Here is a 288,358-nt window from a genome sequence, read left to right on the forward strand (position 1 = left end):
CTCCTGCCCTGCACACACACACACAGCCCTCCTGCCCTGCACACACACACACAGCCCTCCTGCCCTGCACACACACACACAGCCCTCCTGCCCTGCACACACACACACAGCCCTCCTGCCCTGCACACACACACACAGCCCTCCTGCCCTGCACACACACACACAGCCCTCCTGCCCTGCACACACACACACAGCCCTCCTGCCCTGCACACACACACACAGCCCTCCTGCCCTGCACACACACACACAGCCCTCCTGCCCTGCACACACACACACAGCCCTCCTGCCCTGCACACACACGCACACACACACACCCCTCCTGCCCTGCACACACACACACACCCCTCCTGCCCTGCACACACACACACACACACCCCTCCTGCCCTGCACAAACACACACACACACCCCTCCTGCCCTGCACACACACACACCCCCCTCCTGCCCTGCACACACACACACCCCGCTCCTGCCCTGCACACACACACACCCCTCCTGCCCTGCACACACACACACACACCACACACACACACACCCCTCCTGCCCTGCACACACACACGCACACACACACACCCCTCCTGCCCTGCATACGCACACACACACACCCCTCCTGCCCTGCGCGCACACACACACCTCTCCTGCCCTGCGCGCACACACACACACCCCTCCTGCCCTGCACGCACACACACACACCCCTCCTGCCCTGCACACACACACACACACCCCTCCTGCCCTGCACACACACACACACACACCCCTCCTGCCCTGCACACACACACACACACACACACACACACACACCCCTCCTGCCCTGCACACACACACACACACACCCCTCCTGCCCTGCACACACACACACACACACCCCTCCTGCCCTGCACACACACACACACACACACACACACACACACACACACACACACCCCTCCTGCCCTGCACACACACACACACACACACACACACACACACCCCTCCTGCCCTGCACACACACACACACACCCCTCCTGCCCTGCACACACACACCCCCCTCCTGCCCTGCACACACACACACACCCCCCTCCTGCCCTGCACACACACACACACCCCCCTCCTGCCCTGCACACACACACACACCCCCCTCCTGCCCTGCACACACACACACACCCCCCTCCTGCCCTGCACACACACACACACACCCCTCCGGCCCTGCACACACACACACACCCCTCCGGCCCTGCACACACACACACACACACACACACACACACACACCTCCTGCCCTGCTCACACACACACACCCCTCCGGCCCTGCACACACACACACACACACACACACACCCCTCCTGCCCTGCACACACACAACACACACACACACCCCTCCTGCACTGCACACACACACACCCCTCCTGCCCTGCAAACACACACACCCCTCCTGCCCTGCAAACACACACACCCCTCCTGCCCTGCACACACACACACCCCTCCTGCCCTGCACACACACACACCCCTCCTGCCCTGCACAAACAGACACACACACCCCTCCTGCCCTGCGCACGCACACACACACACCCCTCCTGCCCTGCGCGCACACACACACACCCCTCCTGCCCTGCGCACACACACACACCCCTCCTGCCCTGCGCACACACACACACCCCTCCTGCCCTGCGCACACACACACCCCTCCTGCCCTGCGCACACACACACACACCTCTCCTGCCCTGCGCACACACACACACCTCTCCTGCCCTGCGCACACACGCACACACACACCCCTCCTGCCCTGCACACACACACCCCTCCTGCCCTGCGCGCACACACACACACACCCCCCTCCTGCCCTGCGCGCACACACACACACACCCCCCTCCTGCCCTGCACGCACACACACACACACACACCCCCCTCCTGCCCTGCACACACACACACACACCCCTCCTGCCCTGCCCCCTCTCACACACACACAACCATCTGCCCTGCCCCCTCTCACACACACACACACACACCCCTCCTGCCCTGCGCACGCACACACACACCCCTCCTGCCCTGCGCGCACACACACACACACACCCCTCCTGCCCTGCACACACACACACACACCCCTCCTGCCCTGCACACACACACACACACACCCCTCCTGCCCTGCACGCACACACACACACACCCCTCCTGCCCAGCACACACACACACATCCACCTCCTGCCCTGCCCCCTCTCACACACACACAACCATCTGCCCTGCCCCCTCACACACACACACAACCATCTGCCCTGCCCCCTCACACACACACACACACACACCCCTCCTGCCCTGCGCACGCACACACACACACACCCCTCCTGCCTTGCGCACGCACACACACACACACCCCTCCTGCCCTGCGTACGCAAACACACACACCCCTCCAGCCCTGCGTACGCAAACACACACACCCCTCCAGCCCTGCGTACGCAAACACACACACCCCTCCTGCCCTGCGCACGCACACACACACACCCCTCCTGCCCTGCACACACACACAGCCCTCCTGCCCTGCACACACACACACAGCCCTCCTGCCCTGCACACACACACACAGCCCTCCTGCCCTGCACACACACACACAGCCCTCCTGCCCTGCACACACACACAGCCCTCCTGCCCTGCACACACACACACAGCCCTCCTGCCCTGCACACACACACACAGCCCTCCTGCCCTGCACACACACGCACACACACACACCCCTCCTGCCCTGCACACACACACACACCCCTCATGCCCTGCACAAACACACACACACCCCCCTCCTGCCCTGCACACACACACACACACACACCCCTCCTGCCCTGCGCACACACACGCACACACACACACCCCTCCTGCCCTGCATACGCACACACACACACCCCTCCTGCCCTGCGCGCACACACACACCTCTCCTGCCCTGCGCGCACACACACACACACCCCTCATGCCCTGCACAAACACACACACACCCCCCTCCTGCCCTGCGCACACACACGCACACACACACACCCCTCCTGCCCTGCATACGCACACACACACACCCCTCCTGCCCTGCGCGCACACACACACCTCTCCTGCCCTGCGCGCACACACACACACACCCCTCCTGCCCTGCGCACACACACACACACCCCTCCTGCCCTGCACACACACACACACACCCCTCCTGCCCTGCACACACACACACACACCCCTCCTGCCCTGCACACACACACACACCCCTCCTGCCCTGCACACACACACACCCCTCCTGCCCTGCACACACACACACCCCTCCTGCCCTGCACACACATAGACACACACACACCCCTCCTGCCCTGCACACACACACACACACCCCTCCTGCCCTGCACGCACACACACACACACACACACACACACACACCTCCTGCCCTGCACACACACACACACACACACCCCTCCTGCCCTGCACACACACCCCTCCTGCCCTGCACACACACACACACCCCTCCTGCCCTGCACACACACACACACCCCTCCTGCCCTGCACACACACACACACACACACACCCCTCTTGCCTGCAAACACACACACACCCCTCCTGCCCTGCACGCACACACACACACCCCTCCTGCCCTGCAAACACACCCCTCCTGCCCTGCGCGCACACACACACCCCTCCTGCCCTGCGCGCACACACACACCCCTCCTGCCCTGCTGCGCACACACACACACACCCCCCTCCTGCCCTGCCCTGCACGCACACACACACACACACACACACACACACACACACACACACACACACACCCCTCCTGCCCTGCACGCGCACACACACACACACCCCTCCGGCCCTGCACACACACACACCCCTCCTGCCCTGCACACACACACACACCCCTCCTGCCCTGCACACACACACACACCCCTCCTGCCCTGCACACACACACACCCCCCTTCTGCCCTGCACACACACACACCCCCCTCCTGCCCTGCACACACACACACACACCCCTCCTGCCCTGCACACACACACACACCCCTCCTGCCTGCAAACACACACACACACACCCCTCCTGCCCTGCACGCACACACACACACCCCTCCTGCCCTGCACACACACACACACCCCTCCTGCCCTGCGCGCACACACACACCCCTCCTGCCCTGCGCGCACACACACACCCCTCCTGCCCTGCGCGCACACACACACACCCCCCTCCTGCCCTGCACGCACACACACACACACACACACACACCCCTCCTGCCCTGCACGCGCGCACACACACACACACACACACACACCCCTCCGGCCCTGCACACACACACACACCCCTCCTGCCCTGCACACACACACACACCCCTCCTGCCCTGCACACACACACCCCCCCCTCCTGCCCTGCACACACACACCCCCCCTCCTGCCCTGCACACACACACACCCCCTCCTGCCCTGCACACACACACACCCCCCTCCTGCCCTGCACACACATACACACACACCCCTCCTGCCCTGCCCTGCACACACATACACACACACACACACACCCCTCCTGCCCTGCACACACACACACACACCCCCCTCCTGCCCTGCACACACACAAACACACACACACACCCCTCCTGCCCTGCACACACACACACACACCCATCTGCCCTGCCCCCTCTCACACACACACAACCATCTGCCCTGCCCCCTCACACACACACACACAACCATCTGCCCTGCCCCCTCACACACACACACAACCATCTGCCCTGCCCCCTCACACACACACACAACCATCTGCCCTGCCCCCACACACACACACACCCCTCCTGCCCTACACACACACACACACCCCTCCTGCCCTGCACACACACACACACCCCTCCTGCCCTGCACACACACACACACCCCTCCTGCCCTGCACACACACACACCCCTCCTGCCCTGCACACACACACACACACACACCCCTCCTGCCCTGCACACACACACACCCCTCCTGCCCTGCGCGCACACACGCACACACACACACCCCTCCTGCCCTGCACACACACGCACCCCTCCTGCCCTGCGCGCGCACACACACCCCTCCTGCCCTGCGCGCGCACACACACCCCTCCTGCCCTGCGCGCGCACACACACCCCTCCTGCCCTGCGCGCGCACACACACACACACACACACACACCCCTCCTGCCCTGCACACACACACACACACACACACCCCTCCTGCCCTGCACACAAACACACACCCCTCCTGCCCTGCACACACACACACACCCCTCCTGCCCTCCACACACACACACCCCTCCTGCCCTGCACAAACACACACACACACCCCTCCTGCCCTGCACACACACACACACACACCCCTCCTGCCCTGCACATACACACACACACACCCCTCCTGCCCTGCACACACACACACACACCCCTCCTGCCCTGCACACACACACACACACCCCTCCTGCCCTGCACACACACCCCCCTCCTGCCCTGCACACACACACACACACACCCCTCCTGCCCTGCACACACACACACACACACACCCCTCCTGCCCTGCACACACACACACACACACCCCTCCTGCCCTGCACACACACACACCCCTCCTGCCCTGCACACACACACACACACACCCCTCCTGCCCTGCACACACACACACACACACCCCTCCTGCCCTGCACACACACACACACACACCCCTCCTGCCCTGCACACACACACACACACACACCCCTCCTGCCCTGCACACACACACACACACACACACCCCTCCTGCCCTGCACACACACACACACACCCCTCCAGCCCTGCACACACACACACACACCCCTCCTGCCCTGCACAAACACACACACACACACCCCTCCTGCCCTGCACACACACACACACCCCTCCTGCCCTGCACACACACACCCCTCCTGCACTGCGCACACACACACACCTCCTGCACTGCGCACACACACACACCTCCTGCCCTGCGCACACACACACACACCCCTCCTGCCCTGCACACACACACACACCCCTCCTGCCCTGCACACACACACACACACACACACACACACCCCTCCTGCCCTGCACACACACACACACACACACACCCCTCCTGCCCTGCACACACACACACACACCCCTCCAGCCCTGCACACACACACACACACCCCTCCTGCCCTGCACAAACACACACACACACACCCCTCCTGCCCTGCACACACACACACACCCCTCCTGCCCTGCACACACACACCCCTCCTGCACTGCGCACACACACACACCTCCTGCACTGCGCACACACACACACCTCCTGCACTGCGCACACACACACACACCCCTCCTGCCCTGCACACACACACACACCCCTCCTGCCCTCCACACACACACACCCCTCCTGCCCTGCACAAACACACACACACACCCCTCCTGCCCTGCACACACACACACACACACCCCTCCTGCCCTGCACATACACACACACACACCCCTCCTGCCCTGCGCGCGCACACACACACACACACACACACACCCCTCCTGCCCTGCACACACACACACACACACACACCCCTCCTGCCCTGCACACAAACACACACCCCTCCTGCCCTGCACACACACACACACCCCTCCTGCCCTCCACACACACACACCCCTCCTGCCCTGCACAAACACACACACACACCCCTCCTGCCCTGCACACACACACACACACACACCCCTCCTGCCCTGCACATACACACACACACACCCCTCCTGCCCTGCACACACACACACACACCCCTCCTGCCCTGCACACACACACACACACACACCCCTCCTGCCCTGCACACACACCCCCCTCCTGCCCTGCACACACACACACACACACCCCTCCTGCCCTGCACACACACACACACACACACCCCTCCTGCCCTGCACACACACACACACACACCCCTCCTGCCCTGCACACACACACACACACACCCCTCCTGCCCTGCACACACACACACACACACCCCTCCTGCCCTGCACACACACACACACACACCCCTCCTGCCCTGCACACACACACACACACACACCCCTCCTGCCCTGCACACACACACACACACACACACCCCTCCTGCCCTGCACACACACACACACACCCCTCCAGCCCTGCACACACACACACACACCCCTCCTGCCCTGCACAAACACACACACACACACCCCTCCTGCCCTGCACACACACACACACCCCTCCTGCCCTGCACACACACACCCCTCCTGCACTGCGCACACACACACACCTCCTGCACTGCGCACACACACACACCTCCTGCACTGCGCACACACACACACACCCCTCCTGCCCTGCACACACACACACACCCCTCCTGCCCTGCACACACACACACACACACACACACACACCCCTCCTGCCCTGCACACACACACACACACACACACCCCTCCTGCCCTGCACACACACACACACACCCCTCCAGCCCTGCACACACACACACACACCCCTCCTGCCCTGCACAAACACACACACACACACCCCTCCTGCCCTGCACACACACACACACCCCTCCTGCCCTGCACACACACACCCCTCCTGCACTGCGCACACACACACACCTCCTGCACTGCGCACACACACACACCTCCTGCACTGCGCACACACACACACACCCCTCCTGCCCTGCACACACACACACACCCCTCCTGCCCTCCACACACACACACCCCTCCTGCCCTGCACAAACACACACACACACCCCTCCTGCCCTGCACACACACACACACACACCCCTCCTGCCCTGCACATACACACACACACACCCCTCCTGCCCTGCACATACACACACACACACCCCTCCTGCCCTGCACACACACACACACACACACACCCCTCCTGCCCTGCACACACACACACACACACCCCTCCTGCCCTGCACACACACACACACACACCCCTCCTGCCCTGCACACACACACACACACACCCCCCTCCTGCCCTGCACACACACACACACACACCCCTCCTGCCCTGCACACACACACACACACACACCCCTCCTGCCCTGCACACACACACACACACACACCCCTCCTGCCCTGCACACACACACACACACCCCTCCTGCCCTGCACACACACACACACACCCCTCCTGCCCTGCACACACACACACACACACCCCTCCTGCCCTGCACACACACACACACACACCCCTCCTGCCCTGCACACACACACACACACACCCCTCCTGCCCTGCACACACACACACACACCCCTCCTGCCCTGCACACACACACACACACCCCTCCAGCCCTGCACACACACACACACACCCCTCCTGCCCTGCACAAACACACACACACACACCCCTCCTGCCCTGCACACACACACACACCCCTCCTGCCCTGCACACACACACCCCTCCTGCACTGCGCACACACACACACCTCCTGCACTGCGCACACACACACACCTCCTGCACTGCGCACACACACACACACCCCTCCTGCCCTGCACACACACACACACCCCTCCTGCCCTGCACACACACACACACACACACACACACACCCGTCCTGCCCTGCACACACACACACCCCTCCTGCCCTGCACACACACACACACACACACCCCTCCTGCCCTGCACACACACACACCCCTCCTGCCCTGCACACACACCCCTCCTGCACTGCACACACGCACACACACCCCTCCTGCCCTGCACACACACACACCCCTCCTGCACTGCACACAGACACACACACACCCCTCCTGCACTGCACACACACACACCCCTCCTGCCCTGCGCACACACACCCCTCCTGCACTGCGCACACACACACACACCTCCTGTACTGCGCACGCACACACCCCTCCTGCCCTGCACACACACACACACACCCGTCCTGCCCTGCACACACACACACACACCCCTCCTGCCCTGCACACACACACACACACCCCTCCTGCCCTGCACACACACACACACACCCCTCCTGCCCTGCACACACACACACACACCCCTCCTGCCCTGCACACACACACACACACCCCTCCTGCCCTGCACACACACACACACACCCCTCCTGCCCTGCACACACACACACACACCCCTCCTGCCCTGCACACACACACACACACCCCTCCTGCCCTGCACACACACACACACACCCCTCCTGCCCTGCACACACACACACACACCCCTCCTGCCCTGCACACACACACACACACCCCTCCTGCCCTGCACACACACACACACACCCCTCCTGCCCTGCACACACACACACACACCCCTCCTGCCCTGCACACACACACACACACCCCTCCTGCCCTGCACACACACACACACACCCCTCCTGCCCTGCACACACACACACACACCCCTCCTGCCCTGCACACACACACACACACCCCTCCTGCCCTGCACACACACACACACACCCCTCCTGCCCTGCACACACACACACACACCCCTCCTGCCCTGCACACACACACACCCCTCCTGCCCTGCACACACACACACCCCTCCTGCCCTGCACACACACACACACACCCCTCCTGCCCTGCACACACACACACACACACACCCCTCCTGCCCTGCACACACACACACACACACCCCTCCTGCCCTGCACACACACACACACACACCCCTCCTGCCCTGCACACACACACACACACTCACCCCTCCTGCCCTGCACACACACACACACACACACATTCACCTCGTGCCCTGCCCCCTCACACACACACATCCACCTCGTGCCCTGCCCCCTCACACACACACATCCACCTCCTGCCCTGCCCCCACACACACACACACCCATCTGCCCTGCCCCCTCACACACACACAACCATCTGCCCTGCCCCCTCACACACACACACACACAACCATCTGCCCTGCCCCCTCACACACACACACACAACCATCTGCCCTGCCCCCTCACACACACACACACACAACCATCTGCCCTGCCCCCTCACACACACACACACTACCATCTGCCCTGCCCCCTCACACACACACACACACACACCCTCCTGCCCTGCCCCCTCACACACACACACACCCTCCAGCCCTGCACGCTCACACCCCCCTCCTGCCCTGCCCGCTCACACACACGCATACCTCTCCTGCTCTGCATACACGCACCACCTGCCCTGTGTCCATCCCCATCCTGCCCTGCGTACGCTCACACACCCCTTGCCCTGCGCATACACACCCACACACCCCTTGCCCTGCGTACACACACACACCCACCCCTTGCTCTGCGTACACACACACACCCACCCCTTGCCCTGCGTACGCACACCCACCCCTTGCCCTGCGTATACACACACCCCTTGCCCTGCGTATACACACACACACACCCCTTGACCTGCGTACACACACACACACACACCTTGCCCTGCGTACGCACACACACCCCTTGCCCTGCGTATACACACACACCCCTTGCCCTGCGTATACACACACACACACACACCCCTTGCCCTGCGTACGCACACACACCCCTTGCCCTGCGTATACACACACTCCCACCCCTTGACCTGCGTATGCACACACACACCCACCCCTTGCCCTGCGTGCGCACGCACACCCCTTGCCCAGCGTGCACACGCACACCCCTTGCCCAGCGTACACACGCACACCCCTTGCCCAGCGTACACACGCACACCCCTTGCCCAGCGTACACACGCACACCCCTTGCCCAGCGTACACACGCACACCCCTTGCCCAGCGTACACACGCACACACGCACCTCCTGCACTGCAGACATACACAACAGGCACCTCCTGCCCTGCGTTCATACACAAACACACCTCCTGCCCTGCATATCCACACATACACACACTCCTCCTTTTCTGTCCACATTTGTGAACACCCAGCCAACCCAGGACATGCAGAAACATTTTATGTCTTACACACACCCTCCCGCATGCACACCTTGTGTCCTGCACACAAGGACATGTACCCACACGTGCACATACATCCCTCTCACGTGCATTCACAGAACCGGCACAAGCACGGTCCACCCCAACCCTCCCACCGACCTACCCACCAACACAAACACACACTGAACTACTCTCCTCTACACTCTATCACAACAGGCAGGATTAATCCTGTCCTGATTCAAGCCACAGGGAGACCAGTGACTGTCGTACTGCAGATCGGAATTCCCTATTCATGTCCCATCTCTCCGGCTCCCAAATGTCAGGCCTAAATTACCGTGCAGAAGCATGCACTCCCACAGCCAGCTTCCACGTACAATCAGTGGGTGGGCACCGCTGTCATCATGAACACAGGCAACCAGGCTGCAGCTTTCAAACTGCTTCAGTCACCCTGTGCCCAGCTCACACCAGCTTTACCTGGGTCCCAACAGCTGGTACTGGGGAGGGGGTGGGGAGCAATAGCACAACAGGATCACAGGAGCGTGAGCTGGGGAGGAAAGGGGATTAGAGATGGGAGGTGCAGGGTGCGGAGGAGGTGAATGGGAGAGTGTAAATGTGGGCTGTGTGGAGGATTCCAGTCCCCTTTCCAGCTGGACAGCTCAGTGACTCTTCTACCGGTTGATTCAGAAACCGATAAGAGAGGGAAAGGGGCAGGAGGACATGAAGAAAGGATGTGGGAATGTGCACAGAGCGTTCCCAGAGAGGGTGCGTGAGCCTCAGAATTCCCCAAAACAGCATCCCGCCAAACAACCCCCGCACAAGCGTCTGCAACCTCCATCCGTACAACATGACAAAGGACCGGGAAACAGCCTTCAGTCATCCAGTCCCAGCAGTCAGGGGTGACACCATCACTGCTTCACCGTTACAGCTCTCCCAACACCCCAAGCTGATAACACAGCCCAGGCACCCCTCTCAACCCACTCACCCTGGCACCAGCAGCCTCACGGAGCAGTCAGCGTCCTCTCTGTGTCAGGATGCAGTCCACAAACAGTCTGCAAGCCGCCTGTCTCCCCGAGGCACTGCGCATAAAGGAGCACTTGTTCCCCACAGCCCGGCCCCCCTCTCTCTCTCTCTCAGCCCGACTCACTGGAAAGCTCCACGCTCCAATGAGTGACAGGCAGGAGAAGCAACAGAGGATCTGCAAGGGAAGGCGAGTTACTCACAAGAAACCTGGAGAGCGGAATCCGGGGGGTGGGCTGGAGGATCCAGTCTCAGGGAAGAAAAGCAGCCGGAACCTGAGAACAACATTAAAACCGGGCTCTGGCTGGAATGTGACAAGTGGGCAGCAGCATGGCTAATGATTAACAGAGCACGACAGAAAGGGACAGAGTGTGCACGCAGCAGCATTCACTGGCGAAAAGGTCAGTACAGGGGGAAAATATGGGAAAGACACAGAACTGAAGGGCTCATTATCTGAAGGCATGCCGTGCTCATAAGACGGCAGATGAACTGAGAGCACGCCAACAAACATTATAACCAACACAGAGACATGTCTGCCAAGTGGCCGTGGTGGGGTCCCAGTTATCCAAGGGCATTTGACCTCGCAGGAAGAACGGGAATGCAACAAAAGCAAAATATTGCAGATACGGAGATCTGAAATATTAACGTGAAGTGGTGTAAAACCTCAGCAGGTCTGGCAGCCCCATCGAGAGAGAGACAGAGAGGCGCAGTTCATGTTTTGAGTCCAGCATAAGTCAAAGAAAAGTCGTATTGAAATTTAAACACTAACCTTATTTCGGTTTCCACAGACTCTTCCAGACTGCTGTGTTTCCACAGGAAAGGGATAGGATCTGGGACAGCTCTACTGATCACCCACAAGTTCAGCACAGAAGGAACAATAATCTTGACAAAAATTTAACAGCAGCAGAGTTGGTCTTCAAACGATATGCCTTGGCATATCCCCCACTCAATCATTACCATCAAGCCAGGGATCAACCCTGGTTCAACGGAGAATGCAGCAGGGCACACCAAAAACAACATAAGGCATACCTAAAAATGAGGTGTCAACCTGAAGAAACCACCAAACAGGACTGCTTACATGCCACACAGTATAAACAGCAAGTGACTGACAGAGCTAAGCAATCCCACAACCAACAGATCAGATCTAAGCTCTGCAGTCCTGCCACATCCAGTCCCGATTGGTGCTGGACAATTAAACAACTCACTGGAGGAGGAGGCTCCACAGATATCCCCATCCTCAACGACGGAAAATGAATGATGGACATTTTCAACCTCTCCCTGCAGCAGGCCACTGTCCCTGCCTGTTTCAGGATGGCCAACATCATCCCTGTGCCTCACGCAGCATGTCTCAATGGCCCTAACTTCGGTGGTCATGAAGTGCTTTGAAAGGCTGGTTATGGCAGTAATCAACTCCAGCCTCCCCACTACTCTTGACCCACTCCAATTTGCCTATCGGACCAACAGATCCACATCAGATGCCATATCACCTGCTCTTCACTCCTCCCTAGAAGATCTTGACACCAAGAACAGCTCCGTAAGAATCCTACTCATTGACTACAGTTCAGCCTTCAACACTCCTATCCCCTGGTTACTAAACTTAGTGATCTCGGATTAGGCCCCACTCTCTGCAACTGGACCCTCAGTTTCCTGACCCACAGGCCACAATCAGTGAAGATTGGGGACGATATTTCATCCTCACTAACATCAACACTGGAGTCCGCCCCCCAACCCCCCAGGGGTGTGTACTTAGCCCCATACTGTACTCACTGTATACCCATGACGGTGTCTCCAAATACCAGACCAATGCCATTGACAAGTTCACTGATGATACCACTATAATCGGTCGAATCTCAGATGGCAATGAAACAGACGACAGATGGGAGATGGAAAACCTGGAAAAATGGTGCACTGAGAACAACCGAGCTCTCAATGCTGGCAAAACCAAGGACCTCATTACTGACTTTCACCGGGATGTTACTCATGCCTCCCTAACAGCACAGAGGTGGAACGAGTGGAGAGTGTCAAGCTCCTGGGAGTGGTCATCCACAACAAGCTTTCTTGGACTCTTCACGTGGACGCATTGGTTACAAAGGCCCAATAATGTCTCTTCTTCCTCAGGCAGCTGAGAAAATTTGGCATGATGGTGAATACTGTTGCCAACTTTTATAGGTGTGCCATCTAGAACATTCTGTCTGGATGTATCACTACCTGGTATGGCAACTGTACCATTCAAGATCGGAGACGGTTAGAGAGAGTGGTGAACTCAGCCCGAACAATCACAAAGGCCAACCTCCCGTCTACAGAATCCATCTACCAGGCCCACTGTCAAGGAAAGGCTGCCAGCATTCTCAAAGATCCATCCCACCCTGGCAATGTTTTTCTACAACCTCTACCATCAGGGAGAAGGTACAGAAACCTGAACACATGCACCAGCCGGTTTCGAAACAGTTTCTACCCTACTGTTGTTAGAATACTGAATGGGCTCACAAACTCTTAACATTCGCCTGTCCCTGTGTTTTTGTTTTTGCCGCTGGTTACCTATTAGTTACTTACCTACGCTACTTGACTCTGTGATCTGCCTGCACTACTTGCAAGGCAAAGCTTGTCACTGTGCCTCGGTACATGTATCAATAATTCAATTCAATTCGAAGAGCCCAGCAAATAGTTAAAAAGTCCTGGCTGAAGCGTTCACAGTAATCTCGAGCCAGAAGTGCCAAGTGGATGATTCATCTCAGCTCTCTTCAATGGCACAAGCGTCACAGATGGCAGTCCTCAGTCAATTTGATTCGCTGTACGTGATGTGAAGGAATGTTTAAATGTTCGACGGCTCAAACAGTTTGGGCCCCGACAACATTCTAGCAATAGACTTGTGCCCCAGAACTTATCGCTCCCCTCACTGTTCCAGTACAGTTACAACATGTGGAAAATTGTCCAGGTATGCCCTGCACACAAAAACAAGACAAATCCAACCCAGCCAATTACACCCCCGTTTCCACCCCCCCACCCATCAACTATCCATTTAATGATGTGGCTACAAGACCAGGTCAGAGATTGGGAAACTGCAACAGGTAACTCACCTCCTTACTCCCTAAAGCTTGTGCACCGTCTACAAGGCACATGTCAGGAGGGTGAGAGAAAACTCCCCAAGATGAGTGCAGCTCCAAAAACATTTGGGAACCTGGACACCATACAGAACAAAGCAGCTCGCTTGATGGGTATCACACAATGATGGAATTTTACAGCACAGGAGGAGACCATTCGGCACATCGAGCCTGCACCACCTCTCGAAAGAGCAACCCCACTCTGCAGCCCGATCTCCACAGCTCTCTGACCTCACCATTTTCAAACCACCTCTGGAATACACCTCCACTGCTCTCCCAACCAGCACCTTCCAAATCCTAACAATTCTGAGTAGAGTCATAGAGATGTACAGCACGGAAACAGACCCTTCGGTCCAGCTTATCTATGCTGACCAGATATCCCAACCCAAACTAGTCCCACCTGCCAGCACCTGGCACATATCCCTCCAAACCCTTCCTATTCATCTACCCAACCAAATGCCTTTTAAATGTTGCAATTGTACCAGCCTCCACCACTTCCTCTGGCAGCTCATTCCACACACATACCATCCTCTGCGTGAAAAAGTTGCCCCTTAGGTCTCTTTTATATCTTTCCCCTCTCACCCTAAACCTATGCTCTCTAGGTCTGGTCTCCCCCACCCCAGGGAAAAGACTTTGTCTATTTACCCTATCCCTGCCCCTCATAATTTTGTAAACCTCTATAAGGTCACCCCTCAGCCTCCGATGCTCCAGGGAAAACTGCCCCAGCCTGTTCAACCTCTCCCTATAGCTCAAATCCTCTAACCCTGGCAAGATCCTTGTAAATCTTTTCTGAACCCTTTCAAGTTTCACAACATCTTTTCGATAGGAAGGAGACCAGAATTGCACCAAATATTCCAACAGTGGCCTAACCAATGTCCTGCACAGCCGCGACATGACCTCCCAACTCCTGTACTCAATACTCTGACCGATAAAGGAAAGCATACCAAATGCCTTCTTCACTATCCTATCTACCTGCGACTCCACTTTCAAAGAGCTATGAACCTGCACTCCAAGGTCCCTTTGTTCAGCAACACTCCCTAGGACCTTACCATTTTTGTTTCTCTCCTTACATGACACTTCACTGAGCTAACACACTAAACATCAAACCCTGGAGTCATCACAAAAATTAAACGTTTTAAAAAGAATGCAGCATTTCCTATTTTACCTGATGTTTAGACTCAGGTTGACAGAAAACATGGACCAGATTACTGAACTTAATATTTGTTAGAAGCAACTAACTACAGACAAACAATTATGAACAGTGAGCATACAACTCCATTATTTCCTTCCAGTGGTTCGATGGCTTCTGTCCAAACATTTCTGTCTCAGGATTCTCACTAATCCTGGTCGCAAGTCCTTTCCCATGCCCCTTTTTGCTTGTCTAATTCCTTACCAAGCTCCTTCCTGTACTTCCTGTATTCCTCGAAGGCTGCAGCTGAAATTCTCCCTTTGGACTTGCTAAAAGCCCCACTCTTCCTCCTCATCCAGTGCAGCATTGTCCTGCACATCTAGGGTTCTCTGAAATTATTGTTCCTACATTTCACTTTAAAAGGGTATATGTTGGACCTTTAATCTCTGCTGTAGAGATACCCACAAAGTTCTGAGTCTACTGCTACCACATTCTCTTGTATTTTAATAAAATCTGCCTTCTCCCATCCAAAGTCACCTATTGCAGGCCACCTTTTCCCTTGTCCAGAACAAATTTGACCATGCTGTGGTGGCTACCACCTAGATGTTCCCACAATGCCAGCTTCTTTCCCACGATCCAGATCCAGCATTGCACTGTCCCTTGTTGGGCCTTTGACTTATTGATACAAAAAACTCCCCTGGATACATTTCAAGAAATCCATCCTCTCTTAACACTACGACTATCCCAATTTATGCTGGGAAAGTTGAAATCCCCTTGTATATAACTCGAATACAGCTCTGTGAAAGGTTTACATTTTTGCTCCTGTATTTCCTACTGCCTGTTTTGGGGCCTATAATACACACCCAGTAAAGTAGCTACCCTTTTAACATTCCTGAATTCTACCCACAAAATCTGGTTTCCCTTCCAAGATATTATTGTTCCTTCTTGCAGCAATTGACCATCATCCTTGCTATACCCTCCACTGTCCTGCCTAAATATCCAATACCTTGGAAGGTTGAGTTACCAGTCCAGGCCTTCCCTCAACCGTGTTTCTGTGATGCTAACAATATGATATTTCCATGTGTCAGTCTACACCATTAACTCATCTGGCTTACCGATTAAACTCTTTGTATTAAAGACCATCCAGCCTTGCCTTACTTTTTCAACACTCAACATAGCTGAACTCACTGTGCCTTGCTTCCTTTGCTGTAGCAGTGTGTCTCTGTTACATCCATACTCTTGGTCCCCATCTCCCTGCCAAACAGCACTAGCAAACCTACCGGCAAGGATGTTGACTTCAATGTGGTTCAGGTGCAGACCATCTCATTTGTACACATCCCATCTCCCCCAAGTGATCTATAACCCTCCTGCTTGTACCAGCTCTTGAGCTGAGCATTAATTTGTCCTATTTCCCTGTTTAGCACTCGAGAGCACAAGTGAGATTACAACCATCGAGGTCTTGCTTTTTAATCGATTGCCTAACTCCCTGAATTCTTGATGCAAGACCTTATTCCTCACTTTGTCCGTATCACTGGCACCAACATGCCCCATGACCTATAACCCATCACCCATTCCTTGCAGAATGTCATTCAGTGACACCCTGGACTCTGGCACCAGGAAAGCAACACAGTATCCTGAAGTCATATCTTTGCCACAGAAACACCTGTCTGCTCCCCAAGAATCCTCAATCAATGATGCTCTTCCTTTCTTCTCCCCCGACCGCGTACAGTCAAGCTGCTTGTGGTGCCAGAAGCTTGGCTCTGACAGCATTCCTCTGAAGCACCAGCACTCACATCACAGTGGCTCAGTGCTGCCTACAGCGCTAGGGACCCAGGTCCAATTCCAGCCTCAGGCGACTGTCTGTGTGGAGTTTGCACATTCTCCACGTGTCTGCGTGGGTTTCCTCCGGGTGCTCCGGTTTCCTCCCACAGTCACAAAGATGTGCAGGTCAGGTGAATTGATTAGATTACTTACAGTGTGGAAACAGGCCCTTCGGCCCAACAAGTCCACACCAACCTGCCAAAGCGCAACCCACCCATACCCCTACATTTACCCCTTACCTAACACTAAGGGCAATTTAGCATGGCCAATTCAGCTGACCCGCACATCTTTGTGACTGTGGGAGGAAACCGGAGCACCCGGAGGAAACCCACGCAGACACGGGGAGAACGTGCAAACTCCACACAGTCAGTCACCTGAGTCGGGTCTCAGGCGCTGTGAGGCAGCAATGCTAACCACTGTGCCACCGTGCCCCCCAATTGGCCACACTAAATTACCCATAGTGTTAGTCAAGGGTAAATGTCAAGAAATGGGTTGGGGTGGGTTATTCTTCGGAGGGTCGGTGTGGACTTGTCGGTCCAAATGGCTGTTTCCACACCGTAGGGAATCTACAGCTTCCAAAATGGAATACTGGCTCATGGGTGGGATCCCAGGGACTCCTGCACTACCTGCCTACTCTGTCTGGTGGTTTCCCATTGTCTTCTTTTCTCTCGTCCCTTGAGTTGCGGTGTGACCACCTCTCTAAACATGCTATCCACAAAACTCTCAGCCTTGTGGATGTGCCACAGTGCCCCCCAGAAACTCCTGCCATTGCTGCTCTGCCATCTTCCCTGCTTGGCTTCCCCTCCAACCAGCTCAGTCCAGCTCCTCCCACGTGGCTTAGTAGTTATCTTTGCTTAATTGTAATAATGTTACATCTGATTCCAGTTTCTCCATCTCAGACTGCGGGGTGAATTCCATTATATTATAGTCACTGTCCTTAAGCCTTTACCTTAAGCTCCCCAATCAAGTTTGCCTCATGACACATCAAATGGCCTGTTCCCTGCTGGGCTACACCCAAAGCTGCTCCAAAGACCATCTCATACATATTCCACAAATTCCTTTTCCTAGGGTCTGCCACCAACTTGGTTTTCCTAGCCCACTGGCAGATTGAAGTCTCCCATGATTTGGTAACAATGTCTTTCTTACACGCCCTTTCTATCTCCCGATTTATTTTCTTCCCCAAATTGCAGAATTGTATTTGCAGATACATTCTATTTTGCTCAAAAAACACACAATCTGCAGGCAGTCAATCCAGATGACATTTTATAAATTCCTACTTTGGAAATAGAACCAGTAAGAATCAAGGTTGGAACACAGATGTCGTTTTTTTTATTAAACTTAAAGTTTTCTCAGGGATGTGACTTGAAAGGAGTTCTGCACTTTACATATTAATGCATCAAAAACTGCAACCCATTCTAAAGGATGAAAGGCTTAACAGCAATCTAGGTTTGTTCAATATATTGTTTCAGTTGCATGACACGATGGTCTTATGCTATAAATTCTGTGTCTTATAATCCTGCCCAGCTCGCTGCCTGATGAAGTGCTCCAAAAGCTAGTACTTCCAAATAAATCTTTTGGACTATAACCTGGTGTTGGGTGATTTTTAACTCGGTTAGGTGAATTAGCCATGGGAATTCAGGGTAACGGGGATCGAGCCGGGTGGGGGGAGGTTCTGGCTGGGATGCTGTTCAGAGGGTCTTCTAAAACAAAACTTAGATCCTAGCTCTGATCCCCTCAAAGCCACATCTCTCTGATACCCACAATACCATACCCTCCCATTTCAATCTACTCTGTTTCATGTTTTGCATGCACCTAAGCACAAATGAATGATTTATTTGCTGTATACAATGAAATACAATAAAACAAAATGAAAATCTTTCATTTGTCGCCATTTTGATAGTTTAAGGACAAGAGAAAAGAAGAAAAGATATAGCTTAAAAGAAGTGGCTGCAGACATAGACAATGCATTGGTCAGAATCTTCTGAAATTCCCTAAATTCTAGACAGCTTTGAGCAGTTTGACAAACCCGAACTGTGACACGCCTATTAAAGAAAGGAATGAGACAGAAAGCAGAAAACTGTCAATTGGTCAGCCGAATCTCCAGCATTAGGAAAGTGCGAAAATTCACGGAAGGATATTGCACCAGTAAACTTTAAAAATCCTCATTCAAATCAGGCAAGGCCCATACTGTTTTGTGAAAGGGATTTAGTGTTTGACAAATTTATTAGTGTTCTTTGATGATGTGATAAGTGAGGTGGTTTAAGTGGAACTTGTAGATGTTGTGTATTTGGATTTCCAAAAGGCATTCCATTAGATGCTAGGTAAATGGCTAATATGTAATACTCATGGGGGGGGGTGATTTATCAGCATGAATAGAGAACTAGCTAACTTACAGGATCAGAGTCAGGGTAAATGGATAATTTTCAGAATGACAAAACTGGAACCACTGCAGTATTGCAGAAATCAGTGTGAGTCTTCAATGGGATATGGATAGTATAAGTTACTGGGTGAAAGTCTAACAGATGGAGGCTGACAAAAATTCATGACTGAAGGGGAAAATGAGAAGTCATTCACTTTGATAGGAAGTCAGGAAGGGCAGAATATAATTCCATTGAAAATGACAGTTTGCAGATAACACTAAGTAGAGAGGCAGAGAAGGTGCTTAAACTCTGCTAAGATTTACCATCTGAGGGCGACTTCAGTCCCCCTCTCTGTGCAAACTCAGTCAGCCTCACCTTCATTGTGTGTTCCTCATTTCCCCCTCACTTTCTGTTGCTCACAAGAAAATGTTCTGGGGACCAAGGTTCAAATTCATAAATATCTGGAATCTAATGACTACTATGATACCATTGTTGAGTGTGAGAAAAACCCATGTGGTCCACTAATGCCTTTTGGGGAAAGTAGCCTACCTTCCTTACCTGGCCTGGCCTCCAGACCAACAGACTCTCTCGGTAATCACGGATGGGCAATAAGTGCTGCCCAGCCATGCCCTCGTCCCGTGAAGGATTTAAAACAAACCTGACAACCTCAGTCACCCTCACTGTGCATCCTATTTCTCCTTACCCTGACTGTACACCATGTCCAGTGTTACACCTTCACTTTTCCCTGGCCCCTCTAACAAAGCCACACTTTTTACCCCAGTCCCTCAGCATAACCCACCTCTAGACTTTGACCTTTCCGCCGGGCCAAGCCCTCCAGCCCTCACTCCCCGTCCAAGCCCCGTCACCCGACTCACCGACTCTCCCGAACCACAGCTGCCCGCCCGCCGCCGCCCCTAACTCTCAGTCTCGGAGCGCACTCACCGGCTCCGGCCTTCAGCTCAGCTCAGCTCAGCCCAGCCCAGCCCAGGCCAGGCCAGTCCGGTTCACAGTGCAGCCCAGTCCACTCCGGCCCCTGCTCCAGTCCAGTCCAGGCGGACCCGCTCCCGGCTCACTGTGAAGGGGAGTGCACAGCGGCCGCGACTGGACTAGATCAGCAACACTTAATAACTCAGAGGGTGTGCCTCTCAGTCTCACTCAGCCCCTTCACACTGGATAGCCCAGAGTCTGTCGCTGCCCCCTGGACTCCTTCAAACCATATACCACAGAGAGGGCATGTCCAGCAGCACTGAACGACTGTAACCCAGAGGTCAATCCCACCGCTGAACCCCTTGGCACTGAGTAACCGAGAGAGTGAATGCCTCCCACCCCTCCTTGAACCCAATCACATTATTAAACCCGGACAGTGTCTTTCAGTCCCTTTAGGCTGCAGAACCCAAAGTGCCAGTGTCTGTGTGACCCACTGAATGCCATCACACTGTATATTCCTGACAGAGTATCTGTGTGTTCCACTGAATCCACTCACAAAAAAAAACCCTGAGAGTGAGTGTCACTCAGTCTCACTGAACCCACATGCAATGTGTAACCCAGAGGGTGGGTGTCAGAGTCTCACTGGTCCCCTTCAAACAGTACAACCCAGGCAGCGAGTGTCTCTCAGTCCACCTGAACACTTACACACTCGACAACCCAGAGAGAGTGAGTGCCTGAGTCCCATTGAACTGATTCACAGTGTTTAACACAGAGAGTCAGTGTTTCTGTGTCCCACTGAAATCCTTCAAACTATACAATCAAGAGAGTGGCTGTCTGTCATTCCTGTTGAACACACACACTGCAGTGAGAATCGGTGTCCCACTGAAACCTTTCACGCAGTGTAACCCAGAAACTGAGTCTCTGTGCCCTCTGAACCCCCTCTGAGAGTGAGTGCCTATGTCCCACTGAAACCTTTCTCACTGTTGAACCCAGAGGGTGAGTGTCATCTCTCTGAAACCCTTCACACGATGTAACCCAGAGGAGAGTGTCACTGATTCCCACTGAACCCATTCACACAATGTAACCCGGAGAGAGAGTGCCTTTATATCCAACTGAATTCACAGTTTTTCAGGAGCAACATAAGACATAGGAGCAGAAATTAGGCCATTCAGCCCATTGAGGCTGTTCTGCCATTCAATCATTGCCCATTATCCCTGATCCCTTTGATACTTAAGAACCTATCTATCTCAGTCTTAAATATACTCAGTGACCTGGCTTCCACAGCCTTCTGTGGCAATGAATTCCATAGATTCACCACCCTAGCTGAAGAAGTTTCTCCTTAACTCCTTTATTCTAAGGCCATGCCCTTGGGACGTGGTCTCTCCTACCATTGTAAACAACTTCCTAACATCTAATCTCTCCAGGCAATTCAGTATTCTGTAAGTTTCAATGAGATTACCCCCCTCATCCTTCTAACGCCATTGAGTAAACATTCCTCATATGTTAAACTCTTCATTCCTGGGTCCATGCTACTGAACCTTCTCCAAACACACTCCTTCCTGAGACATGGGGTCCAAACCTGCACCTAATACTCCAAATATAGTCTTGCCAGAGCCTAAAAGAGCCTCAGGAATACATCTCTGTTTTTGACACTCATGTCCTTTCAAAATAAATGCCATCATTGCATTTGCCTTCCTAACCTTGAGAGAATCATGGACTAGAATTCCTGAGTCTCTTTTTACTTCAGATTTCTGAATTTTCTCCCTATTTAGAAAATAGTCCATGCCTCTATTCTTCCTACCAAAGTGCAGACCTCACACTTTCCCACATTGTATTCCATCTGCAGGTAAGGGCTGTTTGGTGGTGTCTCTTTGTAGACGCGGTTACCTTTTTTAACGGTTTAAATTTAAAAGTTTCTTTAAAAAAGCGCGGAGCGGACCCGGAAGCTGGTGTAGCACAAGCTTACCTGGGTAGGTTTTTCCTATAAAGGCGCGCAGGAGAGGAACCCAAAGCACTACAGGGGTAGAGCCTCCCACCCGCTCTCCTCCTCTAACCTAATAATAAGCCCCGTTGTGGTAAGCAGGTAAGTGCTGCATTTTGCTTGTTCTATTCTTTAGACCGAGTTTTTTTTAAAGATTACCTTTAGAGGGATGGCAGTGAAGGCAGTGCAATGTTCCTCTTGCAACATGTATGAGGTGAGGGAAGCCATTAGCGTCCCTGCTGATTACACTTGCAGGAAGTGTACCCATCTCCAGCTCCTCCAAGACCGTGTTAGGGAACTAGAGCTGGAGTTGGATGAACTTAGGATCATTCGGGAGGCAGAGGGGGTCATAGATCGGAGCTTTAGGGAAGTAGTAAATCCAAAGATTGCAGACAGATCGGTGACCATGAGGGGGACTGGGAGGAAGCAGCCAGTGCAGGGACCCCCTGCGGCCGTTCCCCTCAAGAACAAGTATACCGTTTTAGATACTTGTGGGGGGGATGATTTACCAGGGGTAAGCAATGGGGTTCAGGCTTCTGGCACGGAGCCTGTCCACGTTGCTCAGAAAGGAAGGGTGAAGAAGAGCAGAACAATAGTTATTGGGGACTCAATAGTTCTGGGCACAGATAGATTTTGCGGGGGTGAGAGAGACTCACGATTGGTACGTTGCCTCCCAGGTGCAAGGGTATGTGATGTCTCTGATCATGTTTTCCGGGTCCTTAAGGGGGAGGGGGAGCAGCCTGAAATCATGGTCCACGTTGGCACCAACGACATAGGTAGGAAGAGGGGTGAGGATGTTAGGCAGGCTTTCAGGGAGCTAGGTTGGAAGCTCAGAGTTAGAACAAACAGAGTTGTTGTCTCTGGTTTGTTACCCGTGCCACGTGATAGAGAGTCGAGGAATAGGGAGAGAGAGCAGTTAAATGCGTGGCTACAGGGATGGTGCAGGAGGGAGGGATTCCGGTTTCTGGATAAGTGGGGTTCTTTCTGGGGAAGGTGGGACCTCTATAAACAGGATGGTCTACACCTGAACCTGAGGGGCACCAGTATCCTTGGGGGGAGGTTTGCTAGTGCTCTTTGGGGGAGTTTAAACTAACTCTGCAGGGGCATGGGAACCTGGACTGTAGCTTTAGGGTGCAGGACCTTGAGTGTAGGGAGGTTATGAACATGGCATCAATCTCGAAGGAGGATGCCTATAAACAGGAAGGTGGCTTGAAGTATATGAAATAAGGTAGGTGAACTTGCAGCGTGGGTCGGTACCTGGGATTTCGATTTTGTGGCTATTACGGAGACATGGGTAAACAGGGACAGGATTGGCTGTTGCAGGTTCCAGGGTTTAAATGTTTTAGTAGGGTCAGAGGTGGGGGTAAAAGAGGGGGAGGTGTGGCATTGCTTGTCAAGGATAATATTACAGCGGTGGAAAGGACAATGGAAGAAGACTCGCCATCTGAGGTAGTTTGGGCTGAGGTTAGAAATAGGAAAGGTGAGGTCTCCCTGTTAGGAGTTTTCTACTGGCCTCCTAATAGTCCTAGAGACGTAGAAGAAAGGATTGCGAGAATGATTCAGGAGAAGAGTGAAAGTAATAGGGTGGTTGTTATGGGGGACTTTAACTTTCCAGATATTGACTGGGAAAGCTATAGCTCGAGTACGTTAGATGGGTCGGTGTTTGTACAATGTGTGCAGGAGGGTTTCCTGACACAATATGTAGACAGGCCAACAAGAGGTGAGGCTATACTGGATTTGGTTCTGGGTAAAAAACCAGGCCAGGAGTTAGAATTGGAGGTAGGTGAGCACTTTGGGGACAGTGACCACAATTTGGTGACTTTTACTCTAGTGATGGAGAGGGATAAGTGTGCACTGCAGGGCAAGAGCTATAGCTGGGGGCAGGAAAATTATGATGTGGTGAGGCATGACTTAGGATGCGTGGATTGGAAAAGTAGGCTTCAAGGGAAGAACACAAATGATATGTGGAGCTTGTTCAAGGAACAACTATTGGGTGTCCTTGATAAGTATGTACCTGTCAGGCAGGGAGGAAAAGGTCGTATGAGGGAGCCGTGGTTTAATAAGGAATTGGAATCCCTTGTTAAAGGGCAGAGGGTGGCATATGTAAAGATGAGGCATGACAATTCAATTGGGGCAATTGAGAGTTATAAGGTAGCCAGAAAGGATCTAAAGAGAGATCTAAGAGCAGGAAGGAGGGGACATGAAAAGTCCTTGGTTGGTAGGATTAGGGAAAACCCAAAGGCTGTCTATAGGTATGTCAGGAATAAAAGAATGACTCGGGTAGGAATAGGTCCAGTCAAGGATAGCAGTGGGAAGTTGCGTGTGGAGGCTGAAGAGATTGGAGAGACATTGAATGAATACTTTTTGTCAGTATTCACTCAGGAACAGGACATTGTTGCCGATGTGAATATTGAGTCACAATTAATTAGAATGGATGGCTTTGAGGTATGTAGGGAAGAGGTGTTGGAAATTCTGGAAAGGGTGAAAATAGTTAAGTCCCCTGGACCTGATGGCATTTATCCTAGGATTCTCTGAGAAGCAAGGGAGGAGATTGCAGAGCCATTGGCCTTGATTTTTATGTCCTTATTGTCTACAGGAATAGTGCCAGAAGACTGGAGGATAGCAAATGTGGTTCCCTTGTTCAAGAAGGGGAGTAGGGATAACCCTAGGAACTATAGGCCGGTGAGTCTTTGTTATGGGCAAAGTCTTAGAGAGAATTGTAAGGGATAGGATTTATGAACATTTGGATAGGAATAATGTGATCAAGGATAGTCAGCAGACTTTGTGAAGGGCAGGTCATGCCTCATAATCCTTATTGAATTCTTTGAGAAGGTGACTAAGGAGGTGGACGAGAGTGAAGCGATAGATGTGGTGTATATGGATTTTAGTAAGGCATTTGACAAGGTTCCCCATGGTAGGCTACTGCAAAAAATACAGAGGTATGGCATTGAGGGCGAGTTGGAGGTTTGGATTAGGAATTGGCTGGCTGGAAGAAGACAGAGGGTGGTAGTTGATGGTAAAGTTTCATCTTGGAGTGCAGTTACCAGCGGTATTCCGCAAGGATCTGTTTTGGGACCGTTGCTGTTTGTCATTTTTATAAATGACCTGGAGGAGGGGCTAGAAGGTTGGGTGAACAAGTTTGCAGATGATACGAAAGTCGGTGGAGTTGTTGACAGTGAGGAAGGATGTGGCAGGTTACAGTGGGATATAGATAAGCTGCAGAGCTGGGCAGAAAGGTGGCAAATGGAGTTCAATGTAGCTAAGTGTGAAGTGATTCACTTTGGTAAGAGTAACAAGAAGATGGAGTACTGGGCTAATGGTCGGATACTTGGTAGTGTGGATGAGCAGAGGGATCTTGGTGTCCATGTACGCAGATCTCTCAAAGTTGCCATCCAGGTAAATAGTGCTGTGAAGAAGGCATATGGTGTACTGGGCTTTATTGGTAGAGGAATTGAGTTCCGGAGTCCTGAGGTCATGTTGCAGTTGTATAAGACTCTGGTGCGGCCGCATCTGGGGTATTGTGTGCAGTTTTGGTCGCCATACTATAGGAAGGATGTGGAGGCACTGGAACTGGTGCAGAGGAGGTTTACCAGGATGTTGCCTGGTATGGTAGGAAGATCGTATGAGGAAAGGCTGAGGCACTTGGGGCTGTTTTCTTTGGAGAAAAGAAGGTTTAGGGGAGATTTGATAGAGGTGTACAAGATGATTACTGGTTTAGATAGGGTTGAGAATGAGAACCTTTTTCCATGTATGGAGTCAGATATTATGAGGGGGCATAGCTTTAAATTAAGGGGTGGTAGGTATAGGACATATGTTAGGGGTAGATTCTTTACTCAGCGGGTGGTGAGTTCATGGAATGCCCTGCCAGTAACAGTGGTGGACTCTCCCTCTTTATGGGCATTTAAACGGGCATTGGATAGGCATATGGAGGATAGTGGGCTAGTGTAGGTTAGGTGGGCTTGGATCGGCGCAACATCGAGGGCCAGAGGGCCTGTACTGCGCTGTATTTTTCTATGTTCTATGTTCTAAGTTCTTTGCCCATTCTCCTAACCTGTCCAAATTCTCCTGCAGCCTCAACTCTCCTCCTCAATGCTACCTGCCCCTCTACCTATCTTTGTGTCATCTGCAAACTTAGCCAGAATGCCCTCAGTTCCTTCATCTAGACTGTCATTTAATAAAGTAAAAAGTTGTGATCCCAACACTGAGCCTTGTGGAACACCACTTGTCACTGGCTGCCATCCTGAGAAGGCCCCTTTTATACCCACTCTGTGCTTTCTGTGAGACAGCCAGGCTTCTATCCATGCTAGCAACTTGCCTCTGACACCATGGGCCCTTATGTTACTCAGTAGCCTCCTATGCGGCACCTTGTCAAAGGTGTTCTTGCAGTCCAGACAGAAGCCCTACCAGGAGAAAACGACAGCGACCAGGTTTCTGGCACTGAGCCTGGCTCTGTGGTACAGAAGGGAATGGCTGGAGAATAGGAGAGCGATAGTGAGTGGAGATTCAGTGGTGAGAGGAACAGCCAGGAGTTTCTGGGGTCACGAGTGAGACTCCTGAATGGTGTGTTGCCTCCCGGGTGCCAGGGTCAGGAATGTCTCAGATCGAGTCTATAGGATTCTTAAGTGGGAGGGAGAGCAGCCAGAGGCTGTGGGACACATCAGTACCAATGACAGAGGGTGGGAAAGGGAGGAGGACCTGAAAAGAGAATATAGGGAGTAAGGTTGGAAGCTAGAAGGCAGGATGAGCAGAGTAATAATCTCAGGATTGCTACAGGTGCCACAGGTTAGTGATGCTAGGAATAGAGAGTGAGTGCAGATGAACACGTGGCTGCAGGGTTGGTGTAGGAGGGAGGGCTTCAGCTATGTTGATCAATGGGATACCTTCTGGGGAAGGCGGGACCTGTACAAGAAGGACAGATTGCACCTGAACTGGAGGGGCATCAATATCCTGGGGGGGAGGTTTGTAGAGTTGTTGGGAGGGTTTAAACTAGATTGGCAGAGGGGCAGAGGGGTGTGGAACCTGTTAGTGAACAGTCAGATACAGCATGCAGACAGTCTGTGAGGGTGGAAAGGCCCTTGATAGGGCAAAGATGCAGTCAGTGTGATGGATTGAAGTCTATTTCAATGAAGGAAATATCAGGAATAAGGGTGACAAACTCAGAGCGTGGATCAGCACTTGGAATTATGATGTTGTGGCCATTGTGGAGACTTGGATATCACAGGGATAGGAATGGTGTTGGATGTTCCGTGGGTTGAAGCTTCAAAAGGAATAGTGTGGGAGGTAAAAGAGGTGGGGGAGAGGCATTGCTAATCAGGGATAGTATCACAGCTGCAGAAAGGGAGGTCATCAAGGAGGGTTTGCCTACAGAGTCAGTGTGGGTGGAAGTCAGAAACAGGAAAGGAGCAGTCACTTTATTGGGAGTTTTCTACAGAGGGCCCCAATAGCAACAGAGACACAGAGGAGCAGATTTTGGAAAGTTGCAGGAGTAACAGGATTGTTGTCATGGGTGACTTTAACTTCCCTAATATTGGTTGTAACTTCCTTCGTTCAAATAGTTTGGATGGAACAGTTTTGTCAGGTGTGTCCAGGAAGGGTTCCTGATGCAATATGTAGAACATAGAACATATAGAACATAGAACATAACAGCGCTGTACAGGCCCTTCAGCCCCCGATGTTGCACCGACCTGTGGAACCAACCTGAAGCCTAACTATCCTACACTATTCCATTTTCATCCAAATTTTTATCCAATGACCATTTAAATGCCCTTAAAGTTAGCATGTCCATTACTGTTGCAGACAGTGCATTCAAAGCCCCTACTACTCTCTGAGTAAAGAAACTACCGCTGACATCTGTCCTATATCTATCACCCCACAATTTAAAGCTATGTCCCCTCTTGCTAGCCATCACCATCTGAGGAAAAAGGCTCTCTCTGTCCAACCTATCTAACCCTCTGATTATTTTATATGTCTCAATTAAGTCACTTCTCAACCTTCTTCTCTCTAACAAAAACAGCCTCAAGTCCCTCAGCTTTTCCTCATAAGACCTTCCCTCCATTCCAGGCAACTTCCTGGTAAATCTCCTCCGAACCCTTTCCAAAGCTTCTACATCCTTCCTATAATGTGGTGACCAGAACTGTACGCAATACTCCAAGTGCAGTCACACCAGAGTTTTGTACAGCTGCAGCATGGCTCCGAAACTCAATCCCACTGCCAATAAAGGCTTTCTTAACAACTCTTTCAACCTGGGTGGCAACTTTCAGGGTCTATGCACATGGACACGAAGATCTCTCTGCTCATCTAGCAAGAATCTTACCATTAGCCCAGTACTGTTTATTCCTGTTGCTCCTTCCAAAGTGAATCACCTCACACTTTTCCACATTAAACTCCATTTGCCACCTCTCAGCCCAGCCCTGCAGCTTATCTACATCCTTCTGTAACCTACAACATTCTTCAGCACTATCCATAACTTCACCAGCCTTAGCGTCACCCACAAATTTACTAAACCATCCTTCTATGCTGTCATCTAGGTCATTTATAAAAATGGCAAACAGCAGTGGCCCTAAAACAGATCCTTGCGGTCCACCACTAGTAATTGAACTAGTAATTTCCCATCAATGGGTGGCACGGTGGCACAGTGGTTAGCACTGCTGCCTCACAGTGCCAGAGACCCAGGTTCAAATCCCACCTTGGGCAACTGTCTGTGTGGAGTTTGCACATTCTCCCTGTGTCTGCGTGGGTTTCCTCCGGGTGTTCCGGTTTCCTCCCATAGTCTAAAGATGTGCAGGTCAGGTGAATTGGCCATGCTAAGTTGCCCGTAGTGTTAGGTGAAGGGGTAAATATAGGGTAATGGGTCTGGGTGGGTTGTTCTTTGGAGGGTTGGTGTGGACCTGTTGGGCTGAAGGGCCTGTTTCCACACTAAATATTCTAAAAAAAAACCCACTACACTCTGTCTTCCTTCAGCCAGCCAATTTCTGATCCAAACTATTAAACCACCCTCAATCCCATGCCTCTGTATTTTGTGTAATAGCCTACCATGGGGAACCTCATCAAATGCCTTACTGAAATCCATATATACCACATCAACCACTTTATCATCATCCACCTGTTTGGCCACCATCTCAAAGAATTCAATAAAGTTTGTAGATAAGGTGACTAGAGGTGACAAAAATACACTAAGCTGCAACCCACCTGCTCCACAAGGTCCTAGGAAGGATCACTTAACTGGAAGGAGTCACAATCCACTCCACCAGGCTACTAGACCACTCAAATGTAAGAAACCTGTGAGGAAGTGGGTAAGTGTGCCAGCCTGCTCGTAAGACTGAGACTACGCGGTTTCAAGACCCCCCCCCCCCCGCTTCCTAGCTTACTCCTAGCCAATGTACAATCTCTGGAGAACAAGATGGGCAAACTCAGATCACAGATCAGCTTCCAGCGTGAACTGTGGGACTGCTGCGAACTCTGCTTCAACCCATCCATTCCTGACTGCGCACTTCAGGTTGATGGTTTTTCTACCCATTGTACAGTGTCCTCGGGTAAGACAAAGAGTGGAGGGGTTTGCCTTTTAGACAATAGACAATAGACAATAGACAATAGGTGCAGGAGTAGGCCATTCTGCCCTTCGAGCCTGCACCACCATTCAATATGATCATGGCTGATCGTCCTTAATCAGTATCCTGTTCCTGCCTTATCTCCATAATCCTTGATTCCACTATCCTCAAGAGCTCTATCCAACTCTTTCTGAAATGAATCTAGAGACTGGGCCTCCACTGCCCTCTGGGGCAGAGCATTCCACACAGCCACCACTCTCTGGGTGAACAAGTTTCTCCTCATCTCTGTCCTAAATGGTCTACCCCGTATTTTTAAACTGTGTCCTCTGGTTCGGCTCTCACCCATCAGCTGAAACATGTTTTCTGCCTCCAGAGTGTCCAATCTTTAATAATCTTATATGTCTCAATCAGATCCCCTCTCAGCCTTCTAAACTCAAGGGTATACAAGCCCAGTTGCTCCAGTCTTTCAGTGTAAGGTAGTCCCGCCATTCCAGGAATTGACCTTGTGAACCTACGCTGCACTCCCTCAATAGCCAGAATGTCTTTCCTCAAATTTGGAGACCAGAACTGCACACAGTACTCCCAGGTGTGGTCTCACCAGGGCCCTGTACAGCTGCAGAAGAATCTCTTTGCTTCTATACTCAATCCCTCTTGTTATGAAGGCCAGCATGCTATTAGCCTTCTTCACTACCTGCTGTACCTGGTGTTCATTGACTGGTGTACAAGAACACCCAGATCTCTCTGTACTGCCCCTTTACCCAAATTGATTCCATTTACATAGTAATGTGCCTTCCTGTTCTTGCCACCAAAGTGGATAACCATACATTTATCCACATTAAACTGCATCTGCCATGCATCTGACCACTCACCTAAGCTGTCCAGGTCACCCTGTAATCTCCAAACATCCCTCCTCACATTTCACCCTGCCACCCAGCTTAGTATCATCAGCAAATTTGCCAATGTTATTACTAATATCATCTTCTATATTGTAAAAAGCTGCGGCCCCAGTACTGATCCCTGCAGTACCCCACTGGTCACTGCCTGCCATTCCGAAATGGAGGCGTTTATCACTACTCTTTGTTTCTTATCAGCCAACCAGCTTTCAATCCAAGTTAGTACTTTGCCCCCAATACCATGCGCCCTAATTTTGCTCATCAACAACTTGTGGTGCACGGACACTGCAAACCTGGGCAGCCATTGCTTCCCCAAAACCTTGAACTCCTCACCATCAAATGTCGCCCCTTCTACCTACCACGGGAATTTACCGCTGCTATAGTAACTGCTGTATACATAGCAAAGGTTGAGGAAGCTCTGGATGTGCTGTACTCCACTCCTAACACCCTGGAGACGGAACACCCCAAGACCCTGTTTATTGCAACTGGTGACTTCAATCAAGCCAGTCTAAGGAAGGTGTTACCAAAGTACCACTAGAACAGTACCTGCCCCACCAGGGGTCCAAACATTTGAGACCACTGCTACACCACTGTGAAAGATGCCTACCAGTCCACTCCCCGCCCTCATTTCGGACACTCCGACCACAATGCCATGTTTTTTCTCCCGGCTTACAAGCAAAAGTTCAGGCAGGAGACCCCCTCCCGGATACAGGTGCAGTGCTGGTCAGAGGAGGCCATGGATCAACTCCGATGCTGTCTGGAATAGGCTGATTGGGTCATGTTCAAACAGTCCGCAAGTACCTTGATCGAGGACACCATTACAGTCACAGACTTTATTAGCAGATGAGTGAAGGACTGCATACTGAGGAAGTTAATCCGGGTGTTTCCCAACAGGAAACCCTGGACGAATAAGGACATACTAAAACCAGGTGTGAGGGGTCGGGTACGTTTTGGCGCCGATCATTTGTCCCTGCCGTTTTGGCTCTAAATTGTTTTGGCACTCATTACTTCGGTGCTGAGCTGTTTTGGCGTCAATTCAGAATTTTAAAAAATCTTGTTTGGTTAAAGAAGAGAGGATGACTAATGACTCGATGTAATTTTCTCAACTAGCAAGAGTTGATAGTCAAAGCTGTAATGACCCACTGTAGATTCAAATGCCGTTTTGTAATCATTTTCTCATTCAACAATTGTTATTAGTCAACTGCTGTCTTGGTGATACTTCACATTGGAAAGCTGTAATACAATTTTCTTTCTATTTTCTTGTAGAGCCCATACCAGAAATGGCTGAAAACATTCTCAGCAAGTGAGACAAACCAACATTTTCACACGATGGTTGTCTATATGTGTTTGATAAATGTAGCAAAATGTAGAAATTCGTCTTTACACTAAGTAGGTTAAAAATGAATAAAAAAGAATTAGATTTATTTCTTACAATGCAATAAAAACGAATTTCTTACGGGCTCTACAAGACTTTTTTTTATTCTGAATTGGCGCCAAAATAGCTCAACGCCAAAATAATGAGCGTGAGACCTTCAGATCAGGAGACCCATTCAGCTGTAAGGAATCCTAGTATGACCTTCGCAGAGCCATTCAGACAGCCAAGGACCAATACTGACCCAAACTAGAGACGCAGACAGACACATCTGGTGACGATGGTAAGGACTGAATGACATCACAGGTTCTAAAAAGAGACAGTGCAAGATAGCAGATGATGACACATCCCGCCCAGATCGTCTCAGCGTCTTCTCTGCTCGCTTTGAGCTGAATTTCGGTGGAGAGGTAACATCTATTCCGACATGAACCTATCCCAACAGTCACTGCACCAGAGGTCAGATCAGTTTTCCTTCGTGTGAATCCAAGGAAAGTGATGGGACCAGACAGAGTACCAGGCTGTGCACTCAGAGCGTGCTCAGATCAACTGGCAGAGGTCTTCTCACACATCTTCAACCGCTCCCTGCAGCAGGCCACCGTCCTTGCCTGTTTCAACAGGGCCAACATCATCCCTGTGTCTAACAAGGCTCATGCACCCATCCAATTTGCCTATCGGACCAACAGATCCATGTCAGATATCATATCACTTGTCCTTCACTCCTCCCTAGAACATCTTGACACCAAGAGCAGCTACGTAAGAATCCTACTCATTGACTACAGTTCAGCCTTCAACACTCCTATCCCCTCAAGACTGGTCACTAAACTTAGTGATCTCGGATTAGGCCCCACTCTCTGCAACTGGATCCTCAGTTTCCTGACCCACAGGCCACAATCAGTGAAGATTGGGGGACAATATTTCATCCTCACCAACACTCACACTGGAGCCCCGCCCCCAGGGGTGTGTACTCAGCCCCCTACTGTACTCAATGTATACCCATGAGTGTGTTGCCAAATGCCAGACTCATGCCATTTACAAGTTCACTGATGATACCACCATAGTCGGTCAAATCTCAGATAGTGATGTAACAGACTACAGATGGGAGGTGGAAGACCTGGAAAAATGATGCACTGAGAACAACCGAGCTCTCAATGCTGGCAAAACCAAGGAACTCATGACTGACTTTCACCGGGATGTTATTCATGCCTCCCTAACAGCACAGAGGTAGAACGAGTGGAGAGTGTCAAGCTCCTGGGAGTGGTCATCCACAGAAGCTTTCTTGGACTCTTCATGTGGATGCACTGGTTACAAAGGCCCAACAACATCTCTTCTTCCTCAGACAGCTGAGAAAATTTGGCGTGGTGGTGAATACCCTTGCCAACTTTTATAGGTGTGTCATCTAGAACATTCTGTCAGGATGTATCACTATCTGGTATGGTAACTGTACCATTCAAGATCGGAGATGGTTACAGAGAGTGGTAAACTCGGCCCAGACAATCACAAAGGCCAGCCTCCCGTCTATAGAATCCATCTACCAGGCCCACTGTCAAGGAAAGGCTGCCTGCATTCTCAAAGATCCATCCCACCCTGGCAATGTTTTTCTACAACCTCTACCATCAGGGGGAAGGTACAGAAACCTGAACACATGTACCAGCCACTTTCGAAACAGTTTCTACCCTACTGTTGTTAGAATACTGAATGGACTCACAAACTCCTAACATTTGCCTGTACCCGTGTTTTGCTTTTGCTGCTGGTTACCTATTATTTACTATCTATGCCACTTAACTGTGTGACCTGTCTGTATTGCTCGCAAGGCAAAGCCTCAGTGTGCCTCAGTATGCATGATAATAAATTCAATTCAATTCAATACCTGTGGCTCTACTTTCAAGGAGCAATGAACCTGGACTCCAAGGTCTCTTTGTTCAGCAGCACTCCCCGGGACCTTATCATCAAATATATAAGTGATTTGCCTTTCCAAAATGCAACACCTCACATTTATCTGAATTAGACTTCATCTGCCACTCCTCAACCTATTGGCCCATGTGATGAAGATCCCATTGTACACTGAGCTAACCTTTGCTCAGTTGAGGCATAATCAGCTATGCCTCAACTGAGGGCCAGGCCTTATTCCTGATGAAGGGATTTTTGGCCAAAACGTCGATTTTCCTGTTCCTTGGATGCTGCCTGACCTGCTGTGCTTTTCCAGTACCACTCTAATCTTGATTCTGATCTCCAGCGTCTGCAGTCCTTACTTTCGCCTAACCTTCATCGCTGTCCACTACACCTCCAATTTTGGTGTCATCTGCAAACTTACTAACTGTACCTCTTATGCTCACATCCAAATCATTTATATAAATGATGAAAAGTAGTGGACCCAGCACCGATCCTTGTGGCACTCCACTGGTCACAGGCCTCCTGTCTGAAAAGCAACCCTCCATCACCACGCTCTGTCTTCTACCTTTGAGCCAATTCTGTATCCAAATGGCTAGTTCTCCCTGTATTCCATGAGATCTCACCTTGCTATTCAATCTCCTATGAGGAACCTTGTCAAACGCTTTACTGAAGTCCATATAGTTGACGTCTACTGATATGCCCTCATTAATCCTCTGTTACTTCTTCAAAAAGCTCAATCAAGTTCATGAGACATGATTTCCCACACACAAAGTCATGTTGACTATCCCTAATCAGTGTATGCTTTTCCAAATACATATAAATCCTGTCCATCAGGATTCCCTCCAACAACTTGCCCAACACCAATGTCAGGCTCAAAGGTTTATAGTTCCCTGGCATTTCCTTACCACCTTTCTTAAATAGTGACACCACATTAGCCAACCTCCAGTCTTCCGGCACCTCACCTGAGACTATCGATGATACAAATATCTCAGCAACGGGCCCAGTAAACACTTCCCTAGCTTCCCACAGAGTTCTCGGGTACACCTGATCAGGTCCTGGGGATTTATCTACTTTTACGCATTTCAAGACATCCAGCACCAACACCTCTGCAATATGGACATTTTCCAAAATGTCACCATCTATTTCCCCACATTCTATATCTTCCATGTCCTTCTCCTCAGTAAACACTGATGTAAAATACTTGTTTAGTATCTCCCCAATCTCCTACAGCTCCACACAAAGGCCGGCTTGCTGAGCTTTGAGGGGCCCTACTCTCTCCCTAGTTCCCCTTCCCCTCGTTCCCCAAAATTGTATGGTATATAATTTTGATTCTGCAGAAAAGGCAAAGGACTTTGTGAATTCTCTGAATTTAAGAACTTGGGTTGGGGTGGGGAGTAGGGGAGGGGGCATCGTTACGGACAAAGGTATGGGTTTTAAAAAATATTTTGTTGCCCCTTCGTTTCTCCTCTCTCCCCTTTGTTTGTGGTTACTGGCTTTATTCATACTGCCTTGATGTAAAGCCAGAATTATTTATTGTATATTATTTTGTCAGTTGGGACTTTTAACTGCTGTCTTTTTGTTTTTGTATTGGGGGTGGCTATACCTGTGGTTTTATTGTGTGGAGGGAGGTGGGGGGAATGGGCATGCATTGTTAACTCTCAGAATGTAAATCCCAGGTTTTCTTCATCTGTGAATTGCTCAGCTAGAGGAAGGTAGCAAGGAATGGGAGGAGTGCCCCCTGTGGGCAGGGGGAGAGATCTCTAGTGAATTGGAAGTTATTTGAGAGTTTGCTTAAGTTAAATATCGTGGTTAGTTTTTGAGTTGAAGTAGGTTTTTTAGGCGTAGCTTTTAGACTTTATAGAGTTTAATGTCTTTGTCGCTCGCCACACCTCAGATAAACTTCCTCCTCTTGGGAAACCATGGGCTGTCCAGGATGACCGTGGCTCGTGATTCGTTCAGGTGATGCACCTGGAATGTAAAAGGGAGCCATTTCCCCATTAAAAGAAAGAAGGGGCTGTCAAGCCTCAGGAAAGAAAGGGTGGACATTGCCCTGCTGCAGGAGACACATTTAGCTGATAAGGAGCATCTGAACTGAAGCAGGGGGGTTATGACAGGGTATTCCTCTCCTCCTTTAGCTCTAAGAGTATACTGGTAAGATGGAACCTCCCATTCCAGGCAACTGAGCAAATTGAGGGTGAACATGGACGGTTCATCATTCCTAAAGCTCTAATACATGGAGAAGAGTCCTGAATGTGTATTGGTCCCCAGCGCACCCTTTTAAATTTCTAGTTGATGCAGTCACTAAATTAATGTGTCTCGGGGTGTACCACACAATCATAGGAGGGATTTTAATCGCCTAATCGATCCCGAGGTAGACAGGGTGCCACCCGCACAGTCTAAGCAGTTAGTGGACATGTGTGAGGAGTTGGGCCTAGTGGATGTGTGGAGGCACCTCCACCCTAATTGAAAGAGACTTTACTTCTATTCCAACCCACACAAGTGCCATACGCGAATTGGCGTTCTTTTTAATGCCATTAGATTGTTTGGACAATTGCAAAATTGGGGATATAGCTGTCTTGGATCATGCGCCAGTGTATTTAGATGTTAAAATCAAGGGTGGTGGAATGGACACATGGCACTGGTACGTGGACCAGAGAGTTCAGGACCTTCTGGGATATCAACTCAGGTATGGCCAGTGATCGGGCAATACTTTGGGAGGCCACTAAGGCATATTTACAAGGCCTGATTATTTCATATTCAATGACTAGAAGGAGGCAGAGGGAGGAGCAGCAACAGATACTGAAGGCCCGGCTGTAGATAGCTGAGGAAACATATTATAGATTACTTACAGTGTGGAAACAGGCCCTTCGGCCCAACAAGTTCACACTGACCCGCTGAAGCGCAACCCACCCATACCCCTACATTTGCCCCTTACCTAACACTCCGGGCAATTTAGCATGACCAATTCCCCTGACCTGCACATCTTTGTGACTGTGGGAGGAAACCGGAGCACCCAGAGGAAACCCACGCAGACACGGGGAGAATGTGCAAACTCCACACAGTCAGTCGCCTGAGGCGGGAATTGAACTCGGGTCTCTGGCGCTGTGAGGCAGCAGTGCTAACCACTGTGCCGCCACAGTGTGTAGGCCTTCACTGGTCAAGCTGCAGCAGGTCCTTGCCCTCCGGGCAGCTCTCAACTCATTGCACACACAGGTGGCAAAAAAAAGAGGTCTCTGCGAAACAAAGATTATTTGAACTTGGAGATAAACCAGTAGATATCTGGCTAGAAAGAAGAATGCTTTCCACTCTATTAGGTCTGTTAGAGAGAAGGCTGGCACCGTTAGCTGTGAGTTGAAGAAGATCAATGTTAGATTTAGGGAATACTTCCCAGAGCTATATCAGTCGGAGGGAGGCAAATACAGTACAGCGAGAATGCCGTCCATTTTTGAGAACCTGGACCTCCCCAGTATAAACGCGGAACAAGTTTCCTTGTTAAATGTGCCTAAGACGATACCAGAGCTGCAGGAAGCAATAAAGCATCTCCAGGGTTGCAAAGCACGTGGTCAGATGGCTTCCCAAGTGAATTCTATAAGAAATTCATAAATGTGTTGGTGGAGCCACTTCTGGGGATGTACAGGTATTCATATGCACAGGATTGTCTGCCACCCTCTCCTAGGAAGGTTAATATCTCCTTCATTTTAAAGAACGGGAAAGACCCCGAACAATGTGCTTCATACAGACCCGTTTCACTGTTGAATGTAGATTTTAAAATTCTACCCAAGATGCTAGCTCTGAGGTTGGAAAAGATCCTGCCCCATATAATAAACATAAACCAGACGGGTTTTGATAAGGGCCATAGCTCCTCTATATCAGGAGGGTACTGAACATAGTGCAGGTATGCCAGCAAAGATTGATCCCGGGTTTGGTGGTCTCCCTAGACACCGAAAGGGCGTTTGATCGGATAGAATGGCCGTATCTGTTTGGGGTCCTCAAGCACCTTGGTCTGGGGGGATCCTTTGCCAGATGTGTGGTGGTGTTGTATAATGATTCTAAGTAGTAGTCATCACAAATGGTGCTAAGTCAAATAATTTTAACATTGGGAGAGGTAGTTGACAGGGGTGTCCTCTCTCACCGTGTTATTTACATTGGCGATTGAGCCATTAACCAAAGCTATCAGGAGGGATCCTGAAATAGTGGCTCCAAGGGTGGGATTGGGGGAGCATAGGATCACCCTATGTGCTGATGAAGTCCTTTTGTTCTTGGTCAATCCAGAGGAGTCCGTTCCTCAATTGATTCAAACAATTAATTCATTTGGCAGCTTTTCGGGTTACAGGATCAACTTTACAAATTCAGAAGCTGTGCCAGTGGTGGGATTAGTGGAGGTGCCTGATCTGAAGGATGGAATGCAGTTCTTGTTCAGATGGTCGCCAAAAGGTTTTTTTGTATTTGGGAATTTTTATTACCCCTGTTTTCCACCAGCTGTATAAAGCTAACATGTACAACTACTGGAGAGGATAAAGCAGGATTCGCAGTGGTGGGAGGGATTCCCGTTATCGTGGTTAGGCCGAGTAGCCCTGAGTAAACTGAATGTTCTTCCTCACCTGTTGTACCCCATGAGAATGCTCCCATTGTTGCTTCCCAGATGAGTATTACTGAGGCTCGATGGTTGGCTAGGATATTTTATTTGGTGTCTCAGGCGCCCTCCGAAGTAAATTTACCAAATTGCAGCTTTCGCAGGGGTGAGGGAGGGGTGGATCTTCCGAACTTGAAGAGATATCAAATAAGCGCCCTGTTAGAATATGTTAGTTACTGGGTACAGGGGGGATTCGGTGCCGATTTGGCTTGACGTTGAAGCTTCGCAGTGGAGATGTCCCCTAGTTAATCTCTTATTTCTGGATAAGATGAAATCCATGACCGAGCAGTGTAAGAGCCCAATCATTTTAAATACAGTGAAAGCCTGGAGGATAATGAAGCAAGACGAGGGCAATTGGTCTAAGACCTCGCTGTTTACCCTGTTGGTGGGAGCCCAAGGATTTAAACCTGGGGCAATGGACTCCGGCTTTAAGTCATGGGAGAATAGGGGAATCTCCTGTCTGGGAGATTTACTCGATGGGGAGGTCTTGATGTCATTTAGCCAGCTAAGTCAGAAATATGGATTGTCTAATAGGGACCTTTTCTGGTACTTTCAGATAAGGGATTATGTACAGAGGAAAACCACTCTCATGGCTCAGTGTTACAAGTCAGGCCTGGAGAAAAGAGTGCTCTGGTGTGCGGGCACTCTTTTGGTCAGTACTTTGTATCATTTAGAGACAGGCTTTAGGAGACATGGAGGGACTCTGTAGGATGTGGAATTGTGAGCTAGCAGAGGATATCTCATTGGAGGTATGGGAAGATATATGGGAAAATGTAAGGAAAATTTCATTATGTAACAAAGCACAGGCCATGCAATTGAAGATTTTACACAGGAGAAAGTGAGGTCTGCAGATGCTGGAGTATCAGAGCTGAAAATGTGTTGCTGGAAAAGCGCAGCAGGTCAGGCAGCATCCAAGGAACAGGAAATTCGACGTTTTGGGCATAAGCCTGATGAAGGGCTTATGCTCGAAATGTCGAATTTCCTGTTCTTTGGATGCTGCCTGACCTGCTGCGCTTTTCCAGCAAGATTTTACACAGGGCTTATGTGGCGCCAGAGAGGCTAGCTAAGTTCAAGAGAGAAGTGTCACCAATGAGTCTCAATATTAAATTAGGTTAGGCACTCTTACACACTGCTACTGGTCATGTTGTAAGATCCAGAGATACTGGAGTGCTATAGAAAGGGAGGTCAAGGGCATCCTGGAGATCGAAGTTAAAGTGGATCCAGTATTTCTCCTTCTGGGGTGGCCAAATTTGCCCTCTCTGGTGGAACATGGGAAGTGATCGTGTCACATTCTTACCCACTGTATGAGGAAGAACATTTTAATGAATTGGACATTGGAAAAAGTCCCAGGTCTTATGGGGTGGCATAGGCTGGTGATGGAGGATCTCCCCCAAGACTACCTCACAAATATGGTGCACCACAAAACAGAGCAATTTGACAAGACATGGCGGCTCTTTCTAAATAATATTGACGCAGACTTCTCAGCATATTAATTAGGGCCGTGGTGTAGCCGTGAGAATCAGTCTGGACACCCATGGGGCTCTGGGAGGGGGAGGCTGGGGGAAAAGAATACGGGTACAATAACTGGTGCTCCCAGGGATGGCAGCCTCAGTGGAGGTGTGATGAGTGAAATAGAATAAAGTAGTGTGATATAATTTAATTTAAGTTAATCTGAATTCAGTTTCATTTCATTGTTGTTTAATTTGTTTGTAGTTTAGTTTAAGTTAAGTCGATATGTTTGTTCTGGCAGAATAGTAGGTAGTTCATTACTAACAGTATCACGATATGACTTTGTTGTACTCCCTCTATCATTCTGTATTTTGATATTATTCTTTTTTGTATATAGGTATTCTGCAAAAGATTTGTAAAAAAACAATTTAAAAAAGGTTAGATCTCATGGAATACAGGGAGAACTCGCCATTTGGATACAGAACTGGCTCAAAGGTAGAAGACAGAGGGTGGTGGTGGAGGGTTGCTTTTCAGACTGGAGGCCTGTGACCAGTGGAGTGCCACAAGGATCGGTGCTGGGTCCACTACTTTTCATCGTTTATATAAATGACTTGGATGTGAATAAAGGAGGTTTGTTAGTACGTTTGCAGATTACATCAAAATTGGAGGTGTAGTGCACAGTGAAGAAGGTTACCTCAGAGTACAACAGGATTTTGATCAGATAGGCCATTGGCTGAGGAGTGGCAGATGGCGTTTAATTTAGATAAATGTGGGGTGCTGCATTTTGGAAAGCGAAATCAGAGCAAGACTTGGGAGTGTTGCTCAACAAAGAGACCTTGGAATGCAGGTTCATAGCTCTTGAAAGTGGAGTCACAGGTAGATCGGATAGTGAAGAAGGCATTTGGTATGCTTACCTTTACTGGTCAGAGCATTGAGTGTAGGAGTTGGGTGTGGCCAGTCAGGCTGCTCAAAATGGTAATTTTATGATGAATTTGATAAATTGGACAAGGACTAAAGAATGCTGGGAAATGCAGTCAATATGCTGCAGAATCCAGGCAGGCTGCAACTTCCCACAGACAGTTTGCAAACAAACATGATAGCTGCAGACCCGACAATACACACCTAGATTTGAGTTTGAATGGGTCAATGGAATGTTGCCTTCGGGACAATCAGAAAGATTGAGGTGTGTACCAGATACAGGTGCCTCACACCCTTAATTGGAGGAACCGATGTGTACCTGGCACCTCCAATAATGGACACCTAAGGACCATCTTGCCATCAGCGAACCTGAATGGCCCATTGGAAGATACACAAGACCATCCCAAAAGGGTGTGAAAACGTTGGAGTCTAAGAATTGCTGCAACACCACCCTCGTGAGCATAACTCGAGCAGCAACTCGCGAATAACCACCAAAAGAGAAGACACCTCCAAGACCATCGGAAAAAGAAGACAGCCCGGCCAAGTTTGAGTGTGGTAATATGCAATCATACAAAGTTAAGTTAAAGTGTAAGGTAGTTTGAAGGAATGCCTGCTCTGTCTCGCCAATGCTTAGGCATGGTACATTGGTTTTAATTCAAGAGATGTCGTAAGGAAGGCATATGAAATTGAGCTTGGATTCCTACCCGGGAATGCTATCACTATTACTGAGACTTGATTGAGGGAAGGGCATGATTGGCAAGTAAATATCCCAGGACATAGATGCTTCAGGTGGGATAGTGAGGAAGGTAAAAGGGTTGGAAGCGTTGCATTACTGGTCAGAGAGGATATCACAGCTGTGCTGAAGGAGGACTTGAGCAGTGAGGCAATATGGGCAGAGCTCAGAAATAGGAAGGGTGTGGTAACAATGTTGGGTCTGTACTACAGGCCTCCAACAGTGAGTGTGAGATAGAGGTACAAAAATGTAAACAGGTCATGGAAAGATGTAGGAGCAACAGGGTGGTGGTGATGGGAGATTTTAAATTTCCTAACATTGACTGGGAGCAGAATTTGTAATGACCATCCAGGAGGGGTTTCTGGAGCAGTGCGTAAATCATCCAACTCAGGAAGGGGCCTGGTGTTGGGGAATGAGCCCAGCCAGGTGGTTGAAGTTTCAATAGGGAATTCAGTAGTGGGCGGCACGGTGGCACAGTGGTTAGCACTGCTGCCTCACAGCACCAGAGACCCGGGTTCAATTCCCGCCTCAGGCGACTGACTGTGTGGAGTTTGCACGTTCTCCCCGTGTCTGTTCCCTTCGATAGTCCTTGGTTTGTGCCACTCTCCCCCCACCCCCGAACCAGGTACCTTCCCCTCCAACTGGAAAAGATGCAAAACCTGCCAGTACACCACCCTCCTCACCTCCATCTAGAGCCCCAAACAGTCCTTCCAGGTGAGACAGAGGTTCACTTGCCTCTCTTCCAACCTAGTTTACTGCATCAGGTGCTCCCAATGTAATCTTGTCTATATCGGGGAGACTGAATGTAACATAGGGAACGACTCACCAAGCATCTCAGCCGGGTCCTCAGGGTCCAACTGAACCTCCCAGTCACTGCCTATTTCAATTCCCCTTCCCACTCGCTTTCTGACATGACCATCCTTGGCCTCCTCCATTCCTAAAATGACCACAGCACAAATTGGAGGAACAGCACCTCATCTTCCGCCTGGGTAGCCTAGAGCCTAGAGGGCTCAACGTTGAGTGCTTCAATTTCAGCCTCCTGCCTGTCTATTTTGGATTCCAGCATTTACAGTTCATTTTTACTCTGACCAGATATCCGAACCTAATCTAGTCCCATTTGCCAGCACTTGGCCCACATCCCTCCAAACCCTTCCTATTCATATACCCATCCAGATCCTTTTAAATGCTGTAATTGTACCAGCCTCCACCACTTCCTCTGGCAGCTCATTCCATACACGCACCAGACGCTGTGTGAAAACTTTGCCCCTTAGGTCCGTTTCATACCTTTCCCCTCTCATCTGCTCGAATTTGTAGATATAAGTTATAATGCATTCCAATACCTTTTTTAAACTGCAACATCTTCTGTTGAAGTTTTCTTGGTTTAAAACGCTATCTTTTCTCTTTATTGAATCAAAAGTCCAAAAACTAAAAGTACGTTTTACAATAGCAAGACAGAAAATAGCAAAGACACAAAGAGACAAAGACAAGGAAAGAAAGATATTGCGACAGAGACACCAAGATTTGATGAGACTGACTGAGGACACAATAATAAATAAGAGACAGAGAGACTGATAGGAGGAGCTTGAGACCGTGCAACAAAAGGTGATAGCTGGAAACAGACAAGGGTAAAGAGAGAAACTGAGATAGAGAGGGTGAAAGGGGCAGAGAAAGATAAGTGAGCAGTGCAAGAGTGCAAAAAACATAGGTAAGGATAGTGGGACGGAGATAAAGAGCGCTTAACAGAGAGGAGGTAAGTAGGATCAAAAGGCAGTCAGGGAGATGGTGAGTTAGAGAAAGAAAGAGTGAGAACACAAAAAAGAAAAAGCATGAATCAGGAGCTGGAGAAAGCCATTTGTCCCTTCAAACTCAAAGCTCCGTTCATGTCTGATCTGGTTATGGACGTAACTCCACTTTGCTATTTCTCCTTCAGAACTCTTGACATGATTGTAGATTAAAGATTTGCCTAACTCAGCCTTTGCAACTCCTTAGGGAAGAAAATTCTCTTGAGAGGAAGAAATTCTCCCCAAATTCATTTTGAACAGAAGACTATTGTTTAACTGTACTGTCTCCTTCCAGATACCCCCACACTGATGATTGTCTCAGCATCTCCTCTCATTGTACTTTTCCTCTCTGACCAGCCCTTCAAAATCTTAATGCTTCAATAGATTTCCCCTTATTCTTTTAAACTTAAAGGAGTATATACCCAAACTGTTCAACCTCTATTCAAAAGACAAATTATTTCATCCCAGGAATCAAGCTACTGAACATTCTCTGAACTATTTCCAATGCAAGTATACCTCCTCAAGTAAGACCATCAAAACTAATTGCTTGATGGATCTGTACACTAGCAGTCTGTGATTCATGCTATACTACCCATTCAGTGGTTCTCTTCCACATTTAAGTAACACTCTGCTTTTCTATTCTTTCTGTCAACCCCACTTTCTCACAACTTTTACTCAATTTATCAAGTTTTGCATATGCACTTAACCTAGCTTTGGCATGTTCTTTTATCTCCAATTTGTATCTTTTTATCATCAGCAAATTTGGCTACAATGTTGTCCGTCTCTTCATCCAGGCCATTCATGTGGATCATAAATAGTTGAAGCCCCATAATTAATTGCTGTGGCACTCCAACAGTTCATTTTGGTAACCTAAAAATAATAACGTATATCTCAATTGTTTCCTGTTAATTAGCCGATCCTGTATCAACAATAGTATATCACTTATCCACATCATACATTTTTGTACAGTAACTTCTATACTACAGACAATCAAATGTCTTTTGGAAATCCAAATTCCCCTGTAACCAACCTCTTCATTACATCCTTAGAAAATGCTGCTAAATTTCTCTTTCACAAAACCATATCATCTCTGCCTGATGGGCGGCACAGTGGCACAGTGGCTGGGCAGCACAGTGGCGCAGTGGTTAGACAATTAAGGAAAGACTGGCCAGCCAACCACAGAGAACATTGAAAAAAGTATAAAATAAACAAAGGGTGAACTGGGTTTGTTTTAGTAGCAGGAAACAGTTTTGCTTGGGGGAAAGCTGCTGTATTGGGTTTGATTTTTGCTCTCTCCAGTGATCAACTTGTTGAAATTTTTGAGAATAGAATCCCAGTTGTAAGTCATAAGCAAAAATCTCCAGAGGTCTGTGGAAATTGTTTGCAATGACCGGTAGCTTCAGAATTCAGTCAAAATGCACATAAAATGGCAAAATATGGTTGTTTATTTTCTTTCTTAATTTATCCCTAACTGTATCTGGCTGTTGGTGTGTAAATGGGGTTTATATTTCCAAGAAGTTGAGCATAGATTGTGGATATTAGATTGCCTTGAAATTTATCAATGTTCTGCTCAAGTTACATTTTAAATAATAAATTGTTACCTTTTATTTCAGTTATACACTTAAATTTGTGATTTTTAAAGTTTGATTAAGAACAATTGAGCAATTTTGAAGGTCACTGAATGTTCTAAAGATCACTGTTGTGAAATATTGTGTTATAGGCTATCTTTATTAACTCATTCACCAACTCACTCTCTCCGTTAATATTGGCTTCCTGGTATTGGTACTGTATTTTGGGATCCTATTGCCGCCTTGAACCTGTGCTGTGATTGCTGAATAAAAGAGGCTGTTTTCACCACTCACTGATTCTGGTTGTTATTTGAACACGGTGTTGCAAATCCAGTGGTAGTCAGCTGATTTGATTTGACTTGCTATCCCTGTGTTGTAATGATAGTAGGAACTTCTTCCTAGACTAATAATGCTTTGTGTTTTGACAATATAGAAGAAACATTTTGCCCACAAAGATAAAGCACTCCCGTCCTGTCCTCTCCCTCCTGTGAGTTTAAAACAGGAATTTACAGGCTGTCAGCTGAAACTAGTTAATTAGACAGTGGATTTGACTCAGTTTCAGAAGCCTTTGAATTATGGCCATAGAATGAGGGTTTGTTCAGCGCTGCCTTGTTGGATTAGAGCGCAGCAGGAGTTTGGTGAAATAGGCCATCCCTTTCAGTAAGAAATCAGTTTTGAGTGAGGATTGCCCTTTAGGTGAGGTGTCAACATCAGGTGAGGAATTGCCTGGGGTGAAGAATCCCCTTTGAGTATAGAGTCTCTTAGATGCAAAGAATCCCCTAAGGCTGAACAATCTCTTTTGGATGAGGAGATCTCTTGCCATCCTCCTTCCCCACCGTGCTGAGGTGGAGGGGACCTGCATATTCCCCACAGCCCCGTTCTTGTTCCTTCAGCACTTCCCCAGTCCTGATACAGTTGGATGGTTCTGTCAGGGGGCTGGCAATGAGAAGCCTGGCCCAAATGGCTGGCATCTGTGTTCCAAGACGGTGGTCATCAATGAGAGAGAGAGTGATCATCACCATGGCCCCAGAGATGAAAATGCAGCAAACCTCCAGGGTAGGCACAAAGGAAATCCGGAAGCAGATGCCAGCCAAGAGCAACAAAGGTGATGGAACAGTTTCACCCCAACGCTGGCGTTTCCTCCAAGAGCATGGGCACCAATTTTTTGTTTGTCAATAATAATATTTTCCGGTGTACCATGGGGAGGCTTCCAGCCCTGCCCACTAGAGCTACCTGAGCGACGTATGTCAGCTCCCAGGAGATCCAGGACACTGCCAGCTGCCCAAGGACTCCATGATGGAGGGCACCCGGTTGCTAGGGGCGGATTGTCGGTTTCAGGGCCCCGCCTCTCGGTTGCTAGGGGCGGGGTGTCGGTTTCAGGGTCCCGCCTCTCGGTTGCTAGGGGCGGGGTGTCGGTTTCAGGGCCCCGCCTCTCGGTTGCTAGGGGCGGGGTGTCGGTTTCAGGGTCCCGCCTCTCGGTTGCTAGGGGCGGATTGTCGGTTTCAGGGTCCCGCCTCTCGGTTGCTAGGGGCGGATTGTCGGTTTCAGGGCCCCGCCTCTCGGTTGCTAGGGGCGGGGTGTCGGTTTCAGGGCCCCTCCTCTCGGTTGCTAGGGGCGGGGTGTCGGTTTCACGGCCCCCCCCCCGTCTCCCTGTCTTGTGTGCTCAGCTGACGGGCTTGCGGTCCATGGCGCCGATCCTCTGCTCCCGGGCTGTGCTGCTGCTTGTCCTGGTGTCGGCGGCGGCGGCGGGAAGGAGGCTGCACTTTGTCAACCTGGTGAGTGAGTGAGTGAGTGAGTGAGTGAGTAAGGAGGGAGGGAGGATAGAGGCGGGGTAGGGTAGGTGGAGGGCGGTGGGAGTAGGAGGGTCCAGGGGGATTGAGGTATGAAATGTATTGAGACAGGGGGTGGATGGATGGATGGATGGAGGTAGGGGAAGGGTAGGGGGCATGGAGGAGGTGGAGGAATGGGTTGAGGGATCGAGGGTGAGAGAGTTTGGGGGTGGGGGTGGATGGAGGGAGGGAGGTGTGGGTGAATGAGGTAGGGGAAGGGTAGGGGGCATGGAGGAGGTGAGAATGAAGGCACCAGGAGTGGGAGGGGGATAGTAGGAGGATGAAGGTATACAGAGTGAAATAGACTGAGTGAGAGGGGAAGGGGACAGAGAGAGAGAGAAATAAATAAATAGAGTGGGAGTTGGTGAATGAAAGGGGTGCCCCTTAGATGGCACAGCACTTAACCCCCCTCACAGTTCAAAATGTGCTGATTGGAACAGCCTTTATTGTCACATATACTCAATGGGTGCAGTGGAAAGTTTATATGTCGCCAATTACAGCGATGACCTGGATACAAAAGTATCTAGGCACATCTTTCTTTGTTACAAGATTTGTTACAGAAATAAAATCAATTAGGAGAAAGGGTTCAGAAAAGATTTATAAGTTTCACAACATTCTTCACACAGGAGGGAGACCAGAATTGCACGCAATATTGCAAAAGTGGCCTAACCAATATCCTGTACTTAAAAGTTGAAAGAAAATGTTTTCACTGAGGATCCTGAGTCTTTGGATGGTTTAAAGTAGAGTCTGCAAATATTTTTATGGCTGAAGTAGGTAGAATTTTTGTTAAATAAAAGGTTATCAGAGATAAATGGATTTGAGATTACGGTCAGATCAGTTGTGACCTTATTGAATGGCAGAGCCAGGGCCAATTGGTCTTGTCATGTTCAACATTTATATGTAAACGATCTCTGTCCTCCAGTCTGTAGGAAACTTTGGAGTCTGCTGTATTTGACGTTGGGTTATTCGCGTCTGTTTCCAGGTTAAAACTTGCTCAAGGAATGAATTCCAGCACCAGCTGCAAATATCTGAAGTCACTTCGGCATTACAATTTTTGGGCTGAGTTTAATTAGTGCAGGTTAGCTTTAAATCACTTTAACCACTGCTCACGGTTTCTTCACGGTCTGCATGCTTTAATTAAGCAAACAGCAAGAGGTCTTTGTTCTGCCTATAATAGAATCAGTAGGTCTAAGCATTATGGCTACTTGTGACCCTGTTGTCTGTTTTAAGGGGCTATTTATTTTTGCACTTCACAGCACACAGGGACTCTCTTGCTGTGCACATTGTGCAAGATTACCCTACGTGGTCTTTCAGCACTTATCATGAGCCCAGAATACAAGCTCTGTCTGTGTAGTTTAACCCAGGAGGCATAAACTCCAAGATGTGTTGGATTACACTGGCTAGACCAGTTCTCCTTGTCACTGATGAGAAATCGTTGATCTCAAAATAACGGGAGCAATAGATAGAGTCAATAGTCAGAGACTTTTCCCCAGGGCAGGATTGACTGGTACAAGGGGTAAAAACAATGACTGCAGATGCTGGAAACCAGATTCTGGATCAGTGGTGCTGGAAGAGCGCAGTAGTTCAGGCAGCATCCAAAGAGCAGCGAAATCGACGTTTCGGGCAAAAGTCCTTCATCAGGAATAAAGGCAGAGAGCCTGAAGCGTGGAGAGATAAGCTGGTGGGGGTGGGGAGAAAGTAGCATAGAGTACAATAGGTGAGTGGGGGAGGGGGATGAAGGTGATAGTTCAGGGAGGAGAGGGTGGAGTGGATAGGTGGAAAAGGAGATAGGCAGGTAGGACAAGTCCGGACAAGTCATGGGGACAGTGCCGAGCTGGAAGTTTGGAACTAGGGTGAGGTGGGGAAGTGGAAATGAGGAAACTGTTGAAGTCTACATTGATGCCCTGGGGTTGAAGTATTCCGAGGCTGAAGATGAGACGTTCTTCCTCCAGGCGTCTGGTAGTGAGGGAGCGGCAAAGGAGGGCCAGGACCTCCATGTCTTCGGCAGAGTGGGAGGGGGAGTTGAAATGTTGGGCCACGGGGCGGTGTAGTTTATTGGTGCAGGTGTCCTGGAGATGTTCCCTAAAGTGCACTGCGATGAGGCTCCCAGTCTCCCCAATGTAGAGGAGACCGCATTGGGAGCAACGGATACAATAAATGATATTAGTGGATGTGCAGGTAAAACTTTGGATGTGGAAGGCTCCTTTAGGGCCTTGGATAGAGGTGAGAGAAGAGGTGTGGGTGCAGGTTTTACAGTTTCTGCGGTGGCAGGGGAAGGTGCCAGGATGGGAGGGTGGGTTGTAGGGGGGGCGTGGACCTGACCAGGTAGTCACGGAGGGAACGGTCTTTGCGGAAAGGGGTGGGGAGGGAAATATATCCCTGGTGGTGGGGTCTTTTTGGAGGTGGTGGAAATGTCAGCAGATGATTTGGTTTATGCGAAGATTGGTAGGTTGGAAGGTGAGCACCTGGAGCGTTCTGTCCTTGTTACAGTAGGAGGGGTGTGGTCTGAGGGCTGAGGTGTGGGATGTGGATGAGATGCTTTGGAGGGCATCTTTAACCACGTGGGAAGGGAAATTGCGGTCTCTAAAGAAGGAGGCCATCTGGTGTGTTCTGTGGTGGAATGGGTCCTCCTGGGAACAGATACGGCGAAGGCAGAGGAATTGGGAATATGGAATGGCATTTTTGCAAGAGGTAGGGTGGGAAGAGTAGAAAATCCAGGTAGCTGTGGGAGTCGGTGGGTTTGTAAAAAATGTCGGTGTCAAGTCAGTCGTCATTAATGAAGATGGATAGGTCCAGGAAGGGGAGGGAGGTGTCAGAGATGGTCCAGGTAAATTTAGGGTCAGGGTGGAATGTGTTGGTGAAGTTGATGAATTGCTCAACCTCCTCGCGGGAGCACGAGGTGGCGCCAATGCAGTCATCAATGTAGCGGAGGAAGAGGTGGGGAGTGGTGCCGGTGTAATTACGGAAAATGGACTGTTCTACGTAGCCAACAAAGAGACAGGCATAGCTGGGGCTCATACGTGTGCCCATGGCTCCCCCTTTGGTCTGGAGGAAGTGGGAGGATTCGAAGTAGAAATTGTTAAGGGTGAGGACCAGTTCGGCCAAACGAATGAGTGTTGGTGGAAAGGTACTGTTGGGGATGTCAGGAGAGGAAAAAACGGAGGGCTTGGAGGCCCTGGTCATGGCGGATGGAGGTGTAGAGGGATTGGATATTCATGGTGAAGATGAGGCGTTGGGGGCCAGGGAAACGGAAGTCTTGGAGGAGGTGGAGGGTGTGGGTGGTGTCTTGAACGTATGTGGGGAGATTCTGGACTATGGGGGAATAGGACGGTGTCGAGGTAGGTAGAGATGAGTTCAGTGGGGCAGGAGCATGCTGAGACAATGGGTCGGGCAGGATGGTCAGGCTTATGGATCTTGAGAAGGAGGTAGAACTGGGCAGTGCAGGGTTCCCGGACAATGAGGTTGGAAGTTGTAGGTGGGAGATCTCCTGAGGTGATGAGGTTCTGTATGGTCTGGGAGATGATGGTTTGGTGATGGGTGGGTGGGGTCATGGTCGAGGGGGCAGTAGGAAGAGGTGTCCTCGAGTTGGCATTTGGCTTCAGCGGTGTAGAGGTCAATGCGCCAGACTACCACTGTGTCCTCTTTATCTGCTGGCTTGATGGTGAGGTTGGGATTGGAGCAGAGGGATTGGAGGGCTGCGCGTTGTGAGGGTGAGAGGTTGGAGTGGGGGAAGGGGGTAGACAGGTTGAGGCCGTTAATGTCCCGGCGGCAGTTGGAAATGAAGAGGTCGAGGGTGGGTAATAGGCCAGCGCGGGGTGTCCAGGTGGATGCAGTGTGTTGGAGGTGGGCGAAAGGGTCCTCGGAAGGTGGGCGGGAGTCCTCATTGTGAAAGTAAGCTCGGAGTTGGAGGCGACGGAAGAATTGTTCGACATCACGGCGTGTATTAAATTCATTGATGCGTGGACGGAGGGGGATGAAGGTGAGTCCTTTGCTGAGGACTGATCGTTCGTACTCAGTGAGGGGGAGGTCTGGAGGGATGGTGAAAAGTCGGCAGGGCTGGGAGCTGGGATCTGGTGTGGGTGTGGAGCTGGGAGTGGGGGTGGAACCTGTAACTGGAGTGGGTGTGGTGGGTGGGGGGGATGGGGGTGGTGTCATGAGCAGGGATAGTGTTCCCGTTGGGGTTCTGGGGGGTGGGGATAGTGACAGTGGGGTCTGTGGGGGGGCGTGTCAGCAGAATGCAGGTAAGTGGCGCTGGTGGGGGCAGAAATAGTGGTGACCACGGCTGTAGGAGTGGTGGAAGTCACTGAGCGTGTGGCATCAGCGATGATGTGAGGGGCGGAAGTGATGTCACGTGTGATGCATGAGGAATTGTGAGGGGTGGAAGTGGTTGTGGGAGTGGCCATGATGGGGGTGGAAGTGACATCATGAATCCGCGTGGGTGTGGCAGCTGCATCAGCCGCATGGCTAATGGTGTCTATGTAGTTTCCGAGGCCAGGGGAATCTTCTGGAATGTTTGAGGAGCGCTGGTTATGGAGGTGGGTAGATAAAAGTTTGTTGTACTTATAGTTTTTGATGTTTGAGATGGAATTGAAATACTGTTTGTTGAGAGTATGAATTCTCCTGAGGATGTAGTACAGAGTGGGTCCTTTGCAATTCTGAGAGAGTGTGGCCCTCAGCTGAGGCAGGGCTGACTGTAGAGAGGTTAGGTGCTGGTGCATTGCTGCGAGCGTGGAGCAGAGGATCTTGAAGGAGAACTGTTGCTGGTGTTTTTGAATCTGTAGTCTGTACTGTTTGTCCTGTTCGGGTCTGACCTCTGCTGGTTTAAAGGTGGTCTGGAGTCCGTGTGGGATGAGTTGGTTACAAGAGGTCATAGTTTGAAGATAGGAGGAAGATATAAAGGAGACGTCAGAGGTAGGTTCTTGACGTAGAGAGTTGTGAATTCCTGCAGTGGTGGTGGAAGCAGATTCATTGGGGGCATTTAAGTGACTGCTGGACACACACATGGAGAGCAGTGAGTTGAGGGGTGTGTAGGTTAAGTTACTATATTTTACATTAGGATTAGGTCTCGGCACAGCATCGTGGGCCTAAGGGCCTGTTCTGGGCTGTACTTTTCTATGTTCTATATTCTACCCCTGTTTTTTCCCTGAGGTGTCTCACATGAGATGCAATTCGCACACCCCAACTTCTGCAAACAGTTAGAGTTTATTAAAGCTTGTACAAGCTTGGTGATCCCATTGACCCTCTTCACAGCCACGCAAAATCCAGTCAAAGAGGCTGAGAGCAAAGAAAACACATCCTCTTCGGACAGGTCAGTTGGTCATGCTCACAGATCCCACCACCCCCCACCTCTATAACCGCACGTTATCCCAGGTACAATGGTAGGATGAGATCCTCCTCGGAGATAATGCAAATGTGATGTCCTAATCCTGGGGAGTTGTTATGCAGCCGATTCCTGACTCAGTGATTCCCCAAGACAATGTAGGTGTGATATACTTCAGTGTTGGGTGGGGGGAGAATGATCACGCAAATGGATTTGATTGGCTGGGGGATGGCTATGAAAGCATTTCTGACTGGAAGGTACCAAATGAGAGTTTAATTTGATAATAGCAGGAGAAGAGTAGTAAATGGCTGCCCGAACGAAGTGTTGATGACAATGGATAGTCATCCATGTTGTTGCATGGTATCTGTGAGACAGAATGTTGTCTCCACCCACTTCGAGAATGTTCAGCTTCTTGGAGAAAGACAGTCCAGTTTAATCCTTTAACACTAGATTAATGTCCAGAGAGAGAGAGTACAATCTCATCTTTTAACATTACACCTACATTTACAAGCTGAAGTAACTGCAAACTCTGTTTTTCAAACCGAAGCTACCTTTGCAGTTTATCTATCCTGCTCTCGCCGTGAGCTTCACATTTTGACAGCTTGTGTATACGTTATCTCCGAAGTTGAGACCGCTTGTGTTGCATTACCTCTGAAAGCGTTTCTATCTTCCACCATCTCCATTAAGTTCCAGAGTCCTTGCTGAGCCATCAGCTTTTAGCTTCTTCTCTTCAGCTTGTGTATGAGGTGCAGCTTTCAAAACACCTTCCCTCAGACCCAGCACCTAACCACCCAGCTTCACCCCCTTCAATCCTCCCCTGCTCCACTGTCCCAGCTTCACCTCCTCAATTCCCCCCCACCACCATCCTGGTTTCACTCCTGAATTCTCCACTCTCAGCACTACCTACTCGCTGTGTACCGTGAGTACAGAATGCACCAGCTGTACATTAAAACCACAGTTTTTAAAGCTTCCGTCCTCAGTGTGTTTAGCTGTTGGAGTTAACTGATCCTTTTGCAAGCTGTGTGCTCAGCTTCAGGCCTCCTTACAGGAAGGAAGTCAGGGCAAGTTGTTTGCAAAGAATACAGCTCTTAAAAAACAGTCACTTTTCACAACATGTTGTATTTGTGAAAATAGGCCGTTTTGGTTTAAGGTGTGTTGTGCTCCCTACTTACAAATGAATGTGGAACAGCAAAGACCTAACGAGCCATTGGTGGCTTTTGCTGAGGGACTGTGTGCTCCATGTAAGACCCCTGCTGAGAGAGGGTTAGGAGAATTGGATAACATTTGGTAAGCAGCCAGAAGTCAAATAGTTTAAATCCTAACAGCCATGGCTGTTAGATCATTAAAGAGCACTGAAAAGTATGTGTATGTGGGACTGCAGAGAGCAAGAGTGTGTGTATTGGGGTGAACATCAGTCTGAAAGATAGAGCCATGCAATGCAGGAGAGGCCCTTCGGCCCATTGACTGTGCAATGACAATCACTACCACTAAAGGCACATTAATCCCGATTTCCTGCAGTTGTCCTATATCCTTGAATGCTATGATATTTTCATGATTTGGAGATGCCGGTGTTGGACTGGGGTGTACAAAGTTAAAAATCACACCACACCAGGTTATAGTCCAACAGGTTTAATAGGAAGCACACTAGTTTTCAGAGTGATGCTCCTTCATCAGGTGTTTGTGGAGGGCTCCATCGTAACACAGAATTTATAGCAAAAATTTACAGTGTGATGTAACTGAAATTATACATTGAAAAATCGATTATCTGTTAAGCCTTTCATCTGTTAGAATAGAGTGATAGTTTCACTTCTTTCATGTGTAAATCACAAAACCCTTTGTTTTAAAGTTGCATTCTCGGGTTAGCTGTTCACAATGGTGATAGCTAGACACTATGTTGGATGATATTTTCAAAGATTCTTTCAAATATTTATGAAAGGCTGTAAGGTTTCTGGCCTCCACTGTCTTCCCAGGCTGTGCATTTCAGATTCCCATCACACTCTCAAACTTTTCTTGAATCCCCTCTGAATCTCCTGTCCCATACCCTAAAACTATGCCCTCTTTGATTTTTTTGATTTGATTTATAATTGTCACGTGCACTGAGGTACAGTGAAAAGTGTTGTCATACGTACTTTTACAGGCAGATAGTATAAGTACATCAGGGTAACAGAACAGTGCAGGACACTGTGTCATAGCTATGGAGAAGGGGCAAAAAGAGGTCCGTTAAAAAGTCTGAAATCAGTGGGGGAGAAGCTGTCCATGAATCTGTTTGTACATTGGTCCACTACGTTTTGTCATTTATATAAATGATTTGGATGTGAGCATAAGAGGTATAGCTAGTAAGTTTGCAGATGACAACAAAATTGGAGGTGTAGTGGACAGCGAAGAAGGGTACTTCAGATTAAACAGGATCTTGACCAGGTGGGCCAATGGGCTGAGAAGTGGCAGGTGGAGTTTAATTTAGATATCAAAATTGGAGGTGTAGCGGTCAGTGAAGAAGCTTACCTCGGAGTACAATGGGACCTTAATCAAATGGGCTGAGGAGTGGCAGTTGGAGTTTAATTCAGATAAATGCGAGGTGCTGCATTTTGGGAAAGCAAATCTTAACAGGATTCATACACTTAATGGTAAGGTCCTAGGGAGTGTTGCTGAACAAAGAGACCTTGGCGTGCAGGTTCATAGTTCCTTGCAAGTGGAGTGGAAGGTGGATAGGATAGTGAAGGCAGCGTTTGGTATGTTTCCTTTATCGGTCAGAGTATTGAGTACAGGAGTTGGGAGGTCATGCTGCGGCTGTACAGGACATTGGTTAGGCCAATTTTGGAATATTACGTGCAATCCTGGTCTCCTTCCTATTGGAAAGGGTTCAGAAAAGATTTACAAGGATTTTGCCAGGGTTGGAGAATTTGATGTATAGGGAGAGGTTGAATAGGCTAGGACGTTGGAGGCTGAGGGGTGATGTTATGGAGGTTTACAAAATTATAAGGGGCATGGATAGACAAAGTCTTTTCCTTGGGATGGGGGGAGTCCAGCGCTATGAGGGCACAGGTTTAGGGTGAGAGGGGAAAGATATAAAAGAGACCTAAGGGGCAACTTTTTCACACAGAGGGTGGTGTGTGTATGGAATGAGCTGCCAGAGGAAGTGGTGGAGGCTGGTACAATTGCAACAGTTAAAAGGCATCTGGATGGGTATATGAATAGGAAGGGTTTGGAGGGATATGGGAGGGGGGCTGGCAGGTGGGACTAGATTGGGTTGGGATATCTCGTCGGCATGGAGGGGTTGGACTGAAGGGTCTGTTTCTGTGCTGCACATCTCTATGACTCTATATATTCAAATTTATATGTCTTCTTCCCGATGGAAGAGGGTGAAAGAACATATTAGCTACGTGGAAGGCTCCTGTGATCGACCCCTCAACCGAGGGGAATAGCTGCTCCCTCTCCATGCCCCTTACAATTTTATATATGTTCTTTGCCCACCCCTAGCCTTCTCTGCTGTGACCTGGTCAGGTCCATGCCCCCCTACAACCCACCCTCCCATCCTGGCACCTTCCCCTGCCACCGCAGGAATTGCAATACCTGCACCCACACCTCCTCCCTCACCTTCATCGAAGGCTCTAAAGGAGCCTTCCACATCCATCAAAGATCTACCTGCACATCCACCAATATCATTTATTGTATCTGTTGCTCCCGATGCGGTCTCCTCTACATTGGGGAGACTGGACGCCTCCGAGCAGAGCGCTTTAGGGAACATCTCCGGGACACCCGCACCAATCAACCATGACCCAACATTTCAACTCCACCTCCCACTCTGCCAAGGACATGGAGGTCCTGGGCCTCCTTCACCGCCGCTCCCTCACCACCAGACGCCTGGAGGAAGAACGCCTCATCTTCTGCCTCGGAACACTTCAACCCCAAGGCATCAATGTGGACTTCAACAGTTTCCTCATTTCCCCTTCCCCCACCTCACCCTCGTTCCAAACTTCCAGCTCAGCACTGTCCCCATGACCTGTCCTACCTGCCTATCTTCTTTTCCACCTATCCACCCCACCCTCCTCCTTGACCTATCCCCTTCATCCCCTCCCCCACTCACCCATTGGACTCTATGCTACTTTCTCCCCACTCCCACCCTCCCCTAGCTTATCTCCCCACCCTTCAGGCTCTCTGCCTTTATTCCTGATGAAGGGCTTTTGCCCGAAATGTCGATTTTACTGCTTCCCGGATGCTGCCTGAACTGCTGTGCTTTTCCAGCACCACTGATCCAGAAGAAAACAATCCCAGCCTATCTAGTCTCTCCTTACAGCTCAATTGCTCTATCCAGTAAGCATTTTGATGAACTTCGTCTGTACCCTCCTGTTGTGCTATCACATCCTTCCTGTCGTTAGCTGACCAACGCTTCACACGGTACTCCAGCTGTGGCCCAACCAACGCTCTGTACAAGACCGACATCATCTCCTTGCTCTTATACTCTATGCCACAACCGACAAAAGCAAGTGTTCCATATGCTGCCTTAACTATTCACTTGCTCTGCTGACTTCAGGGATCTGTGAATAATTATCCCAAGATCCCTCTGTTCCACTATCCTGCCATTCATTAAATACTCCCTGAGGGACCTTGGCACTTGAGGACAGCGTGAAACAGACTGCTAGGCTCGAGCAGGTTGATGTTACAAAGGAGGATATGCTGAAAATCATGAAGTTAAATAAATACCCAGAGCCAGACGGGATATACTCTAGGTTACTACGACAAGCAAGAGAAAAGTTTGCTGCCCCTTTGCCGATGATCTTTGGGTCTTTTGGATTAGTGCCAGATGATTGGAGGTTGGCAAATGTTATTCCCTTGTGCAAGAAAGGGAATAGGGGTAACCCTGGGAATTACAGACCAGCCAGCCTCAAGTTTATGGTGGGTAAAGTACTGGAGAGGATTCTGAGAGTCAGCTTTGTGATTACTTGGAAAACCATTGTTTGATTCGAGATGTTCAGCATGACTTTGTGAGGGGCAGGTCATGCCTCAGAAATCTTATTGAGGATATGACAAAACACATTGATGAAGGTGGAGCAGTGGATGTGGTGTACATGGATTTTAGGAAGGCATTTGATAAGGTTCTCCATTGTAGGCTTATTCAGAAAGTCAGGAGGCATGGGATACAAGGAAATTTGGCTGTCTGGATACAGAATTGGCTGGCCCATAGAAGACAGAGGGTGGTGGTAGATGGAAAGTATTCAATCTGGAGCTCGGTGACCAGTGGGATACAGGATAGCCAGGAGGGAGCTGAAGAAAGGGATTAGGAGAGCTAAGAGACGGCATGAAAAATCTTTGGCGGGTGGGATCAAGGATAACCCCAAGGCCTTTTATGCGTATGTGAGAAACATGAGAATGACGAGAACAAGGGTAGGTCCGATCAAGGACAGTAGTGGGAGACTATGTATTGAGACGGAAGAGATAGGAGAGGTCTTGAATGAGTACTTTTCTTCAGTATTTACAAATGAGAGGAACCGTATTGTTGGAGAGTGTGAAACGGACTGGTAAGGTAGAGGAGATACTTGTTAGGAAGGAAGATGTGTTGGGCATTTTGAAAAACTTGACGATAGAGAAGTCCCCCGGGCCTGACGGGATATATCCTAGGATTATGTGGGATGCAAGAGAGGAAATTGCAGAGCCATTGGCAATGATCTTTTCGTCTTCACTGTCAACGGGGGTGGTACCAGGGGACTGGAGAGTGACGAGTGTTGTGCCCCTGTTCAATAAAGGAAATAGGGATAACTCCGGGAATTACAGGCCAGTTAGTCTTACTTCAGTGGTAGGCAAAGTAATGGAAAGGGTACGGAAGGATAGGATTTATGAGTATCTGGAAAGACACTGCTTGATTAGGGACAGCCAGCACGGATTTGTGAGGGGTAGGTCTTGCCTTACAAGTCTTATTGAATTCTTTGAGGGGGTGACCAAGCATGTGGATGAGGGTAGAGCAGTGGATGTAGTGTACATGGATTTTAGTAAGGCATTTGATAAGGTTCCCCATGGTAGGCTTATGCAGAATGTCAGGAGGCATGGCATAGTGGGAAATTTGGCCAGTTGGATAGGGAACTGGCTAACCGGTCGAAGTCAGAGAGTGGTGGTAGATGGTAAATATTCAGCCTGGAGCCCAGTTACAAGTGGAGTTCCGCAGGGATCAGTTCTGGGTCCTCTGCTGTTTGTAATTTTTATTAATGACTTGGAAGAAGGAGTCCAAGAGTGGATCAGTAAATTTGCAGACGATACAAAGATAGGTGGAGTTGTGGATAGTGAGGAGGGCTGTTGTCAGCTGCAAAGGGACTTAGATATGATGCAGAGCTGGGCTGAGGAGTGGCAGATGGAAGTCAACCCTGTCAAGTGTGAGGTTGTCCATTTTGGAAGGACAAATAAGAATGCTTAGGGTTCTTAGTAAGGTGGAGGAGCAGGGGGATCTTGGGGTCTATGTTCATAGCTCTTTGAAAGTTGCCACTCAGGTGGATAGTGCTTGTAAGAAGGCCTATGGTTTATTAGCGTTCATTAGCAGAGGGATTGAATTCAAGAGTCGTGAGGTGATGTTGCAGCTGTACAGGACCTTGGTAAGGCCACATTTGGAGTACTGTGTGCAGTTCTGGTCGCCTCACTTTAGGAAAGATGTGGAAGCTTTGGAGAGGGTGCAGAGGAGATTTACCAGGATGTTGCCTGGAATGGAGAATAGGTCGTACGAGGAACTGCGAAGGATGAGGGGTGACTTGATAGAGGTTTATAAGATGATTAGGGGAATAGATAGAGTAGACAGTCAGAGACTTTTTCCCCGGGTACAACAGAGTTACAAGGGGGCATAAATTTAAGGTGAAGGGTGGAAGGTATAGGGGGGATGTCAGGGGTAGGTTCTTTACCCAGAGAGTGGTGGGGGCATGGAATGCGCTGCCTGTGGGAGTGGCAGAGTCAGAATCATTGGTGATCTTTAAGTGGCAATTGGATAGGTACATGGATAGGTGCTTAAGCTAGGACAAATGTTCGGCACAACATTGTGGGCCGAATGGCCTGTTCTGTGCTGTATTGTTCTATGTTCTATCTTCTCTGACGAGAGGGCATAATTTTAAGGTGATCAAAGGACGGTTTCGAGGAGATGTCAGAGGTCGGTTCTTGACACAGAGTGGTGGATGTGTGGAATGCACTGCCAGCAGTAGTAGTAGAGTCAGAGACGTTAGGGATATTGAAGTAACTTTTAGATAGGCACATGAATGATTGGCACAACATTGAGAGCTGGAGGGCCTGTACTATGCTGTGAGGGCCTGTACTATGCTGTGAGGGCCTGTACTATGTTCGATCTCGATACACGGCTTCTTGTACACAGCTCTCTACGCAATATGTCACTTGATTGAGTTTAGATAAGGAGAAATCTTTTAATTGTATGGTAATTAAGAATGCGTAGCTGATGGATATTATATAAATACTTGAAGTGCTTATAAAGGGGAACTGCTGGGTCATCAGATTGAATGGTGAGAAGCAATTATATGTTGTGCAGCATTAAAAGTATGTTCACAAAAAGAGCATCATTGTCCAGTGTCACTGACCACTGACCAAAGCCTCTCACTGACCCCTGACCATGACTCAGGCTCTCTCGTACAGTTTTCTTTTACTGACCCCTGACACTGCGGTTCAGAAATCTATCATTTTGGAACTTCCTTTCAGAGCTTCAGTTGTGAGCAAGAAAGGGCGCTGTCAGTTGTTGCGTTGAAACTTGATGTGGTTTTCCTGAGAGCTTTTTAAAGCACAGGTCAGAACTGACCGTTGCTGAGAGCTACAGCTGACAATGGAGCAGTGATTGGAGCACACCCGCAGGTCTCGGAATGATAGAGCTGCCCCTCCAAACACAGGCTCAATCTCTCCCTCCCTCACTGCCCCTCCAAACACAGGCTCAATCTCTCCCTCCCTCACTGCCCCTCCAAACATAGGCTCAATCTCTCCCTCCCTCACTGCCCCTCCAAACATAGGCTCAATCTCTCCCTCCCTCACTGCCCCTCCAAACATAGGCTCAATCTCTCCCTCCCTCACTGCCCCTCCAAACACAAATCCAATCTCTCCCGCCCTTGCTGCACCTCCAAACACAGGCTCAATCTCTCCCTCCCTCACTGCCCCTCCAAACACAGGCTCAATCTCTCCCTCCCTCACTGCCCCTCCAAACACAAATCCAATCTCTCCCGCCCTTGCTGCACCTCCAAACACAGGCTCAATCTCTCCCTCCCTCACTGCCCCTCCAAACACAGGCTCAATCTCTCCCTCCCTCACTGCCCCTCCAAACACAAATCCAATCTCTCCCGCCCTCACTGCCCCTCCAAACACAGGCTCAATCTCTCCCGCTCTCACTGCCCCTCCAAACACAGGCTCAATCTCTCCCGCCCTCACTGCCCCTCCAAACACAGGCTCAATCTCTCCCTCCCTCACTGCCCCTCCAAACACAAATCCAATCTCTCCCGCCCTTGCTGCACCTCCAAACACAGGCTCAATCTCTCCCGCCCTCACTGCCCCTCCAAACACAGGCTCAATCTCTCCCGCCCTCACTGCCCCTCCAAACACAGACTCAATCTCTTCCGCCCTCACTGCCCCTCCAAACACAAATCCAATCTCTCCCGCCCTCACTGCCCCTCCAAACACAGACTCAATCTCTCCCGCCCTTGCTGCACCTCCCGTGAACCACGGAGACCAGCATCTGCACCACACAATTTGAGAGGATGACCTTGCCAGGTTGAGGAAATGATACAGAAATAGGAACGGGGGGGTTTTCCACCGGTAACGGATTTGGGTAGAGCTGTCATACAGCCTTGTACAAGGCAGGACCTGGCAGCCATCTGTATCCAGTGTGATCTCCCCACAGTCATGTGGAACTAATTTGGTCCCCTTGTCTTTTTGTGATCTTATTTTGAGATAGCTGAATGGAGTGTTGGTGTGTGACACATTTCACTGCTCATCACAGAGTTGACCATTTGTGGAGGGAAGGGTCTGTTATTTGTGATAGAAAGTAGTGATGCTGGACAGGCAGCGTTCGAGGAGCAGGAGAATCGACATTTCTGGTATAAGCCCTTCATCAGGAATCCCAAAACGTCGATTCTTCTCCTTCTTGAATGCTGCCTGACCTGCTGTGCTTTTCCAGCACCACACCCTCGACTCTGATCTCCAGCATCTGCAGTCCTCGTTCTCTGTGGAAAGTAGTGATAATGTTGTTCCCTCTGTAAACTACTGCCTCTGAGAAAATTTGGAAGCAATTCCTCTCAGAACGTTTCCTAAGAAAGCTATAGAAGCAGAACAATGGCTGCAGTAATAGCCATGAGGCACGTCCTGAGTTTTGTGGTTTAGGAGGATTGGGTTCCCTGGAGCTACTTGGAGTATCATGGTAGGGATTGATTTTAAATGGTTTTTTCCCTCCCCAGCAGCCAGTTGGATTGAATGGGTGACTGACTGTCAGGCAGGTAGGCACCTGGGAAGTGGAGTGGAATGCAGTGAAGTGGGCATTGCTGTGAGGGATTCTGGATTGGATGCGAGTTAAATATCAGACATTAGGGACTGGGGGATAGAACAAGTTGAGAAATATGGAGGAATTGGACAAATCCCTTAAGCTGTTTGCAACAAGCAAGGTGCTGACCAAATTTAGTCAGCCCTCACTTAAAAACTTAACAACAGAGTGTCAGATATTGGATGCATTTCTGAAGTTAGACAACATTTGCTAGATACTGCTGAATGTAATTCATCACACACTGATGATCAATTTCAGTTGATCAGTCAGACACTCAAACTTGTGTATTTGCACATACTGGAAGCTACATTCTGTCCATATACAGAACCCTGCAGACAGACAGAACGTGTGCACTCACTGCACCTGTTTAAACTCTACAAAGGTAGTGACAGCTGGTTATTGGTTTGTGTCTCAGGACAAAGCCAAAGCCTGGCAGTTAACTGTCAATGATCATTAACTCGTGCATTCTCCATGCAATGCCTCTACCAACCCGAACATGCCTTCCAACAAGTTAAAATGTTCTCATCTTATAAATGTTGATTTCCCTTTTTTTTTCTTTCTTGGAAAATGTCCTGACATGTGCAAGACAAAAAGTATTGACAAACTGCTGTTTCAGCAGCACTCATTTTTTTTTGATGACTTGTAAATGTTGGTCTAGAGCACTTGTATTTTAATGTACTGAATCTATGATGCGCCTATCTTGTGGTTTATTTTGCTGTTGTCAGGGGTCATGCTAGTTTTCCAACTTATTTCTAGGCACTGCTGCTGAGGTCAGTGTTAATTTACATCCCAAATTTCCCTGGAAAATGTAGAGTTAAAATGGTAAATGGAAATATTGGAAAATAGTTTGTGACAACCGTAGTCATTTGCTTTTGTGCTGCTTGTACATAATCCAGTAAGATGATGATCAGTTGTTGCTACTGTGGTTTTTGTCCTGTTTGAGAAGCTCCAGTTGAGCTCACTGGTGATTTGACAGAATGACAGTAGTCTTAAAGTGATAAAAAATAACCAAAGGAAAAAATCCTGTTTCCACACGAATCAAAAAATATGACTAATATTTGAAGTGGAGAAAGTGAGGTCTGCAAATGCTGGAGATCAGAGCTGAAAATGTGTTACTGGAAAAGTGCAGCAGTTCAGGCAGCATCCAAGGAACAGGAGATTCGACGTTTTGGGCATAAGCCCTTCAGGAATGTCATTCCTGAAGAAGGGCTTATGCCCGAAATGTCGAATCTCCTGTTCCTTGGATGCTGCCTGAACTGCTGCGCTTTTCCACCAATATTTGAAGTGGCCAAAGCACTTATTTGCTACACATCATAACGTAGAATAATACCATGGTGAATGCTTAAAAAAGATTTTCAAACCTTTGTGTCTGTGCTCACGTGTTTCCACCGACTCCCTCATACCATTCAATGATCCTCAGTCTCCGCCCCGCCCTGGGCTCTGGTCCCAGGCCCGCCCTGGGCTCTGGTCCCAGGCCCGCCCTGGGCTCTGGTCCCAGGCCCGCCCTGGGCTCTGGTCCCAGGCCCGCCCTGGGCTCTGGTCCCAGGCCCGCCCTGGGCTCTGGTCCCAGGCCCGCCCTGGGCTCTGGTCCCAGGCCCGCCCTGGGCTCTGGTCCCAGGCCCGCCCTGGGCTCTGGTCCCAGGCCCGCTCTGGTCCCAGGCCCGCCCTGGGCTCTGGTCCCAGGCCCGAATCCTCTCCCGTCATATTTTTAGGCCTTTGTAGGATGTAGGACAGTACAGCACAGTACAGGTCCATCAGCCATCCATGTTGTGCCAATCTTTTACCCTTCTCAAAGATAAAACTAACCTACATACCCTCATTTTGCTGTCATCCATGTGCCTTACCAAGAGTTGCTTAAATGTCCCTAATGTCTCTGACTCTACTACTACCACTGGCAGTGCATTCCACATTCCCACTACTCTCTCTGTAAAGAACTTATCTCTGACATCTCTCCTATAACTTCTTCCAATCACCTTAAAATTATGCCCCATTGAGATAGCCATTTCCACCCTGGGAAAAAGAAGCCTCTGTCTATCTATGTCTCTCATCACCTTGTACATCTCTATCAAGTCACCTCTCATCCTTCTTTGCTCCAATGAGAAAAGCCTTAACTCCCTTAACTTTTCTTCTTAAGACATGCTCTCCAGTCCAGGCAGCATTCTGGTAAATCTCCTCAGAACCCTCTCTGAAGCTTCCACGTCCTTCCTATAATGAGGTGACCAGAACTGAATACATTATTCCTAGTGTGGTCTATCCAGGGCTATATTGAGCTGCAGCATAACCTCACGGCTCTTAAACTGAATCCCCCTACTAATGAAAGGCAACACACCATATGCCGCCTTAACAACCCTGGCAACTTTGAGGGATCTGTGAACGTGGATCCCAAGATTGCTCTGTTCCTTCACACTGCCAAGAATCCTGCCTTTAACCTTGTTTCCTGTAATCAAATTTGACCTTCACACTTTTCCAGGCTGAACACCATCTCCCACTTCACAGCCCAACTCTGCATCCTGTCAATGTCGCATTGCAACCTACAACAGCCCTCCACACCATCCACAACTCCACCAACCTTCGTGTCATCAGCAAACTTACTAAACCACCCTTTCACTTCTTCATCCAAGTCATTTAGGAAAATCATGAAGAGCAGAGGTCCCACTGGTACACTGGCTCAGTGGTTAGCACCGCTGCCTCACAGCCAGGGACCTGGGTTTGATTCCAGCCTCGGGTGACTGTGTGGAGTTAGCATGTTCTCCCTGAGTCTCTGTTGGTTTCCTCGGGGTGCTATGGTTTCCTCCCATAGTCCAAAAATGTGCAGGTCAGGTGAATAGACCATGCTAAATTGCCCTTAGTGTTCAGCGATGTGTAGGCTCAATGGAATTAGTCAGGGGTAAATGTAGAGTAAAAGGTTAAGGGAATGGTTTGGGTGGGTTACTCTTCAGAGGGTCATTGTGGATTTGTGTCAAATGGCCTGTTTCCACACTGTAGGGATTCTATGAACAGATCCCTGCAGAACACTACTGGTCACCTAGCTCCAAGCTGAATACTTTCCATCTACTACCACCCTCCGTCTTCTGGACCATCCAATTCTGTATCCAGGTAGCCAAATTTCCCTGTATTCCATGTCCCCTTACTTTCTGAATGAGTCTGACATGGGGGACCTTATCAAACACCTTGCTAAAACGCGTATATCTCTACCTTTGACTGTGTTTTGTCATGTCGTCAAATAAGTCGATAAAGTTTGAGAGGTATGGCCGCCCCCACCCCCCATGCCATGCTGACTATCTAATCAAGCTATGCTCTTCCAAATAATCATAAATCCTGTCTCTCAGGATCCTCTCCAATACTGTGCCCACCACTGACTTGACAGGTCTGTAATTCCCAGGGTTACTCGGAACACTACAACTCCATGTCATCAATGTGGACTTCACCATTTTCCTCATTTCCCCTCCCCCTAAGTTACCCCAGTTCCAACCTTCCAGCTCAGCACCGTCCCCATGACCTGTCCTACCTGCCAATCTCCCTTCCCACCTATCCGCTCCACCCTCCCCTCTGACCTATCACCTCCATCGCCACCCCCATCCACCTATTGTACTCTTAGCTACCTTCTCCCCAGCCCCACCCTCCTCCCATTTATCTCTCCACCTCGGAGGCTTCCTGCCTCATTCCTGATGAAGGGCTTTTGCCTGAAACATCAATTTTCCTGCTCCTCGAATGCTGCCTGACCTGTGCTTTTCCAGCACCACTCTAATCTAGACTCTGATCTCCAGCATGATTTTCCCCGTTCCCAATCTTGAACAAGGGAATAACGTTTGCCAACCCCCAATCATCTGGTACTACTCCAGTGCACAGTGAGGACACAAAGATCATTGGCAAAGGTACAGTAGTATTATCCCTTGCTTCCTGTGTGTATATCCCGTCTAGTCCAGGGGATGTATCTATCCTCATGATTTTCAAAATTCTCAGCACTGCTTCCTCTGTTGAAATGACAACTATTTCATGTTGTCTTCAGAAATGTCAAGGTCCCTCTCAGTAGTGAATACTGAAGCAGAGTATTCATTAAGGACCTCCCCTACCACCTCTGCCTCCAGATGCAAGTTCCCTCCACTATCCCTGATCAACCCTACCCTCACTCTTTTTGAATTAGAATTAGAATTCCTACAGTGTGGAAACAGGCCCTTTGGCCCAACAAGTCCCCACTGCCCCTCTGAAGAGTATCCCACCCAGACCCATTACCCTACATTTCCCCTGACTAATGCACCTAACCTATACATCCCTGAACACTATGGGCAATTTAGCATGGCTAATTCACCTGACCTGCGCATCTTTGGAATGTGGGAGGAATCCAGAGCACCTGGAGGAAACCCATGCAGACATGGGGAGAAAGTGCAAACTCCACACAGACAGTTGCCTGAGGCTGGAATTGAACCCAGGTCCCTGATGTTGTGAGACAGCAGTGCTAACCACTGAGCCACTGTGCCACCCCCTGGCCATCCTCTTGTTCCTTATACAAGTTATTTTGGCTGCACTATCCCCCTAGCCCCATATCTCCATCCATATGTTGTAATTATACCAACTTCTACCACTTCCTCTGGCAGCTCCTTTCATACATGCACTATCCTCTGCGTGAAAAAATTGCCCGTTAGGTCCCTTTTATATCTTTCCCCTCTAACCTTAAATCTATGCATTGTACTTTAGGACTCCCTCCTCTGGGAAAAAGACCTTGGCTACTCACCCTATTCATGCCCCTCATTTTATAAACCTCTATATGGTCACCCCTTAATCTTCAACGCTCCAGGGAAAATAGCTAGTCTATTCAGTCTGTCCATATAGCTAAAACCCTCCAACCCCAGCAACATACTTGTAAATCTTATCTGAACCCTTTCAAGTTTAACAACGTTTTCCTATAGCAAAGGGACCAGATTTGAATGCAGTTTTCCAAAAGTGGCCCAGCCAATGTCTCATGCAGCTGCAACATGTCATCCCAACTCCTATACTCAATGCACTGACCAATAAAGTTGAAAAATGTGGTGCTGGAAAACAGCAGGCTAGGCAGCATCCGAGGAGCAGGAGAATCGACGTTTCGGGCATGAGCCCTTCTTCAGGAATGAGGCTGGTGTGCCAAGCAGGCTGAGCTAAAAGGTAGAGGGGAGGGAATTTGGGGGAGGAGTGCTGGGAATACGATAGGTGGAAGGAGGTGAGGGTGAGGGTGATAGACCGGAGAAGAGGTGGGGGCGGAGAGGTTGGGAAGAAGATTGCAGATCAAGAAGGTGATGCTGAATCTGGGGTTTGGGACTGCGATAAGGTGGGGGGAGGGGAAATGAGGAAGCTGGAGAAATCTGCACTGACCAATAAAGGCAAGCATACCAAATGCCACCTTCACCACCCTGTCTACCTGCAACTCCACTTTCAAGAAACTGTGAACATGCATTGCAAGGTCTCATTGTTTGGCAACATTCCTCCAGGACCTTACCATTAAGTATATGATTCCTGCCCTGACTTGCCTCACCAAAATGCAACACCTTGCATTTATCCAAATTAGACTCCATCTGCCACTCCTCGGCCCATCTGATCAAGATCCCATTATACTATGAGATAACCTTCTTCACTATCAACTCCACCTCCAATTTCAGTTTCATCTGCAAATTTAGTAACCATTTCAATTATTTCACATCCAAATGATTTATGTACATGATGAAAAGCAGTGGACCCAGCACCTATTCTTGCCGCACACCACTGGACACAAGCCTCCAGTTCGAAAGTTTAATAGAATAATAGAACTAGTAAACGGCAAATGTTCCAACCTAGTAACATCCCACAAAAACGCAAATTCAGGAAAACTTATTATCTTGAATACGATTCTGACAGCAGGAAGAAGACCCAAGCTTTTAGCTGTAACAGAGTGAAAGCTTGGATAACCAGCTGCAATATCACAGTAACTGTTGAAAGCTAAACCCAAACCCTGGGTCCACCCATTCATGTTGCTTTTGTTGTTCCAACATTTTAAAAAAAATCCGAAGGCACCTAAAGCTGTTTACTTTATTAGCCTGCAGCACACCTCTGTCTCAATCTTTGTTCATAAGGCAAAAAAGGACAAAGTATACCTCTTCAATCATTGTATTATCACACTAAGGAAAAAGTTGCTCTCCCTGTCCCTGACAGTCCTTCCCAACCCTAGACTGTACTTTGCGAGATTCCGATATTGCAGACGGTATTAAGCAGAAATTTCCACCCACTGTATATGAAGAATTGGAGATCTCTTTTTCCCACCTTTCTGACCCCCCTCTCCCTGCTTTTCCTTCCATCAACTCCTTTCCAAGCCTTGCTCTTTTTCCTGGATTCTGAGAGTAATTGCTGAAGAATTCAATTCTTAATGCAGCCAGTGTAACCTGCATTTTATATTCCCAGGTGTATCGCCATGGAGACCGATCTCCGATCCAAACATTCAAAACAGATCCTCATAAGCCGGAGGACTGGCCACAAGGCTTTGGCCAGCTTACGCAGGTCAGTTGGTCCCTCTCATACACTCGTGGGCTCTTGCAGTCTCTCCTGCCTACTCTGTGATCACTGTGAAGCTGTGTGAGAGACTGGGGAAATCTGGATGTTGCTCATCATGGCTCAATGTGGAAGAACTCGAATGGGTATCTCTGTATCAGCATGGTGTGTTTATTCCTGTTCTCAGCTGTAAGATCACATCCGTGGACTGGGTGTGTTTGCTCCTATAAATCGTCTTCAGTTTAATATCAGGATGGACAGGTATATGCCACACTGAGCACACCCCAATAGCTCATGCCCCTACCTTTTCTGTCTGTCTGTCTCTCTCCTCTGAGGGTATGGACACATGTGTAGGCAATTGTCATAAACGGTTGCCATTCCTCCACCAGTCTCATTCCAAATATAAAAGGCTGGGCGGGGGGTTAGTATACAATGTGACGAGTCGCCCCCATCCCACCCCAGCACAATACAGACTCCCGATATCTAAGCAAAACCGACTGGACAGCCCTAACTGGCTTCCTTTGCTTTGCCTTGTAATTCCCACGTTGCTCGACAAGAGTCGACCCATTCCCACCAGGCTGGTCACTGGGACCTCGTGTTTCTCCCCGCTCTGGGTGTCACTGAGTTATGAAGGGAACGGGCCTCCAGTGTGCTGGATTGAAACTGGAGGTGGAGAAGGTTACTGTTGGGGTGAATCCTTGTGATTGTGAGCTGATGTCTGATGCTGGCTGGTCTTCAGTAATGGATCAGTGGTGCTGGAATAGCACAGCAGTTCAGACAGCATCCAAAGGGCAGCAAAATCGACGTTTCAGGCAAAAGCCCTTCATCAGGAAGAAAGGCAGTGAGCCTGAAGGGTGGAGAGAAAGTAGCATAGAGTACAATGGGTGAGTGGGGGAGGGGATGAAGGTGATAGGTCAGGGAGGAGAGGGTGGAGTGGATAGGTGGAAAGGAAGCTAGGCAGGTAGGACAAGTCATGGGGACAGTGCTGAGCTGGAAGTTTGGAACTCGGGTGAGGTGGGGGAAGGGGAAATGAGGAAACTGTTGAAGTCCACATTGATGCCCTGGGGATGAAGTGTTCCGAAGCGGAAGATGAGGCGTTCCTTCATCCCCTCCCCCACTCACCTATTGTACTCTGTGCTACTCTCTCCCCACCCCCACCCTCCTCTAGCTTATCTCTCCACGCTTCAGGCTCACTGCCTTTATCCCTGATGAAGGGCTTTTGCTCGAAACGTCGATTTCGCTGCTTCTTGGATGCTGCCTGAACTGCTGTGCTCTTCCAGCACCACTGATCCAGAATCTGGTTTCCAGCATCTGCAGGCATTGTTTTTACCTGGACTTGAGTAGTAATGATCAGGGATTCCTGCTGCTCTTTTCTAGGTTGGGATGAGGCAGCAGTATGAGCTGGGCCAGTTTCTGCGAAAACGTTATGAAGATTTCCTCAACTCCTCGTACGACCGACAAGAGGTGAGGGGTATTGTGGGAGGAGAGTAAGTGATGGGGTGTGTGTGTGTGTGTGTGTGTGTGTGTGTGTGTGTGTGTGTGTGCGTGTGTGTGTGTCTCCAGTGAGCAACTGAATAAGTGAGGAGCTTAGTGAAGGCTAAACAATTCACTGTCAACTGAGGTGTTAGCTCAACATTGAGTGCCACAGAGGGCACATGCTGAGTTTTTCTCACTTGTGTTCCACTGGTAACTTGTGCTTGATGCTCAGGTCTTCAGTTGTGCTGACTCCAACACGTTATTACACTGTCACTGATGCTGGCTGTGGTCATTTTGGCAAATAGCAATGTGAGGTGATAAACAAGTCCATTTACAAATATGTCGTCAATCTAATAGTACAAACGCTCCGACCAAAAGAGTGGGAGGAACAGGGACCCTCACTTTGGAACCATTTAGATAATCACCTAAAGCATCTAGTATCCCAGAGGGTGGGGCCAGGTGGGAAAAAAATTGAATTAAGCAGATAGGTGCTTGATGGCCAGTATTGACAGAGTCATAGAGATGTATACCATGGAAACAGACCCTTTGGTCCAGGCCGACCAGATATCCCATCCCAATCTAGTCCCACCTGCCAGCACCTGGCCCATATCCCTCCAAACCCTTCCTATTCATATACCCATCCAAATGCCTCTTAAATGTTGCAATTGTACCAGCATCCACCACGTCCTCTGGCAGCTCATTCCATACACGTACCACCCTCTGTGTGAAAAAGTTGCCCCTTAGGTCCCTTTTATATCTTTCCTCTCTCACTCTAAACCTATGCCCTCTAATTCTGGACTCCCTGATCCCAGGGAAAAGACTTTGTCTATTTATCCTATCCATGCCCCTCATAATTTTGTAAACCTCTATAAGGTCACCCCTCAGTCTCCGACGTTCCAGGGAAAACAGCCCCAGCCTGTTCAGCCTCTCCCTGTAGCTCAGATTCTACAACCCTGGCAACATTCTTGTAAATCTTTTCTGAACACTTTCAAGTTTCGCAACATCTTTATAGGAAGGAGACCAGAATTGCACGCAATATTCCAATAGTGGCCTAACCAATGTCCTGTACAGCCGCAACATGACCTCCCAACTCCTGTACTCAATACTCTGACCGATAAAGGAAAGCATACCAAACGCTGCCTTCGCTGTCCTATCTACCTGCAACTCCACTTTCAAGGAGCTATGAACCTGCACTCCAAGGTCTCTTTGTTCAGCAGCACTCCCTAGGACCTTCCCATTAAGTGTATGAATCCTGTTAAGATTTGCTTTCCCAAAATGCAGCACCTCACATTATCTGAATTAAACTCCATCTGCTATTTCTCAGCCCAATGGCCCATCTGGTCCAGATCCTGTTGTAATCTGAGGTAGCCCTCTTCGCTGTCCACTACACCTCCAATTTTGGTGTCATCTGCAAACTTACTAACTGTACCTCTTATGCTCGCATCCAAATCATTTATGTAAATGGCAAAACGTAGTGGGCCCAGCACTGATCCTTGTGACACTCCACTGGTCACAGGCCTCCAGTCTGAAAAACAACCCTCCACCATCACCTTCTGTCTTCTACATTTGAGCCAGTTCTGTATCCAAATGGCTAGTTCTCCCTGTATTCCATGAGATCTAACCTTACTAATCAGTCTCCCATGGGGAACCTTGTCGAATGCCTTACTGAAGTCCATACAGATCACATCTACTGCTCTGCCCTCATCGATTTTCCTTGTTACTTCTGCAAAAAACTCAATTAAGTTTGTGAGACATGATTTCCCACACATAAAGCCATGCTGACTATCCCAAATCATTCCTTGCCTTTCCAAATACATGTACATCCTGTTCCTCAGGATTCCCTCCAACAACTTGCCCACCACCGAGGTTAGGCTCACTGGTCTATAGTTCCCTGGCTTGTCTTTACCGCCCTTCTTAAACAGAGGCACCACGTTTGCCAACCTCCAGTCTTTCGGCACCTCACCTGTGACTATCAATGATACAAATATCTCAGCAAGAGGCCCAGCAATCACTTCTCTAGCTTCCCACAGAGTTCTCAGGTACACCTGATCAGGTTCTGGTGATTTGTCCACTTTTAACCATTTCAAGACATCCAGCACTTCCTCCTCTGTAATCTGGACATTTTGCAAGATGTCACCATCTATTTCCCAATAATTATATCTTCCATATCCTTTTCCACAGTGAATACTGTTGCAAAATATTCATTTAGTATCTCCCCCATTTTCTGTGGCTCCATACACAGGCTGCCTTGCTGATCTTTGAGGGGCCCTATTCTCTCCCTAGTTACCCTTTTGTCCTTAATATATTTGTAAAAACTCTTTGGATTCTCCTTAATTCTATTTGCCAAAGCTATCTCATGTCCCCGTTTTGCCCTCCTGATTTCCCTCTTAAGGATACTCCTACTTTCTTTATACTCTTCTAAGGATTCACTCGATCTATCCTGTCTATGTCTGACATATACTTTCTTTTTTTTCTTAACCAAACCCTCAATTTCTTTAGTCATCCAGCCTTCCCTTTCACCCTGACAGGAATATACTTTCTCTGGATTCTTGTTATCTCATTTCTGAAGGCTTCCCATTTTCCAGCCGTCCCTTTACCTGAGAACATCTGCCTCCAATCAGCTTTCAAAAGTTCTTGCCTAATAACGTCAAAATTGGCCTTTCTCCAATTTAGAACTTCAACTTTTAGATCTGGTCTATCCTTTTCCATCACTATTTTAAAACGAATAGAATTATGGTCGCTGGCCCCAAAGTGCTCCCCTACTGACATCTCAGTCACCTGCCCTGCCTAATTTCCCAAGACTAGGTCAAGTTAGGTACATCCACATACTGAAGCAGAAAATTGTCATGTACACACTTAAGAAATTCCTCTCCATCTAAACCTTTGACACTATGGCAGTCCCAGTCGATGTCTGGAAAGTGAAAATCCCCTACCATAACTACCCTATTATTCTTACAGATAGCTGAGATCTTCTTACAAGTTTGTTTCTCAATTTCCCTCTGATTATTAGGGGGTCTATAATACAATCCCAATAAGGTGATCATCCCTTTCTTATTTCTCAGTTCCATCCAAATAACTTTCCTGGATGTATTTCCAGGAATATTCTCCCTCAGCACAGCTGTAATGCTATCTCTTATCAAAAATATCACTCCCTCTCCCCCTCCTCTCTCGCCTCCCTTTCTGTCCTTCCTGTAGCATTTGTATCCTGGAACATTAAGCTGCCAGTCCTGCCCAATCCTGAGCCATGTTTCCGTAATTGCTATGATATCCCAGTCCCATGTTCCTAACCATGCCCTGAGCTCATCTGCCTTCCCTGTTAGGCCCCTTGCATTGAAATAAATGCAGTTTAATTTATTAGTCCTACCTTGTCCCTGCCTGCCCTGACTGTTTGACTCACTTCTGTTCTCAGCTGTACACGTCTCAGATCGATCTCTTCCCTCACTATCTCCCTGCCCGCCCCCCACCCACCTTATTAGTTTAAAGCCCCCCAAGCAGTTGTAGCTAATCTCCCTGCCAGTATATTAGTCCCCTTCCAATTTAGGTACAATCCGTCCTTCTTGTACAGGTCACTTCTACCCCAAAAGAGATTACAATGATCCAAAAATGTGAATCCTTCTCCCATACACCAGCTCCCCAGCCATGCATTCATCTGCTCTATCCTCCTATTCCTGCCCTCACTAGCTCATAGCACTGGGAGTAATCCAGATATTATTACCCTTGAGGACCTCCTTTTTAAATTTCTGCCTAACCCTTTGTAATCTCCCTTTAGAATCTCAACCTTTTCTCTTCCTATATCATCGGGTCCAATGTGGACAATGATCTCCTGCTGGCCCTTCTCCCCCGTGAGAACATTCTGCACCCTCTCTGAGACATCTTGATCCTGGCGCCAGGGAAACAACACACCATTCTGATTTTTCTCTGCTGGCCACAGAAACGTCTGTCTGTACCTCTGACTACAGAATCCCCTAACACAATTGATCTCTTGGAAGCCGACATATCCTTCGTTGCATTAGAGCCAGTCTCAATACCAGAAACTTGGCTGTTCGTGCTATGTTCCCCTGAGAACCCATCACCCCCTACATTTTCCAAAACAGCATACCTGTTTGAAGTGAATATTTCCACACAAATGACTCCTGCACTAGCTCCCTCCCTCTCTTACCCTTCCTGGAGTTAACCCATCTCTGTGACTGTATCTGAGATTTTCCCCCCTTCCTATAACTGCCATCCATCACATACTGTTGCTGTTGCAAATTCCTCATCGCTTCTATCTGTCTCCCCAACCGATCCACTCGATCTGATAAGATTCGCATTTATGGCAGATATAACCTGCAGTAACCCTTAAACTCTCTTTAAACTCCCACATCTGACAAGAAGTACATATCACTGCAAAGGTCATTTTTGCTCCTTCACAATCTCCAGATCCAGAAAAAACACCGTCTACAAACACTGTCCCAGGTTAAATTAATAGCTATGGCTTATATTTTAACTTTAATCAAGAGACTTATCTCCAAAAACACATAATCAAGAAAGAATCCACTGTACTCACTACTGCAGCCTTTCTCTTGGACAGACTTAAAACCACAATTAACTTGGGCTGAATGGCAACTTTCCATGCTGCAAACGCCTATGATTTTAGGAATAGGTTCGCAACAAGAGGCTGAGTCAAGTGATGCTGTCTGACTGAATATTTGTAATATTGTGGAATACGTATCTTGGTTTGACTGGGTTGGAGGATCTGAGCTACAGGGAGAGGCTGAACAGGCTGGAGCTGTTTTCCCTGGAGCGTCAGAGGCTGAGGGGTGACTTTATAGAGGTTTACAAAATTATGAGGGGCATGGATCGGATAAATAGACAAAGAATTTTCCCTGGGGTCAGGGAGTCCAGAACTAGAGGACATAGGTTTAGGGTGAGAGGGGAAAGGTATAAAAGAGACCTAAGGAGGAAATTTTTCATGCAGATGGTGGTGTATGTATGGAATGAGCTGCCAGAGGATGTGGTGGAGGCTGGTACAATTGCAACATTTAAGAGGCATTTGGATGGATTTATGAATAGGAAGGGTTTGGAGGGATATGGGCCGGGTGCTGGCAGGTGGGACTAGATTGGGTTAGGATATCTGGTCGGCATGGACAGGTTGGACCGAAGGGTCTGTTTCCATGCTGTATATCTCTATCAGTCTGACTGTAAATAGACTGAGTCCAAAACAAAAAAAATCAGGTGTGGTTCTTCTGCGAATGTCCAACTAGGATTGGGTCAGAAGGTGGGTTGCTATGGTTGTTCTCAACAAGCCTTGATGGGCTCTTTTATGTTCCTACAAGTACAAAGTGTGCTCTCTGCTATAGATTTATGTTCGGAGTACAGATATTGACCGGACTCTGATGAGTGCTGAGGCGGATCTGGCTGGCTTCTACCCTCCACATGGACAACAAGTCTTCCGTACCAATCTTACTTGGCAGCCAATCCCTGTGCATACAGTGCCAACGATGGATGACTGGGCAAGTATCCCAAATACCTTGGCTAAAAGGCAACCGGTGTCCCTATGGCGTGGGCTGAGGTGAGAGGAGGGTGGGGAGCTAGCCCCCTCACTGAGCCCATGGGGAGAGGGCTGGGGTGAGAGGAGGATGGAGGTTTGGACCCTGGGGTTGGGAATCCATAGCACTGGCTCTGTAAGCAAAGAGGAGGGGGTGGTTGATGACCCTGGCACTGGGTCTCTGGGGGGAAGGGGTGGATATTAACCCCAACACTGGAACTGAACCAATGTTAATCATTTCAGTTGCTGCTGTACCCATTGAGAAACTGCCCTCGCTTTGAGCAGTTGCAGAATGAGACGAAGAATTGTTGGGAATACAAGAAGACCATGCAAGACAACCGGGTGAGTGTTAAGCATAGATAACAAATGAGTCTGTCTCATCTCTGTTCTGTCAACCACTTACTGACACACTGCCTCTTCCCTATTTGCTTCATTCTTCTTCTCTGTCTTTAACTCACCACTTTCAGACTTGTGCTTCTCATTTATCTGTTTCCAGAAGCTCCCAAACTTGCTAATTATTTACAGTATTTCCTGTTTTCCTTTCGTGGTGATAATCGGAGATTATTGCAGGGACCCTGCCTCTGTTACTGTTATAGTGATTATCTGAGAAAGCCTATCTCTGAGCTGTAATGGTGATTACCGCAGAGACCCTCCCTCTGAGGCTCTAATGGAAATTACTACAGGAAGTCTCTGTCTGTCTCTCTCTCTCTCTCTCTGTGTCTGTCTCTCTCTCTCTGTCTTAATGCAGGGACTTTGCATCCTAGACTATGACCGTGAGCATCATAAAGACGTTTCATCTCAGACTAGAGTAGTGATTATTGCACAAACCTTCCCTCTGGGGGATCTTTAAAGATGATTATCATATGTACCCTGTCCCTCGGACTGTAACATTGATTACTGCAGAGGCCATGTCTTTGGGTCTGTAACAGTGATTAGCAGAGAGACACCCCCTCTGAAGGGACTGTACCCTTCCCTGTGGGATGGTAATGGTAATGACAGTCAAAATCCACCCTCTGAAGTGACTGTAATCCTCTTCATGGGACTGGAACAGTAATGACCAGAGAGACCTTCCCTGAGGGACTGTAATGGTAATGACTGCAGAGGGGACTGTAATGGAAATTGTCGCAGAGACCTCCCTGAAGGACTGTAATGGTGATTACTGCAGAGACTCTTCATCCTAAACTCAAGGACTGTAATGGTGATTACCATAGTGACCATCCCTCTGAAGAGGTTGTAACAATAATACCCTGCCTCTGGGATTGTAACAGTGGTTATTGTGCAGTTATCCTTGACACTTAAGGGCTGTAATAATAATTATCACAGACCCTCCCCTTGGGCTGCAGTGTTGATTACTGCAGTGAGCTTCTATCTGGCACTACAAAAGTGATTATCAGAGAGACCTTCCCTCTGGTGATTATCAGAGAGACCTTCCCTCTGGTGATTATCACAGATCTTCCCTCTAGGGGTGTTGTAATGACGAATATGGCAGAGACCATCTCCCTGGGTCTGTGCAATGGAGAATCCTGCAGAGACAGTCCATCCATTAGTATAATAGTGCGGCGGCGTGGTAGCCCACTGGTGAGTGTTACAAGAAGGAATCTGGTTTGATTCTACCCTTGGGGACTGTCTGTGTGTAGTTTTCACATTATTCCTGTGTCTGAGTGGGTTTCTTCCAGGTGCTCCAGTTTTCTCTCTCAGCCCAAAAATGTGCAGGTGGATTGGCTGTGCTATGTTGCCCATAGCGTCCAGGGATGTGTAGGTCAGGTGGATTAGCTATGGGGAATGCAGAGTTACAGGGATAGGGTAAGGGGCTGGTCTGGGTGGGATGCTCTTTGGAGGGTCAGTGTGAACTTGACTGACCAAATGGCCTAGCTCCACGCTGTAGGAATTCTATGAACAGTGAGTATCACAGAGACCTTCCCTCTGGAACTGTAATAGTGATTATCATGGAGATCCTCCCTCTGGGACTGTAACAATAATGACTGCAGAGACCTGCGCTCTGGGACTGTAACAATAACTTTTACAGAGACCCTTCTCTGATGAGCAGTAATGGTGATAATTGCAGAGACCCTCTCTCTCTGAGACTATAATGGTGATTATTGAAGAGACCCCCTCTCTCCAATGTCAACCACATTCTTATGCCCATTAACCTGGATGTTTTGATGTAATATGTACTGTTTACTGGTTGCTGATGTAGGAATTCCTGAAGGCGCTGGCTAAAAACACTGGAACTCCCTTAGCGAACCTGACACTGTTTAATCTGTGGATGATTTATGATGCTCTGTTCTGTGAGGTGAGTAACAGAGTTGTTTCGTGGGATTGCAAACTGGATATGGCAGGGGTGGAGGTTGAGCATGCGATGTAACATACACAGAGGCTTGTGTACATGTGCACAAATGCCTTCCCTTCAGAGTGATAATTGCACCACACTTCCCACTCTCGTGGTTTACCTCGACCTGTAGTTTCAGTCTGACCGCATATCAGACTTCTCATCACATGGATTTAAGAGTAGAGAGTGAATGGAGTTAATGTAAATTCTGACTGGCTGTCACCTTTAACCCATAATCGAAACCAGAATATGTATATATTTTAGTGCTTTTCACAACTTCAAAATGTGCTGAAATGTTCTGTAGCCACTGAAAGTGTGTTTGGTTTGTTTCCACTGCTCTAATGTTGGAAATGCTGCAGATAATTTGTAGACAGAAAGATCCCAAGAGCAACCAAGTGACTGTGGCCATACATTTGAGAGAAGGAATGTATGGCCTGCTCCAGGCAGTTTAAGGATGATATATGATGGTTCCCCTAGTTTCTTACTTCACTTCAATCTAACTGCAACACGGTGTGCTTCAAAGAAGGTTTCAACCTTTGAGTGCTGTGACCTCAAGAACAGACACAAAATGGCTTTACTCATTAGCTTAAAAGAAAGAACTTGTGTTTATTTCTCAACCTCAAATGAAATCTCAACAGTGCCCACTCGTACAGCAGAAATGCACACGTCTAGATGATTACAGAAGAGACTGCGTGTACCTTGTCAAGTTCAAAAAGTTACTCTTGTTATTATCTTTTGAGGTGAAAACTGGAGGTGTTACAGGTCTGATCATTTTGGTTCAGTGACAGTAATGGTGGTTGATATTTTCTGAGGATAAATTCAGAGACTTCCTACTTGGAAGAGCTTTGCAGATTGGAGATGCAGTTCAGCCCCTGAAGTGAACATCTGACTGAGTTCTCAAAATCTACATTCTGGATTAGAGTGGTGCTGGAAAAGCACAGCAGTTCCTGATGAAGGGCTTTTGCCTGAAACATTGATTTCCCTGCTCCTCGGATGCTGCCTGAACTGCTGTGCTTTTCCTGCACCACTCTAAGCCAGAATCTGGTTTCCAGCATCTGCAGTCATTGTTTTTGCCTCTCAAAATCTACAGACAGAAGGATCGTCCTGCTATAAAATATAAGCCATGATGGGGAGGTGCTGGTGTTGGACTGGGGTGGGCAAAGTTAAAAGTCACACAACACCACGTTACAGTCCAACAGGTTTATTTGGAAGCACTAGCTTTCGGATCACTGCTACCTGATGAAGGAGCGTCGCTCCGAAAGCCAAAGCTTCCAAATAAACCTGTTGGACTATAACCTGGTGTTGTGATTTTTAACATAAAATATAAGAACAAAGAGCAAGAGTAGGCAATACATCTCCTTGAGTTCTGCTCTGCCATTTAATTCAACCATCTCAGCCTCAGTTCTGCTTTCCCATCTGGCCTCCACAACCCTTCAACCCATTAATTAAAAACCTGTCAAACTCCGCAGATTTTCTTCATGTCCCAGCATCCATTGCACTCTGGGATAGCGAATTCCACAGATTCATGGCCCTTTTGAGAGAAGTAATTCTTTCCTTCTTTATATTTTATATCTGCTACCCCTTATCCTAAAACTATGCATTCTCAGTCTAGATTGCTATAAATGAAGAAACCTATCAATGCCGACTTGTCACTCCTCAGCATCTTATATACCTCCATTATATTTCCTCTCATACCTCTAAAGTATAGGCTTTATGTCTGGAATTAATCTAGTGAATAACTTCTGAACTGTCTCCACTGCAACTTGAGTAAGGGGAGTTACAGCAACAATTCCCAACTTTTGTATTCTATTTCTTTAACAATAAATGCCTTCCTTATTATCTACTCTGACTGCATACTAGTTTTCTGCCTCGGAATGGATTCTGGACAGGATTCTTCCTTTGTAGGGTGGGATCTCTTCTCTCTTTGCTCTCTGTCTCCCAAACTGTCTAACATTCTGAGAGCAGCCTCATGTCAGTATTGTATTTTTTTTAACACAAGCTGGTTTCCGTCAAGTGACTATAGTATGTGTTCTCACATGGATGGTTCCTGATGACATGAACATTGAAGTGTGAGAGAAAGGGGAGGGGATTAAAATTTGTCTATTTACGCCTCCTTGTGATCCAATTTCTTGACCTTGCACTCTGTGACTTTTCTTCTACATTATCTTTGCGGGCTCGTTGTGCATCAGTTTCAAAAGAAGCAATTAACTTTATAGGAGTTATCCTGTTGCATTTATGATATCTCCTCAAAGGAATGGTAGGGTAATAGTGGGAGGATGTTTATCAGATTAGAGGCCTGGGACTAGTGGTGTACCTCCGGTATCGGTGCTGGGCCCATTGCTATTTGTTATCTACATCAATGATTTAGATGAGAATGATTAGTAAGTTTGCAAATGATACAGGAATAGGCAGTATTGTGGACAGTGAAGAAGGTTATCAGAAATTGCAGTAGGACCTTGATCAGCTGGGGAAGTGGGCCACGAATTGGCAAATAGATTTTATATAGATAAGTGTGAGGTGTTGCATTTTGGAAAGTCAAATCAAGGTAGGAGTTTCGTGGTGAATGGTAGGGCCTTAAGGAGTGTAGTGGGACAGAGGGACCTTGGAGTTCAGGTGCACGGTTCTCTGAAAGTGGAGAGACAGATAGACAGGGCAGTGAAGAAGGTTTCTGACACACTGCCCTTCATCAGTCAGGACATTGAGTATATGTGTGGGGAAGTTATATTGCAGTTGTACAGGGCGTTGGTGAGGCCGCACTTCGGGTACTGTGTTCAGTTTTGGTCACCTTGCAGTAGGAAGGATGTTATTAGACTGGAAAGAATGCAGAAGAAATGTACAAGGGTGTTGCCTGGACTCAAGGGACTGTGAGTCATAGGGAGAGGTCGGACAAGCTAGGACTTCTGAGGGGGGATCTTATAGAAGTGTATAAGATAACATGAGGCATGGATAGGGTGAATGCACTCAGTCTTTTTCCCAGGGTTGGGGAATTGAGGACTAGAGGGCATCAGTTTAAGGTTAGAGGGGAAAGAATAAAAGGGAACCTGAGGGGCAACATGTTTACAGAGGGTAGTATGCATATGGAATGAGCTGACAGCAGAAGCAGTTGAGGCGGGTACATTAACAACATTTAAAAGGTATCTGTACAAATATCTGGGTAGGAAAGGTTTAGGAGGGTATGGGCCAAGTGCAGGGAAATGGGGTTAGCGTGGATGGACATTTTGGTCGGTATGGACCAGTTTGGGCTGAAGGGCCTGTCTCCCTGCTGTACAACTCTGACTCTACGAGAACCGGGTGACCAGAAATTTATTGAGATTGGTTCAGATTTAGATGTTGCTAAGCAATTGTTCCAAACCAGATGTAGGTGGCCTTTCCAGGGTGTGTGCACTCTCCTGGGAACTGGCCAATGAGTTGTCTTACTCCATTTAGCTCGATGTTCTTGGTTTTCAACTCCCCAGCCAGAAGAAACATCCTCCCTGCATCTAGTCTGCCCAGTCCTGTTAGAATTATATACATTTTAATCAGATCCCCTTTCATTCTTCTGAACTCTAGTGAATACAGTTGAACCACCTTTTCACTGGGCTGCTGGTGCAAGATTGTTTGAGGTGGAGCCCATCCTGACAGTAGGGTTCCTTCCTTACCCCATATCGATGCCAATGCCCCTGAAATGGAGCCTTCCTTTCTTGCACCATGTGTCTACTTCCCTGATTTTCTTATCTCTATTCCAGTTTGCACGTGGTAATAATTCAGAGATGATAATCCTTGCAGTTCTATTTTTTAATTTTGTTCCTAATTTCTGATTTTCCCCAAACAGGACTCTTGCCTTTGCTGCTGGTCTCACCATGGACCACAACAACTGGACCCTACTCCTCCTGCTTCAATATTACTTGAAGCTGGTCACGTTGTCCCATACCTTAGCACCAGGCAGGGAACTCACAACAGGAGACCCTCGATCCTGCTCACAAAGAATACCACGTCCTTATAGAGCATCCTGTTCACTACCACTTTACTTTGTGCTTAAAAGATAGTGGGTGGGGTGGTCTATATATTGACCGGAAGGTAAAGGCAGTTGTAGTTTCATGTTCTTGGATTCCATGAGTTGCACAAATGACCCTAGTTTGGACAATTTAACAATTGGTTCAATCGTTTAGCAACAGTGGAAGTTTGTAGATTGCCTTGAGCTCTCAGTGAGTGATTGTTTGAAATTGCTTCATCACTGGGGATTGACTTGAGATTGTGTGTGTGTGTGTGTGTGTGTGTGTGTGTGTGTGTGTGTGTGTGTGTGTGTGTGTGTGAGAGAGAGCAAGACTTCCCATTCTTTATCCTTGTCTATGCTGAAGTAGCTGCTGCTAAGAAGACCATTTATCTACTTCTAATTCCACAATCTCTTTATTTTTCAAAGGCTGACAGGTCTCCCAGTATGCAAAATTATCACAAACATATGAATTAAACTACATGCACATTTCTCAATGCTGAAGTCATTGTCTGCTCCACTGTTTTGACTTTGATAATACTCAGATGGGTTTTATATGCAGTCGGCTCTGAACATAGAACAATACAGCACAGAACATGCCCTTCGGCCCACGATGTTGTGCCGAACATTTGTCCTAGCTTAAGCACCTATCCATGTACCTATCCAATTGCCGCTTAAAGGTCACCAATGATTCTGACTCAGCCACTCCCTCGGGCAGCGCATTCCATGACCCCACAACTCTCTGGGTAAAGAAACTACCCTGACATCCCCCCGCTATACCTTCCACCCTTCACCTCAAATTTATGCCCCTTTGTAACATTCTGTTGTACCTGGGGAAAAAGTCTCTGACTGTCTACTCTACCTATTCCCCTGATCATCTTATAAATCTCTATCAAGTCACCCCTCATCCTTCGCCGTTCCAATGAGAAAAGACCTAGCACTCTCCACCTATCCTCGTACGACCTATTCTCCATTCCAGGCAACATCCTGGTAAATCTCCTCTGCACCCTCTCCAAAGCTTCCACATCTTTCCTAAAGTGAGACGACCAGAACTGCACACAGTACTCCAAATGTGGCCTTACCAAGGTCCTGTACAGCTGCAACATCACCTCACGACTCTTGAATTCAATCCCTCTGCTAATGAACGCTAATACACCATCGGCCTTCTTCCAAGCACTATCCACCTGAGTGGCAACTTTCAAAGAGCTATGAACATAGACCCCAAGATCCCTCTGCTCCTCCACCTTATTAAGAACCCTACCGTTAACCCTGTATTCCGCATTCTTATTTGTCCTTCCAAAATGGAAAACCTCACACTTGACAGGGTTGACTTCCATCTGCCACTCCTCAGCCCAGCTCTGCATCATATCTAAGTCCCTTTGCAGCTGGCAACAGCCCTCCTCACTATCCACAACTCCACCTATCATCGTATCGTCTGCAAATTTACTGACCCACCCTTCGACTTCCTCTTCCAAGTCATTAATAAAAATTACAAACAGCAGAGGACCCAGAACTGATCCCTGCGGAACTCCACTCGTAACGGGGCTCCAGGCTGAATATTTACCATCTACCACCACTCTCTGACTTCGACCGGTCAGCCAGTTCTCTATCCAACTGGCCAAATTTCCCACTATCCCATGCCTCCTGACTTTCTGCATAAGCCTACCATGGAGAACCTTATCAAATGCCTTACTAAAATCCATGAGGTAAAAACATTGACTGCAGATGCTGGAAACCAGATTCTGGATCAGTGGTGCTGGAAGAGCACAGCAGTTCAGGCAGCATCCAACGAGCAGCGAAATCGACATTTCGGGCAAAAGCCCTTCATCAGGAATAAGGGCAGTGAGCTGGAAGCGTGGAGAGATCCATGTACACTACATCCACCCATGGCTCAACACTAACTCTTCCTCCCACTCCACCAAGGACATGCAGGTCCTTGGACTCCTTCATTGCCAGAACATAACAACACGACGGTTGGAGGAAGAGCGCCTCATCTTCTGCCTGGGAACCCTCCAACCACAAGGGATGAACTCCGATTTCTCCAGTTTCCTCATTTCCCCTCCCCCCACCTTGTCTCAGTCGATTACTCCTCTATATTGGGGAGACGGGCCGCCTACTTGCGGAACGCTTCAGGGAACACCTCTGGGACGCCCGGACCAACCAACCCAACCACCCCGTGGCTCAACACTTTAACTCTCCCTCCCACTCCACCAAGGACATGCAGGTCCTTGGACTCCTCCATCGCCAGAACATAACAACACGACAGTTGGAGGAAGAGTGCCTCATCTTCTGCCTGGGAGCCCTCCAACCACAAGGGATGAACTCCGATTTCTCTAGTTTCCTCATTTCCCCTCCCCCCACCTTGTCTCAGTCGATTATTTAACCTACCACTGAAGTAAGACTAACTGGCCTGTAATTCCCGGGGTTATCCCTATTCCCTTTTTTGAACAGGGGCACAACACTCGCCACTCTCCAGTCCCCTGGTACCACCCCCGTTGACAATGAAGATGAAAAGATCATTGCCAACGGCTCTGCAATTTCCTCTCTTGATTCCCACACAATCCTAGGATATATCCCGTCAGGCCCGGGGGACTTGTCTATCCTCAAGTTTTTCAAAATGCCCAACACATCTTCCTTCCTAACAAGTATCTCTTCTACCTTACCAGTCCGTTTCACACTCTCCTCTTCAACAATACGGTCCCTCTCATTTGTAAATACTGAAGAAAAGTATTCATTCAAGACCTCTCCTATCTCTTCCGACTCAATACACAATCTCCCACTGCTGTCCTTGATCGGACCTACCCTCGTTCTCGTCATTCTCATGTTTCTCACATACGCATGAAAGGCCTTGGGGTTATCCTTGATCCCACCCGCCAAAGATTTTTCATGCCCTCTCTTAGCTCTCCTAATCCCTTTCTTCAGCTCCCTCCTGGCTATCCTGTATCCCTCCAATGCTCTGTCTGAACCTTGTTTCCTCAACCTTATGTAAGCCTCCTCCTTCCTCCTTAGGAGACATTCAGCCTCCCTCGTCAACCAAGATTCCCTCACACGACCATCTCTTTCCTGCCTGACAGGTACATACATATCAAGGACACGTCGTATCTGTTCCTTGAAAAAGTTCCACATTTCAATGACATCTTTCCCTGACAGCCTATGCTCCCAACTTATGCTCCTCAGATCCTGTCTTACAGCATCGTATTTACCCTTCCCCCAATTGTAAAACCTACCCTGTTGCACGCACCTATCTCTCTCCATAACCAAGGTGAAAGTCACAGAATTGTGGTCACCATCACCAAAATGCTCACCAACTAACAAGCCCATCACTTGTCCCGGTTCGTTACCGTGTACCAAATCCAATATGGCCTCCCCTCTGGTCGGACAATCTACATACTGAGTTAGAAAAGCATCCTGGACACACTGCACAAACACCACCCCGTCCAATCTACTTGATCTAAAGAGCTTCCAATCAATATTTGGGAAGTTGAAATTGCCCGTGGCTATGACCCTGTGGCTTCTGCACCTTTCCAAAATCTGTTTCCCAATCTGTTTGTCTACATCTCTGCTGCTATTGGGGGGCCTATAGTAAACACCCAACAAGGTGACTGCTCCTTTCCTATTTCTGACTTCAGCAGATCCCCCTCGAACTGCCTTTCTGCAGCCATTATACCATTTCTAATTAGCAACACCATACCCCCTCCTTTTTTTTACCACCCTCCCTAATCTTACTGAAACATCTGTAACCAGGAACCTCCAACAACCATTCCTGTCCCTCTTCTATCCACGTTTCTGTGATGGCCACAACATTGTAATCCCAAGTACCGATCCACGCCTTAAGTTCACCCACCTTTATTTCTGATACTTCTTGTGTTGAAGTATACACACTTGAGCCTATCTCTGTGTCCACAAGTATTCCCTGTCAGTGCTATCTTCTTCACAGCCTCCCTACATTCTTGGACATCCTGGAAAAACAGCTAACCTGCTTGCTGGACTACAAGTCCGGATCCCATCCCCCTGCCAAATTAGTTTAAACCCCCCCCGAAGAGTGCTAGCAAACCTACCCCCCAGGATATTGGTGCCCTTCTGGTTCAGGTGCAACCCGTCCTGTTTGTACAGGTCCCACCTTCCCCAGAATGCAGTCCAATTGTCCAAAACCTGAAGGCCTCCCTCCTACACCATCCTTGCAGCCACATGTTCAACTGCACTCTCTCCTTATTCCTTGCCTCACTGTCACGTGGCACCGGCAACAACCCAGAGATGATGACTCTGTCTGTCCTAGCTTTTAGCTTCCAGCCTAACTCCCTGAGCTCTTGAATGACCTCCCCACCCCTCTTCCTACCTATGTCGTTGGTGCCAATGTGCACCACGACTTCTGGCTGCACACCCTCCCCCTTAAGGATTCTGAAGACATGGTCTGAGACATCTCGGACCCTGGCACCCGGGAGGCAACAAACCATCCGAGAGTCTCGCCCATGTCCACAGAAGCGCCTGTCTGTCCCTCTAACTAGAGAGTCTCCTATAACTAGCGCTCTCCTCCTCTCCCCCTTTCCCTTCTGAGCCTCCGAGCCGGACCTCGTGCCACAGACCCGGTCACTGCAGCTTACCCCTGCTAGCCCGTCCTCCCCAACAGTATCCAAAGCGGTATACTTATTGTTGAGGGGAACGACCACAGGGGATCCCTGCACTGGCTGCTTCCTCCCCTTCCCACCTCTAACTGTTACCCAGCTACCTCTGTTCTCTGGTGTAACTACATCCCTGCAGCTTCTATCCATCACCCTCTCAGCCTCTCGAATAGTTCTCAGTTCATCCAACTCTGCTAACGTTTGCCCCAATCTCTGTTCAGGTGAGCATGTAACCATTCTTGGTCAGTATTCATGCTTTTCTAAAAATCGATGAAGCACTCCAGTCATAAAATCAGATGCAAGAAAGCTGAAGAGCAATGCTTGATTTTTATTGCAATTATAACATGATAAATGGGGAGTTGTCCACTCGATCAGTACCGTTCTCAGCGCACAGAATTGCTCCAGGTCACTTTTAATGTTTTGATGGATTGTTTACACCCCTTTGTGAACTTTCTGGCTTGGGGACTTAAACAATAAGAGAACTTTCTGTTACTTTGGCTGAGTTTAATTATGCCATTGTTCGAACAGGTTTTGTTCCTCTTGAACTTTACTCTCCACCCCCACCTTACCCCAAAACTAGATTAAGCTTAACTTAGTTTAATTTGGCATCATGTTCGGCACAACATTGTGGTCCCGAGAACCTGTTTGTGTGCTGTGAAGTTCTATATTCTAAATCATTACCCAGAAGCAGTTCACTCCTTACACCAGGAGACTAGGTTTGCGTCGTAATTGCTTCTGAGATAAGGTGCCCTTTGATATAAGGTTACAGGCATATGCCTACCTTCAATACATCTCACTTCTCCTGACCTGTTGCTTATGATAGACATAAATGATCTGGAGGAAGATATAGGTGATCTGATTAACAAGTTTGTGGATGACACTAAGATTGGTGGAGTAGCAGATAGTGAAGGGGACTGTCAGAGAATCCAGCAGAATATAGATAGATTGGAGAGTTGGGCAGTGAAATGGTAGATGGAGTTCGATCCGGACAAATGCAAGGTGATGCATTTTGGAAGATCCAATTCAAGAGCGAACTGTACAGTAAATGGAAAAGCCCTGGGGAAAATTGATGTACAGAGGGATCTGGGCGTTCAGGTCCATTGTTCCCTGAAGGTGGCAACGCAGATTGATAGAGTGGTCAAGAAGGCACACGGCATGCTTTCCTTCATCGGACAGGGTATTGAGTACAAGAGTTGGCAGGTCATGTTCCTGTTGTACAGGATGTTAGCTCGGCCACATTTGGAATACTGCGTACAGTTCTGGTCGCTACATTACCAAAAGGATGTGGATGTTTTGGGAGGTTCATCAGGATGAAGGGAGGTTGAGTAGATTAGGATTATTTTCATTAGAAAGATGGAGGTTGAGGGGGAGACAAGATTGAGGTCTACAAAACCATGAGAAGTATAGACAGGGTGGATAGCAAGAAGCTTGTTCCCAGATTGGGGGGCTCAATTACTAGGGGTCATGGGTTAAAGGTGAGAGGCGAAAGGTTTAAGGGAGGTATACGTGGAAAGTTCTTTACACAGAGGGTGGTGAGGGCCTGGAACGTGTTGCCAGCAGAGGTGGTCACAATCACGTCATTTAAGATGTACCCGGACAGATACATGAATGGGCAGGGAGCAGAGGGATCTAGATCTTTAGAGGATAGACAACAAGTTTAGATGAGGATCTGGATCGGCACAGGCTGAAGGGCCTGTTCCTCTGCTGTAATTTTCTCTGTTCTTAACCTAAAGGCTGTGGTTAATTAGAAACCTAAAAGTACAGTGACTGTTGCTAGAGAACTCTTAAAATGAAAGTCATTACCTCTTGCCAATTTGCTGTTTTATTTTCACCATACCATTGCAGACTATTTATATCTAAATAGTCATGCAGTGCCCCCTTCATTTGAACCTGCCTCCACAATTCCAGATAGTACCTTCCATACTTCAAATCAGTAGTTAAAGTTCTCACGTTTTCCTTGTTTTTCCATTATATAATTTTTAAAATCATTTTACAGCTTGTTCCTCAAGGGTTAAGCCTGGAAACGCTGACTTCTCCTCCACCTGATGCTGCCTGGCTTGCTGTGTTCTTCCAGTCTCCTATTTGTCTACTATTCAGCCCACTAATGGTTTTGAAAGTCTCTATAAAATCTCTTCTCAGCTGTCTTCTGTTAAAGTGAACCATCCCAGCTGCTTCAAGGATTCGCATCTTTCCAATAATGTGGTGTCCACACTGGACATAATATTTAAGCCAAAGACTAACAAGTTAAACATCACCTTCCTGCTCTTGTACGCCATGCCTCTCTCAGTAAAGCTGAGAACACCATATGCTTTATTAACTGCACCCTCTACTTGTCCTGGCACCTTCCATAATTTGTTCACATACACATCCAGGTCCCTCTGGTCTGATGCCCCCTTTATAATTGTACCCCTTACTTTATGCACCCCTTCAGTGTTCTTCCTATTAAAGTGCATAACCTCACCTGCCACCTATCTGCTCGCTCACTCCTACTTGTCAGTGCCCTTTTGGAGTTTCACACTGTCCTTCTCACAGGTTACTATTCTTCCCAATTTCACGTCACCTGGTGATTTTGAAATTTTCCACTGCATACCAAGATCCAGATCACTGATATGTAACTCCACCACAAACCTTCCTCTGGCCTGTTTGTTGACTATTCCTGTCTCTTTCTTGTCATTCAGCCAATTTTGTATCCATGTTGCGACTACCCCTTTTATACCATGGCTGATAACTTTCCTCAAGTCTGTTATTTGATACTCTATCAAGCACCTTCTGGAAATCCATGTATATCACATTAACAGCTTTACCCTCACTGACCTTCTCTGATACCTGTTCAGAAATATGGAGAGGCCCATACAATGCTCATAGAATCATACAGTAAAGAAGAGACTATTTTACCCATCAATCTATGCAGCTGAAAATACACAGCTGCCAACACTAGGCCCACTTTCCACATTAGGCCCATAGCCTTGAATGTTATGACACTTCAAAAGGTTATTAGGTTTCCTGCCTCACTGATCTGAGGCATTGCGTTTCAGACCCCTACCACCCTCTGGGTGAAAGAAATATTTTCTCATATTACTTCTAAATCTCCTGCCTTACGCCTTTTAAAATTATGCCACTTGTTATTGACTAACAGGTACAACCGCTTTCTATTCATCCTGACCGTGCCCCTCATAATCATATACCCCCGCTATCAGGTCCCCCCCAAGACCTTCTCTGCTCCAAAGAAAACAACCTGAGCTTATCCAGCCTCTCTCCATAGCTGAAATGCTCCATCCCAGGCAATCTCCCGGTGAATCTGCCCTGCACCCCTTCCAATGCAGTCAGATTCTTCCTATAGTGTGGTGACCAGACCTGTATACGATACTCGAGCTCCGGCATGACCAAAGTTCCAACGTGAGCACCCTCCTCTTACCTTCATCAGTCAAGGCATAGATTGTAAGTGTCCAGTATGCCCTTAGTAATTACCCTACTAACCTGTCTGATTATCTTGATGGTTCTATGGGTGAGCACCCCAAGATCTTCCGTGTTTCCTAGTGTCTTGCCATTCTCGAGTGCTCCCTTCTCTTAAAATGCGTAACTCAAATTTATCTGTTTCAATTACATTGTTCACTGATCTGGCCAATTGTTTGAAATTCTTCTATAATCTAACACCTCACTGTAAACCACCCAGCCAATCTTTGTGTCATCCTTAACCTTACCATCTCTCCCATGTGGTCATCTCCAGCATTATGAATATCACAAACTATAAAGGACCCAGCACTGATTCCTGTGGTATACCACTGCACACGGGTTCCAGTCACACAAACAGCCCTCTACCACCACCCTCTGTCTCCTGCAATAGAGGTAATTTTGGATGCAACTTGAGCAGCTACCCTGCATGAGCTTTCACCCTTTTTATCAGTTTCCCATGTGGGAATTTGTCAAAGGCCTCCTGTAATCCATCTAAGCTACGTCACCTACTCTACACTCATGCAACCACTTGGTCACATCCTTGTAAAATTCCATCAGATTTGTTAGGCATGACCTCCCTTTGACAAAACCATGCTAACGATCCCTGATCGAACCTTGCCTCTCGAAGTGGAGATGATTTTTTTCCTTCATTATTCTCTCCATTAGTTTCCCTACCATGGGTTTAAGAATCTTTGATCTGTAGTTCCTTGGTGTATCTTTACTATCCTTCTTGTAAAGTGGGCCTACATTAGTTGTCCTCCAGCCCTCTGGCATTTCCCCTGTGGTCACAAAAATTTGGGTCAGGTACCTATAATTTCCTCCCTCATCTCCCACAGCAGCCTGGGGTACAACTCATCTGGGCCTGGGGATTTGTCCACTTTTAAATCCGCCAAGCACCTCCAATACCTTCTCACTCCTGACTTTAAACTGCTCAAGAATTCCACAGTCCATCTTCTTGAATTCTGTACTTGATCCTTCTCCACCTCCTGTGCTAAGAGAGATGTGATGTCCTTATTTTATCAGCGTTCTCTGGCTTCAAGAACTAATTGTCCACTGGACCCTAATAGACCCTTACTGTTTCTCTGGCCATTCTCTTCCCGTGACAAACTTGTAGAATATCTCGGGATTCTCCCTAATCTTGCCTGTTTTCTCATGTCATCTCTTTACTCTCCTAATTTGCTTTCTTGAGAGCCCCCACTCCTGTACCCCCTATACCCCTCTGGGACCTCTGTTGTTTGTTGCCCTGTTCTGGAACCTGGGTTCAAATCCTTGCCATGGTAAGTGATGGAATTTCAATTTAATTTAAAAAAAAATCTAGAGTGAAGAGTCTAATGGTGACTATGTAGCCAATTGTTGATAGTCGACAAAAACCAACTGAGTTCACTCCCTCTGGGGAGGGAAATCTGTCACCCTGCCTACGTGAGACTTCATACCCACAGCAATACGGTTGACTCTTAATTACCCTCTTGGTATGAGGAATGGACAATAAATGCTGGCTTTGCCTCATCCCATGGATGGATTTTGAGAAAGGTTTTCACCACTTGGTGGGAGGACAGTTAAGTGTTACAGCACAGACCGATAACCAAATCAGTCTTGGTCCCTCTATTTGTGACACAGTCCAATAAAACTGTCACAGACCAGACTTCTGAATAACCAAGCCTTTGTGAATAATTAATTTCAGACACTGATTTTGTATCTCAAACAAAAGACTTAACTATTTATTAAATACACAATCACTTTAGCAGAAACAGAAAAAAAACAAGATAAGCTGATTAAAGTTTATGCTTTAAACCTGAAACATTTGTTTTCAGCTCCCCTTCACACAGCAGACAGACCTTCTCAGTTCGTTCAGGCAAAGGCAGTAAGAACTCCATCTCCACTTTCTGCTCTTCAGGCTTTTGGAAGTTGGTGTGCCAGATTAGGCAGGGACCTTTCAAATCTTCATGCTGACTTCTCAGCAGCCAAGCTGATCTTTTCAGAAAACATAGTCCAAAAAGAAAACAAGTTATAGTCCTGGTTCTGCCCTAATATGTTGATTGTTTCTTCAATTACCATTCAATATCTGCCAGATGCTTGAACATAAGGTATCTTACAAACTTGTCAGAAGCAGGTCACAGGTACTGATCTTGTTAATAGCCAACTTCTGCTATCTGTTCAAATAAAATGCCCGATCCCATTGTTGCTGTGTCTGTAGAAATCATTTTAATCAAGAATCAGTCTGCAACTAACCTCCAGGTCTTGCCTTGAACAAAGTTTGGTCAGTTTAAAAAAAAGAAAAATCTTTGAGAGTTCTAACAGTGTGTTTTGAAATCAGATATGTGGTCCATTTTCTTTTGGTGGAGTGTCTGAGAACGTTTAATGCAGGTCATGGTTAAAACTAAATTCTAACCTTGTGATTACTTACCTGCTCTTGAGGCTCACTGACCACCTGTTATGTTCCAGGGTGTCCTTTCAGGGACTTGAGGCCAGTTGTGGAAACTAGGATAAGCTCTGTGTCTCTGGACAGTCCTAATAAATTCTTGTTCTAACATCTTCCTTGGACAGCAAGTTCACAACTTCACTCTCCCATCCTGGGCCACGCCAGAGCAGATGGAACACTTGAGACAACTGAAGGAATTTGGCATCCGATCGGAGTTTGGACTCTACCAGACAAAGGAGAAATCACGGCTGCAAGGGGGTGAGTGAATGTCGTCCCCTCTGTGAGGCTGTCTCAATATCCTTACCTTGCCCGCTCCTCTCTGTCATGCTGACTGCATTCCTCAGGGACCATTGCTTGCCCACTGTTCTGTGTTCTAGTGTTTTAATACAAGTGAGATTACACAATCTAGGATTATAATGTGCAATCAGAAGGGTAAAGATTTCTAATGGATTAATGGGAATAGATTTGCATACACACTGACTGGTTTCTGATTTCAGTCACTTTACACACCAGTCCTTGGAGGGTCAGGTTTCACAGGAACTCTTCTCACACTGACCTGTCCCTTGTTTCACAATAACTGTCCCCAAACTGACCAGTCTGTGGAAGGTCTGGTGTCACAGTAAATGTGTGAGAGGTATTATAGCCTTTAGAGTTAATGTTCTGGTATGGGGTCCCGTTGTTTATCTGTATTCCTTTACTGTTTGTAAAAATGTGTTTATTTTTGCAGGCGTGCTCCTCAAACAAATCCTCGAAAATATTACTCGTTCAATAAATGAGACCAATTCCACTCCCCGTCTCAAGATGATCATGTATTCAGCGGTGAGTTACCTGAGATTGAAGACGACCAAAGTGTTAGGTATAAATGATTGATGGGATTAAATATCCCACAATGACAAGATAATGTTAAAAAAATCGCATTTTATGCGATGTCATTAACATTTTGATCAATGGTGATCTGTGGAAGGCCAACTTGCTCCCTGGTTGTTAGTGTTGATTTTGACCCCGCCATGGAGGGTCAGTATTAACCCCCACCTCCATACAGAGAGTCAGTGTTCAACACCCTCTGGGGGCAGTGACTCAGTGTTGAGCACAACTCGGTTTGCTTGTACCTGCAATCCATTTAGTCTAATGATTGATTGTATTCTGAATTTCATCTCTGTTCACAGCATGACACCACTATTATAGCCCTTCAAATGGCTCTGGGTGTTTACAGCCTTGCTCCAACATATGCTGCCTGCCACATATTTGAGCTTTACAAAGAGACAAACGGGTAGGTTCTGAAATTGTTTTCGAGATGTCTGCCCTGCACAGTCACAGTTCATGCTTCATTTCCCCAAAGCTCTGAATGTCCTTGTTCCATTCTCTCGTGATAATAATGGAGGGTCCAACTAACACTCCGCCTGTATACATATCTGGAACCCAACATGTTGCAAATCCAGAGAGTCAGGATACCTGCAAGTTCTTTGATTTATGCATTTTCATTTTTAGGGCAGTTACTGTGAAGCTAGATGCTCCAAGTGGTCTAATCAGACTAAACAAAAATTGGGACTGGTTAACAGGCAGAGAGAAGGAACAGATGAAAATGTTCATAAGTTAGCAGATTATGAGTGTTATTTCTTATTTACATAAATGATCTGGATGTGAATGTACAAGGCATGATTAGTAAGTTTGCGGATGATACAAAATTAGGAGATATCATTGGCGAGGAAGGTTATCAGACGTTACAGAGGGACCTCGATCAGATGGGGAAGGGGCTGAGGGTTGGTGAATATAATTCAATACACATAAGTGAGAGATGTTTCATTTTGGAAAGTCAAACCAAGGTAGGATTTATACAGTAAATGGTGACATGCTGAAGAGGGTTGTGGAACAGAGGGACCTAGGAGTACAAATACATTGAAAGTGGTGTCACAGGTAGACAGGGTGGTGAAGAAGGCATTTAGCGTGCTGGCCTTCATCGGTTGAGGCATTGATGATACAGTTATATAAGTCATTGGTGAGGCTGCAGTTGGAGTATTGTGCACAGATTTGGTCACCCAAAGACATAGTTAAATGGAAAGAGTACAAAGAAGATTTACGAGGATGTTGTCAGGGCTAGTAGGCCTGAGTCACAGGGAGAGGTTGGCCAGGATAGGACTTTATTCCTTGGGATGTTGGAGAACGAAGGGCGACCTTATAGAGGTGTATAAAATCATGAGGGGCATTGATAGGATGAATACATGTAGTCTTTTTCCCAGGGATGGGGAATTGAAAACAATAGGGCATAGGTTTAAGGTGAGAGGGGAAAGATTTAAGAAGGATCTGCAGAGCAACTACTTCATTCAGAGGGTGGTGCCGATGAGGAATGGGCTGCCAGAGAAAATAGTTGAGGCAGGTACAATAGCAACATTTTTAAAAAAAATTTGGATAGGTATATGGATGGGAAGGGTTTAGTGGGGTATGGACCAAATCCGTGCAGTTGGATCTGAGTGAGCGCCATGGTCAGCATGGACTAGTTTGGGCCAAAGAGCCTGCTTCCATGCTGTATTACTCTCTGACTCGGAGTGCTGCAAGCACCAAGGAGAAAGTGAGGACTGCAGATGCTGGAGATCAGAGCTGAAAATGTGTTGCTGGAAAAGCGCAACAGGTCAGGCAGCATCCAAGGAGCTGGAGAATCGACGTTTCAGGCATGACCACCGCCTTCCTAACTTGCAATCATCTTCCTGACCTCCACCCCCACTCCGGCCTATCACCCTCACCTTGACCTCCTTCCACCTATCGCATTTCCAACGTCCCTCCCCCAAGTCCCTCCTCCCTACTTTAGCCTGCTGGATACACTTTCCTCATTCCTGAAGAAGGTCTCATGCCCGAAACGTCAGTTCTCCTGCTCCTTGGATGCTGCCTGACCTGCACTTTTCCAGCACCATGTTTTCAGCTGCTGCAAGCATCAGTGTTGGTACCTCAGCTGTTAACAATCTCGATGAGTGAGTGAGTTAGATAAAGAGATAGAGAATCACGTTTCGGGGTTGCTGATATACCGCTAGGTGAGAATGTCAGATGCTCAGAGCACTCTCTGTTAAGAGATGTAGATACATTGAGTGAATGGACAGCAGGATGGCAAATGGAATGTGATATGGGGAAATGTGAAGTTAGTCACTTCATTCATAAGAATAGAAAAGCAGATTTAAAAAAATGCATTATTGTTTTAAATCTTTGATATCCACATAGTTGTATGTATATAAGGAACATGGGCAGCACAGTGACTTAGTGGTTAGCACTGCTGCCTCTCAGCACAGGTTCCCAGGTTCGGTTCCAGCCTCGGGCGACTGTCTGTGTGGAGTTTGCACATTCTCCCTGTGTCTGCGTGGGTTTCCGCTGGCTGCTCCAGTTTCCTCCCACAGTCCAAAGATGTGCAGGTCAGGTGAATTGGCCATGCTAAATTGCCCATAGTGTTAGGTGCATTAGGCAGAGGCAAATGGGTCTGGGTGGGTTACTGTTCGGAAGGTCGGTGTGGACTTGTTGGGCCGAAGGGCCTGATTCCACACTGTAGGGAATGTAATCTAAAAGTTAGCATGCAGTTGGAGCAAGGAATTAGGAAATCAAATGACAGGTTGATGTTTATTGAAATGAGATTGGAGTGTAGGTGTAAAGAAGTCTTGTTATGATTGTTCAGGATTTTGCTGATTTCATTGCTGGGATACTGTCTGCAGTTTTGGTGTCTATAATTAAGGCAATGGAAAGTGATAGTGAAGATTCACTAGATTGATCACCTGGATGTTGAGTAAGTTGGGTCTACGCTGTTTCCAGTTCAGCAGAATGAGAAGTGATCTAATTGAAGCCTACAGGATTCTGAAGGGACTTAATCGGGCCAACAGTGAAAACTCCTTTCTTCCAGGCTAGGTACAGTCGCACAATAAAGGGCCGATGGTTTAGGCCTTGAAAGGACCATTGAACAGTTTGGGAGTGTTTGGAATTCTGTACCCCAGAGTTAGCTGATGCTCAACATTTCCTGGAGGAAGAGAGAGCAGGAGAATGAAACCTGAAGGAAGAATTGGAGTGAGGGCAGAAATAGGTCCCATTCTAGAAAAATAAAAGAGGAAGGAATTGGAATTGTTTGAGAAGAGGGAATTGGCACCAATCTGGGAATAAGATGGAAGAAAGAAAGAGAGAGAGGGAGAGAGAGAGAGAGAAATGGGATCATTTGGGATGAGGAGAGCAGAGAGCGCGAGCCAGAAAGAGAAAAGTGGAGGAAATTGGATCAGTGTGAGGGAGGGAACAGGAGAATGGGATTGTATAAAATTAATCCCTTCTCAAAGGGAGCAATGAGAGGAAAAGGTTCATGATTGTTAACTGCTCCAAATCTTGCACGTGGCTTTTGCAGATCCTACACTCTGGAGATGTACTACAGAAACGAGAGTAATTCTAAGCCATACCTTGTCACTCTGCCATCTTGCACTGAAAAGTGCCCCTTAGAAAAATTCATTGAAATTACTGCAGAGACAATCCCAAAGAACTGGGCAGAGGAATGTGAACTTCGTCACAGTACCATCCAAATTGGTAACGTATTGTGAAACAACTCGATTAGCTGTCTTGATCCATGGTCATCTTCTCTATTTTGCTGATCTCTCCATATAACCCTTGGGGTAACAGTCACATTACTATGTCCTTTCAGTGTTATCTGTAATCCTTATTTAGGAATGCACCCAACATTTATATATAAAATGTTGTCATTTTACGGGGGAGGAGGTGTCAGTCAGTGTTTTTACGTTCTTGCCAGTGTGCTACTTGTGGGCGGTACGGTGACACAGTGGTTAGCACTGCTGCCTCACAGTGCCAGAGACCTGGGTTCAATTCCCGCCTCAGGCACCTGTCTGTGTGGAGTTTGCACATTCTCCCTGTGTCTGCGTGGGTTTCCTCCGGGTGCTTCGCTTTCCTCCCACTGTCCAAAAATGTGCAGATTAGGTGAGTTGGCCATGTTAAATTGCCAGTAGTGTTAGGTGAAGGGATAAATGTAGGGGAATGGGTCTGGGTGGGTTGCGCTTCGGCGGGTTGGTGTGGACTTGTTGGGCCGAAGGGCCTGTTTTCACACTGTAAGTAATCTAATCTACTCTCATATTTCAGTGGATACGTGTTGAACGGTTGTGAAGTAAAGCCAGAGGCAATTGTTCCAAGATTACAACAAACTGCAATTCACAAAAGAGATTTATTTCTATTTCTCTCAGTAAACAATCCCACCCGACTGGCTATGTACATTAGGTTTTCTCAGTGCTTCCCCATTTACCATTAAAACTACCAACTCCCTCAGCAACTTTGTCACTCCACGACTGGGAATGTGTTCCCACTGGGACATAATGTTCATGTTTCTCCGAGGTTGAGATGAGATAATTAACTCTCATTTCTGGTCATTATTGAATCATTAAACCCTACAGCAGCAGAAGGCTGTTCAGCTCCTCACACTTCTGTAGGGATGTTGAAAAGATTACCCAGTTCCTCCCCACGTTGGGTAATCCCTGTGGATCAGTTGGGATTTCAGTTTGCAAGGCACAGTACATTTGCTTTCCCGTGTCAGGTGGGATCTCAGGATTGGGTGATTCCTTTGTATTAGAATGAGGATCTAGGGATAGGTTCTGTGCTTTCACAAGTATCAAATGGGATCCAGGGGATTCTGGACACAGACTGGGGCAAGTAAGCTCTAGGTTTGATTGGTTACTGCTAGAATTGTTGTTTGCTCTAATTCTCTGGTGGAGGGGATTTGGATTTTAACTGCAATATAACTTAGGGCATCATGGAAGAGGTGGTTGGAATTAAAACAGAACTTGCTGGAGAAACTCAGCAGGTGTGGCAATATCTGTCAAGACAAAACAGCGTTCATGTTTCGAGTCCAGGGACCCTTCTTCAGATCTGGACTCCACATTCATTTTGCTTTCTCCCCACAGATGTTGCCAGCCCTGCTAAGTTTCTCCAGCAATTTCAAATTTCCAGCATCTGCAGTTTTGTTTTATTTAAAGCAGTTGATTAAACCTGGTGCATGTGTATTGTAATGGAGCTATGCAAAACTCCTGCACTACTTGTCTTTAGCCACTCTACACTAATGACGGCAATACTGTTCACTTGCTGCTGATCGTATGAGATTCTGTCTGTCTGGAAAGAGTTGGGTTTGATCATCGGCATCAGGAAGACATTGGAGGCAGTGACCATCACTGAACAAATCATTGTCTTGCACAATGGAAGGCTGCCACAATTTCCACAAACATTCAGAAGCTGTAGCAAAATTGTAAACATGTTTGAGACCATTTATCCTATCTCTCTTATTTATAATTCCCCCCAGTCTGTTCCCCTGTTTTCCAAATGCTGACTGTAAGAGGTACCTGATCCGAAAGTGACTGTTAACCCATGGAGGCAAAGTTGCGAAGTATTTGCGGAAGGGTTGGGAGATAGTTTAGTGAATTGTATAAATACCATGGTCCCCCATTGTAGAGTATATGATGCACTGTTACTGATACCTATAACCTGTTTGAAATGTGTATATCTATCTATCTCTCTCTCTCTGTATAGAGTGGATTCTAGGCCTGGTTGTGGGCTGTTGCCTTCTGTTAGTGCTCATTGTCCTGTGCATGAAGCTCCAGTGTCAAGACAAAGAACAAACTCTGGGCTATCAGAAACTTGCCTCCCACAGTGAAGAGAGAGAGAAAATGCTCCCGATCTGAACAGGACAAGAAAGGCAACGCAAGATTTAGAGCGATCCAAAGGCCATGGGGAGGGGATTGGAGGTTGCTTGCTTCAACTGAGCTTTGATTGGTGTGATGAGCAGGAGTTTTAACTCGCTTTTATGATCAAGGAGCCAAAAAAGTGTTTTTACTCAAAATTAAGCATTGATTTGAAAAACAGCTTAAGCCATGGAAAGGGGAAACTTGATAATTCTGTTCAAAGTCTTGGAATGAATCGAGTGTGATTTTTAAGAAATTGCTTGCAGTGTGTGGCGTTTTTTTTAACACAGGCATTTTTTTTAAACATTCCAAAGAGATGACATGTCCACAGTCAGTTATTGTGACTGGGACATTAGATGACCTGATATCTCTGATACTGTCAGATACACAGGGCAACAGGCTGTTTCCACTGAGTCACCTGTTAAACTTGTACGTGTAAGAAAGACCTGCATTTATAAAGTACCTTCACAGCTCCATTGTAACCAGTGAAACACTTTCATTTTTGAAGTGTAGTCATATTTAAAAAAAAGAAAAAGTCCAACTAATTTGTACACTGCAAATCCCACAGACAGCACTGACCGAAATGACCAGGTTGTTTCTTTTTTAATAAAGAGTTGAAGTCAAGAGCGGCCCTGATTTTCCTTGAAATAATGCCATGGGATTAATTGGACATTGTGCTCCTACCAGGGAGATCTTTGAATAGGAACAGTCAGTTGTTGGGTTGTGAATCAGTGAAACTACAAGATGGTCTGTAGGTTGGGCCGGATTGGGGACGCGCGAGGTGAGAATAATGCAGTGGTTTGTTGGTGTGTTTTATTCTGTGTTACTTGGAGTCAGTGCTGGTTTTCAGTGGCAACAATGTCTTTTGCACAATTTATTCACCCTCTGACTTTTGTGAGTTTTGAGAAGATTTGTGCTTCAGGTTGAGGTGTTCTAGATGTAGGTTTGCTCGCTGAGCTGGAAGGTTTGTTTTCAGACGTATTTATGTTTAGGTTTCCTTGGGTTGGTGATGTCATTTCCTGCTGTAACATGATTTCCTGTGGTGGTGCCCTTTCTTGTTCTTTTTCTCAAGGGGTGGTAAATGGGATCCAAGTCGATGTGTTTGTTGATAGAGTTCCGGTTGGAATGCCATGCTTCTAGGAATTCTTGTGCATGTCTCTGTTTGGCTTGCCCTGGGATGGATGTGTTGTCCCAGTTGAAGTGGTGTCCTTCCTCATGTGTATGTAAGGATACTGGTGAGAGAGGGTCATATTGTTTTGTGACTGGTTGATGTTCAAGTATCCTGGTGGCTAGTTTTTTTTGCCTCTTTGTCCAAGGTAATGTTTGTTACAGTTTTTGCACAGTATTTTGTAAATGACATTAGTTTTGCTTGTTGCCTGTACAGTTTCAAGTTCATTAGCTGCTGTTTTAGTGCGTTGTGGGCTACTATGATGCCAAGGGGTCTGAGTAGTCTGGCAGTCATTTCCGAGATGTCTTTGATGTAGGGGAGAGTGGCTAGGGTTTCTGGACGTGTTTTGTCTGCTTGCTTGGGTTTGTTGTTGAGAAATCGGCAGACTGTGTTCACTGGGTACCCACTCCTTGTGAATACACTGTACGTGTGATTTTCCTCTGCTCTACGTAGTTTGACTTGGATTTGAATCCCATTTACCACCCTCTGAGAAAAAGAACAGGAAATGACATCACCAACCCATTGTGGTCATTTATCAAGTCCTTTGTATGGCTTATAGGAGTTATGGAAGAATATAGATAGTCCTTAGGTACTTGTTTTTGTAAAGATCTCCACTTCATTTATTTAATTTGGTTCTAATTCAGAGAGCTGTACCATACTATTTGACAATAACTTGCAATAACAAATCATTCCATGATATTGTTACAATTTCTGCAATTATGTTCTGTGCAATAAAGTTTCATTTTTTTCTCCCCTGAACATCAGCTTAGTCTTATTCACAGCACTGATGGTACTCCTAACACAATCCCAGCCTTTCCTTCATCCTCCCTGTATCCGATATCAGTTTGCTGTTGTCGTCATCTTCCCTCTCCTCGTCTTGCTCCTCCTCACATCCACTCTCCTAACATGTTGTCTCCTGGTCCCCCTCTTCTCTGTTGGTATTGCCCTCTGGAGCTCTGGCAGCAATAATTCAAAGTATCAGACGCTGCCAGAATTTCATGATATTGGCAGTGAATTGGTAAACGATAACTCATTAGACATTTTACTTTATGTCCAGTTCTATCCCTCAGCCTTTCCTTCCCCTTCCTCACCCCTTGACTGCCAGCCTGCTCGAATCACTATTTCTTTTCTTGATGTTAAGATTATACTGAGTGTGGAAAATTTCAAAGCAACTTTAAAGTTCAATTCCCACTTGCTGAAATATTTTCCCATTTTCTTCAAACTCTTAATTGCTCCTTCCTTTAACTCTCCCTCTTGTCCTTTTCCTTAAGAGTCTCTGAGTGAAAGGTTTCTTCAGCTCACTTTGAAAGGCAAAGAGGAAACCATGGGCCAGCTCAGTGGTTAGCCCTGCTACCTCACAAGGCCAGGGACCCAGGTTAGAATCTAGCCTCTGGCGACTGTCTGTGTGGAGTTTGCACATTTACCCCATGTTTGTGTGGGTTTCCTCCAACTGCTCTGGTTTCCTCCCACAGTCCAAAGATGTGTAGGTCAGATGAATTAGCCATGGTAAATTGCCCGTAGTATTAAGTCCAAGGGAAATGGGTAGGTTACTCTTTGGTTGGGCTGAAGGGGCCTGTTTTTCACACTGTAGGGAATCTAATCTAATCAAAACAAATTAAGGCAGCATATAAAACAAAAAAGTAAACACGGGTGCAGAGGAGGTTTACCAGGATGTTGCCTTACCAGGAAGATCGTATGAGGAAAGGCTGAGGCACTTGGGGCCGTTTTCATTGGAGAAAAGAAGGTTTAGGGGTGACTTGATAGAGGTGTACAAGATGATTAGGGGTTTAGACAGGGTTGACAATGAGAACCTTTTTCCACGTATGGAGTCAGCTATTACAAGGGGGCATAGCTTTAAATTAAGGGGGTAGTAGGTATAGGACAGATATTAGGGGTAGATTCTTTACTCAGCGAGTCGTGAGTTCATGGAATGCCCTGCCAGTAGCAGTGGTGGACTCTCCCTCTTAATGGGCATTTAAACGGGCATTGGATAGGCATATGGAGGATAGTGGGCTAGTGTAGGTTAGGTGGGCTTGGGTCGGCGCAACATCGAGGGCCAAAGGGCCTGTACTGCGCTGTATTTTTCTATGTTCTATTTTACAGGCATGTAATGATTCCAGCTTATGGACAAATCAGATCTCGGATTTCAGACTGAAACTAAAAAGCTTTTGTTTCCAAGTTGTGGGATTTCCCTTGAGTCCCCTCAAAGATTTCAGCACTACATTGTTAACTTTGTTCACTAGTAAACTTTCAAATGCACAACAATATGAACACATTCCCACTACTCCCCAGGAAGGCTCTTTCTTTCTAACACGGTTTCAAAATTAGTCACATGGCTTCAGAAATACAAGTTAATTACTAAACCCATTCAGACATGTAGAAAATCAACAAAAAAAATCCCAAAGAATTGCAGATGCTGGAAATCAGAAACAAAATCAGGAATTGCTGGAGAAGCTGAGCAGGCCAGGCAGCATCTGTGGAGAGAAAGCAGTGAGAATGTTTCTGGTCCAGTGACCCTTCGTCAGAACACGGAGTTCTTCCAACAATTACAGAAAATTCACATGCCACTAGTTCAAAATTCAAAAATCCAATATAAATGATATTAAAACACATATCAAATCAATACTGATGGGAACAGGAGCTTTAAGGAATACAACTGGATAATCCCACAGGAAATTATAGGGATATTTGTACCATTTCTGTATTTCACTTTGGTTGTTGTGGTTCTGTTCGCCGAGCTGGGAGTTTGTGTTGCAAACGTTTTGTCCCCTGTCTAGGTGACATCCTCAGTGCTTGGGAGCCTCCTGTGAAGTGCTTCTGTGATGTTTCCTCCGGCATTTATAGTGGCTTGTCTCTGCCGCTTCCGGTTGTCAGCTCCAGCTGTCCGCTGCAGTGGCCGGTATATTGGGTCCAGGTCAATGTGTTTGTTGATAGAATCTGTGGATGAGTGCCATGCCGCTAGGAATTCCCTGGCTGTTCTGTTTGGCTTGCCCTATAATAGTAGTAGTGTCCCAGTTGAATTCATGTTGCTTGTCATCTGTGTGTGGCTACTAAGGATAGCTGGTTCTCGTTCCATTGTTTTGACATGCCGCAACCCAAAGGACTAGCCACACTACCATACATCAGGAGCGTTTCCCAATTGACAGCCAGACTGCTGCGACCACTAGGACTCATAACAGCACACAAACCAACAGCCACTCTCAGACAACAACTCACCAGAACGAAGGACCCGATACCCAGCAGGAGCAAAACCAACGTAGTGTACAAAATCCCATGCAAGGACTGCACAAACCACTACCCAGAGAACAAACAGGAAGACAGCTGACGATCTGCATCCATGAACACCAACTAGCCACGAAACGACATGACCAGCTATCCTTAGTAGTCACACATGCAGATGACAAGCAACATGAATTTGACTGGGACAACACTACTATTATAGGACAAGCCAAACAGAGAACAGCCAGGGAATTCCTAGAGGCATGGCACTCATCCACAGATTCAATCAATAAGCACATCGACCCGGACCCAATATACTGGCCACTGCAGCGGACAGCTGGAACTGACAACCGGAAGCAGCAGAGACAAGCCACTATAAATGCTGGAGAAAACATCACAGAAGCGCTTCACAGGAGGCTCCCAAGCACTGAGGATGTCACCTAGACAGGGGACGAAACGTTTGCAACACAAACTCCCAGCTCGGCGAACAGAACCACAACAAGCACCCGACCTACAAATCTTCTCCCAAACATTTCACTTTGGTATTTTTTAGGTGATAGAGCAAGGAGTCATGACATTGTTCATCTTAATGAGATGTATTGACGAAACTGAACAAATGTGGAGGATAAAACCCAGATCCAGCTGGATTGCATCCATGAATTTTACAAGTGTAGGGCAGAGAGAGCAAAGGCACTACTGGACAGTAATTGAATAATTAATCTGGGAAAAGAATAGTGCCTGAGGACTGAAAAAACAGATGATATATCCCTTTATTAAAGAAGGAAGAGAGACAATATAGACCTGTCAGTTTAACAATGATGACTGGAAAAAAAATGGAGTCTGTCCTAAAGGAAAGAAGATGAGAAATCTCAAAACAAGTGTAAGGATGAATAATATGTTGATTTTAAAAAGGGAAATCAAGCTTTTTTTTTCAATTCTTTTGGGTGAGTGACCCAACATACTTGGATGGTATGCAATAGTAGTAAGTTATCTGATTATTGAGGGAGGGAGCCGGGAGTAAGCTATCTCCAGGATCGATTCAATCCAAACAAATATGTGTGATTAGTTTTAAAAAAACTGATACCAGCCAACAAAAGATGGGCAGTAGGCAGGTGGCAGTTCCAGCTAACTATTGCAATTACAAAATTATAAGGATGGGTCACTGAGATTTTTGGAAAATGAGCACTAAAAGACTGAAATACAGGTGGTTCTCCATTAACATGGTAGGTGCATTCCTACATGACACAGTGCTGTAGAAATCCGCACAATATAACAAATGGGGCCAATGGGGAAAAACAGGGTTAAGGCAAATCACCAAAAATTCCAGTAAGAATAGAAACAAAAATAGTAGTTAGCCACTAAGTAAATCTTTATATCATATAGTGTAATGAAGTAATACAGTAAATGTAACAGTTTAGCACTGTAATAACTGACTACATCACATTACCTTTTATGAAGGTCTTCACCAGAAAGCGCATGAACTGACTGATCACGTGATGCTGAAGTGGAAGTCCAGTCCTCCACTAGAAACTTCTCCAGTTTGAACTAAAGTTCCTTCTAACTGTTGTGACAATACTGTGCCTTTAACAAGCTTATGTCACCCTTGGTTTTTTTGGACAGGTCGTAAAATACACAAACTCCAAACAGTCTGTGTTGGATTGGTTTTAGGACCAGTATGCTTATAGCTAACATATCCTGTCTCAGGAAAAGGCTTTTGAGTTTAAACAAAAACACTTATACAATGAAAGCGGAGTGGCCAGTGCTCCCAGCTCAGCTTTTCCTCTGGTTTGGTTTGTTTTAGCACAGTAGTGTTTTTTTGAAGCTGCTGGATCCAAAGAAGCAGGTCCATGCTGGTACTCTCTCTCTCTGACCTGTCTCCTGTCAAACTGTGTTTGTTTGATTTTACCTTTTGTACTAAAGGGTGTTTATGAGATTGTTGCAAGTATTGGAACAGCATCATTAAGTTGGGATGATCTGTTGGGTTTTCAGATAGGTTGTTATTCTGTATTCTGTTTTCTTTTGTTCGTATTTCATTCGGTAATCTTGTAAATAAATTGTTTTATTTAAAACTACTTGGTTTGACCAACTGTATCCCTCCTGGAATATCCATGTTATACCTGCTTAAAACAACTAGCAAAGTTAGGGTCTGGGCCACCTTCTTGAAATGGTTTGAGGGATCTAGCCTGGTCCATAACAATGTAGATTACAATTTTCAAGTTTCAAGGCATGCAGAGCTGATTTAGCTGAACACACTGAATTTGCACTTTGCAGACATAGGATCCTGAGGCTGGGTTTTGCTGTTCAAGTAGTGCCGGGGGTGGAATTGCATAATATAAAAAAAAGGTCCACAATTCACTAATTGGATTAGAGCCAAATCCTGTGTAATGAATGGGTGTTCTAGGAGAACTACCTGCACTTATTTACCAGGATTACATATGGTCACATTTTGTCAGTCATTCTACATTTTGAGATCAACTTCCAATGAACTATTTAGCAGGATTATTGCTGAAATAAGACACGTTTTGTTGAAGCTTTGTCTTGAAATCATCAGGAAATTTTGCAAGAATGCAAATTTAAGGGGAAAATCAACGGTTAGCATTGCTGCCTCACAGTGCCAGAGACCCAGGTTCAATTCCCGCCTCAGGCGACTGACTGTGTGGAGTTTGCATGTGCCTCCCGTGTCTGCGTGGGTTTCCTCCGGGTGCTCCGGTTTCCTCCCACAGTCCAAAGATGTGCAGGTTAGGTGAATTGGCCATGCTAAATTGCCCGTAGCGTTAGGTGAAGGGGTAAATATAGGGGAATGGGTCTGGGTGGGTTGTGCTTCGGCAGGTCGGTGTGGACTTGTTGGGCAGAAAGGGCCTGTTTCCACACTGTAGGTAATCTAATTTCATCTAATCTAATGAGAAGATAGTGCAGATGGATTGAGAAATTAGCTATTTTGCTCTTAATGGATTGTGTAGGAGTGGGCCTTATTTTGCTGCAACGTCAATTTGAAATTTATCTAACTGCTCTTATTTATATAGAATCTCTCTCCAAAATTTATGCTCTGTAACAAAAATCTAAGAGCTTGACCTATTAGTTTAAAATTCATCCACATAAAAGTTAAATACAATATTATAACAAATGTTTTGTCAAGAGAAAGTGAGAATTAAATGAAATGCCACAATCAAAATGGGCTTGTGTAGAAAGATCATCATGAAACCTCTTACATTTAATTATGTCTGTCTGTGATAAAAAGGAATTTTGAGAGGAAATATTTCTTTTATTTCAGGAGAGGTGTGAAAATGGTTTGTTATTATTATTAGGGAACTTGGAATTTAAAGTAGAGGTAAAATAATCTGGTTTTTGTTCAGTGATGGTAACTTGTTTGTAAAGAGGTAAGAAATTCATTAGACTAAAGACAGCAATTCCATAAAATCACATGATGCAAGTGCCTCACAGGATGGTGTTAATTGATCGTGTGCTTACAATACTGCATTTTACGGCATACAGAAAAATATGATCAGGCCCACTTATATTTTGAGTTTATTTCAGCAAATTAAGTCTTCAGTTCAAAAAGTAGTTTCATCCCAGCAAATGAGTGACATTTAGAAACGGTAGACTCTGGAGAGGGGAGTTTGTACACCTTCCGAACTGAGAGACGGCTCCTGGCTGTCAGAACAGAAACGACAATGCAGACCCTTCAAATTGGAAAGAAAACTCAAAACCATCAAAACTGGACAGAGTTTCTTACGTAAAAACTAATCATTCCCAGTGAAATAGCACTTGCATCTGTAAAGGATATTGCACATTTAACAAGGTTAAATTTTTCTTTTTGTCTGCTACATAAAGACATGTCTAAACTGCCTCATGTATATAGTTGTTTACTTTTTGAGAAATAATGACATGTGTGATTAAAATCTTTAACTGTGGGTGTAGAAACAGGCCACTTGGAACTTCATGCCTAATCTGTACCTGAACTCTGCTAATTCACCATCATTCCCCTGATAACATCACCCAATAAAGGTCTAATTGACATATGTATTAACAGCTTTTTTTGTGAATTTGTTTGTTAAAGTCACGCAATGTTACCAATCACCACTGTAACATAACCTGTAAAACTTAAACTTGGCCTCTACCAACCAGGTTTCACTCTGGGCTCTGTCTTAGCTAGTATTACTTTCAGCTGGGATCATAATAGTAGAACAGCTCTCCAGATGATGGCAGCACCTTATCAAGAACCACTAAACACAAAATAAGCAAACTTATGCCTTCCCTTTTTTTAACATGCAAAATATAAAGTAAAATTAAAGTTATATGTCATTCTGATACTGCTGATGCAATAGACCCTTCAAAACCAGAATTTCTGTGCCCTAACTGCTCAAAGAACCTGTTAATAGAGAACTGGCCTCTTCAGTCACTGATGACCATTCCCAACCATTTTAGGGACAAGCCCTCCCCAGAGCTTCACCTGCTATGAACCTGGCTCATTATCCTTTACTGATCGAATGTGAAAGACCCTGTTGGTGATTTTAGAATAAGAAGAGAATGTCTAATAGGCAGTATCTGTCTGACAGACAAATATCTGCTAACGCTGACCTGGGATCAGCCTGAAACCCTTGATTCTGTAACACTTTGTGGCTGGCAGAGAGATTGCCCTGACATTTGAGAGGAATAAACACCAACAGCGTATGAGATGTATAAATCAGATATTATTAAAAGTTTATCTGTTGACCAGCAGCATAGTGCAATACATCAGATTTCACTGATTTACAACATTAGTGACATTACTACAATTGAATACAAAAATAAAAAAGCATGATACATTGCTTTCGCTTTATACCTGTCTGGATATTCATCGTTGGTTGGGTTCAGCTGTCACACATTATCTTGGGAGCTGTGCCTCCGACAGGATCAGAAAATGGCACCAGCCAAACCTGTGACAATCTTCAAAGGCATTCAGGAAATGCAATCAAGTTTAATGGTTCAGCAATTTAAAACGTCCTGATGGTGGTCAATACATAACTGGAATTAATTTTACAATTAATACTTCAATATTTTTGTCAGCTTAAAAACAAACCCTGCTCCACAGAAAGCAGCAGGCAGGAAAGTGGCGAGGACAAAATCCTGGAGAGAAAGTTCAAATATCCAAAAGGTATGTCTTTACAGACATCTTAAACATATGGCGAGAGGTTGCAAATTTGCAAGGTCCAGAGGTTTAGAGAGGAAATCTCAAGAGTTTAGACTAGACCAGTCAACAGTAAGACAAAGGGAGCTGGATAATTGAAGAAAAACCCTTGAGTTGGTAAAATAGTGATGGGGCTTGTGGGACTGGATGAGATTAGCATGAAATGGGATTTTTGAGCATAGAACATTACAGCGCAGTACAGGCCCTTCGGCCCTCGATGTTGCGCCGACCTGTCATACAATCTGAAGCCCATCTAACCTACACTATTCCATGTACGTCCATATGCTTGTCCAATGACGACTCAAAGTTGGCAAATCTACTACCGTTGCAGGCAAAGCATTACTACTCTCTCAGTAAAGAAACTACCTCTGACATCTGTCCTCTATCTATCACCCTTCAATTTAAAGCTATGGCCCCTCGTGCTCGCCATCACCATACTTGGAAAAAGGCTCTCCCTGTTCCACCCTATCTAACCATCTGATTATCTTACAGGTCTCTATTAAGTCACCTCTCAACCTTCTTCTCTAATGAAAACAGCCTCAACTCCCTCAGCCTTTCCTCGTAAGACCTCCCCTCCATACCAGGCAACATCCTAGTAAATCTCCTCTGCACCCTTTCCAAAGCTTCCACATCCCCTAGGGAATTCCTAGAGGCATGGCACTCATCCACAGATTCAAATCAATAAGCACATCGACCTGGACCCAATATACCGGCCACTGCAGCGGACAGCTGGAACTGACAACCGGAAGCGGCAGAGACAAACCACTATAAATGCCGGAGGAAACATCACAGAAGCGCTTCACAGGAGGCTCCCAAGCACTGAGGATGTCACCTAGACAGGGGACGAAACATTTGCAACACAAACTCCCAGTTCAGCGAACAGAACCACAATAACGAGCACCAGAGCTACAAATCTTCTCCCAAACTTTGATTATCAGATGATCTCACTGAACGGCAGTGTCAACTCATTAGGCTAAATGTCCTAGTTCTCCTCTGCATCTTATGGTCTTATTGAGATCCCATTTACTATTTTAGTTATTAAAATAATCTTTTCATTGGATCAACTACTCTTTGTTTAATAAATCAGCTAGTGTTATGACATGGAACATGATCGAGAACAACAATGTGGCCTTTTACAAATCTGACTGAGGCACAGTGGCAAGAATACAACTACAGAAAGGTGATAGCAGAGAAACTAAAATAAACAGTGAACTGTCAATACTGGAGACCTAGTTCTGAGATGGAACAGTGACAGAGCACCAAACACTCAGGCACACTGTATTGAGCAGATTAATCCACTGGCCAACCCGGAATAGCTGACAGACCAGCTAAGAGGAAAAAGGAAGCATGTATGAAGTCAAGGCAACTGAAGACAGACGAAGCTTTGGAAGAATACTGGGAATGTAGACCAATCTGAATTAAGAGGGCTAAAAGGGGTCATGAAATATCTTTAGCAAACAGGGTTAAGGAAATCCCAAAGCCTTTTCTTCATATATAAGGAGCAAGAAGGTAACTAGGGAAAAGGCTGGCGCACTCAAGGACAGAAGAGGGAGGTTATGTGTAGAGTCAGAGAAAACAGGTAAGATTCTTAATGAATACTTTGCATTGGTACTCACTGAGGAGAGGGACATGACAGATGTTGAGGTTAGGGAGAGATATTTGATTACTCTCGGTCAAGTCGGCATAAGGAGGGAGGAAATGTCGGGCGTTCTAAAAGCCATTAAGTTGGATAAGTCCCGTTCGGATGGGATCTATCCCAGGTTACTGAGGGAAATGAGAGAGAAAATAGCTGGAGCCTAAACAGATATCTTTGTGGTATCCTTAAACATAGTGAGGTCCCAGAGGACTGGAGAATTACTAATGTTGTCCCCTTGCTTAAGAAAGTTAGTAGGGATAATCCAGATAAGTAGACCTGTGAGCCTGACATCAGTGTATTGAAGTTGCTAGGGAAAATATGGAGGGATAGGATCTATTTACATTTGGAAGAAAATGGGTTTATCAGTGATAAGCAGCGTGGTTTTGTGTGGGGAAGGTCATGTCTTACCAACTTAATAGAATTCTTTGAGGAAGTGACCAAGTTGATTGATGAGGGAAGGACTGGAGATGTCATATACATGGAATTCAGTAAGGTGTTTGATAAGGTTCCCCATGGTAGGCTGATGGAGAAAGTGAAGTTGCGTGGAGTTCAGGGTGTACTAGCTAGATGGATAAAGAACTGGCTGGACAACAAGAGACAGAGAGTAGTAATGGAAGGGGGTTTCTCAAAATGGAGACCTGTGACCAGTGGTGTTCCTCAGGGATCCGTGTTGGGACCGTTGTTGGTTGTGATATACATAAAAGATCTAGAGAAAGGTAAAGGTGATCTGATTAGCAAGTTTGCAGATGACATTAAGATTGGTGGAGTAGCAGATAGTGAAGGGGACTGTCAGAGAACACAGCAGAATATAGATAGATTGGAGTTGGGCAGAGAAATGGCAGATGGAGTTCAATCCGGACAATTGCTTGGTGATGCGTTTTGGAAGATCCAATTCAACAGCAAACTACAGAAAAAGGAAAAGTTCAGGGAAAATTGATGCACAGGGAGATCTGGGTGTTCAGGTCCATTGTTCCCTGAAGATGGCAACGCAGGTCAATAGAGTGGTCAAGAAGGCATGCGGTATGCTTTCCTTCATCTGACGGGGTAGTGAGTACAAGAGTTGGCAGGTTATGTTACAGTTGTTTAGGACTTTGGTTCAGCCACATTTGGAATACTGTGTACAGTTCTGGTCACCACATTACCAAAAGGATGTGGATGCTTTGGAGAGGGTGCAGAGAAGATTCAACAGGGTGTTGCCTGGTATGGAGGGCGTGAGCTATGAAGAGAGGTTAGCATTATTTTCATTAGAAAGATGGAGGTTGAGGGGGGACATGATTGAGGTCTAGAAAATCATGAGAGGTATAAACAGGGTGGATAGCAGGAAGCTTTTTCCCAGAATGGGGAATTATTAGGGGTCACGAGTTCAATGTGAGAGGGGAAAAGTTTAGAGAGATATGCATGGAAAGCTCTTTACTCAGAGGGGTGTGGGTGCCTGGAACGTGTTACTAGTGGAGGTGGTAGAGACGGACACGATAGTGTCATTTTAGATGCAGCTAGACAGATACATGAATGGGCAGGGAGCAGAAGGATATAGACCCTTAGAAAATAGGCAACAGGTTTAGATCGAGGATCTGGATCAGCGCAGTTTGGAAGGTTGAAGGGCCTGTTCCTGTGCTGTCATTTTCTTTGTTCTTTGAGTGCTGAACAAGAGAGTCTGGAGTTCTGACTTCAGTTCGAGAGTATTGCATTGCATTGCCACACTGCTGCAATCTTACAGTGTCATTCCAACATGCTCCTCTCGTATAACGTAAGGTAGGATCCCAGCAGGGGCTGGTTTCCCACAAGGTCGTGCAGAGTGGAAACAGGGCTAGTCATTGGTGTCAGGGCAGGCTCTTCCCAAGTGACCAAGAGTCCTCAAAGATACTGAAATAAAATACACGAAGGGAAAAGTACAGTACAGCTAATACTGTAGTTTGATAAAAATGTTCATGTGATGGGATCATAAGCAAGGAGCTAATCTTTTTCAGCTCATTTTTTGGATACTGCTCAAACAAGTTTTCCCAATATATTGTCAGTTTTCTTGTTTTGCAAAATTAAAATTATGGCCATTGTTAATTGTGTCAAATCAAGCTACAATCTGTTAGCAATATCATGTACAAACAACCCTTCACTGCAGCCGCCTCAGAGGCTTGTTGGAGGAGTACTTTTGAGATCCACAGTGAAGCTCACTGAACACTGCAGGTCTAATAACTGACACTTACACAGCAGATAGCACATCCAAAGTTAAAGTCCAACTCCAGTGTCCTGAGGGAGGTCTCAGCCAGCGGAAGTTTTACAAGGAGGGATCAAATATTAGTTCAAGTGATGCTTTTTCAGGAGGAGACGTTTAGAAGGAAACTTCAAAATGTGGAGTCTTGGTGTTTGAAAGCATGACCCCAACTGGGAGGATACACAAAGGGACAAAAACAGAAATGGAGAGTTGAGATTTTTGGGGGTTATTGAGCTTGAGGAAGTTACACACATAGGAAGGGGAAAGATGCCATTAAGTGGTTCATACAAAGGGATGAGAAACTGTAAATTCAAGGCATTAGTGGACCCTAGTCTCATACAGAAGTGCATCAGCATAAATGGAGCTGGCAATGTTAAAGGCATTCGGGAAGAGGATATTGAAACCAAAAAAACTAAGACAAAGGCAGAGAAAGACAATGTTAGAGAGGTCAAAGTAGGCAATCTTTATGGCAGAGAGGACAGAAGGTATAAAAGTAACATCCTGTGGCAGCCAGTGCCACATAAGGCTCCCCACTCAAAGCGTGGGGGTGGGCGAGAGGGTCAACAACAAAGTGTGAAGCAGGTGGAGGATGGCATTGGAGTCAAGGGTAGGGTTGGTCCAATCACTGATTACAAAAATAAGGAATACACCCCACAACCTCAATGATAATAATAAAACAAAACAAATTTCTTAGCTAAGTACAAAACACTCTCAATTCAAAGCAAGCTTGCCCTTCCCATTCAGTAATTAGAAGTCTGATAATTTGGCAAGGAAGTGGTTAAATCAGTCACTCTTCCTCCATGCTGGGGTGTGGCAACAATGCCATTGACTGTCAGGCCAGCTCTTCACTATTGGAAGGAACTCTGTGATGGCGAGTCTTCCGCTTCCAGAAGCAGTACAGGGCAATCAGCATCAAGATCAGCAAGAGCAGGCAGACGGACAATACTGCAATCACAATCCTCTCTGCAAAACAGACAGACCATAAAGGATGTTTTTAAACATTCAGAACCACCTCACCATTTCATTGTCTTTCAGATGCCAACTGACCTCCCTAGTTAGTGTTAAAAAGCCCTTGGCCCTATTGGACATCCAACAGCACATTTTCATGCAGAGGGTGGTATGTGTATAGAATGAGCTGCCAGAGGAAGTGGTGGAGGCTAGTACAATTGCAACATTTAAAAGGCAGGAAGGGTTTTGAGGGTCATGGTCAAGTACTGGCAGGTGAGTCTAGATTGGGTTAGCATATCTAGTTGGCATGGACCTAAGGGTCTGTTTCCGTGCTGTACCTCTCTATGACTCTATGACTCAACTGGAGGGATCAGTCCAGCAGCATGGCCAATATCTATTCTTCATCCGAGTCCCTGAAGCAGCATTATCACATCATCATTGTTGGGATCTTGTGTGTACTAACTGACAGCTGCAGCTGACAACTGTGACTGGACCGCAAAGAAGTATTTAAACCACAGTGGCAGGGTGTTGGGTACCAGAAGGGTAGGGCAATAGATGCAGAAATTGAGGGGGAAGTAGGAACCAAGGCAAACATGACTAAGAATAGGAGAAAGTGAGGACTCCCTGATGGTGGGCTTATGCCCAGAACATCGATTCTCCTGCTCCTCAGATGCTGCCTGACCTGATGTGTTTTTCCAGCACCACACTCTCGATGAAGAATAGGCAGAGAAACACTGCTGAAAAGAGCAGGGGAGATAGTCTGAAATGCACATTTTCAATGTGAGCAGTTTAATAGCCAAGGTAGATGAACCCAGAGTTTTGGCTCGTGCTTGGAACTACTTGGACATTATTACGATTACGGAGACTTGGCTGAAAGAGGGACAGGAGCGGCAGCTGAATGCCCCAGGATTCGGATGTTTCAGGTGTGATACAAAGGGAGGTAAAAGGGATGGGGGGGGGGGGGGGTTATATTATTGGTAAAGGAGTATCTCATAGCTGTACTGGGGGAGGATACATCAGAGGATTCATGCAGTGAGGCAATATAGGTAGAACTCAGGAATAGGTGAAACCACACTGCTAAGGTATACTACAGGCCTGTCAACAGCCAGCAGAAGAGATAGGACAGAAAATGTAGACAGAGTTTGGGAAGATGCAAGGTTGTTGTGGTGGGTGATTTTAACTTCCCCTATATTGACTGGGACTCACTTCATGCCAGGAGCTTGGATGGGGCAAAACTTGTCGAAGAGTGTGTTGTTGGAAAAGCATAATTATAAGCCTAAGTAGTGGAGGGAATGGTACCAGTATAGTTGCTGAAGATGGACTGCTCCACGTACCCGACGAAGAGACAGGCATAGCTGGGGCCCACTGCCATCTTGACCTGACCTACCTATCTCCCTTCTCACCTATCCACTCCACCCTCCCCCCAAATCTATCACCTTCATCTCCAACTCCATCTACCTATCGCATTCTCAGCTATCTCAGCCCCACCCCCTTCCTATTTATCTCTCAGTCCCTTTTTTTTTAGATTAGATTACTTACAGTGTAGAAACAGGCCCTTCGGCCCAACAAGACCACACCGACCCGCCGAAGCGCAACCCACCCAGACCCCTGGCTTTACCCCTTCACCCTAACACTACGGGCAATTTAGCATGGCCAATTCACCTAACCTGCACAGGTTTTTTTTTGGACTGTGGGAGGAAACCAGAGCACCCGGAGGAAACCCACACAGACATGGGGAAAATGTGCAAACTCCACACAGTCAGTCGCCTGAGTTGGGAATTGAACCTGGGTCTCTGGCGCTGTGAGGCAGCAGTGCTAACCACTGTGCCACTTTGGGCCACCCCTCCATCCCTGATGAAGCGCTTATTGCCCGAAGCATCGATTTTCCTGCGCCTCTAATGCTGCCCGACCTGCTGTGCTTTTCCAGCACCACACTCTTCAGCTCCGATCTCCAGCATCTGCAGTCCTTTCTCACAGGATGTAAACACTTCCACCAGGGAAGAGGTTATTCTGACGTTGTTTTGGGAAATGAGCCTGGCCAGGTGAATGAAGTTTCAGAGGGGGAGTATTTCAGGAATGGTGACCATAATACTGAGAGTTTTAAGTTATTCATGGATAGGGATAATAGCAGTCCTCAGGTGAAAGTGTTAAATTGGGGGAAGGTGAACTACAACAATATTAGGAACTGGAGAATGTTGATTTGGGGGTGACTGTTTGAGGGTAAATCCACATTGGACATGGGGTAGTATTGCAAATGGCAGTTGAGCTGAGTTCAGGAGTGGCATGTTCCTAGGAGAATGAAGGCTAGGTACGGCAAGTTACAGGAACCATGGATGACCAGGGATGTTATGACTTTAGTCAGAAAGAAATTTAGTCATACATGACATCTTGGAGAATGGGAACTGACTTAGCCCTTGATTCCTGATGGAGGGCTCAGGCCCAAAACGTCGAATTTCCTGTTCCTTGGATGCTGCCTGACCTGCTGTGCTTTAACCAGCAACACATTTTCAGCTCTGATCTCCAGCATCTGCAGACCTCACTTTTTACCCTTGAAGTATATAAGGAAAGTAGGAAAGAACTTAAACAAGGAATTAGGAAGGCTGAAAGGGGTCATGAAAAGTCATTAGCAAACAGGATTAAGGAGAGGGTTGACCCATTCAAGGACAACAGAGGGAATCTGTCTGTGAAACCATAGGAGGCAGGTGAGGTGCTAAACAAATACTGTGTGTCGGTATTCACCAAAGAGAAGGAATTGGTTAGCGATGATCTCTGGGAAGGGAATGTTGAATCTCCAAGCCAAGCTGCTATTAAAAAGGAAGAGGTGTTGTGTGTCTTAAAAAGTATTAAGGTAGATAATATCCCAGAATATGGAGGGTGGCAAGAGAACAAATTGCTGGAGCATTGACAGATATCTTTCTGTCCTCTTTGGCCACAGGTAAGGTCCCAGAGAACTGGAGAATAGCCAATGTTGCCCCATTGTTGAAGAAGAGTAACAGGAATAATCCTGGAAATTACAGGCCTGTGAGCCTCATGTCAGTGGCAGGCTGCGGTGGATCTAAAGGAGATGTGCAAGGCAGGTTTTTCATACAGAGGGTAGTGAGTGCCTGGAACACACTGCCAGAGGAGGTGGTGGAAGCAGACACAATAGCAGCAGTCAAGAAACACCTGGACGAATATACAAATAGGAAGGGAATAAAGGGGTATGGATTCAGTATATGATATAGTATTGAAGGGCAAAATGTGTCAGCGCAGGCTTGGAGGACGGAAGGCCCTGTTCCTGTGCTGTATTGGTCTTTGTTCATCAACAATGAAGTGAGGTTGTGAAACCTCATGTGCAGCAATGGCCAGTAAAAATGCCCAAAGCAAGAAAAGAAACCGAGATCCCCCTCACCACCTTTTATGACTCCCCTTCTCCAGAGACTATCCACCATCTTTGACACACAAACAAGTCAGGAGTGTGATGGAATACTCCCCACTTACCTGGATGGATACAGCCCCAATGATAGTTACGAAGCTTGGCACCATCCAGGACAATGCAGCCTTGCTTACATCACAACTACAAACATCCACTCGCTACACAACTGATGCCCATTAGTCTTCAAGATGGACTGCAGAAGTTCACCAAAGATCCATAGATCTTCTAAATCTATGACCACTTCCATCTACAAGGGCAGCAGACACACTGGAACACTGAAAAATTTCTCTTCAAGCCAACTGCCACCCTGACTTGGTAATATATTGCTTTTCCTGCAGGATTGTTGGTTCCTGGAACCCTTTTCCTAACAGCATTGTGGGTCAACTACAGCACATGGACCGCAATGGTTCAAGAAGGCAGCTCACCACAGTCAGGCTATCATGCCCAGTGAAGCCCAAATCCTTTGAAAAGGCTTAGTAACAGGATAGTTCAACAAGGTTGGGCCTGATCTAAGTTTTAGGTTGTGATTGGTCAGCCGTGTGATAATGCACATTGAGTCAGACACAAACCCTTTGATTATGAGATACAGGGACTGGTGAAAATTAAAGGAGCAGGAGATTCTACGTTTTGGGCATAAGCCCTTCTTCAGGAATGAGGAAAGTGTGTCCAGCAGGCTAAGATAAAAGGTAGCTTTCATCTTAGCCTGCTGGACACACTTTCCTCATTCCTGAAGAAGGGCTTATGCCCGAAACGTCGATTCTCCTGCTCCTTGGATGCTGCCTGACCTGCTGCGCTTTTCCGGCAACACGTTTTCAGCTCTGATCTCACTTTCTCCTGATGAAAATTAACACAGTTATCACTCAATTCACTGATCAATTGATTCAGACTTTAGACCACAAATGTAACAGGCAGTTTAATGAAGATATGGAGAGTACTAACAAATTTTAAGGAACCCTCTAAACAAAGCTATGCCTCCTACCCATCTTCCACTTAAGCTATGGAACTTTATGTCCATTCACCCTCTGCTGTATAGAACAAATGAACAAAGAGGGTGTGTTAGAATAACAAAAAGCTAAGCCATTCATATTTATTGCAGGCCAGTGAAAGTGTCAATTATTCAGATCTTTTAAAATATCATTAGCAGGAAGTACAAGCACTTGAAGCTTTCCTATTATAGTTGATTAGTAAAGTGATCAGAAGTTACGGGAGAAGGCAGAATGGGGAAAAACACATCAATCATGATCAAAAGCAGAGCAGACTTGATGGGTCAAATGGCCTAACTCTGTTCTTGTAGCCTACGGTTTTATCTTGCGTAAATAATTATTTACAGTCACAATTGTCAACCCTGCATATTTATCCTGGGCACAGCTTTTGCAATCCCTGAATGGATGTCTGAGCATTCAGTAATTTAGATGGTAGCAGAGAAGTGTGATCTGCAGTCACGGCAAGCTCACACGAGGGAAAGCTGCACGAGCTGTGGTTAGCACTGCTGCCTCTCAGCGCCAGGGATCCAGGTTCGATTATAGCCTCGGACAACTAGCTGTGTGGAGTGTGCACATCCTCTCCGTGTCTGCATGGGCTTCCTCCCACAATCAAAAGATGTGCAGGTTAGGTGAATTGGCCATGCTAAAATTGCCTATAATGCTCAGAGATGTGTTGGTTACTTGCAGTAGTCAGGGGTAAAAGTAGAGTAGTGGGGAATGGGTTTGGGTAGGATACTGTTTGGAGGGTTGGTGTAGACTTGTTGGGCTGAAAGGCCTGTTTCCACACTGTTGGGATTCTAGTAAATTTCTCTGTTTAAAAACAAGCTGTGCCATGACTTGCACAGAACTTTGACAGTGTGACATGCAGCCAACGGGTATGGCCAGGGTAGGCTGTGCTCATTCCACTGGATTCACAATCCAGAGGGCTAGGCTAACGTTTTGGGACATGGGTCAAACCACACCAGGGCAGCTGGTAGAATTTAAGTTGTTAATAAATCTGGAACTACAAATCAGTCTCCATGATGTTGACCACAAAACTATCACTAATTGTGGTAAAAACCCATCTGCTTCATTCATGTCTCTCAGGGAGGGAAGTTTGCTGTCTTTACCCTGCCTGGCCTACATGTTATTCCAAGGTCTCAGGAAGCCACTTAGTTAAGGGGTAGTGAGAGTTGGGTAATAAAGCTGGCCTTGCTAGCAACACGCACACCTCATGAAATAATTTTTTTAAAAAGAAAGCCCACAACATACCACTTGCTGCATTGGGAAGTGTGGAAAAAGATTTGCTAACCCACGATAGGCCAACAAAAACAAATTGGAGAAATTGTACCAGGGCACCCAGAATTCCCGAGCAGCTCACGAACTGGGTCAGATGGCACGCAGACGATGGAATACGTTTTCAAGCTCCCATGGACATGACAGAGGGTTAAAGCTCTCAGGGCAGTTCCACAACCCAGCAACACCAAAACCACACAAAGAGTAGGACAGACAGACAGGCACCACAGGACAATGGAAACACCTCACCACTCCTGAAAAGACTTTAACACCTACCTGTGAAGATGAATGGAACCTTGATACTGTCAGGATGTTGTATTGTGTGAAGGGACAGGACATACATCTGATAGCTGTTTTTGAATTAACACCCTTGCAACTAAATTACTCCATTTTCAGAAACACTGTATTTTCCCATTTCTTAATCAGTGTCATTGTGCAGCATTACTATAAAACAGCTCTGGAAGGAGAAATCAAACTCTCTGTGCAGACTCAGTTCTGTGTCAGCTAGTCTATTTTCTCCTCCAGCGATATCGCTTGCAATAAACGGTTTGTCAATTTCACTTCGAGCTGTGTTTGGTGATGGCTAACCTACTGGGTAAATTTCTCCGACAGGAAGGAGATCAGAAAGTGTCAGTGTCAAAGAGCACAGAGAGGTCTGAAACAACTTGGCTGACGGATTTTGTGCAGTGTTTGTGGAATAAGTGGCTCCGTGACACCTGAGTCATGGTGGCTGTTCTCTCAGGCTCCACTGCAACTTCCAATCGGAATCCAAATTACTGTGTAACATACGCACATCAGACACTGCGGTAATACACCACATTTGTGTACAATTTGGGATTCCAGCTTTTAATTTGTATAAAAATAATTAGTTGTGGAATGTTTTTTTATCATAGCTGTGAGGACTCTGCTACTAAGTGACATACAGGCAGAAGGTTCGGTGAATGGGTAATTGGAGCTGTTCTTATCTAGTATTGTACCTTGATGGTGGTGTTCTTTCAGGATAAAGTGGTTGGAGACAAGCTGCCTCCCCTTCTTTACCCTCAGCTGCTGTGGCCTGAAGGATGTACTCGGATGATGGTGGAGTGAAGTAGTACACAGTGGACCATGACAAATCCTTAAAGATACCTTGTTGACATTGAAGAGATCCTCAGGAGTAACTGAGGGAGCAGACCAAACACCTTGCTCTGTCACATCTTAATGTGGCTGCATGGGTTTTATTGTATGCATAATCTTTACACGAGAGGTTTGTGGACTGGGGTCAGCCATTGGCTCCACGAAGCTGCACTTGACTTGCTGTAGCTTGGACAGTGAGCAGCACAGAATGAAGGTGGATTTACATTTCTGTCGCTCTCTGGACAACTAATAGCCATGCTTAGGTGTGGAAACACAGTCTGTGAATAGCAAATACAGTCATTCGGTCATATCCAGATATTCTGGTTTTAGGATGTTGAATGAAGGTGAAGTGTCCCACCAGAGGCTGTCTAATTTGATTAACATTTTGGTTAAATAGTAAACGCCTGGGTAACTCTGCTGATCATTTTCGCAACCTTGCTGTAAGAACGTTTACATGGATCTGAATAGACTCAGTAGCTCAGACACTACGAAACCAATCGACGCTGCACTGGACTGTTAGCCTTGAGCTTCAGAATCAAACCCTGCAATGAATCCAAAATCTTGTAACTCAGATGCTGGAGATCAGAGCTGAAAATGTGTTGCTGGAAAAGCACAGCAGGTCAGGCAGCATCCAAGGAGTAGGAGAATCAATGTTTCGGGCATGAGCCCTTCTTCAGGAATCTGTAACCTACAACATCCTTCAGCACTATCCACAACTCCACCGACTTTGGTGTCATTCGCAAATTTACTAACCCACCCTTCTTTTCCCTCATTCGGTCATTCATGAAAATGACAAACAGCAGTGGCCCCAACACAGAGCCCTGTGGTACACCACTAGTAACTGAGCTCTAGGATGAATATTTCCCATCAACCACCACCCTCTGTCTTCTTTCAGCTAGCCAATTTTTGATCCAAAATGCTAAACCACCCTCAATCCCATGCCTCCACATTTTATGCAATAGCCTACCGTGGGGAACCTTATCAAGCGCCTTACTGAAATCCAAATATACCACATCAACCGCTTTACCCTCATCCAGCTGTTTGGTCACCTTCTCAAAGAACTCAATAAGGTTTGTGAGGCATGACCTACCCTTCACAAAACCGTGTTGATTATCCCTAATCAACTTATTCCTTTCTAGATGATTATAAATCCTATCTCTTATAACCTTTTCCAATACTTTACCCACAACTGAAGAAAGACTCACTGGTCTATAAATACGAGGTTAATCTCTACTCTCCTTCTTGAACAAGGCGACATTTGCTATCTTCCAGTCTTCTGGCACTATTCCTGTAGACAATGACGACATAAAGATCAAAGCCAAAGGCTCAGCAATCTTCTCTCTTGCTTCCCAGAGAATCCAAGGATAAATCCCATCCGGCTCAGGGGACAGATCCAGTTTCACACTTTCCAGAATTGCTAACACCTCCTCCTTGTGAACCTCAATCCTGTCCAGTCTATTAATGTTATGCAGTCAGTTCTGCTATAACACGGTAGTTCCTTTCTCATGCAATCACGTCATAAGAAAATCGTATAATAGGAGCACCATTTAAACTAATGGGGCCAGAGTCGCATTATAACCAATGCACGCTTTCAAACTTTGCACTATAGAAACACTGTCCCCAATTCGTCAATCATGTTATAGTGAATTAGCATAACGAAACGTGCGTTATAGCAGAACGACCTCTATCAGTATTACACTCAACACCACGATCGGCATTGGATGATCATTGACAACGGACATTCATGGAGTGTGCATTAACATCCTCACTAATGTAGCATCTGGCAGCAAAATGGTACTATAACATTCCAAATCCATTTTCGTCACCAAACCGTGAAAATAGGCATCTCCCCCACCTCTGATACACAATAGTAGTCATGAACTGTATCCAGATAACAATGTCCACATCTCATAGAAAAGCTGCGATAGTAATTACCTGTCTGAATACTTGAGGGAGCTGGACTGGTGAACTTGCACTCTTCGTCTCGGTCGTCAGAGATCAGATCTTTGGTGTTTTGGATAAATGTTTCTAAGGGACAGTGCTCAGAGCAGGATGGCAGAACAAGCAGGTGAGGCTCAGTACTAGTATCATTCCTGAAGTACATGTCCAATGTGAAGGACCTGCAGAAAGCACATATAGAAGGTGGGAAGAATGGGGGGAGGGTGGGGGTGGTGGAGGGGGTTGAAGGGACAAATACGTCTGGTCAATGTGACTCTGATGGAACTGAAAGGACAATAGTGCATAGATTTAACAAGTGACAGGAGTTAAGCTGTCTCCTGACAAGCCCCAACACCTCACCAGCTACTGGAGGATATGCTGCAGAAACACACTCATTGGATAGTCAAAAAAACGGGGATTCATGGTTCTTCTACTTGTACCTCTGGACTCTTCTCCGCTGTTATATACATATACTGCATATGTACTGCAATATCGACACATCACAAATTGCCTTCAGTATCTCCATGTCCACTCACTCCATGTTGTTTTCAAGTTCTGGATTTAAGTCCCTAAACCTCTCTATTTTCCCTTTCTTTGACGAAGACGTGGATGTTGGACATCAAATTGGCTTAAGCGGTTAACTGTCAAATTGTATTTTACAATGTCATTCAGAGGGAGGGCTGCACTGTCAGAGAGTCAGGACTGGGAGGAGGTGATGACCGACTGTGAGCCTTCACTGACAGGGGCTTGTATCTGAAACTGATGCCTCAGAAATGACAAGTGAAGGTGCAGAGCTGTTGAGACCGTGAGCAACACATCGAGATGGAGATTAGCTTTGAGGTTTGTAAAAGACCACAAACTTATGTTGCCCATTTGAGTAGTCATTCAAGAGGAAGGTTTAGGAATCCTGAGAGGTGCACTTCTCTGAAAGGGCTGCCAGCATCGGAACTCAGCCATCATTGTCGAGATATTGTGCAGTGTTGGAGATGAGTAGGACTTCCATGTTGAATTCTAAGTGGAGCTGAATGTGGGGCCTGGTCATTGTTGGGAATCCCCTTGGCGGGGGGGACTGTGGTCCCTGCCAGTAGAGATCAGCAACTTGGAAGGATGTTATGCAGTGGGCATGGTCAATCTTGTGGCCTGCTCCCCTTTCAGGATAAGTCCAACGTCTTTGTCCAACTGGAGGAGGAGTCTGGAATTTGTGCTGAAGGGGAAGACTGCATAGCCGCATGGAGGGACAGTGCGTGAGCAGTAGCAGAAATGTGACTGGTGAGTGGCAGTGAGGGCTGCCCAAGACGACGAATAGGGCAGCATTAAATCTCTGACGAAGACCATGTAACTGGGAAATGGTTGAGGAACAGACATACAGTTCTGGGAGTCCTGGGAAAACATTGCCCAAGGTTTGAGAAACTACCATTTGTGGAAGAACCTCCTTATATTGCAGAGACCAGTCAGAACCACATGAAATAGGCCACAGGAACTCTACAAACAGAACTTTGCCACTCGCTGATTAGAGGTCATGAGTTACATTTGTAATTGTTTGTTGGTGGACCTGGAGTAAATGGTCATTGTAAATGGCGTAATTCAGATAAACAAACTATGTCACAGACATTTATAAAGAGTTAAAGCCAGTGGACCCTTGTTATAAATCAATGGAGGGACAGCCAGCAGTGACTGTTTCAGAGTCCCCACAGAACTCACCCATCATCCTCTTGGTACAGCTCAAACATGTGACAGGAAGCATAGGAAGGAATGGTGCCAGAGTACACATTCAATGCCATCTGAAGTGCTACAAGTGTTGTGTCATGCTGTGGAAATAATACATTGTTTAAATAGGTTAGAAATTGTTCTCCGAATCCCTCCTTTTTCAACCGCATGCATTAAATTAAGAAGCAACCAACTGCTGGACATCCAGCCTGCTAAACTCAAAATCATCAAACTGCAGGGACACGGGCCCTGTCTCAATCTCTGCTGGCCTTGGCATGTATAACCAACCTGAGAGAGGTGATGATCCGGTGGTGTCATTGCTAGACGATTACTCCAGATACCTTTGTAATTAGGATCTCGCCATGGCAGATGGAATTATGAAAAACCATGAAAAACTCATCTGGTTCATTAATGTTCTTCAGGGAAGAAAATCCGCATCCTTACTTAGTCTGACCTATATTTGACTCCAGAGCCCCAGGATCGTGGTTGGCTCTGAACTGCCTTCTGAAATGACCTAGCAAGCACTCGGTTGTATCAATCACTACGAAGTCTCAAGAAAGAAATGAAATTGATGGACAACCTGGCATCAACCTAGGCACTGGAAACAACGATGGCAGAAACAGCCTTGTCAACCATGCTAAGTCTTCCTTACTAACAGCTGGGGGCTAGTACCAAAATTGGGAGAGTTGTCTCACAGACCAGACAAGCAATAGCTTGACACACTCACACTCATGGGATCCTATCTTACAGACAATGTCCCAGACATCACCATCACCATACCTGGATATTTACTGTCCCATTGGCAGGACAGACCCAGCAGAGATGATGGCACAGTGGTAAACAGCTGTCATAGAAACATAGAGTCCTACAGCATGGAGACAGGCCCTTTGGCCCAAAATTCCATCCACTCTAACCCCATTCCCCTGCACTTGGTCCATATCATTCTAAGCAGAAGTGGGTACTGCAGATGCTGGAGATCAGAGTCAAGATTAGAGTAGTGCTGGAAAAGCACAGCAGGTCACACAGCATCCGAGGAGCAGGAAAGATCTTGTCCCATATCGTTCTAAACCTTTCCTATTCATGTATGTGTCCAAATACCTTTGAAATGTTTTAATGTACCCACCTCAACCACTTGCACTAGCAGCTCATTCCATGTGTGTACCATCCTCGGTGTGTAAAAAAAAGTTGCCCCTCAGGTTCGCTTTTATTCTTTCCCCTGTAACGTTAAACCGATGCCATCTCGTCCTCGATTCCCCAACCTTGGGAAAAAGTCTGAGTGCATTCACCCTATCCATGCCTCTCATGATCTTATACACTTCTATAAGCATATAAGATGGGAGGGTGTTGACTTCCAGGCTCCATGAAGTCTCATAGTGCCAGTTTCTTTTTAATATACATGTTTATAGAAAAACTTCTACTCTTTCACCAAAAAAAGTTATAAAAGTACAGAAATACAGAAAAGTTGAAATAATATCACATTAGAGTAACGTTAACAATAAACTGCCTACTGCTCTTCAAGATACAACCATCTCATATTTACTTAACCCAAATTAAAATAAACTCAAATTAAATGAAATAGTTTTAAATTAAATTGCAATCCAATGAAACTAAATGACATTACTTTACACTACGTTACAGTACTCCACTTGCTGCACCTCCACTGAAGTTCCCATCCATAGGAGCAACAGTTATTATACTCGTACTTACTAGTCCTCCCCCCCCCGGGGGTCCCTGGACCACTATATACGGCCCTTGTGGCTATATAAAGGCACTCATCAGTATCACTGATAGGTCCATGTCTGTGTAATTTAGAAAGGGCCGCCATGCCTTAGAAAATTGCTCTGTTCCATGGTGCACCATATTTGTCAGATAATCTTGAGAGACATGCTCCATCACAAGTCTGCGCCACCCCTGCAAGACCTGGAGGATTTTCCAATATCCAATTCATTAGAATGTTCTCCCTCGCACAGTGTGTAAGAATGTTGAATAACCTCTTCCCATGCTCACCCAGAGAGGGCAGATTCGGTAGCCCCAAAAGATGGGACACCGGATCCTCCTCAATTTCAAGTCCCAGGATCTTCTCCAGCTCATTCACTGTAGTATCCTAGTATCTATGAATCTTGTAGCAGGACCAAAAGCAATGTGTGAGGGTGCCTGTGCTAATTTTACAGTTGGGACATTTCAGAGAAGATCCTTTGCTAACCTCTCTGGTGCCATATGGGGCCCTGTGGAAGATCTTCAATTGCATAGCTTGTGCTTTATTGCACATTGACATTTTCTTTACATTTCCCCATATATCCTCCCATGTTTCCGATGAGATTTCTTCCCCAACCTCTGATTCCAGATCCCATAGAGTCTCTCCATACCCCCAAGGCACTTCCTCTCCGCAGATGGTATATGGTACTAACTGAGAGTGCGCACCCCATATCGGAGCACTCTTCTTTCTACATCCAATTTGTAGGGCTGAGCCAAGAGCATGGTCTTCCTCTGTATATAATCCCTAACCTAGAAGTATTGGAAAAGGTTAGGGATCCTGTATTTCTGACTTAATTGGTTGAAAGACATCAAGACCTCTCCCTTGAATAAATCTCCAAACAGGAGATTCCGTTACCCTGCCATGCTCCAAAGCCGGAGTCCACTGACCGCGGTCTGAGTCCTGGGGCCCCCACTAATGGGGTGAACGGTTAAGTCTGAAGCAAATTGCCCTCACCCTGCAGCATTACTCTCCATGCTTTCACCGTATTTATGATAATCGGGCTCTCACAGTGCTCAGCCACAGATCACATCTTGTCCATAAACAGTAGATTGATGAGGGGACATCTCATCTGCAAGGCCTCAACATCAAGTCATGTTGACCTTGAGTCCTTACGCACCCAGTCATCCATATATGATAGCAGGGTGCCTATTTGGTATCTGGTCAGATCTCAGAGGTCCATCCCCACATATCCTGTGGAAGTTGCAGTTTGGTAAATTTAATCGGGGAGCCCACGGCACCAGATAAGTGATCCAACCAGCAAACCTCCGCATCATCTGTGTGGGTAATAACAATAGGAGCATCCTCAGATGATATTATAACCGAGGAAGAACATTCATTTTAATCAGGGCTATACAGCCTAGCCATGATATTGGTAGTCCCTCCACCGCTGCAAGTCCTACTTTATCCTCTCAAACAATTGTACAAAGTTAGCTCTGTACAGCTGACGGAAGGTAGGGGTAATAAAAATTCCCAGATAGAGAAAACCTGCGATCACCTAAAAGGAAACTCCATTCCACCATCCAGCTTCAGTATTTCCACCAATCCCCCCACGGTCATGATTTCCAACTTTGCAAAACTTATGTATCCCGAGAAACTGAATAATTTAATGTTTTGTGTTAACTGGAGTATGGACTTTTCTGGATTAGCTAAAAACAGAAGGACATCATCTGCGTAAAGAGTAATTTTGTGTTCCCCAATTCCCACCTTTAGTGCCACTATTTCAGGGTCCTATCGGATAGCCATAGGCTCAATTAGCCATAGGTAAACAGCAGTGGCGATACAGGATATCCCTGTCGACTCCCTCTCCCCACACTAAAATTGCTCGATTTAATGCCATTTGTGATAACCACCACCTTGGGGTCACTAGAAACGCTGCCACCCACCTGTTGAAGGCACCCCCCTCCAGACCAAAGTGATCTAGAACAGCAAAGAGATATGACCATTCCACCCAATCAAAAGCCTGGTCTGATTCCAGGGATTTCACCAAGCCCAGAATCAATCTCTGCTGACATACATGCACTATGATCAGTACCTGCCTGATATTATTGGAAGAGCTGCAGCCCTTGATAAAACCAGTCTGGTCCTCTTTTGTAATAACGGGCAACACCTTTTCCAACCTCAAAGCCAGCACCTTTGATAAAATTTTGAAGTCTAATTCAACAATGAGATGGGCCTGTACGACATGCAATCCTCAGGGCTTTCCCTTTCTTTAAAATAAGGGAGATATTGGCCTTTCTAAGAGAGGGCAGAAGGCAGGCTTGGCCATGCGAATGAATATACATCTCCAGGAGTGGTTCAACTAATGTGTGTATAAACTCCTTGCAAAATTCACTCGGGAACCCATCTGGACCGGGTACCTTGCCACCTTAGAGCCGCCTTACAGTCTCTTACACCTCTTGTATCATCAGAGGTGCATTTAAAAGGGAGGCCTAATCTGTGTTTATATCAGGGAGGTCCAGGCTTTCAAAAAAGGATTCCATTCTCGCTACTCCATCCCCAAAGCCCTCTGACCTGTATAACTCTGCACATAATTCCCAAAATCTGGCATTAATCTTTTTCAGCTCATGAGTGATGTTGCCAGTTCTCTCCCTAATAGAGACAATGCACTGCGGAGCACTTTTCTCCATAGCCAGTTAATCCCGGTATCTACCTGGCTTATCTCAATATTCGAACTGTCTTTGCTTTACAAGAAATACCCCTCTCTTCGCCGCTCGTGTGAGCACTAAGTCCAGAGCAGTCTGGACAGCCGTGACCCGTTGTAACTTAACCACAATAGTCGGTTATAATATGCCAACTCGGCTGCTTTTAGCCGGTCTCAAGCACCCGCTGCTGCTCTCCTCTCTGCCTCTTTCTCGTTGTTCAGTATGAAATAATCAGACCCCTTAATACGCCTGCGTGGTCTCCCAAGGCACTGATGGATTACTGGCTGTACCCCAATTGAGGTCCCAGAAAGCCCTGAACCTCCTTGTCAGGTACTGTACAAGGTTGACATCCTCCAGCAGAAACAGATCCATACACCAGTGCAGTATGTCTGTTCCACTTCTCTTGGTCTTACATCCAAATACACTGCCGCGTGTTCCGAAACAGTTATGTTCCCAATCCTGCAGGCCAACACCAAGTCCAAACAAACCGAGGGAACAAAGAACATATCAATTCTTCTGTGGCACTTGTGCAGGTTGGAGTGAAAGGTAAAACCCTCCCATTAGGTTGGAGACACCTCCACACAGCCACTAGCCCCAACTCCTTACACAAGTCCAATTACTGTCTACACTGCAGAGGTTTACCCGACAGACCCCTGGGCATCCTGTCTATCCCAGGGTCCATGAGACGATCAAAGTATCCTCCTGTAACCATACGGCACACCTCAAGAGCCATTAATTTAGAGACCGTGTCAACTAAAAATTTAAGAGGATGTGCCGGGGGACAGGAAACATTCAGGATGCCATTCTCTTCTCCGTGTACCACAGCCTTGAGATGGATGAACAGTCCATACTCATCCTTGGTTTGATCTATCACCTGAAATGGGAGGTTCCTTCATACCAGTGTGGCCACTCCTCTGCTTTTGGAGTTAAAGGAGGCAAAGAACACCCTATTATATCCCCCCCCGCAGTAACTTCAGATGTTCCCTATCGGTTAAATGTGTCTCTTGCAATGTCAACTCTTTCCTCCTTAAGATTTGAGAGCACTTTTTTTTTCCTTTTAATGGGGGCAATGGCTCCCCTTTATATTCCAGGTGCATCACCTGAACAGATCGCTAGCCATGATCGCACACTACAGCCTGCAGTCCCCCGAGAGGAAGAATGTGCAGCGAGTGGAAAAAATACAGACTTTTATCAAATCTGAAAACTATTCCTACAAATACTACTAAAACTAAGAAACTAACCACCACTCCTAACTTGAACAAATAAACACAAAAACCACAAATCTCTAGAGATCTCCCCCCTCGCCCATAGGGGGCATTCATTCCCAACCTTACAGCCATCCTGGCACCTTCCATTAAGACCGTGCCCCAAACCCAGGCAGTGGGGAAAAAAACATGTTATTTACATTGCTGCAAGTTAACAATAGATGCCCTCCCCTGCCCGTCCACATCTCAACGCCACACATTTTTACACTGAAAAAGTAACCACCCCTCACCCAGAAAACAGAATAGAAAAAAAAACAGATAATTACCAAACAGATATAAGATAAAACAAACCAGCTTTTACACCCAAGCATTACCAAGCCTATGAGGCCCAAGACCACGAAAGGGAAAAGACCAAAGAATGAGAAGATGGAAACATATTATGCCATTGTCCACACACATCTTTCCCTCTTTCCCCCTCTGTCCCAGTCTACCACATCAGCGAGTTCAAAAATTCTTTTGTTTGTTTTCCACCAAGTCAAAGTTGTAAACAGACCCTCCGTGATTAAAATGTAGTACTGCTAGGTAGCTCAGAGAATATTGAATATTTAAGTCTTTTTTTTAACATCAAAAGTCTTCCTTTTCTTAATTATTAGACCGTAAGTCATAGGAGAGGAAGGAAGGTCATTCGGCCCATCGAGCCATTCAATCATGGCTGATGGGCATTTCAAAGCCACTCACCCACACTCTCCCCATATTCTCTAATTCCTTGCGAGATTAAGGATTGATCAATCTATGGCCCCAGTAAAGTCTTGCAAAAACATTATCGTCGAACCTTTATAAACCAGAGCCTGTGGATCTCTTCCTAGTCTTCTGCACATTTCCATTGTTAACTGCTTTCCTTTACAGTGCTGGAGTTGCACTAGGACTGAACAGGGCGCTGATGTGACCCGGACTTGCGCATCGCGGTCTGGTGGACTTGCTCCACACTCACCGGCCCGGCCCGACTTGATCTCCAGCCCCAGCATGTCCAAGAGCCACCACTCAGGAAACTCAGCCAGATTCTTGCCCCTCCTCATGCTCCGGAAGACCTATGGCATGTAAGTTTTTTCTCCAAACTCGAATTTTGAGATAGTCTACCTGTTCCAGCAAGGTTCAGACCTGCCCCTTGGAGTTCTCTGTCATGATCTTTGAGGCCATAGTCCTTTGCTCAACCGCTTCCACCACTGATCCAACTTCCAGATCTCCTGCCCATGCTTTGTCAGCCTGGCAGTAATCAGTTCCGGCGCTGTTTTGACTTTTTTCATGGAGTTTTGCAAACTCAGTGAGTAGATTCTGCTGCTCTACTGAGCTTAAAGGCACCGCCACGGCAGTTGTAGCAGCGACTGTGGGTGTGCCCGATACAGTAGGGGACTGCCCTGTCTGCTGCACTCCCCCAGCTCCCTTTCCTTCAGATGTCTTCATTTTGACTCCAGAGTCTCCAAATCCTAATTTAAAGTGTTCTCGGTGCTCCACCTGCCTTGTGCTAAACATTTTCCTCAGGGGTAGCTAATGGGGGCTGGGGGAATAGGAGTCCACCATGCCAGGGTTTGGCACAGAGCCCAACACAGCAGACTTTTCAGACTGCTGCCACCTTGAATCTCCATGGTGTCAGATTAAACATGGGCAAACTCTTGTACTGTTCTCCCTCAGCTGATGAATCAGTACTCCTCCATGTTGAATGACACTTCAAGGAAGCACTAATGATAGTAAGGGCACAAGCTATACTCTGGGTGCGGGGTTTCAATGTCCACCACCAAGACTGGCTCAGCAGCAGCATGACTGATCAAGCTGGTTGGGTTCTACAGGATGTAATGCTAGACTGGGTCAGTGGTAGGTAGTGAGGGAACTAACAAGAAGGAGACACATACTTGACCTCATCCTTACAAATCTGCTTACTACAGATGTATGAATCCATGGTAGTATTGGTAAGAGTGACCACTGTAATGTGGAGTCATTGTGGAGACAAAGTCATGGCTTCACTTTTAGAATACCCTCCATCATGATGTGTTGCACTATCACCTTTGAACAGATCCTGCAACTAAAGACTTGGCATTCATGAGGTGCTGTCAACCAACAGCAACAGAATCATTCTCCAACACAAAAATCTGTAACCTCATGGCCTGGCATATCTCCCACTCAACCATTACTGTCAAACCAGGGATCAACCCTGGTTTAATGGAGAGTGCAGGAGGGTATTCCAGGAGCAATAGACCTCCCTGAAAATGAGGTGTCAACCAGGCGAAGCTACCAAACAGGACTACTTGAATATCAAACAGCATGAGCAGTAAGTGACAGAGTTAAGCAATTCCACAACAACAGATCAGACCTAAGCTTTGCAGTCCTGCCACAGCTAGTCATGAATGGTGCTGGACATTTGAGTGGAGGAGGCGGCTCCACAAATATTCTCATTGTCAATAAAACCAGCCCACTCAACTGCAAATATAGTATTTAGGACAAAAGGATATGGGAAGACAGTGGGGCTGGGAGTCCACTGGATAATCAGCCGTGAGCACACCGAATGTGGAGCAGATTCTCCTATATTCTATGTCAAACCAGTGCAAAAGATAAGAATGAGGCATTCGGAATAAGCTTCAGTCAGAAGTGCCTAATGGATGATCCATCTCGACCTCCTCCAGTATTGCCCAGGGTCACAGGTACCAGTCTTCAGCAAATTCAATTAACTACATTTGATATCAAGAAACAGTTGGAGACAATGGATAGTGCAAAGGCTATGGGTACTGACATTTGAGAAATAGACCTGCAGACTCCAAACCTTGCCTCTGTCCTAGCCAAACTCTCCCATTGTCAGCTAGATGATAGTGCAGCTGTAATGTGAAAAATTGCCCAGGTCTGCCCTGTACGCAAAAAACAAGATGAGTCCAACCCAGCCAATTACCGCTGTTGATCATCAGTAAAGCGATTGAAGTTGTCATCAACAGTGCAACAAGCAGCACCTGCTTTACAATAACCTGCTCAATGATGCCCAGTTTGGCTTCCACTGGGGACTGTGGTCTTCAACTTCAGTTGTCATGAGATAAATGAGCTGAACTTCAGAGGTGAGGTGATGTGAGAGTACAGCCCTTGACATCAAGACTGCATTCAACCATTCAAGGAGCCATTTCAGAACTGGGACCAAAACTCAATGCTGGTTGGAGTCATACTTAACATAGAGGAAGACGGTCATCTTTGTTGAAAGTCAGTCATCTCAATTCCAGGACATCTCTGCACAAGTTCCTTAAGGCAGTGTCCTAGGCCCAATCATCTTCAGTTGCTTCATCAAATGACCTTCCACCCAAGATAATATCAGAAGTGGGGATGTTCTGAGATGATTGCACAATGTTCAGCACAATTTGCAATTCCTCAGATACTAAAGCAATCTATATCTAAATGCAGCAAGACCTCGACAATATCCAAGCTTGGGCTGACAAGTGGCAAGTAATATTCACACCACACAAATGCCAGGCAAAGGTCATCTCCGATAAGAGACGAACTAACCATTGCCCCTTGACATTAAAGAGTATTACCATCACTGAATCCACCACTATCAACATCCTGGGGGACACCATTGACCAAAAGCTGAGCTGGACTCATCATATAAACACAAGACCAGGTCAGAGGCGAGAAGTAATGCAATGAGTAACTCTCCTCTTGACTTCCACCTACAAAGCACAAGTCAGGAATATTATGGAATGTTCTCCACATTCCTAGATGGGTACAGCTCCAGAAACACTGAATAAGCTTGACACCATCCAGGAAAAAGCAGCCCGCTTAATTGACAAACATCCACTCTCCCCACCACCAATGCTCAGTAACAGCAAGATACGAGATGCACTGCAGGAATTCACTAAAGATCCTTAGACAACACTTTCCAAACCCGCAACCATTTCTAGGAGGCCAAAGCAGCAGACACCTGGGACACCACCACCTGCAAGTTCCCCTCCAAACCACTCACCATCCTGACTTGGAGTTGAAAAGTGTGGCGCTGGAAAAGCACAGCAGGTCAGGCAGCATCCAAAGGCTTGGAAATCTATCACTTCTTCCACTATCGCTGAGTCAAAATCTGTGAAATGCCTCCCAATTAGCATTGTGGATCAACCTACAGCACATGGACTGCAATGGTTTGAGAAGGTAGCTCACCATCACCTTCGTAACGGCAGTTAGGGTCAGGCAATAAATGTGACCCAGCCAGTGGCAGCCATGTTCTATGTTCCATTAAAACAAATCAGCATTTCATAGCATAGTATGTCAAATGAAAAGCTGTGCATTTGAAGAGCATTTTAGTTCATCTTGGATGGCATTGAGTACTTCATCACTAAGGAGCAATTTATATCTACTTGAGAAGGCAAACGTGGCACTCATAACACACCATCTGACAAGGTGGCATTCCTCAGCACTGACCACTAAGCATGGCACTCTCTTGATACCCCAAAAGGAGGGAGCTATAGACCAGTGAGCCCGACATCAGTGGTGGGCAAGTTGTTGGATAGGATCCTAATGTATGGGATTTACTTGTATTTGGAAAGGAAAGGACTAATTATGGATAGTATGTAGGGAATTTAATCTAATCTAATCAACATGGTTTTGTGCGTGTTGAGTTTTTTGAGGAAGTGACAAAGAGGATTGATGAAGACAGAGCAGTGAATGTGAGCTATGTAGACTTCAGTAAGATGTTTGACAAGATTCTGCATGGTAGACTGGTCAGCAAGGTTAGATCACATGAAATACAGGGAGAACTAGCCATTTGGATATGTAACTGGCTCAAAGATAGGAGACAGAGGGTTGGGTGGAGGGTTGCTTTTCCGACGGGAGACCTGTGACCAGCAGTGTTCCACAAGGATCGGTGCTGTGTCCATTACCTTTTGGCATTTACATCAATGATTTTGATGTCCATTTACATCAATGATTTGAAAATGAATATAGGAGATACGATTTGCAAGTTTGCAGGTGACACCAAAATTGATAGTGTAGTGAACAGCCAAGAAGGTTACCTCAGAGTACAACAGGACCTTGATTAAATGGTCAAAGAGGAGAGGATGGAGTTTAATTCAGATGAATGTGAGGTGTGACATTTTCCTAAGGCAAATCAGAGCAGGATTTATATACTTAATGGTAAGGTCCTGAGGAGTATTGCTGAACAAAGAGACCTTGGGATGTAGGTTCATCATTCCTTGAAAGTGGAGTCACAAGTAGACAGGATAGTGAAGAAGATACCCTTGTATTTATTGGTCAGTGCATTGAGTATCAGAGTCGGGTTGTCATGTTGCCGCTGCACAGGACATTGGTTAGGCTATTTTTGGAAAACTGCGTTCAATTCTGGTGTCACTACAATAGGAAAGATGTGAAACTTGAAAGGGTTCAGAAAAGATTTATAAGGATGTTGCCAGGGTTGGAACATTTGGGCTATAGGGAGAGGCTGGATAGGCTGGGGCTACTTTGCCTGGGGTGTTGGGGGCTGAGGGGTGACTTTGTAGAAGTTTATAAAATCATGAGGGTCATGGATAGGGTGAAAAGCTAGGAAAAGCTTTTCCTAGGGAAGCCCAATACTATAGGGCATAGGTTTAAGTTGAGAGGGGCAAGATTTAAAAGGGATTGAAGGAGCAACATTTTCACACAGAGAGTGATGCATTAGAGTTCTTTGGTGAGTAACCAGGAAGGCTGACAAAGTCAGGGCAGCAGACGTAGTCAATATGGATTTAAGGGAGGCTTTGGATAAGGTTCCACATGATAAGCTGCTCTGGAAGGTTAGATACATGGAATCCAGGGGGAGCTGGCAAATCGAATACACAATTAAGCTTGATGGTAGGAAGCAGAGGGTTATAGCGGAAGGATATTTCTTGGACTGGAGGCCTGTAACTAGTGGAGTGCCTCAGGGATCAGTGCTGGGCCCACTGCTGCTTGTTATCTATATCAATGATTTGGATGAGAATGTACAAGGCATGATTAGTAAGTTTGCAAGTGACACTAAAACATGGGGTATCATGGACAAAGAGGAAGGTCATCAGAAATTGCAGCAAGACCTTGGTCAGCTGGGGAAGTGGGCCAAGAAATGGCAATTGGAGTTTAACACAGATAAGTGTGAGGTCTTGCATTTCAGAAAGTCAAATCAAAGTGAATGGTAGAGCCTTATGGAGGGTTGTGGAACAGACAGTCCTTGGAGTTCAGGTGCAAGGTTCTCGGAGAGTAGAGTCAGAGGTAGACAGGGCAGTGAAGAAGGCTTTTGACACACTGGTCTTCTCAGTCAGGACACTGAGTGTATGTGTTAGGAAGTTATGTTGCAGTTGTACAGGATGTTAGTGAGGCCAACTTGGAGTACTGGAGTTTTGGTCACCTTGCAATAGGATGGATGTTGTTAAACTGGAAAGAGTGCAGAAGAAATGTACAAGGATGTTGCCAGGACTCAAGGGACTGAGTCAGAGGGAAAGGTCAGACAAGCTAGGACTTCTTTCTTTCGAGTGTAGGAGACTGAGGGGGGATCTTATAGAAGTGTATAAGATCATGAGAGGCATAAATAGGGTGAATGCACTCAGTCATTTTCCAAGGGATGGGGAATCGAGGACTAGAGGGCATCAGTTTAAGGTTAGAAGAGAAAGAATAAAAGGGAACCTGAGGGGCAACATTTTTTACAGAGATGGTACGCCTATGGAATGAGCTGCCAGCAGAAGTAGTAGAGTCATAATACTTAAAAGACATTTGGGCAAGTGTCTGTTGCAAGGGGATTTCATGAAAGGGGTAGTGCTTAGGTTATAAAGTATCAATTTAGCAATTTGAGTTCCTTTCTTGCTATTGGTTAAAATTGCTTCATAAAGTTTTTTTTGTTTTTATAAGAAAACCTGGAATGCCTATTCTTTTATGCTGAATTAGGCAATTAGAAAAAAATGGGCAATTTAATTGTTTAATAAGATTTTCATTTTTCTGATAGCTTCCAGAATAGTGGCCTCTTATATATCTGAAATATGATTTGGCAATTTTCTACTCAATGCCCCAGAAGCCAGTCATATGCCTTCTTTATCATCTTATCCACTTGTGCTGGCACAGTCAGGGTGCTATGGATGTGCACCCCAAGATCACGGAATATCAAATCTCCAAAGAGTCCTGCTGTTTACTGCACACTTCTCTCTTGCATCTGCTCACACACAAAAAAATTTAAGTTAAAATCACTATAGTCTTACCAAACGGTGGCACAGTGGTTAGCACTGCTGCCTCACAGCGCCTGAGACCCGGGTTCAATTCCCGACTCAGGCGATAGACTGTGTGGAGTTTGCACGTTCTCCCCGTGTCTGCGTGGGTTTCCTCCGGGTGCTCCGGTTTCCTCCCACAGTCCAAAGATGTGCAGGTCAGGTAAATTGGCCATGCTAAATTGCCCGTAGTGTTAGGTAAGGGGTAAATGTAGGGGTATGGGTGGGTAGCGCTTCGGCGGGTCGGTGTGGACTTGTTTGGCCGAAGGGCCTGTTTCCACACTGTAAGTAATTTAATCTAATCTAATCAAAGCGCAGAGCTGTTCTGTCATTAGACAGATGACTGGTGGTGATTTAACCGGAGGATCACCATGCCTCAGGCGAGGGGAGGGGTTGAGAATTGTCTCTTTCATGATAGTCTCAGCTGATGAGGGTATTAAACTCACACTGTTGGCATCAATCTGCATTGCAAATCAACCATCCAGTCAACTGAACTAACCAGCCCGCTATTAAAACACATAATGTAATTTAACAGGCGTTTTACAAGATACAAAAACTGTTCTTAGAGATTCCTAACTCAATTCTTGTCTTGAAATTGTTGAACTGTGTCACTTGGTGTTAAATTCCTCATATTAACTGGAGTTAGATTTTCAAATCAATACACACTTGCTAGTTTTCTCACAGAGTAATCAAACAGTTAGGTAACGTTTCAAGATTATTTGGCACCAATTACACAGTTACAGAATCGGAACAAGTCAGACAAAGTCACGAGGCACCATGCATTTCACATACACATCTGTTGCACAATTATGAGGACCAGATTATGGCATGTGAAAGGCTGACTGAATATGAAAAAAGTGAAATAGAGATTCAGGATAAGGCCTTTTGCCCAGAGGAGAGCAACCAAAGGTTGGCACCAAAGAAACATATAAACTAGAAAGGGCAGTGAGTGAAACAATGGCACAAATATAGGGAAAACAAGGGAACCCAGCAGTATATGGCCCTATTCTAAAGTGGAAGATGACAGATAGGAGGCAAGATTCAGAGATGGGCAAAATGAGGGAAAGATGTGGAAGGCGAGTAAAAGAAGCAAGAGTTCTAATGATAGCAAGAGGAAGATAGAACATAGAACATTACAACCCAGCACAGGCCCTTCGGCCCTCGATGTTGAGCCGACCTGTGGAACCAATATGAAGCCTATCTATCCTACACTATTCCATTTCATCCATATGTTTATCCAATGACAATTTAAATGTCCTAAAAGCTGGGCGGCATGGTGGCACAGTGGTTAGCACTGCTGCCTCACAGTGCCAGAGACCCGGGTTCAATTCCCGCCTCAGGCGACTGACTGTGTGGAGTTTGCACGTTCTCCCCGTGTCTGTGTGGGTTTCCTCCGGGTGCTCCGGTTTCCTCCCACAATCCAAAGATGTGCAGGTTAGGTGAATTGGCCATGCTAAATTCCCCCTAGTGTTAGGTAAGGGACAACTGTAGGGGTATGGGTGGGTTGCGCTTCGGCGGGTCAGTGTGGACTTGTTGGGCCAAAGGGCCTGTTTCCACACTGTAAGTAATCTAACCTAATGTTGCAGACGTGTTCCACCACCTCAGAGGGTAGTGTTTTATTACCCTTGGAGTAAAGAAACTACCGCTGACATCTGTTTTATATCTATCACCCCTCAATTTAAAGCTATATCCCCTCGTGCTAGCCATCACTATCTGAGGAAAACGGCTCTCACTATCCACCCTACCTAACCCTCTGATTATCTTATATGTTTCAATTAAGTCACCTCTCAACCTTCTTCTCTCTAATGAGAAAGCCTCGAGTCCCTCAGCCTTTCCCCACAAGACTTTCCCTCCATATCAGGCAACATCTTAGTAAATCTCCTCTGAACCCTTTCCAATGCTTCCACATCCTTCCTATAATGTAGTGACCAGAACTGTACGCAATACTCCAAGGTGTGGCCGCATCAGAGTTTTGTACAGCTGCAGCATGACTTCATGGCTCCGAAACTCAATCACTCTACCAATAAAAGCTAACACGCCGTATGCCTTCTTAACAACCTATCAACCTGGGGTGGTAACTTTCAGGGATCTATGTACATGGACACAGAGATCCCGCTGCTCATCTACACAACCAAGAATCTTCCCATTAGCCCAGTACTCTTTATTTCTTCCAAAGTGAGCCACCTCACACTTTTCCGCATTAAACTCCATTTGCTACCTCTCAGCCCAGCTCTGCAGCTTATCTATGTCCCTCTGTAATCTGCAACATCCTTCACCATTATCCACAACTCCATCAACGTTAGTGTCTTCTGCAAATTTACTAACCCATCCTTCTAAACCTTCATCTAGATCATTTATAAAAATGACAAACAGCAATGTCCCCAAAACAAATCCTTGTGGTACACCAGTAGTAACTGAACTCCAGGATGAACATTTTCCATCAACCACCATCCTCTGTCTTCCTTCAGCTAGCCAATTTCTGTTCCAAACTGCTAAATCATCTCAATCCCATGCCTCAGTATTTTATGCAATAGCCTACCGTGGGGAACCTTCTCAAATGATCTTGTAGTAGTCATCCAGAATGAGACAGAAGTCATCATAGTTTGATAAAAACAAGAACTATGGAACACAAACAAAAACAGAAATTGCTGGACAAACTCTGTAGATCCGACAGCATCTGTAGAGAGTAAAAAAAAAGTTTTAGGTCCAGTGACTCTTCTTCAGAACCGATTGTAGCAAGACAAATGCTGAAGATCGGGTGAGAATAGAGACTAGAGAACAGGCTGGGCTACTCCAAGAAGCAGAAATGATCAAGAGAGCTTAGTGGTTACAAACAAATTAGAAGTTGTGTTGATTTAGATAACTGTCTACTGCCCTCAACATTTCAATTGAGCCTGCCTTCAAAAAACTCCAGGCAAATGGACATACACAGAAAAAAATGCTCCCTGATGGGGCACATAGCCAAACTGTTGGCTCTGGGTTTTGAAGAGAAACTCTATCGTTAAAATGTTGGATTCTCTCACTGCAGCAGAAAGTGATCTGTGATCTTCTTAGCTCCTTTATCAACCTCTCTGAGGAAGCTAAGTCAATATATAGAGAAGACACATTTTAGCACATGAGAAATTTCAAAGTATTTCTGACGGAATTTAAAGCAGGAAAATGGAAGTTATGAAAAGTAAATAAACGTGTTACGGTTTGAATGCTGTACTGAAGGTACTGTATTTCTCAGTTAGATCTGGCTTGCTGAAAATAGATTCTATTCAGCCTAAAACAGACCCAACAATGTTCTAATGGCTACCACAAAGAGAGGCTGGCAGACATCTTTATGAAGCACGACAATGATTAGGCAAGTTCGAGAGAATTTGAATAAATTATGACAAAATAAAAGTAAGTCATGCTTCAAGGGCTTTAAATTTAAAAAGAATTCGACATAAAACTGATTAAGTCAGAACTGACTCTGCATGAACAGCCTTCCTTCGGAAAATGTTAACTGCACCCTGACAAATTAGGCCACATCCTCACAGGAAGTTGTGTTGCATCCGGAGAAGAAACAGACTAATTGAGAGGTTTGATTGGACAGTTAAATTGGTTGTGTACACAGTCTGTACAGTGATGCCAGTTATGAAACATTGGAATGGAATACAAGATTGAAACATGATACTGCTGAGGGCACCTTGAAAGCAAATAAAGCATTATTAAAGAAATTGAAGAATACTGCCGCTGGCAGTGTGTTTCATATCAATCATGATGTGAGCAGTATTTTCAATCGCCACTGGTCTGATACCAACAATGGTGATAATTGTGCTATGTTTAATACCATTGATCACAGTGATTTTTATGATGTCAATCTTGGTATGCTTAATACTGCCAATCAATTCTGAGCTGATGCGATTGTTAATACCATGAAACGTGGCTTTTTAGATCGTAATGTCATCACAGGGTATTTAATCCTGTTGTGGTTCTGTTCGCCGAGCTGGAAGTTTGTGTTGCAGACATTTCGTCCCCTGTCTAGGTGACATCCTCAGTGCTTGGGAGCCTCCTGTGAAGTGCTTCTGCGATCTTTCCTCCGGCATTTATAGTGATTTGTGTCTGCCACTTCCGGTTGTCAGTTCCAGCTGTCCGCTGCAGTGGCCGGTATATTGGGTCCAGGTCGATGTGCTTATTGATTGAATCTGTGGATGAGTGCCATGCCTCTAGGAATTCCCTGGCTGTTCTCTGTTTGGCTTGTCCTATAATAGTAGTGTTGTCCCAGTCGAATTCATGTTGCTTGTCATCTGAGTATGATAGTTGGTGTTCACACAGCACACAAACCAACAGCCACTCTCAGACAACTCACTAGGACGAAGGACCCGATACCCAGCATGAGCAAAACCAATGTAGTGTATAAAATCCCATACAAGGACTGCACAAAACACTACATAGGACAAACAGGAAGACAGCCAACGATCTGCATCCATGAACACCAACTAGCCACGAAACGACGTGACCAGCTATCACACTCAGATGACAAGCAACATGAGTTCGACTGCAACAACAATACTATTATAGGACAAGCCAGAGAACAGCCAGGGAATTCCTAGAGGCATGGCACTCATCCACAGATTCAATCAATAAGCACATCGACCTGGACCCAATATACTGGCCACTGCAGCGGACAGCTGGAACTGACAACTGGAAGCGACAGAGACAAACCACTATAAATGCCGGGGGAAACATCACAGGAGGCTCCCAAGCACTGAGGATGTCACCTAGACAGGGGATGAAACATCTGCAACACAAATTCCCAGCTCGGCGAACAGAACCACAACAACGAGCACCCGAGCTACAAACCTTCTCCTAAACTTTGGTATTTAATCCTGTCAACCATTCATACTCAACATTTTGGTCGTCTTCAATCTCAGGTAACTCACCGCTGAATACATGATCATTTTGAGACGGGGAGTGGAATTGGTCACATTTATTGAACGAGTAACATTTTCGAGGATTTGTTTGAGGAGCACGCCTGTAAAAATGAAGACATTTTTAGCAAGATTAAAGGAATGCAAATAAAACAACTGGAGATCATAGCAATACGTTAACTTTCAAGGTTGCTCAATACACAACTATTGAGTTAGGGCAAATCACACTACTCAGACATTTACTGAGACCAGACCATCCAAGGTCTGGTCAGTGTGGGGACTGTCACTATGAAACCAAGGACTGGTCAGTGTGGGGACAGCCACAGTGATACCAGGGACCAGTCAGTGTGGGGACTGGTATTTGCTGTGAAACCAGGCTACCATGGGAGGCAAGGGAAGAAATTGCTGGGGCTGTGGTGAAGATATTTAAAACCTTGCTCGCCACAGGTGAATTGCCAGACGACAGGATAGCTAATGTGATTCCTTTGTTCAATAAGGACAGCAGACACAGGCCAAGTAGATGCAGACCAGTTGGTACATCAGTACTTCAGAAAATATTGGAAAAAATTCTGAGACAGAATTAATCAACACTTGAAAAGGCAAGATTAATCAAGGATTGTCAGCATGGATTTGTTATAGGTAGATCCTGTCAAATTAATTGAATTTTTTGAAAAGGTGACAATATATTGGCAAGGGTAGTGTAGTTGATGTGATTTACGTGAAGTTAACTCAGGTCTTAGACAAGGTCTCACATGGAAGACTGGTCCAAAAGGTAATGGCTCATAGAACCAATGGCAAGTTGGCAAACTGGATCTAAAATTGGCAAAGGGTGATGTTGGAGAGCTTTTGTGATTGGAAGCCTGTGATCTGTGGTATACCACAGGGGTCAATGCTGGGCCCCTTGATGTCATGTACATTAATGACTTTGAATGTGCAAGGTATAATTAGTATTGGTGGTATTGTTGATACTGAGGAGGATGGTTTCAAGCTGCTCTATCATTGATCAGCTGGTAAACTGGGCAGAGCAATGGCAGATAGAACTAAATCCTGATGTGAGGTAATGCATTTTGGGAGTTCACGTAGAATCCTGAGTGTGGAAACAGGCCATTTGGCCCAACAAGTCTACACCAATCCTCCAGAGAGTAACCCGCCCAGACCCATTCCCCAAACTAATGCACTAAACCTACACATTCCCGCCTCAGGCAACTGTCTGTGTGGAGTTTGCACATTCTCCCCACGCTCTGGTTTCCTCCCACAGTCCAAAGATGTGCAGGTTAAGTGAATTGACCACGCTAAATTGCCTGCAGTGTTAGGTGAAGGGGTAAATGTAAGGGAATGGGTCTGGGTGGGTTGCTCTTCGGAGGGTCGGTGCGAACTTGTTGGGCCGAAGGGCCTATTTCCACACTGTAAGTAATCTAATCTAAAAAACACTATTGTCAATTTAGCATGACCAATTCACTAACCTGCACATGTTGGTGACTGAGAGAGGAAACTGGAGCACCCGGAGAAAACCCACACAGACACAGGGAGAATGTGCAGACTCCATACAGACAGTTCCGAGGTTGGAATCGAACCCAGGTCAATGGTGCTGGGATGCAGCTGTGCTAACCACTGAGCCACTGTGTTGTGCCCGCTCCCAATAAGTTCTAATAAGGGAAGGATTTTGCACAATGAATGGCAGGTTCCTAAAGACTTTTGAGGAACAAAGGGTCTTTGGTGTACAAGATCAAAGATTGCTGAAGGTGTCACAGGTAGACAGGGGAGTGAAGACGGCTTACAGGATGCATGCCTTCATTAGCTGAGGCTTAGAATACCTGACGAGGGACAGTGCTCCAAAGGTTTGTGATTTCAAATAAACTTGTTGGACAATAATCTGTTATGATCTGACTTCTGACCTTGTCCACCCCTGTCCAATACTAGCACCTCCACATTGTAGTATATAGAAGCAAGAAAGTCTGGTTACAGCTTTATAAAATATTGACTAAGCCACAGGTAGAATACTTTGTGCAGTTTTGACCAGCACACTATCAAAGCTTGTGAATGCATTGGTGAGGGTGCAGAAATTTACAAGGATGTTGCATGGAACGAAAAGTCTCAGTTAAGAGGAAACATTAAACATGTTAAGTCTGTTTTCAGAAATCAGTTAAGTTTCAAGTCAGTGGTAACCTCCAAGACATTGATAGTAGGGATTCAGTGATGGTAATATTATTGAATGTCATAGGGCAGTGTTTTCTTGTTGGAAATGGCCATTGCCTGGCATTTGTATACTGCTGGTCAGTCCAGGCCTGGATATTACCCAGATCTTGGTGCGTTTGAACACGGACTCCTTCAGTATCTGGTGCTGAACACTGTGCAATTATTCTGATCTTATCATGGAGGGGATGGTCATTGATAAAGCAACTGAAAATGTTTGGGGCTAAGAAACTATCCTGAGGAATTACTGCAGAGATGTCCTGAAGTTGAGATGACTGACCTCCAACAACAGCCATCTTCTGATGCACCAAGAATGGCTCCAACCAACAGACAGCTTGCCCAATTGATTCTCATCACTTTACTGATGATTGAGAACAGACTGATGGAGCGATAATTGGCCGGATTGCATTTGTCCCACTTGTTTTTGTGTGGAAGACATACCTGGGCAATTTTCCATACTGTCATGCAGCTGCCTGTGTTCCAGTTGTATTGGAAGAACTTGACGAGGGGAGCAGCAGTTTCTGATGGACAAGTCTTCGGTACTTTTACTAGAGTGTTGTCAGAGCCCATAACCTTTGCAGTATCAATGCCTTCAGTCACTTTTTGACATCACATGGAGTCAATCAAATTGGCTCAAGACTGGTATCTGTGATGCTGGAGATCACTGGAGGCGGTCATGATGGACCATCTACTCAGCACTTTTGGTGAAAGATTGCTACAAATACTTTAGCCTTATCTTCTGCAGTGATGTATTGGGCTTTTTCATCCTTGAAGACAAGAGTATTTCTGGAGTCTCTTCCTCCAGTGAGTGGTTTAATTGAACATCATCTTTCATGACTATGGCATGACTGCAAAGTTTACATCTGATCCATTGGTTGTGGAATCACTTAGCTCTAACAGTTGCTGCTTATGCTGGATGGCATGCAAGTAGCCCAATTTGGTAGCTTCACCAGGTTGACAACTCACTTTTAGGTATGACTTCTGCTGCTCCTTGCGTATGCCCTCCTGCACTCTCCATTGAAACAGGTTTAACACCCTGGCTTGATGGCAATAGCTGAGTGGAGGATATGCCAGACCATGAGGTTACAGGATATGTTGGAGTACAATCCTGCTGAATGTGATGGTCCACAGCATCTCATGGATGCCCAGTCTTGAGTTTCTAGATCTATTTGAATTCTGTTCCATTTAGCACAGTGCTGGTGCACACAACATGATGAGGTTATTCTCAATGTGGTATTTCATACCAATACTCTCATGGACAGAAGCCAACTGATGAGTTAAGATGAGGTTAAGTATGATTTTTTTCCCCACTTGTTGCAGCCCTCACCATCTGCCACAGACCCAGTTTCTCAGCAATGTCCTTTAGAACTGACCAGCTCAATCAGTAGTGCTGATGCTGAGCCACTCTTGGTGGTTGACATTGAAATCCCCTACCCAGTGGACATTTTGTGTCATTTCCAATCTCACTGCTTCCTTGAAGGATTATTCAATATGATTCATCAGCCAAGGGAGAATGGTAAGTGGTAAACATCACAAGGCCCTGAAAGCCATGGGGCTTCAAGGGACCAGGTTTCAACGTTGAGGACTCCAAGGGCAACACCCTCTCAACTGTGCCACCACCTCTTCTGCGTCTATCCTGCCACTGGGACAGAACATATTCAGGAAGGTGATGGTGGTGTCTGGGACATTGTAAGGTATGATTCTATGAGTATGACTATGTCAGGCTGTTGCTGAAAATGTTTTGCTGGTCAAAGCACAGCAGGCCAGGCAGCATCTCAGGAATAGAGAATTCTCTATTCCTGAGATGCTGCCTGGCCTGCTGTGCTTTGACCAGCAAAACATTTTCAGCTGTGATCTCCAGCATCTGCAGACCTCATTTTTTACTCGAATATGTCAGGCTGTTGCTGACTAATCGGAGAGATATCATTTTGACACTAGCCCCAGATGTTAGTAAGGAGGATTTTGCAGGGTTGACAGGACTGTTTCTGCCGTTGTGGTTTCTAGTGCCTAGGTCAATACCAAGTGGACGGTCTGGTTTCATCTCTTTGTTGAGACTTCATAGTGATTGATACAACTGAGTGACTTGCTGAGTCATTTCAGAGGACAATTGAGAGTCAACCGCATCGCTGCAGGTCTGGAGACACATCTAGGCCAGACCAAGTGAGGATATCCCTGAAGGACATCAGCTGGGTCTTTCTGACAATCGGCGATAGTCATCAAGGAATTCTTATCTCCAGAATTTTTAAAATTGAATTCAAATTCCACCACAATAGATTCAAACCCATATCCCCAGAACATTAGCTGAGTTTCTAGATTAAATGGTCAAGGAATAATAAATGAATTAACTAAGTAGAGATAGCTGGACAGGCGATGTGCTGTAGCTGTATGACGTGGGGGCTGGCTGATCCCAATGTGAGCGGCAGTGACCACATTTGCAGCAAGTGTTGGTTGTTGGAGAAATTTTGACTTAGATTCCAGATTTTCAATTCTAAGATTCAAACAGTGGCACATTTGAAAGGGGGAGAAATACCTGAACGCTTTGTTTCAGGAGACAGTCACACCTGGTAGATTAAGTACCTCAAATTCAGTCAGTGGCCAGGGACAGTAGGGTGTGACTGCAAGTGACACAGGTAGAGAGATTATGCATTCAGGAAGAGAGGAGCCTCAGCTCTTGACCAACAGGTACTTGCTCCCTGTGTGGCTGAGGAACAGAGTTGTAGGATGGATGATCCAGCTGACCACTGCATCATGGTACAGGAGGCCATTCAAGAGGGGGAAGCAAAGCAAGGTAGTTGTAGGGGATTCTATAATTAGGGGAACGGACAGTATTCTTTACAAGCAAGACAGAGAGTCCTGAAAGTATGATGCCTGCCCAGTGCCAGGACATGAGACATACCTGACTGGTTTGAAAGGATACTGGAAAGGGAGAGGGAGGATCCAGTTATTGTGGTCCATGTCTGGACAAACAACATAAACAAGACAAGTTTAGGGATGATCAGGAACTAAGAATCAAATTAAAGAACAGGTCCTCAAGGGTGATAATCTCCAGATTACTGTCCGAGCCACATGCAAATTGACATAAAGGCATGAGAATAAGGGAAGTAAACATGTGGCTACAAGTGTGCTGTGGGAAAGAGGTGTGCCTCTTCAGAGGGCACTGGTATCAGTATTAGAATAGGAGGGATCTGCACTATTGGCACAGTCTCCACCTGAAGCAAACTGGAACCAGTGATCCAGCAAAAAGGATAAATAAGGTGGTCTAAAGGACTTTAAACTAGGAAGTGGGGGGGGGGGGGGGGGGGGGGGGGGGGGGGGGGGGGGAGAGAGGAAGGGAAGGGTAACATTCCAAGAATTTTACTGGCTAATGGGAAGCAAAGCCACAGGTTCATGTCTGTGGGAGTGGATTCTACTGCATGGAGAACTGTGAAAAACAAGAAAATAAAGGATATCTAGTTGTACTGAGGGAGGATATACCCAGAAATACATCCAGGGAAATTATTTGGGTAGAACTGAGAAATAAGAAAGGGATGATCACCTTATTGGAATTGTATTATAGATCAGGAGAAAGTAAGGACTGCAGATGCTGGAGATCAGAGCTGAAAAATGTGTTGCTGGAAAAACGCAGCAGGTCAGGCAGCATCCAAGGAGCAGGAGAATCGATGTTTCAGGCATGAGCCCTTCTTCAGGCTGCCGCCTGATCTGCTGCACTTTTCCAGTGACACATTTTTCAGCATAGTATTATAGACCCCCGAATAGTCAGAGGGGAATTGAGAAACAAACTTGTAATGAGATCTCAGCTATCTTTAAAATTAATAGGGTGGCTAAGGTAGGGGATTTTAACTTTCCAAACATCGACTGAGACTGCCATAGTGTTACGGGTTTAGATGGAGAGTGTGTACAAGAAAATTTTCTGATTCAGTATGTGGATGTACCTACTAGAGAAGGTGCAAAACTTGAACTACTCTTGGGAAATAAGGCAGGGCAGGTGACTGAGGTGTCAGTGGGGGAGCACTTTGGGTCAGTGACCATCATTCTATTAGTTTTAAAATAATGATGGAAAAGGATAGACCAGATCTAAAAGTTGAAGTTCTAAATTGGAGAAAGGCCAATTTTGACGTTATTAGGCAAGAACTTTCAAAAGCTGACAGGGGCAGATATTTGCAGGTCAAGGAACGGCTGGAAAATGGGAAGCCTTCAGAAGTGAGATAACGAGAGTCCAGAGAAAGTATATTCCTGTCAGGGTGAAAGGGAAGGCAGGTAGGTATAGGGAATGCTGAAAGACTGAAGAATTGAGGGTTTGGTTAATAAAAAGAAGGAAGCTTATGTCAGTTACAGACAGGATAGATCGAGTGAATCCTTAGAAGAGTATAAAGGCAGTAGGAATATCCTTAAGAGGGAAATCAGGAGGGCAAAAAGGGGACATGAGATAGCTTTGGCAAAGGAGAATCCAAAGGGTTTTTATGAATAAATTGAGGCCAAAAAGATAATTAGGGAGAATAGGGCCCCTCAAAGATCAGCAAGGCGACCTTTGTGTGCAGCCGCAGGAGTTGGGGGAAATACTAAATGAGTATTTTGCATCAGTGTTTATTATGGAAAAGGACATGGAAGATATAGACTGTAGGGAAATAGACGGTGACATCTTGCAAAATGTCCAGATTACAGAGGAGGAAGTGCTGGATGTCTTGAAATGCATAAAAGTGGATAAATCCCCAGACCTGATCAGGTGTACCCTAGTACACTTTGGGAAGCTAGGGAAGTGATTGCTGGGCCTCTTGTTGAGATATTTGTATCATCGATAGTCACAGGTGAGGGGCTGGAAGACTGGAGGTTGGCTAACGTGGTGCCACTGTTTAAGAAGGGTGGTAAGGACAAGCCAGGGAATTATAACCCAGCAAGCCTGATATTGGTGGTGGCCAAGTTGTTGGAGGGAATCCTGAAGGACAGGATGAATATGTATTTGAAAAGGCAAGGACCAATTAGGGATAGTCAACATGGCTTGTGCGTGGGAAATCATGTCTCACAAACTTGATTTGAGTTTTTGAAGAATTAACAAAGAAGATTAATGAGGGCAGAGCAGTAGATGTGATCGATATGGACTTCAGTAAGGCATTCGACAAGATTCCCCATGGGAGACTGATTAGCAAGGTTAGACCTCAAGGAATGCAGGGGGAACTAGCCATTTGGATACAAAACATGCTCAAAGGTAGAAGACAGAGGGTGTTGGTGGAGGATTGTTTTTCAGACTGGAGGCCTGTGACCAGTGAAGTGCCATAAGGATTGGTGCTGAGTCCACTACTTTTCATCATTTATATAAATGATTTGGATCTGAACATAAGAGAGTAAGTTTGCGAGTAAGTTTGCAGATGACATCAAAATTGGAAGTGTAGTGGACAGTGAAGAAGGTTACCTCAGATTACCACGAGATCTTGATCAGATGGGCCAATGGGCTGAGACGTGGCAGATGGAGTTTAATTCAGATAAGTGCAAGATGCTGCATTTTGGGAAAGCAAATCTTAGCAGGACTTATACATTTAATGGTAAGGTCCTAGGGAATGTTGCTGAACAAAGAGACCTTGGAGTGCAGGTTCATAGCTCCTTGAAAGTGGAGTCGCAGGTAGATAGGATAGTAAAGGCGACGTTTGGTATGCTTTCCTTTATTGGTCAGAGTATTGAGCACAGGAGTTGGGAGGTCATGTTGCGGCTGTACAGGACATTGGTTAGGCCACTGTTGGAATATTGCGTGCAATTCTAGTCTCCTTCCTATCAGAAAGATGTTGTGAAACTTGAAAAGGTTCAGAAAAGATTTACAAGGATGTTGCCAGGGTTGGAGGATTTGAGCTATAGGGAAAGGCTGAACAGCTGGGGCTGTTTTCTCTGGAGCGTCAGAGGGTGAGGGGTGACCTTATAGAGGTTTACAAAATTATGAGGAACATGGATAGGGGAAAAAGGCAAAGTTTTTTCCCTGGGGTGGGGGAGTCCAGAACTAGAGGGCATAGGTTTAGGGTGAGAGGGGAAAGATATAAGAGAGACCTAAGGGGCAACTTCTCCACACAGAGGGTGGTACATGTATATAATGAGCTGTCAGAGGAAGTGGTGGAGGCTGGTACAATTGCAACATTTAAAAGGCACTTGGATGGGTATATGAATAGGAAGGGTTTGGAGATATGGGCCAGGTGCTGGCATGTGGGACTAGATTAGGTTAGGATATCTGGTCGGCATGGACAAGTTGGACCGAATGGTCTGTTTCGGTGCTGTACATCTCTATGGCTCTAAAGGAGAACTCAGTAGGGGTTATTAAAGTCTCCAGCACACAAAATAGGACAGTGTTTGGAAAGAGTTAGGAATCAAACTTTAAACACACACTGGATAAATCAATGACAATGAGAAGAGGAACGGTCAATACAGGACTGAAGGTGTTGTAACTGAATGCACGCAGTATATGAAATAAGGTAAATGAGTTTGTCACACAGATTGAAATTGGCAGATACAGTGTGATGGGCATCATAGAAATGTGGCTTCAAGGGTGTCAGGACTGGGAGCTAAATATCTAAGGATATCCATCTTATCAAAAACACAGGCAGGTGGCAGAGGCGCTGGGGTTGCCTTGTTAGTAAGAAATGAAATTAAATCAATAGCAATAAATGAAATGGGGTCAGATGATATAGAATCGGTGCGGGTAGAGTTGAGAAACCTGCTCCCTGTAAAAACGGGGCCATCCCATATTCCCAATTCCTTCGTCTCAGCCGCATCTGCACCCAGGAGGACCAGTTCCAATACCGAACAACCCAGATGGCCTCCTTCTTCAAAGACTGCAATATCCCCCCAGATGTGATTGACCATGCTCTCCACCGCATCTCCTCCACTTCCCGCTCCTCCGCCCTTGAACCCCACCCCTCCAACCGCCACCAGGACAGAACCCCACTGGTCCTCACCTACCACCCCACCAACCTCCATATACAGCGTATCATCCGTCGTCATTTCCACCACCTCCAAACGGACCCCACCACCAGGGATATATTTCTCTCCCCTCCCCTATCAGCGTTCCAAAAAAGCCACTCCCTCCGTGACTCCCTCGTCAGGTCCACACCCCCCCACCAACCCAACCTCCACTCCCGGCACCTTCCCCTGCAACCGCAAGAAATGCAAAACTTGCGCCCACACCTCCCCCTCACTTCCCTCCAAGGCCCCAAGAGATCCTTCCATATCCACCACAAATTCACCTGCACCTCCACACACATCATTTACTACATCCGCTGCACCCGATGTGGCCTCCTCTACATTGGGGAGACAGGCCGCCTACTTGCGGAACATTTCAGAGAACACCTCTGGGACACCTGCACCAACCAACCCAACCACCCCCTGGTTCAACACTTCAACTCCCCCTCCCACTCCCACTCCACCAAGGACATGCAGGTCCGTGGACTCCTCCATCGCCAGACCATAGCAACATGACGGTTGGAGGAAGAGCGCCTCATCTTCCGCCTAGAAACCCTCCAACCACAAGGGATGAACTCCGATTTCTCCAGTTTCCTCATTTCCCCTCCCCCCACCTTGTCTCAGTCCCAACCCTCAAACTCAGCACCGCCCTCCTAACCTGCAATCTTCTTCCTGACCTCTCCACCCCCACCCCACTCCGGCCTATCACCCTCACCTTAACCTCCTTCCACCTATCACATTTCCAACGCCCCTCCCCCAAGTCCCTCCTCCCTCCCTTTTATCTTATCCTGCTTGGCACACTCTCCTCATTCCTGAAGAAGGGCTCTGGCCCGAAACGTCGATTCTCCTGCTCCTTGGATGCTGCCTGACCTGCTGCACTTTTCCAGCAACACATTTTCACCTCTAAATAGTAGTCAGGAGTTGGGGGACAAGATACACTAAGGTATAGAAAAGGTGTGTAAGAAGGGCAAGGTTACGGTGATCATGGGGGATTTCAATATGCAGGTGGACTTTGAAATATCAAGTTGGTAGTGGATTGCAAGAAAAGAAATTTGTGGAATGTCTACAAGATGGCTTTTCAGAGCGGCTTGTGGTGGAGCTCATAAGGGAACAGGCAATTCTGGATTTAGTGCCGTGCAATGAGGCAGACTTGATAAGGGAGCTTTAGATGAGGGAAGGAAGTGATCATAATATGACAGAATTTACTGTGCAATTTGAGAGGGAGAAGGTAGAATCAGATATATAAAGGCAACTCCAGAAGCAAGAGGGTGGAGTTTCTGGGCTGCATTCCAGAGTTCTGAAGGAGATTGAAGAGACAGTGGAGGCTTTATTCGTGGTTTTTCAGTAATGACTAGAGTCAGCTGAAAATGTGTTGCTGGTTAAAGCACAGCAGGTTAGGCAGCATCCAAGGAATAGGAAATTTGACGTTTCGGGCATAAGCCCTTCATCAGGAATGACTAGAGTCAGGCAGGATCACGGAGGACTGGAAAATCACAAATGTAACCCCCCTGTTTAAGAAGGGAGTAAGGACTTAGCAAATTGTCGGCGATTCAGACAAACTGCTGTGGATGGCTCTGATTAACAGTCAAGGCATATTGGTGTTTATTTTACCATCCATGGCCAACTTATATGGAGGAATTGTTAATTTAAAAACTTAAAGAACACATATCCTTTGACAATTTGGAGTGGAAGAATGCCAAAAGGAAAAGGAGTGAGCAAACAGCAGCACGGAAGACACTCCCCTGCAGCACCGGCCTCTTCTGAACCCCCTCCCCGGGGGACCTGACGAACTCACAGGAATCGACGGCGGAGATAGCAAGACTTATCGTGAAGGTAAAGATGAAGATGGTGGGCAGCCAGTCAGCTTCTTTGAAAACTGGCTGCTGCAGTTCCTGGTCCTTCAAATTGAATGTGGACAGCTGCGTGGCTGAACATCTCTGGGACACCCGCACCAATCAACCTCACCCACTGTGGCAGAGCACTTTAACTCCCCCTCCTCCATCGCCACTCCTTTACCACCCGAAGCCTAAAGAAAGAACGCCTCATCTTCTGCCTCGGGACCCTTCAAATTCACGGCATCAATATGGACTTCACCAGTTTCCTCATTTCCCCACCCCCCACCTTACCAGACTTCCAACCTTCCAGTTCAGCACCGTCCTCATGACCTGTCCCATCTGTCCATCATCATTCCACCGATCTGCTCCACCCTCCATTCTGACCTATTACCTTTCCCCCATCTTTATCCACACATTACACTCTCAGATACCCTCCCCCCAGCCCTACCACCCCACCCTCACATTTATCTCTCCACCTCTGAGGCTCCCAGCCTCATTCCTGATGAAGGGCTTTGATCCGAAACGTTGATTTTCCTGCTCCTTGGATGCCGCCTGACCTGCTGTGCTTTTCCAGCACCACACTCTAATCTCCAGTCCTCACTTTCACCCTGCATATTGAAAGGGCCTATGGGGTGGCAGTGCACAGGTCTGGGCTGGTACAGGTCCACCCCCCCCCCCCGCCCACTTAGAGCACTTCCTCACATACAGGGACAAGCAAAGAGGTAAGGAAGCCTCCTGATCCATGGGGAAAGGTCCATAGGCACTGCTGCACAAGGGGTCAAAAATCATGTTTTTCCAGGATTTCTCAGCAGCTGTAATTCAAAAGGGGAAGTCCTTCGATGAAGTTAAAAAGAGGCTGAGGAACCTGGGCATCCAGTACTCCATGAAGTACCCCGCGGTGGTCCGTTTCAGCCACGAGGACTCAGTTTATACATTTGACTCGGCAGATAAAGCCAAGAACTTGGTAGACACTTGGTCTGAAGAATATGGTTAATGCTTGTCCTCATTTCCTTCTTTCCCTGTTTTCGCTTTCCCCCTTTTTTTCTCTTTCCCTAATAATTTTTTTTTAAAATACAAAATTCTTGGAAATATGTTGTTCCGATTGTATTTTTATAACTAGACATTGTAATGGGAAATTTTGTGGCTGCCCTTTGTTGTTTTTCCTTTTTTAAATTCTTTTTCTCTTTTAGTCACAAGTAGAGATGACATGGAGCCGGGGATGGGCGGAGTGCTTATCCTGACTTTGTCTTGTTTTGTTGACTTCAGGATCATTTCTTTGTTTATTTACTTTTGTTTGTCTAAGGCTGGGGCACAGTCTGGGCCTGAAGGAGCTGTGCAGGAGGGGATGGGTAGGGTGAGTGCCCCCTATGGGCGGGGGAAGGGTAGCAACAGTTGTTTGTAGTTATGGTAGAGTAGTTTTTGTATACATAATTCTGTGACTCTATGAGTCTCCATTTACTTGTGCTCGGTACATTGCAAGCAGGGTTCCCCTTCCCGGAGGTTTAAGTGTCTCTGAAAGGAGATATGGTGAAGTGAGTGTTAAAATGAATGTTAAATGGTGCACCTGGAATGTCAAGGGAAGTCATTCGCCTGCTAAAAGGAAAAAAAGTGCTTTCTAGCCTCAGGAGGGAAAGAGTTGTAGGAAACTCATCTTGACAATGGGGAACACCTGAAGTTACAACATGGTGGTTATGATTGAGTATTCTTTTCATTCTTTATTACTAAAAGTAGGCGAGTGGCTGTACTTATCCAGAAAAATTTTCTGTTCAGTGTTAGATCAGGTGAAAGACGTACAAGGGTGGTTTGTGATACTTGAAGCCCCGATACATGGGGAGAAGTATGGCATTTTAAATGTCTACTGTCCTCCGGCACATCCCCTCAAATTTTTGATTAGTGCCTTTGGAACATGGGACATTATTATGGGGGGGGGGAATTTCAATTGCCTTTTGGATCCAACAGTGGACAGGATGCCCAGTGGGCCTCCAACTATTCCTTCGCAGGCCAAGCAGGTGGCTGACTTTTGCAAGGAGTTGGGACTGGTGGATATTTGGTGATATCTTTGCCCTGCCGGCAGTGACTTCACCTTTTCTTCAAAAATGTCATACGAGGATTGATTTTTTTTGGCTCCACCAACCCTTCTGGATTCGATTATGGGAACACAGCAGATCATGCGGCGGTATATTTGAAGGTTAAGGCCAAGAGTGTGGAGCTAGGTTTGAGGCACTGGCGTCTGGATCCTTTTCTCCTTAAGGATTCCAAACTTGTGGAATACTTTTTGAGGGAGTTCCAGGAGTTCTTGACTATCAACTCAGGCACGGCTAGTAGTCCGTCCATGCTTTGGGAGATTGCTAAGGGCTTTGCTAGGGGATTAGTTATTTCCTATTTGGCTAGCCGGAAATGACAGAAGGAGGAACAGCAGCATCTACTCGAGAAGCGTTTGAAAGCTGTTGAGCGGCACATTTCGAGAGGCCTTTGGTGACCAAGCTACAGTGGATCATGGCCCTTCGGCTGCCTTGAATTCAATATTCACACAAACTGCAAAGAAAGAAATTGCTTTTGCTGGATAAAGGGTATTCGAGTATGGGGATTGGCCTGGCAAGTATTTAGCGTATCTGACTAGGAAAAAGTGTGCTCCCCAATCCATTACTGCAGTTTGAGACAGCACTGGGGTCCTTACTATGATGCCAAAAGGTTTAATGAGACTTTTTGGAGATTTTACTTTGAATTGTATTGGTCTGAAGGTTGCGAGGATAGGAGGGCCAAGATCGTAACCTTTTTTTAAGAGCCTGGATCTCCCGGGTGTAACCCTGGAACAGGTCTCTCTCCCTAATGCCCCCTTGACGGTTCAGGAAATACAGGAGGCAGCTAGGCAATCTTCAGAGTGGGAAAGCGCCTGGCCCTGATGGTCTCTCGGGTGAGTTTTATAAGGAGTTTATAGGGATTCTGTCAGGGCCAATGCTGGAGATGTACAATCACTCCTATATGCATGAATGCCTACCACCATCTTCGACAGAAAGTAATATCTCCTTCATTCTTAAAAAGGAGAAGGTTCCTGAGGATTGTGCCTCATACAGGCCCATCTATTAAATTCAGATTTTAAGATTCTGTCTAAGATTTTGGCACTAAGATTGGAGAAGGTGTTGCCCTTTATTGTCAAAGATGACCAGGTTTCATAAAGGACTGTAGGTCTTCCAATAATATTAGAAGGTTGCTGAATATGACCCAAGTACGTCAGCAATAATCAATCCAGGGGCTGGTGATTTCCTTAGATGTAGAGAAAGCATTTGACCAGGTGGAATGGCAGTATCTGTTTTATGTCTTAGAGCGATTTGGGTTGAGTGGGATCTTTGCTAGGTGGATGGAGGCTTTATATTGCCATCCTCTGGCCATGGTCATCACCAACTGGGTGAAGTCTGCGAATTTTAGGATTGTAAGGGCTAGTCGTCAAGGCTGCCCCCTCCCACCATCGTTGTTTACTTTGGTGATAGAGCCGCTGACACAGACCGTCAGATATGTCCAAATAACCACTCCAGAAGTAGGATCGAGGATACACAAGATTACAGTGATGCAGATGATGACCTTCTGTTTTTAATTGGATCCAATGACCTACGTACCCCATTTGATACAATGTATTAATTTATTTGGGGCTAGTTCAGGATGTAAGATCAACTTTGCAAAGTCAGAGGTATGCCTTTGGGGGACCTCAAAGAAGTGCCAGAAGTTGAAGGTGAACCTAGGTTCCCCTTTAAGTGGTCACAGGCAGGTTTCCGATACCTAGGTACCTCTATTACCCCTATGTTTGACCGGTTATCTCAGGCTAATTTTGTTCACCTGCTCGACAATGTTAGGCCGGATCTTCAGAGAAGGGAGTATCTTCCAATTTCATGGTTGGGCCAAATAGCCCTTATTAAGATGAATGTCCTCCCTCGTTTACTATATTCCATGCGTATGTTCACTATAGTGTTTCCCAGGGCAACATTGCAGAACTTATGGGTTGGTTTAGTTCCTTCATCTGGTGTGGTGGGTGGCCCCTCATCAAATTTACTAAATTGCAGTTGCCTCAAGGATGGGGAGGAGTTGATTTCCCAGACATCAGGAGGTATCAATTGAGTTCCTTACTGTCCTTTGTATGCAATTGGGCAGGTAACGATCCAGGCTCAACATGACTGGATTTAGAGACTTCCCAGGCAAAGTGCCCTTTTTTTTAGATTAGATTAGATTACTTACAGTGTGGAAACAGGCCCTTCAGCCCAACAAGTCCACACCGACCCGCCGAAGCGCAACCCACCCGTACCCCTATATTTACCCCTTACCTAACACTACGGGCAATTTAGTGTGGCCAATTCACCTGACCTGCACATCTTTGGGCTGTGGGAGGAAACCAGAGTACCCGGAGGAAACCCATGCAGACACGGGGAGAACGTGCAAACTCCAGTCAGTCGCTTGAGGTGGGAAATGAACCCAGGTCTCTGGCGCTGTGAGGCAGCAGTGCTAACCACTGTGCCACGGTGCTGCCCACTAACCTGTTATTAACCTATTGTTCATGGATATGGTGAAGACAGTTCTGGACCACTGCCGGAACACCATTGTTATTAGTATGGTCAAAGTATGGAGGGCAATGTGTCATAATGAGGGGTGCTTATCCAAGACTCACTCCCATAGTTGGAATGCCGGGGTTCCAACCAGTGATAATGGACTCCGGCTTCAAACTATGGGAAGTGAGAGGAGTTTCCAGGTTGGGAGACTTGTTTGAGGGGAGGTTATGATGTCTTTTGAGCAACTGAGCCACAAATACAGCCTGTCCCGCTGAGATCTTTTCCATTTTTTTCAGATTAGGGATTTCATCCAGAAGACAACTACACTTCTCACTAAGCCCGATACATAGAGGTTGTTGCCATGTTCCACAAGCACCCTTTCGGTTAGTGCCCGCTATCGCCTGCTGGGTGTAGAGCCCGGCAGGATTTTATCGGTTATGTGAGGTTTAGGAGCAGGAGCTAGGAGTGGAGATCTCTTCTGAAACATGGGAGGACATATGGGAGAATGTGCAAAAGATCTCAATTTGTAATAGAATATGCGCTACGCAGTTAAAAATTCTGCACAGGGTTCATTTGGCACTAGACCATCTGGTGAAGTTTAAAAAAGGGGCATCTCGAGGGTATCCCAACTGTAACGTAGGTGTAGGTACTCTTACCTATTGCTTCTGGACATGCCACAGGCTCCGTGTTTATTGGCGGGAGAGATAGGGAGGATATAGAGGATTGAAGTTAAAGTAGACCTGAATCGCTCCTCCCAGGTCTACCAAATATATCATCTTTCGACGGCATGGGAAGAAACTATTTAATATTCTTACTAGAAATTTCTAGCACTATTTCTCACCCTGGACACTAGAAAAATGGGGTTGAGAAACTGATGAGCCATGATTGAATGGTGGAGCAGACTCGATGGACTGAATGGCCTGATTTCTGCTCCTATGGTCTAATACCACTTGGCCATTGCCTGATTGAGTTTGATGGAGTGGATGCAGGCTTCTCGATCATGGGGGCAGAGCATAAAAATAAAAGGCAAGCAATTTAAGACTGAGATGAGGAGAAGTGACTTTAGAGATTGATGAATCTTTGGAATTCCCAACCATCAAGGTCTGTGGTTGCTCATTGAGTCCAACAGAAAGATCAAAAGATTTCTACATCCTATTGACATCAAGGAATGGAAATGGTGGAAAAGTGTGATGAGATAGATAATTAGCCATGAGCTTGGATAGCGGAGCAGGTACAGGGGGATAAATGGCCTAGATTTCAAAAGGCAAGGCTATAATAGGACTTTAGAAAGTGCCTTGCTTTAAGAAGCCTTCAATCTTGCCTCACTCAAGGACAAGTGAAGACAGGGTGGTTTCAGGGGCAATTTAATTGTGAGAGGATCCACGGGTTCTTCCCAGTGATCACGATCTGGGGTGACCAGAAGGTTCATCCAGAGAGATTTATTCTGAGGGAAACACTGACAATCAGGGCAGAGGGGAATAGAGAGATGAAAACTGAAGCTACTCAGGATGAGAGGAGCAAGGTGCAAAGATACTCTTTGGGGGTAGCAAGTTCGGAGTACAGGGTGTGGAAAGAAGGGGAGGGATGAACAAGAGGAGAAGTAAGTGTCTGCCTAATGGACCCAGGGTCAGATAAATAACTCTACTTATTAGTTTCACAAATAGACCCGTCTGGCATTAATGCACAGAATTCTCATCGCAGAATTGTCACTGTTGTCTCTCTGCTCCACATCAGACTCATCCACCCTATTGACTTCTCTATGCCTGAAATGTGTAGATGTCTATATGTAAATGTCTTTGGTTTATCCAAGTATGAATCCCAATCCAATCCTTCAGTCCTGTTGTAGGAGGTTGCAAGATGTAAAACATGACATCTCTTTATAGTAGGATGAGGACTGATGTAAAACTCAGTAACTGCCCATTAGGGAGGGCAGTCGATCAGGCATGCAGTGCCCCCTTCACTTCTGAGCTCAGAGCGGCATTGGAGCAGGTGCAGAGATGGTTCCTGCTTCACCTTTTTCAGGGTTAGTGGAGCTCTGTCAGTAATCAGCTCACGACTTCCATCTCTATTTGCTCGCTTCAATAATGTTTGCGAGGCTTTAATCTGAGGCCTTCACTCACCGCCTTGCAGCCGCGATTTATCCCGCTTTCCATGCAGGCGGAAGAGAAATTCCATGCCCAAGTTGTTCAGATGTGCCAGACGAGCAATCACTTTTGGTGTCACCCAGGAAGGCAGAGTGAAATTATGGATTTTCTGCCAAGATAAAAGTAAAAATACAAACACTGGTCCACAGCTGGGTAACTCCACGACACAGTCATGCTCATACACATTTTGTCAATTGCCAAGGTGGACAGCAAAGTCTGGTGAGGAACAGGTTACCAGCAGCTCCCATCACTTCAGAAAGGAGATGAAGGCATTGAATACATGAGTGGTTGAAGGCTTAGAGTGTGACATGAACATCATCATGACAGACAGGAGGACATACGCATTAAGTTAAAGTGCAGAGTTGGAGAAGTTCCAGTTGGCTGACATTATTGTGTCACTCTGGAGGAGTGTGTTACAGAGCGAGATTTGTTACAAAGTATTATGTACAGTTATTATAGGTGCGGCTTCAGTTGGCTAATCAGGAATACCACTGGCAGAATGCAGAGTTCAAGGTCGTTAAGACCAGTACCCTCAGTTAAACAAACCTTGCAACAATGAGCAAAGTACAATTTTGACAGTAACCAGCAAGCAATTGCAAAATGCTAACAGCACAAGAGCAGGCCATTCAGTCTGTTTGTGTTGGTCTTTTAAATTCACTCTGTCACTCCCTCATCTTCTCTCTAGGGCCCTGAAACTTCCTCATGAACATTGTGATGTTGACGAAATAATCACCTCAACTTAAATTGATCTCAACATAAGCAGCTCCTCATCATAGGCTGCCAAGACCAGATTAATAAAATGATAAATGGGATTCACAGTAGGACCATAAAGCAAAGGATTACAAGTTGGCCATTCAGCCCATCGAGTGTGCTCTGCCATTGAGAGCTTGCATGGGTCTTTTCATAAGCCTCAGCTCCACTTTCCTGCCTTATTCTCAATTTACTTACAGATTAAAAATCTATGACAGAAAGGAAGTAAAAGATCCTAGATCCACAAACCCAGCCATATATGCATAAGGTACTCACTTCACAAAGCAGGGTATCATATAGTTTCCACACATTGTTGAACATCACCTTAAGCTTGCTCTTTTCAGACAGCATGTCAAAAAAATCCTAGGTGTGCAACCAGAGAACATTATATCACATTAAAGCCAGTTCATTGACAGAAAGTCAACACTCAGCCTGCTCTGGAAGCTGTCTTGCTGTGCTGTCACACTTTAGGAAAGATGCAAAGACATTCTTGAGAGACAGACAAATGGAAACAGAGTACAGCAAAGCTGAACCAGAATGGTTCCAGGATTGACAAAGTCATTTAGAGTGATCAAAGAAGCTGGGGTTGTTTTCCTTTTATGTTTATTAATTTATGGATGGAGGGCATTGCTGGCCAGCATTTATTGCCCATTCCAAAACATCCAGAGAGCAGTCAAGAGTTAATCATTCTGCTGTGGATCTCGAGTCACAAATAGGCCAAACCTGGACAGGATGGCATTTTAGTTCTCTTAACGATAATAGTGAGCCAGATGGGCTTTTACGACAATCGACAACAGATTTACGGTCAAATTAGATTCTTAATTCCAGATATTTTATTGAATTCAAATTCCACCATCTGCCGTGATGGGATTCAAACCCAGGTCCCTGGACTGTTAGTACAGAGACAGCGATACCACCACTGCGCCAAAATCTCCCCATATAAGGTAGAAAGGAGGTCTGATGGAGATGCTTAGAATCATCAAGGGTTTTGATAAATCAGATCGAGAAACTCTTCCTTTTAGCAAAAGAACAGAGAACTCAAAAGAAATTTCACTAGATTCTTAGTTTACAAATTTCTGGATTTCTTTGCTTCTACCACAAGGAGAGCTATAAATTATTTATTTAAAGTTTCAGCCATTTCCCTGTTCTCCACTATAAACTAATCTCTGTGCCTCTTAAATGGGTCAATGTTTACTTTACTCATTGCTTCCAAGCACATTGTTTATGATCTATTTTTATGTCTCTTGTTTGTCTGTACTCATTTTCCCATTGCTCTTTGCTCTTTAGTTGCTTCGTCCTTCTTTGAAAAAATTCTAAAATCTCCCAATTATCAGACTTCTCGCTCTGGTTAGGAACATTATTAACTTCTTTTGATTTAATGCCATCTGGATCTCCTCTCATGCCCTGGCCACTTATTTACAATCACAAAAAATAAAAATTGCATATGTTTCAAAACTGTAACAATTGGTGTTTGCCTGTCCAGAGGGTTTTGATTGATCAGTTCATTCATCAGTCTCTGGTTAAGGGTTTATTGGGTAGCTGGTGCCTGGTACATGCTGAGGAACAGGCATGTTGTGACATAGGTGTGACTGATGGTGCTGGTGGGCTGTGGCAATTGGTAGAGAACAGAAATAGTGGAATCACAGGAGAGTCCAAAAACAAAGTTAATGTGGCTAGAGGGTTTCCATGAAGGACTTGTTCAGAGTGATGGCAAGTCAAGTAAAGGTTTGAGATTGTCAAAGGATAAAGACGACAGGTGAAGGAAGGGTGAATGAAAGGGGACAATCAATTGTAAAATGGTGAGCACCAACTATCTGAAAGGTACTCTTCACGTTGAAAATGGTGACTGATGAGATTTAAATGGAGGTTTTAGAAAGTCTGTCAGGTGAGTCAGTGTTTATTCTGCAGAAGATGATGATGATAACTGTTTATATTTTCCAAATGACTGGGAGAAGAGGAGGAACCAGAGACGGGTGAGTATTGTCACTGTGTTATGTGGAACCTGGTGTTATCCATTTTTTGCAAATTTTGGTTGCCCGAGGAACTTTGGTTAAGAATTGATGAACTGGAGTCTGACGTATGATCACTACAATATAAATCAAGAAAGGGAGAGTTATGTGGACACTGTCTCAGGAGAAAGTCACATCTCTTTAATTACATTAAGTTTGGTCCAATAGGTAGGAGGTTCTTGCTCTCAGTGCAGAAGGCAGAGACTGAAGAGTGAATATGCAAAGTGAGCATTATACAAGTGTGTGTGTGTGTGTGTGTGTGTGTGTGTGTGTGTGTGTGTTGGGGAAGGGGAGAGAAGAGGGAGAAAAAAAGTGAAATGCAGTAATAACAGGAAATGGCAAAGTTAGGGGAGTAAATACTGTTCTCTGTCGCTGAAGATAAAGTACCAAATAGAGTGTGTGTTACCAGGCCGAAGGGCATCACTTTTGCACAGGACAGAAATTTGGAGCGGGAAGGGAAGGATCAATTTGTTGCGGTCTATCAAAGAACCAATGACATACCTCGGACTAGGACAATGCATAGGGATTAAAAGCCACTTGAGGCTCAATTAAAAAAAAACATAAAAGTAATAATCATAGAATCACAGAATTCCCATAGTGTAGAAGCAGGCCATTTGGCCCATCAAGTCCACGCCAACCTTCTGAAGAGCATCCCAATGAAACCTACCCCTGAACTCTATCCCATGGTTAATTCACTGAGCCTGCACAACCCTGGACACTATGGGCTATTTAGCGTGGCCAATCCACCTACCTGTACATCTTTCGGCCATGTGAGAAAACTAGAACAACTGGAGGAGACCTATGTATTTGCAGTGTGACCAAGACTGGGAACTCAGTATTCAAGGATTTTAAATATTCTGGAAGACGAAGTGGCAAAAGTGAAAAGGTGGTGGGTGGAGTATTTTTAACATACAGAAAACTTTGTTTTAATCAGCACTTTACGAACTGGCACTCTTGATAAACTGGCAAAAATTATACACTCAAATACACCACTTTTCCCATAGACCCCATTATCTCTATCAAACAATTTTCTCTTAAGCAAGTGAAGAACCTGAGTGTAAATTGTAAGCAATTACAGTCCCAACACTGATCCCTGAGGCACACCACTAGCCACTGATCTCCAACCATAAAACATCCATTTATCCCTGCTCTTTGCTTTCTGTTAGTTAACCAATCCTCTATCCATGTTAATACATTACCCGCAAGCCTTGCACCTTTATCTCGTGCAGCAGCCTTTTGTGCAGCACCTTCTCGAATGCCTTCTGGAAATCCAGGTACACCACATCCACCCTTCTCTGGTGTCCACTGTGCTCATAATGTCCTTGAAGAATTCCAGTAAACTAATTAAACATGACCTGCCTTTCATGAACCCATGCTGCATCTCCCCAGGAGGACAATTTCTCTGCAGAGGTCTAGCTATTTCTTCTTTAATGATAGATTCAAGCATATTCGTCACCACAGAAATTAAACTAACAGGCCTAAAGTTACCACCTTTTGTCTGTCTCCTTTTTTAAACAGTGGAATCACATTTCCAATCCATTGGAACTGCCCCAGAGTCCAGCCAATTGTAGTAAATTGACACCAGTGCATTTGCATTTCGTCCACCATCTCTTTTAGTACTGTGGGAGATATTCCATCAGGGGTAGGAGACTTGTCCACTTTTAGCCCCATTAGTTTGCCCAACATTCTCTCTTTGGTGATAATGATCAGTTCTAGATCCTTACCTATCATAGCATTCTTGACATCATTTATTGGCATAGTGTGTCTTCCACTGTGAAGACTGAACAGGTATTTTGTGTCAACGCCTTGGCCATTTCCTTATTTTCAATGATTAAATCTCCTTATCATTCTCTAAAGTAACAATGTTTATTTTACAGTCTTTTACCTTTTATATATTTATAGAATCTTTTGCTATCTATTTTTACTTTGAGCTAGTTTACTCTCAATCTATCTTACCTTTCTTGAAACCATTTTTTGTGACTTTCTGTTGACCTTTAAAGATTTCCCAATCCTCTCGTTTATCATTAATCTTTACCACTCTATACATGCATTAGCTTTCAATTTGATACCTCCTTTATTTACTGAGTTATCCATGGCTGATTATACCATTTCCTATAGTCCTTCCTTTTCACTGGATTGGTTCAGACTATACTCACTGGAATTAGAAGAATGAGGTTCGTTTCTCATAGAAATCTATAATATTCTCACAAGACTAACACTTGGAATGATAGAGAATTTTGTGAAGATTTGCAGCTCAAGCTGAGGTCTTGGATGTAAGTTTGCTCACTGAGCTGTTCCAGGGGTTAGATGTTTCAAAAGAAATTTTTGGCGAGAGGGGGAGGGAGTAAAAGAATGGCATTGCTCATCAGGGATCGTATTTCAGCTGCAGAAAGAGAGGTCATCGGGAAGGGTGTGTCTCCACAGTCAGTGAGTGGAAGTCAGAAACAGGAAAGGAGTAGTCACTTTACTGGCAGTTTTCCACAGATCCCCAAAACACCACCACACCACACCACACACCCACCCCCATCCCCAACCTCCCAACCACCACCACACCACCCCCCAAACAAAGTCTTGGAGGAGCAAATTGGGAGGCAGATTTTGGAAAAGTGCAGAAGTAACAGGATTGTTGTCATGGGGGATTTCAACTTCACTAATATTGACTGGAACCTCCTTAGTTCAAATAGTTTGGATGGAGTAGTTTTTGTCAAATGTGTCAAGAAAGGGTTCCTGACTCAATATGTAGACAGGCTAAATAGAAGGAAGGTAATATTGGATTTTGTGCTTGGCAATGAACCATGCCAGGTGTCCAATTTCTCTTTGGGAGAGTATTTTGGTGATAGTGATCACAACTCCCTAACCTTTACTAAAGCCATGGAGAGGGATAGGAGCAGATAGAGTCATAGAGATGTACAGCATGGAAACAGACCCTTCGGTCCAACTCATCCATGCTGGCCAGATATCCCAACCCAATCTAGTCCCACCTGCCAGCACATATCCCTCCAAACCCTTTCTATTCATATAGAATGTTGCAATTGTACCAGCCTCCACCACATCCTCTGGCAGCTCATTCCATGCACGTACCACCTTCTGAGTGAAAACATTGCCCCTCAAGTCTCTTTTATATCTTTACCCTCTCTCCCTAAACCTATGCCCTCTAGTACTGGACTTCCCGACTACAGGGAAAAGACTTTGTCTATTTATCCTATTCATGCCCCTCATAATTTTGTAAACCTCTATAAGGTCATCCCTCGGCCTCCGACGCTCCAGAGAAAACAGCCCCAGCCTATTCAGCCTCTCCCTGTAGCTCAGATCCTCCAACCCTGGCAACATCCTTGTAAATCTTTTCTGAACCCTTTCAAGTTTCACAACATAGGAAGGAGACTAGAACTGTACGCAATATTCCAACAGTGGCCTAACCAATGTCCTGTACAGCTGCAGCATGACCTCCCAATTCCTATATTCAATACGCTGACCGATAAAGGAAAGCGTACCAAACGCCTTCTTCACTATCCTATCTGCCTGCGACTCCACTTTCAAGGAGCTATGAACCTGCACTCCAAGGTCTCTTTGTTCAGCAACACTCCCTAGGACCTTACCATTAAGTGTATAAGTCCTGCTAAGATTTGCTTTCGCAAAATGCAGCACCTCGCATTTATCTGAATTAAACTCCATCTGCCACTTCTCAGCCTATTGGCCCATGTGGTCCAGATCCTGTTGTAATCCGAGGTAACCCTCTTCGCTGTCCACTACACCTCCAAATTTTGGTGTCATCTGCGAACTTACTAACTGTACCTCTTAGGCTCACATCCAAATCATTTATGTAAATGATAAAAAGTAGAGGGCCCAGCACCAATCCTTGTGGCACTCCATTGGTCACAGGCCTCCAGTCTGAAAAAACAACCCTCCACCATCACCCTCCGTCTTCTACCTTTGAGCCAGTTCTGTATCCAAATGGCTAGTTCTCCCTGTATTCCATGAGATCTAACCTTACTAATCAATCTCCCATGGGGAACCTTGTTGAGCACCTTACTGAAGTCAATATAGATCACATCTACTACTCTGCCCTCATCAATCTTCTTTGTTACTTCTTCAAAAAACTCAATCAAGTTTGTGAGACATAATTTCCCATGCACAAAGCCATGTTGACTATCCCGAATCAGTTCTTGCCTTTCCAACTACATGTATATCCTGTCCCTCAGGATTCCCTCCAACAACTTGCCCACCACCGAGGTCAGGCTCACTGGTCTATAGTTCCCTGGCTTGTCCTTACCACCCTTCTTAAACAGTGGCACCACGTTTGCCAATCTCCAGTCTTCTGGCACCTCACCTGTGACTATCAATGATAGAAATATCTCAGCAAGAGGTCCAGCAATCACTTCTCTAGCTTCCCATAGAATTCTCGGGTACACCTGATCAGGTCCTGGGGAGTTATCCACTTTTAACCGTTTCAAGACATCCAGCACTTCCTCCTCTGAAATCTGGACATTTTGCAAGATGTCACCGTCTATTTCCCTGTAGTCTATATCTTCCATATCCTTTTCCACAGTAAATACTGATGCAAAATATTCATTTAGTATCTCCCCCATTTTCTGTGGCTCCACACAAGGCCACTTTGCTGATCTTTGAGGGGCCCTATTTTCTCCCTAGTTACCCTTTTGTCCTTAATATATTTGTAAAAACCCTTTGGATTCTCCTTAATTCTATTTGCCAAAGCTATCTCATATCCCCATTTTGCCCTCCTGATTTCCCTCTTAAGGATACTCCTACTTTCTTTATACTCTAAGGATTCACTCGATCTATCCTGTCTATGTCTGACATATACTTTCTTTTTTTTCTTAACCAAACCCTCAATTTCTTTAGTCATCCAGCATTCCCTTTCATTCTGACAGGAATATACTTTCTCTGGATTCTTGTTATTTCATTTCTGAAGGCTTCCCATTTTCTAGCCGTCCCTTTAGCTGCGAACATCTGCCTCCAATCAGCTTTCGAAAGTTCTTGCCTAATAACGTCAAAATTGGCCTGATGGTATGGGAAAGTTTTAATTGGTGGAGGGGGGATTACAATGTTATTAGGCAGGAACAGGCATGCCTAAATTGGGAACATATGTTCTCGGGGACATGCATGACAGAAATGTGGAGGTTGTTTAGGGAGCACTTGCTGATAATGCTGGATAGGTTTGTCCCACTGAGGCAAGGAAGGGATGGTAGGTTGAAAGAACCTTGGGTGACAAGAGATGTGGAACATCCAGTCAGGGAGAAGAAGGAAGCTTACTTAAGGTTGAGGAGACAAGGATCAGACAGGGCCCTAGAGAGGTACAAGGTAGCCAGGAAGGAACTGAAGAATGGACTTATGAGAGCTGGAAGGGAGCATGAAAAGGTTTAAGCAGGTAGGATTACGGAAAATCCTAAGGTATTCTACACTTATGTGAGGAAAAAGAGGATGGCCAGAGTGAGTAAAGATGGGGTGAAGGTGATAGGTCAGAGAGGAGGGTGGAGCAGATAGAGGGGAAGGAAGTTACCTGGTAGGACAATTCAAAAGGGCAGTGCTGAGTTGGAAGGTTGGATCTGGGATAAGGTGGGGAGAGGGGAAATGAGGAAACTGGTGAAATCCATCTTATCCAAGATATAACCTTCCAATTCAGCACCGCCCTCTTGATTTGTCCAATCTGTCCATCTTCCTTCCCACCTATTTGCTCCACCCTCCTCTCCGACCTATCACCTTCACCCCCACCTTCATCTACCTATTGCATTCCCAGCTACCTATCCCCCCCCCTCCCACCCCCTCCCATTTACCTCTCTGTCCCCTCAGGCCACCAGCCTAATTTCTAATAAAGAGCTTATGCCTGAAACATCGACTCTCCTGCTCCTCAGATGACACAGCTTACAACAACTGATGGAGGACGAATAAATTGTCTGAGTCTCTTAACCACTAAGTCAAAAACTGTGGCGCTGGAAAAGCACAGCAGGTCAGGCAGCAGCTGAGGAGCAGGAAAGTCAACATTTCGGGCAAAAGCCCTTCATCAGGAATAAAGGCAGTGAGCCTGAAGGGTGGAGAGATAAGCTAGAGGAGGGTGGGGGTGGGGAGAAAGTAGCATGGAGTACAATAGGTGAGTGGGGGAGGGGATGAAGGTAATAGATCAGGGAGGAGGGTGGAGTGGATAGGTAGAAAGGAAGATAGGCAGGTAGGACAAGTCCGGACAAGTCATGGGGATAGTGCTGAGCTGGAAGTTTGGAACTTGGGTGAGGTGGGGGAGGGGAAAATGAGGAAACTGGTGAAGTCCACATTGATGCCCTGGGGTTGAAGTGTTCCAAGGCGGAAGAAGAGGCGTTCTTCCTCCAGGCGTCTGGTGGTGAGGGAGCGGCGGTGAAGGAGGCCCAGGACCTCCATATCCTCGGCAGAGTGGGAGGGGGAGTTGAAACGTTGGGCCACAGGGCGGTGTAGTTGATTGGTGCTGGTGTCTCGGAGATGTTCCCTAAAGCGCTCTGCTAGGAGGTGTCCAGTCTCCCCAACGTAGAGGTGACCGCATTGGGAGCAACGGATACAATAAATGATATTGGTGGATGTGCAGGTAAAACTTTGATGGATGTGGAAAGCACCTTTAGGACCTTGGATGGAGGTGAGGGAGGAGGTGTGCGCACAGGTTTTGCAATTCCTGCAGTGGCAAGGGAAGGTGCCAGGATGGGAGGGTGGGTAGTAGGGGGGCTTGGACCTGACCAGGTAGTTATGGAGGGAACAGTCTTTGCGGAAGGCAGAAAGGGGTGGTGAGGGAAATATATCCCTGGTGGTGGGGTCTTTTTGGAGGTGGCGGAAATGTCGGCGGATGATTTGATTTATGCGACGGTTGGTAGGGTGGAAGGTGAGCACCATGGGCGTTCAGTCCTTGTTACAGTTGGAGGGGTGGGGTCTGAGGGCAGAGGTGAGGGATGTGGACGAGATGCATTGGAGGGCATCTTGAACCACGTGGGAAGGGAAATTGCGGTCTCTAAAGGAGGAGGCCATCTGGTGTGTTCTGTGGTGGAACTGATCTCCCTGGAAGCAGATACGGCGGAGGCGGAGGAATTGGGAATACAGGATGACATTTTTGCAAGAGGTAGGGTGGGAAGAGGTGTAATCCAGGTAGCTGTGGGAGTCGGTGGGTTTGTAAAAAATGTCAGTGTCAAGTCGGTCGTCATTAATGGGGATGGAGAGGGAGGTGTCAGAGATGGTCCAGGTAAATTTTACAGAGTGGAGTTATATGCCAACAGTTGATGATTGTTTACCTGTAACTTGAATCTAATCATTTGTATTAAATAACAAACATTAAGCACACAAATCTGGACTGTGGTTTCTGTCAACCTGGGTCTAAGACAGATAAATTGGAAAATTGTGCATACTTCATAAGATGTTAAATTTCAGTGTCAAGTCCAGGAGTAGTGGGGCTCAATTTTTACTGTGCTATCCCAGTGAGGCGTAACGATAGTGAAAGAGATTTGAAAGATTGAGGTCACTTCTGCTATCATTAGCCTAGGTACCCTCACCCTACAACGCAATGTACTTGAACACAGTCGCTTTTGAAGAGAAAGAATGAGAGAGGATAGAGGATGAAAAGGAAGGCAGAAAGGAGAGCAAAGAAGAAAGAGTGAAGAGAGACACAGAAAGAAAGAAAACAGATGTATTTGTATTGGCAATCCTATATCTCAAAGTTCTTTGTCCTTTGTACTCAGAGTCAGACAATCAGAGATGTACAGCACAGAAACAGACCCTTCGGTCCGACTCATCTATGCCGACTAGATTTCCCAACCCAATCTAGTCCCACTCGGCCCATATCCCTCCAAACCCTTCCTATTCATATACCCATCCAAATGCCTCTTAAATGTTGCAATTGTACCAGCCTCCACCACTTCCTCTGGCAGCTCATTCCATACATGTACCACCCTCTGTGTGAAAAAGTTGCCCCTTAGGTCTCTATTGTATCTTTCCCCTCTCACCCTAAACCTATGCCCTCTAGTTCTGGACTCTCCTATCATAGGGAAAAGACTTTGTCTATTTATCCTATTCATGCCCCTCATGATTTTATAAACCTCTATAAAGTCACCCCTCAGCTTCCAAAGCTCGAGGTAAAACAGGGAGAACTAGCCATTTGGATACAGAGCTGGCTTGAAGATAGAAGACAGAGGGTGGTAGTGGAGGGTTTTTGTTTCAGATTGGAGGCTTCGTAGGTTACCTAGACAGTAGGTCCTACTTTTGTAGGTCATCTAAGACCCCTATGAACATCTCACTTCCTGGTTAGAATAGCAGTTTGTACTCACGCCTATCATGCAGGAGACTGGTGTTCAATTCCTCTCCCTATAGCTCAAATCCTCCAACCTGGCAACATCCTTGTAAGATTTGCTTTTCCAAAATGCAGTACCTCACATTTATGTAAATTAAACTCCATCTGCCATTTCTCAGCCCATTGGCCCATCTGATCAAGATCCCGTTGTAATCTGAGGTAACCTTCTTTGCTGTCCACTATCCTCCTTAACCTCTGCTGCACTCCTATGGCGAGTACAACACTCCTCAGATATGGGAACCAAAACTGTACAAAAAGTGCAGTCACACCAAGGTTTGTGATGGATGAAAATAAGAAATTAGAAAAGGAGCAGGTCTTGAGCCTGCACAACTATAGGGGTGGCACAGTAGCTCAGTGGTTAGCATTGCTGCCTCTCAGCACTAGGGACCTGGGTTCGATTTCAGCCACGGGCGACTGTGTCTGCGTGGGTTTCCTCAGGTTTCCTCCCACGATCTAAAGTTGTGCAGGTTAGGAGAATTGGCTATGTTAAATTGCCCATAGTGTTCAGGGATATGTAGGTTAGGTGCATTAGTCAGGGGTAAAGTATGGGAATGGCGTAATGGGTCTGGGTGGGTTACTCTTCAGAGGGTTGGTGTGGACCTATTGGGTCAAATAGCTTGTTTCCACACTGTAGGGATTCTATGGTAAAGCTCCAACTCCTCAGTCACAACACGCCCCATAACATGCAGGTAAAAAATCTGTCTAACTCAACTGTTTGACATATCCATTGACTGAGCATCCACTGCTCTCTGGGGGAGCTAGCCCTACTCTCTACACCTTAAATGGAAGATCCCTTTATTTTAAACTAAGTTCCAGTTTCTTTCACAACGAGAAACATTGTCTGAGCATTCCTCGGTTGAGTCCCTCAGGAAGGGATCTCTCATGTTTTAATGAAATCAGCTATCATTTTCTAAACTCCAGTGGGTACAGGAAAAACTTACTCAACCTTTCCTCAAGAAAAAGTCCTCAACCAGCCTTCTCTGAACTGTCTCAAGTGCAAGAGCATCCCTCCTCACCACCAAAACCATAATATTCTAAGTACAGTCTCCCTAATTCTCTGTACAGTGGTGGCAAAATTTCCATATTTTTATACAACAAATCTCCTTTTATAAAGGCAAACATTCTTTGTTTTACTAATTAATTAATGAACCCGCATATTAATTTCTTGTGAATCAGGTCACTCTGTACTGCATCATCCTGCATTTAAATAATATTTTGCTTTCTATTTTTCCTAATAAAATGGACAACTTCACACCACCCACATTATCTTCCGTTTACCAAATCATTATCCACATGCCTTTGTATCATCTTCACAACCACCAATCCTCAAAGCTACACAGACATGAAGTAGGAGAAAGTGAGGACTGCAGATGCGGGAGACTAGAGTTGAGAATGTGATACTAGAAAAGCACAGCAGGTCAGGCAGCATCCGAGGAGCAGGAGAATCGACTTTTTGGGCATAAGCCCGACATCAAGAATCAAATGTGAACTAGGTCATTCAGCCCTCTAATTCACTCCACCATTTAAGATCATGGTTGATCTGATTGCATATTCTGCCTACCTCAATGACCTTTCACCCCCTTGCTTAACAAGGATCCGTCCAAATCTGTCTTTTCAATGTTCAAAGACTCTTTTTCAGGAAGAGAGTTCCAAAATCACATGACTTTTGAGAGAAAAGATTTTGTCTCATCTATTATAATTGAAAGAACTGGATTCTTTCAGAGATCGTATCCATTCTCCATTTACTCTGTCAAGACCCTCCAGGCTTTATATTTTAGTCAAGTTGCCACTTATTCTTTTGAAGTCGGGCAGATACAAGCCTAGCCTGTTCAACTTTTCGTAAGACACAGGTGCAGAATGAGGCATTGGGCTCATTAAGTTTTCCTTGTTTATGAAGTCATGACTGATCGGAGTCTGAGTCCTCGAATCCACTTTCCTGCCTTTTCCCCAGCACCCTTGATTCTCTTCCTGAATGAAAATCTCTCTCTCTCAGCCTTAACTGCCCTCTGTGTAATTAGGAATAGGCAATAAATGCAGGTGTGGCCAGCGACACCCGCATCCCGTGACTGAACAAAAATAAACCATCCACCTCTTTCCATTTATCAACCGATCCTAAATATACTGTACCCTTCAAGATTCAGGTCCCAATCAATGTCATCCTGCAGTTATGTCTTTGTAATGGCTGCGAGATTGTAGTTCTCCATTTTTATCTGCAATCTCTATTCATTAGTTTTGTTTCAAATGTCATATGTGCTCAGGCACAGGCCATAATTTTATCCTTCCACTTTCTTTGAAAATTCTTGTTGTATGTATTGGTTAACTCTTAGATCCATACTCTTTGTCCTTCCTGTCACAGTCTGTTTACACTTCCCATATTAATGCCTAACTCTTTGGCCTTGACTCCCTCTTTGATTTACCACATCTTGACAAATTTGATCCCTTACAGTTTAAAACAATGTTGATTTGAAGCTGGCAAATACATCAGCTTCAGCACCACTCAGGTTGAGACTGAATCATTAGTACAGCCCACGGTTATCTCGCTACTGGGTGCCAGTGCTCAATGTGGAGGACTCAACTTCCCTCTCAATAATAAAGCAAGCTGCTCAGTTCAAGTGCAATTTAGGAAGGGTAGGAAATTCTGGTCTTGCCAGTGATGCCCAAGTCCAGGGAATATTTTCAAAATCAATGCTGGAACTTCACACAGTTGCATGTAAAAGGCACACATTACTAACAAGTTCATGACACTTGCCTGGTTTTCCTTCAAAGTTTCTTCAATTATTTTGCTGTTCAGTGACTCGTTCAAAAGCTTCTCGTAGCGAGGGCAGTTTGATAATGGGAACTTGAGGAGCTGGAACAACACACACAACTTTCAGCAGAGTTTAGGTGAAGACAGTTCAACTTGCACCATAATAAGTTGAAGGAGAGCCTGGATCATGCCAAGCACCAATGTCAAACCATGCGTAAATGGGTGATGAGTCCCCATTCTGTTCCAGAAAGTAATTCAGGTATCAGGACTTCAAGATTGCTCACATTTTCAGCCTTGGGGATACTTACCTTTTCATCTTTCAAAGGCACTGTATGCACAGGGATGGGCTGCCAGTTAAGATCAGGATGGAAGATCTGATGTCCATGTGGAGGGTACAGACCAGCGAGATCTGCTTGAGCACTCATCAGAGTTCGGTCGATATCTGTACTCCGGACGTAAATCTACAGCAGAGAGAAAGTACAGGTCAAAAGACACACTAGGTGAGTTCTTAAGGTCAAGTGGCTTGCCTGGTATGGGGCAGCAAGGCTACCAAGCGTTACTGCTGTTCCTCATAATCACTAGGTCAACTGCCAACCCAACATGCTCCCCACAGCACCAGCACTTAAAGACTGCAGTTTTTCAAAGAGAATGTAGAGAGGCACCTCTTTACAGAAACTAGGGCCAGTCCTGGAAATAAAAAGCACCTTCATTGTTGAATGTAAAGGTCACCTTCCCTGCAGGCGTTGTGCATTACAGTGATCATAACTGAAGACAAGCGTGTTTCACCGAAGCTGTGAAATACCAAGTGCCTGTGGACAAGCTAGGTCCATTGATGGTGGTATCCAGAATGTTCTGATAATGTGTGTGGAAGGCCAGCTTGCAGTCTACAGCATTGACTTCCTGTTCCTGAAGTTACTGCGGTGCATGGATTTCAGAGGCCCAGCTAGAATAAAAATTAGAGGGAACACTAGGTGTCCAGCCACCAAGCACAGTGCATGGACAGATTGTGTTGTTCCTCTGTTACAGCACTCCTCCTGAAACAATAGAGTACATGACAGTGCAGAAAGATCTCACTAATGACTTTATCGACTATGAAAAAGCTAGCAAAGTGTGGTGCCGGAAAAAGCACAGCAGGGGTCAGGCAGCAGAGGAGCAGGAGAGTCGATGTTTCAAGAATGACCCTCCATCTGGACCTGAAACATCATGCCCATTTCTTCCTGGGTTTACTATGAATTAATCATGAGGCAAGGCAGCTTTTACTCTCAAATTCAACTCCCCCTGTGATTGTTTATTTCAAAAATATACTTTGTTCAGAAAAATATCTTCACAAACATACGTATTCACTAAAGCAGTTCTGTACAGGAGCATAAGAAGAAACAATTGGATTTTGACTTTATCCCGCAAATAAATCAAAAGGCATTTCTTATTTGTACAAAATTGTATTTACAAATATTGGGAGGGTCCGATAATTGAATGGAGCCCCATTTAACTTCGGTAGAAGGACCTTAGTTGGTGGTCTTTCTCTAATGTGCCTTGGTGGGAGCTGCCCCAAGCTTTGGTACATCCCTCAGCAGGTAGCCCTGCACCTTGGAATATGCCAGTTTGCAATACTCAGCCAAAGTCAGCTCCTCGTTTTGGAAGGCCAACAAGCTTAGGACAGACAAAAGAGTGTCTTTCAACGAGTCAATGGTTGTCTAGGTGCGCATCCCAGAGAACAGTCCATTCAGCACATCATGGAACTGCTTAGGTTGAACCTTGACAAAAACCACTACATCACTCCAGACTTCCTTTGCAAACGCACGTTCCAGGAGGACACACGTGACAGTCTTTATCTCATCACAGCTGCTTTGAGGGAAACGTTCAGTGGTACAGAAGGGTGTACATAAAGGATCTCACAAGTAGTATTCTACTCATTACCAGTCGAAGTGGTGTCCTTCCTTATCTGTATGTAAGGATACTAGTGAGGTCATGTCGTTCTGTGGCTAGTTGGTATTCATGTATCCTAGTACATCCAGGATACATGAACATTAACTAGCCACAAAGTGACATACAGATAAGGAAGGACACCACTTCGACTGGGACAACACATCCATCCCAGGACAAGCCAAACAGAGACACACACGAGAATTCCTAGAAGCATGGCATTCCAAGCAGAACTCTATCAACAAACACATTAAATTAGATCCCATCCATCACCCCCCTGAGAAAAAGAACAGTGAATGACATCACCAACCCAAAGAACACCAAACATATAAATAGAAAGCAGGAATCAGCAGCAGTGCCTCACCCGGCGGCCCACTGAAGTAGGCTGACGAAACGTCTGGAAATGAACCTTTCAGCTCAGCGAGCAAACCTACATCCATTTCTATAAATGACTTGGATGAAAATGCAGATGGGTGGGTTAGAAAGTTTGTAGACGACACAAAGATCAGTGGAATTTTTGATAGTGTAGAAGGTTGTCAAAGGATACAATGGGATACAGTTGCAGATATGGGCAGAGAAATGGTAGAGTTTAATCTAGGTAAGTGTGAGGTGCTGCACTTTAGGAGATCAAATGCTAAGGAAAAGTATGCAGTTAATGGCAGGACCCTGAACAGCATTGATGTACAGATTGATTGACGGGTTTATAGCTCCATGAAAGCGGCCACGCAAGTAGATAGGATGGTAAAGACGAGAAATGGCATGCTTGTCTTTATTGGCTGGGGAACAGAGTCATGTTGCAGATTTGTAAGACTTTAGTTGGGACACACAGAGTATTGCTAATTGCCAGATTACAGTAAAGATGTGAAGGCTGTGGACAGGATGCAGAAAAGGTTTACCAGGATGCTACCTGGATTAGAGGACATGAGCTATAAGGTGAGGCTAGAAAAATTTGGGTTGTTTTCTCTGGAGCAGCAAAGGTTCAGGGGAGACTTGACAGAAGTCTATAAGATTATGAGATGCATAGATAGGGTTGCTGGTCAGAATCGTTTTCCCAGAGATGAAAAGTCTAATACTAGGGGGCATGCATTTCAGGTGAAAGAGGGAAAAGTTCAAAGGAGATGTGTGGGGCAAGTTTTTTCACACAGATAGTAGGTATCTGGAATGTCCTGCCTGGGTGGTCATGGAAAGATATGATAGGGACCTTTAGACGAATATACAAAGAATGGAAGGATATGAACCAAGGGCAGGCAGTCGGGATTAGTTTAATTTGGAATCACTGTCATCATGGGTTGAAGTACCTGTTCCTGTGCTGCACTGTTTTATGTTCTATGAACCACATATTCTCAACACCTTCAGGTAATTGTTCTGATGATGAAAGGAATAAAGGATTGGTCGACCCATTTCCCAAAGAATATAGCCTCGCTTTTGCTTCAATTTACCTCAGATCCAAAGGCCACTTCGTACTGGCTCATGATTGTGCGCACCGACAGCAGGTCCAAGCAGAAAGTGGTGACATCGTCCATGAACAGGGAGGCTTTGATCTGTAGGCCTCCACTGTCCTTGGACTCCTTGCAATCCTTAGTCAGGCATCCCTCATGTTTGCATTTCCTGCAGAAAGTCACTTTGCAGTTTCCTGCCATGTGCCCTGACCTCCTACAGGTTTGGCACACTCCAGGCTGGCCCACCTATGCCAGATGGCCTCAGTTTTCTCTAATCATGAAGCTGGAGGGCAGGTGGAGGATGATCCAACTAGCATTCACTTTCACCTGCTGCTTGCTGGTCAAGCTTTACACATCTTCTCAGGAAGGTCAGGACATTTGCTGCCAGGACAAGGGTGTTGTACATCTGGATTGTAATAAACCGGTTGCTCGGTGCAGGGAGAATGAACAATAATGCCACAGACAGGACGAAGAGGACTCTTAGCTCCTTTCTCCTCAAAAACCTTCAGGAGACGCTCACTTTGCCTCACATTCCTGATGGTGACATCAAACCCATCCCCACCCCTACTGAGGGGATCATGCAGACAGAAAACACCTGCTGCTTGGAACTCACAGCAATCCAGAATAACTTTCCTCACTAAAAAGGTCCAGTCAACCGGCGAATCTTCCCCTACTTTCTTCACAGTCATCCTGATTGTGTTTCAGATACAGGCACTATCAAAGGTCGTATGAAGATCCATCAAATGTAACTCAGCTCAACAGACGATCCTCCAAGTTCTCTTCACAATCACGATCCAGCAATGGTCTCAGGATCTTCTGATGATGGAGGTTCGCATCTCGTACGTGCTCTGTGAGAACCACCTTCTGAATTGTCATATCTCCCCTGGGCACCTTGACCATATTTGGACTAGCCAATGCGGAAGGAAAGGTACTGCAGCTGAAAAGCATTATTTTCCACACATTAACAAGATGTCAACACCTTTACTATAGAAAACCCAGGGGACAGTGTTTGTACAGTCGAAACAAATTGAATTAGAGCTCTAAGGAAGAACTATTAAAAGTCATTTGTCAAAAAGCATGGATTTATGGATTCAGAATAAACAGCCACTACAATTAAAAGTAGCCATAAAACCAGAGCATTGTGTCCCATCATAGTCATTAATGTACTCAGGGCTGGAAATTGGCAACATAGACTGGCAAATTGACATGAATCTATTATATAGAAAAAGGTAAATATGTTTAATTCTGGACACTAGACTTTAGGAAATGTAAAGACAAAATAGATTTACAACAATAGCTCAAGAGTAGAGGAACTACTATGGGAGATATATCTTCAATTCCATGGGGAATTATGTCAGTACTGGAGAAAGAGAGAGCTTCTCTGTTGAGATGAGCTTCATTTGAATTGTGCTGTGACTCATCTTGGTGAACTTTACAACTGGGGTTGCAGATAGGAGCTGTAAACTGTTAGTGGGGTTGGGTTGAGTGTGTGGTGCTGGAAAAGCATAGCAGGTCAGGCAGCATCCAAGGAGCAGAAGAATCGATGTTCCGGGCATGAGCCCTTCATCAGGAATGTGGCTTGTGGGTCTCAGCTGAGAGATAAATAGGAGGGGAGTGGGGTTGGGGGAAGGTAGCTGGGAAAGTGACAGGTGGATGAAGGTGAGGGAGATGGTGATAGGTTGGGGGGGGGAAGATTGTGATAATGTGGCAAGGGGGGGGGGGTGGCGGGAAATGAGGAAGCTGTTGAAATCCACATTTATCCCGTGTGGTCGCAGGGTCCCAAGGCGGAATATGAAGCGTTCTTCTTCCAAGTGTTGGGTGTTAACATTGGGGGAGGAGGAGGACCAGGACCTGCATGTGGCAGAGGGAGTTGAAGTCTTCAGCCACGGGGCGGTGGGTTTGGTTGGTGAGGGTGTCCCAGAGATGTTCTCTGTAAAGATCTGCAAGAAGGTATCCTGTCTCCCTGATGTAGAGGAGACCACACCAGGTGCAATGGATGCAGAAGATGAGATTGGCAGAGGTGTAGGCAATTTTCTGATGGATGTGGAAGGATCCATTTGAGCCTTGGACTGAGGTGAGGGGAGTGGTGTGGGTGCAGGTTTTGCAGTCTCTGCAGCGGCAGGGAAAGGTGCCAGGAGTGGGGTGTGGGCTCCTGGGGGGTGTGGACCTGAAGAGGGAGTCACAGAGGAAATGGTCTCCCTGGAACACGGATGGGGATGGGGAGGGAAATACATATCTTTGGCGGTGGGGTCCGTTTGGAGGTGGCGGAAGATGATGTGATGTATGCGGAGGTTGGTGGGATGGAAGATGAGGACCGTTGTGCGAGGTTCTGTCCTTGCTGCATTGGGAGAGGTTCAAGGGCGGTGATGCGTGAAGTGGAGGAGATGCATTGGAGGGCATCATCAACCTCGTGGGAAGGGAAGGTGCGATCGTGGAAGAAGGAGGCCGTCTGGGACTTTGAGTTGGAATTGGTCATTCTAGGAACAGATGCAGCAGAAGTGGAGGGTTTTCCAGCAACACACCTCTCGACTCTGATGTCCAGCATCTGTAGTCCTCACTTTCTCCTGGAGTTTCAACTGAGAGAAAGTTTAAAACATCAAAAAGTAATGGGAGAGTCAACGTGCAAGGTTGTGAAGAAGTGAACAATAAAAAAAATTGTGATAGGAAGGGGTCAGAAAATACACACATGAGAGAGCAGCAGCAGAAATTAGAACATCAAGTATCAATGTCAATGCTTAAGACTCACTATCTGAATTCACACAACATTTGTAAAAAGATAGGCGAGTTGACAGCACAAATTGAAATAACTGCATATGACCTATTAGCTAGTCGGGTTATGTGGTTGTACAGTGTCCAAAACTAGGATTTCAATATTCAGCTTTCTAGAAGAGGAGATAAAAAGTAAAGCAGGTGGGACAACTTGTTAATAAAGCATAATATTAATGCTGTGGCGAGCAGATAGGTACAGCAGATCATGATGTGGAATTTGTTTGGAAGATCCCACTTCCTCCCCATAGCCTCCTCAGGCCTCCTTCCCATCCTCACCTGCTCTCCTGATCCCCAATCCCTCTCCATAAACTCACCAGATCCCCTCTCCCTCTCCATACGCTCTCCTGACATCCTAGTAATTCCCATTTCTACTTCCTAACTTGATACCATCCTTTGTCAGCCCCATCTACTCCTCATTATCTAGCTCCAAACTGTCTATCCTCCCTCAATTACGTTCCCCTTCTGACTCCATTGTACACCAGAGTCTCTTCTTCACCTCAGTCAAAACATAGCTGCAAGCTTCCCTTCTCCTTATCCCATCGAGTACAGTCCAGTTCTCCCTGCCCACCCCACTCCTTCACCTTCCACCTGCCAGTAACCCTCCTCCTCTTTCCTCTCATTCCCCTTGTCCCAATTTGCATTATCCAGGTCCTACAGACCATTGAGCTCCTCACCTCTTGTCGGTCATATGACGAGCTGAGGAAATCTTTGTAACGTTTTCGCAGAAACTGGCCCAGCTCAAACTGCTGCCTCATCCCAACCTAGAAAAGAGCAGCAGAAATCCCTGGTCATTACTGGGAGAGACCAGTCAGCACCACATGTCAGGAAGGGGGCAGAAAATACACACAGGAGAGAGCAGCAGAAATTAGAACAATCACAAGGATGGGATCCACAATCTTGACAGGTGACAGCATCTTCTGAAGAGGTAGACAGATGGTGACATGAGCTATTGGGGTTCTCAGCTCAGAACAAAGGGCAGATACTAAAACTCAGTACGCTCAAAGAGGCCCAATAGCTTATTGTCAGTGCTGACTAGACAGACAGAAACCTTGTTTGGTTGAAATCCAGGAACCCTGTCAGATGACCAAAACCTCTCCTCTTTGATTACAGGTTTCATTGCACAGCTGGAAAGCAATTTTAACTGTTAACATGGAGCCCATATGAATCTAACTGGTGACACCAAAGCCCAAGTCTGCATCTTGCCCAAATCTTCTTCGAAATCTAGTTCTGGCAGAAACTTTATCAGCTGGAAACATGAGTATATTAATTGACGTCAGCGTGCTTTCATCAACTTTAAGAAGGAAGTCAACCAACTCCATCCACCCATTCACCCAGCCACCCACTGGGTTTCAGGACTGTCTCAAATTATATGAATGAATGTCAAATTAATGTCCGTGTTTTTGAGTTTTGTATTTCCAAGCATGCATTCTTTTGTTCATTAACCTAAGACTTGACATGAATGAAGCATCTTTGTTTAAATTTGTACACAAGATGTGGATGCTGCTGGTTAAGTCAGAATTTATTATCCATCACTAATTGACCTCAGGGCTATTAAGAGTCAACTGCATTGTTGTGGGTCTGAGACAAATGTGGTCAGACCAGGTAAGGAAGGTAGTTTATTTCTCAATAGAACATGAGGGAACCAGATGGGTTTTTCCTAAAATCAACGATTAATTCTTCATTAGATTCTTACTTCCAAATTTTTGTTGAATTCAAATTCTACCATCTGCTGTGGCAGGATTTGAACTGAGGTCCCCACAACATCAACTGAGTTTCTTGATTATTATCGCTGGGCAACTACGAAATCATTGCCTGCCCTATGTTTTAAACTCTGAAGACAGTTTGATGCATCAAATATAAATTGGACGTCACATTAAGGATCTTGGGTTGGGGGATAAAACAGAGCAACGCACCACGGCCAATTTCAAAAGTGTGCAGCATGATGGCTCAGTGCATGGCACTGCTGCTCCACAGCAGCACTGTGGGCCCATGTTCAACTCCAGCATTGGTTGACTGTCTGTATGGTGTCTGCACTGTGTCTGTGTAGGTTCCCTCTGGATACTCCGGTTTCCTCCCACAATCCAAAGATGTGCAGATTAGATGGTTTAGCCATGGTTAATGTGGGGTAACAGGGTAGGGTAGGAGCTGGGTCTGGGTGGGATGGTCTTTGGACAGACTCAATGGGCTGCTAGATCTTTTCCTGCACTGTAGTGGTTCTATGATTCTATGAAAATGGAAAAGAAATACAAAGAATTAAATCGCTGCTTAAACTTTCGCCCAATCCATAATAATTGGGCAACCCAACCATGATGAGGTCAATTGGACTTGGACAGCAGCGATAATAGCTTTGGGTGTCCAACGAGTGATATCGAACAAGGGGTTCTCCCTTCAAGTCTCTGTACCAATGACTACCATATCAGTGTCACTAGGGTCAAATGGCTATCTCACTGTGTTGTTGAAGATCAGACATCTTGTCATTGGAAATTCAAATGATTTTCCTCTGCACACCAGAACAAGCACTGTACATTCCTGTCGGAAAGAGGATGGTGACAGCAAACCAGGTAGGTGGATCCTGTACCAAAAGGAGGTGTGCCAAGAATAAGCAAAGTCTGAGGTGCCGCATTCTTAACGATGACTACACACACAGCAACAGACCTCCCTCAGAGAGAGTAGCTCTCTGATCAGAGTGTGGGGAAGTCAACACTGCAAGAAGGTTGGAGAGGTGGGTGTGAGACAGAGAGACAAATGAGGGAGGGGCAAGCAGCACTGACCTGAGTAAGCTGCCCGAAACCTTGCAGCCAGTCCTCCTCTGTATTTGGATCTGTAGGGTATATATTGATCGGTGAGCGGTCCCCGTGGCGATAAATCTGGGAATATAAAATGAAGATTATGGCTGAATTCAATAATAGTTTAACTCTTACCAATTTACATAGAGTAAATAAAGGCCACATTCAACTGCAGTCATCTCCTGGGCTGTGAGAAAGAGGAAGATACTTGTACATGCACAGAATGTGAGTGAGAGACCTGCCTGGGCCTATACTCCCTGGAGTTTAGAAGACTGAGAAGTGATCTTATTGAAAAGTGTAAGATTCTGAGCAGCCTTGACAAAGGATGACAGGGCATTTCCTCTCCTGGGGAAAGCAAGAGAAATCCAGTGCCCAAGTTTCAAAGAAATTGTTTCCCATTGTCATGACAGTGACAGGAGGAATCTATTGATAATCAAACTCCACGATCCTAACAGTCACAATGTAAGTGTGGTCAATCAATCACCTAAATAACCAAATGCTTCTTTTTTGTACTTCCACCCAGAACAAAAGAAACATTGATCATGCTTCTTTAATTAACTCAAGATACCCCCACTTACTATAAACAAAAAATATCGAAAAGCAAGTGGAAGCTACTAATTAACATTTATGCTATACTCCAGAATTATTCTGTATCAAACACAAACACAAACTCAATTCAAAAATTCAAGTCTCTGCTGAGATGATGTGTTCCTCTGTGGGCCAAGGGTCTGTAAACAAAGGATAAAATGTGATGACTTCATATATACACTGACATTTCTGTTGATGAAGCCAAAAGATGGCCAGCTCTGATTCCAACTAACTTGGATTCAAGTCTTAGGAACATGGTCACAATTCCACTTTCCAGGTTTTACCAGGTAGGCATTTGGAAACTCTTAGGTTCCCAGGAATTTTGATTAAGAAACAGGATTCCTGGAGACTTGCTTGCAGCTTCAGTGGTGTCTTCCTTAAACTTGAAGAGCTCTTCCTAGGAGAAATAGCCCAGATGGATCCCACAGCAGCAGGCCATCCACAGACTAACAAACCACTAGGGGTGCTGTAGGAGTCAACCATTTCCTTCCAGACAACTGATGCCAGAGCAATGCCATACTCATGTCAGACCAGAAGAAGTCCAACCAGACAGAAATGAACAAAACATGACAAATGGTTCATCCACCAGAAAGCAGCACCATGACATTAGGCAAGTATTTCATCACGCAAAGAAAAATATTGATCTTTGTTCCTAAGAAGGAAACACACACACCAAGGAGCACCTCAAATAGGAGAAAGTGTGGTGATCATCAAAGCCTCGGCATGGAGGGAAATGAGATCTGTATCTGTTGATAATAATACCAGTATGGAGACATTATATAATTACATTGAAAAATTACATAATTACATGCTAATTACAGAAAAATTCAAACATGTCAATGAAGGAGAAAATGCAAATATATCAACGATGGGAAAAGATAAGCATTCAGGGCATGAAGACAACTTGGGGTAGATGTAGTATAAGGCAACACCAATCAGTAGCATGTCAGATAAAAGCATGGAAGTGGTGTCAGATCATATGACAGTGTGTGCAGCAGGACTTGCAACAGAGTGATCTCTCCCTCTCTTCATTATTGTAGCTCAACAAGTGTTCCTGAAGACTAAAGCTGATCTACATCCAATTCCAAGCATATTTTCAAGATCCACATGATGCATGAGAGCATCCACGAATGCGACAGAAAAGGAGAAAATAAGACATGAGTGTACACTGGATTTGTTAGATAACAGGTGACTTGAATGGTTGCTGAGGAATGCATCCACACTAATCACAATGAACCCAGAGCCAATGAACAATTTTCACAATATTAATCAAATGGCCAGGAACCCAGTGTGATTAAGAATATAACTCCCATCTCAATTAGATTTGTAAGTCACTCTGCACTGTCAGCAGTTCGCAGCAGTGGGATTACAAGCACTCCCAAATTCCAAAAACCGAGATCAGGATCAGGGAAGAATAGGTGGTCTCATGGCAGAGAAGGGATACAATAGGTTTGGAGAAGGGACCTGGATAGGATGGAATACACTGGGGCAAACCCCATGTGGGTGTCTCATGCCCTCTGCCATAAGTTTACAGCAGGAAGAAAACCGAGTCACATGGCAATGGCAATTGACCAGTTGACAACCTCAACTGCAGGGAGATCAAAAACAGAAACTGCTGGAGAAACTTAACTAGTCTGATAATATCTGTGGACAGAAAGCAGAGTTAACATTTCAGGCCCAGTGACCTTCTTTCAGACCCTTCTGAAGCACTGGTCACCTGAACAATTGCAATGGCAGCCCCACCAAATACAAAATTTTGTCTAGAGTACAATAGTAAGTGATCGCACAAAACACGGCCCAACAGAAACAGAGTGAGAGAAGAAATTGAGATGAGGGGTACACAAAGTGTGCACAAGGTAGGGAAACGGGAAGGTATGCACATACACACAGATAGATTGAGAAACATGAACAATTAACATGATAGTAAAGCAGAAAAACTTAGTAAACACTTGATGGAGGTGTTCAAAATCTTCAAGCGATTTGAAGAGGCAAAAAGATTCAGACAACTGGCAACCAGACAGCGCTAGGGAAGCAGTAAAAGGATGAGAAGCCAGATGAGGAAACATTTTTGCAACTGGTCCAACTTCAAAATGCACTGTCTGAAAAGTGCAACTTTCAAAAGGCAATTGGTGACAGGCTTGAAAATAAAAAATATACAGAGCTCTAGAGAGAGATCAGTGTGGGATCAATTGGATCTTTCAGACAGAGAACAAAGGAACAACAGACAATTGACTCATTCTATGCCACAAGCATCTGAAATTCTCAGCTGTCATACTTAGCAACTCCCATCTTTTCTTCAAACTGCCTTTCAGTACCACAGTAGTTCACACAGAAAGAGATTCCATATGCTTCCATTTCTTTAGTGCTTCTTTCTATTGTTAGATCTCTTGGCCACCCATGTTTTGCCAAAGCAAGCTTTCAAATTACTGCAGTGATTTAGCTCAGAGCTTCTGTCCTCTTGCTAGCCTTCTGATTCTGTCCAAATGCTTTTTCATCCCACCTTTGATTGCCATTAGTTTCAACAATTTCTCTTCTTGTCCCAATAAAACTCATTTTAAATTGCTTTAGCACAAGTGGCACAACATCCATGTCAGTTTTGAGTACAACTTCTATACCATCCCAATCAAACATTCCTAGTATAAGTACAGCCAAGGGTTAAGTACAAAGTAACCTCTATTCTTTTAAAACTGACAGGCAAGTTCCCTCCCCAGTGTTAGAATAGGGACACAATGGGGGCAAGACATACAGTAAAGCTCTCTCTTCTAAACTGAAATTAAAGCTCCTTCCCCAAATGTTCTCAAGATCCAGGTACAATGATTAGAATTAACTCCTTTTGTTCTGCAATATTCCATGTCACTCAATTACATTTATTGAAGATTGTCACATTTCAGGTTGTTTTTTGGACTTGAGACCTGTGACCAGTGGTGCTCCACAGGGATCTGTATTGGGTCCACTTCTCTTTGTCATTTATGTAAATGATTTGGATGAGAATATACGAGGCATAGTTACTAGGTTTGCAGCGGGTGACACCAAAACTGCTGGTATAATGGACGGTGAAGACTGTTATCTAAGATTACAAAGAGATCTTGATCAATCAGGTCAATGGGCTGAAAAGTGGCAGATTGGGTAAATGTGAGGTATTGCATTTTGGTCATACAAACAAGGACGTGTCTTATACAATTGGTGGTAGAACCATGGGTAATTTTGAGCTGAAACATGTGTTGCTGGAAAAGCGCAGCAGGTCAGGCAGCGTCCAAGGAGCAGGAGAATCGACGTTTCGGTCATAAGCCCTTCTTCAGGAATGAAGAGGGTGTGCCAAGCAGGCTAAGATAAAAGGTAGGGAGGAGGGACTTGGGGGAGGGGCATTGGAAATGCGATAGGTGGAAGGAGGTTAAGGCGAGGGTGATAGGCCGGAGAGGGGGTGGGCGCGGAGAGGTTGGGAAGAAGACTGCAGGTCAAGAGGGCGGTGCTGAGTCCGAGGGTTGGGACTGAGAAAAGGTGGGGGAGGGAGGGAAATGAGGAAGCTGGAGAAATCTGCATTCATCACTTGTGGTTGGAGAGTTCCTAGGCGGAAGATGGGGCGCTCTTCCTCCAGGCGTCGTGTTGCCATGGTCTGTCGATGGAGGAGGCCAAGGACATGCATGCCCTTGGTGGAGTGGGAGGGAGAGTTAAAGTGTTCAGCCACAGGGTGGTTGGGTCAGTTGGTGCGGGGTGTCCCAGAGGTGTTCTCAGAAATGTTCCGCAAGTAGGCGGCCTGTCTCCCCAATATAGAGGAGGCCACATCAGGTGCAGCGGATGCAGTAAACGGTGTGTGTGGAGGTGCAGGTGAATTTCTGATGGATATGGAAGGATCTCTTGGGGCCTTGGAGGGAAGTAAGGGGGAGGTGTGGGCGCAAGTTTTGCATTTCTTGCGGGTGCAGGGGAAGGTGCCAGGAGTGGAGGTTGGGTTGGTGGGGGGTGTGGACCTGACGAGGGAGTCGCAGAAGGAGTAGTCTTTCCGGAACGCTGATAGGGGTGGGGGGGGAAATATATCCTTGGTGGTGGGGTCTGTTTGGAGGTGGCAGAAATGACGAAGGATGATACGATGTATCTGAAGGTTGGTGGGGTGGTAGGCGAGGACCAAGTGGGGTTCTATCCTGGTGGCGATCGGAGGGGCGGGGTTCAAGGGCGGAGGAGCGGGAAGTGGAGGAGATGTGGTGGAGAGCATCGTCAACCACGTCTGAGAGGAAATTGCGGTCTTTGAAGGAAGCCATCTGGGTTGTTCGATATTGGAACTGGCCCTTCTGGGAGCAGATGCGATGGAGGCAAAGGAATTGGGAATATGGGATGGCATTTTTATAGGGGGCAGATTGGAAGGAGGTGTAATCTAGGTAGCTGTGGGAGTCGGTCAGTTTATAGTGAATGTCCTTGTTGAGTCGGTCACCTGAGATAGAAATGGAGAGGTCAAGGAAGGGGAGGGAGGAGTCTGAGACAGTCCAGGTAAATTTGAGGTCGGGATGGAAGGTATTAGTAAAGTGGATGAACTGTTCAACCTCCTCGTGGGAGCAGGAGGTAGCACCGATACAGTCATCGATGTAGCAGAGGAAAAGGTGGGGGGTGGTGCCAGTGTAGCTGTGGAAGATGGACTGTTCCACATATCCTACAAAGAGACAGGTATAGCTGGAGCTCATGCGGGTGCCCATGGCTACTCTTTTGGTTTGGAGAAAGTGGGAGGATTGGAAAAAGAAGTTGTTCAGAGTGAGGACCAGTTCAGTCAGTCGAAGGAGGGTGTCAGTGGAAGGGTATTGGTTGAGTCGGCAGGAAAGGAAGAAGCGGAGGGCTTTGAGGCCTTCATGATGTGGGATGGAGGTGTATAGGGACTGGATGTCCATGGTGAAGATAAGGCGTTGGGGGCCAGGGAAGCAAAAATCATGGAGGAAGTGGATGGGGTGGGTGGTGTCCCGAACGTAGGTGGGGAGTTCTAGGCCTGCCTCTTTGTCGGCATGAAAGCATGACAGGAAAGTGTGTAGCAGAACCTAGAACCAGACTGAGTGATAATGCTAAAATGTCAAACCTTAAGGCTCATTACAAAATGTAGTGTGCATTCAGGTAATAAGGTAGAGGAGTTGGTGGCACAAATAGAATAAAAACAAAAATGATTTGATAGCTATTACAGAGATAGGGTTACAAGGTGATCAAGATTGGGAACTATACCATCAAGCATATTTGACATTCAATAGAAACAGAGCTGAAAAATGTGTTGCTGGAAAAGTGCAGCAGGGCAGGCAGCATCGAAGGAGCAGAAGAATCGATGTTTCAAACATAAGCCCTCCTTCAATAGAAACAGACAAGAAGGAAAAGGAGGTGGGACAGCTTTGTTAATAAAGGATGGGATCAGTACAGTGGTGATTTGTGATAAAGGTACAATAGATCACAAGGAATAGTTTGGGTGAAAATAAAGAATGGTGATAAGGAGTCATGGATAGGAGTGGTCTACAGGCTCCCAAAGAGCTGTCTTACTGAAGAACAAATGGCAAGTAATCGAGGATTGTATGAGGGACAGTACAATTGGCAAGGGTGATTTTAATTTGCATACTAACTGGACAAAGCAAATGGGCAAGGGCAACATGAAAGATAAATTTCTAAACTTCATCAAAGATTGTTTCTTAGAACAGCATGATGCAGAACCAATTTGCAAACAGACAATATTAGATGGATTAATAAGAGATGTCATAAACAATGGTCCTCTTGACAGTAGCAATCACATCATTGTAGTTTAGTTTCAGGCAGAATAACTTCGGTCTGAAACAGTGTCCTCAAATTAAGTAAGGATAATTACAGAAGTATGAAGAAAGCATTATAACAAGCAGGCTGGGACTAGTGTAGATTTCATGTATTTTTGACAGTACACAATTGATGGTGGAAGGACCTCTTCTGTACTGTATGATTCTTATTATTACAACTGATTGGATTCTGAGATGATTCCACTGGATTGGAAAACTGATAATGAGATGTCACTGTTTAAGAAAGGAGGGACATAGACAGCAGAACACAATAAGCCAGTTGGCCTTAATACACACAGTTGGGAAGATGCTAGAGTTCATTATTAAGGAAGAAATAGCAATGGATTTAGGAAAGTTTAATAAAATCAAAGAGTCAACATGGTTTTGTGAAGGATACATTATGTTTGACAAACTCCCCGGCATTCTTTGACGATATAGCAAGCAGAGTAGATGAAAGAGAATTGGTGATTGCAATGTATTGGGATTTTCAGAAAGCTTGTGTTCATTGATCAGGGCATTGAGTAGAGGAGTTGGGGATGTCATGTTGCGGCTGTATAGGATGTTGGTGATACCACTTTTAGAATACTGTGTTCAATTCTGGTCTTCCTGCTATAGGAAATATTTTGTTATCCAGATTAAATGCAATCAACCATTTCTCTATCCAACTTGCCAACTAATCTATATACCCTTTATGTATATATAAGCTGTATCCTCTGACAACCCACACTCTAATCTCCTTATCCAAGATACTACTGCAACCTGATTTTTTTTTCTAAGTTGATATCTGGATTAAAGCCATCCATGAATACTGCCTCCCCATAATCACAAGCACACATTATTTCTTCTTGTATACACAGTAATGTCAAGGTGAGACATTTAAAAGATCCATTGATCACTCGCATTTGAGATAGCTTTTCATTATTACTCATCTCCATCCAAACCTATACCATATCCTAATGTCCCGAACTAAAATCGTACTCAACTATTGCACAAATACCTGTTACCCCTCCACCCTTACCTGGTTTCCTTGAATGTTATAGTCTGTTCAATATTCAGAACTACATTCATCCCCACCACCAACTTTATTATACTTAAGTCATGGCTCCATAACTGCTATCAGAATGAATCTATTTACTTCAATGAGCTCTATCCTTTTGTTTACTTTTCTATGAATGCTACACATTTTGCGATAAGACCATAAGATGTAGGAACAGAAGTAGGTCCATCAAGTCTGCTCCACCATTCAATTCCCTCCATGATTCAAAATCTGAGTTTGAGTCTGTCTCAACCTTGAGCATACTTAACAATCAAGCCTCAACACCCCTCCGTAGGAAGGTGCATTCTCCTCTCAGAGAAGAAATCCATCCTCATCTCTGTTTCATGGGCAACGTGTTTCTCTGAGATTATGCCCTCTGGTCCTAGATCCTTCCTCAAAGATAAATAACCTTTGTGCTTCTACCACATCAAGCCCCCGAAGAATCTTATAGTCTTTTCTCATTCTTCTAAACTCCAATGAACATCAGCTCAACTTACTGGTTGTCTCCTCAGAAGACAATCCATTCAGTACTGAGGTCAACCTTGTGAACCTTTCTGGACGGTCTCCTTTGCCAGTACATCTCTTATTAGGTATGGAGCTATGATCTAACTAATTCTGTGTACAGTTTTAGGAAAACCTCCTTATTTTAATTCTCTATTCCCTTTGAAATAAAAGGTCAACATTCCACTTGCCTTCCCCATTAGCTGCTGAACTGGGATGTGAGCATTTTTATGCACAGTGACTCCAAAATGTTTCTTTGCCGTAGATTTCTAGTCTGCTTCCTGCCAAAGTCAATAATCTCACATTTTCAGGTATATATTCCAATTGTCAAGTTTTTGTCCATTCATTTAACCTTTCTACATCCTTCTGTAGATACTCTGTCATTTGCACCACTTGCCTTCTGCCATAGATTTGTGCGATCTATAAACATGCTGATAGTAAATTCACTTTCGTCATCCATATACATATTAATAGACAACTGTGCCTCCCTCACTAACCCATATAGCGGTACTTACAAGTTGCATTCTGAAATCCCAATTCTGTCTCCTTATTACTTAGCCAATCTTCTATCCCCAATAGCATGGGCTCTTGTCTCATTAAGTAGCATTATGTTTAGTATGTTACTGAACACCTTTTACATCTACAGTTCCCCTTTATCTAGCCTGCTTGTTGCCTCCTGAAAGAATTCTAATACATTTGTCAGACTTGATTTTTTTTATATAACCTTTTTTCCCCCACACTACCGCCTAACTGCAGTAGTGCTTATTTTTCCCCAGCACCCATGTTGTGTGTGTGTGCGCAGGTGTGAGACACAGTGAGACACACAAGGTGCAACTGTATCCTAATTAATCAGGAGCCAGAAGAACCGTCATTGGACAGCTTGAGAACAAGACTCGATTAGCTCTAAGTCACAGGACTTAACATTCCAAAGGTTCACCTGGAAGGCAACCTCTGAACTATTCAACTACAACAAAACACAACCACACTTCTTGAATCCTTCACTTCAAGTTTAAAGTATCAAATCAATTCCAGAAACTATAAACATGGCACAAGGGAGTCCAGGGATGGCAAATTAGAGATAGAGTAACAGTAAAATCGGTAAAAGCACTCCATTTGTAACCAAGCTTTCTGTATATTAGCCTGGCCTCAGATAGATGGAGTGCATTATTTTGTCAAAATTAAAGAAGACTTATTTTTCAACTCAGGATTTTGTTGATAACTTAATGATTTAGAATATGCCACGAATAGGTTAAAAACAAACTTCTTTCACACAAAACAGACTGATGACATGCACTGGTGAGTGGTAAGGTACTTAATGGATTAAAGCTTTGTAGTTTTCAGAATGGTTTGCCTCAAAGGAGAGCTTTCATTATGCTGATCTTGAATGAAATGTATCAGAATATATGATCTGACCATCTTACAGGTAGAAAATGTCTTTTCAAGACAAGAGTTACCAACCCTCTGTCCTGATGTAGGCTTAGCAGGGGAACAGAGATTTAGCCAGCTTTACTCTGTAGGCAAATAGAAAGAACTCAATCCTTTTCTACAGAAAGGAGTCAATCCCAAACATGATCAACTGCATATCCTATGACACATCCTTAACGATTCCAAGGAAGAAACAGTGACATGTGAACATATATAATATGCAGCCTAAGTGTGAGATCAATTTTAGGGGAAAGGTAATATGATCTTCAGAGAAATAATGGTAACAAAGCACGACGTAGAGTTAAACATTCCCTGCATCTGGCTGCAGAGTTTTGGGCTTCCTCCAAGCATAGTGAAATTCTGATTGTACAGCTGGGAAACAGTCCAGGCCATTCAGTAAAATGACAAGAAGAATTGGAAATTGAGAAGTCACGAGTGTTAAACCAAGGCCCAGTCCGAAATCATTCTGCACAACACTTGAAACAAAGAGCAGGAAGGTTCTCCCTAGTATCCAGACAAATTGCGATCTCACAACCATTGCAATAACAGGCCATTTATTTGAATTGGGCTGTGTTCTGCTGAAAGGTCATTTGATTGCTTTTCACAGATTTTACCCTGAGTAGTTGTAACATTTTCTACCTCAGTATTCTGTTTTTCAAGTTAGCCTTCTTTCCTGATCAGCATCATCTCAACTCATTACCACTTCAAATACCCATCCTCATAATTTATTTTATAGTCTTTGCTTCTGATTTAAGACATAAGGAGACATTACAAAACACTATCAAAGACCTCAGTTGGAATATTGATCCCAATTCTGACCACTGCTCATCAGGATGGCGAAATCTGAGAAGGGACACAGAGAAGAGTCACAGTGTGAAAGCAAAGAGCAGATCTTTCAGTTATGTCAGAAAAACTAAAATGGAGAATGTTCTCCTCGGAGTGAAGCAGGTTCTGAGGAGATAGGGTAGGACTATTCACAATCATGGCTGGTTTTGAAAGAATACAGACAGAAACTGTTTCCACTTGTAGAAGGGAGGGGTTAGGCAGCAGTGTAGTGGAATTGTCATTGGAAAAGCGAACTAGATGCCTAGACAAATGCTGTGCAACATTGTTTCAAATCTCACCACAACACGTGGTGAATTTTAAATTCAATAAAATCTGAATTAAAGCAAGTCAAATATAGATAGTGGTAAAAACGCATCTGATCCATCATGTGTCCTTCCCTCATCTTGTCAACAAATGACTCCAAACCCATTGCAATGTGCTTGACTCTTACCTGCCTTGCAAAAAACCAGGTATCATTCCAACACATGTAAATAAAGAAATTAAGTGAGATGGACAGTAACATTGAACAAGGCATCATAGTGATAGTAGCAAACACAGCCCTGTTGACCCTGCAAAGTCCCCCTTACTTACATCAAGGGGTTAGTGTCAAAATTGGGAGAGCTGTTGCATAGACTAGCCGAACCATAGCCTGACACTGTCATACTCATGGAATCAGACCTTACAGCAGAGATAGTGTCAGTGGTCTACAGCCAGGAAGAGGCTGGGAGCCTTCAACATTGACTCTGGACCCTTCAGACTGGACACAAGTCAAACATGGACAAGGAAAGTGCCTCCGAATTGCCACATACCGTCTCCCCTTGGCTGATGAGTCAGCACCCCTTGATGCTGAACAACACTTGGAGGAAGCAGAGAGTGGCAAGGGCATAAAATGTATTTTGGATGGGGATTTTTAAAGACCACCACCAAGAGCGGCTCAGCAGTTGAGTTACTCATTGAACCAGTCAGGTCCTAAAATTGATACTAGACTGGATCTGTGGCAGGTGGTGAGGGAATCACAAAAGGGACAGTACAGTCAAGAACAAAGAACATTACAGCACAAGAACAGGCTCTCCGGCCCTCCAAGCCGGTGTCGATCCAGATCCTCTATCTAAACCTGTCACCTATTCTCTAAGGATCTGTACCCCTCTGCTCCCTGCCCATTCATGTATCTGTCTAGATACATCTTAAATGATGCTATCATGCCTGCCTCTACCACCTCCACTGGCAATGCGTTCCAGGCCTCTACCACCATCTGCAGAGAAAACTTTCCACGCATATCTCCCTTAAACCTTTTTCCTCTCACCTTGAACTCATAACACCTATTAATTGAGTCTCCCACTCTGGGTAAAAGATTAGATTACTTACAGTGTGGAAACAGGCCCTTCGGCCCAACAAGTCCACACCGACCCGCCGAAGCGCAACCCACCCATACCCCTACATTTACCCCTTTACCTAACACTACGGGCAATTTAGCATGGCCAATTCACCTGACCCGCACATCATTGGACTGCGGGAAGAAACCGGAGCACCCGGAGGAAACCCACGCAGACACGGGGAGAATGTACAAACTCCACACAGACAGTCGCCTGAGTCGGGAATTGAACCCGGGTCTCTGGCGCTTGTGAGGCAGCAGTGCTAACCACTGTGCCACCATGCTGTCCAAAAGCTTCTAGCTATCTACCCTGTCTATACCCCTCATGGTTTTGTGGACTCAATCAGGCCCGCCCCACCACCTATGTCTTTCTGATGAAAATAATCTTAATCTACTCAACCTCTCTTCATAGTTAGCACCCTCCATACCAGGCAACATCCTGGTGAACCTCCTCTGCAACCTCTCCAAAGCATCCACATCGTTTTGGTAATGTGGTGACCAGAACTGTACACAGTATTCCAAATGGGGCCAAACCAATGTCCTAAACAACTGTAAAATGACCTGCCAACTCTTGAACTTACTACCCTGTCGGATGAAGGAAAGCATACCGTATGCCTTCTTGACCACTCTACTGACCTGCGTTGCCACCTTCAGGGAACAATGGACCTGAACATCCAGATCTCTCTGTACATTAATTCTCCATAGGACTTTTCCAGTTACCATATAGTTCACTCTTGAATTGGATCTTCCATAATGCATCACCAAGCAATTGCCCGGACTGAACTCCATCTGCCATTTCTCTGCTCAACTCTCCAATCTATCTATATTCTGCTGGATTCTCTGACAGTCCCATACACTGTCTGCTACTCCACTAATCTTAGTGTCATCTGCAAACTTGCTAATCCGACCACCTATACCACCCTCCAGATCTTTTATGTATACACAAACAACAGCGGTCCCAACACGGATCCCTGAGGAACACCACTGGTCACAGGTCTCCATTTTGAGAAACCCCCTTCCATTACTACTCTTTGTCTCTTGTTGCCCAGCCAGTTCTTTATCCATCTAGCTAGTACACCCTGGACTCCATGTAACTTCACTTTCTCCATCAGCCTACCATGGGGAACCTTATCAAACACCTTACTGAAGTCCATGTATATGACATCTACAGCCCTTCCCTCATCAATCAACTTTGTCACTTCCTCAAAGAATTCTATTAAGTTTGTAAGACATGACCTTCCCCGCACAAAACCATGTTGCCTATCACTGATAAGCCCATTTTCTTCCAAATGGGATTAGATCATTTCCCTCAGTATCTTCTCCAGCAGCTTTCCTACTTCACCTCCATCCCCCATCACGAAGGACTCAAAGCCCTCCGCTTCTTCCTTTCCCGCCGCACCAACCAGTACCCTTCCACTGACACCCTCCTTCGACTGACTGAACTGGTCCTCACCCTGAATAACTTCTCTTTCCAATCCTCCTACTTCCTCCAAACTAAAGGAGTTGCCATGGGCACCCGCATGGGCCCCAGCTATGCCTGTCTCTTTGTAGGATATGTGGAACAGTCCATCTTCCGCAACTACACTGGCACCACCCCCCACCTTTTCCTCCGCTACATGGATGACTGTATCGGCGCTGCCTCGTGCTCCCACGAGGAGGTTGAACAGTTCATCAACTTTACCAACACCTTCCATCCCGACCTCAAATTCACCTGGACCGTCTCAGACTCCTCCCTCCCCTTCCTAGACCTTTCCATTTCTATCTCGGGCGACCCACTCAACACAGACATCTTCTATAAACCGACTGACTCCCACAGCTACCTGGACTACACCTCCTCCCACTCTGCCCCCTGTAAAAACTCCATCCCATATTCCCAATTCCTTCGTCTCCGTCGCATCTGCTCCCAGGAGGACCAGTTCCAATACCGTACAGCCCAGATGGCCTCCTTTTTCAAGGACCGCAGATTCCCCCCAAACGTGATCGACGATGCCCTCCACCGCATCTCCTCCACTTCCCGCTCCTCCGCCCTTGAGCCCCGCCCCTCCAACCGCCACCAAGACAGAACCCCACTGGTTCTCACCTACCACCCCATCAACCTCCATATACAGCGTATCATCCGCCGTCATTTCCACCAACTCCAAGCGGACCCCACCACCAGGGATATATTTCCCTCCCCTCCCCTATCAGCGTTCCGCAAAGACCACTCCCTTCGTGACTCCCTCGTCAGGTCCACACCCCCCACCAACCCAACCTCCACTCCCGGCACCTTCCCCTGCAACCGCAGGAAATGTAAAACTTGCGCCCACACCTCCTCCCTTACTTCTCTCCAAGGCCCCAAGGGATCCTTCCATATCCGCCACAAATTCACCTGCACCTCCACACACATCATCTATTGCATCCGCTGCACCCGATGTGGCCTCCTCTATATTGGGGAGACAGGCCGCCCACTTGCAGAACGCTTCAGGGAACACCTCTGGGACACCCGAACCAACTAACCCAACCACCCCGTGGCTCAACACTTTAACTCTCCCTCCCACTCCACCGAAGACATGCAGGTCCTTGGACTCCTCCATCGCCAGAACATAACAACACGACAGTTGGAGGAGGAGCGCCTCATCTTCCGCCTGGGAACCCTCCAGCCACAAGGGATGAACTCGGATTTCTCCAGTTTCCTCATTTCCCCTCCCCCCACCTTGTCTCAGTCGATTCCCTCGAACTCAGCACCGCCCTCCTAACCTGCAATCCTCTTCCTGACCTCTCCGCCCCCACCCCACTCCGGCCTATCACCCTCACCTTGACCTCCTTCCACCTATCACATCTCCATCGCCCCTCCCCCAAGTCCCTCCTCCCTACCTTTTATCTGAGCCTGCCTGGCACCCTCTCCTCATTCCTGATGAAGGGCTCTGGCCCGAAACGTCGAATTTCCTGTTCCTTGGATGCTGCCTGACCTGCTGTGCTTTAACCAGCAACAAATTTTCAGCTTCCTACCACTGATGTCAGGCTCACAGGTCTGTAATTATCTGGATTATCCCTGCTACCCTTCTTAAACAAGGGGACAACATTAGCAATTCTCCAGTCCTCTGGGACCTCACCAGTGTTGAAGGATACTGCAAAGATTCTGTTAAGCCCCCAGCTATTTCCCTTCTCGCTTCCCTCAGTAACTTGGGATAGGTCCGATCCAGGCAAAAGTGAGGACTCCAGATGCTGGAAACCAGAACTTAGATCAGAGTAGTGCTGGAAAAGCACAGCATTCCTGATCAAGGGCTTTTGCCCGAAACATCGATTTTCCTGCTCCTCGGATGCTGCCTGACCTGCTGTGCTTTTCCAGCACCACTCTGATCTAAACTCTAGATCCCATCCAGACCTGGTGACTTGTCCATCTTAATGCCTTTTAGAATACCAAACACTTCCTCCCTCTTAATGCTGACTTGACCTGGAGTAATCAAACATCTATCCCTAACCCCAACATCTGTCATGTCCCTCTCCTCGGTGAATACTGATATAAAGTACTCATTAAGAATCTCACCCTTTGTCCCTGACTCCACACAAAACTTTCCTCCTTTGTCCTTGAGTGGGCCAACCCTTTCTCTAGTTACCCTCTTGCTCCTTCCACATGACAGTGTCTCTATTGTACAGTCCTTATGAAGACAAAGACTACGTGTGATGGTGGAAATGCCTAGCAGTCAGGCAGCACCTGAGGAGCAGGAGAATCGATGTTTCGGGCATAAGCCCTTCATCAGTAACTCTGACGTGCCCTGATGAAGGGCTTATGCTAGAAACGTCAATTTTCCTGTCCCTCAGATGCTGCCTGACTGGCTGTGCTTTTCCAGCACCACACTCTGACTCTGATCTCCTGCATTTGCAATCCTCATTTTCTCCTTGTGGAGACAAAGTCCCTCCTTCACACTGAGAATAACCTCCATCATGCAGTGTGGTATTATTATTGTGTTAAACGAAACAGAGCTAGAAACTCAAGATTGGATATTCGTGAGGTGATGTGGATCATCAACAGCAGCAGAATCATAATCCAACACAATCTACAACCATTTGGCTCCACTCTATCGTTGGCATCAAGCCAGGGGATCAACCCCGGCTCAATGAAAATTGCAGAAGGGCATGCCAAAAAATGAAGCACCAACCTGGTGAACCAACTTACCAAATAAACATCCAAACAGCAAGCAAAAGACAGAGCTAAGCAATCCCACAACCAATGGATCAGATTGTGCTGTATGACCCAATGACTGAGTGCTGCAATCCTGCCACATTTAGTTGTGAATGTTGGTGGGCAATGAAACAACATGAATGGACGAGGTGGCTCCATGAATGTCCCCATCCTCAGTGATAGGACAGCCCAACACATCAGAGCAAAAGGCAAGCCTGAAGCATTTGTGACAATCTTCAGCCAGACTACCAAGTGGATGATCCACCTTGGCCCTCTGCAGTCTTCAGTCAATTCGAATCACTCCATGTGATATCAAAGAACAACTGCAGGCACTGGATACTACAAAGACAATGGGCACTGACAATATTCCAGCAATAGCACTGAAGATTTGTGCTTCATAACTTGCTGCTCCCCAGTCAAGCTTTTCTGGTACAGTTAAAACATGGAGTCCCGAAGAAGGGTCCTTCCTGAAACGTCAACTCTTGCTCCTCGGATGCTGCCTGACCTGCTGTGTCCTTTCCAGTGCCACGCTGTATTGACTCTCACTGCCAGATGTTACCAGCCAACATCACTGGACTGCACTGACACAAGAGCACAATATCTGACTGGCTGTTTCTATCATTTAAATTTAACTTCTGAATATTTCACAAGATGTTACATACATCCATAATTATTTGTTGAAACACATTTGAGAGTTTCACATTCTGCCACTCCTCTTAATGAGATTTCCCCACCTTGTGTTCTCCCTTCACTGAATGATCATATTAGTGCCCAACCTTGCCCATGCTACTGTTGGACATGTCTGAACTTGTTCTAAATTGAATTGCTGAGATCATCCTCTTCTCTCCTCTCCTCCTCAACCCACACCTCCCTCTCCTCTCCCCATCTTCGCCCCCTCTTCTCCTGTCCCTACCTCTCTCCTCCTCCTCCATCCTAACCATCCTCTCCTTCCTTCCACCTCCTTCTCATTCCCTCTTCCTCCGTCCTCACATCTCTCCTCTCCTCCTCATGTCTATCTCTCCATTCCTCCTCCATCTATCTCTCCTGTCCTCCCAGCCTCCCTCTGCATCTCTTTCTCTATCTCCCTTTTTAAAATTTATTCAATTGTGAGATGTGGGCATCACTGGCTGGCCAGTATTTTATGCCAGCCCCTAGTTTTGCAATCGAGGTGCTGTGGGTTGACCCACAATGCCATCAGGGAGGAAATTCCAGGATTTTGACCCAATGTCAATGATTTTGACCCAATGGTAATATATTTCCAAGTCAGGATGGCGAGTGGCTTGGGAGAGAACTTGTAGGTGTTGGTGTTCCCATATATCTGTCGTCCTTGTCCTTCTAGATGGAAGTGGTCATGGGTTTGGAAGGGTTGTCTGAGGATCTTCAGTAAATTTCTGTGAAGACAGTATACTCTGCTTCTACTGAGCGTTGGTAGCGAAGAGAATGGATGTCGTGCTAAACAAGCAGACTGCTTTATCCTTGATGGTGTCAAGCCTCTTGAGTGTTGTTGGGGCTGCTCCCATTCAGGCAAGTTGAGGAATACTCCATCTCACTCCTGACTTACTTGTTGTAAATGGTAGACTGGCTTTGGGGAGTAAGGACATGAGTTACCTGCCACAGTATTCCTAGCCTCTGACCTGCTCTTGTAGCCGCTGTTTATTTGGTGAGTTGATTTAAGCTCCTGGTCAAAGATAACCCCTTGGATGTTGATAGTTGGGGATTCCATTGAAGTTCAAGGGGTAGTGGTGGTTAGATGGTCATAGCCAGGCGATTGCATGGTGTGAATGCTACTTGGCACTTGTCAGCCCAAGCCTGGCTATCATCCAGGTCCTGTTGCATTTAAACATGAATTGCTTCAGCGTTTGAAGACTGGCGAATGTTGCTGAGCATTGCTGATTATTGTACAAACATCTCCACTTCTGATCTGACAGTAGAGGGAAGGTCAACGATGAAGCAGCTGAAGGTGATTGGGCCTTGGATACTACCCTGGGGATCTCTGGCAGTGACGTGCTGAAGTTGAGATGATTGACCATCAAATAACCATGTTTCTATATATATAAAAGGTTGGATTCCAAGCACCAGGCAGTTTGCCCCCAATACCCATCGATTCCAGATTAGTTAGGGCTCCTCAATCATAGAAGCCATACTGTGCACAAACCGGACAGTTGGCTAAATGAGTCCACCCAACCCTGGGCTCCCCCTCCTCCCAAATCCACCCCTCTTTTCCTCCCATTTCACTCTTCCCACCACACCCCCTCTCCTACTATTCTGCCACCCTTACTCCACCCCACTCCATCCCTCCCTCACCTATCTCCCTGCTCCTCCCCTCCCTCCTATTTTATCTTACTCCTCCCCTCCTCCTATTCCACTCTCCTCCACCTCTCTCCCTATCCTCCTTTATCCCCCAATGCCTCCCTCCTCTCTGTCTTTTATCCACCTCCCTGTACCCTCCTATCCCTCATTCCTGCCTGCCAGCCAACCCGAGGGGTCCACATCATTCTATCCTCACTCCCTCCCTCACTCACCAGGTTGACAAAGTGCAGCCTCCTTCCCGCCGCCGCCCTCACCAGGCCCAGCGACACCAGGACAAGCAGCAGCACAGCCCGGGAGCGGAGGATCGGCGCCATGGAGCCCGGGCGGCGGGAGCGTTAAACCATCAGCTGGCCATGGAGGAGGAGGGGCCGTGAAACCGGAGACCCCGCCCCCAGCAACCGGAGGGCCGAGCCGAAACCCCGCCCTAGCAACCGGAGGGCCGAGCCGAAACCCCGCCCTTAGCAACCGGGTGGCGGAGCCGACGCCCCGCCCCTAGCAACCGGATGGCGGAGCTGTTGCCCCGCCCCTAGCAACCGGATGGCCGAGCTGATGCCCCGCCCCTAGCAACCGGGTGTGGGGAGGTGATGCCGCCGCCGACGCCCCGCCCCTTGCAGGCTGGCTGTGGGATATTTGATAATGCTATCAGCCTCTACAGTAAATTTTTTTTTAGATTAGATTAGACTTACAGTGTGGAAACAGGCCCTTCGGCCCAACAAGTCCACACCGACCCGCCGAAGCGCAACCCACCCATACCCCTACATTACCCCTTACCTAACACTACAGGCAATTTAGCATGGCCAATTCACCTGACCCGCACATCTTTGGACTGTGGGAGGAAACCGGAGCACCCGGAGGAAACCCACGCAGACACGGGGAGAACGTGCAAACTCCACACAGTCAGTCGCCTGAGTCGGGAATTGAACCCGGGTCTCAGGCGCTGTGAGGCAGCAGTGCTAACCACTGTGCCACCGTCCTCACAAAATATCAGTGTTATTTATGATGAAATAATTTTCATCACTTTCGAATGAGGAGTGCTGTACTGGGGCTTCTCAAACCTGCTCCACTATTCAATTTTTTTATTTTTATTTTTTTGACTTTTTATCCCCTCAGAGGTACAGTTAGTAAGTTTGCAGATGACACCAAAATTGAAGGGGTAGTGGACAGCGAAGAGGGTTACCTCAGATTACAACAGGATCTGGACAGATGGGCCAATGGGCTGAGAAGTGGCAGATGGAGTTTAATTCAGATAAATGTGAGGTGCTGCATTTTGGGAAAGCAAATCTTAGCAGGATTTATACACTTAATGGTAAGGTCCTCAGGAGTGTTGCTGAAAAAAAGAGACCTTGGAGTGCAGGTTCATACCTCCTTGAAAGTGGAGTCACAGGTAGATAGGATAGTGAAGAAGGTGTTTGGTATGCTTTCCTTTATTGTTCAGAGTATTGAGTACAGGAGTTGGGAGGTCATGTTGCGGCTGTACAGGACATTGGTTAGGCCACTGTTGGAATATTGTGTGCAATTCTGGTCTCCTTCCTATCGGAAAGATGTTGTGAAACTTGAGTGGGTTCAGAAAGGGTTTACAACAATGTTGCCAGGGTTGGAGGATCTGAGCTACAGGGAGAGGCTGAACAGGCTGGGACTGTTTTCCCTGGGGCGTCGGAGGCTGAGGGGTGACCTTATAGAGGTTTACAAAATTATGAGGGGCATGGATAGGGTAAGTAGGCAAAGTCTTTTCCCTGGGGCCGGGAAGTCCAGAACTAGAGGGCGTAGGTTTTGGGGTGACAGGAGAAAGATATAAAAGAGACCTAAGGGGCTGACGCTATGATTACCAGATGGTAAGATAACTGCGGTAGTGCTTATTTTCCCCAGCACCCATGGGGTGTGTGTGCAGGTGTGTGCACAGTGGGAACTCTGGATGTAGGTTTGCTCGCTGAGCTGGAAGGTTCATTTCCAGATGTTTCGTCACCCTACTAGGTAACATCTTCGGTGGGCCTCGGGGCGAAGCACTGCTGATGATTCCTGCTTATATTGAGATATTTGGGTTTCTTTGGGTTGGTAATGTCATTTCCTGTGGTGATGTCATTGCTAAGGCCAATGCTGCATGATCAAACAGTGAAGGGGAGGATGGGGATTAAATCAAAATAGAGTTGGAAGGGGCAGTAATACACTCCACTCCCTGCGGTGTTCACCTCTCCCTGAATAGCTCAAAGATATTTGTAGTCACCACGTGCTCCTTCTCCAGGGATACCCGTGCTCAAATGTATGCTCCAACAATCAATAAGGTTGCTATGCAATCCCCCCAGTCCCGATAACCTTTTAATCCATCATTAATAGCTGTCTCTCACTCTGTTATGGGAAAGATATTATTAAACTGGAGAGGGTTCAGAAAACATTCACAAGGATGTTGCTGGGGCTGGACAGTTTCTGTTATAAGGATAGGTTAGTACTTTTTGCACTCAAGCGTAGGAGATTGAGGGGTAAAGAAGTTTATATAATCAGAGGGGTATAGTAGACAGGGTTAATGGTAGGGATCTTTTCCTGAGGATTAGATGACATAAAGACAAAGGGGCACATTTTAAGGTGAAAGGAGAGAGTTTTTAAAAAAGACATAGTGGCATTTTTTTGTGTGGTTTGTGTGTGGAATGAACCTCCTGAGGATGTGGGTACAATGACACCATTTAAAAGACATTTGGATAAGGTTTGGATGGATAAGGGGTCAGGAGTATGTAGGTGGGACTAGTTTAGTTTGGGATTACATTCAGCATGGACTGGTTGGACTGAAGGGTCCTTTTCCAATGCTGAATGACTCTGATTTTAAAATCATGACTTGCTGCCACCACATTTTCAGGAAGGGATTTCCAAGGACGCACGACCTTCTGAGAGAAAAAAAACTACTTCCTCATCTGATCATTATCCTCCAGCTGTAGACCTTGCTTAAAATTAATACAATTCACATCATATCTCTGCGGATTGAGGATGCAGAGAAGTGAAACATAGCAGAACATGGAGAGGTAATATAAAGTAAAAGATGCAATTGTTACAGTGCAAAAACAAATGACTGGAAAAGTTTCCGGGGATGAAAGATTTCTGTTACAAAGACAAATTAGTAAAACTAGACAATTCTTTGAGAGATTAGGGGGAGAACTGGTCAAGGCTTCCAAAGTCAAAAGGTTATAGTCCAACAGGTTTAATTGGAAGCACTAACTTTTGGAGTGTCACTCCTTCAGGTGTTTGACAACCACCTGATGAAGGAGTGTCATTCCGAAAGCTAGTGTGCTTCCAATTAAACCTGTTGGATTATAACCTAGTGCTGTGTGATTTTTAACTTTGTACACCCCAGTCCAACACTGGCATCTCCAAATCACAAAGTCAAGAGGGGTCTGGTCAGAGTTGATAGAGAGAAGCCACTCCTGTTAATGGGAGGATTGACAACCACAGAACACAGAATTAAGAGGTTACAGGAAGCTGAGATAATATGATGAAAAACTATTTCACATAGCAAATGGTTAGGATCTGGACCTCACTGGAGGAGGCAATGTCAGTCTAGGTTTTCAAAAGTGAATTGGATCATTATCTGAAGAAACAAAACTGTGGGGGAGTTGTTGTGGGATGTGGAATAAGCTGAACGTCTTGTTTCTGAATCAAGACGACAGAACTCCCTCTCTATTAGCAATGTAGGAATCTGAACACCACAAAGGGGTTCAGTGCAAGGGCCACTGCTTTTTGTCAGTTATATAATGTTTAGTAGATTTGCAGATGACACCAAAATTGGTGGTGTACTGGACGGTGAAAGATGATCTCAGATGAGATGGGCTGAGGAGTGGCAGATGGAGTTTAATCTAGATAAATGTGAAGTGATGGAACTTGGTAGGGCAAATCAGGGCAGAACTTATAATGTTAAGGTCCTGGGGACAGTTGCCAAATAAATAGCCCTTGCAGCATAGCTTCAGAGTTCCTTGAAAGTGGAGTCACAGGTAGATAGGACAGTGACGAAGGCATTTGGTATACTTGCCTTTACTGGTCAGAGCATTGAGTATAGGAGTTGGGAGGTCATGTTACAGCTGTACAGGACATTGGTTAGGCTACTTTTGGAATACTGTGTTAAAAAATAGGAAGGATTTAGAGGGAGATGGGCCAAATGCTGGCACATGGATAATTTAATTTAGGATATCGAGTTGGCATGGAAGAGTTGGACCAAAGGGGTTGTTTCATGCTGTACATCTCTATGACTCTATAAGAACTACAAGTAGATCAAGAATGTAGTTCACCACCATTCCCTGAATGGAAGAAAATCTTTGTTATCAACATTTTCCATCATAACATGTCTTTGTAAAGGCTCTCTATCACTTTAACAAAAAGGTTTTAGGTGTGTTCTTAAAGGCCATTTATCTGCACTGTCAGCCACACTGCCATTCAGAGACGTGGCAAACAGATGTAATGTCAGTGTGACTACTGCACAGCTGTAAAGCCTAATGTATGTATAGGGACATCGAACCTGGATATGACATACATTAATAAAAACCAGGTTGTGGAACTCTGATTAGTTGGAGAAGATGAGATTGTAATTTGAATAGAGAAGGTTAAGTTGAGATTTAATTGAGCTGTTCAAAATCATGGAAGATTTTAATAGAATGCTGGTGTACTAAGTAACCAAAAGATAAAGATTTAAGTTGTTTGGCAAAAAATCCAGAAGATTTTACATGTGAAATTCACTAAATGAAAAGATGGCGGATCAAGATTCAATTATAATGCTGAAAAAAGAACCAGACATAAATTTGAAAGCCCTAATCTTCCCTGAACTTGATATCTTTCTCTGTTTTTTTGTGGCCACTACAAGTTCATCTTCTTAATGACCCACCCCTAGCTTGCTCAATCCGAATCACATTCAATTGATGAACATTGATTTCCCCTCCCAGTGCCATGTCAGCTGATAAAATGAACCATTTACTTTCTTCAGATGCTGTTCCATTTACTGTTTAACCTGTCATTATTGGCTAGCGTTCTCCCATTTTTAGCTTCAAGACATTGACTTGTGCATAGAAATCTTTGGCTCATGGGATATTACTCAACACCTCTTTCAAAGAACTGACCCTTGACCCCTGTCTTCCTTTAAAATTACACCAGCAACCTCCCTTTTTTCTCAGAAGGCCTTGAATGTATTGTTGTCTTCAAAATACAGATCCATCTTTTCCAGAATTCCATGTTTGAATTCTTCAATTAGCTTTTCACTATGTCACAGCACTGAAACAGCTCTTACCAAAGTCACAAATGCTCTCCCATGGTGACTGTGGCAAACTCTTCCTCCTTGTCCTTCTTGACCGAGCTGCAACCTTTCACAAAGTGACCAGCCATCCTTCTCCAACACCTCTCGAAATGTCCAGCTGGATGGGACTGTTCTCATCCAGTTCCATTCTTATCTGTCCCAACGTATCCAGAGAATCACCAACAATGGCTTCCCTTTCTGCTTCTGCACCCTTACCTTTGGGGTCCCTCAAAGATTTATTCTTGGCCCCACCTCCTACATATTGCCCTGTAGCAACATTGTCTGAGCGCATTCCGTACTCTTACTATCAGTCACATCGATGCACACAACAACCCAGCTGCATTTCAAAACGATCAGTCGGAGCTCCTCCGTTGATATTAAGTTGCCAACACTATCTGACATGCAGGAGTGGAGGAGTGGAAATTTCTTCTAATTATATTGTCTTTGATCTCACTCCAGTAAGCCCTGTTGCTTAGATACTAACTCCATTCCTGTGTCTGGGACAGTCAGAGGCTAAACCAGACTGTCTGACAAACTTGGTGACAGTTAGTGACAGTGGTTAGCACTGCTGCCTCATAGTGTCAGGGACCCAGGTTCAATTCCAGCCTCGAGTGACTGTCTGAGTGGAGTTTGCATGTTCTCCCTATGTCTGCACAGGTGCTCTGGTTTCCTCCCACAATCCAAAAGATGTGTGGGTAGGTGAATGGCTATGCTAAATTGTCCACAGTGTTCAGGGATGTGTGTGATTTGGAGATGCCGGTGTTGGACTGGAGTGTATAAAGTTAAAAAATCACACAACACCAGGTTATAGTCCAACAGGTTTAATTGGAAGCACACTAGCTTTCCGGGGATGTGTAGGTTGGGTGCATTAGTCAGAGGTTAATGTCGGGGAATAGGTCTGGGTAAGTTACTCTATGGAGGATCAGTGTGGACTTGTTGGGCTGAAGTGCCTGTTTCCACACTGTAAGGATTCTATGATATTTGACCACAAGATGAGCTTCTCATCTCTTATTCCTGCCACCACTGAGTCCACTGATTTCTACTTCTATTCTCACCTGATTTTGCCGCAGCTCAACTCATCAGCTGCTGAAAACCTTGTTCATGCCAACATTTATCTGTTCAACACTCTCCAGGCTAGTTTCCCACATTCTAACCTTTGTCATCCAAGCTCTCCTGTCCTTGCTCTCATCAAGTTCTGGTGAACTTTTTTGAAATTCTTGCATGGGATGTATATCTCACTGGCTATGCTAGTCCCTAATTGGACTTGAACTGAGCAACTTATTAGGCCATTTCAAAATACAATAACAGTCAACCATGTTGGTCTGGGTCTGGAGTCACATGTAGGCCAGACTGGATAAGGATGGTTGATTTTCTTCCATAAAAGGGCATTAGTGAACCAGATGGTTTTTTACAATAAAAGATGGTGGGTATATGGTCACTATTAGGTTAGCTTTTAATTCCAGATTTATGTTGAATTCAAGGCAGAATGTGAGAAGATTAGGAACTTGCAGTGTGGGTTGGTACCTGGGATTTCGATGTTGTGGCTATTACGGAGACATGGGTAGAACAGGGACAAGATTGGTTGTTGCAGGTTCCAGGGTTTAAATGTTTTAATAGGGTCAGAGGTGGGGGTAAAAGAGGGGGAGGTGTGACATTGCTTGTCAAAGATAGTATTACAGCAGTGGAAAGGACGATGGATGAAGACTCGCCATCTGAGGTAGTTTGGGCTGAGCTTAGAAATAGGAAAGATGAGGTCACCCTGTTAGGAGTCTTCTACAGGCCTCCTAATAGTCCTAGAGACGTAGAAGAAAGGATTGCAAGGATGATTCAGGAGAAGAGTGAAAGTAATAGGGTGGTTGTTATGGGGGACTTTAACTTTCCAGATATTGACTGGGAAAGCTATAGCTCGAGTACGTTAGATGGGTCGGTGTTTGTACAATGTGTGCAGGAGGGTTTCCTGACACAATATGTAGACAGGCCAACAAGAGGTGAGGCTATACTGGATTTGGTTCTGGGTAACGAACCAGGCCAGGTGTTAGAATTGGAGGTAGGTGAGCACTTTGGGGACAGTAACCACAATTCGGTGACTTTTACTCTAGTGATGGAGAGGGATAAGTGTGCACTGCAGGGCAAGAGTTATAGTTGGGGGCAGGGAAATTATGATGCGGTGAGGCATGACTTAGGATGCGTGGCTTGGAAAAGTAGGCTTCAAGGGAAGGGCACAATCGATATGTGAAGCTTGTTCAAGGAGCAACTACTGAGTGTCCTTGATAAGTATGTACCTGTCAGGCAGGGAGGAAAGGGTCGTGTGAGGGAGCCGTGGTTTAATAAGGAATTGGAATCCCTTGTTAAAGGGAAGAGGGCGGCTTATGTAAAGATGAGGCGTGAAGGTTCAATTGGGGCAATTGAGAGTTATGAGGTAGCCAGGAAGGATCTAAAGAGAGAGCTAAGAGCAGCAAGGAGGGGACATGAAAAGTCCTTCGTTAATAGGATTAGGGAAAACCCAAAGGCTTTCTATAGGTATGTCAGGAATAAAAGGATGACAAGTTAGGAATAGGTCCCGTCAAGGACAGTAGTGGGAAGTTGTGTGTGGAGGCTGAAGAAATTGGGGAGACACTGATTGAATACTTTTCATCAGTATTCACTCAGGAACAGGACATTGTTGCCAATGTGAATATTGAGTCACAATTAAGTCGAAAGGATGGCTTTGAGATATGTAGGGGAGAGGTGTTGGAAATTCTGGAAAGGGTAAATGTAGATAAGTCCCCTGGACCTGATGGCATTTATCCTAGGATTCTCTGGGAAGCAAGGGAAGAGATTGCAGAGCCATTGGCCTTGATTTTTATGTCCACGTTGTCTAAAGGAATAGTGCCAGAAGACTGGAGGATAGCAAATGTGGTTCCCTTGTTCAAGAAGGGGAGTAGGGATAACCCGAGTAACTATAGGCCGGTGGGTCTTACCTCTGTTGTGGGCAAAGTCTTGGAGAGAATTGTAAGGGATAGGAGTTATGAACATCTGGATAGGAATAATGTGATCAAGGATAGTCAGCATGGTTTTGTGAAGGGCCGGTCGTGCCTCACAAACCTTATTGAATTCTTTGAGAAGGTGACTAAGGAGGTGGATGAGGGTAAAGCGGTAGATGTGGTGTATATGGATTTTAGCAAGGCGTTTGATAAGGTTCCCCATGGTAGGCTACTGCAAAAAATACAGAGGTATGGCATTGAGGGTGAGTTGGAGGTTTGGATTAGGAATTGGCTGGCTGGAAGAAGACAGAGGGTAGTAGTTGATGTTAAAGGTTCATCTTGGAGTACAGTTACCAGCAGTGTTCTGCAAGGATCTGTTTTGGGACAATTGCTGTTTGTCATTTTTATAAATGACCTGGAGGAGGGGCTAGAAGGTTGGGTGAGCAAGTTTGCGGATGACACGAAAGTCGGTGGAGTTGTTGACAGTGAGGAAGGATGTGGCAGGTTACAGCGGGATATAGATAAGCTGCAGAGCTGGGCAGAAAGGTGGCAAATGGAGTTCAATGTCGCTAAGTGTGAAGTGATTCACTTTGGTAAGAGTAACAAGAAGATGGAGTACTGGGCTAATGGTCGGATACTTGGTAGTGTGGATGAGCAGAGGGATCTTGGCGTCCATGTACACAGATCTCTGAAAGTTGCCACCCAGGTAAATAGTGCTGTGAAGAAGGCATATGGCGTACTGGCTTTTATTGGTAGAGGAATTGAGTTCTGGAGTCCTGAGGTCATGTTGCAGTTGTATAAGACTCTGGTGCGGCCGCATCTGGAGTATTGTGTGCAGTTTTGGTCGCCATACTATAGGAAGGATGGTGAGGCACTGGAACGGGTGCAGAGGAGGTTTACCAGGATGTTGCCTAGCATGGTAGGAAGATCGTATTAGGAAAGGCTGAGGCACTTGGGGCTGTTTTCTTTGGAGAAAAGAAGGTTTAGGGGAGATTTGATAGAGGTGTACAAGATGATTAGGGGTTTAGACAGGGTTGACAATGAGAACCTTTTTCCACGTATGGAGTCAGATATTACAAGGGGGCATAGCTTTAAATTAAGGAGTGGTAGGTATAGGACAGATGTTAGGGGTAGATTCTTTACTCAGCGAGTCTTGAGTTCATGGAATGCCCTGCCAGTAACAGTGGTGGACTCTCCCTCTTTATGGGCATTTAAACGGGCATTGGATAGGCATATGGAGGATAGTGGGCTAGTGTAGGTTAGGTGGGCTTGGATCAGCGCAACATCGAGGGCCGAAGGGCCTCTACTGCGCTGTATTATTCTATGTTCTATGTTCTATAAGATGAAGGCTGTGTGGAAACAGAGTTTTGTGAATGTCAGAGTTGCGGAATGCACCAGCAGTTTCTACACCAAACCCTCTGATGAGCAGGTTATGTACAAAAGTCAAAGGGGAGGAATGTTTACTGGAATGAAAGTCAACTCCAGCTGGTCAGACCAGGCCCTGGTCTGATCTCACTTAATCCAGCAAGGATAGCCACAATCAGTCATGCACTTGGTTCTACAAGGGTTCCTTATGGACAGGGATAGTGACAGGGATAGTCCTGCGGGTCAAATGCACTAGGTCTGGGGATTACAAGCATATCAGTCAGCTGTGGAGATATCAGTCCCAGGATTGAGTGTGGTCAGTAAGGAATCTGATATTTCAGAGCTGGAATTGGCCAAGTTCAGTCGTAGAGATTGATCAATGCTGGTCAGGGCGCTTATCTGGAGGCAGTTCATGGAATCTTGAGAAAAACAGGCAACTCAATTCTGGGGATGAGCCCCATTGTGCTGGAAGCCTGATAGTGTTAGAATGCAGTTGGAGAAAGTAGGTGGGACCTCATAGTGATTTGGAGGAGTCTGGGGGATCTCAAAGGTTGGAGGGGAGAGGGTAGGGGGATTCAGTTCAAACAAGCCATGTCTGGCCTCTACATGGGAAGGGATACAGATCTTTAACCCTTGAGCAATGGGAGTAAAATACACAAAAATCTTTGTGTGGGGCATAATCAAAACTGAGGGAGGCTGAAGGGTCATTGGGGTCAGAGGAACAGCAACATAAAAGGAAACAAGAAGAATGGGGAGATATTTGTGTGTTATAGGTGGGTTTTGTAAATCACTCCCATAAACATTAAACTGGAACTGCATCTCACCATCACAGACCAAAAGTCAACAGTGCATTAAACTGACAAAATGCCAAGCAGGAGAGGAAATTACTGTTTTCTTTTATGGGAACACAATTTGCCACATTCACTTTAAGGCAATTCAAGGGGCAATTGCAAGAATTGTACCTTTACTGAATAAGTAATGTTGTCCATCTGCTTTCAAGCCATACTTCATGTGGAGATCAATAATTGTCAAAGAATGCAGCTAACAAGGTATGACCTGAAGCAATAATGAGCATTTCACTGTGCCAATGAAATGCCTCTTCTCATGTAAGTCCAATTAGTCTTATTATAACAAGGAGTCTAACAGTTCATCCTGATTTTCCCAATTGGTAATGACAGTCAGGAACAAGTACTGGAAGACAATGAACACCATCTTCTCTTACACAGAAAAGGAAGTCTGGAAAGATGTGTAGTGATATAGAAAGGAGGTTTGATGGGAAGGAGTGCACTGGTTATCCAACATACATTTGCTCAGAGCTCCTGAATAAGGCATGAGTATGATCTCCTTGGGAAGCCCCTTTGTTATCCTGTGTGAGGGGAGAACATAACATGCAGCTTGATTGTTCAGGATGTGAGGCCTCAGGCATCCCCTCAATAATACTATGTCATCTCTCTGAGCTTCCCACACATTATCTTCTCATGAAGCTAAAATGTCAGAAGCCATGCCTGCCGTTCATGTAGCCTTGTTCCTGAGATCCACTGAGGAAGTGCCCAAGAGGAATCTTGATTTCCAGTGCACTCCTCACCTCAGAATTGTGTCAATGTTAGGCAGTTCATTGTGGGCACTTCCCCTTATTCACATACACAGGCAAGAAGAAATACATGGGTATTACGAACAGAGGGAAACACTGAGAAGGCAATTCAGTGTACCTGTTTATGGAGTTGCTGAGATTCTTGTGCTGATCAGAGCACTACTTATTCATCTTCCTACTCTGGATGCATCCACTGGTTTCAAAGAGGGTGGCTGGTTCACTTGTAAAAATGTCTCTGACTTATCACTTAAAAGTCACAGTTTATTGCAATTGCTGACCTAAAGATAAGCTGGTATATTTCAGGATTGAATTGGCTTTTACTGCAGAAGACAGAGAGAGCTCCTGAGCTTCTCAGTTTCTTGTTCACAGCCCCAAGCTGTTCATTTACCATAGAATCAATCTGATAAATTTCAGCAGGTGGAAGGCCTACGTTATTGATAACTGGTCACTGGTCCATAGAGCTTCCAGTTGCCATTGAAAACCCCACTTGTACACACCCACTAGCTTCTCTGCGAACTGCACTTCAGTTCCTGCTTGAACAAGCTGCTGTGTAAACAATGCTTATAAGTGCCAGACTGTTTGCTTTCAAATCATGCAGCAATCTTTCAGCAATCCTTAGTTTTAAAAGTTATTTTCTCATTTTAGTCTATAATCAAAATCGCAGAAATATTAAAAGACATAGTATTTTAAGTATATTGAGTCACTTTGTATGAAGGTGAGTGTGGGCGTGTGCCAAGTTTGACAATCAGAGCAATAGAATGGCTGAGTGTGAAAGTGTGTGCATGAAGGATCTGTTTGTGGGTTAAAGTGTCTGTTCCAGGGGGCTGTGTGTTCATACAATATTTGTCTGGAACATTCACATATTGATGTGCCTTGACAGTATCTCCCTTTGATACACTATAAAAAAAGTTATTTTCTCAATTCAGTTGACAATCAAAATCACAGAAATTTTCAAAGACATGGTATCTGAAGTATGTTCAATTGCTTTATATGAAGGTGTGTGTCCGGACGCATAGTGTATTGCACAGAAGTGTTGTGTCATGAAGTGTGATTAATAATTAATTCTGTTCTGTGTTATCTCGCAGAGATTCAAGATTTGCCGAAAGTATTTACTGTCAGCTGTTAAAACAAAAAGTTGAGTTCCAGGTCCATGAGGCATTCACCGTTTCCTGTTCAGTGGAAGGAATTCAGTTCTTGCCTCTGCACCCTTCTCCTGCTGCTGAGCTTTGCCTTGCCCCCTGCCTGCTGTTTCACTGGCAGCTGGCCAAATACAGAGGCAGAGTGGACTGTGTGTGTATGTGAATTGGTACCAAGGACAAAGGCTCGGGGTGGGGCTTGGCACTGGTAGAGAGAGCTGTGGCATGTGACAGGGACTCAGTGAGAGCAGCGTTACATTACATCAGTGTCAGGCAGATAGTCACTGGAAAACTTGGGCCCTTTCTCGTCTGCTAAGAATTGTCGTCTAGTAGCCTGCAAACATCCTTCTTGTCACATGATGGCAGTTGAAGTTGGTTGGTCAGACATCTGACAGCGCAAGAGGCAGCAGTGTACACTGACAGGTCAGTTATCTGAAGTGAGGATCAGTACATGGATTTAGTGCTGTGCCCACAAGTGAAGATTAAACTTCCTGATATAGTGAAGCTTTAAGTTCTGAGGCCCCATGCTGCATCATACAGCACTGCCTCTGGTGTATCTACTCTCTGTTTATGTAAAAGTGGGATGCAGTGTGACCACCAGCCCTTAGTGGCCAACCTCACCCACTCTCAAGTCTCAAATTAACACAAATGACCAGGGCAAAGCAGTTTGCCACTGGCCATCTGATAGATTCCTGCATGACAATGTGAGGGAGATTGATTAATGTCAATAACAATAATGTCAGTAACAAGGGGAACGGTGGAAAAGAGGTTACTGAGTTATAGTATGAGGAAGTTGGATTAACATCATTTGTGATACAGTTAGTTATACAGAGCACTGAGAGGGAGGGATTACTGAAAGGAGTGTGAAAGAGCTGGATAAACATCAGTAAAGTTAGTCATACAGAGTGCTGGGAGGGAGGAATTACTGTCACATAGTGTGAGAGTGCTGGGTTAACATTGGCAACACTGCTGGGGAGAAAGGGCTTACAGACTGATAGTGTGAGGGAGCTGAATTAACATCAGGAGGGATACAGTCGGTAACACAGGTTACTGGGGGGAGATGGGCTACAGTGACAAGGTAAGGGAGCTTGTTTAATATTAGTAGAGTTACAGTAAGTAAAACAGGGTGCTGCTGTCAAAGGGGCTTCTGAGCTACAGGATGACAAAGTTGGATTAAGGGAAATACAATTCGTAACAATGAATGTTTGACAAAGTGAAGCACAGGATGCTACTAAATAAAATAAGAGCACTTAGTACTACACGGACAGAGGATTGGCTGAGTGTCAGAGGCAGAGAGTATGAATAAAGGGGTCTTTAACAGAATAGCAGCTGGTGATTCATGGAGTTCTGCAGAGGTTAATGTTAGGACCACAACTATTCACATTAAACATTAACGATCTGGACAAAGGCCATTTTTGCTACGTTTGCCGATGATACAAAGGTAGGTGGAGGGGCAGGTAGTGCTGAGGAAGCATGGAGCCTGCAGAAGGTTCTGGCCAGACTAGGAGAGTGGGCAAAGAAGTGGCAGATGGAATACAATTTGGGAAAACATGAGATTAGGAAGGAAGGAAGACTACAGGTGTAGACTATTTTCTAAATGGGGAAGGCTTTGGAAATCTGAAGCACAAAGGGAACTGGAAGTCCTAGTTCAGGATTTTCTTAAAGTAAACATGCAGGTTCACTTGGTAATTATGAAGGCATGTGAGCATTTGTTTCAAGAGGGCTAGTCTACGAGAGTAGGGATGCACTGCTCTGGCTGTATGATGCTCTGGTCAGACTATATTTGGAATATTGTGAGCGGTTTTGGGTCCCTTATCTGAGGAAATATGTGCTGGCATTAGAGGGAATCCAGAAGAGGTTTACAAGAATGATCTCAGGGATGAAGGCTTGCTGTATGAGGAGTGGTTGAGGAGTCTTGGTCTGTACTCAATGGAGTTTAGAAGGATGGTTGTGGGAGGGAGTGGGATGGGGGGAAGGCAGGGATATCTGAGTGGAACTGACAGAATACCTGGATAGTACTTGGATAGATTGTGAATGGAGAAGATGTTGTCACCAGTAGGGGAGACTAGGACCCAAGAACATAGCCTCAGAGTGAAGGGATGAGCCTTTGGAACTGAGGTGAGGAGGAAGTTCTTCAACCAAAGGGTCGTTCATCTGTGGAACTCTGCATCAGAAGGCTGTGGAGGTCAACTTACTTAAGACAGAGATTACTGAGTGACAGTGTGAGGGAACTGGATTAAAAGCAGTAGAGATATAGATAGTGATGCAAGATGCTATGGAAGGAGAGGAATTATTGTGTGACATTGTAAGGAATTGGATTAACATCAGTGGAGATATAATTAGTTTCTTAGGGCATTGAGGGAAGAGGGGTTAATGAGTGATGGTGAAAGACAGCTGGATTAGCACCAGTGGAGATACAGTTAATAACAAAGAATGCTGGTGGGAGAAAGGTTACAGTTAATATTAGAGGGTGAGGGATTACGGAGTGACAGTGAAAGGACATTTGATTAACATTAGTAGAGATACAGACAATAACACAGAGGCTGGGGGAGAAGAGTTGCTGACTGATAGTGTGAGGGAGTTGGGTTAACGTCAGTAGAGATACATGGTATTGTTGGGAGAGCGGTCACTGGATGGGAGTGTGTGGAAACTGAATTAACAATGAAGAACCAGTCAGTAACACAGGATGTTAGGACAGAGAGGTTACTGAGTGACAGGGAGAGGGAGCTGGATTAACAACAGTCGAGACACAGTCAGTATCATAAGGCATTGGATGAAGAGGCGCTATCAAGTAACAGTATGAGGGCCCTGGATGAACGTTGTGGAGCTGCAGTCAGTGACACAGGATGCTGAGGCAGAAGAGGGGTTATTGAGTAACACTGTGAGGAAGTTCAATTTGGCATCAGTGGAGATACAGTCAGTAAGACATGGTACTGTAGGGGCAGAGAGGTTACAGTCAATAATAGGTCATTAAGGAGAGGTTGATTAATGAGTGACAGTGTGAGGAAACTGGATTGACATTAGAAGAGATACAGTCAGTAACACAGGGTGTTGGGGGGAGTTGTAACAGGACGCTGAAGAGAAAAGGGCTTACTGAGTGACAGTGTGTGGAAATTGGATTAACTTCAGTCATGATACAGTCAGTGACACAGTGAGCTGGGAGAGAGGGGTGCTGAGTGAGAGCATGAGGGAGCTGAAATAAGATCAGTAAATATACAACCTATGGCCTAACACTGGCATTGATGCTGGACCAGCTAGTGTTCTGTTGACAATGATTTGAATCGATGGTAGAATTTAAACTCAATAAATATGTGAAATGAAGAGGCTAATACTGGTGTTGATTGTCATAAATATCTATCCAGTTCACTAATGTCCCTTAAGGAATTAAAACTGCCAATCTACATGTAACTCCAGACCTACAGCCTTGGCAACAGCCTAGCAAGCCATTCAGTGGTACCAAACCACAACAAAGTCTTAAGAGAATAAAATGGGACAAATTGCAGCAAAAACTACAGCAAACACTGCTCTGTTGACCCTGCAAAGTCCTCCTTATGAACAGCTGGAGATAGTGCCAAAATTGGGAGAGCTGTCCCACAGACTGGTCAAGCAACTGCCTGACGTAGTCACATTCACAGAATTAGACCTTATAAGACAATCCACAGCTATCACATTGGCAGGACAGACCCAGCAGAGTTGGCACAACAGTGTTAGGCTCTCAGGAGTGAATTACCTTGGGAGGTCTCAACATTGACTCAGTACCCCGTGAGGTTTCAAGGGCAAGGAAAACTCCCGGCAATTGCCATTCCTCATGAGCTGAGGAATCAGTGCTTTTGCACGTTGAACAGCAGTGGATGTACCTGTCCATTACAATATCAATAAGCAAGACCAATGTGCAGACCTTGGGAGATGAACTGAGATGTTGTGTGACATTATCATTGTGATAACTAAAATAGATTTGGAATACATCTAGCAACTTAAGACAACGTCTATAAGGCGCATGGGCCATTCGTAGCAGCAGAATGGTATGGAAATGCAATTAACAAACTTATGGCCAGGCATATTCTACACTCTGAAAATGTGTTGCTGGAAAAACGCAGCAGGTCAGGCAACACATTTTCAGCTCTGATCTCCAGCATCTGCAAACCTTGGATACTGCCTGAACTGCTGCGCTTTTCCAGCAACACATTTTCAGCTCTGATCTCCAGCATCTGCAGTCCTCACTTTCCCCTAGAATATTCTACACTCTGCCATGATCATCAAGCCAGAGGGTCATAGAAGTCATCGAGATGTACAGTACTGAAACAGACCCTTTGGTCCATCTCATCCATGCCGACCAGATATCCTAACCTAATCTAGTCCCATTTGCCAGCACTTGGTCCATATCCATCTCAATTCTTTCTGTTTATATACCCACCAGATGTCTTTTAAATGTTGCAATTGTACAAGCCTCCACAACTTCCTCTGGCAGCTCATTCCATACATGCACCACCTTCAATGTGAAAAAGTTGCCCCCTCAGTCCCTTTTAAAGTTTTTACCCTCTCACTCTAAACCTCTGCCCTCTAGTTCTGGACTCCCCCACCCCACCCTATTTACCATATCCATGCCCCTCATGATTTTATACACTCTATAAGGTCACCCCCAATTCTGATTCAATGAAGATTGTGGGATGTCATGTCAGGAGCAACACCAGGTTTACCTCAAAATGAGGTGTCAAGCAGGTGAAGCTACCAAATAGCAAGTGGTTGACAGACCAAAGCAACCTACAACCGATGGGCCAGATCTAAGTTCTGCAATATTGCCACATCCAATCATGAATGCTAGTGGACAATTAAACAACCCACTGGAGGAGAAGATTCCACAATGATCCCCATGCTCATTGATGGGAAAGCCCAGCATATCAGTGCCACTATTTAAGAAAGGTGGTAGGGTAAAGCCAGGGAACTGTAGACCAGTGAGCCTCAGTGGTGGGCAAGTTTAGATTAGATTAGATTACTTACAGTGTGGAAACAGGCCCTTTGGCCTAACAAGTCCACACCGACCCACTGAAGCGCAACCCAACCATACCCCTACATTTACCCCTTATTTAACACGACGGGCAATTTAGCACGGCCAATTCACCTGACCTGCACATCTTTGGAGGTGGGAGGAAACCGAAGCGCCCGGAGGAAACCCACGCAGACACAGGGAGAATGTGCAAACTCCACACTGAGTTGGGAATTGAGTCGCCTGAGTCGGGAATTGAACCCAGGTCTCTGACACTGTGAGGCAGCAGTGCTAACCACTGTGCCACCGTGCCCCCACCAAGTTGTTGAGGGGATTCTGAGGGACAGGATTCACATGTATGTGGAAAGACAAGGAGTGATTAGGGGTAGTCAACATGATTTTGTGGGTGGGAAATTGTGTCTCACTAACTTAATTGAGTTAATTGAAGACATAACAAAGAGGATTGATGAAGGCAGAATGGTGGACATGATCTATTTGGACCTGAGTAAGGCATTCGACAATATCCCACATGGCAGTCTAGTTAGCAAGCTTAGTTTGCATGGAATATGGACAGAACTAACCATTTAGATACAGTACTGGCTTAAAGGTAGGAGTCACAGGGTGGTGGTGAAGGGTTGTTTTTCAGACTGGAGGCCTGTGACCAGCAGTATGCCACAAGGATCAGTGCAGGGTCCACTGCTTTTTGTCATTTGTATAAATGCTTTGGAGCAGATCAGATACAGTATGTACAAAGCCTGTCCACAAGGCACAAGTCAGGGGTATAATGGAATACTCTCCATTTGGCTGGATGAATGCAGTTCCAACAACACTCGAGCGTGGCACCATCTGGGACAATGCTTGATTGGCACTCCTTCCACAAACAACTACTCCCTCAACCACCGACACTCAGTAGCAGCAGTATATGAAAACCAAAGGAATTCCCAAAGGCTACTTAGCGAGCATGTTGCAAACCCATAACATCCCCCATCCAGAGGTACATGGGCAGTAGATACATGGGAACGCCACCAACTGCAACTTCCCCTCTGAGACATGCACCACCCTGACTTGGAAATATATCACTGTGGTGACTGGCTCAGAGGGGAACCTGCAGATGTTGGTGTCCCATATATCTGCTGCTGTTGGCTTTCTAGATGGAAGTGGTCACATGTTTTGAAGGTGATGTCGCTGGAGCTTTGGTAATTTTCCTTTGTGCATTTATTGAAGGTACACTCTACTGCTACTGAGCATCAATGATGGAATGTGTGAATGTGGTGCCAGTTAAGTGAGCTGTTTCGTTCTAGATGGTCTCAAGCTTCTTGAGTATTGTTAGAGCTGCACCCATCTAGGCAAGTGATATCCCACCACACTCCTGACTTATGCCTTGTAAATCATGGACGTATTTTGTGAGTCAGAAGATGAATTATGCACTAAAAGATTCCTAGATTCTGATTTGCTGTTGAAGCTATGGTATGTATATATAGCTAGTCCAGGTGAGTTTTTGGTCAATATTAACACCCAGGAAGTTGGTAATGGTGGATTCAGTGATCGCAACACTATTGAATGTTATGGGTAATGGTTATATTAAGGAGATGGTTATTGCCTGGCATCTGTGTGACACAAATGATCCTTACCACTTTTCAGCTCCAGCCTGGATATTGTCTAGGTCATGCTGCATTTGGACATTGGCTGCCTCAATATCTGAGAAGTCACTAATGGTCCTGAACATTGTGCAATCATTGGCAAACATCTCCATTTCTGACCTTGTGATGGAGGGAAGGTCCATGATGAAACAGCTGAAGATTGTTGGGCCTAGCACACTCCCCTGAGGAACTCCTGCAGAGATGTCCTGGAGCTGAGATGACTGATTACCAATAACCATGACCATCCTTTTTTGTGCCAGATATGACCTCAACCAACAGAGAGTTTCCCTTGATCCCCATTATGTACAGGACATACATGGGCAATTTTCCACATTGTTGGGTGGGTGCTGGGTATTGTTGCTGCACTGGAACTGTTTCCATCGGGGAGCAAAAGTTCTGCAGCGTATCTTCGGTATAATTGACAGAATGCTGTCAGACCTCAGAGTCTTTGCATTATCCAGCACTTCCATGCATTTCTTGACATCACATAGAGTGAATTGAATTGACTGAAGAGTGGCAACTGTAATCCTGGAGACTACTGGAGGAAGCCAAGATGGATCATCCACTTGGCAGTTCTGGTTGAAGATTATCGCAAATGCTTTTGCCTTAACATTTGCACTGTTGTGCTGGGCTCTCCTACAATTGAAAATAGGGAGTTTGTTAAGCCTCCTCTTCCAGTGTATTGTTTAATTGTCCACCACCAACCAGACGCTACAGGATAGTAGAGCTTAGATCTGATCCATTTATTGTGGAATCATTCAGCTCTGTCACACGTCAATTATGTTGTTTGGCACGAAAGTAGTTCTGTCTTGTAACTTAACCAAGCTGGCACCTCAGTCTTAGGTATGCCTGGTGTTGCTCCTGGCATGCACCCCGGCACTCTTCATTGAAGTAGGGTTGACCCACTGGCTTGATGGTAATGGTAGATTGGGGAATATGCCAGGCTATGAGTTTGCAGACTGTGTTGGATTCTGCTGTTATTGATCGCGCACATTTCCTCATGGATGCCCAGTCTTGAGTTGTTAACCATGTTCGCAATCTGTCCCACTGGCATGGTGATCTTGCTACACTACATGATGGAGAATATTCTTCACAGTGTAGATTGGGTTAAGTATGGTTTTCCCTCTCGTTAACAGACACAGTGTAGCTGCAATGTGCTTTAGGAAATGACCAGCTCAATTATTGGAGCTGTTACTGAGCCACTCTTGGTTCTGAATATTGAAATCCCTCAGCCAGAGTACATTCTGTACCCTTGCTGCTGCCAGTGCTTTTTCCATAACTCAAGAGCCCCTTACTGATTAAAAATCTAATGTTTTCAGCTCTGAATATACTTAATGACGCAGTCCACTTTTGATGGTAATGAATTCCACAGATTCTCTACCCTCTGAGAGAAGAAATTCCTCCTCACTTTCATCTTAAATGGGTGACTGCTAACCTGAGTCTATGCCCTCTGGTCCTAGACTCTCCCAATGTGGAAACATCTTCTCGGCATTTACCCTGTTAAACCCTCAAATATCTTATGTGTTTCAGCAAGGTCTTTTCTTGTTCTTCAGCACTCTAATAAGTACTCACACAACCTACTGAAACTCTTCTCTAAGGATCCATACCTGAATTAGCCAATGGATTGTCTCCCAAGGCAGTGTACCTTTCCTTAGGGACAAAAACTATAGGGAGGATTCTTCTCTGATTCTAACTCTTTGCTCTTCCTGTCCTGTGAGTATTCAATACAGAAAGTGTAGATGAAGCCTTATTCTGTACCTAACCCTGTGCTGTGCCGTAGAGCTGGGTTTGTTTGATGAGCACAGTCGAGGCGGATTTACACAGTATCTAATTTTATGCTCTACCTGCCATGGGAATCATTTCCAGCAACACATTTTTAGCTCTGATCTCCAGCATCTGCAGTCCTCACTTTCTCCTGCCATGGGAGTGGCAGATATAGACAGTACAGCTGGTACTTTACTGTGTGTCTAGCTCTGTTGTATACCTGCTCTGGAAGAGTTTGATTTGGAGAGCATAGAGCTCCTTTACTTTGCATATTATTTGATGTGGATATATTTGATGGGGACAGTGAGCTTGACTCTGTATTTAAATCATCGCAGTAACCATGTTGAGGAGAGTTTGATGGAAATAATGTAAAAGGAACTTTACTTTCAGTTTAAAACAATAGAGACAGCTTTTAGATGTATCTCATCTCCAGCCGGACTGCAGAGCAGATTTCTGTGCTTAACAAAAATTACTATTTCAAGGAATTAGACTCTAGCTACGGGGTGAACAATTGAGAACCATTGCCACATAACTGTTCTAATTAAAATTCTCATGTCCCTATAAACTTATCCTTATATACACAGAAAAAGAAAAAAATGGGATTAGATTAGATTTCCTACAGTATGGAAACAGGCCCTTTGGCCCAACAAGTCCACACCAACCTCCGAAGAGCAACCCACCCAGACCCATTCCCATATTTACCCCTGACTAATGCACCTAACACTATGAGCAATTCACTTGACCTGCACATCTTTGGATTGTGAGAGGAAACTGTGGAACCTGGAGGAAACCCATGCAGATGTGGGGAAAGTGTGCAAACTCCACACAGACAGTTGCCTGAGGCAAGAATCAAACTCGGGTCCCTGGCGCTGTGAGGCAGCAGTGCTAACCACTGAACCACTGTGCCACTCTAAAGAAGAGAGGCAACATAAGGATGGAGGAAAAGACAGTTAAGTTGTTCCTGAGATGATTCTTATAATTCTTGTCTGGGCAGAATGCTGCTTCATCAAATATATTCACATCAAATAATATACAAAGTAAAGGAGCTCTATGCTCTCCAAATCAAACTCTTCCAGAGCAGGTATACAACAGAGCTAGATACACAGTAAAGTACCAGCTGTGCTGTCTATATCCGCCACTCCCATGGCAGGTAGAGCATAAAATTAGATACTGTGTAAATCTGCCTCTACTGTACTCATCAAACAAACCCAGCTCTAGGGTACAGCACAGGGTTAGGTACAGAATAACTACAAAGTTACATTTGCACACAACCTCCTCAGTTCCAGTTCACCTGTAACCACAGTTTCACCACGGCTTGTACAAATGTTACAACGAATGCCAGCTGTTCTTTTTTTCATTTCTGCTCGCAATTAGAAATACAGGAAAAATATAAAAGACAAGGTCTTCACGCCGTTCTCGAGGTGTTTGTTGGGAACGGTGTAAAAGATGCTTTACCCTGTATCTAACCCTGTGCTGAAACTGTCCTGGAAATCTTTGGTGGGGACCCTGTCAAGGAAGCTTTACTTTCGTTTTAAAAGTAAGAGTAAACTTTAAGTAAAAAAGAGCAGAGGGAGCTTTACTCTGGATCTAACCCAGCGCTGACCCTTTCTTGGGAGTGTTTAATGGGGACAGTGTAGAAGAGCTTTACTTTCAGTTTAAAAAAAAGTAGAGGGAGCTTTATTTGATTTAATTTGATTTATTGTAGTCATGTGTACCTAAGTACAGTGAAAACTTTTGTTTTGCAAGCAGTACAGGCAGATCATAGCAAACAAGCACATTCAGATCATCAGGTGATTAGACAGAGTGAGGAATACAAAATTACATCTGCACAGGAGGTATGCAAAGCAAGACCAACATGTGACATTATTCGAAGTTAGAGAGGTCCATTCGTCCATCTAAGAACAGCAAGGAAGAAGCTGTTCTTGACCCCATTAGTAGGTATGTTCCAGCTTCTGTGTCTTCTGCCTGAAAAGGGCATTACCAAGGTGGGAAGGTTCTTTGATGATGTTGACAGCTTTTCTGCCACCTCAAGAAGTGTAAATGGAGTCTATGGATGGAGGATTAGCTTCCATGATGGTCTGAGCTGTGCACACAACCTTTTTACAGTCTTGGGCAAAGCAGTTACCAGGTCCTGTGACAGGGATAGTGTGTTATTTATGGTGCATCTGTAAAAGTTGGTCAGGATCCTGATGGATGTGCCGAGTTTCCTAAGCCACCTGAGTAAGAAGAGGCATTGTTGTGCCTTCTTGACTGTCGCATGACCGTGATAGGTCCAGGACAGATTGTCGGTTATCATCACTCCAAGAAACCTGACACTGTTGACCCTCTCTACCTCAGCTCCATTGATGTAGATAGGAGTGTGTCCTCCTCCTTTCTTCCTGAAGTCAATGTTCACTTGATTTGTTTTGCTTGAGAGAGAAGTTGCATCAAGACACCAAGCATTCTATTTCCTTCCTGTAGTCTGACTCATCATTGTTTGATATCCATCCTACCATGGTGATGGTGTTAGCAAACTTGGAGATGGCGCTTGTTCAGAATGTGGCTACACAGTGGTGGGTGAACAGGGAGTACAGTGGGAGGCTGAGAACACGTCCCTGAGGGGTGCCAGTGCTGAGGGTTAGAGTAGAGGAGGTGCTGTTCACTGATTGTGATCTGTGGATCGGGAAGCTGAGGTTCCCGTTTACTATGTATCTAACCCCATGCTGTACACAGAAATGTAGCAACACAGAAAATCGGTGCAGGAGTACGCCATTCGTCTCTTTGAACCTCCACTATCATTCAATATGATCGTGGCTGAGCATGCAATTTCAGTATCCCACTCCCACTTTCTCTCCTTACCCCTTGAGCCCTTTGGCCACAAGGGCCATATCCAGCTCCCTCTTGAATATATGTAACAAACTGGCCCCCAACAGCTTTCTGTGGGAGAGAATTCCACATGTTCACAACTCTGAGTGAAGCAATTCTTTCTGACCTAAACCTGTCCTGTACCTATTCTGACAGTGTTTGAAAGGGACATTGTAGAGGGCACTTTACTCTGTATCTAACTCCGTGCTGTCCATGTTTGATGGGCACAGTCAAAAGGAGCTTTAGTTTCAGTTCAATAGATTAGAGTCTTGCTTCATGGTGGGTGCATGAGCCAGTAGTGATATTAATCAATTCTTACAACTAAAAGCAAGTATTACTATATGTAGGATTCCTATTGATGTCACAGCCCCATGCTACACCTGGTCAAGTACTAACCAAGGCTCCAGTGAATCTGATGTGAGAAAGGGGCATGTCCTCACCACTTCAGACATCAAAGTAGTTTTCCTTGACTGTCCAATTCAACAATTATATTTTGCTTTGCCCTCTTGTTTGGGAGAAGGGAAGGTGTTGGGTTGAAGGAATCACAATTCTTATTGGTAAAGCTGAAGTCACATGTTCAGAGGAGCATAGCCATTCACTGTTGCTCTTTGCCCTGCTAAACCACACGAAGATCTCTCACCAACAAACACAATCCCAAACATAACCAAGAAATAATCACTGTAGGATACTGAGTTGAGAATATGGTGCTGAAAAAGCACAGCAGGTCAGGGAGCATCCGAGGAGCAGGAAAATCAATGGTTCGGGCATAAGCCCTTCATCAGAATTCCTGAGGAAGGGCTTATGCCCAAAACATGGATTCTCCTGTTCTACAGATGCTGCCTGACCTGCTGTGCTTTTCCAGTACCACACTCTCGACTCTCATCTCCAGTATCTGCAGTCCTGATTTCCTCCTCATTGTCGGATGCAGTTTGGAATTAGTCACTTGCTCCATTGCATCTTTTGGCATGAAAATTGAATTAAACTTAGTTCTTTGCTCCACTTGCTCTTTCTCATAATTCTTTAATTATTTTCCCTTTAAGTGTTGTGCATCAGAGAATCTCCACCAACATGCTTGAAAAGGAAATGAGTCCCATTGACATTATTATTGAGTGCCCACACTGCACTGGGACGGAACTGGAAATAGTGCATCTGTTGTTTCTGCCTCTTCCTACCTGGCTGCACCCTTGGCAGTTTGACTATCTGCAACGTCTCACTGGTCCCTTTGACTTTTTGCCAGCTTGACCTCCTGTTTGTCTAGCCGCTCCCTGATCCTGCCATCTGGCTGCTCCTTCTGATCTTCTGCCTGTCCTGGTCTTCCAATTGTCCTACTCGTCTTCAAGTTGTTCCTCCTGGTCTTCCATGGACACTTTCCCCTACAAATAGATCTTGATCAATTGGGTCAATGGTCTGAGGAGTGGCAGATAGAGTTTAATTTGGATAAATGTGAGGTATTGCATTTGGTAACACAAAGAAAGACAGGACTTATACAAGTAATGGTATGGCCTTGGGTGGTGTTGTAGAACAGAGAGACCAAGGGGTTCACGTCTATAATTCTCTGAATTATTGGTAGACAGGATGGTTAAGAAGGTGTTTAGCATGCTTGTCTTTATTCCTCAGAAATTTGAGTATAGGAGTTGGAATTTCATGTTGAGATTCATGTGCAGTTCTGTTCACCCTGTTATAGGAAGGATATTATTAAACTGGAGAAGGTTCAGAAAAAAATTACCAGGATGTTGCCAGGAATGGAAGGTTTAAGACATAAAAATAGACTGGAACGTTTTTCACAGGAGCACATGAGGTTGAGCAAGGGGATGTCCTCGCCACTTCAGACATCAAAGTAGTTTTCCTTGACTGTCCAACCTTATTGAGGTTTATAAAATCATGAGACGCATAGATAAAGTGAATAACAAGGATCTTTTCTCTTGGCTGGTGGAGTTCAAAACTAGGTGAGATTTAAAGAGGACATGAGGGGTAACAGTTTTAGGCAGGAAGTGTTCAATGTGTGGAATAAACTATCAGAAAAAGTGATGAATGCAGGTACAGTCACAACATTTAAAAGCCATTTGGATAAGTTCATGAATTGGAAAGATTTGGAGGGATCTGGGTCAAGCACAGCAGATGGGACTAGTTTAGTTTGGGAACATGGTTGGCATGGACTAGTTGGACAGAAGGGTCTCTTTGCATGCTATGTGAATCTATAAGAGGTGGATCATAGCAATGTCTTGCTGCAAGGTCTAAGTGTGGGCTATGTTGGAGAGATGAGTGGGGGGTTTGGGGTGGTGCTGAACATCTCACTTCCTCAGAGGAAGTCCTCGGGCAGAATCGTGGAATTTGCTTGGTAAACAATCATGGTAGAGCGTCTCAGAGAGGGGTTATGGGGAGAGGCAGGTTGGTGGGGTGTTGAGAGTCATTGAGATCTACACCACAAAAAAGACACTAACCCATTGCTCCTCAAATTCAGACTAGTTTGTTATAAAGTGATGTTTGGAAAGAGTTCAACTCTATCAGTTATCACTTCCCCTCCACACCACCCTATTTAGTAAGGGCTGGGTGGGGCAGGGTCAGTGCCAGTGGTCCCCTAACCATTTCTGCTGCAGTCTTACTGTGTCAGATAGTTTCAGTTCTGTGGCTGTTCTTCTGGCCCCCAGCTTCCTGTCGCGCTCTGTGTAATACTAAGTCCATTCACAAACTAATAATTCAGCAGAATTAATCAGTGCTTCATTCACAGTAAGGCACAGCTAACAGAGGCAGAATGACAGAGAGAGGGACAGGGATTGAGAAAGACAGAGGAAGACAGAAAGAGAGGGATATTTACAGATGTAATGGGTGATATCGAATGATATTTCAATATTTGTTACGTGTAGATTTGGACCGGTTCGGCTGTGCCTCAGAGAATCAACAAAAGATTCAAGACTCACTGAGGGCCACCATCCCACAGTTGGAAATACTTTTGTCTTTGAGCCTGAAGATTTTGATTCAAGTCCCACCAGTTTGGGGGTAGGCTGATATTTTGGGCTCATGTGTTCTGAGGCAGCGATGGCTGTGACAGGGCCCAAGCTATAGCAGCTGCGATCCTCTCTAACAGGCTCCCGCTGTCCCAGTTGCCTGCATGTTGTCTCAAAGGTTCACTGAGGCACTGTGATACTTGTCAAGCCTTGATAGAAGGTCACAGTTGGAACAGTGATTGGAAAGCACTGACGGAGAGACTTAAGCTCAAAAATCAAGGTGTGCACAAAAGTGCATCACAGCATTGTCAGAGGAGTTAGCTCTTGAATGGGATGTGATGTTGAGTCCCAATCTGCCCGCTAGGGTGAGCAGAAAATGTCCGACAGCACTATTTTGAAGAAGCTGGTGCCCTGCCCAATATATTTATCCTTCAATCACCATCACAAAGAACAGATTATCTGCTCAATATCACATTCCACCTTGTGGGAGTTGGCTCCCTGTCGCATGGTTTCTCTTACATTATAACTGTGAGTAAATCTCAGTTTTTTTTTTGTCTCTGTTGCATTTTGACATGTCTAGTAGTTGTAAATTTGTTATATAAATGCAAGTCTTTTTGAGGGAGAGACAAACAGGCATGCAGTGAAACAGACTGTAAGTCTAATCTAAAATAGATACAGATAGAGGGAGGGAGGGAGGGGGCAAGAAGGTAGGCGAGGGAGAGAGTGAGAGTGTAGAAAAAATGTAGATAGAGAGAAAGTAAACGAGATACATTAAAAGAACAAAACAAAAAGTGAGGGGCAGGAGAAGAAAAGTTGGGGGGGAAGGGGGGGAGGGGAGAGAGAGAGAGAAAGAGAGAAAGTAAGTCAGATGCAAGCTAAGCATTGGCTGAACTTCTGCGTGCTGAGATTTGACCTGTGGTAACCCACTGCTGATTGGACCAAGGCTAGGCTACAGCCTTGAACGTGAGTTGGATGCTGGTTATCTGCTGTAAACATCTAATTGGTGTACACTCCGCCCTCCAACAGAGAATGAGCTCGGTGTCACAGTCTGACCACAAGTCACCCAGGAGTCAGCAGCCCTGCTCACTGTCAACTGCCCAACAGAAACCAGAGAGAGGGCAAAAGGGGAAGGACAGGCAAGAGCCTGCAAAGGGTTACACCGCAATTCCTCCAGATACCCAGCGAATTCAGCCAGGACATCAGTGAGGCAGGAAACCTCAACAGGGTAAGTAAAGCAGTAATCGGAATTCCCTGGGAATGAGAAGGAAGGAGCCCCATAGAGAGAAGGGAGAGGGAAAGTGGGCAGCTTCATATAGCTAACAAGACAAGTCTTTCATGAAGTGATCTGCATTGCTGTTGTATTTTCTGTTGATTTTGGAGCCTTGCTGCTTGACTTGAAAGGAAGTTAAATTCTGTTATTGCAGGACAACCATAGAATTGAATCTGAAAGGCTCACACCAGGTCATTGACATTTCCAGAGTTACCATTGAAGCAGGTTTTACTCAAACATTCTCATGAGGTGAATATATGGAGCAGAGGGTAGTGGGGATTTTGGCGGTGGGGGGGGGGGGGGGGGATGGCGGTGACGGGTTGTGTATGTAGTAGTTACTTAAAGCTGCAAGCATTAACCCTTTCAGGGACTGCCTTTCTTTCTCTCTCTCTCTCAAAGAAATCTGAAATGTAGAGCGTTTGAGATTTGCTTACTTTTCTCTCATTGCCCAGATAAAATTCATCATTGAGATGGGGAGTCACTTTCCTGCACAGCTCGAACTGAGCAAAGCAGTGAAGGTACATCATACTTTGGGCAGGTGGGCTGAGAAGGAAATATCAAAGTGACATGTCAATTTGGGTCAATCTTGTTGGTAGAATCCAATTCAAGGCATTTATTCCTTGCATTCAAGTTTATCGGCTTCTCTGTCACACAACACATTTCACACCAACTATGGCCTGATCTCCCTGTCTATTTAAGTTACTTAATTGTTCATCCCCGGGCTTAATGTTAGTTACACTGGCATGAAATTGAGGTGATGCCCTTTATAAATGTTAATCTTTTGACATGAGTGAAAGATAAGCTTCTGATTAACATGTTACATGTCCATTCCCAAATCTCTACCCACCAACACCAACATCAACTCTCAAACCTTAGGAAATCTCCCAAAGTTTTTTGCACCCATTGCTAAAATTCTACACATTCATTCTTGAACCTGCATTTACCAAATCGTTCACGGTAATACCATGTTCACTAAACGCTGTTGTCGAGCACACCCACTCCCATACACCAATTGCTTCTGATAGTCCTGGGACCTGGATCACAATTCAGCTAGACTAATTTGAACTTGACTTGCGACCTGCAACTTCAAATTGGGAATTTGCACTATTTCACTCCTAAATGACCCAGTAATTTGGTTCTTGAACTGAGCAGATTCCTTGGCTTCTTTTGAGGAAAGTCTGTTGAAAAAAATGCAGACAATTTTTAAGTTGTTAAATTGTGACAGAGCTGACAGACACAATCCTTAGTGTTTAGGCTACAGTGCATTCAGAACATTCAATAATAGAGTCCACATGTAACTTTACATTTATAATTAAGTTTTATTTCCACACACACAGGATACAGTTGTTTTTCCAGTGCTACTCCATGATGCTTACTCAAACATGACAGAAGGCTGCAATGTTGGCTAGCAAGCCCAGTTACTGGGAATGTGTACTGCCATCCTACTGAAAGCTACAAACAAAGGCTCTTTACTCATTTCTGTTCTCATCGGATCACATGAAATCAGAGCAGGAGTAGACCATTCGGCCCATTGATTCTGCTCTATTATTCAATGGCTGATCATTCCGTTCCAGTCTTGATTTCTGGTTTGATCAAAAATCTATCTAGCTTTAGAGTATGATTGATGAGCCAATCTGCATTGCTGTTTGAATGAAAAATTTCAAAGATTAATAACCCTCTAAGAGTAAAACTGTTTGTGCTCATTGCTGTTTCAAACAGGAGACTCCTTGGTGGAATCTTCTCTTTTTTGAGACTCAGTGTTGAGCAGGGTATAACTGCAGGAGAGACTTATGCTAGGAGGTTGGCATGACTTTTCCCACAGCGTTGTGTTCTTTTCAGTTTACTGGACTTTCACGTGCAGGCAATTGCCAGGTATTTTTGGCAGGAATTTCTGAGGAAGACCAACACCTTTTGGGCTGCAACATCATTATGCCATCTTTTATAGGAACAGTAGTTCACTCTCTGCAACCCAGGAGTATTGCTGATCATCATCACTGCTCACCCCAGGAGATGTCAGATTCCAGATTAATAAGTGGCATCATGTTTTAATGAGGAGTCCCTAGAGAATCTACTGAAGGCTATCCTTCAGAGAGAAGGGAACTTCTCTTTTCTGTGGGTGCTAACAGGAATCATTCCAGCTGATGAAAGTAGAGGGGAGGTCAGCAGCCATGGTTGGCTCAATTGAGCCTGGCCACATTGCCCCATGATGATGAATGAACTGCTATCTCTGCCAGGGTGTGTATCATTGTTTACTTGATGCCTCATGCTCCTACAAGTGTTATTTAGCACTGTAAGGTTACCACTGTGGAGAACTACGACATGGTGTTAGGCATCTCCATGATATGCTTCAGGTACAATCAATATCTCTCAGTTCATTACAGCTGCTGATGTAAGTTTACTGGTATCACACTAGCACTGCTACTCACACAACAATCAGAGCTCACATTTTCACTGTGCACACACACACACCATCAGATGACTGACCATTCATCACAATTTGAAGAATACACATTACGATCAGTTCGCACCAAAGATTTGCATGGGACAAGGAGACGACCACAAAGTCCCCCTATTAAGCTGAACCCTGCTTGCCTGCCACAGCCAGGTTTGTGTACCTCACTTGGGCAGGTTTCTTGGCCTGGTCAAGCTCCACTCACTTTGTGAGCACGTTTCCCATTATTAGTGAACCAGCTTGTGCCTAACTTTAATGGTCTGGGATATTACTCAGCATTCATGACATGTTAATGAATGTAAAACAGATTCCAAGCTGGAGAAACCCAACCCACCTAGGCCCCATTTTCACACGGAGGGTGGCACGTGTATGGAATGAGCTGCCAGAGGAAGTGGTGGAGGCTGGTACACTTGCAACATTTAAAAGGCATCTGGATGGGGATATGAATAGGAAGGGTTTGGAGGCATATGGGCCGGATGCTGGCAGGTGGGACTAGATTGGGTTGGGATATCTGGTTGGCATGGATGGGTTGGACCGAAGGGTCTGTTTCCATGCTGTACATCTCTGTGACTCTATGACTGTATAACTCAACACCAAAGCTTTGACCTGTCATTGGGAAGCTGAATTTTTGCTTCCCACCAATATAGTTCCACGCAAGATTTTGTAAATTCTCCAGAAAATTCTACCCCTCATTTTGTCTCACAGTACCCACTAGTTCAAAACTCATAGGAGCATACCAGATAAGACAGGTGAGCTAAGAGCCTGGATTAGTACATGGAACTATGTTGTAGCCATTACAGTAGCTGTAAAAAGGCAGAACTGGCAGCTCAATGTTCCAGGGTTTAAATGTTTCAGACATGATGGAGATGAATGTAAAATGGGTGGGGAAGTTGAATAGCTGATTAAAGAGAATGTCACAGCTGTACAAACAGAGGGCATCTTGGGGAGGGGGGGGCTCTCAGTGAGGCATTGTGGGTAGCACTCAGGAATAAGAAAGATGCAATCACTATGGTGAGGTTGGACTGTAGGCCTCCCAATAGCCAGCAGGAGATAGAGGAACAGATATGTAGGTAGGTCATGGAAAGATGTAATAACAACAAGGTTGTTGTAGTGGGTACTTCTAATTTCCCCAATACTGACTGGGACTCCATTAGTGCTAGCAGCTTTAATGAGGCAGAATTTATTATGTGCATCGAGGAGAGTTTCTTGAAACAAATATGTAAATAGTCCATACAGGGGAGGGACTGTACTGGGGAATGAGCCTGTTCAGATAATCAAAGTTTCAGTGGGGAAACATTTTAGGAACGGTGATCATAATTCAGTAAGTTTTAAGGTAGTAAGGGAAAAATATAAGGTGGGACTTGAGTGAAAGTGTTAATTGAGGCAAGACTGAATACACCAATATTAAACAGGAACTAGGAAAACAGCTGTTTAAAGATGAATTCATATCTGACATGTAAGAGTCTTAAAAGCTAGTTGACCAGAGCTCAGGACCAGGATGTTCCTGTGAGAATGAAACATGAGGATGGCAAGATTCGGGAACCTTGGATGATGAGACATGTGGGTAAAAAATGAGGTCTGCAGATGCTGGAGATCACAGCTGAAAATGTGTTGCTGGTTAAAGCACAGCAGGTCAGGCAGCATCCAAGGTACAGGAATGATAAGGGCTTATGCCCGAAACGTCGAATTTCCTATTCCTTGGATGCTGCCTAACCTGCTGTGCTTTAACCAGCAACACATTTTCAGCTGATGAGACATGTGGAAAGGTTAGTCAAAAAGAAAAAGGAAGCAGATGTAAGGCTTTGGAAACAGAAATCAAAGAAGGCCATTGAGAAATATAAAAGAAGCAGAAAAGAACTTAAAGAGAAATTAGGAGGGCTAAAATGGGCCATGAAAATGACATTATCCACTCCTTTGTCCAACCAGTTTGTTCTCCTCTATATGGGTTTCATCTCCACCTATCATTTATTCCTAACCCATTACCCCACCCTATCTTCTCAATGAAAATCAACTTTTTCTGAGCTACCATCAGTTCTGAAGGAAGGTCACTGGACCTGAAATGTTAACTCTTGAGGTTTTTCCACAGATGCTGCCAGACCTGCTGAGCTTTTCTAGTAACTTCTGTTCTTGTGCCATGAACCGGCAAGTAGGATTACGTAACGTTCCAAGGCATTTTAAATGTGTATTAGGAGCAAGAGGGTAACTAGGGAAAGATAGGTCCACTCAAGGACAAAGTGAAGAATTTATATGCGGAGACAGAGGAAGTGAGTGAGGTCCTTAATGAATACTTCGCATCAGTCTTCGCTAAGGAGTAAGACATGGATGATGGTAAATTTAGAGAGGGGTTTGTTGATCATCTGGGGCATGTTGATATTAAGAAGTGGTGATGTTGGATTTCTTGAAAAACATTCTGAGAGATATATCCCCAAGGCTTGATGGGATTTACCCCAGGGTAATAAAGGAGGCAAGGGAAAAGATTGCTGGGATCTTGACAGAGGTCTTTGTATCTTCTTTGGCCACAGGCAAGATCCCAGAAGACTGGAGAATAACCAATGTTGTTACTTTATTTAAGAAAGGCAACAGAGGTAATCGAGGAAATTACAGATTTCTGTTTCCGAAGCCTTATATCTGCTTCCTTTTTCTTTTTGACTAACCTTTCCACATGCCTCATCATCCAAGGTTTCTGAATCTTGCCATCCTCATGTTTCATTCTCACAGGAACATCCTGGTCCTGAGCTCTGGTCAACTAGCTTTTAGGACTCTTACAAGTCAGATGTGGATTTATCTACAAACAGCTGCAATCCAAGTTTTCCAGTTCCTGCTTAATGCTGTTGTATTCAGTCTTGCCCCAATTTACACTTTCACCCAAGACCAGTCTTATATTTTTCCCTTACTACCTTAAAACTTACTGAATTATGATCACCGTTCCTAAAATGTTTCCCCACTGAAACTTTGATTATCTGAAAAGGCTCATTCCCCAGTACAGTCCCTTCCCTGGTTGGACTATTACATATTTGTTTCAAGAAATCCTTCTCGATGCACATAATAAATTCTGCCTCATCTGAGCCCCTGGTATCAGGGTAGGGAAATTATTGGAGAAGATTCTTAGGTGCAGGATTTACTCACATTCAGAATAGAAGTGACTTACTAGGAACAGTCAGCATGGGCTTGATATGGAGGAGATCTTGTCTCACAAAATTGATTGAGTTTTTTGAGGAAGTATCGAAAATGATCGATGGGGTGGGGGTCAGTGGATGTTGTCTGCACGGGCTTTATTAAAATTGTTGACGTCTATCATGGTAGGCAGGTCCAGAAGACTAAGTCATCTGGGATCCATGGTGAGTTGGTAAATTTTATACAAAGTTAGCTTGGTTGTGCAAGACAGAAAACAGTTGTGGAGGACAGTTGTGGAGGACAGAGGACAATTTTTCTGACTGGAAACCTGGGACCAGTGGTATTGTGCAAGAATCAGGGCTGGGACCTCTGTAGGTTGTAATATTTATAAATAATTCAGATGAAAATGTAAGTGGTCCAATTTGTAAGTTTGCAGATGACATGGAAATTGGTAGATAGTGAGGTAGGATTTCAAAAGATACAGCAGCTTACAGACCAGGTGAAAAGTTGGGCAGAGAAATGACAGCGTTTAATCCACACAAGTGTGAGGTGATGCATTTTGGCAGGTCAAATACAAAAGGAAAGCATTCTGTAATTGGCCAGACCATTAGGACCATTGATATACAGAGGGAGCTTGGGGTCTAAGTCTATAGCTCCCTGAAAGTAGCAACACAAGTGTATAAGGTGGTAAAGAAGGTGTATGGTATACTTGTCTTCACTGGTCGGGACATTCAGTGAAAAAGTTGGCAAGTGATGTTGCAGCTGTGTAAAACTTTAACTTGGCCATGTTTGAAGTATTGTGTGCAGTTCTGGTCATGACATTATAGGAAGGATGTGGAGGCTTTGGAGAGATTGCAGAAGAGGTTTACCACAATATTGCCAGGATAGGATTGTATTAGCTATAAGGAGAGTTTGGACAAACTTGTGAAGAAGGATCATTGGACCTGAAATATTAACTCTGCTTTTTCTTCTCAAATGTTGCCAGATCTACTTAGTTTTTCCAGCAATTTCTGTTTGTCTTTTGAGCAAACTTGGATTGTTTTTCACTGAAGTGTCTGAGGCTGAGGGAAAACCTGATGGAAGTATATAAAATTAGGAGAGGCTTGGAATGTTACTATCTGGAATGCACTGCCAGGTAAAGAGATAGAAGCAGATACAGTAGCAATGTATAAGGGGCATTTAGACAAATATATGAACAGGCAAAGAAGGATTGGAACATGTGCAGAGATGTGTCTAGTTTATAATACCATCATGGTCAGCACAGAGTTGATGGGACAAAGGGCTTGTTTCTGTGCTGTAATGTTCTATGTTCTCCAACAGGCGGCACCATCCTCTCAGTATCCTCCCCGTCAGACCCGCTCAGAATCTTACAAATTTCAATCTAACTTGTTAGACCTCAGCTGCAGTATTGTGTGTGTGGGCGCCACATGCTGGAAAAGATGCAAATGTAGAAGTGCTTTATAAGAATATTCCAGGTATGAGGAATATCAGTTATAAGGATAGATTGGAGAAGTTGGGACTGTTCTGCCTAGACAGAAGAAGGCTAAGAGGGGAGCTGATTGAGGTTGTCAAAATCATGAATGGGCTGCACAGGGTAGATGAGGAGAAACTGTTCCCACTTGTAAAATAAACAAAAATGAGAGGGCATACATTTAAAGTGATTGGGAAAAGAAACCTGGTTGATTTGAGAAAAAAAAAAATTTGCACACAATGAAAAGTTAGGTTACGGAATACACTACTGGGAAATGTGGTGAAGCAGGTTCATTTCAGGAACTCGAGAGGGTATTGGTTTTTTTTTGGATAGTAATGGTATATGAAGATAAGGCAGGAGATTGGCACTAGATAATAGAGCCAGTGCAGGCATGGACTCGCGCTGCATTAGAATAATTTTGTGATTCTGCTCTAATGCAATATTGCAGCGAATCAATTTTGGCCTGGCCTTTTACCAAAGGACAGGCACACATTGAAAATATGTGATGGCAAGATTGAATTCTGAAATCTTTGGAATGCATCATCATCTTTAATGGGATGGCATGGGAGGGGTTGTGCTGATGGCCCACGCGCTTCCACATCACACAGTGGCAAGTTCCTGGTGGGGCTCATGAACAATGAGTGGGAATTGAAATTTTCAATTGAGTGATGGGGGTAAATGGAGATTCCAGGACATGTCCAGATGGAGCAGTTGCTGGGAGCACAAGGGTAAATCATGCATGCCAATGATGGCATTGGTTCAGTTGCTGCAGGAAATGGGAGAAAGACCCAAGTTATCCGACCAGTACCAACTGGTGTTCGGAATTCTGTCCTTGTGAATGAGCAGTTCAAGAATGATGTGAAGCTGTTGGCATAATTTAGGTAGTAGAATGCAGATAGAGGAATCCCTGATGAATGATTGGCAGTTGGCAGAGGAGTTGAGATGAGATTTGTGACATCGTGTTGTGGCTGTACAGGACATTGGTGAGGCCACTTTTGGAATACTGTGTTTAATTCTGGCCTCCCTGCTATAGGAAAGACGTTGTTAAACCTAAAAGGTTGCAGAAAAGGTCTAGCAGATTATTGCTAGGTTTGGAGCATTTGAGCTAAGGGAGGAAGCTGAATATGTTGGGGTTTATTTTCCCTGGAGCCTTGGAGTGACCTTGTCGAGGTTTATAAAATCATGGACAGGGTGAATAGCCAAGGTATATTTCCCAGCGCGAGTCTAAAACTAGAGGGCATAGATTTAAGTTGAGAGGGCTTTCCCCTCTCACCTTAAGGGGCAACTTTTTCACGTAGAGGGTGGTGCATGATTGAAAAGAGTTGCCAGAGGAACTGGTGGGAGTTGGTACAATTACAACCTTTAAAAGGAAACTGGATAGATACATGAATAGAATGGGTTACACGGATATGGGCCAAATGCTGGCAAATGGGACTAGATGAGTTTAGGATAGTTGGTTGTCATGGACAAGTTGAACGGAAGCGTCTGTTTCCATGGTGTACGTCTGTGTGACTCTGACAATGGAAAGAGTAACAAGGGGAGTTTCAGTAGATTAACCTTCCCAATCCGGAAGGAAACGGCAACGAGCTGATTCCGGGCAGCAACCCCCACCCCACGCCCCCACCTTGGCAGCCCTATAGTTGTAGCTATCAAGGTCACAGTGGCACTGATTTTATATGAATCCATGCTGTCCTCACTCCTCAGTCAACAACACACCCTACCTTCATGTAGTGCTCCTATCTCAGAAATGAATGTCCTGAGCACAAGCACAGGGGGTTTTGCTGCCATCACTGGATTCCCACAGAACCAGGAAACCATTGATAGTACTCACACATTCATGAAGGCAGCAAACAGCAGCCAATGGAATTCCTCAACAGAAAAGACTCCCACTCACTGAATGTCCAGCTGGCCACGTGGGGTCTGTCATCTCTGTCATAGGTACTGCATCTCTTCAGATCCACATCCAGACTCTGTGAGGGGCTGCTATGAGATATTGTTTAGTTTTTGCAGAGGGAACACTTGGCCCATCCAGTATCTGGGCATTGATACAGTGAGGTGCTTCAACTAAAACCATCTCCTAACACATTCCTGTATTAAACTGACCATGAGTATCTTAGGTAACAAAGAAAACATAGACAATAGGAGCAGGAGTCAGCCATTCAGCCCTTTGAGTCTGCTCCACTATTCATACAGACGTAGAGTCATAGAGATGTACAGCACGGAAACAGACCCTTCGGTCCAACGTGCCAATGCCTACCACTTATCCCAACCCAATCTAGTCCCACCTGCCAGCACCCGGCCCATATCCCTCCAATCCCTTCCTATTCATTGGGTGAGAGTTACCGATGTTTCATTGGCTATTTGACTTCATGCTATTAAGGACAAAGAGTTTTGAGTTTGTTCAGTTTGTGGGCACCCAGATGCCTGTCAGATGAGTATCACTCACCTTTCCAGACCTCCACAGATTATTGAAGCACATTCTACACTATTGTTCCTCACCTGGCCCCTGCCATCTTTCAAATGACATCCACTGTGGCTGCCTTTACTTATGTTTTCTGGGTTTGGTTGGTGTAAAGACCTTGTGTTTTTATTTTCCTGTATTTCTAATTGTGGGCAAAAAGTAGAAAAGAACTGTTTTAAAAACCGAAGGCTGTTGGATGTTTTGAAAGCAAGTGACCGATTCCTCGTTGTAAGCAATGTTTACACAGCTGCTTGTTCAAGTATTGGTTAAACTGTGGTTGCAGACGAACTGGAGCTGAGTGGGTTATTAACACATACATATAGATTGGTTTGTTGGCAACCCACCTATTATCCAGGGCAAAGGCTTTTTGCTTGTTAATAATTATGTGATTGGTCTGAGGTAGATGAACTGCCAACAAGATACAGACTTCCACCAGCTCAGGAGCTGTCTTTGTTCTCTGCCTGAAGGAAACCAGTTTATGTTTTATTCAACAGTTTATGTATACGCTTTCTAATCATACAGTTCTGAATCAGTTGGAACTTAAATCAGGCATCCTGGCTCAGAAGTAGGGACACTACTATTGTACCACAAGATCCCCCACTAAGTCATAGGTGTAACCAATCTTCATTTTAAGTAGCAACCAACATGTTCAGAGATCTTACGACATGATTCTGGAGCAGGTCATTCTTGAACCCAGGCGTCCTGACTTAGAGGTTAGGATCTTACCACAGTGCCACATTAGGCCCCCAGCAGTTTGTATGAGCTGTGATTTTTAACTGATAAGTGAGCCAGCCACCCTCGCAAACAATAGACATTCTAGATAAAGAAGACCAAAACGCAACATTCTGCCCAGTCAAGAATCATCTCAGGAATGACTGAACTGCCTTCTCAGTCTTTCTTTCTGTCTGTTCTGTGAAAAGGGGAGCTTATAAGGAGATCAGAGTTTTAATTTATACGGTTAAATTCGAAAAAGCTGGTTAGCAAGTGCAGCAGGTAATTAAGAAGGGAAATGGAATATTGTCCTTCAATGCTAGAGGGATGGCGTTCAAAGACAGGGAGGCTATGTTGTATCTGTACAGGGCGCTGGTGAGGCCACACGTGGAGTACTGTGTACAGTTTTGGTTTCCTTCCTTGAATAAGAATCTACTGGCATTAAAGGGGTGCAGAGGAGATTCGCTACGCTAATTCATTATGTTAAAAGGGTTGGCTTATGTGGAGAGACTGAGTATACTGGGACTATTTAATTGGAATTTAGAAGAATGAGATTGAATCTTATAGACTCATATAAAGTTATGAAGGGAATAGATAAGATAGAAGCAGGGAGGTTGTTTCCACTGGCAGGTGAAACTAGAACTAGGGGGCATAGCCTTAAAATAAGGGGGAGCAGGTTGAGGACCAAGTTGAGGACAAACCTGTTCTCTGAAATTCCCTGCCCAGTAAAGCAGTTAAGGCAATCTTGTTGAACGTTTTTAAGGCAAAGATAGAAAGGTTTTTCAATAGTAAAGAAATTAAGCATTATGTTGAATGGGCGATAGGTGGAGGTGAATCCACAAAAAATAGTGAGCCGTAATGTTATTGAATGGCGGGGCAGGCTGGAGGGACCAGATGGCCTACTCCTGTTCTGTGATATCATCACAATTGTTTACCTTTAGCTAGAGTCTATTTACTTGTAACAAATGGTCATGCTTGTTAAGTATAAAAACCCAGTCCAAGCTTTCTGTCAAGCTGTTTCTAAGAGAGAGGAAAAATTGGGAAATTTTAGAAACTTTTAACTTTTTGTGATGGCTCTTTGGAATAACAGGGCTTAATGTCTGGCAAGCCAGTGCAGCAGGTAACAGCAAGGCCCTGGAAGCATGTATCTGCCCTCTCAGAGACAGCATCCTCAAAGGAGGCTTTGGAGAAAGTCGGGGTTACCCCTGAACGCCTGCCCAGCTCAGCGCTGGCCATTTGAGCTCCATGTGGCTCCATTCCTCCAGGCTGTGGCAAGTCCAGTCATGGACTTTATCTGCTGAAATCATCTTCTGTAGTCGTGAAATTGCCTATGGAGCAATCAATGCCTTTGCATTTGTGAATGGTGCAATGTCACAGATAGTATGGCTCAGCATGAGATCAGGAGCTGGAAGTGCTCCAGGGTTCCTGAGCCCAGACTGAAAGTGCAACCCCGAATTCACACCATGAACACAGCAGGACCAAGTAGCACTGATCAGAGCACCATACTCTCATTCCTGGAAAATACTGAATGTTTGAGTCTCTGTATTCTGGCAAAATTGTGGAAAGTGAAATAAACGTTAGTGAGAAAGTGAACTTGGGACCCTCAGAACAAGGGGGCCAGCAGCTCAGGGGTCAGGTGATGGGTGGATATGAAACAAACGCTCAGATAGATGGTTTCATTTCTGCTGCTGGCTGCTGAGTCTGCCTGTACTGACTCTCACAAACATACGAGTCAGGACATTCTTACAGTGTGATAGACAGGCTGGAGACTCAGATCGATGTGTAAAATTCAGAAAGGAGAAGTTTAATGAGTGACTTTAGCAAACGCCCTGATCTTTGAAAAGCTGACTGAAGCTTTTTGACTCAGCGTTTTTTGGTGTTCCTATTGAATATTTCTCTTGCTTTGCATATTGCCCTGTACCCAGCGCAGTCTTGTAAATATATTTTTGTGACTGACAGGAATACACCCACATGTAGAGTTAGGAAGGCAGAGTTACTTTATCGTCTAATGACAATTTCGGTTGAGAATGCTAGATTGATGTGGCTCTGAAGGAGCTGAGCACCAGTCATTACTGACAAAATGCAATGCTGGTGAAAGGGAGGATAAAACTTTGATTTGCTTAGCATCTGCCCAGACCTCAGGATAGCCCAAAGTGAAGCACAACCAATGAGTTCCTGTTAGAAATGTAGTCACTGCTGCAGCATCTAATTCATACATTGCATGTTAATACAAACAGCAACCTGCTGGTTAACAAATGCTTTATTTAATCAGGTTAGTTCAAAGATAAATATTGTCTCAGACAACAGGTGAACGTTTCATTCATCTTCCAATAGAATCACAGAATCATTTACCATCATCCAGAACGGCACACCCGCCAGCAGTCTGGCACTCCCTCATAATGGCCCTGTGATAATTCAGCACTCCCTTAGCACTGACCGTCTGTCAGTGTGCTGTTTCCTTAGTACTGATGTAATGCAGGACATAGATGACAGTCCATGATCTGGGATTTCTTTTTTTTTAACAACTCTGACTGTACAAAATCATGTTGAATCCAGAAGGAACTAAATGCTGGCCTTGCCAGCAAATTCAGGGGAAAAATTTTTTTCCCGTCCACAATCCAAAGATGTGCAGGTTAGGTGAACTGGTCATGGTAAATTGCCCATAGTGTTCAGGGATGTGTCAGTTAGATGCATTCATCAGGGGTAAATATAGGATAATAGGCTGGAGGAATGGGTCTGGGTGGGGCTACTCTCAGAGGGTCGGTGTGGACTTGTTGGGCCACCTGTAGAGATAATATCTTGTCTCTACACTGAACTCAAAGTGAAATGATGTCAGATGTAGAGCACAGAAATTTGCCATTCAGCCTACCGAGTTGGTGGCAGTGTTCACAATTCCCACCCACTCTTATCTAAATCTGTTATTGTAACCCTCTGCTCCTTCTCTTTCAGACGCTATGTGAGATTTACCCTTAAATACGTCCACACGATTCACTTCAAAGTGAATCAAACTTTAAATCCTGTGGGATGAGTTGCACATCCTCACCACTCACTGTGTAAAGAGGTTTCTACTGAATTCCTGATATGATTTCTTGGTGACTACTTTACATTGATGGTCTCTACGTTCTGCTCATCCTCACAAAGGAGGTGCTCTCACTGTATCGACTCCAGCAAAAGCTCTAGTTGCTCCCAAGAATTCTATTAGTTCACCCCTCAGCTTCTGTTGTCAATGTTGAACCTTTCCTGATATCTGGGATCATCCTAAGATCTTCACTCCGCCAACTCCAGTGCTTCAATATCTTCTTCATAACATGGTGACATCGACAGCAGTGTACTAAGTGTGATCTAAGCAAGATTTAATGCAGGCTTTGAATAACTTGCATCCTTACAAGCATGTGTTACCCATCCCTAGTTGCCGTGGAGAATTCTATCCCTCTAGTAAATAAAGCCAAATGTTTGGTTCATTTCTTAATGATCTTTCTAACTTGTGGAACCAGACATTGTGATTGGTGTGTCTATACTCCGAGATCCCTTTGTTCCTCACCCCTGTTAGATTCACACTCTCCAAGAAATAGGTGACTTCTCTGGTCTTCTTTGTGAAATATACAACCTCGTATTCATCAGTTTTGAACTTCACTTGCTTATTATTTGCTCATTCTGTAAATTTACTATAACTTATTATAATGCTGTAATTTGTTGCAGTCCTCCTTGGTATTGACCCCCAGATCCCATTCACGTATTTAAAAATTATTTTTGTTTCCAAAGTCTAAATCATGTTTGGAAATCCTGGATAGTCGTGTTCCCAGTGTTGGTGTCTGTGGAACATCAGTATCCACCTACCCAAGTTTGATTTTCAGCCCTCCAAAATCAGCTTTGACTGAATCAATTCACCATACTTATGTCCTTCTACATTATATCTACAATATGATATAATATTACATTCTGTATCACCCCTATTTCTTTTAATTCACTCATAGAACATAGAACATTATAACGCAGTATGGGCCCTTCGGCTGACGTGTGAAACCAATTTGAAGCTCAACTAACCTACACTATTCCATTCTCATCCACATATTTATCTAATGACCATTTAAGTGCCGTTAAAGTTGGTGAGTCTCCTATTGTTGCAGACAGCGCATTCCACAGCCTTATTACTCTCTGAGTATAGAAACCACCTCTGATACCTGTCCTATATCTATCCCACCTCAATTTAAATCTATGTCATCACCATCCGAGGAAAAAGGCTCTCACTGTCCAGCCTATCTAACCCTCTGATTATCTTATAATGATCATGATCATGGGATGTGGGCATCACTGGCTGGGCCAGCATGTGTTACCCATCCCTAGTTGCCCTGCCTTCCTGAACCACTGTAGTCTATGTGCTGAAGATAGGCCAACAATACTATTAGGGAGGTAGTTGCACCTGTTCTTGTTATTCCCCCTTACTAACTCCGAGAGTGAATACTCCCTTGTTGTGCTTTCTACATACTGGGTTGGAGAGGAATCCTGTATAATTTGTTGGAACTCCATTCCTTTATCCCCTTTACTGTCCAATTAATATTAAACAATATCTCTGTAATTATTATTCGGTTCAATTCCATAATTTATCTGCATCTTTGTCCCTTCAACTCCCTTCCACTGTCAGCCACTCTGGAGATATGACTGCTTCATGTGTTTGACCCTTTATTATCTATTATCTTTCACTGTATGAATTCTATTTTTGCCTTGCTGTTAGCTGAGTTCTCAATTCTCCTGCCACTATTATTCTAAATATATCCAGTTACTCCAGCTCCTTGTATTTCCTCTGTGAATTTATTAACATACATTAGAATTAGAATCCCTACAGTGTGGAAACAGGCCCTTTGGCCCATCAAGTCCACGCCGACCCTCCAAAGAGTATCCCACCCAAATGCATTGTCCATTCCTGTACATCTACCCCTGACCAATGCACCTAACCTACACATTCCTGAACACGATGGGCAATTTAGCATGGCCAATTCACCTGACCTACACATCTTTGGACTGTGGGAGGAAACCGGAGCACCCAGAGGAAACCCTCGCAGACACGGGGAGAAATATGCAAACTCCACACAGACAGTCGCCTGAGGCTGGAATCGAATCCCTGTCCCTGGCGCTGTGAGGCAGCAGTACTAACTATTCAGCCACCGTGCCTCTCCTCCATTTTCCTGTCTCAGTCAGCCCTGCTGTTAGATATGATTTAGATTATCAGTCAGGCTCACAGAGTCACTTGTGCATCCTTGCAGCTCCTATATTTGCACACCTGTTCTTTATAGGCAAAAGGAATTTATCCGTGTGTTCATTCAAGAAAGGGTTTTGGAGACGGTCAATCTCTGCGGCATTCCCATAACAAAGTGTTGACCAGGCAGAGTCTACCCTTCTGGTGTGAGATTAATCTGCTAAAATAAACAGCTAACAGTTGCTGCTTTGGTACACCACTCAGCACCCTCTTTTCATGCTACATAAATTGTTCCTTTCTCAGTTTGGTTTCTTGGACCTAGTCCTAATGAGTGTAAGATGAAACGATTTGACTTCATATCTCTTCTTGGTAATGTTTAGATTCTGCGTAGAGCCATTATCATACAGTCATCAAGCATGGAAACAGACTATTCAATCCAACTCATCCATGCTGACCAGGTATCCCAAACTAACCTCGTCACATTTGCATGCACTTGGCCCATATCCTTCTAAATCTTTCCTATTGATCTACCTGTCCAAATGTTTTTTAAGTGTTATAACTGTATCTGCATCTACTATTTCCTCTGGCAATTCATTCCATATACAAACTACACTATGTGTGATAAAGGTGCCCCTCAGGTCCCTTTTAAATCTTTCTCCTGTCACCTTAAAATTATGACCTTTGCTATCACCTTATCTATGCCCCTCACGTTTTTATAAATCTCTACAAGGTCACTTTCGTACAGTCCAGTGGAAAAATGTCCCAGTTTAAATCATACAATCACTACAGTCCAGAAAGAGGCCATTTGGTCCATTAACTCTGCACTGCCCTCCAAAGAACATTCCAACCAGAACCCGTTCCCCCCCCCCGACCTTACCCCTGTAACCTGTAACCCTACATTTACCATGAGTAACCCACCTCACCTATACATCCCTCAACACTACGGACAATTTATCATGGCCAATCCACCTAACCTGCACATCTTTGGAATGTGGGAGGAAAACGGAAAACCTGAAGGAAACCCATGCAGACATGGAGAGAATGTGCAAACTCCACATTGACAGTCGCCCAAGGGTGGAATCAAACCCAGGTCCCCGATGTTGTGAGAGAGCAGTGCTAACTACTGAGCCACTATGCTGTCCCACTGAGCTTATCTAGCCTCACCTTATAACTCAAACCATCCAGTCCGACTAACATCCTGGTAAATCTTTGCTACACCCTCTCCAATTTCATAGTATCCTTCCTATCGCAGGGCGACCAGAACTGGACACTGTACTCCAAAAGTGGCCACACCAATGTCCTGTACAGCTGCAATTTCACATCCCAACCTCTAACCTGAGCAATGGCGGGAAGCATGCCAAATGCCTTCTTTACCGTTCTGTCTATCTGTGTCACAACTTTCAATGAAGTATTGACCTGAATCCCTCGGTCTCTCTGTTCTACAACACTCCCCAAGGTCCCTATCATTAACTGTGTAAGTCCTGCCCTTGTTCATCTTGCATTTTGCTTTTATCTTGCATTTATCTAACTTAAATTCTATCTGTCACTCCTGGGCCCATTGACCCAACTGATCAAGATGCCTTTGCAATCTTAGATAACCTTCCTCACTGTCCATCATACCAACAATTTTAGTGTCATCCACAAACGTACTAACCATACTTCCTATATTCTCATTCAAAACCATTATATAAATGACAAACAATGGTGGACTCAGCAGTGATCCCTGCAAAACATCGCTGGTCACAGGCCTCCAGTCCAAAAAACAGCCCTTCACCACCACCTTCTGTCTCCTATCATCAAGCCATTTTTGTATCCAATTGGCAAGCTTTCCCTGAATCCCATGTGAGCTAACTTTACTTACCAGTTCACCACCCGGAACCTTGTCAAAGGTCTGTGGGATTAGTTTGATACAGGCCAAGGGGAGAGAGCAGGTCTGCAGGGTTAGTTTGGGAGTTGATACAGGGCTATGAGAAAGAGTGGCACAGTGGAGTTAGCCTGGGGTCAATAGATTCTATGTAGAGGACATGTTGAAGTGTGATTGGATTGGGATTGAACAGAGGTAGAGGGAGGCAGTGGGGGTAGTGGATTGGTTTGGGGATTGAAAAATGTCTATGGGGAGGAGCAGGGCAGTGAGATTAGTTTGGGATTGATCAAGGGCTATGGGGAGAGAGGGGCAGGGGGATTAGTTTAGGCATTGAAACTGGGTTATGTAGAGGGACAGTTAGCATTAGTCTGTGATTGATACAGGGTTATGGGGAGAATGGAGGGGGGTGGGGTTGTTGGGCAGTGGGATTAGTTTGAAGATTGACGTAGGGCCATGGGTGAGTGCATGGCAGTGGGGTTGGTTTGGGATTCGAGACATGGATACAGGAAGGGAGCAGGCCATTTGGATTAGTTCAGGATTGATACAGGTTGTGAGGAATGGGGAGGGGGAGGGGTGTCAGATTAGTTTGAGATTGACACAGGGCTGTAGGAAGAGAGTGTGACATTCAGATTAGGTTGCGATTGATACACAGATGTCTGGTGAGTGTGCTGCAGTAAAGTTAATTTTGGATTATTAATCAAAGGAGCCACCGGGAACACAATGTATCAAATTTTTATAGTGAAAACGTTTGGTACAAAAGCCATTCAGGCCACTAGAACTAAGCAATGAAGAACAAATATTTGACATTGGCAATTTGTAATCTCTCACTTCCCCTCTGTTTCCCTGCATTGGTGTCTGAGCGCTTTGTGTTTAACTCTGTTGCTTTTTGTTGCAGGTGGGGGGGTTCGTTCCGTTATGACAAGGTGCTGTGAGAACAATGTCCACGGTGTCTATCACTGATGTTAATTATGGTAAGACAAACAGCCCTCCACTTAAACCCCACAGCTCATTTTGTCAGGGCGATAATACCAAGACACTTATTCTGCTGAGAATGTAGAGTGTTGAGAGTCACTCTAATCCAAGCTGTTGGTAATACCAGACAAGTCCGATCCCAGAGAGAGACCTGGTTTTATAAACCTTATGTTTTCTTTCTCTGCTATTTGTTTATGGTGGTAGTCGTATTTCAAGTTTCAGAAGTAGATTTGGACCGCCAACAACAAACTTACAAGTACTCAAACCTCAGTGAACGGTCACCCTGTTTGCACTTGGGAACAAATGCATGGGTTAGCAGAACTGAGAACTTCTTTCTAGAGATTTCTACGAAGTGCCAAAGAATCGTTTCCCCAAACTTGAATTTTTGGTCAATGGTAAAATAATAGCAACATTTTGCTCAGAATGAATCTGCATACGTTGCCTTACCTTCTTGGTGGTTCTGACTTTTCTATCATGCTGGGACATTGTTGGCAAATACAGGTCCTCTTCAATACTTTATGTGAATCCAATGCACTGAACAGTTCAGCTCAATGGTTTTAAATCCCTCATTTATACCAAAGGAAAGCTTCAGACAAGCATGGCATCTGGGAGAGTGTGACCTGGGCAGTGTTTGGGAGTGGCGTGGAATTAGGAGACAGTGAGTGTGACCAGTGTCGGGGACAGTGAGAGTGACCAGTGTCGGGGACAGTGAGTGTGACCAGTGTCGGGGACAGTGAGAGTGACCAGTGTCGGGGACAGTGAGTGTGACCAGTGTCGGGGACAGTGAGAGTGACCAGTGTCGGGGACAGTGAGTGTGACCAGTGTCGGGGACAGTGAGTGTGACTAGTGTCAGGAACAGTGAGTGTGACCAGTGTCAGGAATAGTGAGTGTGACCAGTGTCGGGGACAGTGAGTGTGACCAGTGTTGGGGACAGTGAGAGTGACCAGTGTCGGGGACAGTGAGTGTGACCAGTGTCGGGGACAGTGAGTGTGACCAGTGTCAGGAATAGTGAGTGTGACCAGTGTCGGGGACAGTGAGTGTGACCAGTGTTGGGGACAGTGAGAGTGACCAGTGTCAGGAACAGTGAGAGTGACCAGTATCGGGGACAGTGAGTGTGACCAGTTTCGGGGACAGTGAGTGTGACCAGTGTCGGGGACAGTGAGTGTGACCATTGTCAGGGACAGTGAGAGTGACCAGTGTCGGGGACAGTGAGTGTGACCATTGTCAGGGACAGTGAGAGTGACCAGTGTCGGGGACAGTGAGTGTGACCAGTGTTGGGGACAGTGAGAGTGACCAGTGTCGGGGACAGTGAGTGTGACCATTGTCAGGGACAGCAAGTGTGATTGACTTCTGGAGAGTCAGTGTCATCAGTGTCTGAGAGAGTAAATGTAGTGAACCATGTTATCTTCCAACACATTATTGTTTGTGGGATGTTCCCGTGCAAAATGAACTGCAGTATACATCTAACAATGTTGTGGAGGAGCCGGTGTTGGACTGGGGTGTACAAAGTTAAAAATCACACAACACCAGGTTATAGTCCAATAAGTTTATTTGGAAGCACTAGCTTTCAGAGCGACGCTCCTTCCTCAAGTAGCTAGTGGAGTAGGATCATAGGACACAGAATTTATACCAAAAAAATCATAGTGTCATACAATTGATGTTATATATTTAACAAACCTAGAAGTCTTGAGAGAAGTTCTGGGATTTACATATTTATGACTCAAAACTTGCAACTAATTCTAAAAGATGAAAGACTTAACAGCAATCTAGGTTTGTTCAATATATCGCATCCGTTGAATGACACTATGAAAGCTTGTACTTTCAAATAAATCTATCGGACTGTAACCTGGTGTTATGTGATTTTTTAACTTTATCTGAAATAGAGCAGTGACTTCACTTTCAAAAGATGTAAACATAGACTAGTAGTAATTGACCAGGTCAAAGACAGCTACAGTAACTCTATTCTGCAATAATAGAGACTACACTGGCTGTGAATGTTTGTGGAATTCTTTAGAGGCAGGTGTAATATGAATGTGATTGAGCAAAATAATTTTGGTATTATTCGGCTGAATTAAATGAGTCTTTTGCAGTATTACATGAAACAGGAGCTTTGTTAGCACACATCTTCCTGTTCTGTCTGACCAAATCATGTGATGAAGCATCACTTCATGTGATGATATGTATGGATATGAGTAGCATATTAAATAATTAGAATTAACTCATTAACAATGCAAGGCAGCACATGAAACTATGTTGGAATCTTGGGATAATACAGTATACTTGGCACTGTGCAGGCATTTTGGTAGAATCATTCAGTTAATTTCCGCCTTGGATATCTCACTATAACTGTGCAAATTCCTCTTATAATAGCATTTATCAAATTCCCTTTGAAATTTTTGAAGCTGCTTTCACCATCTTTCAGATCTGCACATCTTACTTTGTAAAACAGTTTTGCTACTCATTTCCTGCTCTGTTTCTTTGTAAAAATGACATGTGCCAATACCCTCCTAAACATGCCTTGCAGGAGAAAATAGACTGTTTCTGCACATATCGAGGACAGTGTCCGGGTCAAACAGGGATCATCCTGACAGCAGTCTTCAGTCCGCCAGAGACCCTGCAGTGAAAGCAAGAGTTCAACTCAATCCTGCTGGATATCAGGACAAAGCAACTCACAGCTACTGGGCTGATGATGTGAAAATAGAGTCTGCGCTCTTCTCTCATGCCAACCAGAGCCTGGGTGAGGAAACCTTTGCTTGACTAGAATGAAGCGTGAATGAGTCGGTCTTCACACAGTGGCTAACAGAGCAACCAGGTGGCAAAGCAAAAGGAAATGGAGATGGAGAAGCTCAAAATGCTGCGAACTCCGAGGAGAAAGCAAGAGGCACCATAATAACTCTGTGATTCTGAGTTTGCAGCAAGGGATTGTATGGGGAATGGTTGGTGAGAGTAAGGGAAGGGAGGTAAAAAGATGGTCAGTTACACTTTCAAACCCTGAAGCCCGTTAGACACCGTCCTCATTTCCCGGGGAAAGATAATGACAGTCAGTAAAAGTTAGTGGGTGTGTGAGAGGAACATGTGCATAGGGTAAGCCAGGAAGCCAACGTTGATTTTCCTGCTCCCCGGATGCTGCCTGACCTGCTGTGCTTTTCGAGCACCACACTTTTGACTCTAATCTCTAGCATCTACAATCCTCACTTTTGCCTATTTTGACTTAGCAACACGAAAGGAATGGTATTATGTTTCCAGGTCAGGATGGTGAGTGGCTTGGAGGGGAACTTGCAGGTGGTTAGTAAGGTAGGGGTTAGGGGATAGTGGCTGAGGGCCTTGAGGCTATTCTCGTTAGAGATAAGAACGTTGAGAGGTGACTTAACAGAGACATACAAGATAATTAGAGGGTTAGATAGGGTGGAAAGGGAGAACCTTTTTCCAAGTATGGGGATGGCAAACACGAGGGGACACAACTTTAAAGTGAGGGGGGATAGGTATAAGACAGATGTCAGAGATAGTTTCTTTATTCAGAGAGTAGTAAGGGTATGGAATGCTTTGCCTGCATCGGTAGTAGATTCACCAAGTTTAAATATATTTAAGTTGTCATTGGACAGACAAATGGACATCCATGGAATAGTGTAGGTGGGATGGGTTTCAGATTAGTATGACAGAGCGGCGCAACATCGAGGGCTGAAGGGCCCGTACTGCGCTGTAATGTTATATGATCTATGTTCTTGTAGGGATGCGGTGGTTAGTAGACAGGTCAAGAGGAGTCTAGCGGATTTGTAGAGAATGAGAGAAGGAAAGATTAGGGATGTATTTCCAAGGGAGAAATGATATAAAGTTAAGACACCATAGCCCTCAAAGACAGATGGGGCATGGAGAGGGTAAATAGGCAAAGTCTTTTCCCTGGGGTCGAGGATTCCTGAACTAGAGGGCGTAGGTTTAGGGTGAGAGGGGAAAGATATAAAAATAGACCTAGGGGGCAACTTTGTCACGCAGAGGGTGGTACGTGTATGGAATGAGCTGCCAGTGGTGGAGCCTGGTACAATTGCAACATTTAAGAGGCATTTGGATGGGTATATGAATTGGAAAGGTTTGGAGGGATATGGGCTGGGTGCTGGCAGGTGGGACTAGATTGGGTTGAGATATCTGGTCGGCGTGGACGAGTTGGACTGAAGGGTCTGTCCATGCTGTACTTCGCTATGACTCTATAACTTAGGGTCACCACACCTCAGATGAGGCAGAGGTTGAAATGAAGAGTCATTTAAGGGAACTTCAGCCAATGTGGGAATTGAATCCATGTTTTTGGTATCCCTATGCATCATAATTCAGCTGGCCTGCTGACTGAGCCAACTGACCCTCAGGGAGAACATATACAAGTGGGAATGGTACAGGTGGTCAAGCTGAGGATGTTTTCAGGTAGAGAAAGGTTTAACCTGACAGGATTTACTGACTTGTACTAGTGCAACAGGAATTAAGCACCACTGAGTCACATGACAATTTCAGGAACTAAAACATGATGTTGCAGGCAACATCTGCCACCTACAGGCGAGATCAAATAGAGCTCAGCAAACAGAGAGAGAGAGAGAGAGAGAGCTCCATATTGATCAGAGATAGAGAGACGATGAGAGAGAGAGAGCTCCTCATTGATCAAAGGGAGAAAGCTCTCCATTGGAGCAGCATCTGGGGACACTGTGGAGCATTCGCAAGATGGACACTATCATTGATAGCATGGAGAGAGAGGTGGTCACACCACAGACGCAGACTCCACAGGCATGAAGGGAATGGGTAACCACCAGGCAGAGCAGTAAGGCTAAGCAGGCAGTGCAGGAATCACCTGTGGCCACTCCCCTGCAAAACAGATACACCGTTTTGGATACTGTTGAGGGGAATGGCCTCTCAGGGGATAACAGCAGCAGCCACATTCACGGCACCATGGTTGGCTCTGCTGCAAAGGGAGCAAGAGACAGGCATGGAAATGCTACAGTTACCTTTAGTAAGGTGTTTGATAAGGTTTCCCATGTAAACTAATGGAGAAAGTGAAGTCTCATGGTGTGCAAGGTGTTCTAGCTAGGTGGATAAAGAACTGGTTGAGCAACAGGAGACAGAGAGTAGTAGTTGAAGGGAGTTTCTCGAAATGGAGAAAGGTGCCCAGGGTGTTCCACAGGGGTCAGTGTTGGGGCCACTGTTGTTTGTAATATACATAAATGACCTGGAAGAGGGCACTGTTGGTCTGATCAGTATGTTTGCAGATGACATGAAGATTGGTGGAGTAGCAGAAAGCATGGGGGACTGTCAAAGAATACAGGAGGATTTAGATAGACTGGAGAGTTGGGCAGAGAAGTGGCAGATGGAGTTCAATCCAGGCAAATGTGAGGTGATGCATTTTGGGAAGTCTAATTCTACAGTAAACTATACTATAAAAGGAAGAGCCTTGAGAAAAGTTGATGAGCAGAGAGATCTGAGAGTTCAGGTCCATTGTACCCTGAAGGTTGCTGCACAGGTGGATAGAGTGGTCAAGAAGGCATATAGTATGCTAGCCTTCATCGGACGGGGTATTGAGTATAAGAGCTGGCAGGTCATGTTAAAATTGTACAAGGCTTTGGTTCAGCCGTATTTAGAATACTGTGTACAGTTCTGGTCGCCACATTACCAAAAGGATGTGGATACATTGGAGAGGATGCAGAGAAGGTTTATGTGGATGTTGCCTGATATAGAAGGCTCTAGCTATGAAGAGAGGTTGAGTAGGTTAGGATTGTTTTCATTAGAAACAAGGAGATTGAGGGGGGACCTGAATGAGGTCTACAAAATCACGAAAGATATAGACAGGATAGATAGAGATAAGCTTTTTCCCTGGGTGAGGGATTCAATAACGAGAGGTTATGCATTCAAGGTGAGAGGTGAAATGTTTAAGGGGGATATACGCGGCAAGTACTTTACACAGAGGGTGGTAGGTACCTGGAACATGTTGCCAGCAGAGGTGGTAGAGGCAGGCATGATAGATTGATTTAAGGTGCATCTGGATAGATGCATGAGTAGGTGGGGAGCAGAGGGATACAGATGCTGAGGAATTGAGTGATAGATTTAGACAGTACATTTGGATTGGCTCAGGCTTGGAGGGCTGAAGGGCCTGTTCCTGGGCTGTAAATTTTCTTTGTTCTTTGTTCTTTGTACCGGAGATTCAGTTGTGAGGGGAATAGATAGGTGTTTCTATGACCACAAACAACAGTCCAGGATGGTGTGTTGCCTCCCTGGTGCTAGGGTCCTGGATATCTTGGAGGGGAAAGGCAAACAGACACTGGTTGTGGAACATGTTGGTACCAATGACATAGGTTAAAAAAAAGGATGAAATCCAAAAGTGAGAACCAGGAAGAAAGTTGAAATGTAGGACCTCAGCGGTAATTATCTCAGGATTACTACCAATGCTACGAGCTAGTCAGAGCAGAAACAGCAGGATATATAGGATGAACACATGACTGAAAGGATGGTATGGAGGGAGGGTTTCAGATTTTTGGGGCATTGAGATCGGTCTTGGGGGGAGGTGGGACATATACAAACAGGATGGATTACACCAGGGCAGGACTGGGACTGATGTTCTTGGGGTACCAACTGATACTTGGTAGAGTGGTTCAGGGAGGGTTTAAACTAATGTGGCAGAGGGATGGAAACCAGAGGAGTAGGGTAGTAGATGCAGAAATTGAGGGAGAGGTAAAAACCAAGGCAAAAATGACTAAAAACAAGAACAGGCAGGGAAACCATGCTGAACAGAGCAGGGGAGATGGTCTGAAATACTTGTGTTTCAATGCGAGAAGAATAATAGCCAGGGTAGATGAACTCAGAGTTTTGGCTAGTGCTTGGAACTATGACATTATTGGGATTACGGAGATTTGGCTGAAGGAGGGACAGAACTGGCAGCTGAATGCCCCAGGATTCAGATATTTCAGGTGTGATAGAAAGGGAGGTAAAAGGGATGGGGGGGGGGGGGAGTTTCATTATTGGTAAAGGAGTATCTCATAGCTGTACTGGGGGAGGATACATCAGAGGATTTGTGCAGCGAGGCAATATACATAGAACTCAGGAATAGGAAAGGTGAAACCGCACTGCTGAGGGTATACTACAGGCCTTCTAACAGCCAGCAGGAGAGAGAGAGGAGGGAATATGTTGAAAGACTTTGGGATGATGTAAAATACAGCAGGGTTGTTCTGGTGGGAGATTTTAACTTTCCCTGTATTGACTGGGACTCGCTTTGTGCTATGGGCTTGGGTGGAGACAAAACAAACTGCAGATGCTGGATTCCGAAGTAGACATGCAGGAGGCTGGAGGAACACAGCAAGCCAGGCAGCATCAGGAGGTGCAGAAGTCGACATTTCGGGTATAATCCTTCTTCAGGAAGGGGCAGAAATTGTAAGGATTATTCAGGAGGGTTATGTAAACACTCGGAGAATGTGAGGACTACAGATTCTGGCGATCAGAGCTGAAGACTGTGGTGCTGGAGAAACACAGCAGGTCAGGCAGCATCCAAGGAGCAGGAGAATCGACGTTTCGGGCATAAGCCCTTCATCTGCGTTCCTGATGAAGGGCTAATGCTTGAAACGTTGATTCTCCAGCTCCTTGGATGCTGCCTGACCGGCTGTACTTTTCCAGTACCACACTCTTCAGCAATGTGAAAACAGTCCAACCAGGGAAGGGGGTCATAATGGACCTGGTGTTGGGAAATGAGCCTGGCCAGGTGAGTGAAGTTTCAGCAGGAGAGCATTTCGGGAATAGTGACCATAATACCATGAGTTTTATGATACACATGGGTAGGGATAACAGCAGTCCTCAGGAGAAGGTGTCAAATCAGAGGAAGGCGAATCTCAACAATATTAGACAGGAACTGAAGAATATTGACCGGAGGCAGCTGTTTGAAAGTAAATCTACATCAGACGTGTATTTTTTTCAAATGGCAGTTGATAAGCGTTCAGATGTGACATGTTCCTACAATAATGAAAAGGATAGTATGGCAATTTACGTGAACCTTAGATGACCAGGAGGGCTACGACCTTGGTCAAAAATAAGAAGAAAGCGTGCATACGTCTAGGAGGATGGGAATTGATGAGGCCCATGAAGTATATCACAAGAGTAGGAAAGAACCTAAACAAGGAATGAGAAGGGCTAAAAGGGGTCACGAAAAGTCATTAGCTAACAGGGTTAAGGAGAATCCTAAGGCTTTTTACACGTATATAAAAAGCAAGAGAGTAGCCAGTGAAAAGTTAGGCCCACTCAAGGTCAAAGGAGGGAATCTATTTATGGAGCCATAAAGAGTAGGTGAGGTCTGAAATGAATACTTTGTGTCAGTATTCACCGGAAAGAAGGAATTGGTGGAGGGAGGGAGTGTCAAGGTTCTAAGCCATGTTGCTATTAAACAGGAAGAGGTGTTGTATGTCTTAAATAGTATAAATGTAGATAAGTCCCACTCTCCTGATCAGATCTATCCTAGAATATTGAGAACAGCAAGACAAGAGATTGCTGGATCATTGACAGACATCTTTGTATCTTCTTTGGCCACAGGTGAGGTCCCAGAGAACTGGAGAATTGCCAATGTTGTCCCATTGTTTAAGGATAACAGGAATAATCCTGGAAATTACAGGCCTGTGAGCCTCATGTTGGTGGCAGGGAAATTATTGGAAAAGGTTCTCAGGGACAAGATCTATATGCATTTAGAAGCAAAAGGGCATTAGTGATAAACAGCATGGTTTTGCGCAGGGGAGATTAGATTACTTACGGTGTGGAAACAGGCCCTTCGGCCCAACAAGTCCACACCGACCCGCCGAAGCACAACCCACCCATACCCCTACATTTACCCCTTACCTAACACTAAGGGCAATTTAGCATGGCCAGTTCACCTGACCCACACTCTTTGGACTGTGGGAGGAAACCGGAGCACCCGGAGGAAACCCACGCAGACACGGGGAGAACGTGCAAACTCCACATAGCCAGTCGCCTGAGTCGGGAATTGAACCCGGGTCTCAGGCGCTGTGAGGCAGCAGTGCTAACCACTGTGCCACCGTGCCGCCCACTAGCTTGATTGAGATTTTTGAGGAGGTGCCAAAGATGATCGATGAGGGAAAAATTTCCTGATGAAGGGCTTTTGCTCGAAATGTCGATTTTCCTGCTCCTCGGATGCTGGCTGACCTGCTAAGCTTTTCCAGCACCACTCAAATCTTGACTCTAATCTCCAGTATCCACCTCTGCCGAGCTGAAAAGCAGTTGTTGTCTACATGAACTTCAGTGAAGCCTTTGACAAGGTCCCTCATGGCAGACTGGTACAAAAGGTGAAGTCACATAGTATTGGGGTGAGCTGGCAAGGTGGATACAGAATTAGCTTAATCATAGGAGACAAAGGATAGATGTTTTTCAGAATGGAAAGTTGTGACTCATGGTGATCCACAGGGATCAGTACCGGGACCACTGCTGTCCATGGTCTCCATAAGTGTTTTGGAAGTAAAAGTAATTGGTCTAATTAGTACGTTTGCAGATGATACAAAGATTGGTGGTTTTGCAGTTAATGAGGAGGATTGTCAGAGGATACTACAGGATATAGATCAGTTGGAGGCAGGGCAGAAAACGGCAGATGGAGTTTAATCTGGACAAATGTGAGGTGATGCCCTTTGGAAGGTCAAGTTCAGAGAAAGGCAGGACCCTTAGGAGTATTGATATGAGAGGGTCTTGGGTATGTCGGTCCACTGATCACTGAAAGTACAGTGCAGGTAGATAAGGTAATAAAAAAGGCGTATATATCATGCTTGCATTCATTGGAAGGGGCATTGAGTATAAGGATAGACAAGTTACACTTTGTAGAACTTTATTTAGGCAATACTTGGAATATTGCATACAGTTCTGGTCACCACATGATCAGAAGGATGCGAATGCTTGGTAGTGGGTACAGAAAAGGTTTACCAGGATATTGCTTAGTGTGGGGGATTTTAGCTCTGAGGAAAGGTGAGATAGAGTGGGTCTGTCTTCACTGGAATGCAGGAGGTTGAGAGGTGTGACCTGATAGAAGTTTAGAAGTTTGTGGATGGCATGGATAGCGTGGGAAGTATGAAGCTTTTTCCCAGGATGGAGGGATCAATTACTAGGGGGCACAGGTTCAAGATGCAAGGTGGGGAATGTTTAAAAGAGATGTGTGAGGCAGGTTTTTCACACAAAGGGTGGTGAGTGTCTGGAACACATTGCCAGAGGAGGTGGTGGAAGCTCCGCATTGATCACAGTGAGAGAGCGAGAGAGAGAGAGAGAGAGAGCTCCCCATCGATCACAGTGAGAGAGAGCGAGAGAGAGAGAGAGAGCTCCCCATCGATCACAGTGAGAGAGAGAGAGAGAGCCCCCCATTGATCACAGTGAGAGCGAGAGAGAGAGCGAGAGAGAGAGCGAGAGAGAGAGAGAGCTCCGCATTGATCACAGTGAGAGAGAGAGAGAGAGAGAGAGAGAGAGAGAGCTCCCCATTGGTCACAGTGAGAGAGAGAGAGAGAGCTCCCCATTGATCATAGAGAGAGAGTGAGAGAGAGAGAGAGAGAGAGCCCCCCATTGATTATTATGAGAGAGCGAGAGAGAGAGAGAGAACCCCCCCATTGATCATAGTGAGAGAGTAAGAGAGAGACAGCGAGCCCCCCCCATTGATTATAGTGAGAGAGAGAGAGAGAGAGAGAGCTCCCCATTGATCATAGTGAGAGAGCGAGAGAGAGAGAACCTCCCCCCATTGATCATAGTGAGAGAGAGATAGAGAGAGAGAGAGAGCTCCCCATTGATCATAGTGTGAGAGAGAGCGAGAGACAGAGAACCCCCCCCATTGATGATAGTGAGAGAGCGAGAGAGAGAGAACTCCCCATTGATCATAATGAGAGAGCGAGGGAGAGAAAGAAAACTCCCCATTGGTCACAGAGAGAGAGAGAAAACTCCCCAGTGATTGGGGGGAGAGAGAGAGAGCAAGAGCGCCCCATAGAGAGAATGAGAAAGAGTATTCCCAATTGATCAGAGAGAGAGAAAGAAAGAGAGAGACAGCTCCCCATATCATCGACAAAGAGACATAAAGAGAGAGAGAGATTCCCGCCGATCAGAAACAGAGAGAGAGAGAGAGAGAGAGTGCTCCACATTGATCAGAGAGAAACTATCATGTATTAGAGAAGAACTGAAGACTGCAAGCATCTGTAGGCCACTCAGTCCCTTAAAACCTTATTGAAAATTCAATCTGATTCTGGCTGCTCTGTTTGTGACCTATAACTCACTTTCCTTTCTGTCCTTCCCTAATCCTCGAATCCCTTGTGATGACTCAGCATTGACAGATTCAGTGGTTGCAGGGGAATGGAATTTCAAAGGCCAACGGCCCCCTGAGAAAGGAAATTTCACAACTTCCTCATGTTAAAGAGGAGAACCTCTATTTCAAAACAGTACACCCTTCTTCCTCTTTTCCCACAAAGATAAGCATACCTTCAGCATCCATGCTGCCAACCCCGTTAGAATATTTCTCATTCGGTATTTCACATTTTTCGAACCTCCAATAAGTGCAGGCAAAACTACTTAACCTTTCCTCATCACAAAAGTCCCTTCAGCCGAGCAATCAACTGAGTGAAGCGTCTCTGAATTACCTCCAGTGCTAGAATATCACTTCTTCAGTGAGAAGACTAAAACTGAACTCTGTACTCTTCGTGCAGTCTCAACAATGGGTTGTACAGTAGGAACGAGGCATCCCTATTTTTCTACTGTATACTCTTTCCAACAATTTGCTTTCCTGTTATTTGCTAGACCTGCATGCTTACTATTTGTTCTGTGTGTATAACCTGTTCACTGACTGCCTGTCTTACTGAGTGTATAACCTGTTCACTGACTGCCTGTCTTACTGAGTGTATAACCTGTTCACTGACTGCCTGCCTTACTGAGTGTATAACCTGTTCACTGACTGCCTGTCTTACTGAGTGTATAACCTGTTCACTGACTGCCTGCCTTACTGAGTGTATAACCTGTTCACTGACTGCCTGTCTTACTGAGTGTATAACCTGTTCACTGACTGCCTGCCTTACTGAGTGTATAACCTGTTCACTGACTGCCTGTCTTACTGAGTGTATAACCTGTTCACTGACTGCCTGCCTTACTGAGTGTATAACCTGTTCACTGACTGCCTGTCTTACTGAGTGTATAACCTGTTCACTGACTGCCTGCCTTACTGAGTGTATAACCTGTTCACTGACTGCCTGCCTTACTGAGTGTATAACCTGTTCACTGACTGCCTGCCTTACTGAGTGTATAACCTGTTCACTGACTGCCTGTCTTACTGAGTGTATAACCTGTTCATTGACTGCCTGTCTTACTGAGTATATAACCTGTTCACTGACTGCCTGTCTTACTGAGTATATAACCTGTTCACTGACTGCCTGTCTTACTGAGTGTATAACCTGTTCACTGATTGCCTGTCTTACTGAGTGTATAACCTGTTCACTGACTGCCTGTCTTACTGAGTGTATAACCTGTTCACTGACTGCCTGCCTTACTGAGTGTATAACCTGTTCACTGACTGCCTGTCTTACTGAGTGTATAACCTGTTCACTGACTGCCTGTCTTACTGAGTATATAACCTGTTCACTGACTGCCTGCCTTACTGAGTGTATAACCTGTTCACTGACTGCCTGCCTTACTGAGTGTATAACCTGTTCACTGACTGCCTGTCTTACTGAGTATATAACCTGTTCACTGACTGCCTGTCTTACTGAGTGTATAACCTGTTCACTGACTGCCTGTCTTACTGAGTGTATAACCTGTTCACTGACTGCCTGTCTTACTGAGTATATAACCTGTTCACTGACTGCCTGTCTTACTGAGTATATAACCTGTTCACTGACTGCCTGTCTTACTGAGTGTATAACCTGTTCACTGACTGCCTGTCTTACTGAGTGTATAACCTGTTCACTGATTGCCCTTCCTACATGTTGTGGAACCTGTTCCCTGACAGCATTTCTGACTCGGTGTGTAACCTATTCACTGACTGCCTGTCTTACTGAGTGTCTAACCTGCTCACTTACTGCCCCTCCTGTTCAATGTATTTTCTCTCAGGTGAGCAACATCGAGCAAAACGTAAGAAGGGTCCGGCTCCGAAGATGCTGGGGAACGAAGTGTGTAGTGTGTGTGGAGACAAAGCGTCTGGCTTCCACTACAATGTGCTCAGCTGTGAGGGCTGCAAGGGTTTCTTCAGACGCAGTGTGATCAAGAGTGCCCAGTATTCCTGCAAGAACAATGGAGAGTGCCAGATGGACATGTACATGCGCAGAAAGTGCCAACAGTGCCGACTAAGCAAGTGTCGACAGGCAGGGATGTTGGAGCAATGTAAGTCAGTGAGAAATGAACAGGAGCAATCTATGGAGCAGGAAACATCGATTCTCCTGCTCCTTGGATGCTGCCTGACCTGCTGCGCTTTTCCAGCAACACATTTTTCAGCTCTGATCTCCAGCTTCTGCAGTCCTCACTTTCTCCTAGGAGCAATCTATGTACACAACACAGACATCAATCAGTGAGCAGCTAACCAGTCAGTGCACAGATACCTCACTAAGAGATGGGGCACTTAAAGATACCAGGCACTGTACTGAGAGAGGCGACTGAAAGATGTCACTCAGTGCACAGATATCACTGAAAGACAGGGGGACTGAGAGATACCAGTCAGTGGACAGATATTTCCCTTCGAGAGAGAGGGTCTGAGAGATACCAGTCAGTGTACAGATATCTCACTGAGAGATAGGGGACTGAGAGACAGCAGTCGGTATACAGATATCTCTCCGAGAGAGAGAGGGGGTTCTGAGAGACACAAGTCATAGAATCATAGAACTGGACAGCATGGAAACAGAGCTTTCGGTCCAAGTTTCCATGCCAACCAGATATCCTAAATAAATCTGGTCCCATTTGACCCATATTCCTCTCAACTGTTCCTATTCATATACCCATCTAGATGCCTTTCATGTGTTGGAACTGTATCAGCCTCCACCACTTCCTCTGGCAGCTCATTCCACACGCACATCACCCTCTGTGTGAAAAGTTTCCCCTTAGGTCCCTTCTAAATCTTTCCCCTCTCACTTTAAACCCATGCCATCTAGGTTTTGACTCCCTCACCCTGGGGAAAAGACCCATTATAAAAAAAACCTATTTACCCTATCCATCCCCTCAGGAACTTATCAATCTTTATAAAGTCACCCCTCAGTCTCCGATGCTACAGGAAAAACAGCCCCAGCCTAGTCAGCCTCTCCCTATAGCTCAAACCCTCCAACCTTGGCATCATCCATGTAAATCCTTTCTGAACCCTTTCAAGTTTCACACCATCCTTGCAATGACAGGGAGACCAGAATTACGTGCAATATTCCAAAACTAGCCTAATCAATGTCCTGTAAAGCTGCAACATGACCTCCCAACTCCTATACTCAATGCACTGACCAATAAAGGCAAGCATACCAAACACCTTCTTCACTATCTGGTCAACCTAGGACTCCACTTCCTGAGAGAAAGTGGGGACTGACAGATACCAGTCAGTGTACAGATATCTGTCTGAGAGAGAGGAGACTGGGAGACACCAGTGAGCGTACAGATACCTCTCTCAGGGTGAGAGTCTGTGAAACATGAGGGAGTGTGACTGTTCTGAGATTAATGAGAGACCGCATTTTATACTGTGTGACTAAGCTGAGATTAGTGACTGACTGTATTTAATATTGGGTGACTGTTCTGGGATTAATTGACTGAAAATAATGTATGATTCTCAGCTAAGACTCTTGTGTGTTACAGGTGTCCTCTCAGAAGAACAAATCCGACTGAAGAAAATGAAGAAGCTGGAAGAAGAGGTGACAAAAACTGTGAGGGTGACCTCAAGCCCACTGTCTAGCTGGGGAATACCAAGACTTGATGTTGCCCAAATTGAGATGATCAGAAAGCTGGTTGCTGCTCAACAGCAGTGTAACAAGCGTTCATTCAGTGACCGACTGAAAGTGACCGTAAGTGTTCAGGTCAAGAATAGAATGCAGAGATTTTTCACACTTTTTGTTTTGGCCTTTATTTGTAAAGCTAGGTATTATGGCATGGTGGCTCAATGGTTATCATTGCTGCCTCAAGTGCCAGGGACCCAGGTTCAATTCCAGCCTCAGGCAACTGTGTGGAGTTGCATATTCTCCCTGTGACTGTGTGGGCTTTCTCCACAGTCCAAAGCTGTGCAGGTTCGGTGAATTGGCCACATTAAATTGCCCAGAGTGTTCAGGGATGTGTAGGTTAGATGCACTAGTCAGGGGTAAATTTAGGGGAGGGGGGTGGGTCTGGGTGGGTTACTCTTCAGAGGGTTGGTGTTGTTGTTGGGCCTGTTTCCATACTGTAAGGGGTCTGTGATGACAAGCACATACCCCTTAAACCCAGAATCATAAATGAATCTCCAAGTCATGTCCACTATTTGCAAAGAAGCATTAAAATGTACTTATCACAGATTCCATTTTCTCTTTATACACTACTAGAATTTCAAAACTAATTAAATTTGAAATCTCCATACGCTGTACAAAATACTGCACCGGCAACCTTCCTTCCTATAGAGCTCAGAACAATTCTATTCTTCCAGCCATTTGTTTTGGTAAAACAATCAGACAACTGATGAGTTGTGTCAATCCATGTATTTTTAAAAAAATTTCCTTTGTCTCCATCATTTGTTCAAGGAAACCTTTTGCTTTCTCTCACTTTTCAGATAGTGTACATTGACACCAGCTAATCTCACCCCATTCCATCCTTTAAACTTGATTAATTAATTCATCTTAGCCCACAAATTTGGCATCTATCTGACAATGTAGAAAATTGAAGCAGGACAAATCCAACCTGGCTAATAACTGCCCCAAAAGCCTACTCTCAATCCTCAGTAAAGTGTGGAAGGTGTCATCAACAGAGCTGTCAAGCAGCAACAGTGCATCAATAACCTGCTCAGTGACACCCAGTTTGGGTTCCACCAGGGCCACTCAGCTCCTTGACTTCATTACAGCCTTGGTTCAAACATGGACAAAAGAGTTGAATTCGATATTTGAGGTGAGAGTGACAGCCCTTGACATCAAGGCTACATTCAACAAGTGTGGCACTTTATACTGTCCTCCATCAAACACTGTCGGGACTGGGACACATGGGGGTAGAAACAGAGTGTAGCTCCTGCGACACTGTCCCCCACCCCATTCAACAGTCCCATCATAGGAACAGCTTAGATTTGGATAAATGCACGGGATTACATTTTGGTAAAACCAACAAGGGCAGGACTTATACAATTAATGGTCGGGCCTGGGGTAGGTTGTAGATAGAAAGACCTAAGTGTTCAGGGACATAACTTTTTGAAATTTGACAGAGTGGTGAAGTAGGCATTTAGAGTAGACAGAGTGGTAAAGTAGGCATTTAGCATGCTTGCCTTCATTGTTCAGATCTTTGAGTATAGCAGTTGGGACAACGTGTTGAGGTTGTACACAATGTTGGTGAGGCCTCTTCTGGAGGATTGTGTGCAGTTCTGGTCTCCCTGTTATAGGAAGAGTATTATTAAACCGGAGAAGTTTCAGAAAAGATTTACCAGGATGTTGCTGGGAATGAAATAAGCTGGGACCTTTCTCACTGGAGCAGAGGAGGATAAGGGGGACCCAAATAGAAGTTTAAAACCATAAGGTGAATAGCAAAGGTCTTTTCTCTGAGAAAAGGGGCAGATGTTTAAGGTCAGAGGAAAAAGTTTTAAAAAGGGACAACTTTTTTTACACATGGGAATGAACTGGAGTGAACAGTGGCAGGAGCTATCAGACAAATACCTGGAGAGTGGGTTTGGTCAAAGCAGGACTGAGGGCAGTCAGGGTGGGACTGAGGGCAGTCAGAAGTGGGACTGGAGTCAGTTAGAGTGGGAGCAGAGCTGAATCTAGGGGCAGAACTCCAGAGGTGACGCTACGACTCGAAAAGCAGCATAGTCTTGGCTGCACAGGAACCAGATTCTGAGACTGAGTAAGTTGTGTCAGGAGGAAGATAGAGTACTTACTCTTGTTGTTGTCATTTGTTCGGAATAGAACAAGAATGAGAAATCTGATTTTGGTGGGTAGTTAGTAAGGTTGTATAATTGAGGAGTATAAAGGAAGCAGAAAATAAATTAAAAAGAAACAAGGAGGACAAAAAGACACTATAAAATGCCCTTCGAAAGTAGGATTAAGGAGAACCCCATAGCGTTTTATAGGTACATTAGGAGCTAGAGGGTAATAATGGATAGGGTAGATCAACTCCAGAAGAGGCCTCACCAACATTGTGTACAACCTCAACATGTTGTCCCAACTGCTATACTCAAAGGTCTGAACAATGAAGGTAAGTGTGCTAAATGCCTACTTCACCACTCTGTCAAATTTCAAAAGATTATGTCCCTGAAAGAAAGTAATTTATGTGGGGAACCAGAAGAAGTGGGTGGGTCCTTAATGGGTACTTTGCATTGATCTTCACCAAGGAGAAAGACATGGATGCTAACTAAGTTTAGAGAGGAGTTTGTTCATACTCTAAAGCAGGGAAATATTAAGAAGGATGAGGTGTTCGGTGTCTTGAGAAACATTAAGATAGATGATTCCTACGGCCTGATAGGATCTATCCCGGGATAGTGAAGGAGATAAGGGTGGAGATTTCTGAGGCCTTGACATAGATCTTTGTATCCCTTTTAGCCCCAGGTGAGAACCCAGAATGTTGTTCCTTTGTTCAAGAAGGGAACAGGGATAAGCCAGGAATGTACAGGCCTGTGAGCCTTACTTCAGGTCGGGAAATTATTGGAGAAGGTTCTCAAGGACAAAGTTTCCTTGCATTTGAAGGATAATGGACGTATTAGGGACAGTCAGCCACCATCATTACAATCATGAGGATTTCTGTTCCCAGTTCTGTTCAAAGACTGCTCCTTATCTTTATTACCTAAACCACATCCTCCATGTGCATTTTTATGTCCATTAGACTATGACTGAGAGATCTCCATTGGGCCATATTGGAGGTCTTCCCTTCTTTCTGACTGCATTTAGATTTAGGCATCAATCCCAAATTGCAGTATGCTTTCTTCCTCCCCAGCCTACTCTGCAACCTATTCACTCACTTCATTGTGAACATTCAACCAATGTTTAGACATACAAGTGACTTTTCCTGTACGTTCTGCAATAGTCCCTTGATTCACTAAACCTCCCAAACTGTCACCCACTCTGGCCAATTGATCTTTGGATGTCCTATGTGTCAGCCCTATCACCAGAATACTACCCACAGTAGCAGTGCACTGTCAGAGGGAGCGCTGAATGCTCTGTGCTATTGGAGGGACAGTGCTGAGGCAACACTACACACTGGGGGAGGCAATGGCCTCATGATATTAGTGCTAGAGTATTAACCAAAGACCTAAGTAATGTTCTGGGGATCTGGGTTCGAGTCCAATCAAGGCAGATGATGGCATTTGAGTGCAATACAAATCTGGAATTAAGAGTCTAATGATGACCATGAAAAGGACACGGGACTGCTGAGGAAGTCAGGTAATATATTTGGATGGTTGCTTTACCCAAAACACTACTTAGGTTCTGGCTCCCACCCATCATTCTTCTTTAACAAAAAAAAGAAGGTTCCTTGTGCCGATTCGGTAAGATTACCATTTTTTTCAATGGTCTCTTTGGGAATTCAGAACAGTGGGAATGGACAGTTAGAGCAGTTGCATGCGCTTCCTGTAGGATGTGGGAGGTAAGGGTCACCACTAGTGTCCCCGCTGACTTCATGTGTGGGAAGTGCATCCAACTCCAGCTCCTCGGAACCGCGTTAGGGAACTGGAGCTGGAGTTGGAACTGGATGAACTTCGGATCATTCGAGAGGCAGAGGGGGTAATAGAGAGGAGTTACAGGGAGGTAGTCTCATCTCGGGTACAGGAAAAAGATAGATGGGTTACAGTCAGAGGACGAAAAGGGAACAGGCAGATAGTGCAGGGATCCCCTGCGGCTGTTCCCCTCAATAATAAGTATACCATTTTGGATACTGTTGTGGGGAATGACCTACCGGGGAAAGCCATAGTGGCCAGGTCTCAGGCACTGAGCTCAGCTCTGTGACTCAGAAGGGAAGTGGGGAGATTAGAAAAGTGCTAGTGGTAGACGACTCCGTACTTAGAGGAACGGACAGGAGATTCTGTGGTCGCGAACGGGACTCCTGGAAGGTATGTTGCCTCCCAGGTGCCAGGGTTCAGGATGTCTCTGATCGAGTCTACAGGATGCTGAGAGGGGAGGGTGAGCATTCGGAAGTTATGATGCACATCGCCATCAATGACATAGCTAGGAAAAGGGATGAGGATCTAAACAGTGATTTCAGGGAGTCAGGTTGGAAGCTAAAAAGCACGACTAGCAGAGTAGTAATTTCAAGGTTAATACTAGTGCCATGTGCCAGTGAGGTGGGGAACAGGGAGTGAGTGTAGCTAAACACATGGCTACTGAGCTGGTGCAGGGGGAGGGGCTTCAGGTATGTAGACCATTGGGGTACCTTCTGGGGAAGGTGGGACCTGTACATGAAGGACAGGCTGCAGTTAAACTGAAGGGGCACCAATGTCCTAGGCGGGAGATTTTCTAGAGCAATTTGGGAGGGTTTAAACTAGTTTGACAGGGGGATGGGAACCAGACGTACAGGTCAGAGGAGAGGGTAGGTTGAACAGGCAGAAATAGAATGCAGAGAGTCTGTCAGGAAACATATACAATTGATAGAGCAAAGGGATGGGTTAATGTATGTCTGTTTCAATGCAAGGAGTGTCAGGAATAAGGGTGATGAACTTAGAGCATGGATCCGTACTTGGAACTATGATACTGTATCCATAACGGAGACATGGATTTCACAGGGGCAGGAATGGTTGCTGAATGTTCCAGGGTTTAGATCTTTTAAAAAGTTTGGCGGTGGGGGGTCAAAGAGGAGGGAGAGTATCATTGTTAATTAGAATGCATCACAGCTTCAGAAAAGGAGGTTGTTGGAAGGTTTGTCTACTGAGTCAGTATGGATGGAAGGCAGTAGCAGGAAAGGAGCAGTCCCTTTATTGGGGGTTTTCTACAGACCCCCCCCCCCACAATAGCAGCAGAGAGATAGAAGAACAGACTGAGCAGCAGATCTTGGAAAGGTGCAGATGTAACAGAATTACTGTTGTGGGTGACTTCAACTTCCCCAATATAGATTGGAACCTCCTTAGTGCAGATAGTCTGGATGGGAGTTGATTTTGTCAGGTGTGACCAGGAATGGTTCCTGAATCAATATGTAGATAGGCCAACTGGGGGAGGCCATATTGGATTTGGTGCTAGGCAACGAACCAGGACAGGTGTCAGATCTCTCGGTGGGGGAGCATTTCGGTGACAGTGACCACAACTGCCTCACCTTTACCATAGCCATGGAGAGGGACAGGACCATGGGAAGGTTAATGTTAATTGTTCATTTAATTGTTAATGTTTATGGGAACAATTGTTCTACAGGAAATGCACAACAGAAATGTGGAGGCTGTTTAAGGAACACTGAGACAGGCGAGGAATGGTAAAGTGAAGGAGCCTTGGATGACAAGAGAATAGGAGCTTCTCTTCAAGAGGAAGGAGGAAGTTTACTCAAGGTTGAGGAAGCAAGGATCTGGCACAGCTTTTGAGGATTACAGGGTAGCTAGGAAAGAACTCAAAAATAGACTGGGAGAGCTAGCAGGGGTCACGAAAAAGCCTTGGCAGGAAGGATTAGGGAAAACCCAAAGGCACTCTCCACTTACGTGAGGAATAAGAGAATGATCAGAGAGAGGGTAGGGCCGATCAGAGATAGTGGAGTCTGAAGAGGTAGGGGAGGCCCTAAATGAGTTTTTTATTTTAGTATTTGCTGGAGAGAGGAACTTTGTTAATAGTGAAAACACTGTGGACCAGGTTAATAGGCTTGAACATATTGATATTAACAAAGTCGATGTGTTGGATATTCTGGGAAGCATCAAGATAGATAAGTCCCCAGGGCCAGACAGATATATCCAAGGTTCCTACGGGAAGCAAGGAATGAGATTGCTGTGCCTCTGGTGATGATGTTTGCATCCTCACTCTCCATGGGAGTTGTACCGGATGATCAAAGGGAGGCGAATGTTGTTCCTCTGTTCAAGAAAGGGAATAGGGAAATACCTGGGAATTACAGACCAGTCAGCCTTACGTTTGTGGTAAGCAAGGTACTGGAAAGGATTCTGAATGATAGGATTTATGACGATTTGTAAAAACATAGTTGAGTTAAAGTCATGCCTCACCAGCCTTATTGAGTTCTTTGAGGATGTGATGAGACAAGTTGATGAAGATCGAGCAGTCATTGTGATGTATATGCATTTCAGTAAGGCATTTGAGAAGGTTCCCCATGGTAGGCTCATTCAGAAAGTTAGGAAGTATGGGATATAGGAAAATTTGGCTGTTTGGAAACAGAATTGGCTGGCCGAAAGAAGACAATGGGTGGTAGTGGATGGAAAGTATTTTGCCTGGAGGTCAGTGACCAGTGGTGTCCCACCGGGATCTGTTCTTGGGCCTCTACTCTTTGTGGTTTTTATAAATGATTTGGAGGAGGAAGTGGAAGGGTGTGTCATTAACACAAAGGTCAGTGGTGTTGTAGATAGTGTTGAGGGCTGTTTCAGGCTACATCAAGACGTTAACAGGATGCAGAGCTGGGCTGAGAAGTGACAGATGGAGTTCAACCTGCATAAATGCTAAGTGATTCATTTTGGAAGGTTGAATTTGAATGCTGAATACAGGGTTAAAGGCAGGATTCTTGGAAGTGTGGAGGAACAGTGGGATCTTGGGGTCCACATACAAAGATCTCTCAAAGTTCCCACACAAGTTGATAGGATTGTTAAGAAGGCATATAGTGTTTTGGCTTTCATTAACGGGAGGATTGAGTTTAAGAGCCGTGAGGTTTTGTTGCAGCTCTATAAAACCCTGGTTAGACCACATTTAGAATATTGCGTCCAGTTGTGGTTGCCTCATTATACGAAGGATGTAGCTGCTTTAGAAAGGGGTGCAGAGGAGATTTACCAGGATGCTGCCCACATTAGAGGGCTTGTCTTATGAAGAAAGGTTGAATGAGCTAGGGCTTTTCACACTGGAGAGAAGAAGGAAGAGAGGTGACTTGATAGAGGTGTTCAAGGTAATGAGAGGCATGGATAGAGTAGATGGCCAAAAACCTTTCTCCAGGGCAGAAATGGCTGTCATGAGGGGTCAGAATTTTAAGGTGATTGGAGGAAGGTTTGGGGAGATGGCAGAGGTGCCATCTCCCCTAAACACAGAGAGTGGTGATTGTATGGAAGGCACTGCCAGCAGGGGTAATAGAGTCAGATACATTAGGGACATTTAAACGACTGTTGGACAAGTGCAGTTGGAAAAATTCAGCAGATCTGGCAGCATCTGTGAAGAGAAATCAAAGTTAAATTGAGGGGTGTGTAGGTTAGGTTGATTTTAGATTAAGATAAATGCTCAGCATAATGTCATGGGCCGAAGGGCCTGAACTGTGCTGTGTTGTTCTATGTCCGATGTTCTGTGAAACCATTGTAAATCCCCTACCATTATTACCTTTTAACACTTCTTCCTCCCATCCTGAGCGTCTGACTGCCCACAGTGGCCTTGGCTCTGGTTGGTATCCACAGATGAACCATCACTCTCATTGTTTTCCAAGGTCGCAAAAACGGTTTGTAAGAGCACTCAGGAATTCCTTCACTACCTGCCCAGTCCTGACCTCTGTTTGGCAGTCACCCAATCCCCTTCTGCCTGACCTTCCGTAACCTGCAGGGTGACCATGTCCTGAAATGTGCTACCTAAACATTTCTCAGCCTCATGAAGACAATGTTGTGCCCCACCCCCCAGCTAGTGCTCAGTTTCCAAAACCTGGAGCTCGGGTTGCTCCAGTTGGAGGTTCCTCCTGCACATTGGGCTGTCAGAGCGGCAGGATTTCCTCCACTGTGCAGGATGTGTAAACCATGGACCTGAGCACCCCAGATATATCTTAATGTGGAACTTTGTTGATATTTTCCCTTTAATCTCACTGCCTCCACACCTGAGTCCCATAGTTTCCCTGTCTGCTTCTGGGACATCTCCACACTTGCTGCTCCTTTTAACCTTACCGCCTCCAAATCCCAAACAGCTCCCCACCCCACCCGCATCAGTCTTAAAAACAGAGGTTGCTGGAAACATTCAGCAGATCTGGTAGCATCTGTGAAGAGAAATCAAAGTTAATGTTTCCTCAGAACCTCCCCCATCAGCCCGTCTGCTTCTGGGGACTCTTCTAACCTCGCTGCTCATTTTTGTCTCACTGCTGCTGCTCCTGAGTCCATCACAGATTCGCCTGTTTGTTTCTGGAACCTTCCCCCTGCTTGCTGCTCCTTTTAATCTCACTGCTCAAGGACAGTCAGTCAAAGGCACTCACCCTCACCTCCCCTCTTGAGTTTGGTTCTTTTGTCCATGTTTGAACCAAGCCTGTAATGAGGTCAGGAGCTGGCAGAACATAAACTGGGTGTCAATAAACATGTTATGAATATACTGACAAGGAACAAGTGTAGGCCCTTCACGCCTACTCTCCCATTCAATACGATTATTGCTGATTTGATTTTAACCTCAACTCCACATTCCTATATATCCCCATTAATCTTTCATTCACTTGGGAATCAAGAATCTGGTTCTCCGCCTTAAATATTCTTAAAGTTTCTGCATCCTGTGCTTTTTCAGGAAGGCTCAGAACCTCTCAGAGAAAAACAGTCTGTCTTAAACTGTACTGATTGCAATGCCGTCAATCAGTTGGACCTCATAGAATCTGATTTCCCTGATTGGGGCTGTTAATCCGGTCCAATCAGGGAGACCTAGCTGACATAAAACAGTGAATGTCCAAGATATTGAGATACTGAATTTGTGACCCAGTGAGAGACAGTGCTATTGTCAAAAGGCGATGCATTTGTAAATAAAAAATGATTGGTGACGGGATGCTGGCCTCTGAAGAGTTATTTCAAAATGATGACTGCTTATTCTTAAACTCTGACCCCTAGTGCTAGTTTTCTAACAAAAATCGTAGTTATAGGATCATAGAGATCTACGTACGAATATAGGAAATAGGAGCAGGAGTAGGCTATCTGATTCAATGAGCCTGCTCTGCCATTCTTTAAGGTCATGGCTGATCTTTTCGTGGGTTCAGCTCCACTCACCTGCCCGCTCACCATAACCTTTTATTTGTTTACTGTTCAAAAACCTATCTACCTTTGTCTTAAAAACATTCACCGAGGTTGCCTCAATTGCTTCGCTGAGTAGGGAATTCCACAGATTCACAATCCTTTGGGAGATGAGGTTCCTCCTCAACTCAGTCCAAAATCTGCTCCATTTATTTTGAGGCTATGCCCCCTAGGCCTAGTTTCACCCACCAGTGGAAACAACCTCCCTGCTTCTATCTTATTGATTCCCGCCATAACTTTATATGTTTCTGTAAAATACCCCTCGTTCTTCTAAATTCCAGTGAGTGTACTCCCAATCTAGTTAATCTTTCCTCATCAGCTAACCCTCTCAATTCTGGAATCAATCTCCTCTCCCCCTCTTCGGTGCCAATTCATCCTTAGTCAAATAAGGAGACCAAAGCAGTACACAGTAGAACCATAGAATCACTACAGTGTGGAAAGAGGCCATTTGGCCCAACAGGTCCACACTGAACAGCATCCCACCCAGACCCATCTCCCTACCCCTGTATTTCCCATGACCAAACCACCTCACCGACTCAGCCCTGAACACTATGGGCAATTTAGCATGGCCAATCTGCCTAACCTGCACATCTTTGGACCATGGGAGGAAACCTGAACACCCAGTTGAAACCCACACCGATACGGAGAGAATGTGCAAACTCCACCCGAGGGTGGAATTGAACCCAGGTCCCTGGCACTGTGAGGCAGCAGTGCTAACCACTGAGCCACTATGGCACCCTCTAAAGTGCTTAAGGTGTAGCCTCACCAGCACCCTATATGGCTGCATTAACTTCCTTGTTTTTAAACTCCATCCCTCAAGCAATGAAGGACAATATTCCATTTATTATCTTAATTTCCTGGCTCCCAGACAGTCAGCAGGCAATTGAGGAGCAGATATTAATCAATTCACTCAGGCGTGTAAAATTAACAATGTAAGTGTATTAGGGGATTTCAACAGCTCCAGTATAAGTTGCCATAATCATAGCATAAAGGTGACAGACATTTTGAAATGTATACGCACATTTGGAAAACAGTGGACTTATTAAGGTAGTTAACATGGCTTTGTGTGGAGAAAGTCTTGTCTCACACTTTTTATTGAGTTTTTTGAGCAAGTGACAAAGGTGAATGATGCAGGTAGGGCAGTAGATGTTGTCCACATGGACTTTAGAAAAGTAGTTGACAAGGTCCTTCATGGCAGGCTGATCCCGGAAGATGAGGTCACGTGAGATCCACAGTGAACTGGTAATTTGGATACAAAATTGACTTGGTCACAGAAGACAGATAGTAGTTCTGGCAATGTGCTTTTCTGACTGGAGATCTGTGACCAGTTTTGTTCTGTTAGGATCAGTATTGAGACCTCCGTTGTTTGATTAGATTACTTACAGCATGGAAACAAGCCCTTCAGCCCAACAAGTCCACACTGACCCACCGAAGTGCACCCACCCAGACCCATTCCCCTACATTTACCCCTTCACCTAACACTACGGGCAATTTAACATGGCTGATTCACCTAACCTGCACATTTTTGGACTGTGGGAGGAAACCCACGCAGACACGGGGAGAACATGCAAACTCCACACAGTCAGTTGCCTGAGGCAGGAATTGGACCCGGGTCTCTGGCGCTGTGAGGCAGCAGTGCTAACCACTGTGCCACCGTGCCACCCGTTTGGAAGAGATATAAATGATTTGGATGTAAATGGAAATAAGATCTAATTGGTAAGTTTGAGACGACACAAATATCGGTGGAGTTGTGAATAATGAGGAAGGTTGTCAAAGGATACAGCAGCATATAGGTCGATTGTAAAGTTGGCTAAAGAAATGGCAGATGGAATTTAATCCAGATAAATGTGAGGTGATGTATTTTGGAAGGTCACATGCAAGAGGAAGTGTACAGTAAATGACAAGACTCTCAGGAGCATTGATATGTAAAACAAACTCTGATTGCAAGTCCATAGTTCCCTGAAAGTGGCAATGTAATTGGATAAGGTGATAAAGAAGGCATAAGGCATGCTTATCTTCATTGGTTGCAGCATTGAGTATGAAAGTTGACAAGTCATGCTGCAACTCTACAAAACATTAGTCAGGAAGGACTTGGGGGCTTTGGAGAGAGTGCAAAACAGGTTTATTAGAGTGTTGCCTGACTGGAGTGAATTAGCAATCAGCAGAGCTGACACAAACTTGGATTGTTTTCACTCGAGTGTCGGAGGCTGAGGGGTGACCTGATAGTAGTGTGTAAAATTATGAGAAGTATTGATCGGGTGGACAGTCAGAGTCTTCTTCCCAGGGTGAAAATGTCAAACACTAGGGGGCGTAGGTTTAAGGTGAGAGGGGAAAGCTTTTTACACAGAGGGTGGTAGTGCCTGAAAGATTCTGCCATGGGAGTTGGTACAAGCTGATAAAATAGCAACTTTTAAGAGCCATTTAGACGGACAAACAGGGAACAGAGGTACACTGTGCAGTTAGATGGGATTTGTTTACAATGGCATTGTGGTTGGCACAGAAATGGTAGGCCGAAGAGCCTGTTCTCCTGATATACAGATTTATGTTCTGTACAGATCTTTTTACGTCAACACTTGGGGGTTCCTTTAAGGGATGGTGAATTGCTGGATCTATTCTGGGGATTGAAGCTGACAGACATTTGAGCTAGCACTGGGGGAGCATGTTAGTGATAGGAACAGCAACACTGTATGTTTAAGTTTGTTTTGGACAACGAGAAAGACGGTCTGAGGGTTTTGGATTGGGGTAAGGCAGAATTTAATAAAATAAGGCAGGATCTGGCTGAAACAGACTGGAAACAGCTACTTAAAGGTATAGCTACAGCAGAACAAAGGGATACATTCAAAACAGGACTGAGGGTGCAGGTTACAGGCTCAACATCATCCCTTTAGGGTGAAATTAGGAGCAATAAGCCAAGAGAATCCTGGATTTCCAGGAATGCTTTGACCGAATAAAAAGGAAAAGAGAGACGTATAATGTTTACAACAGGGGCAAAGCAATGGTGACCCTAGAGGAGTATAGTAAATGCAGGGACAACGCAAGAAAGGAATTTGGAGAGCAAAGAGGGAGCATGAGAAAACACTGGCAGGCAAGATTATGGAGAATCCCCAAACAGCCTACAAGTATATCGAGAAGAAAACGATAAGAGAAAATGCAGGAAAATCTCAGCAGGTCTGGCAGCATCTGTAAGGAGAGAAAAGAGCTTTGACAAAGGGTCAGTTAGACTTGAAACGTCAGCTCTTTTGAAGCCAAAGGACATTGCTGAGTGGATTCCCTTCCTCTTTGGTCTCTACATGCATCACCTTTCCCTTGAGAGTCTCCCATTGCTTACTTACTGTTTTACCTGTCAATTTGAGATTCAAGCCCAGCTGGGCCAGATCCCATTTCAACTCATTGACAAATAGCCCCCATTCAGTTCAGTATTCAGTCTGGCATTTGATTTTCATTTTTCCTATTTTGGAACTGGTCTAAGGCTATACCTTATTGGTGGGCTTGTTGTTTCATGTTATTTGACCTTCTGAAGTGTTCAGCAATTTGTTACATCCTTTGTCCCATAGCCATGGCCACAGAGCATTGATATGCACAATCGAGAGATGAGGCAGCAGAGATTTGCACACTTCACTGAACTGGCAATCATCTCTGTTCAGGAAATAGTTGACTTTGCAAAACAGCTGCCAGGGTTCCTGGACCTTACCCGTGAAGACCAGATAGCTCTGCTGAAGACTTCTACTATTGAGGTAAGCTTCCAGTTCCAGTGGGTTTACAGCAGCTCATACTTTACCAAGAAACTTTCTGATCGGTTTAGGATTCAGCAAAAGGTCCTGTGTTTAACAGTAAGATTATTTACACTGTCCTGTGTTTAACACTGGGATTATTACTGAATCATATCACACTATCCTGTGTTTAACACTGGGATTATCACTGAATCATATCACACTGTCCTGTGTTTAACACTGATATTATCACTGAATCATATCACACTGTCCTGTGTTTAACATTGGGATTATTACTGAATCACATCACACTGTCCTGTGTCTAATATTGGGATTGTTACTCAATCATATCACACTGTCCTGTGTTTAATATTGGGATTATCACTGAATCATATCACACTGTCCTGTGGTTAATAGTGGGATTATTACTGAATCATATCACACTGTTCTGTGTTTAACACTATTATTATCACTGAATCATATCACACTGTCCTGTGTTTAACACTGGGATTATTACTGAATCATATCACATTGTCCTGTGGTTAACACTGGGATTATCACTGAATCGTATCACACTGTCCTGTGTTTAACACTGATATTATCACTGAATCATATCACACTGTCCTGTGTTTAATATTGGATTATTACTGAATCATATCACACTGTCCTGTGTTTAACACTGGGATTATTATTGAATCATATCACACTATCCTGTGTTTAACACTGGGATTATCACTGAATCACATCACACTGTCCTGTGTTTAACACTGATATTATCACTGAATCATATCACACTGCCCTGTGTTTAATAGTGGGATTATTATTGAATACTGACACTTAGTATTATCACTAAATCCAGATATAATGTCTCGTGTTTAACACCTAGATTCTCACTGAATTCTGATATATTGTCCTATGTTTAACATTAGATTACCACAACGTTATACCATGCTGTGCTGTGTTTAATGCTGGATTATCACTGAATTATATCGTACTGTTCTGTGTTTAACACTGAGATTCCCACTGATTGCGGAGACATTTTCATGCTACTTAGCCATTTTGTCCCAATACTGTGTTTATGACAGTCATCACTAATATCAGGTGATAAATCTGTGTCTGAGTTTTGTGATTTCTTTTTTCTGCTCTTATTAAGATCATGCTGTTGGAAACATCTCGAAGGTACGATCCAGAGATCCAGGGCATCACCTTTCTGAAAGATTTCAGTTACAACAAAGAGGACTTTGCCAGGGCGGGTGGGTGACATTTGTCTGATCATTTTCCCTGGTTGTGCTGTTACAATATTGTACCATTATAGGGGCCATATTGACTGCAGAAACCTCCAATGCCATGTCAGCAAGTGACTTTCTCTTACACACTGCCTGCAAAGTACAGTGGTGGCAGATTCAATCGTGACTTGCAAAAATCAGTTGTACAAATTTTATAAACAGCGTCATGTCGAGTAAAGCAGGAAGCAAGACTAATCGAACAACACTTTCCTGTGCTCTCTGAATCTTTTGGTTAAAGAAATTTGACACATCATTCGAAGTCTGGCAAGAGGTTCCCAGAGCCTGTCATTAACAACACGATATTAATGAGAGTTGTCATGAGATAAGAAGCTTTTCAGAAATCCCCACCTTGGCAGTTTGACCTAGTGCTCGGTTCAAAGGGACTCTCACTGAATATAAAGGAGCTGGCTCAGATTTTATGAGTAACAGTGGATGGAGGTCATCCAACCAGCTGTATGGTCAAACCTCCCTGTATTATAGTTTGATATACAGTAGACTGGGATTCCATTCTGATCCCTGTATAATGTTTGGATATAGAGTGGATTGGGATCCCATTCTGAACCATTGGAAATGGGACTGCGTGGGTTACCCTTTGGAGGGTTGGTGTGGACTTGTGGGGCCGAAGGGCTGCTTCCACACTGTGGGGAATCTAATCTAAAAAGCCCTGTGTGATGATTGGATATAGAGTGGATTGGGATCCCATTCTGAACCCTGTGTGATGATTGGATATAGAGTAGATTGGGATCCCATTCTGGATCCCTTTGTTATGATTGGATATATAGTGGATTGAGATCCCATTCTGATCCTTGAATGCTGATTGGATGCAGAATGGAAGAGTGTTGTGCTGAAAAAGCACAGCCGGTCAGGCAGCATCCAAGGAGCAGGTGAGTCAATGTTTCGAGCATCAGCTCTTCATCAGGATTCCTTTTCCAACACCACACTCATCCATTCTGATCCCCAGCATCTGCCATCCTCACTTTCTCCTGGACTGGGATGACAAGTGGTGTTCCACAAAGCTCAGTGTTGGGACCACAACTTTTCACTTTAAACATTAATGATCCAGATGAAGGAAGTGAAGGCATTCTGGCTAAGTTCGCAAATGATACAAAGATAGGTAGCATTGAAGAGGCGGGGAGACAGCAGAAAGCTTTGGACAGGTTAGGAGGGTGGGCAAAGAAGTGGTAGATGGCAAAGTGTGAGATCATGCACTTTGGTAGGAAGAATAGAGGCATGGACTGTTTTCTAAATGGGGAGAAAATTCAGAAGTCTGAAGTGCAAAGAGACTTGGGAATTCTGTCCAGGATTCTCTCAAGGTAAACCTGCAGGTTGAGTCAGTAGTTAGGAAGGCAAATGCAATGATGGCATTTATTTTGAGAGAACTTGAATATTAAAGCAGAGATGTACTTCTGAGCCTCTCTAAGGCTCTGGTCAGACCACATTTCGGCCCCATATCTCAGGAAGGATGTACTGGCCCTGGAGCATGTTCAGAGGAGGTTTACAAGAATGTTGCCAGGAATAAAAAGCTTAATGTATGAGGAATGTTTGAGGACTCTGGGTGTATACTCAATGGGGTTTAGAAGGATGGGGGGAGGGGATCTAATTGAAACATACAGAATACTGAATGGCCTGGACAGAGTAGATGTTGGGAAGATGTTTCCATTCGCAGGAGAGACTAGGACCCGAGCACACAGCCTGAGAATAAAGGGAAGACCTTTTGGAACGGAGTTAAGGAGAAACTTCTTCATCCAGTGAGTGAGCAATCTATGGAATTCATTGCACAGAAGGCTTTCGAGGCCAGGTCATTGAGTATATTTAAGACTGGGGTAGATAGGTCCTTGAGTATCAACGGGATCAAGGGTTACAGGGAGAAAGCAGGAGAATGGGGTTGAGAAACTTATCAGCCATGATTGAATGGTGGAGCAGAGTCAATGGGCTGAATGGCCTAATTTTTGCTCCTATGTCTTATAGGTTCTCATTATGATCTCAGTGTGATGATCAGATATACAGTGCACTGGGATCCGTTTCCAATACTCTGTATGATTTCCTTTCTCCATGTCTTCTTTGTCTAGGATTACAGTTTGAGTTTATCAATCCCATCTTTGAGTTTTCAAAGGGCATGAATGATCTCCAGTTGGATGATGCAGAATACGCTCTCCTCATTGCTATCAGTCTCTTCTCAGCAGGTAAACTGTCTTGAGCATTTGATCAATCAAAGAATCTTATGACATGGACTGCCTGCTGTCTACATTGCTCTTTAATGTCGCTACAACTCTAAAATGAACTCATCTCTCCCACTGAATTCTATATGGTTGCCCAATGGCCCTTCTACAACAATGATAAGCAGATATGTCTCACTGTCTAAACACTGAAGCTAGGATTTCCCCATGATCAGCACTGCGTGTTCTCTGAAGGAAGGAAGGCACTGACACTTGCTAATGGGATTGAATGTACACCAGTAGATTGTGAAATAAGCTACAATCTATGGAAAGTGACAGATAAACTAAATCATGAAATAATGTGGCAGATTACAATTCTTTTGGAAGATGTCATTGTGATCTAAAAATGCAGACAGTACAATCATACACTAACTCCTTGTCAGAATACCAAGCCTGAATCAACACCTCAAGCATATTTTATTGAATGAAATTGATCACAATAAAATTCATTTGGGTTTCTAAGCATTCAAAATGGTTGTAATGTGAGTCTAGTTTTACTCCTGGATGGTCAGTTGAAAATCCCCTGCAGACTGTATCTGTATATCCACATGATCTTATTGAATGGTGCAGCAGGCTTGAGGACTGAATGGCCTACAACTGCTCCATGTTTGTATATTCTGACTGTTACGTTAGGTTTCAGAAGGAAAAGCTCAAGCAAAGTTGTTACATGTGCATTTTCTATCTTTATAGTTCAACCAGTAACAAAAGAGATCAAAAATATAACTGACTCAATTCCAACAGATGGTCAAATTTCAATCAGAATTTAACTCTCGGAGATAATTCGTAGTTAGACTACCCCTCGTGTCCTTTCTAATCTTGGCTTTTTGGAAACCTTAGCAATTTCTATTGGCTGGGTTTGTTTCTTTCATTTGTGCACAGGATGTGGTCATCTCTGACTGTGCCAGCATTTATTGCCCAACTCTGAATGCCCTTGAGAATGTGGTGGTGAGCTGCCTTCTTGAACCATTACAGTCTTTGGTGTGTAGGTTGGCTCACAATGCTGTTAGGGTGGGAGGTCCAGTATTTTGATCCAGTGACACTGAAGGTGAAGCAATATATTTCTAAGTCAGAAAGGTGAATAACTTAGAGGGAAACTTGCAGGCCCCCATGTACCTGCTGCCTTTGTTGTTTTTGGTGGTGGAGATTGGAGAGATGGAATACTGAAGCGATTATTACCCTTAGGTTCAGAATCCTTGACACTACGAGTTCATGAAAACTGGATGTATTTGGCTAAGTCTCACATTTATCGACACAGCTGCAGTCCCAAGTCTTTGTGCTGAGTGTACATTCTGCTGATGGTTAAGTTAATGATACTGTTCTGAGGTCATCTGATATCGAATTGTTTTTCCCCAGACCGCCCAAATGTTGAAGACCATGAGCTGGTGGAAAGGCTGCAACAGCCTTACGTGGAGGCTCTTCATTCCTACACCCGGATCAAGAGACCAACTGTGAGTAATGAGTGACCTGGCCACCGGCTTCAGCTGTCTCCTCGCCATTTCATCTCTCTTCAGCATTCATTAGAAGAATAAATTTGTTTCTTATAACGCTGAGAGAATCTCTAACCCTGCATATTTCAAAGTGCACATGAACTTGGGTGTGGTGAAGGCTAACATTAACTATTTAAACAAATTGCTGGAAAAGCTCAGCAGGTCTGGAGCACTTGTGGACAGAAATCAGAGTTAATGTTTCAGGTTGAGTGACCCTTTCAGAGGAAGAGTCACTGGAGCCGGAACGTTAACACTGATTTCTCTTCACAGATGTTGCCAAACCTGCTGAGCTTTTCTGGCATTTTCCGTTTTTGTTTCTGATTTACAGCATCTGCAATTCTTCTGGTTTTTGTTAACCATTTAAATTTTGTTTGGCTTTATAAAGTGCCCACCCACCCTGGGATGCCTCTATCTTCACTCTTGGTATTTATGAGCATGTACAAATAAGTAATAATGGAGATTTTGTCGAATTATGTACTCCCTGCTGGGGCCTCCCAATCTTCATTACGTGTTCATCACTTCTCTTAAACTCTTAACTGACCTTCACATTACTGAAAATTTAACTCCTACACTTACTTTCCAAAAGCTTGTATTTCCAAATAAACTTTTGGACTATAACCTGGTGTTGTGTGATTTTTAACTTTGACCACACCAGTCTAACACCGGCACCTCCACATCATGGCTTGCTTACTTACTTTCCCCATCCTTATTCTTAGAATCCCTGTGGATGAACTCTTAGTGTAGAAACAGGCCATTTGACCCTCCCAAGAGTAACCCACCCAGACTCATTCCCCTACTAATTACCCCTCACTGATGCACCTAACCTACTCATCCCCTGAACATTATGGGCAATCAAGCATGGCCAATTCACCTAACCTGCACATCTTTGGATTGTGAGAGGAGACCAGAGCACCCAGAGCAAACCCACGCAGACACGGGAAGATTGTGCAAACTCCACACACAGTGCAAAGTAAAAAATGCTCCCCAACAGTCCTTTACTTCCCAAAGGGACTACTGTAGTTTCAATGCAAGGTGCTCACCCTTCCCTGCTAACCCCCTCACAAGTTCTCAAATCTCCACTGCATGTGCCCTGCTTTGTCTCGACTTTGCTATTTCTCCCCGAATGATAGCAGATTTGCATCAAGATCCTGTTAAAGTTTACGGGGACACTATAACTTTCCCTTTGACCCTGGTGCAGTGTTTCAATAACAAAACTAACACTAAACTCTATGGAGTCTGGAAGTTTGAAATCAAAACAGAAAATTTTGGAAATTCTCAGGCCTGGTAATTGTGGAATGAGTAACAGGAATACATGTTTCAGTCATGTGACCTGTAGGAACTGTTCAAAGGTCACAATCTGGAATGTTGACTCTATTTCTCTCTCCACAGATCCTACCTGGCCTCCTGAGTAATTTCGGCATTTTCCGTATTGATTTCATGATGATATCCAAATCTTTAAGATAAGGCCTACCCGAATATGAGGGTGCCTTTTGTTCAGTGAGTTCAAATCAAATTAAATGGTGCACTGACATATCCTCTTCCTCCTGTCACTCTCTATAGGATCAGTTGATGTTCCCTCGCATGCTGATGAAGCTCGTCTCTTTGCGGACTCTGAGTAGTGTCCATTCCGAGCAAGTCTTTGCATTACGACTTCAGGATAAAAAATTGCCTCCTCTCCTGTCAGAAATCTGGGACATGCATGAATGACCCCGGAGTTTTCCGTGCAGAGTCCAGCTCACGGAAACAGATAGACTGTCAAATTGGAGAGAACTTCTTTGATGGGAATGAGAGCAGACAAGGACGTTCACTGACAGAGTTATTAAGAGTTTCAACTGCAATTGTCAATGCAATACCCTATGTTTAGAGACATTTTAAGGGGATTTCCTGTGGTAAATCTAGGAGGATTCCATTTTACGATTGCTTTGTTGTTTTAACGTGTTAACCATATGGTAGCTGACTGTCTCTGCCCACGTGCACAGTGTTGTTTGAATGTAGTGACGGCCAGAATTTGTGAAAGGAATAGGGGAACCGGCTCTCCATTTCCCTGTCAAAAACTAGTCCCCAAACTGAGAGCCAGGCTCATGTTTGCCAGTGAGCAGCAGGACAGTGAGGGAGCAGAGAGACTGTTGCGCGGGCCAGTGTTACCAAGAGATTTACTGCCAACTAACCAAGTCAGAATGTGCCACAATCCAGCTTTATATGGAGCCATTGATTTATAATAATGCACTAAAACCAACTTGAAAGCTCACTCAGACTGATTATCTGTTTTACAGTGTTTCTGACTGAAACCTGTTTAAAAGTTTCCAAAGTCCAACCGGACCATTGGGCTGCTGTCTCATTACAGATGGTGGTTTAACTTGTGGGTCACTATGCCTCAGATAATGTTGGAGGGAGAGACCTTCACAGAAACCTCATCAGGTGGGGGAATTGAAACCATGCTGTTGGAATCATTGCACATTGCAAATCAGCTGTCCAGCACAATATTTCTGCCTAGTATCTTTTTAGAGTGCCTCTGTCTTTGTTATCTATTTCACAGTGTCCCTGTTTCTGACTGGTATGTGTTTTACAGTGTCTGGCTGGTATCTGTTTCACAATGTCTCTGATTGGTTATCTGCTTTGCAGTGTCTCTGTCTCTGACATTTTGTATTCACTTGCGTGATGTGGACATTGTTGGCTGGGCCTTTGAGAAGATAGTGGTGAGCTGCCTTTTTGAACTGTTGAAGTCCATGTGCTGGTGGTAGACCCACAATGCTCTCAGGGGAGAGGTTCCAGGATTTTGACACTGTGACAATGAAGAAACCGCGATATATTTCCAAGTCACAATAGTGAGAGGCTTGAAGGGGAACCTGAAGGTGGTGGTGTTCCCATCTATCTGCTACACTTGTCCTTCTGCATGGCAGCGTCAAAGTTTTGAAAGGTGTTGCCTAAGGAACTTACATAACTTTCTGCAGTGCAGCTTATAGTACATGCTGCTACTCCTGAATATCAGTGGTGGGTGGAGTAGGTGTCTATACATGTTGTTCCTCTCAAGTAGGCTAAGGAATGATAGGTGGAGTTTAATGCAGACAACTGTGAGGTTTTACATTTTGGCGAGACAAACAAGGGCAAGGCTGATACAGTTAATGGTAGGGCTCTGAGGAGAACAGAAAGACCCAGTGGTGTAGGTACATCGTTTCTTGAAAGTGCTGTCACAACTGGACAGGATGGTGAAGAAGGTATTCCGCACAGTTGCCGTCATCGGTCCGAGCATTGATTACAGGGGTCAGGATGTCATGTTACGGCTGTAGAAAACATTGATGAGGTCACATTTGCAGTACTGTGTACAATTCTGCTCTAAGAAGGATGTTATTACATTGGAAAGATGCAAAAAACATTTACAAGGATGTTATCAAGACCAGAAGGTTTGAGTTACAAGGAGAGGCTGGATCGAGTGAGACTTTGTTCTCTGGAGACTGAGAGGTGACCTTACAGAGGTTTATAAAATCATGAGGGGCATAGATAACGTGAATTGCCACAGTCTTTTTCCCCAGGGTAGGAGAGTCCAAAACTAGAGGGCAGAGGTTTAAGGTGAGAGAGAAAGCATTTAAAAATGATCTGATGGGCACTTTCTACAAACAGAGGTTGGTGCATATATGGAATGAGCTGCCAGAGGAACTGGTAGATGCAGGTACAATCACAACATTGAAAAGACATTTGACCAGGTACATGGATAGCAAAGATTTGGCAGGATATAGGCCAAACACAGGCAAATGGGATTAGTTCAGTTTAGGAAACGTCAGCAGGTACAAGTTGGGCTGATGGGCCTATTTCCATGCTGCTTCATACTATATTTTTAAAATTCATATTTGTGGGGTATGCACATTGCTGGCTGGCCAGAATTTATTGCCTGTCCCTCGTTGCCCTTGAGAAGGTGGTGGTGAGCTGTCTTTTTGAACTGCTGCAGCCCACCTGTCATGGGTTGACCCACAATGCCCTGAGGAAGGGGGTTCCAAGACCCATTGACAGTGAAGGAATGGTGATATATTTCAAAGTTAGGATGGTGAGTGGCTTGGAGGGGAACTTGAAGGTGTTATGTTCCCATGTATCAGCTGCCCTTGTCCTCCTAGGTGCTGTCTGATGATTTTGGTGAATTTCTGCAGTGCATCTTTTAAATAGCACAATCTGCAGCTATTGACTGTCGGTAGTGGAGGGAGTGGATGCTGGTGGATGTAATGCCAATCAAGTGTGCTGCTTTATTCTGGGCAGTGTCAAGCTTCTTGTGTGTTGTTGAAACTGCTTCCATCCAGGCAAGTGGGGAATATTCCATCACAGACTTGTGCCTGGTAGATAGTGGACAGGCTTTTGGGGAGCCAGGAGGTGAATTATTTGCTGCAATATTCCTAGCTATGGCCTGCTTTCTTCACCACTGTGTTTATGTGGTGAGTCTAGTTGAGTTTATGGTCAATGGTAATCCTCAGGATGTTGATAGTGGGGGAATTCAGTGATGTTAACGCCATTGAATGGTAAGGGGCAGTGGTTAGCTTGTCTCTTATCGGTGATGGTCATAGCTTGGCAGTTGTGTGGCACAAATGTTACTTGCCACTGGGTAGCCTGGATGTTATCCAGATCTTGTCATATTTGAACGTGGACTACTTCAGTATCTGAGGAGTCGCAAATGGAGCTGAATATTGTGCCATCATCAGCAAACATTCCCACTTCTGGCCTGATGATGGCGGGAACGCCATTGATGAAGCAACTGAAGACCGTTGGGCCTAGGACACTACCCTGAGGAACTCAGGCAGAGATGTCCTGGAGTAGAAATGATGACATCCAACAACCTATGTGCTAGGTATGACTCCAAAAAGCAGAAAGTTTGCCCTCTGATACCCATTGATTCCAGTTTTGCTGGTGCAGTTTGATGCCAAGCTTGGATCGAATGCAGCCTGATGTCAAGGGCTGTCACTCTCACCTGACCTCTGAAATTCAGCTCTCATGTCCATTTATGAACCAAGTCTGTTATAAAGTCAAGAGCTGAGGGGCGGTGCTAGACCTAAACTGGGCATTATGAAGCAGGTTATTATTGAGCAGGTACACTTGATAATAATGTTGATGACACCTTCCATTACTTTTCTGCTGATTGAGTGTAGGCTGGTGAAATGGTAATCGACCAGGTAAATTGTCCTGCTTTTTATATACAGGACATAGCTGGGCAATTTTCCACATTGTTGGGTAGATGGCAATGTTGTAAATGTACTAGATGAGGCTTGGGTAGGGAAGCAGCAAGTTCTGAAGCTCAGGTCTTCAGTACTGTTGCTGGAATTCTGTCAGGGCTTATGGCCTTTACAGTATCCAGTGCCTCCAACCGTTTCTTGATATCACATGGAGTGAATCACATTGGCTGAAGACTAGTACCTGGGATGTTGGGGACCACTGGAGGAGGCTGAGTTGGATCGTTCACTCGGCACTTCTGGCTGAAGATTGCTGCGAATGCTTCAGCCTTATCTTTTGCACTGATGTCTCTTCCATCATTGAGGATGGGGATATCTGTGGAGTCTTCTCCGACAATGAATTGTTTAATCGTCCACCACCATTCACGATGGGATGTGGCAGGACTGCTGAGCTTAGATTTGATCTGTTGGTTGTGGGATCTCTTAACTCTGTCTATTGGTGGCTGTGTTTAGCATTGCTGCCTTCCAGCACCAAGGACAGGGGTTCGATACCAGCCTTGGGTGACTGTCTGTATAGAGGTTGTACATTCTCCCCCATCTGCATGGGTTTCCTCTGGGTGCTCCAGTTTCCTCCCACAATCTATAGGTGAGCAGGTTAGGTAAATTGGCCATGCTAAATTGCCCAGAGTTGTCAGGGATGAGTAGGCCAGGTGCATTGGTCAGGGGAAATGTAGAGTAATAGGTGTAGGGTAATGGGAATGGATGGGATACTCTTTGGAGGGTCGGTGTGGACTTGTTGGGTCTAATGGCCTGTTTCCACACTGCAGGGATTCTGTGAATCACTTACTGCAGATGCTGTTTGGCAGGCAAGTACTCCTGTTTGGCAGCTTCACCAGATTGACACAGCATTTCTTGAAATGCCTGGTGCTGTTCATTACATTCCCCCTTGCTATCTCCATTGAACCAGGGTTGATCCCCTGGGTGATGGTAATGGTTGAGTGCAGGATATATCCAGGGATGGTGATGGTGGTGTCTGGGACATTATCTGTAAATTATGATTCCGTGACTATCACTATGCCAGGCCATGAGGTTGAAGATTGTGCTGGAGTCCGGTTCTGCAGTTTTGATGGCCCATGGATGCCCAGTCTTCAGGTGTTAGATCTAACCTATTTCGCACGGTGATTATACTTCACAACACAATGGAGGGTATTCTCAATGTGAAGATGTGATAATTTTCTCCATAAGCTTTGAGCAGTGATCACTCTTACTGAAACTCTCATGGACAGATGCAGCTACGGCAGGCAGATTGGTGAGGATGAGGTATGTATATTTTTCCCGCTTGTCAGTTCCTTCACTATCTGCTTCAGACTCAGTCCTTTAGGATCCGATCAGTAGTGCTGCTGCCAAACAACTCTTGGTGATAGACATTAAAATTCGCCAGCCAGAGTATATTCTGTGCCCTTGCCACACTCCGTACTTTCTCCAAGTGTTGCTCAATATGAAGGAGTACTGATTGCTCAGCAGAGGTACATGATAATCGGCCAAAGCTTTCCTTGTTCATGTTTAACCGTTGTCATCAGACTTCATGGGGTCCAGAGTCAGTGTCGAAGATGCCTGGAGCAAGTGTCTCCTGGCTGTATACCACAGTTCTTCCACTTCTCCTGGCAGTGGGACAGGACATATCCAGGGCTGGTAATGGTGGACATTACCTGTAATTATGATTCCATGAGGATCACTATGTCAGGCTATTGCTTGATTAGACTGTGAGACAGTTCTCCCAATTATGGCGCTAGCTCCCGGATGTTAGTAGGGAGGACTTTGTAGGGTCAACAGGGCCATTTCTTCGATTGGCATTGATGCAAGATGGCCCAGTTTCTTTTTTTTTGTTGAAATTTTATCATACTGATACAACTGAGTGGCTTGCTAAACCATTTTGGAGGTAAATTGAGAGGCAAGCACATGTAGACCAGTCTAGGTGAGGATGGCAGATTTCTTTCAGTGAAAGGGATCTGTATTTTTCTGACATTTAGCAGTGGTTTCACATCATCTTTAGATGCTTAATTCCAGATATTAATTGAATTCAAATTCCAACATTTGAACCCAGGTCCCCATCATATCAGCTGAGTTTCTGGATTAATAGTCAAGATTACAGTGGTGCTGGGAAAGCACAGCAGGTCAGGCAGCATCCGAGGAGCAGGAGAATCGACGTTTCAGGCAAAAGCCCTTCATCAGGAATAAGGATTAATTTGGATTAATATCTGAGTGACACTACCACGAGGAAACTGCTTCCCTGATTGATATATGTTTGACAGTGTCTCTGACTTGTAACTGTTTTATAGTATTTCCAGTATCTGTTTTACAGAGTGTCTGTTTCTGTTTCACTTTACTGCTGATCAAGAGTAGACTGATGAAGTGGTGATTGGCTGGGTTGGATTTTTCCTGCTTTTTTTCTGTACATATCTGGACAGTTTTTTACATTGTTGGGTAGACGCCAGTGTTCCGTCTGGACAGGGACAATTTGACTCTGGGTGTGGTGAGTTCTGGAGCACATGTCTTCAGTACTCTTGCTGGAATGTTGTCATATCCAGTGCCTTCAAACTTTTACAATGTCTGTCTAGTACCTGTTTGACAGTATCACTGGTGCCTGATAGCATTTTTTTACAGTGTCTCTCAGGTATATGTTTTGCAATACCTCTGTCTCTGACTGGTATGCAGTGTTTCCAACTGGTAGGGATTTTATAGTGTCGCTGACAGGTATGTGTTTTTCACTGGTACGTATTTTATAGTGATTCTGAATGGGATCTGTTTAACAGTGTATCTGACTAGCATGTGTTTTATTGTGTCTCTGACTGGTATCTCTTTTACAATGGCTCTGTCGCTAACTGGTTCCCTTGTGTTGCTGGATGCTCCTTTAGCCTGTCAGTTTGGAGTAGCACCACCCCATTTTCCACAGTTGGGTGAAAAGCCTGGAATTCCCTAATGGCATTCTGGGTAAACTCAGACCAATTGGACTGCAGTGGTTCAAGATGGCAACTCACCACCACCCTCTCAAGGGCAACTACGGACGGGCAATGCCAGTGGCACCCCACATTCCATAAATGAATTTAAGAAGTTAAACAATGGAGTTTACAAAATAGTGGATTTGAAAGCTAGTTTCATGGCTGATACAAAACTCTGATCCTGTAATGTCCTGTAGCTGGGGAAGTGGCCTCAGAGCCACTCAGTTCAAGAGCAATCAGGGACAGCTAACAAATGTGTGCTTTATCAGCAATGTGCACAACCCATGAAATAATTTTTTTTTAAAGGAATTCTCCTTCACTGGTAAAAACTGAAAGAACTGCAGATGCTGGGAATCAGAAACAAAAACAGAATGTTCTAGAAAAGATCAGCATATCTGGCAGCGCCTGTGAAGAGACATCAGAGTGAATGTTTCTGGTTGGGTGATTGTTCCCCAGAACTGACGGTAGCTAGGAAGATGTTGGTTTACATGCAGAAGATAGGTTGAGGGGAAGGGGTAAGGAATAAATGATAGGTGAAGAGCCCAAAGAGAGAGAACAGTTAGACAGACAAAGGAGTGGTTAATGATCTGTCTAGGAGGGTGAATAGCTGTTAACGGAGTCCGTCAATGGCTAACAATAGGTCGTGAATAATGGCAGACTTTATGATAATGAAGCCTGGTGTGTGGGGTTGGGGGCTAGAACATGGGAGAGTTCAGGCCCTAAAATTATTGAACTTGATATTGAGTGTGGAGGGCTGCAGGGTCCCCAAAAAGAAAATGAGGTATTGTATGAATAGGAAGGGTTTGGAGGGATATGGGCTGGGTGCTGGCTGGTGGGACTACATTGGGTTGGGATATCTGGTCAGCATGGACAGGTTGGACCGAAGGGTC

At 45.6% G+C, this 288,358-nt stretch overlaps 4 protein-coding genes and 1 long non-coding RNA gene across 10 annotated transcripts in view; 3 read left to right on the top strand and 2 right to left on the bottom strand.

The window, feature by feature from the left end:
* Positions 1-21,328, bottom strand: part of pacsin3 (protein kinase C and casein kinase substrate in neurons 3) — a 165,948-nt gene extending 144,620 nt beyond the window's left edge. Inside the window, exon 1 of one of the 3 annotated variants that reach the window (XM_060838361.1) lies at positions 21,193-21,328. The gene's annotated coding sequence lies outside the window, so the exon portion shown is untranslated. Of the gene's footprint in view, positions 1-11,804; positions 11,845-12,042; positions 12,072-21,192 lie in introns of those variants that run through there. The other 2 variants (XM_060838363.1, XM_060838360.1) reach the window with 2 other exon arrangements.
* A 26,281-nt stretch (positions 21,329-47,609) lies between these two features.
* LOC132824332 (lysosomal acid phosphatase-like) lies at positions 47,610-100,182 on the top strand. Its single transcript, XM_060838680.1, has 11 exons — positions 47,610-47,717; positions 68,993-69,088; positions 70,457-70,543; positions 75,895-76,047; positions 76,326-76,424; positions 78,280-78,375; positions 92,998-93,130; positions 93,600-93,691; positions 94,039-94,142; positions 97,233-97,408; positions 99,407-100,182. Exons 1-11 carry the CDS (start codon positions 47,628-47,630, stop codon positions 99,556-99,558), a joined length of 1,278 nt encoding a protein of 425 aa, XP_060694663.1. The 5' UTR covers positions 47,610-47,627; the 3' UTR covers positions 99,559-100,182.
* Positions 92,191-200,814, bottom strand: LOC132824333 (lysosomal acid phosphatase-like). 3 transcript variants are annotated; one of them, XM_060838682.1, is made up of 11 exons: positions 200,621-200,814; positions 182,413-182,508; positions 180,316-180,402; positions 173,819-173,971; positions 173,514-173,612; positions 160,721-160,807; positions 159,671-159,803; positions 142,064-142,155; positions 124,331-124,437; positions 122,627-122,811; positions 92,191-92,424 (listed from the first exon to the last, which is right to left on the bottom strand). In XM_060838682.1, exons 1-11 carry the CDS (start codon positions 200,720-200,722, stop codon positions 92,408-92,410), a joined length of 1,158 nt encoding a protein of 385 aa, XP_060694665.1. In that variant the 5' UTR covers positions 200,723-200,814; the 3' UTR covers positions 92,191-92,407. The 3 variants fall into 3 exon arrangements, with proteins under 3 accessions (XP_060694665.1, XP_060694664.1, XP_060694666.1); XM_060838681.1 differs by lacking the exon at positions 92,191-92,424 and adding an exon at positions 108,660-113,920; XM_060838683.1 differs by lacking the exons at positions 92,191-92,424; positions 180,316-180,402; positions 182,413-182,508; positions 200,621-200,814 and adding exons at positions 108,660-113,920; positions 176,873-176,946.
* Positions 104,424-107,968, top strand: LOC132824128 (uncharacterized). The gene is made up of 2 exons (XR_009645640.1): positions 104,424-107,832; positions 107,870-107,968. It is a non-coding gene; the product is annotated as an uncharacterized LOC132824128 (long non-coding RNA).
* A 26,564-nt stretch (positions 200,815-227,378) lies between the features above and the next one.
* LOC132824129 (oxysterols receptor LXR-alpha-like) lies at positions 227,379-281,541 on the top strand. Of its 2 annotated transcripts, none has more exons than XM_060838370.1 (10): positions 227,379-227,428; positions 246,333-246,408; positions 248,934-249,146; positions 259,484-259,753; positions 261,194-261,399; positions 274,178-274,357; positions 275,487-275,586; positions 277,689-277,802; positions 279,189-279,283; positions 280,883-281,541. In XM_060838370.1, exons 2-10 carry the CDS (start codon positions 246,375-246,377, stop codon positions 281,027-281,029), a joined length of 1,359 nt encoding a protein of 452 aa, XP_060694353.1. In that variant the 5' UTR covers positions 227,379-227,428; positions 246,333-246,374; the 3' UTR covers positions 281,030-281,541. The 2 variants fall into 2 exon arrangements, with proteins under 2 accessions (XP_060694353.1, XP_060694352.1); XM_060838369.1 differs by lacking the exon at positions 227,379-227,428 and adding an exon at positions 228,050-228,125.
* The last annotated feature ends 6,817 nt before the right edge of the window (positions 281,542-288,358 follow it).

The sequence above is a fragment of the Hemiscyllium ocellatum genome, chromosome 18, assembly GCF_020745735.1.
Source record: "Hemiscyllium ocellatum isolate sHemOce1 chromosome 18, sHemOce1.pat.X.cur, whole genome shotgun sequence".
Lineage (NCBI taxonomy): Eukaryota > Metazoa > Chordata > Chondrichthyes > Orectolobiformes > Hemiscylliidae > Hemiscyllium > Hemiscyllium ocellatum.

Bases quoted from the DNA above. Each gene is read 5' to 3' on its own strand.
- LOC132824333 (XM_060838681.1), bottom strand. From the start codon at position 200,722: ATGGCGCCGATCCTCCGCTCCCGGGCTGTGCTGCTGCTTGTCCTGGTG. The intron at 180,403-182,412 runs GTCAGTGCTGCT...GCTCTTTTCTAG, and splicing joins GTTTCGGGCAGCTTACTCAG to GTTGGGATGAGGCAGCAGTT. The intron at 173,613-173,818 runs GTAAGTATCCCC...GTGTTGTTCCAG, and splicing joins TGCCTTTGAAAGATGAAAAG to CTCCTCAAGTTCCCATTATC.
- LOC132824129 (XM_060838370.1), top strand. From the start codon at position 246,375: ATGTCCACGGTGTCTATCACTGATGTTAATTATG. The intron at 246,409-248,933 runs GTAAGACAAACA...CATGCCTTGCAG, and splicing joins TATCACTGATGTTAATTATG to GAGAAAATAGACTGTTTCTG. The intron at 277,803-279,188 runs GTAAACTGTCTT...GTTTTTCCCCAG, and splicing joins TATCAGTCTCTTCTCAGCAG to ACCGCCCAAATGTTGAAGAC.
- LOC132824332 (XM_060838680.1), top strand. From the start codon at position 47,628: ATGGCGCCGATCCTCTGCTCCCGGGCTGTGCTGCTGCTTGTCCTGGTG. The intron at 78,376-92,997 runs GTGAGTAACAGA...TTCCTTGGACAG, and splicing joins ATGATGCTCTGTTCTGTGAG to CAAGTTCACAACTTCACTCT. The intron at 93,131-93,599 runs GTGAGTGAATGT...TTATTTTTGCAG, and splicing joins GAAATCACGGCTGCAAGGGG to GCGTGCTCCTCAAACAAATC.